Below are 288,358 nucleotides of genomic sequence, written 5' to 3' on the forward strand. Positions count from 1 at the left end.
TCCACCGCATCTTCCTGAGCAGAGAGGAGGTTTTTGAAATGACCCAGTACCCGGTATTTCAAAGCATGTCCTCTACTGGGTGAAATGACAGATTATCAAGATATGATTTAAACCACGATGAATCCCCAAATAATGAGGAACACAGCAGATGAAGACAGGCAAAGAACAAGACATTGAAATGTACTGACACAGATGCCCAAACCAAAGCAATTCATTTGTTCTATATTACACACACACACACACACACTCACAACTGTGACATTTACTGTTATAGGCATGGGGGATATACATCAATGAACATAATAAGCTAAGCCTTTGCTCTTTAGAATTTATATTCTACTGGAAAAGACTAACAATATTTAAGTAAACAAATCAATAAACAAGATAATTTAAAAGAGCAAAAGTGAAATGAAGGAAATAAAATCATGTATTATAATACAGACTGAGGGGAAAAAACATTGCTTTAAAGCACAAATGACTTCTAACTTTTGACGATCTTCAATCCATGCAAGCTTTGAGATTGCATCAGTACTCATTAGAACAAAAGTGCAGCCCCTTATGCTTATAAAATTGACTTGTATCGACCAAATTCAAGTGTCATTAGTCACACGTACCTGAAGCTACTGAAACCTACTAAAATATGTGGAGAGCACACACTGCTTCACCATTCAGCCACTCTGCAATCAGGCTCCTTTTTAACCCTCCCCTCACCCCTTCCTTAAAAACCTTCAGAAATTGAGGTGACCACCCCTCCTGTAATGACCAGCAGCTCCTGAAGCAGAGTACATTTCTTTTAACAGGCCCCATGCTTCTGACATATCTGAGGGTGATATCCTAGGGGAATTTAAATGTATACATAATTTTTATAGGCATAGATTTAGAAGAGCATATTACATATTCGAATATATATACACATATCTATGTTTGTATGTATGTATATGTATATCCATCCTATCTTGGGATCCCATATTTTGATGAAGTTTCATACCTAACACACATCTTGGGGCATCCATTTACACATGGCTTTGAATTAATAATCATGTAAGAGAATATCTAGACTCCAACAAATGTGCAACATCCGCAAAGTCATTGATTAAATCTTAGTGAGAAGTTTACAAATTCTCATATATAAGTTTGTGGGTTTTTTCAGCTTGTAAGCCTGATCCAGAGCTGCCATCGGAAAATTGACCCCCTCTGCTCTCAAACATGACATCTGCCCTTGATACCGAACATAGGTGGTCATCACCAGCAGAAAAAGAAATTTGATTTTGGAACAGATTTCTTGAGTTTCCAGTTCAATACCTCTTCCTCACTAGGTAACAGGCATAAGTGAGAGAACTGTCCAAAAGATCTATTATACAACCATTGCATCGATCCAGTTCAAGACCAGAAAGATCAAGCAACAAACCACACACTGGAAGCATTTGCATTAAACAATTTATTGAATGCCCAGCCGGTCTGGAAACGCTCTAGTGTCCTGCTGGTTGTAAAGTGTTGAAGCCCTACCTTACCTTCCCCAGTTACAAATGTTTCAGACAGAAAACCTTAGACCACGGGAGAGAATCTAAGCAAACGAAATGTTAAAGTCATGCTCATCTGCTAATAGACCCAGACGCTGTCTCTCACCACTTTTGAAAACTCATATTTACAAGTATGACCCACTTCATTTCTAAATCACCGTAGTTCAACCAGTGTCCAGAACCAGGATGTCAGTAGGTTTCTGATACCACGCTTCTCCCTTTCTCTGAAATGGTTCCCAGAACAAGGGTTAGCCCCATTTAACACATTGTATAGAACAGTCTCTCTCACATTGAATAGAAAGGTTAATGCGTCCTCAGGCCCTCAGAGAATCTATAAAAGAGGAAGAACAGCATTATGAGGGGTTGGGATTATTCCGCTAGGGATGCTTTCAGGGCTTAATTTTTCCATGGTAGAAACAAAATCTCTTGTTTCCAAAGCAAGATGTCAACATGATTTTTAGCTGTCAACCACTTTTTGTGCAAGAAGCTCAGTTTTAGATAGCAATCACTTTTTTGTGCAAGGAATTCAATACTTATCCTTCTCTTTCACTATAATAAAAGTAAATATATATAAAGCTTTTTAACCAAACTAATTGCAAAGCTATTTAGCTAACTCTCAAATTATTGCAGGAAAGTCACCCAAACAGAGAGATGATTTCTGTCACAAAATATTTGTAATAGTCTGCTAACATAAGTGATATGTGATTTGTGGACATATGAATTGTTTGCCTTTCTGGGTAACTAACTGGAAATCCTACAGACGTCGATAGTCAAAGGCTTTCTTCCACAAACATTCATCGGTAGTTCATTTGTCTGTAAAAAGTCAAAGGCTTTTTATTTCATAGGGGCAGCTACCTAGTCGGTATAGACCCTGAGAACAAAGCAAAAATGGACTGAATGTCTACATTTTCCTCCTTTCATCTGAGTGTTTGGTCCATATAAATATTTGAGTACACAATGCTTTCTCGGAGTTTTTTTTAACTTTAATAAAGAAAAAATTAGTTCTTTGTTTCTAACCATAACTAATGAAATGTGGCTCCAGGCAACACATCACCAAGAAAGGAGAGGTTATACAACTTTCTGAGAACTCTGTGAAATAGAGAGCCATTTTGATTACCTGTAACCACGAGTTTCTACTTGGATTGGCTCCTTTTATTTCTTAGGTTCAACTCACATTTCTCAAAATACCAAATGCCTGATAAAATGCCTTAAGCATCTTATCTCTCTGCGTGGCATTGAAAATGTAGTTTTGAGACTCAAGAACAGTTACCACCTTTCATGTGTTCCACCTTAGGTCATAATGGCTCAGGAATAATATTTTTCTGCAGAGAGCTACCATGATGTTATTAATAAATAGCTACTCTGCTGAGAATCAATATTCGGCTCCTAATTAGTATGGGAGTGTCGTTCTCATCCCTTGTTTCTGAAATGCTGAATGCTTACAATTTCATTTTCATCCCAAAATAGTATAGTTATGGTTATAGTCATGGAAGTAAGAGGGTATTTTTCAATTCATTTTTTGCTACACAGAGATATGGTCAAAAGTTTAAGTGTAACCATCCCAATTTTCCTCAAAGAAAATTTTAAAGGTATTTTTATTAACCTGAGGAGGAAAAGTTTTTTTTTTTTTTTTTTGGCTGCATTAGATCTTCATTGCTGCGCGCAGGCTTTCTCTAGTTTCTATGAGATGGGGGCTTCTCACTCTGGTGGCTTCTCTTGTTGCAGAGCACAAGCTCTAGGTGCATAGGCTTCAGTAGTTGTGGCACGTGGGCTCAGTAGTTGTGGCGCACGGGCTTAGTTGCTCCGCGGCATGTGGGATCTTCCCGGACCCGGGCTCGAACCCGTGTACCCTGCATTGGCAGGTGGATTCTTAACCACTGTGCCACCAGGGAAGTCCCTCCTCAAAATTTTTTTAAGGAAAAACGGTCCCCTAACCACCAAGTATCAAATGTGGCCTTTAGCATTTACTTTTCTCTCTTTCATACGTTCCACAACCAGCTGCCCAGTTCTGTTGATTCTACCTGTGTGATCTGTCCCACTCCTTTCTGCATTTCCACAGCCCTGTTTCAGTTCTTCATTATCCTGGATAGGACCCTGCTATCCTAACTGGTTTGCCCACCTCCTGCCTCTCTTACCCACAGTCCATCGTATATACTGCTGCCGGACAGCTTCCATTCCTCCAAGCCTCAGAAACCTGCTTGCAGCAGCAAAGTCCATGCACGACCGCTCAAGCTCTCTACAAGTTTACCTGGAGCTGCAGGTCATTCCTCTCTTCCTGCTGTCCCCTTTATACACTCTATGCTCCAAATCAAACCAGTCGCTTGGCGACTGTCCCCGATGTGGTTTCCTGGGAAGCAGACTCCGAGGCAGAGGTTAGCGGACAGAATGTTTATTAGGGAGTGCTTCTCTACAGCTGTGAAACGGGACAGAAGAGGAAGATGAGCTTCCATGAAGGCCCAACACAGGAGGAGCTTTTGGAGCCTGTCTGGTCCTGAGTTAGGGGGAGAAGGCTGGGCCTTGAGGAACCCACAATGATTCATCTTTGGATGTAGCCTACTTTGAGGGCAGTTTTCTTCATTAGGGGAAACCTCCAAAAGGGCCAACAGCTGATGTCTGCCTTCCAGCAGCACTCCCAGCAGATAGAGGAATAAACCCTTTATATAATCTCTTTATTTCTCAAAGCAGATCTGAGCAGTGCATCATGCACCCGCCCAAGGGCACTTTTCTAAGCTCAGCGGCAGGCTGAGGGCTGTCTCTCAGTGCCCATTTCTGAAGTTTTTCTTTAGTAATAATATGTCTCCACCCCTGTTAAATTTCTAGTCTCCTTTGCAACTAGGTGTGACTAAGTTCCAATTTCTCATAGCATACTTTTCAACTCTCAACTTTCTGTTTTCACAGACACCTGGGTATTTATCAGGCTGATTTGTACTTACAGGTTTATATTTGGACTTTATGACTTTAAAAATAGGTTAGGAAAGCTATTCACAATTACTTGGCTAATTAGTGACTCGTTTGTCACCACGAAGCCCAGTGTTTGTTTCAGCACTTTTACTTGGTTTCCCTCATCTTGCATGGTAGACTGATAAAAACGAATATTCCTTTTTCTGACCAGACTCTCATAAATACTGAATTTGTTACAACAAGCAAATAAAAAGGCCGCTCGGAAATGGGAACTGAAAAGTAAAAGTGATATATGCAACTGCCAGACTGGTATCCAGAGGAACTGATAGGCCTTCCAAGTCTCCTCCTTTCCTTTGCTTCCTGGAAGGTAGACAGGCTGATGGGAGCTGAAGCAGAGAATTTGTTCCATGAGACAGAAGATGTGTGCTAAGGGTTTCACAGCAAGAAGATGGAGGGTGTGTGGAGCCATCTACTAGCTCTGGATGCCTCATGCGAGAGACAAAAACTTCTATCTTGTTTAAGCTACTGGCCTTTTGGGCTTTGTTATTTCAGCTGAAATTGTACATCTACCTGTTCAATTTGCAACACTTTTCTCCCCATTTCGATATGTCCATAGTTCATCAGTTATTCAGATACCAGTTCAAACGCTTCCTCATCCAGAGAATCTTGTTGATCTCCCTACACCCCAAAGCAGGAAGTAGTATCTTCCTCTGCTGATCTCCCATGGTAGTTTATCTATTTTTCCTTTACCTAGTGCGACACTTTTATCATAAATGGTCACTCTTGAAATAATGTCATTTGTAGCAACACAGATGGACCTACAGATTATCATACTAAGTTAAGTAAAACAGATAATGATAAACACCATATGGTATCACTTATATGTGGAATCTTTAAAAACATGATACAAATGAACTTATTTACAAAATAGAAACAGACTCACAGACATAGAAAACAAACTTAATGGTTACCAAAGGGGAAAAGGTGGGGAGGGATAAATTAGGAGTTTGGGATTAACATATACACACTACTATATATAAAATAGATAAACAACAGGACCTACTGTATAGCACAGGGAACTATACTCAATATCTTGTAATAACCTATAATGAAAAAGAATCTGAAAAGGAATAGATACATATATATGTATAACTGAATCACTTTGCTGTACAGCTGAAACATTATAAATCAACTATATTTCAATAAAAAAAGAAAAGAAAAGAAATGCTCATTCTTTCCCTATTCTCAGCTCCTGTACTAAACTATAATGTCCAGCATCTGGGTGTCATATTTTCTGACCCAGCATCTGGCAAAGATCTTTTATTTAGTAGACGTTTGTATTATTTGTTGACTCAATGAAGTTTTTTAAAATATAGGATGAAAAGGGACACTCATGTCAATTTTCACTTAGTTTTGTAACAGAAAATGGTTTAACTCAACAGAGGTAACATAAAAATCCCATTTCTTCTCTCACTTGACATCCTACAAATTTGTAAGCTGATTAACACATTCCTTCTCAGGTGGAGTAAATTTTGTAGGAATACATTTTTAACCTTTTCCTTTGGTCTTGCTATTCTCTCTCTCTCTCTCTCTAGTTCTAACAAATGGCCAGAATGTACATTTAGAGAGTGAAGTTATTACAGTACAGATCCTCTAAACTGGGACACTCCCACTCTCTTCTAGTGGCGGCAGCAGTGGTTCCAGTAGTGGTTCCCAGCAGAATCAGCCCACAAACACAGGCAGAAACCTCAGCACTCTAACCAATGGTAGGTATGGCTTAGGAGCCAGGCAGCCACTAAGCTGCTTTAGCAAGCATTTAGACACGCCCATTTGCCAACATTGGACCAGTTCATCTCCCACAAATGAGCACATCTGAATAAGCTTAGCACATGAAGCACCGCCAAAAGGAAGTAGCTTCAGGCAGGCTGTCTTTGATCCTCTGTGGCTTTGACATCCACATGAAACAGCAGTAAGTTGACATATAAGTGGCCGCTCATGAGAACGCCTCTGTGACCCTTCACACAGCCACCTGCAACCCTGATTGGGGTCAAGGCCATGTCTGCACACTCACTGGAACTATCAGACGATTGCAGGGGCCACACGTGAAAACGTCTCATTATCTGATGCAGAACTTGGGCCCACTAGGGGCCATAGGCTCAATCCTGTGCAAAGACAAGTTCTGTTGGCACTGCCTTTATCCACACAGTGTTTTTGAAATATGAATTGGCTGCGTGATTTAAAAAATAGGAAATTTTAGATACATATCTGGACTTAGGGCTTCTCTAGAAAGATAAATGGGAGGGGCAACCAAGGGTCCAATTTTCCACACGGTGACCATTGGCTGGAGCTGAACAGAGACAGGGTGTGTGCTCTCCGGCTCAGCTCAGGCTCCTTCACTCTCTCATCTCCTAGACTGGGTTGTCCTACTCGTCTGGGGAACTGGCTCCTGCAGACGTTAAACGGTTCACCCTTGCTTCACAGCCATTTCACCTACATAGGAAAAGCATTTTAAACCTTCTGAGTACCGTTCATTCACTATCTCTATGGGAGTGACATTGGCTCGATAGGTAGCGGTAGCGCTGTCTCTTGCTGTAGGGCAGAGACCTCACTGATGTCATTTACTGTTTTCAGTTTTCTCCCTGACACCTGGGTCTGAAGAAGCAGGGAGCTTTGCTGTAAGCTCATTTACCTCCTGAGGTTGGAAGCTATTTAAAGCTCCAAAGAGATCTGAAGAACTCTTGATACCCTCCTGATCATTCAGGATGAAGATTTTTCTGTTTTGTTTTGTTTTGCCTTGTTTTTGTAGGACCATTCAGTTTACTGGGCCGATTTGGCTTTCAGGGATCATCACAGTCAGTGAACTGAGTGAACTCTATGGGGTCACAAGTGCAGCCTTTGCAGCCACACCAGGGCAAGTGTGTGTGCTCAAAAAATCAGCTGGCAAAGGTGCATCAGCAGATCCCAGCAGGACAACTATTTTCAGGTAATGAGGGATCATGGCATTTCCTTTCTCTCCGGAAGTCAGGTACGTGACCAATAACTTGTTCTAGTCAAGGAGCCGGAGAGGCTAATAGGTTTTTGAAAAGATTGAGGAAGGTTAACCTCCTCTCCAAGCCATAAAAGATGATAAACACTAACTTTGGTGGACCGGAAGTGAAGCTGAACTTGGAAAATGATTTTGACCCCTCATTAACTGAAGGACTTACTAAATGTTGCTTTAAAAGCATTTATGGTTCTTATCCACCCCCTCACGCCAGACTGAGATTAGCCAGAGATTTTTATGCTAAGAAAATATTAGAGGTTTACAGGTCAGGTCAAGAAGCCCTCTATGTCATTAATGACAGCCCAGATACTAAAGACTGATCCATGATGAGTTCATCAGTGGAAAAATATCTAAAAATATAAGGTTTTGACGGAGAACTTCATAATCATCATCATCACTCAAGCAAAAGAAATCCAGATATCTGAAGCAGAAAACTAGATCTGAATATTACAGGTTATTCTACTCCCATGGCATTTGTAGATGGACTTCCTTCTGTCAACCAAAATGAGCCCTGGTTAAACATAACAATACGTGATCATGGTTTGAAGGTCCAACTACACGGCCTTTCGCTCAAGTGCCACCTCCTCTGTGAAACCCTCCTTGATCTCAAGGGCAGGGAGAGAGTCTCCCTCTTCTCTTCTGAGGCACTTAATTACTTAACGTCTATCGGGGCACTTACCACATCGAATTTAAATGTTATATTTAAAAGATTGAGAGCTCAGAGTCATTTGGTCCTTGAGGCCTGGCACAGTACTGTAGAATTTTTATAGATCAAGTTCAGGAAAGGTAGGAAGGAGAGAATAAGGTGGGGGCTGGGATGGGAGAGAGGGGTTGGCGGGCTAGCAAAATGGAAGGAAACATGTGCCAGGTGGAAGGAAACAGACATTTAGCACTACTTACCCGAAGTGTCTGAGCTCTTCTTCTTGGGTCTTGAAGCATGCTGCTTCCTGTGCCTTGAGTGTTTCCCACTTTATTAGACTAGTGAACTTGTCATCTTTCAAGATAGTTCAACACTAATTTTTGGAAAGCCTTCCTGCATCCCTCTTCCCACATCAGTTCTCTTCTATTCATTCCTACCTGATTTAGTTTACTTATCACCTTGGGCTCAGAGGTTTTTGATTTTGTGATTTTCAACATGTCTCTCCCTGCTAAATTGTGAACAACTTTAGGCCAAGAATTTTCTTTTGTTCCTTCGAGTCCCAGGAAGAGTTTCTGGCATAGAGGCTTAATAAATGCTTGTCGAATGAATAAATTAATGAGTAGAAATCCCTAACTTTTGTACATTAACCTAAAGGGGGCCTACATTAAATTTGAAAAGTTACTTAGGATCCCATTGTGAGCATATGAATTATCTACCTATTTATTCATATCAAAGTTTTGTGGGTTTTTTTGTTTTGTTTTGTTTTTTGCTGTACACGGGCCTCTCACTGTTGTGGCCTCTCCTGTTGCGGAGCACAGGCTCTGGGTGCGCAGGCCCAGCGGCCATGGCCCGCGGGCCCAGTCGCTCTGCGGCACGCAGGATCCCCCCGGACCGGGGCACGAACCCGCGTCCCCTGCATCGGCAGGCGGACTCCCAACCACTGCACCACCAGGGAAGCCCCATATCAAAGTTTTGACTCTAGGGCTGCTGTTCGATTTTCTAGGAAGTTTTTGGTTTCTGGGTCACGTTTCACAGTCAGTTACCAAGGGAGCAAGGAGAGTTCAATACAATGTCAAACTCAAAAAAAGAATGAGAAAAGAAAACATACAAAAATCAGATAATTCCTTTAAAAGTCAAATATGAATTGTACTCTAATGTTCTTTCTTATTTAAAGTATAATATTCATGTTATTTTAAGTGTTTCATATTCTTTTATTACATGAAATGACATAGAAACAAATGAACTACGGTGAGTGGACATAAAATTTACATAAGACTGTTCAGACCTGGGCAGAAGAGGCTCTTTGAGGGGAACTGTAAGTAGGGTGACTATGGGAGGATAAGAATTGATGAAGACTAGAAAGATAAACAAGGGTGAGGCCATGAAAGGCAGCCAACACTTTAAGTCACATTATTAAGTTTGGACTTTATCCTATAGGAAATGAAGATGTCCTGCAAACTCTACCAGAGGAATGATGTGGGCAGATTAGGCTCTTTCCGTGTTAGTGCAGTACATACATGTGAGGTACACGTGAGATACATGTGGCTGTTGAGCACACACCAAAGCATGGCACTGGGAGGGAGAGGAAACACTGAGAGACCTTCATGAAGAATGAATATTATTTGATGACCAATTCCATGCAAGGTGTGAGGAAATACCTTCCTTCTTTGAATGTTTCTGATCATACAATTTAGATAACCAAATACTTCTATTTTCTTTTTAGTTTGATTCTAATGGTACCAGGTCAAAAGTGTGGATGCTATGACTAGCCATCCCCTCTTTAAACCCAGAAGAGAGACACTAAAGAAAAAAAAAAGGTAATGGTATAATCCTAAGGTGGTTTTTTCCCCCTGACTTATAAAAAGCAAAGCATTTCCAATAAATCCACTGAAACTGAATCCTAATCAGCAATATATTTATCATTAATCAGAGATTTTATTTTGCTCCATTGGCTGATTAAATTTTTAGTGAGCCTTTGATTAAGAGACCAGTGCTAAAACTCTTGATCGTGCCAGGCGCACAGCCACTTAATCAACAATACAAGAGAACACAGAAAAAGGGTTTAAGAAAAATGATCAAAGTAAAAAGCTACAACACTCAATGTTAACAAAAGTTTTAATATACACTTGACTACAGATGCATACAATGACTACTGAATCTCCATCCATAGACAGCCAACAAGGTATGAATTAATTTATTAACTTCCAACAAAACTTCAGGTTGTGCACCTAAAAAACTGGAAACTATTTAAAAATAAAAATTAACAATGGAAGCAACAATGGCTAAAAAATATGATGGGATTACTTTAAAGAAAGGGTTCAAGTACTGTTTGGAAAGTTCTTCAGACACTAGTCTTTGAGAAGTTTGTGCATTTCCCATCTTTGCATAGTAAAAAAAGAAAAACAGAAACTAAACCCACACACATACCACTTGGTGAAACTCCACAGCTTTATGTGATCCATGTTTTATAACATGCACTTATGTGTACTGATCATTTATCTAATAGGAGTAGCTCTAATTTGATGGGCTCATGCAGTATCCCAGGGTGAGCAATGAAGTCAGCGCACATCTCTTCATCCACGTGTTATTAATTAATGTAGCAAAAGTAAGCAGGTGAAATGGGAACTTGTCATCACTTAACACTAACTCTTGTTGGGTAACATTAAACAGTAATATCCTTGTGTTTTGAGCTCAAATGAATAAAAAGGCATATTCACACCACAAGAATCAGCAAATGAATGGCATATGCAAGAGAAAATACAACAGAGTTTGAAACTACATAACCTAATACCATCAAAAATAACTATAATCCACTGTTCACAACTGGTACGGTTGCATTATCTTTCATAGTCATACACAGATAGCTTAAAGCTTGTGTATTTTACATATACACACAAATAATTTAACACTGGAGCATAGGTTTCATTACCTATGAAACTGCCAGTGTAACAAAAAGTTACACTGACATTTGCCATATGTACATCATATTTGGGGACCACTGTGGTCTGATTTAAAACATAACATCGCACATTTACAATGTTATTTGTGAAATGCTCAAAAGTTAACAATAGATTTAACTTGTTTGCACTACCATGGTTTTGTATCTATTAAGTCACCGTGGTGCCTCTGGAACAGCAGTGAAATGTGTATGGTGGACTCAGCAGCAGCTAAGTATCCACTAATGAATAGGACCCAGCAACAGAGAGATATAAACAATGTGGTGACAGGAAGAGATGCCGAGTAATCTGAGTTTCCTCCAAGCTTCCTCTAAGAGCCAATGCCGCTTGGTAGAGGGATACACCCTGTGTCTTATGAAGCCAAGAGTAAGGCTGATAAACCTTGTAGGTAGCCCTGTTAGTATGATATAAACATACAGCTAGTTCTAGAGAAAGACTGCATACCTGTGTAGCACCTAAGACTCAGAAAGCAGTAACAGGATTAAGATGTTAGGTTATGGTTTATTGTAGCATATAGAAATTAAGGTTTCTGCTCTATGATTGTGATACTTCCACAATTAAAGATAACTTGGGGGAAACCCCACTGTTTAAGCAGTACATTTTTAGGACTTAATCCTTTGCAAAGTCCGAGCAAGAGTGGTGAGACTAATGTCATGAATCTCGCTGAAGAGGAATTTAAAGCTCAATCGAGCAACTAATTTGGTTGTCATGAAGAAGTGACTAGTACAATTGGATGTCCTGTTTCTAAAAACAGGACATTAAAGAAGTGTGGGCTCTTTGGGGGCCTTTAGTAAAACTTATCTCTAGAAGGCTGCTCACTGAAAGGATCATGTACAAGTTTTTACATTCAAAACAAAGCTGGGATCAAATTTCTTTATGAACGTATATACATAACACTTGAACAAAAGCTATCTTGACCATAAATGGAAGAAGAGTTCAATGACAGTGAATTAAATTTAGAGGGACCTGGGAACCCAGATTACATCTGCAAATCTACCGGGAGGGCAAAGAAGGATGTGAATTTGTATATAGTAGAATCCCGTTGTAATCCAGCACAACATTCCATGGACCCGCCATACACTGTGGCCAAACAAGGTTTGTTGAAAATACAACACACAGAAGTAAAGCCTATATTAACAATGCTCACAAGAAGGTAAGTGTTGTTTCTGTCCCCATTACCAGCTTTACAGTGGGAATCTACCATATATATTTTGAGGCAGGAAGTTGAAAGCATAAATGAAATATTGACAATAATAGATATGAATAAAATGGAAAGCGTAACTTCTTCCTCAAGCTTTCAACATTTAAAAATTATTTTTTAATTTAAGGCTTTAAGTGTATCCTCCTTTCACATTAAAGACAGGGAAAGAAAATTGTCAGAACCAAAAGCTAAAATCATGAGCTTGGCACTTTTGTGATTAATTTGAGAGGGTGTCTACTTTCTTACATTATATACATATGTTTATAATGACATCAAAAAAAATTTAGAGACTTAGTACATATATTTGCATTTACATCATTTTTATATGTTTTCATATGGGTTATTTTGTTCTTTGTGTCCCCACCCTTTGTTTATTTTTGGTTTCAAGCATTTCATCTCATTCAAGCATTTCATTTCTTAATTGCACCTGTTTTGTGCCTCAAATCCCAGAATCTGTGGCCACATCTGTCTTTTTTTAAGCAAACCTAAGAATCACTGTACAACATGTTACAAGAGAGAAGGACAGAGACAAAAAGAAATAGAGAAAAGAACCCAAAAAGATGGGGAGCAAACAATAAACTCAGATTTACAGAGAACCTTTACAAGAGAAATATTTCAGTACAGACAAGTGAAAATGATGTGTCAAAATCTCTTATTTCCATATTTACATTTATAAAAGAACTATACAATAGCTTCATTGTTCAAATTCCAGCTCCCATTTCCAAAGGATGCTCGGTCCAGGAGAAAAGACAACGGGAAAGTGAATCAACAAGAGCAGGGGTGTGTGGAGCTCCTCGTGGCCTGGTCTAGACTAGGGGGCTGGGGGTCAGGCAGCTTCCATGGGCTCATCTGTCACCTTCACCTTAGGAATTCAGTTGCAGGTTTTGCTGTGGATTGGCTTGCTAGCTGCTTGTTGTATATATGCCATGCAGATTTTACCCTTTGATCTTCATGCCACTGGAGTGTGTCATTGGTAGGAAAAGAAAAAAAAAATCATGCCAAACCATTTAGAAGATATTAAGTGCCAACAGGCTGAGGAAAGAAAAAAACATTTGCTATTTTTTTAATGGTTCTTTTATTGCACTTAATTTTTGTTGTTGTGCCTTCTTCCTTTCATTGGAAAAAAAAAAGATTCTGAAATCGTTCTTTTTATAACATTGTCTTTTGCTCCCTTTTATTGACAGGTGGTGGGAGGGGGTTCTTTGAAATTATTTCCAAAAAGGACAGTTTTCTTTTACCCCATCCCTGTCACCCCAACTTTAGTTCTGTAGTCATTACCACCCAGTGTTTTTGTTTACAGACTTAATAGTTCCGGCAACGATGCTGCAAGTATGTCATACCCAGAATCCAACAGTGCAAGATGCCGTTCATCCAGTGCCGCTGATTCAGATGGGGCCTTGCTGAGTAGGATCGAACCTCCTCTTCTTGACATTTCTTCCAGAGTGCGTCAAAAGAAGATGCAAGCAGAGGGGGAAAATCCACAATATTAATCAGATGGTGATGAGAGAAGGGTAATGATAATGACAGCAATGCTAGTTCCAGAGCAAAGTAATCAACTGGCCCCGAGGCAGATTTTCCCAAATAACTTGAAATTGAAACACAGAACAGCTCACACTTTTGGATGTTGTTACAACTTCCCTGCCAGTGTATACTCATCTATGAATACCAAAAGAAGCTTCAAGTTGTTCACTGTAAATCACAGAAAGCCTCAGTAGCCCAATTTGTCTATTTCAGAAGTAAATGACATGGCTAATTTTAACTAGATGTAAATTATTCTAGGGAGGCTCTCCCACTTAGGGGGCTATTAGCAAAACTAAGAAAAATTCTGCAGGTCTTATAGCTACTTCCTTCCAGAACTTGAGAGTTCTGTATCAGTGGATCAGCCTTTGTCAAAGTGGAAAAAACAAAACAAAACAAAAACACTTTGCTCTACTCAGTTATATCTTGCTGCCTTGGTGGTGTGAGCTCTTACCCTACTCTGGAACAAGCATTTTTTCTTACCTAGAAAGCTTAAAACCTGAGTGCACAGTAAGACAGTACACTCAAGGGAGAATGGACACAGGCTTGGGTTAGTTAAGCAAATGCAGCAGCTTAGCTTAGTTTGAAGTAAGCAAGTTAAAATGCCTTGCTCACGGTGTCCGGTCTCCTAAAAAGAGGTTCCTATGTTTCAAAAGAGAAAAGAAAGAACCAGCAAGACACTACAAGGCAACAACAAAAGTTAGACCACCTCCCCGTGGTCTGGCTTCATGTGGGGCATCAAGCAAGGGGGCTCATGCATTCAGTCTGCATACTGAGCGGGTGCAACCCAGCTGCCACCGCGGCATCATGCAAAACTGGAGACCAAGGAGTCCCCAGGATCCCTCATCCCCCTGCCCACTCACTTGGGGCCAGTTGGATACCCTTACAGCCCTAAGTACCAAAAGGATTACAGTATATTCCTCCTCGCCCATGGGTAATTCAAAACAAAAACAATACCAAAGCTCAACATATGTAGAAAGACATCCTGCAAAGTTCTTATTTTTTTCCAAGATGACCACTTTCATGCTTCTCTTTTGAAATAGCAAAAATAAACATCTTTAAAGAAAATCTCCCTTCTCCTTTTTAACGTTTTCATTATGGCATCTTCATTAATGGCTTAAGCATGTGGATCACTGGCTAACATGTAGTGCAAACACTATTTCCAACAGTGCTACTTTTTTCTCTTCACCATTCCCCACCCCTTCAACCCTCTTTTGGGTCAGTATTCTTAAAAGCAGCCATTACTGAAGCTGCCCAGGAAAGAGAGGTGAGAACAAACAGGAAGTCTCCCGTGATGTATCTGTCACTGAGCTAGATTCCTTCAGAGCACAGGACCTGTGTCTCTACCTATGTTCACTGCCCTTGAAGGTAGATGTACAAGGAACCACACGTCCTGTGAGTCAGGTGGGGAAAAACAGGGACTGCTTGACCTTCTGAAATGACGCTGAAGGACTAGGAGCCCTAACCTATTAGATATGTATTGCTGGAACTCATGAGAAATGTTAAACTAATGTCTCCCCAATTAAAAGCGGATGCGGAGGAAAGATCAAGTGTGCTCATGCTACCCATGTAAGTGACTATATTGCCCTCATTCAAATTCAGGGAACATCAGATAAATAGCCACGTTTACGGTCATAATGGCAATGTGGTTCTTTTTTTTTTTTTTTTTTGGCTGCACTGTGCAGCTTGCAGCATCTTAGTTCCCTGACCAAGGATCGAACCCGGGCCCACGGCAGTGAAAGCACTGAGTCCTAACCAGGAATTCCCTGGTTCATTTTTAAATGGAGGTATGAAATTCCATTTCAGCCTGGCATACAGGCAACCTCTAGTGTCCAAAAGCTTGTGCTCCTTTTAAAAGTCAGTTTTTGAAGCTTAGATTGCGTTTTTTATACAAAAAATGTTCGACAGTATGACTGGACTCCCAGGGCAGACCAGGAGGCCAAGCCACCCTCCTGTCTATGGGAAAATGGACTGTAGAAACTAATGGGGAATTCCAGGACCACGTTTCCTCCACTGATGTCCCAGCAGGGAGAAAGTGGGGCCCCGTAATGAAGACAGAGAGGGATACTCCTGCAGTAGGCTGACTTTGAGGGCTCCTCAGGGGTAAACTGTAAAACCACTATGGGCTACTGTATGTTGAGAACTGCCTGTCAAGTCTTTTTGTTCTATTTTAATGTGATACACTACTCTCATGCGTAGGTGCTTGCTGCTTTTCTTCCACAAGTCTTTCCTCTGAGTACCTCTACCCACTAGATTCTGAAGGCAGCTCACTTTTTCATCATAACCTGCAAGGCATTTCTGGATCATTATAAAATATTAGTGTAATCCATAAACCCTGCATTGACCCAGTTTTCATCCATTTTCGCTACTTCTGAAAAACCTGTACTTTTGTCTACTATATATTATACTACATATACATCTATACAAAATTTTTAAAAAGCACTTCCGGTAACAATAACCATCTTGGAATTGCAGTCTTAGGTCTTCTTTTAAGGGTATGTCTATCCACCACTAAGACCTTCTTTTCTTTCCATGATGAGACATCATCTGCCCACCAAGAACCCTTTGCCCAACCCCGCCTCCTTGGTCACCTTAGACTGAGTTCCCTTCCCCAGGGGGTTGAGTCAGGGAGCTGAACTGGGTCTTTCTGGCCAACCCAACACCACCACCACCTGTGAGGTCGGAGTGAGAAAGTGCCTAACCCAGGAGTCGCAGGTACTAGAGGAATCAGGCTCCTTATTTTGCACTGGGATACGGTCATGGAATTCAGATAAATGGCAATCTGGTTATCCTCCTCATGGAAAGACTACCTAAAATTGATCCCATTTCCTAACTCTATAAAAATGAAAAGCAAAAAAAAGAAAAAAGGACATTTGCTTTTTTGAGAAAATGTAATTAGCAATATTAAGTTCCTTTCAAATTTCATCCAATGTGACATTCAAACAATTCAGTTAACTTTCCTTGTGATAATCCAGATATGGCCCTTTAAATTTCATTTATTGCAAGCACCTAAACAGTCTTTTCTTTAGCACTTTCAATGACAAGGAACACAAGCCAAACAATCTCCTAGAGTTCAAGTCAGGCTCAGTAAGGACTTGTATCCCAAGTAACTTCTCATAGAGAGGAAACCACATATGTAATTCCACAGACTTATTAAATTAACACTTTTAATGTCAGGAGGAGCTCTGCCAGGCTAGGACGGCCACTCCTGACACCAAATCCCATGCAGAGAGCAAGCAGCGGAATAATGGGACATGGCACGTCTTCCACAGACTGAGATTATAATATGGTTGGAAGAACTCAATATTCATCCTAAAATCTTGTGATATGAATTGTCAACAAACTATGGCATCATCTATTACCTTCAAGTTCTTTTCCTACCATCACCTAGAATTCCTCTTTTCTACTACCATTGTCTATGATGTTGATATACTTTATGTGCATATAAATGACCATATTGTTCACACCAAAATTCCTGTCTTCAAATTTAAGGAATTCAGCTAAAAAGCCATATCTAGGTTAATAACAGCAATTCTGTTCATTTTTAGATGGAGAGAGGCAATTTTCTTTTTATATATTTGTCACTTTTCCTAAGCTTTAGAGAATGATCCTAAATGCTACTAAAACGATCCTTAATTTTCTCGATTTTTTCCAAAGTCCAGGGAAAGCAACAGCTCTAATGACCTCGTGGAGCAGCATTATTATTCAGCACTGGATAGGGGCCAAGAGTCTCTGGGAGTCAACCAGGACAGAGGTCTGCAATCTTCCGCAGCACAATTCGTAGCTTTATTTAGTGTGTGTAGGGATGGAGAGAAAAAAAGAGCATGGGGTGACTGTAAATCGAGGCAGATGTGGTGGAAAGTTGGACAAATTGGTGTGCCAAGGGCCTATGTTCAGTTTTCACAGGATTTCTCAGAGAAAAATCCTGACACCCCCAAAGACTGAGAGTTCATAGACTGAATTATCCCTTAGCCACCTTCATACTTGGAATATGCAATTAACTGAAGTTACTAAGGTATGCCTACCACATTATCCAAAACATCAGAATATTAAAAAAAAAATTACCTACCAAATGAAGCATTTTTTTCTTTTTAAGAGTTTCACAACCTTGCTCATGCAAGTCTTACTTACGTTAACCAAAACTTTCAGCCTCTACTATTCTGCTAAAAAGAAGTAATCTAAATTCATATTATTTTTTTTGACCACAGCAATCTTGACAATGCTTCATTATCACTTTACACACACAAATATGTACACACTCACACATGCATGTACACTCACATATGCTTATGCTTTTACCACCTGTTTCAGGGGAAATATGGTTTAAAAAAAGAAACATAAAGAACGGCAGACAGTGTCAGGAGTCAGAGCACAGCTGTATTTCTCATGCATACTCTAACAGATTATGTTTGGTGTGATACTTCCTCCACATCTATGTTACTCAGTGTTATACCTAAAGGAATGTGACATTAGGAGAAAGCAGTACTCCCCCTGAGCAGTTAATATATTTTCCTTTAATCTAAAAGTTTATATACCCTCAGATTCTTCAGGCTACTTTGCCAATTTCCCGTCTAGTCATAAAAGCCCATTTCAGGAGGGATTTCCAATAAAGGTATTTAGAGCAATCCTTTTCAAAAACTGTTTTCAACTTCTGATTCTAAAGAAAGCTCTTTTGTATCTACACTGAACTCAATGAAAAAACTCGAAGTTTCAGTTCAACTAGCAAAAAAATATACTGCCAAATCACCTCTAGACTAATCATCTCCAAAACTGTCCAAATGGTGGGAAAACCTAAGCTTTATCATTCAGCACCCAAAGCTTTTTATTGCAAGGGGTAAGCAGTTATTTAAAGTTTAATACAAACCACATGGTTACTCTTAAAATCTAAAGATCTAAACTCTGAAAATATAAAGCTCCTCATGGAGCAACCAATAGCACAAAGAATAGCAGCTTCTCCGAATTTAAACGGCTAAAGTGACACGTTCAAGAATTCTGCCTTCATTTTTTTCTTTGTTTCAGGGCATACAAATATTTACTTCGCACTATTGTGTGCCTCCTACAATGTTTTCCTATAAGGGTCATAGGGATGGGAAGGGGTATTGACACAGCCCAGCCATACACGTGTCTGCACAGCATCCCCACAAAGGCTGTTTTTCTCACCTAAGTATCCATTTCTCCCCCTCTTTGTGTGTGTGTGTGTGTGTGTGTGTGTGTGTTCTGATGATTAGACATCTCTCTCAGATATAAATAAACTGTACGGGCCTAATCCACTTATATACACAGTGATAAAGGCTTTTTTGTTTTTCCCCAAAGAAACATGCAATTCAAGCTGTGAGCTATAGGCCAGGCCACTGTTTTGAGGTCCTGCTACAGAACAGCGCTCTTATCTCCAAATGCTGAAGTGGTACATCTGTCACTGCATGTGGCTGGATGGCAAAGATGCCCAGGAGACTCTTCTCCAGGCCTTTGAAACTGAGGTTTCCTAACACTAAGGAGGCATGAGCCAAATTTATTTTTCTTGAGGCACATTTATGAAAAAGTTCAAAGGAGCATTCTAGAATGAGAACAGATCATGGAACTATGGCAACGTACAATGACAGTTTTACAGTAATGAGACTCTGAAAAGTTTTTACTGGAATTAGGTCAGCCCAAACAAACATATATTCTTTTGTTAGGTACCATGTGAGAGACTCACCATCTGGGCAATATTTTGTTAATACCATACAAGAAATTTAAACAGGACTTGCTTACTTTGTGTGTGTGTGTTTTTCAAAGCATTTTGATGCCAAAATTACTGTTTCACCAAACAAGTTCAAGTTTATAAATATCTCTGTAGAAAAGAAGTCTCATCTGATAACACCTTTCCAACTTGAAGTCACTCAAAACCTTGTAGGCGTATGCATTAAATCTTAATATAATAACAAAATTAGCAGAAAATGTTTAATTTATTTAAGTCATCTATTGGTTTGTTTTTCTTTCATAATCAGTTTATAATAATAATATTTTACCTGGTTCAAATATATTGAATTCAGAATTCCAAACATAAAATAGAATAAAGTTCATAATTAAGGCAATTATTCAGATAATTCAAGGTCAAAAACTTCCTTGTTAAATAACGAGATGGAGGCAAAGTGGGTTCTGAATTTGGGTAATGGTCTTATTTCCTGCTTAAATTTGTTTCCCTAGATCTAATTGAAACTGAATTGATCACAGGGAGTGTTTGGCACAGGAGGTCTTATCTACAAACCACAATAATCAAGTCATCACAGCACAAAAAGGTATAAAAGGCAATTATCCGGGCTTCCCTGGTGGCGCAGTGGTTGAGAGTCCGCCTGCCGATGCAGGGGACATGGGCTCGTGCCCCGGTCCGGGAGGATCCCACATGCCGCGGAGTGGCTGGGCCCGTGAGCAATGGCCGCTGAGCCTGCGCGTCCGGAGCCTGTGCTCCGCAACGGGAGAGGCCACAGCAGAGAGGCCCGCGTACCACAAAAAAAAGAAAAAAAAAAAAAAAAGGCAATTATCCAATGAATCCAAGGTATGGAAACATCCAAACTGGATAAATTAGGTCCAAAAATTTGAACCACAATTAAGGTTTGTTTGTGATTATCTGGTGTGTCTATTTAAACAAACTTACTTCAGTGATCAATGTACAATCCAAACTGAAAGGTCACATGAAAACACAAAGGCCTACCAGTCATGTCAATATTAACAATTCATTAGAAAACAGTAAGTGTCACAAAGCCACAGACTTCAAATTCCAATGAGAAACCAATTCAGTAGGTTAGGGAAGTAATAAAACTATTTTTTTTTAAATCTGTTTTTATAAAATAATGAAGCTTTTCAAATCACAAAGCTATACATGTTACATGTGAAAAATAAGAACCAAATGGTTACTTAGGTTGTGAAAATTTCAAAATGTCAATGGCATATACACCAGTTTTAAACAGATACAAGGAACTTATATCCACTTATTTCCAATGACGTAGCTTCGATTATCTGCATATAAATAAATGTTTCTCAGGATGCTTGCTCCTAAAAATTCTTTTATCAAAGAACTTCTCCTTTAAGCAGTGCACGTGAATGCCTTCTACATTTCATGTTTTCCCACTTGCCTGAAGATGATATTTGAGGTTCCATGTTTCTTCTTTTCTGACCCATTTCTGAACAAAAATATTTATTTTTAGCAGTTTTACCATTAAAACTCGAAATCTGGTAGCAGGAACTCAAAACTTAGTTATGTAAGCAGAAAAGAGAAGTGCCAGAGCCACTGAGAAGAAGACATGCGGCATTGCTTACTTAAATCCCCATCCTGTGCCCCCAAGGACAATAGCTGCTACCAGGATGGCACCAGCGATGGAGCCTATTATGAGGTTGGTGGCACTAGGACCTGTGACAAAGGATCATGGGAAGAAAGTCATATGAGCCGACCACTTTCATTACCACCAGGGACAGGCAGATAAACGGTTTCAGGAAGTAAGTCCCCTGCATAAAAGATCGCTAAACACTTAAATCGCCTTTATTTATAGACAGCTACTGCTTGGATTCATCTACCTGGAAATCTAAAGTTTCCGCACCACTGACAGAATAATTCATTCCATTCACCTTTTTCAGAATTTGAAGCAAATTATGGATGCCCAATTGCTGCCGTTGCCCATCTTTCTTCTCCTCCCCTTTCCCAGTTATCATGAATCAAACAAGTAAAAGAGCGAATAAAGAACACGACTGCGTTAGAATTCATTCAATCTGACTGGCAAATGAGGGCATGAAAAGAAGGAAAACTATTCCACTGAAATGCTCTTTCAAGCAGCACACAAAGTTGTCTGAATGCTAAATTTTTTATCCCCCCGTTGGAGACAGTTAAAATTTAGAAGTCGGAAGGGGGTATCAATAAATAAATAGAAACTTTGAAGCTCTCAAAGAGCTTCACTGTACAGACCTATACAGTGTTTACACAGCAACATGGGGTTCCAAAGACAAGATATAAAGGAAGCATAAAATTCATTTGGGTAATTCTGTAGAAGTGGGAAAAAGATTCCTTAGGTTCGACTGAATCAATCTTCAATTTTCCAGTTATTGCTAAGAGAAATCTGAGGCTTAGAGATAGTAAAAAAAAAAAAGAGAGAGAGAGAGAGAGAGAGAGAGTCGGAAAGACAGCAAGAAAGAAAATGCAAGCTGGAGCTTCTATCCATTGTTTTAGAGTTGAAACATACAGTAAGTCCTCTCCACCCACATGGAAAACACTTTAGCTCACTATTTTTAAATGTAAGAAATGCTAACTTCAGCAAATGAATTATTCTAAGTACCACAACCTCCAGGATGCTAATATGCAGGTCCAGTGCTCCTAACGGCAAGCCACTTCCAGTCCTAACTATACATCTCTGTTCCAGAAGTCACGAGGCCAATTTTCATAGTTCCCCTAAAATCCTGAGTTTGTGTATACATTCATTTCTGTGTACAAAATTCTCTTTTCTGCTCACATCAGTGCCCTCAACTGTGTACATAAATGGATGCCACTTTTAGCAGCACCAAAATTGTGTGCATTATATGTTTTTACTCGGAGACCACCCAGTGCTGTGGGCATGAGTGGGGAGGTGGAGGATGAGTGAGTCTGGGGGACAATGGGAGGCTGGGGGATGTGGTCTTCACAAGCTCCTGGGCTGTGACACGCTCGTAAGACTAACCAATGAGGTTCTACAGAACACAAATCTCAGTGGCCTGTAGAGACACACTGAAAATAATAAATAATAATGAGCGCAGGAAAAGCAGATTACCTACTGTATATTGAGCACTTACTACATGCCGGGTGCAGTTCTAAGCTCTTGACAGATATTATTTCATCTGATCCTCACAAAAACCTTACGAGATAGGAACTATGATTATCCCTGCTGAATAGATGAAGAAACAGAGGCTTCTAGAAGTTAATAAGTGACAGAGGCAAAATCTGAACACAAATTTGTCTGACTCTCAAGCTTATGCTACAAATTGAGGGTTAGCGAACTACAGACCACAGGCCAAATATGCCCCCGATGCTTTTTTTGGCAAAGAAATTTTATTGGAACACAGCCACGTTCATTGGTTTACATACTATTTATGGCTGCTTTCATGCAGAGACAGCAGAGGTACACACAAGGCTATGACAGACACCCTGCGGCCTGCAAAGCCAAAACAGTTTACTATCTTTAAGATTGCTAACCATTAATTTCCTCCCCACATTTTTTTCTGCTCTTGTTCTTTTTTTTTTTTTATTGGAGTATGGTTGATTAACAATGTTGTGTTAGTTTCAGGTGTACAGCAAAGTGATTCAGTTATACATATACATGTATCTATTATTTTTCAAATTGTTTTCCCAATTAGATTGTTACAGAATATTGAGCAGACGTCCTTGGGCTATACAGTAGGTCCTTGTTGGTTATCTATTTTAAATATAGCAGTGTGTATATGTCAATCCCAAACTCCCACATTTTAATAAGGAATCAAATCTTGAAACAAACTTTCAAAACATTTGTATGGCCATCTACATTCTGTATGCTTTAGAAATGATTTGTACTTTACCAGCTCAGAAAGCATAGGTTGGGGTTAGAATCAATACATAATCCATGAGAAACGATTCCTGATTTATAATTATAGACTAAGGAGTAGAAAAGTAAAGGCAAAAATCCCAAACAAAACCAAAAAAAAAAAAAAGCTCTGTGTAACCCTCAGTGACTAAATGAACATTAATACTATATCATACTATGTGGATTTTATTTTTAAAAAGCTATATTTCTGTTTTTAGCAATTATGGCCAAATTTAGAATTTGAAGGGAAAAAAACAGTAAACTAATAGACAAAAAGCGTGCAGAAACCAAGTTAAATAAATAAATCTATTTTAAAGAAAAATATATATGCTTATACGGACTTACCTGTCACAACCAGAAATAGCCACAAACTAACAACAGTGGAAGGGTAGATGAAACAAAAGTTGGTAACAAAGACTATGCCTTACAGCAAAGGCCTTGGATTTTGCCCAGCTCTAAATTTTTCCAAGGGAAATTTATTAAGATTCATCCCTTCTGTTAGTACATTTCAGTTATGGCCAATAAATAATATAAAATGATATAAAAATGGAATTTATATACTATAAAATAATACAAAAAATGGAATTGGGATGATTTTTTAGAAGACTACCTTTCTTCAAGGAGGAATTTCACGTAAATATATATAGAATTTCTCCTGGAAAAGGAATGTTGCATCTGTATATAATCCAGTTAACAGACCCAAAGTGAAATTTTACAGGACAAAGTTCTTGTTTTCTCTAAATATTTTACCTCTGTCATATACAAGTAAGTAAGGAGAAATAAAATATTTATTTTCTAACAAGTAAAGAGAAATAAAATATCTTTTCCAGTATTTTAGCTTCCCTTGGGTTAATTAGCTTCACAGTCCATACAGATGGGATGTGAGTTAGAAGATCCCAGTCTAGTCAAAGCCCTTCAGTCAAGGGAAGAGAAAGCTTAGGTAATCTTCAACACAAAGTGAGACCTCTGGACTCCCTCCTCTCTCAATGCTATTTTGGTGCCGAGGTCTCCCAGACCCATACTGTACTGTGTGCAGCAACTAATGGGACTAAGGAGGAACGTGTGTGATGTTAGCAACAAGCCCGTGGTTTGGGGAGGTTGAATAGAGTTTATCTGGTGTTTCCTTAAGATACTAGGAAATCATTCCTGGGCCACTGGGGAGTGTTACCACCACTACACTGAGTAGAAAAGACAGCATGTGTGGGGTGTTTCTGTTATTTGTAAATGCTCTCTCTGTAATTAGAGGGGGAAAAATCAGGATAATCTTTTAGTCTACAGATTGGCAATCTCATAAAAGCAATATCCCATGGAGAAATGACAGCTATTGTGAGGATGTGGATCAAGTACAGAGCAACCTAAATTAAAGCACCAATGAGGAGAGCTGTACTTCTGTGTAGGACAAGTGGCACACAATGTATTTATTTATACACTGGTTATTTTAAAGACAAACCCACCAGATAATTTGCAACTGTTCACTTAAGGTTTGCACTAAATATCTTCCCTTTCTTAAGGCTCCTTGCTTCCAAATATTTATGTAAACTTCTAATTTGAATGATTAACCTATTCTATAAGAAGAAAATAAAGGCAATATCCTAAATATCTTTTTTTTAAAAAAAATTAAGCTGAAGCCTCCTGTATCACTCTAAATAAATGGAGGAAATATTAGTGGCTACATTTGGATTATCTTTAAAAGGAGCTACAATTGTTGACAATTCCTAGCTGTATACGTGGATCTAATTGACTGGTGAAGATTAAACTTGTTATAAGAACCCTAACAAACTCTCATATAAAAGCATTTTTGTCAATAGTTTGTCCAAAAAAATCTGTATCTTAAAATTACTTTTACAAATGGAGGAGCAATGGAAGCTTTTGGACCATTGCCTTAATTGTGAAGACATCATAAGCACCCCAATATTATTTTATGCCCCACATTGTTCCAGACAGGAGAAGGTTCTTCACGGCACGAGAAAACCACAGGACACATACACATCCAAATCACACCACAAGGGGCACTACCACGGGGAACACAGCAATGAGACAACACATGGGGGAGTCAGATGCCAAGGGTCAGCTCACACGCCAGGAACCAAACAGAAACACTTGGAAACGCAGAAAGATGCTTACTCTATTCCCCACCCTGTGCCTCCAAAAATCACCCCCAGGGCCAGAATGGTGCCGGCCACGGCACCTATTAGCCTGCTTGTGGCCATGTTCACTGTGTGGAGGGAAAACGGAGATTTTTTTTAACAAAGGAAATTAATTACACACTGATTTCACTAACATACATATAATCCATTCAGGAAATGCTTTGAAAGTCAGTTAAAGATTGAGATCTTTGCTTTAAGATTTGAAATTAAGATCTACATACACATTGCAAATATTTGAGGATGATTTTGAATTTACGTTCAAATTCCACAAATGCTACTTAAAAACATAATCTTTTATAAATACTTTAAACATGTAAATAATCCAATTTGAGTTATAGGTCCTACACGGAGTGGGATAAAATTAAAATGTAATTTTAATTGCATAACAGCAAAACTGTATTTTGGTTATGAAAGTAATAAACCATTACTATGCTTTTTATAAACTTCTCAAACCACGAAATATGCCTAAGAAGCTATATCTTTTTTAAAATTCAGATCTTATTCAAATTTTGTGAAAATCCTTACAAATTTAAAACAGAATATATTTCAAATGAACCAAATTTTTACCTGGAAAGTGACTTTATCTGGAAAAGTGTATCTCAAATAACCTGCAATGTTTGGGACACACATTGCATTGGGACATTTAGTTTTTGTTTATAGTCTCCAGTGTATAAACTACACACTGAGAGAAAGTTAGGGTCTCCGGGAAACTGTCTTAATTGCTTCAAACCATGCAGTAGCGGGTGGCTGAGGGGAGACACTCCATCCCCGCACATTACGACTTCTGTGAATAGCTTTGGCATGTTGCAAAATGGGCCTGGAATGAGCACAGGTCCCCAGCGTTCTCTGCATGGGCAAGATGAAGTTTAGCGTTGAAGGAGGAAGGCAGGTTATTCAGGGTTGAACGTGTCTGTGCGGCTGTGACTATACATGCAAACCTGTGGACAAAAATGCACTTTAACTCACATTTCTATGTGAATCAAAAGTACTGGCTTCAATCACTTTACCAATTAAGACCGAAATTAGCTTCCACAAGGCTGCATTCACACAGATTGTGTATTATGGGAAACAAAGAACTATGACTCGAAGTCACAATTTTTTAAGGCTTAATATTGGGCTTGTTAACATTTTGAGCTAAATATTCTCCCAAAGAAGAGAGAGGACCTTGGTGAGCAACTGTGCAATTGCTTCATTTTATCACAGAGCAAGTAATCTGAGTGAGAGATTCTAGTTTTGTCATTAACGAAGCACAACCTGAGTTGTTCTTAAAATAACAAAAAAGATGGGGGACACAACAGAAAACAGAGAAAGTCTATGGAGATCATTGAGGGGAAAAGAAAGAAGACCAACATATAAGGTGGTGGCAATGTTTTCCAAATATGACTGTATATTGTAATTCAAAATAACCTAACTGATGGCTCAGATTTCCAAATTATGGAGGTAAATATTGGGATGAAGGGTATTCTAGATCGAGTGCCTTATTTTTTCTTTTTTTGACTCCTGAGAAAATCATTGCTTTCAGAATACTAAATTAACCAGGATACATCATGTTATCATTTTTTTTCTTTTTTTGCTCAAGTTTTAGGCATTGGCCCTCAGACCCAAAGTACGTGAGAGTACTATTACCCCGTTAATTCTTATATAAGCTCTATGTGCTAAGTTACAGGAAACACACACACATCTCTGTAAAACATAATGATAAATGAATATTTGGTATCTTTATAGTAACTGTATGAATGATGACTAAAAATAGCTATTTTAGAAGGCTTTTTGTATTTCCTATGGATGTAATTTCTCACTGCAGAACCGAGAGAATTAGGCAATCAATCATGCAGGTGTTAGAAACAACCAGAGGACTAAGACTTCTACAGATGCTTCAAATATGTATTCAAGATAAACAGATATAGTCTTTAATCTCCCCTGAGCAAGAACAATTATCTCCAATTCTTAACTGATGAGTAGTCAACACCAAAGCAACATAAAAGTAAGTGGAAAAATAGCTTTTTCAAAGGTATCCTCTCCCGTCTTTGCTCTCCTTCCCTCTCACTACTTTTAATGGTGGTATACTAAAAATATATGTAAAATCCATTTGAGTCTTTATCATGATACTTGACAGGATTATCTCTTTCAGTAGGTAGTGACTCAACGTGTTTTCAAACTGGCATGAATTCACTGAGTGGCTCACAGGTGGGTGGATTTGTACAGGGGAAAATATTCAGAAACCAAGGCCTCAGCTGCTCTTCACAGCTACAAAGAATTTATCTTCTCATTGAAAAAAAATTCCTTGGATCTTTAGGGGCCTATGATCTAGTTTCACTTCTGTAATAATTTATTTATTATGTAACTGTATTTGTTCATTGACTCACTCATTTGTTATCTACCAAGTGCCTTTTTTTTGGTTCCAGAAAATACGGTGTAAGAGTAAGGGAGCAAAGAACAGAGTTTGGTTAAAGATTAAGTATAGTATTTATTTCTAATCTTAAATTTTAACAAGATAATAAATCTCTGCAGAAAGAACTTTGGTGCACAGAGTACAAATGATGGCTTTGATGCCTCCTGCCTTTGAAATATTAAAGGATGCAGGATTATAGTCTCTTTTGGTTCATTGGAATCACATAGATGAAATAATGCAGCTTTTTGTTTCAGAAAGTCTCTAAAAGTAAGAAAAGAAAAAAGCCAATCGCTCAGTTTCAAAAACGCAATTTCAAAGTGTCTGAAGCATGACTAGTCTGTGGAAGAATTCTACGTATAAAGTAGAAATTCCTAAGAAAAGGAAAAATTTCATAGTTTGTATCTTGATATTATATATGTCTCAAAAATTCTACCTCTTATCACATATTATAGCAGGGACCAAGATTAAAAATAATAATAATAATCCAGCAAACAACAGAAAGAGGAAAACAAAAATGGAAACATACTGCTAAATGTTAATAATATAATGTTTCCTTTGACAAGCAATGGATCAGCTAATAAGCTTAATCATTACCTGTTTAGTTTTTTCACCCTTTCTACTTAGTACTGCTATGAAAACTAGCAGCATAACTTAACACCCAGCTTTAACTCAGGCTGTGTGCAATAACAGAAAGAAAACATTGGGCTGAAGATCAGGTGATCTACGTTTTATTGTTGGCTCTGCACCTAACTAGCTGTTAACCTTGTTAATTTAGTTTTCTCATTTTTAAAACAATGGGTCTGAACTGAATTGCCACTAAGGTCCTTCCATCTCTGATCCGATGACTATCGTCATGATGAAAGGGTCTGATCAAAGCTTCCCAGGACCGTTCTTTGCCCTTATATATATCAATGAAAACATTTGATATGTTCCAGTTTCTTCTTTCCTCCTACAATGGTGCTGCAAACCAACCAGTGAGAAAAGTTCCATTGTATTTCATAATAAGCACTGCGCAACGAGGCCTACACATTACAAAAATTACTGGTACTTGACGTGGCTCTCCTTACAGCAGGTGGAAATTCTAGGTCTTCTAAACAGAGTTCAAACATATTTTACCTTTGTAGAACAAACCAAAATAATTTCTTTCAGGGAGTTCAGTGGAAACAGGTTGGGAGAAGAGGGACCCAGAAAAGTCTTCATATGTAAAATGAATGAAAATGTAGAAAACATGAGTGAAGTAATATGTGATAGAAAATCTTTTTTAAAAAATCCTCGCCCACATGGTTTTTGCATTGAGATCCTATTTCTTGTCTTTTAGTAATTTTGACTTGAGAGTTGGAGCAAATAGTCTAGCATGCTTTAAACAGTGGGTTAACAGTGGACAACTTTAGCGAGTACAGAGTGACTTCAGTGGCAATACTTTCATGTGTGTTTTTCATCCCTACCTAGACGGAGAAGTTGAATTTTTATTCTTCCAGGAACCTATAGTTAAAATGAAAGGAATACCCAAAACACATTGGTTCATTTCTGACTTCCTCAAATCAATGGAAACAGAGTCACAGAATTCACCTTTATTTTTTTACTAATTTGGTCTTGATCCAACACCAGACCAATTCAATCATGAGAAAGAATGTAGAGCACAAAGTTATAGAGAAAAACTTTGGCACCTCATACAGCTGCTGAACCTACAGTCAAGGAAGTACTGATTGTTTCAATACCTTGAGTTCATTACTTGTTACTCTTCAGCAAGGCAATACAGCAAGTGGATTCTGATAAACGGAAAATCAGCACTACATGCACCATTTCACTTCCTTTATATATTCCCAAAGAGAAGGGATGTGATATTTATTGAGTGCCTACTATGTGCAAGGATATGCTGACTTTTAAATAGTAGAGCATCAATAAATATTTGCTATCTGGATTAAAAAATAGAAGTAAAGTACCTAGTTTCTCTTTTACCATCTTCTTTTAACCAGAATATCAAAAATCTACAGCCAAGTGTTTAAATTTTTATTTCTGTTGTTTCCCATTTTCCTAGTGTATTACTGGAGTTTCCTATAGAGGTTGAAAAGATATAAATGACCGTTATAGATAGAGCCATTATTTAGTTGTTCTAAAATTGCTTGACTTTTCTGGAAATCTGATAATTTACAATAATAACTGCTCTTTGTTTATATCAATTAATGGCTTTTTTTCAAATGAATCAAGATGATTAGAGATTCATGAGGATTTTAGAAATTTTAGAGCCAATTGGTAGGTTTACTCAAATGATTGCACTGTCTTCATTAAGAATTTAAAAAAAAAGAATATTTGCAATAGGAAAGAAATTTACCAGAATGCTAACATTGATTACCTCTGAGTTGCCAGATTAAGAATGATTTTTATCCTCTTTTTAATCTTTTCTGTATTTTCAAAATTTCCTACAATAAACTTGAATGATCAAAAAGGTTATCTTTAGAAGATAATGAAGACTAGCACCACATTAAATGGAAAGAAAGTGAAACAAAACAAAAGGCAGCTATGGATAGTCTCTTCTCTAGAATGTAGTTGTTTACTTTATGCTTCCAAATAAGTCTTCTAGGCACAGGTGAGTGAACGAACGGGGAATAGAGAGAACCAGACAATTAATAATCCCCTACCCTACATAATGAAAAAGGACAAAGTCTAAGCCACTTTAGCTCTGCTCATCTGTGCAGGCATCCTTATACATCACTTGAGGAAACAGCATCTACATCTTTAAGAGAATCACAGACATGCTATGGCAAGAGAATTTGGAAAGAATGAATCTCTCCTTCTTGTCAGAGCCTAAATCTTCTCTAAATCTAAGTTCTGAAGGTGGATCCAAGAATTCTTTGTACTAATTTTAAAGTAACAAAAGACTAAATGTAAAAGTGGAATTGGTTCCTTTTTAGAAATAGAAGGAGAACAGAAATAGACTGTGAGGGTGTGCTTGTGATTCTTATAGAATCTTAATATCATGGCATATTAAGCAAACTCATGAGAGGTGTTTTAACACACCCACTCCTACTGAACATTACACATGCACCCAAATCAGCCTAAATCTCTTCAGGAATTGAGGACGATGGAACTTCATATGCTTTCGAATTCATTAGTTTCCTATATGGACAATACTGAGCTCAGAGAGTTTAAAGGCACTTTCATCCAAAACTAAGCAGATCAAAATGACACTATTTCTATATGTATTTTTCCTACCTGCAGGAAAAAGAAGCATGATAGTTATTTATAAAATACTGTTAGCAGTACCATGAAAAAGAAGAACCTGATATACAATGCCCATTGGTATACAACATTCGTTCTAGTAATTTTTTGGTTTCACAGGTACAATGCTATAGATGCTATAGTAAGCCTACTGTAACTGATGACTTTTCGAGATCTTTGAAAATCATAAAATGGGTTGGGAATGGGAAGAATAGTAAGAAAGTGACTATCATATTTATGATGACATAGGCTACATTATAACACGATGTAAAAAAAGAGAATAGGCCTGAGATTGGGCACTTGGGTCCTGGTCCCAGCCCTGCCTCTGTTTACCTGAGTAACCATAGTATGTCACCTGACCACAGGGGCTGAGAGTTCCCATCTACAAAATGTGGGTGGTTCCAGTCAGAATGGCCATCATCAAAAAATCTACAAACAATAAATGCTGGAGAGGGTATGGAGAAAAGGGAAACCTCTTGCACTGTTGGTGGGAATGTAAATTGATACAGCCACTACAGACAACAGTATGGAGGTTGCTTAAAAAACTAAAAATAGAACTACCATATGACCCAGCAATCCCACTACTGGGCATATACCCTGAGAAAACCATAATTCAAAAAGACACATGCACCCCAATGTTCACTGCAGCACTATTTACAATAGCCAGGACATGGAAGCAACCTAAGTATCCATTGACAGATGAATGGATAAAGAAGATGTGGCACATATATACAATGGAATATTACTCAGCCATAAAAAGAAACAAAACTGAGTTATTTGTAGTGAGGTGGATGGACCTAGAGACTGTCATACAGAGTGAAGTAAGCCAGAAAGAGAAAAACAAATACCATATGCTAACATATATATATGGAATCTAAAAAAAAAAAAAGGTTCTGAAGAACCTAGGGACAGGACAGGAATAAAGACGTAGACGTAGAGAATGGACTTGAGGACATGGGAAGAGGGAAGAGTAAGCTGGGACAAAGTGAGAGACTGGCATGGACATATATACACTACCAAATGTAAAATAGATAGCTAGTGGGAAGCAGCCGCATAGCACAGGGAGATCAGCTCGGTGCTTTGCGACCACCTAGGGGGTGGGGTAGGCAGGGTGGGAGGGAGATGCAAGAGGGAGGATATATGGGAATATATGTTTATGTATAGCTGATTCACTTTGTTATAAAGCAGAAACTAACACACCATTGTAAAGCAATTATACTCCAATAAAGATGTAAAAAAAAAAAATGAGGGTGGTTCTAGATGGCCACTGAGACTCCTTCTAACTCTAAACTCCTTTTAATGGCTGGTTAAAACAAAGGTCCAGATCTTTCACGTTTTCTCTTTGAAGTATTAAAGGTCTGTGAAGTATTCCAATTTCTTCCTAATCAAAAGTGTGCTTAAACAGAGCATGGAAGACTACAACTTCCTTCTGGAAGGACTCAAGTAGTGAGGAATGACCAGAGTCTCATGTCAGTGAAAAAGAGTTTATCTATTAAAAAACTGGCATAGCTTAGACAAACTATAAAATGACTAACATTTGTGATTATGGAAGAAGAATGAGGTTTAAAGGAAAGAAAGGAAATCGGTATATTTACTTCTTCCCAATCTCAGTTCTAGGTTAAGGGGTAACTTAAACATTTTTTTCAATGTTATATTACAAGAACCCTTAATTCTGTAGTAATATGAATCATACATTTTAATGGCAAAAAGAGATATTCTTATGTGTCTCCTGTCAAATCTATGAAGTTGTTATATTGGCGCCACTGGAAGAGTACCAATGAATTCAGTATGCAAGGAATTGAAACCGAAGTCACACAAACCCTTGGGTCCTTCGTCCTTCGGGGGGTGCATGCTCCTAACTGGATCCCGGATACTGCAGTCTGTCCCCGCCCAGGTGAAATCACAGATGCAGGTGGCTTCATTACTACACACCTGTGAAGAACAAAGAACAGAGATGCGCCATTTTCACTGCACTTGGTGGAATAATGGTGATAAATGTAAAAGGGACATGGAACTAGGCAGAGGCTTTAAAACCCATTGGGAATTTTTAAAAATTTCCCATGGTTTTGAATACTAGACAAGGGGAAACAATGTATAGATCCAATAGTTGGATGATGTCTTTTTCAGTTAATTATAGAAAAATCAAGAATAAAAGGAAGAAATTTTTATGTTAATTACTCATGTTGATATTATTTAAGTACACAAATGTCTGACAATGTAGAAACATATATGCTTAATTCAAGAAATTAAGCGATACTGGGTTTAAGAGGCATTGCCAGAGATTAAATACCTGGAGGCATAAATCGCCAATGCACTGCATTATCTCACCATGCTCAACGCAAAAGTCATTAGGTGGCACTGTGCCAGCCAAACACACACCCTCCCACCTTCCCTGCCTGCCATGGTATCACTCCTCTCTCAGTCAGCCAGGCTGAAGACCCTCCTAGAGCAATCTTTGTCCCTTTCTCTTCCTCTGGGGACCAAGCAGCATGCTGGAATGGATGTGTAATTTAGATGAAATAAATAACCATCCACAAACTAGAGACAGAGTAGGTTAAATCCTCATCTGCCTGTGAAATACATTTGGAGATAGATTATTTAGAGATGATAAAATCGAATTTAGGCCTATTGGTATAAGAGCTTTTTAATCTGAAATGACATAACACCATGATTATGATTAACAGGCTGAATTTAACCCTTTTTTTAACAAAAAAAAAAGTGGGAGGGGTAGTGGAGACTCATGGGCTTTTTTTTTTTTTCGCGGTACGCAGGCCTCTCACTGTTGTGGCCTCTCCCGTTGCGGAGCACAGGCTCTGGACGTGCAGGCTCAGCGGCCATGGCCCACCGGCCCAACCGCTCCGCGGCATGTGGGATCTTCCCAGACCGGGGCATGAACCCGTGTCCCCTGCATCGGCAGGCAGACTCTCAACCACTGTGCCACCAGGGAAGCCCCATGGGCCTTTTTAATGCATTAAATTTTATAATGCTTTCAGAACAATAACTGAATAACTGAGAGGTCTGCCCAGTGCTTTTACTTTACTGTAGCAATTATTGAATATTTACTACATTTCTATGTGCTGGGTACTTATGCTCAGTGCTTTGTGTATAGCATCTCATTTAATACTCACACTAGCACCCTGATGGCTGAGAGAGGTTGAGTGACTTGCCCAAAGTCACTGGGATAGAAAGAAGCAGAGCCAGGATTCAAACCCAGGATTCTTTCTAGCCACAAAATCCATGCTCTTGATCACTAGGCTGTACTACCTCCCAGTGAGCCTATGATTTCAACCAAACATGAAATCATAGTCATTGGGCATAAGCTTCTTATGTCTTTCTACCTTGTTCTTCAACATATCACCTGTTTAGCTATCTATATTTTGGATTATTTTTACCTTCATTGCAGCATCTCCCTTTGAGATGATCACTCTGAGTTTCTTCATGTCTGTTTTTTCCATTTCATAAGGCTGTTTAAATTCTGAACTACTTTTCTTTTACTAAACCCAATTTAAATAATTATTAAAATGTGCTTTTAAGTATTAAACCTCGGTTTGCCAGGAAGCATCTGCCCAAACACTCTGTGCATAGAATTAAAGCGACATGCAGTTGTGAGTAGAGAGTACATCTTCTCTTTGGCTGCCAAGGGTCCAAGCATAACCGTACAACTTTAAACACGTGAATTATAGCAGTGATCCAACCTCTAGTCTAGTGTGATCTTGCACACAGATACTCAGTATGCATATTGAGTAGCCGGAAGGCAATTACTGAAAGGGTGTAAATTATTGTGAATGGTACAAAGCAGTCACATGGGGTCTACAGTTTCTTTAGGAACCACATCAATTTTCTTCCAACTCCTTGGATGCCAAGCTATCTCTAGAGACTGCAGTGAATACAAATAGCCAGTGGTAAAAGAAACAACAAAAATAAAACCATATCAACACATATAGGAGTTATTCTTAGCAGATAAGGATACTAAGGAAATAATCATAGTCAGTGCATAGATATTAACAACAGTCACGGAAGGAGAATGGCTGAACTGGAAGTCCAACCACTGTGAAGCTGGAGGATGCCAGACAGTGTTTGGTATCCTCAACTTCAGATTTGGGCTGGACACTGATGTCTACTTACCCCATGGCCCGAACAGACTTTACCCTTGGAATCGAGAGGGCAGCTGCTCATATTTAGGGCCTGAATCTGTAGGCACTTCCGATCTAAACACATCATAGATGGGCCACATGGTGTTCCATCTTCTACATAGCCCACATCTGTATCATCATCTAAAACCACATGAGCACCACTAAAAAGAGAAAAATAGTCATACAACCATTAGCACCAGACTTAGAAATATAACATCAACATGAATGAGGTTTGCTCTTTAGGAAACTGAAGAGGCTGTCAGAGGACATGGATTTCTTCTAGCATTTCTCCACTTTTCTCTTCCTTTCTCCCTTTCCCCACCTCCCCTAAATAAAATAAACTGTCTTTCACTATCATTATTACACTGCAGTCCATCAGAACAAAAAAAATGTCATTTGCACCAAGTGTGTTCTAAATATTCCCTTGTTTTCAAGACCAACATTAAAACTAGGGGAGAGGTGTGCATAAGAACAAGACAAGCAATCTTATCATTAGCTCTTCAAGACTTCAGCTGTTTCCTGAGGCAAAAAGGCAGATGTTGAGCATAAATAGCAAATGAAAATATTTTTAAAATTATTACTTTAGAGGATTCGACTATTCATGATTGAAAAAAATAAGCTGGTTCCTCTCTATTGATACATATAATTCTAAAACCTCAAAATGAAGGACAGCTTGAATTTGAATAATAATCAATGTTATAATTACTAATTAAGTACCTTGCTGAATATTTTAAAAATATACTAGTTTAGAATAAAACAATATAATTTAACAAGGTTGTTGTATCTAAAGACATGCAAAAATGTACACATTCAAAGGAAGCTTCTGTGCATCAAAGTAACTAGATCTGAGGACTACAAATTTATTCCAGGAAGGATCTTATTGTCTAAGATACTGTTAGAATAGCCTTTAGAGCCATTTAAAAGACAGAAAATCAGCAACCATTTGACCAAGACAGCAATATCCAATTTGGTTACCCAATCAATTTACTAAATTCTATCCAAAATTACTTTGGGATGTTTCCAAATCTTTCATTCACTCATATAAGATGAAGGTTTGCTATTTGGGGAATACTAGGGATAAACATTGCAGACCCTGAAGGCAATTCTGTAGGGGGAAATCCCAAAAGTGTTTTGGGCAATGACAGTTATCATCTGAATGAGGGCATAGCATCTTAGAATTATGACTACTTTAACAGGAACAATATTTATTTAAAATATAATATGACTCCCAGTGTTCAAAAATAAGCCTCATATCTTCTATGCCTTGTACTCACAGATAACTGGACATCAAATGTCTGACTACAGCTATAAATAATATTTTAGTGTATATTTTCTATATGTGATTAGGCATTAATTAAGCCATCTTCTAAACCACACACATGCTACATAGAGTATAGCTTAGCTTCTTTATTCTTTGTCGCAAAACATAAAACACACAGTGTTCAGAGAGTGACATATTTCAATGCTCAAAACTTTAATCATGTGTCAACATGAATACCATAAAGTTCTACTTTTAAGATTATAATTACAAGGAATGTCTCCCAACTAACTGGTATAATTTTTAAGCAAATATAATTTGAAAATCAGTATATAACTTTGTTTTTTAAATGACTTTCAACATGCAAGGTGATAATAAAATCTAAGTTACCATTTCCCTTGATTTTTCTAAATTTGCAATTCTCACGATTCATTAGGTTTTCCAACATTTAATGTGTTACCTGCAATCAATCACCCGGCCTTGGTGGTAGAAGGAAGTTGGGATGATCTCACCCTGAAGTTGACCAATACGTGGAGCTCGAGTAAGATTGGTACAGAGTAAAAATCCACAGAACACATCGCTGAACATATTAAAAAAAAAAAAAAAGAACAAGACAGGAGGAATCAAACAGAAAAAATCAAAACTATTCAGTCTACAAATATTTTAAAATGGGAAATAGTCCCTTTTCTTTAAATAAAAGCATTTGTTCAGATACTGTTGGTTGGCGAGGACTCCCTCCTTCCTTGCTAACAAGATCACAGCTTCTTCGGGGTAGCAAAGTGCCCAGCCCTGAAAGATGGCTCATGACTGGTGTCTGAGTTCATCATGGCACCCCCATTTGCTACACCCACTTTCCTAGCCATCCCTCCTTCCCACCCTCCTGGAGCTAAGAGCAGCCCCTGGGTGTTGAGATGTGAGGAAAAGGCAGCTAGGGATTTCTGGGGAGAATTCTGTGCTCTGGATGAAAGGTTAGAGCCTGACAGGGAGAAGACCTTTTGCTCCTGCCCCTGCTTCCTGCCTTTGAGTGTGGAGCCTTTGCATTAGCCTTGCAATCGTGAATTCACAAATGTAAAGACACAAATTGAACATGCTAAGCATTACAAAGAAGAGGGGCAGAAATCATCTGGGTCCTTGGCGATATTGTTAAACGACTCACCCACCATGAGGGCACCTACCTCCAGCGAAGTAAACAATGAACTCCTTAAAAAATGTGCAAAGAATTAAAGTGGCACATTACAAAAAAGGACATCCACGTCCAAGAAATGCATGAAAATGTACTAACTTCCACTTGTAATCAGGAAAATACAAATTAAAACCACAACAATAAAGCAGTTCACACCCAGCAGAATACATAAAAGTAAAATGTCTGATAATACCAAATATTGGTGAGAATGAAGTACAACAAAATTCTCATATACAAATTCTCGATGGTAGGGTTTACTAGTACAACCATTTTAGAAAACAGTGTCACATCATCTGGTAGCACTGGAAATATACATCCCCTATGACTTAGCAATTTTTCTTCCAGGTAAGGCCTTAGAAAAGTATGTGCAAATGTGTACTAAGTTACATGTATCGGAATGTTCACAGCAGCATGGTTCCTAATAGCCAAAACATGGAAACCATCTAAATGTCTATCAACACAGAATGGAGAAACAAATCAAGGTATATAAATATGAATGAAAATGAAACAAATGAACAATAAATGTGAACCAACAGCTACATATACCATGGAAAACTCTTAAAATAATGAACTTAAGAAGCAAAATGCAAAATAATACCTGAGATATGATTCCTTTTATATAAAGTTACTGAAACTTTAGGCAAAATATACTGTTTAGGGCTGAAAACTTGGGCAGTAAATCTCTAAAGAAAAGAAAGAAAGCAATTGCCAGAAAACTCAGGATGACAATACCTCCAGCAGAGAGACACGGGCACTGTGAGGGGGAAGAATACATTTCTGGAATGCTCTACTTCTTGATCCACATAGGAGTTACATGAGAGTTCACTCTGCATTTATTTGGCAAAATGTATATGTGTATATTAATCACTTTTTATGTTATATTTCCCAGTTTTTTTAAAGTTTAAAAAAACATGCATTTATTTTCTTTAACTCATTGGTGGTAGGCTATTCTACTGCCAGATATTCAAAAGCTATCCTCTACAATGATCTGATACAATGCCTCCCAACTTTTTGAAGTCACAGAGGCACAGAGAAATGATCAGATTTGTCTATGACATTGATTTAATGACTGAAGCTAATTAAATCCAGAGGCATCCAACCCCATGGATTTTGACTATTTTAGTCCCCATTTCCTCCCTGGCACCTCGAGGACTGAACAGCTCAGAACATCTATAACTCACTCATGAGACATCAGATGGGAAGTTCTGTTCTGTTATTTTGGTTTAACTTTAAAGAAGTCAAAGATTTGTTGCCTCCTAAGGCCTCATCTACCATCAAAGACTACATAGAATGGCAAAGTTTCCTAAAGTACATTAGAGACCATTAACTAGAGAAATAAAACTTCCCTTAAATCCTCGCTCTGCTTCAAAATGGGAGAAGAATCCTCACTGTTATGGAAGGAGAAAGGAGGAGCTTTGGTGTATCACTTAGTGGTCCCATAGATCCAAGTCATTGAGTTAACCTTAATAAACTATTAAATCACAATTTTAACTTTCCTCACCAAATCAAGGGAAAATATTACCAACGTGCTCTGAAAGTATCTCACTTCCTGAGTAAAGATGCCTCCAATATGCACTGACTAGCTACTTTTTAGAAGGGAAAACAAAACTCTAATATAGGCATTAGATGTTTAATTAAATCATATGGTGTTACATTTGAGAAATAATTAAGTATATATATTACTTCACTTTAAATGGTCCCTCAAATTATATATACAGTCTATATCTTTTGCTTGTAGAATTCCATGCATACTAGTACATTCATAGGCCTTTTCTGCTAGCAGAAGTAGAGAATTAAAACCCACTATTAATTTAAAATACCTTGGCAAAGTATCTCTTCAAAACAAGCTTCAAGTAAAATACAGCATGCAAGAACTTTTCTGAATTTTACAGAAATGGTGTGAGTCTGTACCACAGAAATAGTTTAGTTCATAGCCATTTGCCTCTAGCTATACTAATGTATTTTTTAAATCCATACTTTAAAATTTTAAGTAGTCGAATATTTATTAAAAAATCAGTAACATTTATTTTGTGCTCATTTTACATTTGGACCAGGGTTTCCAAGTCCACTCACTATGCTCCCAGAGCTGACCACTCACTGTTTGCTGCACTGGATCCATCGGTCTCCATCCTTCCCGCAGTTGCCTTTCTCTGTGCCTTCTGTATTCAGCTTTTCATAACAGAATTTGTCAGACCCCGAAGCCTCTTTTGGAGAGGAGAAAGAAAAGAGAATTAATTTTAGTTCTCTTTGTTATCCATAACTGGTCATGTGCCAGTAAATATTTTAATAACTGGTGTTTCAGAAAAAGGAAAAAAAATTCCTAATTTGTAGCACTTGCCAATTTCCATGGTGTAAATTTCCATGGTGTAATACATGGCTAATTTCAAACTAAGACTATGATGTCAACTGGCTTCTAAAATTCCTAAAAATTTAACCAATGACTCTTATAAGCTAAGACAGGACAGCTCCAACACACCTTTCTTTTTAACTTGGGAGACAAATTTATTCCCAATTCTTGTTGGTGGGTTTGAGAGTGGGAGGTAGGATTAATCATCAGCAGGAACTAGTGAAGTGACACAGAGAAAACTAGTATCATTCCTAATCCTGCTTTCTCTTAATATCAGTAGGCATTATAAAGTCCGAGCTCATTGAGATTTTACATTGGCACATGGATTTTGATATTTAAACCTTTTTACAAGACAAAAATGCCTCTATTATCTTTCCCTTGTCAAAACTGAAGCACTGAAAGTAAATCTTTCAGTTAAGTGACATTTGCCAAACACTGACATCACTTGTGCATGGGTCCCAGTCTCCTTTTGCGTGCTTTCTTTTCCTGGTGGGTGACCCAGCCTCTGCCAGCAAGGCAGAGCCACTTCTCTCTCTCTTCCGGCCTGGCCCTCATGAACTGAAGTTCACTGGCGAGGCACTACAAATGTCAGGAAGAGAATATGTGTACTGACATGTAGGGAATGTACTGAGAAGCATGACCATGTACCCGAATCTCTATCTGTCTGCGTCTCACAAAGTACTTGTGTTTCTTCACTTCAAACTGAGATAATCAATTATAGAATTAAAAACAACAACAACAAAAGTCTGGTTCTATCCTGGGGTAAAAGAAGAGAAAGCTAACTTGAGGGGGTGAATGTTAAATCCAAGGTACAAAGAAAATCAGCTGAGTGGCTGGATAATAAGCATGACCACTGCACTCAACCCAGTCTTTGCAGGTGGGTGTAGCGTCCCTTCTGTCACAGCCACAATCACTGATTGGCACTTTTTGGTTCAGATGACAAGTCCCCAACATTAGCAGTTGTTTGCTGTGGTTTTGTGACTAAGATTCACCTTCTCTTCCGCCTTTTATACTTGTTTGTTTGTTTTTTAATCACCCCAAGCTGTATATCTCTTTCAGCAAGACTGGCAGTGAAGAATATTAAGAGAAACCTGTGTGTGACCAGCAAGCAGGAAACATGACCTACTTGTTCCCCAGATGTACTGACACTGGTTATCCCGTGTCTTGCACTCCCCGTTGTAGCAGCGGCCCTGAGGACAGAACATATGTTATGAGGCACATGCAGCCAGTTCCATTTTCCCCAAACTCTCACTGCAAGGTCTCCTTTTCATTGTTTCAGACAAAATTGTTTTCTTTTTCATTTGGTACCCTAATACTTTCACAGGGAAAATAAAAACCATAAACATCCTAAGAGAAGCGTAAGAATGACAGTTAAAATTTAAAACACAAAACATAGCTCATAGTACAGCTCTTCAAATCCAACTAACTGTCTAAATTTTTTAATTTTATGGAAAAAAAAATTGAGACATTTCTTTGGGTGATACCAATATGATTTTTTAGCTTTTTTTGCATGTGAATGGTTAGGTTATAACATAGCTTCAGGAAAAAAAAAAAAAAAACTACAACCACATTACAACAGATTACCATATTTTCCCATCAGAGACAGGCTGAAATGATTAAAAGATAGTCACAACTCAATAAAGTAGATTTCTAATTCTTCAGCCATTACATTTTTTTTCCTCTCCCTCAATCTGAACAGTTTGTACCCAGAGATAAATATATTTGTATTTTATATGACATAAAGCAACTCTGAATTAGAAGACCACTGCAATAATTTACTGTTGTTTGAATTGCAATTCCCTATCAAAATTACATTTATCAAAAAAAAAACCTTGAAATCTAATCTTTTTATAAAATCCCATTTAAAACCTAGAGCCCAGCATACCTGATTTTGATTGCATGCATATCCATCTTGCTTATGAAGATTTGGTGGGCACTGAAAAATATAAACTTTTTAGTTAACATTCAGCATGTGAAGTATCTTCAGATTATGTGTACAATATATTAAAATGCAAAAAAAGTAAGCATGATTTTATTATTACCTGTGAATTGTGTGCTACAGATCATTCATATCAGTAAAAGTTATAATAAGTATTTTAAAAATGCAAGCATGATGACTCTATAATTAGGAAAACATAAGTAACTCTTTGAGTAGGTTATCCAAATTTATTCTGCAATTATTGGTAAAAATGAATCAATCAATTAGGTCCATGCAGTGGGTGCTTTTTATGTTTCTCCGTTTTCCATGAGATGGGCTAAAATAATAATTTACGTTCACTTGCCTGTGGAGTTAAAAGTAGAAGGAATTAAAATGGATAATGAAGGGAACAAATCAGCTTGTTATGCAGGAGTGGACACGTTCAGGAACCAATTTACAAGACTTCACTCAGCCCTGTAAAAATGTCAACTTTGCATGTAACACCCATGGCACTCACCTCTAGGCCACATTACTGAGAAAGAAGAAATACACTGCCCTTCAGCGCAATATAAGTGCTGTATCTCCATTACATTTCTGACCTCTTGAACTACAGATCTGTTACTAGAGCAATCATGATGTGACAGTTCTTTCTTTTTCCAGGTCTATTTATCAAATCATTTTTTATAAGTAAAAATAAGGAAAATTTCATTTTCCCCCAACATTACCCTGAGTAAATTAAAATTTTTACTTTCTGTGCGTCTCATTTACCACATTTAAGAGAGCTAAAAAAATTAAGTCAAGGCTCTGCTACAGCATTCAAAACAAATACAAAAAGGAAAAAAAAATACATGGGTGTGGCAAGTGAATAAGAAACATAGCAATACCCATTGAGGTCCTCCCTTAGTTTTCACCTTCTCAGTAAATGACAGTCCCACTCTTCCAACTGTTCAAGGCCAAAACCATGGAGTCATCCTATGTTCCTCTCTTTTTCTCACACTCTCCTTCTATTCCATTAACAAATCTTGGTAGCTTCTACCTTTAAAATATAATTGCAATCTGACTTTTCTCCATTTCCACCGCTAATGCCGGGTCCACACCACCACCATCTCTCATCTCTCTGATTATGCAACAGCCTCCAACTGATTCCCCTGCTTCCACTCTACTCTCCTTATAGGCTATAGAGCTACCAGAGTGTCCCTTGAAAAACCTAAACCACCTCATGTTGCTCCTCTGTTGATGGCTTCCCCGTCTACTCACTGGCCTTCCAAGTTCATCATGATCTGCTCCTATGCCGGCCCCATCCTCATCTTCATCTCTCTGACCTCATTCCTACTCTCTGCCATAAATACCTGACTCTACGTGAATGTACCAGCCATGCTGCCACCCCACGGCGTTTGTCCTTGCTCTTCCTCCAATCTCTCCCCCAGATTTACGCCTGGCTTGCTCTCTCACCTTTTTTTAGGACGTTGTTCAAATAACAGCATCTCAGAGAAGCCTTCTCTAACCATGCTCTTCAAAACCATAACCTCCTTCTCCATGCTGGCATCCTCTGTTCCCCATTCCCTATATTTTTCCTTCTCCATAACATGTATCACCAACTGAGGATCCGTATATTTTATGTATTTGCTTGTCTTTTGTCTGCATCCTAATGCGAGCACCGTGCAGGCAGGGATTTCTGTCCCTGCAGCCTCCCCAGCACCTAGAACAAAACTGGCTCAATTGTGATTGAGATGGTGCTCCATGACTATTGACTGACTGAGAAAATAAATAACTGACCCACACAGATACAATTAAGTTATTCTATTCTGCAACACCAAGGTGTTTATCATGGTCACTACAGAAAGGTAATGGAACTAATTTAGAAGTGCAAAGAAGCAGTAACTTATGAAGGAACACTTTGAGATTAAATGCTTTGGTTCTACATCTTTCTAAAGAACAACTGACTCTCATACAAGCTTTCACTCAACCTAATGGTAACTCTTCAAAAGATGTTAATTATCAGCATGAGAAGTTGGTTTACTGGACCAGCTGCCCAAAAACAGAGATCCCTGGGCCTCTTTCATCCAAACCCACTCAAAACACCATCATTTTCTTTTTTTTTTCTTTTTTTTTTTTTTTTTTTTGCGGGACACGGGCCTCTCACTGTTGTGGTCTCTCCCGTTGCAGAGCACAGGCTCCGGACGCGCAGGCTCAGCAGCCATGGCTCACGGGCCCAGCCGCTCCGCGGCATGTGGGATCTTCCCGGACCGGGGCACGAACCCGTGTCCCCTGCATCGGCAGGCGGACTCTCAACCACTGCACCACCAGGGAAGCCCCATCATTTTCTTATTAATCAACTAACGTTAATTATTCACTTACTCCAAGATGAATACAACCACACTGGACAAAAATGTAAAAGAAATGTTGCTACTAGAATAGGTACATCAGGGGCTAAACAATTTTCATATTTGACTTCTGCGATGTTTCAAGAGGAAAAAACTAGTAGGAGTCACTAATTAGAAAAAAAAAGCTCTTGTTATAAACTGTCACAGCTACATGGAAGAAGATTTCTAATCAATCTATTTTTCGTTTAGGCTAATAAAAGCCAGTTGCTTATCACTGAAATGTTTAACAAAGGAAATTATGGATGTCTCTCGTTGTCTGGAGATATTTAAAGCAGAGGGACCATAAATCTGTGTACTTTATTCTGCCTGTGAGCAGAGCTCTGGATTCGGTCTCTAAATGCCATTTGAGCCCCCAGTTTTACGCTGTGCAGGAAGGTCCAGTTGAGGCCGGCTTTCACAGTGCAATAGCCTTTAAATGTACTTATTTTAAATTGTGCTATACTCCCATTTTGATGACATATTTCATGGTACTAACAAAACACATTTCCCACATCTTTAAAAAATATCTTTATTAGATCATCCAGACTGTTTGCCCAGGATTTCTCTCAGTTCCACATGTATTACTTATTCTTATAAATTGTTAATTTAAAAAGCAGCTCAGAAGCATCAGTAAATGCTAGTATCAAAATTAAGCAAAAATCGGGGCTTCCCTGGTGGCGCAGTGGTTGAGAGTGCGCCTGCCGATGCAGGGGACACGGGTTCGTGCCCCAGTCCGGGAAGATCCCACATGCCACGGAGTGGCTAGGCCCATGAGCCACGGCCGCTGAGCCTGCGCGTCCGGAGCCTGTGCTCCGCAACGGGAGAGGCCACAACAGTGAAAGGCCCACGTCCCGCAGAAAAAAAAAAAAAAAAAAAAAAAAAAATTAAGCAAAAATATACTATAAAAGAGATCAAGTCATAATGTTGCCAACGATACTGATTTTCAGAGATGCAGAGATTCTCAGAGATCCTATTTTCTTAATCATTATTAGCATCAATTAAATTCACAGTTCACTGCCTCTTACAAAGCAAAAGAATTTGGGGTGGGTGTTTAACTCCCCCTATTCCACTTATCTAGTTCAGGTTCATTCTGGTCATATAAGGAAATTGTTACTAAAGGAACGTGTTTTTCTACCATGCCACTGAGAATTTAACAGTACAGTTTTCACCTTGGACACATGAGATAAAAAGAACATTTTAAAAATCTGGACAATAGAATATTAAGTTGAACACAGAGCCCTCATTATAAAAACCTTATTTCCAGTAAAGTCTATGGCAATTCAAGAGTAAAAGGTTTAAATGAAAAAACTATACTTTTAAAAGAACTGAATACATAGAACCAAAACCATATATGATGGGTATAAAAATAGCATTATTCTACAAAACTAAAAATATAACTCAGTGAAACAGTATATCAAGAATGTCAGTACACTTGTCATAAAACACTGAATCCACAATTCTTACATTCTGCCACTATATTATTTAAAAATTGCAGAGAAACCTATTTACATATTTATATATAAAAAACAGATACGCATAAAAATCACAAAAGAGTAATAGCCTGAATAGAGTTCACTGTACCATTCCTTTGTACCATATCCACTTGAATCGAGCCTCAGATGATACATATCAAAACCTTTCAAAAAGGTTAATTAGGATCCTTTGTTTTCCTCTCCTCATGTTTCCTTCCAGGGAGGGGAACTCAGTGTAACTCCAGTTACTCTCTGCTCCTGTACTCGATTCTCCAGGCAGGTAGAGTGAATGGTTGGGTTGGTTGGCTGGCTGATTTGATAAACTTGAGAAGAGTAACTTGGCATTCTGGCCCGGTCCTGCCATCCTTCTCTTGCCTACTCACATAAATCATCCTCTCTCTATTGCTCCTCCATAGCATACAAGGCAAGGGCTGGCTCTGCATCGACAGGTCATTCCAGGCCCAATTTTGTCAATAACGTGTTGCTATAGCCTGAATCTGGGATCTATAAAGAGGCCCATTTAGCCCTCACACTAAGCTATCGCTTTCAACTTGGCTACTTGCAATAGCAAAAATGATATTCTGGCTTCTAACTGTACTCTATCAGGAGCCCTACCTGGCAATAGGTAACTCCACTCCTGAGAACTTGTCCTAAGGTGCTAACTCCAAACAAGAAACACTCTTAAAAATGCATAGAGATTCACAACCGTATTAACCATAATAATGAAATACTGCCAACAATCTAAATATCTACCACCACTGGATGTAGAGGTGACTGGTAAATCCACATGGCAGACTTTCATGCAACTTTAAAGAGGATATTTATAAAAACTGTGTCATAGCATGGGAAAATGCTCTTGAAATAACGTTAGAAAGAAATGAAAGTAGAATGAAGTCAGAAATTCTTACCAAGCCCCTACCTGCCTGATTCCTGACTCCCTCTCTGAATTGTTTCCACTATTCCCCAGCTATCCCTGCTTTCATTCCATCTCTTGAAGAAGCCATGCTTCTGTACTCACTGGCTTTTTTGTTCATTTATTTGCCTTTCTCCATCCAGCAGAATGCAAGCCCCGTAAGAGCAAGGACTTTTCTATTTCAATTCCTCCCGTATCCCAGCATTCACAGCAGTGCTTGTCACAGAGCAGGGGCTCCACAAATGTTCATTTGAATGACAAATAAAGACATAAAACAACACAATATAAATGTTTAAAAATGTAAAAATTAAAGAAGGAATGCCGGAAGGCAACCTTAATGATAATGTGATAATTTTAATGTGAAGAAGATCATGCCAAGTGTGTGGGCCATGAAGCCAGGGCTTCATAAGTGGAGTGAGACGGTGACAGAGCTGAGGAAGGCAGACTTCTGCTCCCAATCCCACTTCAACCACAGCAGTGCTACGCTTCCTAGATTTCTACATTGGGCTTCCATCCAAAATTTTGTTGGTAAGCTGGGACAAAGTGAGAGAGTGGCATGGACATATATACACTACCAAATGTAAAACAGATAGGTAGTGGGAAGCACCCACATAGCACAGGGAGATCAGCTCGGTGCTTTGTGGCCACCTAGAGGGGTAGGATAGGGAGGGTGGGAGGGAGACGCAAGAGGGAGGAGATATGGGGATATAGGTACACGTACAGCTGATTCACTTTGTCATACAGCAGAAACTAACACACCATTATAAAGCAATTATACTACAATAGAGATGTTAAAAAAAAAAAAGAAAGGGTTTTGTGGCTTAAAAATGCTTGAAAATAGTACTATTAGTGCTTTATCAGTGTGAGGATACTGTTTTAGATGTGGGGACCAGGAAAGATAAATCAATTCGTTGGATATAAGCAATATAAAGGGAACTAATTACGAAGGGGAAATTTGGAAGAAAAGAGATTTTTTAGGTCCAAAAAACCACAATAAACGTTCCTAAAATAAAGGCATGGTAGGAGATAGAAATTACTAGAAAACAGAGCAAAACAAAACAAAAAACAAAAGAACCAAATCATATTCACACACATAATCCAAACTGAAAGCTTTACAATATGTATTTGCAAGTAAGATGCATTACCTAAAACTTAGTTTGCCATACCTGGCCAGAGTCTCCAGTACAGTATTCGGTAATATCACACCCATTCACAGCATCCCGACATTCATACCCTCGCGGCTGAAACTGCAAATCAAAACTCAATATTAGGAACCAGTATTAATTAATATTTCAAAGAGTTAACATTCTTATATTCACCAACAATCATGACATCCTTTCATAACCACCGCCAAACTCTTTTTATGAATCAGCAAGATAGTTCCAAGATAGAGATAATACCCAAATACCACTCTGTGTAGTAAATATGAATCATTAACCAAGGCATTACATGTTCAGATTTCAAAATCCACTATCTCAGAGTATTATTTTTGGAAAACATTGTGATGACAATTGCGCAAAGAAGAAACACTGGTGTGGCTTAAGACAAAAGAACAAAACACTAAAATATAAACATTTAGGATCTCTCTGAAGACTGATATGCACACCCAACCTGCACTGATTTACCAACTAGCTTGGATATTAGTCTTGCTTTAGCTAAATATACACAAGCAGATTTCAATTAATTCATATGAATTTCCTTCAGTGATGCCAGTGAATGCCTACTGAATACAAGGCGTTTTGTTTCCCTGGGTGGTGGGTGGGTAAAAGATGAAGGAACGAGTCCATCATCTTCAAGCAATTTATAATCTGGTTGGGGACATAAGCAAGTACAAACTAAGCTAGAACCGCCTAGATTACCACACGCATAATATCCCTTTGGTGTTGGATAAAATTAAATCATATACTTTTATGGTTTTAAAGGATATTAGAGATTTTATAGATGAGAAAAAGGAAAATTTTTAAAACGTTTTTTTAAAAAATTAACCAGAGGTCTCTAAAGATGGAAGTAACTGTGTGTCCACACATACACAAGTTGTGCATATACACATATAAACATACATACATACATATATTACCTCCTTATCTAGCTTTCTTGCCTTTATAAGTGATTTTAAGTATCAAATGTAAAAACATGAGCACTAGGTTTTCTGCTCAGGGTCTAAAATAAATTAGGATGAGTTTTAAAGAAAGAGGTTATAAGTAGGGCTTATTAGAAAAAGACCACAAGAATTGTCCCTCTTCTATTCAACTATTTAATTTGGTTTTCACTCATGATAGTAGAGCAATTCTCAATGTTTATTTTGGAAGGATTATAGGTATATTTTCTTAGGGAGGTACCAGAGAATAGAATGGTTGGTAGTGAATCATAGTAAAGATAATCGTTGTAACCCACAGAATTTGGATAGATTTATTGATTCTACAAAATTGCCAGGCTAATATGCACAGTGTCAAGCAACAAGTGTGTGACAAGTTGTACAAATACTCAATGTACACATTGAGATATTTGGCTAATATGTCAACGATAAGAAAGATGAAACTGTCAGAGAACTCACAAGACATGAGGTATTATTACAGCAGGGCCCGTCGCTGCAGTGGGCCCCATTGGAGAGAGAGCATTTCTTACAGCACAATCCATAGCATTCCTAGAGAAAACACTTCATGTGAGTAAGTGAGGAAACCTACCCACTGGTCATTCAACATGCTCTCCACATGTAACTTATGCATAATCCATGTGAGGAGATGTATATAATAGTAAGCAAATCTTTTAGGAAAGAATGAACCACTTTAAGCAATGACAGATTCCTTCCGGCTATACTTCTCAGCAAAGTACCATCTTCTAAGAAGGGGCTTCTCTACCAAAAAGTAAGCTTATTTTTTAGCAGGTACCCAACCCTTGGTTAGCTCTGTGGTATTCTTAATACTCAATCTAGTTTTACAAAGACAAAACTAATATACAACACAGAAAGAATTTTCATGAGTTAGTAAAACTTGTCTGAGATGAATAGGAGCTATGAATTTTTAAGAGATACGAATTTGATTAGAAGAATCCATTAGGTTTCTTCAGACAGAGCCAATGATTAATTCTAACGTGGTTGAGCTAGGATTAAGCATTGATGAGAGAGCTCAGAAATAAAGGCAGTAAGACCACAATGAATGATGGGGCAGACTTCCCACTAACGCTATTCTTCTGCACTCTGGGTAGATGTGCTGAAGGTAGAAAAGATCTCTTACACCTACCACATGGATTCCACAATCACACTCCTCCCCAGCTTCCACATATCCATTTCCACATTCTGTGGGCTCAAATAGCTGAAAGAGATTAGAAAGATAAAGGGAAACCATTTTAATTCATCACAGAAAATCAACACTCCAATCAGGCTACATACTTGGCCCTATAATCAGCTATCATGTGGTATTCTTCTATGATCTGTTGTTATGGCATCTTACAAATGTGTCTGTGTGAGAATCACTGTTAATTTATTAATAACACTTCTAAAAAATGTATTTTAAATGGGGTAATATCTCTTGGAGGATTCTCCAGTAGTGGGCTCCAGAGATGACCTCTACCATTAGAGCTACTTTTCAGAGAAATATGCTGTCAAGAGGAATAGATCACTTTTCATATTTGCTAATGGAGCTAAAATGCTCTGCTAATAAGACTCACAGATACCTAATTTGTTGACTTATAACCAGGCAGCTGAGAAGATATAAAAAATGTCAAGAAGATAAAAATGCTTCATTCACAGCTAAATGTGATATATGCCATCAAGTAAATGCAAATAAACTTAGGGAAAAAAAGTGTTGCTGGAAATCCATGCCCATCATTCTCAGTGAAAAGAAATCTGCACTGTCTGAATCATATTAAGTAAATGTGCAGACATATGCACAGATGTATAGAAATTTCTCAATCATTCCTGGAGCAATGGGAGAGTCAAGTTTCTAGAATAATCCACCCTACTGGTGCTATGAACTTGCTTGCCAAATAAACTGTATTACAGACCAGTTGTTGAGGCAGCTGATTATTTATAAGAAACATTCCTATTTCCCATCACCTGGGGCAAAATTTTTCTGTGTATATCTACTATACTCAGGTGAAGATTAGAACAGGACATCCGAACCCAAATGCTCAGAACCATATATATGAGAGGGAGCAGCACACACCCAAGGAACAGCTGCCCTCCACTGAGTCCACCAAAGAAAGATCTGATCCTCCTTCCACTTCCAGGAAAGGAAAATTGTTATAAGGAGCAAGGAAGTTTTCCACGATACTTGGGTGGGACTTCCCCATGGGAAAATCCAGTGACTAAAATCAACAGACCTCATCTCTGGGATATTTTGATCAGCAGGGAGGAGAAAATGGAAAAGGGAAAGGCAGACTGGAACATGACTAGTGCTTTAGATCAGGACTCCCATGTAACCCACTGTTGGATTTCATTCTTAGGACTCTTCTTCCATCCTGAGACAGGTCACTATCACAAACCATATGGCAAACATGGCAGTTGAGAAGGTTCCCAGAGCACAGAAAAGATGCACTTAGATAATGTGAAAATAACACATAAAACCTGCATACATACATCCATTGACTACAACACTTGGAAGAAAGTCAGTTCTTTCACACATACATGTAAATTATTCCACTGTAATCCATAGGAGCTTTTAAAAAATTATTCTATATATGTTGTTTAAAAAGAAAGAATTCCATATTTACTAATTTTTAAAATTGAAGATGTATGTGTATTTTTATTTACTTTCCACATTATCCGAATAATTTGCTTTCTACTCACAGGCAATTTCAGAAATCTAATGATGGATCCTTATACACACGCTAGAGATCTCAGTATTTTCAAACAACTCAGTGTTGTTTCCTCAGGCATGAGGCTTATAATTAGCTGGTGAGCTGCAAGGCAGGTAAAATTAGCCATGTACTTTGCAATTCAGAAATGCCAACAGCTCACATTAATTCATTATTACTCACTGCACCCATTTTAAACACTCTGAAGCTTTCAGATTTCTGTTGCATTGAGATCGATGCCATGAAAAGCAGGGAGCTGAGTTTAATGATGCAAGGTCATTTTAAAATTCCTGTTTCTTTTTCTGCAGCCTTACTGAGATTTTATACAGTTGTCAGGCATCAAAGTGTCATCCCTAACTTAGCAGTATCACTTAATTATGGGGATAGGAATAAATTATTCTGACAGTTATCGACATCAGACACTGATTTTTTTTAAAAAAGGTTAACATGGTTTCACTGCTCTCTCAATTTGCAGAGTTATTAAACATTTTGTATAGCAATGGATTATATTTGACTTATGATGTAGTATCTTAAAAAGAAATATGAAATGTGCAATGTTAGAATGTCTATGCCATCTGCTAATTCGCATCAATCCTGTCCTTTTGCCTGTCAAGCAACTTCGTTTCTAAACATGTTATTGGTCGACAGTCCCATATCCAAAATCTCTATAGCCTGTTAATTTAAGAATTCTGGCTTTGCTGGATTTTAGAAAAGTATGATGCATTTACGCTGTTCTATATAACAGCCCTGAGGGGTCTGGTATACACCCTATAATCAAACACATTAACATTTGTGCAGTAACATTTGTGCAGTAAGACTTATGGATACTTACACTATGAGGGATAAATGAAGATTTTCAGTTCAGGATAAGTTGTACCGTCCACTATGTTTTCTGCAAACTCATAAAATATACTTCCAATTTTCAGAATTTTTGAATTAAGGAATTGTTGATAAGAGAATATGACATTGTGTATATAAATTTTAATGAAATGCAAATTGACAATGTGGACCTTCCCAAGTAAAGATATATATATCTCTTCATATATACAAATATATATATATATATATATATATGCCTGTATTTATGGGGTCCATAAATACTTTGGGTCAGTTTTTGGCTGGCTGATATTAGTAATGCTTTCTATCTGGGAGAATGGACCACACATACCGCCCCCTGCCAAAAAAAAAAGAAAGTAAGAAAAGCCTAGAAATTAGTTATACCCCTAGAGAAAATGTCAAGGGGAAATAGAATCTTTGTCAGAGAAATGGGCTAAAGTAATGTATCTTAATCTAACCCACTATCTCTTAGCAGCAATTGAAGACCCCAACATGAAGATTTCAAAGATATTTTAATTGAAGGACTGTCTGTTTGTTTTTTGGAGGGGAGGGCCAAGAGGAGGTACAGCTAGCACTGAAACACCAGAGCTTCAGAACAGTGAAACCATGGTCTTGTAATTCACTTAAACGAGACTTAATCTTTAATGTGATAAAGATTTTTATAATTAAATATTAATCTGGTTGGAAAGAAACCTGCTTTGCAAGCCAAGTATCTGATATTTGACATAGTTCCATTGTAAAAAAAATGGAGAAATAATTACACTTTCTAAATTACTAACCTTTGTTGGCCTGTTGAAAAGACAGGCTCCACCCCCTCTGTGTAAAAAGTCTCTATACTCCAAAATGCTGCACTTTGAGAACTTTCTGGAATGGGATACCCTGAGGAAATAAAGAATCAATTATGTAAAAAATTTACCAAAAGCAGTCATCAGAGAAGAAAATTAAAAACCCTGAATTAGAATAAAATCATCACTCTGGATCCAGATGATTCTACACAAACTTTGACAAGGCACTTATGTTCAAACTGCTAAGTATGTGTGGTAGAGTCTGTAAAAATAGAAATTCAAAGAAAATCACAGATTTGGGGGCTAGGTTACAATCTCCTTAGCAGTCAAGCCCCTTTGTGCTCAGGCTTGAAAGAGTTTTTGAAAAGTTCATCCCCAAACTTCATCTAGGCTGTATATTAAAATGTGGTTACTAGCACTGACATATATACACTACCAAATGTAAAATAAATAGCTAGTGGGAAGCAGCTGCATAGCACAGGGAGATCAGCTCAGTGCTTTGTGACCACCTAGAGGCGTGGGATAGGGAGGGTGGGAGGGAGACGCAAGAGGGAGGGGATATGGGGATATATGTATGTATACATCTAGCTGATTCCTTTGTTATACAGCAGCAACTAACACAACATTGTAAAGCAATTAGACTCCAATAAAGATGTTAAAAAAAATGTAGTCACTTTTATTTGCTCTGTCTCAGTAAAGATAAGCAGGGTTTTTTGGGGTTTTTTTTTTTTTTTTTTTTTGCCTCTGTCCTGAATAGAAGGAACTTGGGAACCTACTAGATTTTACTTTGGAGAAGGAAGCTGTGAGGGTCAACTGATTAAAGATTCTGTATTGCAGGCTTCAGCGACACAATTGAGGTAAACAAGGAAACCCTAAAGAGATGTTAGACTATATATGTTTTTATGTGTATATACACACAGTCAAAACAGAATTAGGGTAAGCACCTTCTGAATTAGAATTAGGTAATAGCTCCTTATTCTTAAATTCAAATACTATTTGGTAATCTTCATGATTTTGCAGGAATATAGTGAACCTCTTTGTGAGTTAATCAAATTACTATCACTGTGTCAGTACATAGGGGAATATTATACGTATGGTCAAGGTTACACTGAGTCATACACACTGATTCCTTGGACATATTTGTCATAGTATTTGATTTGAGAGTACTAGGTCACTTATTCTAGGATGTGATCCAATAGATTTATATTTCCTTATGTATGAGGGTAGTGTATGGAAGTAGGTGAAATCTACCATTGTTGACAGTGATGTCTTACAAGAACTATGTAGAAACATATACTTGAGAAAATACAAATTAAGCTTAAATAATTTTATTATATCCTATGGGTAGTCAGTCTAGAAATCCATTTAGAAACTGGAAGTTTAGAAGACAGAAGACCTCTCCCGATAGAACCAGTATTATGAATGGTGTTACCATTCTGTAGGAGGCATCAGGGGAGGGGGAGCATGAAAGCTAACGGTTTCAAGTTTAAACTACATTTCTAGAAACATGTGTTCTAAAGTAGCAAGTATAATGGCTGACTCTCTCCTCAAGCCTTCATGCTCACACACCTCTTGTTCCCTGGACTCCTGGTGCACAAATAAGGAAGGGACTCTGTAAAAGTAGGTCAGGGCTTCTGGCAACTGGGGATCACAGGGAGGGAGCAGGACCAGAAATGGTGATGTGCTGAGCAGATGTCTGGCATGGGCAAAGGAAGTGGGAGAGACACATGAGTGAGGAAACCTCTTCTATCTATTAGGAGTGGGCTGTAGCTTAGGAGGCCTTGTGGCAGTGGCTCCCATGGGGCAGGGGTCCCTGGGAAAGAGGGCAATGTTTCTAGGCCTTGGTTCACAGATGCAACAGCAACCCTCTAGTTTCCAAATTATCTACAATAGGATACAGGAGTTAGGTGAGCAACTATTCAAATGTCTATCAGTAGAAGACCACCTAGACACGATAAATCTGTCTTAATTTGTTTAAAAAGGCTTTATTGATTATATAAGGAATACAGTCCAATTTTATTACAGTAAACATGTCTATTTACGAGTTCCTTAAAATATAAATTGTTGACTAAATTGGTTTTCACTGACAGTTTAGACAACCAGCTTTTATCCTAACTACTAAAAAATTAATGCATCCACTAAACTTAGAAGCATTTAATCATGTGCTTCCTTTAAGGGTTAATAGATGTAGAAGTGGTTACTTTATTTTACTTTTATTACCAACTTTAAATAAAAAATTAAAGTATAAAGTAAACTAGCCATTTCATTTTTTAAAATATCAGACAATGAATTATTGAATTTATTCTAAGGCTTAGCCTAAAAGACCAGTACCTGAGAGACTGTATATCTAATTATAGGTAACAATTTCAGTAAAAGGTATATAACAAATGCATGTACAATGAAAATTTACCCCGTCTCCTCCATGATGCAGCCACCCCAGGATTCTGTGCAGTCACATTCTAGTCCAATGAAACAATAAAAAGCAACAAAAGAAAGGGGAAACAACAAAAGTCACATCTTTAATTTGCATCACAGCTCTTGAAATAGTTCCTTATTACCAATTCCATGTCAGACAGGTACAGAATGTGAAGTCTCACCAAACAAAACCTATTTCTTTTAAATCAATATTTCTTTTTCCTTTCCAACAGTACAGTGTGCTTCCTAAGACAACAGCTGCAAGAAATAAAATTGTGCCTCTCTTCATTTTTGTAACTCAGAGAATTCAACTAAGTTCCTAGTGCCAATGTTTAATGAAAAGTACCTGGTCTAGAGATTGTAAAGCCTGAGTTCTAGTCCAAGTTCTGTGTGATGAGAGAGTTTCATAGGCAAGTGACTTAGCATTTCTTGGGTCTCAGTGTTTCCACCTCTAAAATGCGAATGCATCTCCCTATCTCCCAGGGTGGTTCTGGGGCTCACATGAGAGGGTAGTCTGTGTGCTCTCTGGGAACTACAAAGCTCTACTGCACAAATGCAGTGAGTCCTCACTGAAGTCCTGCTCACAGACCACACCGGACGTTAGAGGAGAGAATTCAATTTGCTGGAGTCAAAGGAAGAATCAGCCAGAGACTTGAAGAACACTGAGCTAAAAGGTTCAGCAAAAGAGAGAAATCTAAAATAGAAATGTAAAATCATCTAAATTAAATAACAACCATAAACTTAACATAGATACCACAGATGGACATATGGGTATCATGACGGGCTGTCCTTTTCATTTATTTTTTCCTATTCTCTTTCCTATGATAGACAAAGATATTTTTAAAGAAAGACTTCCAAATGGATCTTTAAAAATTCAAAGTACAGAATGAACCTACCTAAACAATTCACAAAGGAATAAAGAATTTTAGGAAGGAATTATGCCCGGCATTAGTAATGAAGCCTATTGCTCACCTTACTCCTTCATCTGACTCAGCAATATCTCTCAGCTGCCCCCAGCACTGGCCTCTTCCTGGCTCCGGGCTTTTCAAACAAGGACATAAACCTGGTTCTACTCCTTTCTGGTTTTCAGGTATTGATGCCAGCCAGTGAAACCTGAATCACTTCCTTTAATGTGTACTATGTGTTTCCCTGGGAAAGCAAATACTCTGAGCAAGAAATCAATAGATGAAAGTTTGTAGAGATTTGCTCAATGCCACCAGACTTAATGTACCCATAAAGTGATGACTTAATATGCCCTTAAAGGGAATCAAGACATCCTGGATATATATTTTGCTTCAAGTTTCCATAACACTATGTATTAATTATTTGATAGTAGTCAAAAAGTATAAAATATAGGATAATGTTAAGGTAGATTTTTGTCCTCTTCTTCTTTAGGGAGGCTGTGGTAGAGAGGGGGACCTTTATTCCTAGCATCTGATATTTTCACTGAGGGGAGTAGATTTCCACTTAATTCCTAGGTAACAGATTAGGAGTGAATACCTCAGGTTTTTCTTTCCACAGGATCTCATTGTGTGTGCCCTAGGCAATTTTGCCTTCTGCCACAAAAGTGTGTTAGAAATTATATTTTACTAGTGTATTGATATAAAGAGGAATATAATCCAAGTTGGATTTTATACCGATTTTAAAAGAAGTTAAAGGGCTTCCCTGGTGGCACAGTGGTTGAGAGTCCGCCTGCCAATGCAGGGGACACAGGTTCGTGCCCCGGTGTGGGAAGATCCCACATGCTGCAGAGCGGCTGGGCCCGTGAGCCATGGCTGCTGGGCCTGCGCATCCGGAGCTTGTGCTCCGTAACGGGAGAGGCCACAACAGTGAGAGGCCACAACAGTGAGAGGCCCGCATACCACAAAAAAAAAAAAAAAAAAAGTTAAAAACGTTCAAGGGCCCCCTAAAATTATTGTGGGCCTTCAACACTTCGCCACTAGAATCTCAGCCCTGTCTTTCCATCTGCATCTCCTCTGGTTAAAGAGGAGAGTGACATCCAGCAGTCATCAGCTGTGTTTTCCTACTGGATGGGATTTGTGGCTGCTTCTCTTGGCCTGCCTGCCCAGTAGAGGAGAGTTATTCTCTATCATCTGCCCCCATGTTTAAAAGGTCCAGGACGGGACTGCCTGTACAGGAAGCTTCTCCAATGTTTCTGATGGTACTAGGAAGGTAAGTTTAATTAGAGGTAAGTAGATGGGTAAGTTTAATTAGAGCTTGAGCTCCTTTTAACTCTAGGCCTAAGCTATTTTCTGATCCAACTGTACTTGTGGTGGAGCTTCACTGACATCTTGTGGCTATCCTCAACTGGTTAGAATCCAGAGGGTGAGTATTCACCACCACCCACCCCAACATTCTGCAGTGTGAGAAAGAGCTGATCATGCCCTGAGAAAGTATGATTTTATGGACTTTGAAAGGGACATTTCTCCAACCCACACAGATTAAGAATTACCTTAAATTGCTCATCTTATCATTGTTTAGAGGAAGGAGATACACTACAGTTAAGGTATTATGACTTAGAAATGAAAAACATTTCTTTATTGACCGGACATGCATTATACAGACAGAATGGCACATGAAAGTAAGAAGGTCAATGTACATACTTGGCTTTCTGCTAGAAGGTTCCCACTGGATTCCAAGGTTTTGAGCCAAACTCTGCGATAATACTTGTGCCACTGCCATTGGAAGACCATACTGTTTTTCAGAGTTGAAAGTGTGTGGGAAACATTTGAGAGAGGGCACAAAGCTAGTTATTATTTCTTAATCATGACCACATTTCATCTCAGTCCCCTAAGTAGAGCCTCACAGCATCAAAAGACAGCTTATGCTCCTTACCACTTCTTCCTTGCAACTGGGCCCAAGAAGCAGAAAGTCTCCCTTACTATGTGGCATCTCTCAAAACTTGATGTTCTCACATGGAAACATAAAATCATAAAAGGCTGTGCCCCGTTTCAATTCATACCAAACCAAGAATAAATTCAACTTACTACAAATCTGTCAAGAGAGGTCTCCACTGAATGCTGGCTACTGGGATAACCTGGTATAATAGATTCAGGTATTGACCAAGGTTTAGATTTGGTTGGTTCGACTTTTGGGATGTGTTAAACCTAACATAGGCAGAAGAGCAAATAACTTTTTTAAAAAGTCATAAAAGAAGGATAAACAAGCTTATAAAAACTTATCTATAGAGGCCAAGAAATTTCTGGGCCAATCTTTGGTTTGCATCTGCCTGATAAATATGAAAAACTATCATTATGATATGAAACAATACCTCTCTTCTAACACCAAAGACCACTTTGGGCTCTATTTATTAATACGAACCACTCATACTATAGTCTCAATGTCATTATCATTCTAAAACAGGCCTGAAAAGGGAAGTAAACTAGGCCATGGGGAAGAAAGAGACTAGATGCACAGATAAAGCTCCTACTTTAGGAAAACTGATAACATTTACCTCATTCACACCAACTCCCCTTGTGCGAGAACAGACACCTCCAAAGTAACTCAGGCTGCTTCTCTTATAGTGGAATGTCACACGCCTTAGGAAAAATAAGTGCTATTAGGAAACCAATGTAGTGACCATTATATTTCAACTCTCTGCAAATATGTCTATTGTCCTACATTGAATACCCCAAACCAACCCTCCTTTAGAAAACCAAAAACTGTATTTTAAATACCTTTAAATGTATGTTATCATAAATACCTTTAGATTAATGTTATGTTAAATAATCTCAGTTGAGCAAACATCAACTGAGCACCTAACTAAGCATCATGTACTGGCACAGGAACTGAGGGCACAAAGATAAACAGACCACAGCCCTTGACTCTTTTCTAGTAGAGACTATAGAGTAGTTATACAAAATATTGATGATTGTAAATTGGTGATGAAACACTGAGAGAAAAGCAAAGAGTAACAGGTGAGAAGAAAGGAAGGAGGACTTTGGTTGGTTTGATCCCAGGACAGAACCTTAGAGGACTGTCTGAAAACAGCTTAGCCACCAGGGGGGGAAGGGAGCAACTTATGATATCAAAAGTGAGCAAAGCACCCCTTTTCCTTAGAGATGAAACGTCAATTTTAGTCAATAGTTCATTTTCACTTTGCTGTACACCTGAAACTAACACAACATTGTAAACCAACTATACCCCAATAAAAATTAAAAAAAAAAAAAGATCTAGCAAATGATTTGTTGGTGAAAGTGATGTGTGCAAGCCTTCAGGAAATCTGCTTTCAAGGAGCTAACTCAGCTGGAAGGAGGGCCCTTTCGCAATCCTCCCTCCCTGGCATTCCTGCTGTCTGTGATGAAGGCTGGAGTGTCAGCAGCTGTCTTGAATCACGAGTTGACCCTGAGGATGGAAGGTCTGAAGGTACAGATGTGCTCTGAAAGTAAATCTCCTGACTGTGGAACCACCATTCCAGCACTGGGCAACCTACTGCTGTGCTTCTTATGTAACAGAGGAATCAACCTCAAACTTGTTCAGGATTGATTCATTGATATATAACCTAACTGATACAATAAAGGGATAAAGATCAACGTCAAGCCAAGGGCTGGGGATACGTACGAGATGAGATGCACAGCATCAGCGTGCTGCCTGATACGCTGCCGGTATTTGGAGAACTCGTGGAGCATCTGCACAGGGTTGGTGGTGATGTCAATATGATCCTTCTCAGTCCAGGTCTCTACAGCCACCAGGACAACCCTGGTATTAAGCTGCTCCTTGTAAATCTGAGGGTATACAACAGGACAGGTGCAGGAGGAAAACACTGGGTCAAACATGCACAATCAGTGTTTCAGAGTCAGCGGAAGGACAGGAAGGGGAGGTGAGAGGAGAACACGACGTCAGAATTAGCTCATCAAAGAGAATCTTCTTTCCTTTCTCTTTTCCAAGAGCAAAAAGAAAGAACAATCATACAACTCAGCCTCTCCTACAAAGTTACTGCAATCCCAAATCAGCACCTTTAGCAGCCAGGCATCTCACTAGGGGATCTATACTAGGAGTATCATGATTCTAAAGTCTGGACATAAGTTCAAAACAGGGTTTAGTAAAATCACCTTTCCAAACCTCATAGGAGATAACAGGTTGGAGCCTGATATACTGGTTCTGAGTAAGTGTGATATGACCAGTTACTCCTGCAGGATTGGAACAGATCACTAAATCCTTGGACAAGCACTAACACCATGGCTGGCTTGCCCTTGGAAGCCTTGTTGTATGAAAAGTAAAATAACAGTGGAAGAGAATCACGATCTGAGGCCAAAAGAGGGAAAAGCAGATTTACATTACCTATGTCACCCTCACCACAGGGTGACATCACTCACAATATTTAAATTGTAATTTTCTGCTTTTGGCCCAGTAGCTAAATAATTCACACATGTAAGCAATTTTGATGAATGTTGTCATTTTGTCCTATTTTCAAGCTAATTAAGAAAATAATGGATGATCTTAGAACACACTGAGGAAAGGAAATATTATCATGCGTAAATCAACGTGAAGCTATAATGATTTTACAACAGGGGGTGAGTTAAGTGTAATGTCTTTTAAAAAAAATTAGTTGGTCAGCTTCAGAACCTTGTATGGTAAATCCAAATAAAAATGACACTTTGCAAGATGTGATTCTGTTCAATCATGGTGAAATGACAAACACAGCGATTCTACCAAGTAAACATCTGGGGCAGAGGGAAAGGTGTGTTTAATATTCTCTTTTTCATATCCACTTATAGTTTTCCTCTGAGAAGACTGACAAGGGCTGAAATTAAAGAAAATTAATAAAGCAAGTGATAACTGGCTTTCAGAATTTCAATTCTAACGCTACATGCTACTCTATTTCCCCGCACCCATTTTATACGGCTCAGCTGTGCCTACCACGTATTATATGTTATGAGTGTTTACGTGATTGGAGACTTTTGGACTGTTTAAAAGGCAAAAAAGAAGGCAGTTCTTTAAAGAATATAGGTATCATTTAGATATTAAGCAATTTATAAAGGTTTTTTTTCCCAGTTAAGAGGGAACATACAATAAATATCAGATAAACATACATTTAGCTGAGCAAAACAGCACTTTACATTAGAATACACAAAATACTATGCTATATTTATGACTAGTCAAATTGAATTATTTATTGGAACATAATGAATAATATTCACATTTACGGATTTCCTATCTAAAGGAAAAAGGAAGAAAATCTTAACCATTATTCTCTGTAACTGACAGAATGAGAGGAGGAGGAAAAAATCTCAATAAGAAAGATTTATAGAAGTCTTTTTAAGAAGATATACATTTTACTGTTTTAAATTAGCTTTATTTGGGGACTGCACTTAATTCTGTCATCTAAAAATAAAGTCTGAAGCATTCTTATGGGGACATGAAGAAATAAATTTGGGTTCTTTTAAAGAAAATTTTTTTGTATTGCCTATATCCTCCAAACATAATCCACCTCAATCTATTAGTCCTTCTGCCTTATATTTAAGATGATAAGCTCAACTGATTATTATTAATGAAGTCTCATTTGCCAAGTTTAATTTACACTCTTTTCGGTAGCTAATTTTCTCCAGTATTTTTGTCCTAGCTAGACTCTTGTGACAATAATATCTAGACATCACTTAGAAGCAACATCAATGCATCTTTGGGATCCCAAGAATAACTCAACAGTCCCCTGAAACTCTGATAACACTGCCCTTTGTGAAGCAGACCACTATAATTTCTTATTAGCCAGATGAGATAAGGATAGCATTTTTACTTTTGTCTCAGAAAGAACTAAAGCAGCAAGTAAGCAAACAGAGATATAAACCATTCCACTTTGGAAAAAGAGGTTCAAGAAAACCAGGATACTTACAGAATCCACAAGGTTGACCACAGACTTTGCAAAGTTGTTTGTATGCGCATGAGAAGAGCGACACTTCTTATACTGGGAGGGGGAAAGATATATCAGTCACTGTCAAACCATAATTTAATGATAAATTTCAAAATTCTGTAAAAACAGAAACCTGACAGCAATAGTAGAAATAGGGATTAAAAATACAGAATTTAGTTTGTGCCGTGTTTGGATATAGTGGTGCTCTTATTTTACTTCTCTGTCAGGCAGGAAAACTATAACTGTCTAAAATACCCATGATGTTCCAGGTAATGGAGACAGCCTAGTGATTCTGAGTGAGAAACTTTACACTTGAGAAGTAAGCTGTTAATTCAGTCTCAATGTCTAACAAATGCAATCCTTTTTTTTTTTTAATTTGTTTGTTTCAAGGAAATGAACTTTACCAGTTTATAAAGAGCTTAGATCAAGGAATTTAATCCCAACTGGACACTCTCCTCACTTGAATTCAAGTGCATACAAAGATCAAGAAAATTTCTTAGGCAACACTTCAGATTCAGTCCATGATATGGAACGTGTCTGTCGTACATTTTAGTATATTCTTTCAGAAGAATGCCTTCTCCAAATGAAGCCTTTTGCTTTTGACGGCTCAGAAGTCAAAACAAAGAAGAGACAAAAAGTAAAACTGAAGTGTGCCGATAGTGTATAGTTGCTTATGGTTATTTATGATCACTTAGGAAAATAAAGTAAAGTAATAGAATAATTACATAACATCTAAAGGGCTACAGTTTTAGCAAGGAGCACTGCAATTAATATGGCTTTGAGAGGACATTTAAAAACTAAGGTTTACCACGGGGGGATCAGGCCCTCTGCTGAGGAAAAAGAAAAACATCCTCAAAACTACTGAATCAGGTTTGCACCATGTCTTTAAAATTTGACTTCATTTATAATTATAAAAATAATGCATCTTCATAAAGATTAAAAATACTTCCATGTTGGAATAGCATGATATTATTTTCTTCTCCTTAGCCCATTTTCACATTATAAATTTGTCAGACCCCCTTCATTTCATTCTCTCTTTAACCCTGTTACTATGTTTTTTAAATGAAGAATATGTCTTAATGCTTATAGATCTGATATATATATATATATTTAATAATACTGAGCATACTGACAACCTATGATAAATGTGCAATAACTTAGTATTGTGTTATTAGTAGCATTCATTAATTTATGACTATTTATAATATTTGCAATGGTGTGAATGTTTGTGTGCCCCCAAAATTCATGCTGAAATCTCCACCCTCAAAATGATGGTATTAGGACGTGGGACCTCTGAGCGGTACTTAGGTTATGAGGGTGGAGCCATCATGAATGGGATTAGTGCCTTATAAAAGAGGCTCCAGAGAGATCCCTAGTCCCTTCCACCATGTGAGGACACAGTGAGACATTTTAACAGTTTTTTTTTTAACTTAGCATAAAGAAGTTGTTGTAAGAGCTCAGCATTTTAAGTTGCCTAGCAAATTCCACAAGCTGGAAAACTTCAAAGATATCCTTTAAAAATATTGGGTTGGCCAAAAAGTTCGTTCGGGTGTTTCCGTAACATCTTACTTTTTGGCCAACACAGTAAAAGCAAAAGTATCAACAATAAGTCTCTTTGGGGTGATGAAACGTTTTGAAACTAGACAGAGGTAATGATTGCACCACATAGTGAAGGTACTAAATGTCACTGAATTGTACACTTAAAAAAAAAAAAAAGTCCCGACATGAAGAAGCACTTATCACAAAAAGAAAGGGAAAATATTAGCTAACACCTATTCTAATGCAGTGGTGTTACATATCTGTTCAAATGAATTTTATTTTGCTTCTGAACATTTATTTGTCCTTTGGGGATATGTCTTTTTGTGGTATAATGGTCGTGGAAAACATGACATGTAAGTTAAAAACAATGAGGACTTTAAAAGTACTAAAATGTGAAGTTTTCCATTTATTTCATATTTATAACTTCCAATTCTCTGATTTTCTTTATTTTTGGCTTGCAGGATTTTTTAGTTCCCTGACCAGGGATCGAACCCATGCCCACTGCAGTGGGAGCGCAGAGTCCTAACCACTGGACCGCCAGAGAATTCCCTCTGGTTTTCTTTTTAGAAAGATCACTCTGCCTGCTGTGAGGTGAGTGAATTAGAAAGGGTCAAGAATGCATGCAGAGAGACCTGTTGGGAAACTGCTGCAATAGTCCAGGTAAAAAAATAATGAAGGCTGGACGTCATTAGAGGATGTTGGAAGGTAAGGAAAGAGAAGAAAAAAAGATGACTCCTAGGTTTTGAACTTGAATAGCTGGGGGTGGGGGAGGTGCCATTTAAAATAATGAGAAAGACTGGGGGAGGGCAGTTTAGAACTAGGGAACCAAGAGTTCTGATTTAGAAATGTTAAATGTGGGATGCCTATTCAATACTGAAGTAAAGATGTCAAGTAGGCAGTTGAATATAGAACTATGGAACACAGAAGGCTAGAGTATAAAGTTGAGAGTGATGAATTTAAGTCATGATATATTTTAAAGACTTAAGACTGGAAGTGATCACTTGAGGAAGAGTTATAGAAAGAAAAGAGAGCCCCAAATCAAGCTATGGGGCACTCCCATAACTCTAGAGGCCAGACATAAAAGACTAAGAAGAAATGGCCAGTGAGGTGAGAAAGCTATTGCGTCATAGAAGCTAAAAGATTAAGAAAATGTTTCAAACAGGAAAGAGTAATCAGCTGTGTCCCATGCTACTGAGAAGGCAAGTACAATAAGGACAAAGAATAACCACTAGATTTATTCACTTGAAATTCCATGTAATTGAGCACCTAGGATTTACTAGGGTCTATCATTAGTATTTCTCCTACAACAAATATTTGCTCCTCACAACTCAGTGAGGTAGGTTTTATTATCCCTATCTTTATAAATTTGGAAAGTGAGGCTCAGTGAGCACAAATAACTTATCCAAGATCACAAAGCTGAAATTCAATGCTTACCCTGGGTTGACATAGGAGATAAACTTGTTCAGTTAACAAGTCATATAAAATATTTATGTATGCACCTAGTAAATCATGATTATTGATGAGAAATCATAATATGTTGGGTTCCTATAAAATACAGTGGCTTTCAAAGAAGGAAACCAAATGAGGTTTAAATTAAAAAATACATGAGCTATCCTTTCATATTTGCACCTATGTCCATAAGGATATAGCAACGATGTAAGAAAAACATTTGTTTTTCATGCACTTTAAAATATTTCAACTAATTTTCTAATAGAATAGGTTTTTAATATTTATATTGAGCCGAAGTGGCTCAAAGAAATGTTTGGCAGACTGCTATAAGGCTTTAATTGGCTCACAAATTGGACTCTGCCAGCCTGTTACTAAAATGCTTTATATAAAATTGAGGGATTTTTTCTTTTCTAATTGAAAGCTACTGATAATATATGATGCTTGTTCAAAATAAGATATCTGCATTTTTTCAGAAAGGTTACTCTGAATTAAAGAGGTAAGTGTGAATGTAAATGTAGGCAAAATGTTTCTACTTTCTTCATGAATGAGAATTAATTTTACAAAGAAAAACGTGAAATCTCCATTTATGATAGAATTTATTTCCACATTTTCTGATCACTGAAAATAATTTACATTTAAAGTGCCAAATTTGCTTTTCCTGTCCGAATAAACACAATCCTTAAGGTATTTGCTTTTTGAAAAAAATTAAAATGAGAGCTTGACTTTCAACCTGAGGGTGATAGTTATCAAAATAAGTGTGCTGCCTCATCTAGCACAAAGATTATAAAATGAGTACTGTCAGTGGGATGACATTTTAAAATCCAATAGCAAATCTCCAGTTATTAAAGAATAGATGTCAATTATTCTAGTTTAGTTTTACTTTCAACATGTGAATTTAAGTACTCTGATCCATCCCTCTTTGAAGCATTCAAATTCAAAAACAATCTTCATCTCATATGAAGCACACCTTTAAAAAAGAACTTTTCTCAACTCTCAAAAGAAAAAAATTCTTATAAAATGACACACTTATTTGGGACTATTATGGACTAGAGTATAACTTGGTCTTAAAAGAAAAAGAATCTAGTTCTATTGCATCGATGCAATATTTATTAAAATAGTAGAAATCTAACAAGGACTTACTGTATAGCACAGGGAACTATATTTAATACCTTGTAATAACCTATAATGGAAAAGAATCTGTGTAACTGTATCACTTTGCTGTACACCTGAAATACTGTAAATCAACTACACTTCAATTTAAAAAAAAACAGTAGAAGTCTTCTTAGGTAATTTCCTTCTACTTTAGGCATTACTATCACTCAATAATAAAGGCTTTCATTTTTTTTTCACTTCCTAACATGTATTCCCTCCAAACTTATCAGTACAAATTACAGGGTTTTTTTCTGGTTTCAAAGATAAATGTATACATTCCTAGTTCTCACTCATTTTAATAATAATAATAAAACAAATTACCACAATTTACCATTAAAAGATCTGGTAGCCTAAATAACGTAACTTTATTACAGACTATACGGTATAATATTAGAAATTTTCTATTTACAAAAACAATATTTTAAAGGAGGGCATTATTTTACTATTCGTAAGATAAAGACAAGATTATTTAAATGCTTCCCATTTTAAAAGATTTACAAATAAATTCAATATATATACAATGTTTAAAAAATTATCATTTCCTATTTGTATAGTTACTGAAATCTGCTCTCTGATTAATGGCTTCATGTATTTTCCTAATAGAGATTTGGTAGAACAAGAGATTTGGAATTACAAGTCATGGGTTGGAGAATTCTTCTATCAATTACCAGCTGTATGTGAATGCACTTTGTGAATTTAAAGGCACTGTATATATCTTAATTATTTTCACTACTTTAAAAGTATATATTGGATGTTGGAAAAAGTTTAACCTTCTAAAGCCATAATTTCATAACATGCCACAATGTTAAGGATTGAGAAGTAGCTGGACAAAATCTCAATGTCCCAATCAACAAAAATAATTCAAATGAAAAAATTATCTTGGGGTTTCGAGGAAATTAATGTCCATCAGAAACTCATATTTTAGCCTTCATTATCTAAAACGGCTACCCACCCATTCGGTTTTCTTTCCTATCAGGGAAGATCTGTCCTAAATTGTATGTAATTCTTTTTTTTTAATTGTATGTAATTCCAATAATTCTGGTTCTTACTGACATATCTCAAGCAATGTACTTAAAAGCTACTGGTATAGAAAATAAATCTGCATACCATACTAAGAGGTATGCTATTGCATAACTTCATGTTCAGCATAATTGAGCCAGTGCTTGGTAATTAATAGAAAACACCTGTTAAAGTAGAGACTCAAAAGTTTAAATTTAAATCATTTTAAAAAATGTATGGTTTCAAGGTCTTTTCTACTGATTAGAATTTCACTTTTTCATTTTTGTATGAAACACAACCTTATTCTATAGTCTACTAATCTAATTTTGATTTCCTTAAAGAAAATCAAGGACTTCAAGATATTTGCAAAGCAATCAGAATTTTTGCTGCAATCTTTCACAAGTTTTTCCCTATACCTGACTCTTGGGTATGTCTTAAGAGTGTCACCTTTATAAAGTCTCTCCAGAAATGTAACTTAGTTTTCATAAAGCAAATTACTCTTTGTCTTAGTTTATACAATTTAAAAAATTAAATTATGTAATTACAACAAAAATTACAAGTGGCCTAAACAGTTTGGAAAGTGGCACAGTGGGTTGCTGGAGCCAGCTCCCAACAGTTCAGGATTCAACTGGATGCATCTTTTCCCAGGTCCTCATTTAATGACCTCATTTTGGTAGCTTGAAATCAGCCAAGGTGGGAGTATTTACACCATGGATATAAACAAACATTATAAATCAAGGTTTTTTTTCAGAGAGCCAGGTATAAAACATTTACCAGCACAGCACAAGTACTAAGTATACAGCTGTCCCTCAGTATCCAAGGGGGATTGGTTTCAGGAGCCCCAAAGATGCCAAAATCCACTGACGCTCAAGAGCCTTATATAATCTGGTGCAGTACATTACAATGGATTCAGTCGGCCATCTGCCTCTGTGGATAAAACTATACTAGCAAATAGCACACTGACTTCAGAATGCTCTAGGCTTCAACACTTCAGAATGCTCTAGGCTTCAACCAAGATATTTTTTTTAACTCTATTATTTTTTAATTAATTTTTATTGGAGTATGATTGCTTTAGAATGTTGTGTTAGCCTCCACTGCACAACAAAATGTATCAGCCATACACATACAGATATCCCCTCCCTTTTGGACTTCCCTCCAATTTAGGTTACCACAGTGCTCTAGGTGAGTTCCCTGTGCTATACAGCATGTTCCCATCAGTTGTCCATTTTATACATAGTATCAATAATGTATATGTGTCAATCCCAGTCTCCCAATTCCTCCCACCCCACCCCTTTCCCCCTTGGTATCCATACATTTGTTCTCTAAGTCTGTGTCTCTATTTCTGCTTTGCAACTAAGATCATCTATACCATTTTTCTAGATTCCACATATATGCGTTATTATATGATATTTGCTTTTCTCTTTCTGACTTACTTCACTCTTTATGACACTCTCTAGGTCCATCCACATCTCTACAAATGACCCAATTTCATTCCTTTTTATGGCTGAGTAATATTGCTTTGTATATATATACCACATCTTCTTTATCCATTCCTCTGCCAATGGACATTTAGGTTGCTTCCATGTCCTGGCTATTGTAAATAGTGCTGCTATGAACATTGGGGTTCATGTGTTTTTTTGAATTACGGTTACTCTGGGTATATGCTCAATAGTGGGATTGCTGGGTCATATGGTATCAACCAAGATAGTTTATAAGGGAAATGGTTAAGCAGAGTATGGTTAAGAAAGTTCCTACTTTATCTTCAAGAAGGGCCAATGGAAGTCAATAATTGTTTTCATATGTCTTTTAAGCACTGAATCACATTTTATTTTGACAGAAGTTAACAACAGATTATTATTCTTTCTTAAGTAAGCTGTCGGATCTAAAATTCATTGATTCTGTATTCTTACCGTTTTATGATCATTAACAATCATAAGTTCCAAATATTTCATTTCTTCAAACACACCACGAGATGGCTGTGGAAAATAAAAATACGTGGTCAGAATGGTCGTTGATAGAAAATATCTCTGATGCTGACTGTTAAGTGGTAGACTGACTTTGAATTTCAGAAGAACTCTTTGCTGTTCACTTTATGAACATCCTCAAAGAAACTTGGTCAGGGAAATGAAAAAAAAAAAAGTGACTGTAAATTGTGGATAAACATACAAGTATTCAGAAAAGAACTGTATTTAATTATCATTAAAGTATTCATCCAGATAGAGAGCTCATGTTGTTTTTATTTGATTTTTATATGTAAAAATATTCTAGAGAAAAATGTTCAGTGTAATTCTGTTAAAATAAATAAAGCTCAATTTCTTTGGCATTAAGATACAATAAAAATATTCACATCTACTCAAAACTTCAAAGAAAAACTGCATAAAACTTTAATAAGAATAGCACAGTACATCTGGAACAGGTACCAATGTAATCATATAGAAACCTTAATTCAGTGGAGTGAAATTCTCATAATAAAGTACTAATTCTTAACCACACAACTTCTCAAAGGAACAAATGTTGACAGTTACAATATTCTGAATTCTTCTAAATTTTGATTACTACTAGATAATCCTTTAAGAGCAAGGGCTAAGGATTTTAGCTGTCGTTTGTACTTTTATTTCTTTTTCATAGTTGGAAGAGTACATGATCATTGATCAGTTGTATTTTATAGGGGTGGGCTGTAGTGAAACATCAATAGCCTATATAAAACTTATTACCAACTGCATCTTCAAGAGTAAGCAAAAAGAGATCTCTAAGTTAAAAAAAATTGTTTCCATAATCACCATAATACAAAGACAGGCTCATAAAAGAGGATGATTTGACCTACAACCAAGTTTTTGATGGCTGGTGGTCTAATTTTTTCACAAAAGTACATTCACCAAAACATTATCTAAAGTGTGCAATTTTCAGTATAATTACTCATTAAGTTATCTAGCAAATTACCATGTAATCTATATGCCATGGAATTAATTTTCCATTACATAGCATTCACCATGTAATTACTAAATAGTCCCCATCATTACAACTTTCTAATCTATTATGAAATAGACTAGGAAGATAATTTCAGTTACAAAGCCCCTATACATTTATCAATACATGGGAGCTCTATGACAGTTGTTGATTATATAATTACATGATTCTTATTTAGTAACTATCATGATACTAATGGTCAAAGAGATTTATTCTGTTCAGAAAAACACATCCAGCTTCAAAGTGTGGTATAACTGTTTTTAATTTGAAAAGAAATACAAATAAGCATGATTAGTCAATATTTCAAAACCTGACTCTTCCCCTACTTTTTTGTTAGTAGATTATTTTACATGATAAGTCATACCAGAAAAAAATAAACAAATAAAAAGCCTGCTCTACTTTCAACAGAAAAAAATGCACCGCAATTTTCATAAGAAAAATGCTTTGAAAACAGAGCTAAAACAATACATTCTTCAGATGCCTTCAGGGTTCATAGAACATCAAAATCAGTTTATATCACTTACAGGGAAAGCAGAATAAAAAGCACCATGCCCATAAGACTCAAATCATAGGATATTTTGGTTTTGGGTTTTGTTTGTAAGAGGAAATTGCCCAAATCTAAACCGTTTTAGGTACACTTAGCCACAGTGTGATGACAGGCACACAATTTGAGTGAAAGAGCCCCGCCTACAACTCAACGCCACACTCACATTCACTGCTCTCTTCCTTCTCCTTTTCAACCACTGTAATTCAGAAAGGAAGGGCCACTGGTCACTGCTTTCCATACCTGTGCAAAAGAAAAAGAATACCAAAATTTATGTTTGACTGCATTTCAATGGGAGAATGTTTTTTAAATATTATATGAAGGAAAAGTGGCACCGATAGCATTTGTCATCTCAAAATCAAAATAAACTAAGGCGAAAAAAGCACGCCAATCAATAAATATTTCACATTTTCATAGTCACAAATATTAATATAATTCAAAGGTATAATTTTCTTCCAAACCTCATGAAAAACTTTACGAGCTATTCAAGACTCCTTGGAATATGTGTATTTCATCTACAACCACCTGACCCTGGATATCTGAAAATTTAGAAGAATTCTACTATGCTTAATTCATTTTAGAATTAAAAATAATATCTGGCATAAGCTTTTGCATAAATTATTAAAGATTTTGGGTATTAATATACAGAAGTAACATCACATACTCCAATAATCCAAAAGAAGCTTTTGCCAAATCAGCATGCTTGAGATGCCACAGGACAAGAGCATAAGACACTATAAGTTGGTTAAAGAGCAGCAAACTTCCAGGAAAATCTAAGGATGAACCTCCCTGTAAATCACTCTGTTAAATCTGGCCACACTCTCCAGTTCCTAACACAGCTTTACTTCTGGGCTTCATATTTCAGTCTTTCCATTAGAAATGAGTCTCCATCCTTCATTCCATTAAAGCCACAGTTCACACCACTGCCCACCCACACTGCTCACTCGAGATCTCAAACCTACTCCATTTCCCAACAAGCCTGCATGTGCACTGAGCTCCAAGTCAAGGCTCCTAGTACATAAAATAGAGTGGCTTCTTTAATTAAAACTTACTGAGATTCTTCATTTGCTTAGAATATTGTCCTGCCAAGGTTTTCTCGATTATGTGTGGTCGACCTGTGCTTTTCTGAAACAAAAACAATTGTAGTCAATTAAAAAGCAAGATGTGATCACACCTCTACGGAACAGTGTTAGCATTTTCTCTAATATCTTTCCTAAAATGGAAACACTTATATGCTGATGTGTTAGTTATCAAAAATGAAAAGTAGTTGGTTTATTGAAACTTGAATTTTAAATAAAATAGAGCATCATCCAATTGCCCCAGTTTAGATAAAAGCATAGTTTCATTAGCTACTCTTAAACTTTGACTTTCTTCAAAGCCATGAATAGGAAATGCACAAGAAAAAAACACAAATGGGCAATGAATATATTTTTTAAAAGGTGAATACTACTTGAACACTCCTTCAACATGCAAATAAAAAGATATACCAATTACTGACATCAAGTTGGCAAAGGTTTAAAAATTATGATAACTCTAGTCAATTATAGTTGCAAGGCAAAACACTTTCACACTGCTGGTAGGAATAAATTGGTAGCATAGTTCAGAGAGAAATTTAGCAATTCTATCAACAATCTTGAAAAATTCATATCCTTTACCCTAGATACTACACTTTTAGAAAAGTCTTATTTCCATCACTACTATTAGCTTCCATTACTGAGTGCATAGTATGGTCAGCCAATTTAATCCTCACAAGAACTCCATACAGTGCATATTTTATCTCCATTTTACAAATTAAAAGATTGAGGCTCAGAGAGATATATTGTTGAGTTAAAATTATATTACAAAATAATGATCTAATTTATTTTTGAAAATATGGGAACATAACATTGAAAAACTGGAAGAATGTACACTGAAAGGTGAGGAGAAGTTATCTCTAGGGGATGGGATGATGGATAATTACTATTTGGTTAAGTATTTGCTTAATTTGCTTTTCCAAATTCCTTACAGTGTTTTATAATCAGAAAAGTTATTTTAAAAAGTGTTCTTAATAGATTACATAAAAGACTTACAATAATGAAAAGTTTTGCTCTTTATTTATTACTTGAGAAATAACGTGAATTCTTACTACAAATACTTGATCCATATTACTGGACTTATTATAAAGCATACTAAAATTAATAATAATAATGAACCAAACATCAAAAATCTAAATTAAAACTTCCCTGGTGACGCAGTGATTAAGAATCCGCCTGCCAATGCAGGAGACACAGATTCGAGCCCTGGACCAGGAAGATTCCACATGCCGTAGAGCAACTAAGCCTGTGCGCCACAACTACTGAAGCCTGTGCACCTGGAGCCCGTGCTCCGCAACAAGAGAAGCCACCACAATGAGAAGCCCACGCACCAAAAGGAAGAGTAGCCCCCACTCGCTGCAACTAGAGAAAACCCGCGTGCAGCAACGAAGACCCAACGAAGACAGTCTAAATAAATAAATAAATAAATAAAATTTTTTTAATGGACTGTATTTTTTTTTTAAATCTAAATTCAAGTAGACTAAACTCTCAATTCTGGTATCAGGTGAAAAAGATACATAGAGTGATGAAACTCACAATTAGCAACATAATTTTAAAAACTGACTAATTTAAAGGTTCAAGCAGTGTTCCTTTCCCTCTACCAATGATGAAAATGAGGATAAATCATTACATGATTATGTAATCATTACATCATGAATGAAAGGCAGGCAGTAAAAAAGGAAGGCAAAAAAGAAAAGGTATGAAGTATATAACAATCAGCTCCTAAAGAATATGATTATGGGTTTAACAATGCAAAAGCAACGTTTTAAGCATTATGATAATAACAGTTTATAAATCTCTTCAAGAGTTTAATAGACATAGTCACATATATTTATTAATTCATCAAATGTGTAAAATTGCCCTACTAGGGATGTAATGAAAAATTATCTCATTTTACCTATTTAAAAACTCAAGGCTTAGGGAGTTGTTATCTTGGGTTTTTTGTTTTGTTCTTTGTTTTTGTTTTTGTTTTGTTTTGCTTTAGAGTCACAGGGCCATTAATCAATGCCAGAAATCAAAGTCAATTTTTTGCTTGATGAGTCAAATAATTTTGCTGTGTACAGGTTATCTGCCTACAATTGGAGTAGGGGAAAAATATTTTACTTAATCAAAATGTCTTTATCTAGGTGGGATGGTCTTCATTATCTGGTAATTTTTATAATTACTAGTTGAAAAATAATACTGGTTTATTCAAACATAAAACATTTAAAACTTAATGACTTTTCTGCCTCAAATTTGAAATTATCCCATATTCATACATACACAGCAACATAAAGAAAATAAACGTTTGTCAACTGTTCTTGTCAATAGCCTGAATGACTATTTCCTGTCTCAAAATTACTTTGTCTACATTTGAAATCTCTAAAGATTAAAAAAAAAAAAAACATTTGCTGCTCCCCATCAATGATTGCAATATCCTGACTCTATCACTTTCAAAATATTCTTTTCCCATTAGCAGCTCTTTTCACTGATATGACTCCCCTACTGTTAACTCTTAGTGCCTTCACCTCCTACCATTCTCCCCTGTTCGCTCCTCTCTAACCTAGTTGGGTTCCTCACAGTTCCTAGAACACACTGGGAATACTCCTGCCTCAGGGCCTTTGCATTTGCTCTTCTCCTGCAATGCTTTTCCAGCCCCTTAATTTCCTGAGGGTCTTCATTCAAAACTCACCACCTCACTGTGTGTTAAAATATAAATTTTAACTCTCCTCTCCACTTTCCTGGCTTCATTTTTTCTCCTTAGCATGCACTATCTAACATACCATATGCAATTACTTATTCACCTATTTATTCCCGCCTCTGCCCCTGTAGATAACAAGCCCTACTAGGCTCAGGCTCTGTGTCTATTTTGTTCACCACTGTATGCCCAGCGCCTAAAATACTACCCAGTATGTAGAAAGCCTTCATTACAATATTTTTAATATATATATATTAAATATTAAATTTGGTTGCCTTCTATTAGTGAGCAACATGATTAGAGTATATGATTTACTTTTTTCCAGTTTTATTGAGATCTTAGTGAAATATAGCATTGGATAAGTTTAAAGTGTACAACATAATGATTTGATATATATGTATATATTACACAATAATCACCACAATAAGTTTAGCTAACGTCCATCACCTTACATAGTTACACATTTTTTTCTTGTGATGAGAACTTTTAAAATCTATTCTCTTAGCAGCTTTCAAATATACAATACTGTATTGTTAACGATAGTTACATGTTGTACATTACATCCCCAGAATTTATCTTATAACTGGAAGTTTGTACCTTTTGACCACCTTCACTCATTTCCCCCACTGGCCTCTGGTAACCACTAATCTATTCTCTGTTTACACAAGTTCCGTTTTTTTAGATTCCATATGTAAGTGAAATTATACAGTATTTGTTTTTCCCTGGCTGATTTATTTCACTCAGCATAATGCCTTCTTGATTTCTTATCTAGGTTGCTGGCCTATACATGACTCCTAACATTATTTTCTCCCCTATCTCAAAAGAAAACTAAATATTGTATAACATAATCATAGTTCAACCCACAGATTTCCCCACTGAAGATTCTTAGACTCACAAAAGTTATGTACTTGCTTACAGTCATACAATTATTGAAAGACTGTGAGAATAAAAGCTAGCTTAAAGGAAAACAAGGTGGTCAGTACAAAATAAAGCATCCTCTCTGCTCTTTCAGTAGACTGGGAAGAACTGGTCTTAGCTTTAGAAAACCTAGGTTTGATGCCTCTTACCATGCCTTACTGGTATGTGTAACTTAAGCTTCAAAACTCATGGTATCAGTCCAAGTGTGAAATAAGGTGCTATAGATAAATGCACTGTGAAATCTACCGGATTGTCCTTTATTGCTCAAAAACAAAGATGCTGGAAAAGTAAGGAAAAGGAAACCATAAGGAAACTGATGTCAGACTCACCTCATCATGAACCAGCTCCAGTGGTTCTATCATATACACAAAGGTATTATCTTCAAACATACCACTGTGAAAAGAAACCACAGGAGGAGACAGTTAACAAATATAGCAAACACAGTATGTCTTTAAAAATAGTGTATCTGAATAAATACCTTTCTACTGTCCCAAATCAAATTCACATACCTGCATGGAATCACACTGTGTTCCCACCACTGCACTAGACAGTGTATAGGCTACAGAGAGTATAAAAAGTGTACACCAAAAGCATACACATTATACCTGGCATAATTAGTTTTTGAAATTAAATGGACAGATAAGAAGATTACACTGGGATAGAACTATTCATGCTGTTCCAGTATCTCAAGTTATTATTACAGAACCATGTACAACTAGCACAAATTTGTTATGCAAATCCAATATCATCTGTGAGAAAGCAGACAGGTTCTTCATGTATAAGAAAAAGCTAAAACTATCTGATTCTGAAGAGGCAAATAGAAGTATCTTTATGCTTGCAAGTTGCGAATTTCCATTAAGACTGTTAAAAATCGCATTTAATTTTGAGAGACACAGGATTTTTTATAAAGTGTGGAGATAGGATTTTCAAGATCCCTTTCATCACATGGCCACAAAAGACCTTTACATGCGGTGTTACTGTGTTCGAGTCTAAAAGGCACCTACAGATGTTTTTTAAGAGCCTGCCTGAAAGCCGAAGCATGGGCTCCTCTCTTTCGAACCCCACCCTTGCCTGGCCACCTCCTGCTTATCCTTAGGTTACGCTGAGTGATAGTTCCTCTGGGGGGTACCTCTGGGAAACCTTTCTGGACTAGGGTCGGTCATCCCAAAAGTCCCTGTCCTTCCCCTTCATGGTACCCACCAAAATGGCAATTAAATAATAATCTGTATAATCATTTGTTTAATCTCTAAATCACCGGCAAACTCTATGTGTTAAGAGAGCAGGGACTTTGCCCTCCTTGTTCATGACTCCACATCCACTCTCTACCCCAGGACTGGTACAGAAGAGTCACTAAAATAACTATGAAAGACAAGATGGAAAGGGTGAATGGGTGAAACCAAGTTCATTCTCCCAATGACAGTCCCACATACTGAAGTCCATTGCAGGTCGACAGAGCCACCCTGGAGTCCTTGATACCTCTGATGTTTCCATGGTAATAACAGTGCTCTCCACCCTGCAATGCAGAAGAAGATTTCATTGACAAATTATGCTTTCTCCATCACGATTCACTCTTTGGGATGATTCTGTAAAGCAAAAAGAAAGGCAAGGATGATCCTAGAAACTCCTCCTGTTTGACAGGAAATCTCAAAGAGCACTAGGCAATTTTTCAACTTTTCTATAAGAAGCAGGTGTATATTCAATGTAACGAAGGAGAAAAACCTTTAACAGAGGAATAAGACACCAATGCAACTGGAACAACTTATATACCTTTCCTAAGCATGTGAGGGAGTAGACACTTACCAGATATTGTTAGGGAATAAAGTCTTCTACATCACTGAGGAGAGGCCCCCAAGGGTGCTGTTTAGAATCATTTTTTATGGAAAACTACACAAAGCTTGGGGATTTGCTTTCTTACCTTTTAAAATCAGTTTTTTAATTTTTTTAGAAATAATATATGAACTTAGTTTTCAAAGGCAAATAGTAACTGCGAGGACTGTTTTAAAACTCACAGCAGTTTCCTGTCACTTTCTCTCACCACCAACACATTTTTAACACTTTTAGCTGTTTCTTCTGTTGTTTACCAATGTATTTCTTTTTTTTTTTTTTTTTTTTTGCTGTACGTGGGCCTCTCAATGCTGTGGCCTCTCACGTTACAGAGCACAGGCTCCCGACGCGCAGGCTCAGTGGCCATGGCCCACGGGCCCAGCCACTCCGCGGCATGTGAGATCCTCCCGGACCGGGGCATGAACCCACGTCCCCTACATCGGCAGGCAGACGCTCAACCACTGCGCCACCAGGGAAGCCCACCAATGTATTTCTGAATGGAATATTTATACTGTTATGTCCTGATTTATTTCACTTTAGAAATTACCTTCCTAATATAGAATCTTGAAATCCCCTCTCGCCCCCCATACATTTCAACACACATCACAGGCTTTTGGTTAAATTGATATTTAGTGTTTGTATTATGACTATGCACGTATTGTTCATAGCTGTGCCACTCTGATTACATTGTCTTTTTTGCTCCATTTAAAATTTTTTCGAGAACTTTTATTTTCTTCTTTGCTTTTCCATGTATTTAGCACATACATAGACCCTATTATCTAAAACATTATCTACAAATCTTCTAGTATGGTCAAGCACATCAGGTAATTTATCACATCCGTTTTGTTCTTGGAGACACCCCTCTTGCTTCACCCTCCTACTGGGCCTGATGCACAGCTGCTTTACAGGACTTGTCTGTAGCATCATCCTGGGAACTCCTTTGTCCCCTTTCTGTATTGAATCCTAGATCCCATGTCTTCTCCATTCATGGTCCCCTTTCCTGGAGGTATACATCCCCTGGTAATTTGTTGAAAAAGTGTTTGTAGAAGATAAATTTGATGAGAACTTGCATGTTTGAAAACCCCTTTTTCTATCTTCACACTAGATTGATCTTGTGGGTGGGTAGAGAATTCTAGACTGGAAATTATTTTCTCTCAGCATTTCAAAGGAATTGTGCACAGTCTTAAAGTTTCTAATGTTGCTGTTGAGAACTGGAGATTATTCTAATTGTTGACACTGTCTATACAATCTATTTTTCCCCTTTTAAGAAGACTGTAGGAAATTCTATTCACACCTATTTTCATGAAATCTCAGGATGTGCCTCAGTGGGGACTTTGCTTACTGATTGCACTGGGCACTCTGTGGCACCTTTGAATCAAGAAAATGCACTCTACCCAATATTCTGTAATAATCTATATGGGAAAAGAATCTGAAAAAGAATGGATATATGTATAATATATGTAACTGAATCACTTTGCTGTACACCGGAAAGTAACACAACATTGTAAATCAACTATAGTCCAATATAAAATAAAAATTAAAAAAAAAACAAACTCAGACTCCTCATGAAACATATTTGAGCCTGTGGCAGTGCAGGTAATAAATAATATATCCATTAAAATATTTTAAAAAAGAAAATGCATGCACTTCAGTTCTGGGAAACTTCTATTATTTCTCTGATAACCCCCCTCCTTTCCATTTTTCTCTACAAGCTGAGCTCTTCTACCAGAGTAGAGAAGGAATGGCTGCCTGTCTATCTGGTGTAGGGAGTAGATCAGGAATTTAGTACCTTCTCCATGTAGACTTTCAACCAATCTTTCTGTTTTCTGGCACCTTCAATTCCTGGGGCTTTCTGGGTGCAGGGACACAAGTTGGCTTTGCTCTGCTTGGTTTTGTTCCGGTGGAACTTAGCAAAGCAAGAAAAAACTCAAACCTAAGACAATTACTCCTCATCTGTCTGCTTTCTATCACCTAGAATTTTACGGACACCGCTGATCAGCTGTCTTCTCTTCTCTTGTCTTTATCCTTGTGAGTTTACATCCTTTTTAAAATTCCTTAACTGTTATTTGAGTGGCGTATTACCAGGAAATTGAGATAAATATAAGCACTGAATCCACATTGCCTAACCAGAAGCTTCCTATTTGTTTTCTTTTATTTATTTATTTATTTTATATTGAAGTATAGTTGATTTACAATGTTGTGTTAGTTTCAGGTATATCGCAAAGGGATTCAGTTATACATACATATATATCTCATTTTTTTCAGATTCTTTTCCCATGTAGGTAATTACAAAATATTGAATATAGTTCCCTGTGCTATACAGCAGGTCCTTGCTGGTTACCTATTTTATACACAGTAGTGTGTATATGTTAATCACAAATTCCTTAAAGAGAATACTGACTTTGACTTTTTATTAATGATTTACATTCATCTTGATCACTGCTTATTAAAGTGTATTACAATAGCCTCAGAGGCTACTTAAGTGCCTAAAGGGGTTCACCCACATATCAAATCACCACTCCCCAACCAACTCAGTTTGTTTCCTTTTAGTAACTATAGTACACACTTTCAATGTTGGTTTCTAAAACTGGTATTCTAATGTTTTTACTATTTTGTAAAGGATTGCTTTTCCCTTCTCAAAGAGCAGCTCTGTATATAAATATTGACTTCTATATAATATGTCAAGTTCTATTTGCATTTTCAACTCTGGAACTTATAAGCACAAATGGTATCACACATTTCAGTGATTTGAGAATCCAGGTCGATACTCGGCAATTAAATTTCAGACTCTTCCCACGATTCTAAAAACAACCGTAGGTAACTGTAAATTCCATCAAACCAGTTATTTAACACTTTGTGTCACACCAAAAGGCTATCTTAAGTCAGGTGATTGTTAGAAGTACACAGCAAACACTGTCATATTTATTTGACCTTTCTAAGAAGAGCTCTGTTTTTTAGATTTTCCTACAAACAATCTTTTTCCCCCCAGAAAATATTTCCAAGTCCTTTCTTAGATTTCAGTTTCATTCACTTGCTGAAGGTTGATGCTCTCTCAGTATAAAGGTCATTGGTATCTGTTTTAATTAAGGCAGAATATTATCTGAAGGGAACTGTTTGATTCACTGTATATCTGGAGGTGGATCATCATATTTTCTCGACTTTAAATGATACTTGTGGTAACATCTGATCCCTGATGTTTATCATAAGAAAGCTTTAATATCTAAATTGTGGAATTATATTAGCACTATAAGCAATTTGGCAGGTTCTAATTTAGTGTTAGTATTAGTAGCATTAGAGGATGTTCTGAGTTTCTTATTGCTTAATTTATACCAACTTTTTGAGAAAGCATTACCGGAAAAATACTGTTTGGCAACTCTCCAGATTATGCAGCATTTTGTTAACACCACTACAAAGTAACATCTTCGGGTATTTCATATTAAATGAATCCCCGTTAAGAAGACGTATTCCCTCTTGGATATCAGGATGACAGGAGCGGGTCACTGCAGAGGGGCCCCTTGCAGAGGGCCTCATTAATGAAGACACTGAGTAGTCAGCTCTGGCGGTGCCTCCACCCAAGGAGCTAGCTATCTGGAACACTCACTGTCTCACTGTAACTGCTATCTCTATGCACAAATAGGAGGACACTCACAAAGTGCTAAAAGGCTCTGCCAAAGACAGCAAAACGCCAAACTAAATCCCACAACTTCAGGCTCCAGTGTTTCTTTCTCCAATCAGGAAGGCCTCAGACAGTACAAGAGTGCTGGCCAGACCCTTCGAGATCACCACTTATGAGTGGATCACAGATCTGTGACTAGGCAAACAGCAGGCAGGAGAACCAAAAAGGGCTCATTCAGCACATGACACAAGTCTATGTGTGCCTCCATGGGCATCAGCATTTTCAGATTAAAAGCTGTCAGTCAGGGCTTCCCTGGTGGCGCAGTGGTTGAGAGTACGCCTGCCGATGCAGGGGACACGGGTTCGTGCCCCGGTCCGGGAAGATCCCACATGCCGCGAAGCGGCTAGGCCCGTGAGCCATGGCCGCTGAGCCTACGCGTCCGGAGCCTGTGCTCCGCAACGGGAGAGGCCACAACAGTGAGAGGCCCGCGTACCACAAAAAAAAAAAAAAAAAAAAAAAAAAAAAACTGTCAGTTACTTAATTCAACAAAAATGGAACATCTAATAAATGAAGATTACTGGGTAGTCAAAGGAACTTAAAAATCCTAGTAAGTGTGCTCCCCAACTTTCTCAGCCCGCCACTTCCATATAAAATTCCACAAGCCAGATAATGCTCGAACAACCCCATTGGAAACCAGCAGGCAACTCCCACAAATAATGAAACACCAAAGTCATGTGCATCCTTTAACACATTTCCTAATCAGATGTGTAACAGCTCTGTGAGTCTAGTGATAACTTGGCGAGGGAAAAAAAAGATTTGGCTCCCTGGTATTATTGACTGAATGACAGGAATGATTTGATTCTACTCACTTTATTTTTTTCAATTTTTTTTGTTCTTTTTTTAAAATTGGAATATAGTTGACTTACAATGTTGTGTTAGTTTCAGGTATACAGCAAAGTGATTCAGTTTATCTATCTATCTATCTATATTCTTTTTTAGATTCTTTTACATTATAGGTTATTACAAGATATTGGGTATAGTTCCTTGTGCTACAATACAGTAGGTCCTTGTTGGTTATCTATTTTATATATAGTAGTGTGTACATTTTAACCCCATACTCCTAATTAATCCCTCCCCCACCTTCCCCTTTGATTTTACTCATTTTATTTTATTTTATTTTATTTTTTATTTTTTTTTTGATGTTGGGGGTAGGAGTTTATTAATTAATTTATTTATTTTTGCTCTGTTGGGTCTTCGTTTCTGTGCAAGGGCTTCCTCCAGTTGTGGTAAGTGGGGGCCACTCTTCATCGCGGTGCGCGGGCCTCTCACTATCGGCCTCTCTTGTTGCAGAGCACAGGCTCCAGACGCGCAGGCTCAGTAGTTGTGGCTCACGGGCCTAGTTGCTCTGCGGCATGTGGGATCCTCCCAGCCCAAGGCTCGAACCTGTGTCCCCTGCATTAGCAGGCAGATTCTCAACCACTGCGCCACCAGGGAAGCCCGATTTTACTCATTTTAAATAGAACCTATTGGAAACAGAATCTATCGTTTCAATATAATTTATTTTAAAATTGCCCCACTTTTGTGTCTGTTTAATTATCTCATCTGCTTCAGTAAAGTTCAATCAGCCAATTCTTATTATCTTCATTGCTTAAGAAACCCTCATAAACCTGGGCATTCATGGTGACCAGGCACTGATGTTTTCAATCAACTCCTGTACATCTGGATAAACATTTGAAAAGAAACTCCACAGGCCACGTCTCACAAATGTGTATATTATGATATTCCAGGTTCTGAATATGGTAATTAAAAACTCTGACACTATACTCAAGTGATTATTCTATATGCATATCTTTAAATACTTCAAACTTGTCAACCAGCATGATATATCAATCTCTTTAATAAATCACTGGGCTGGTTGCAAAAAAAGAAATAAGCTTAGAAAAATCTATGGGCTTCCTTGGTGGCACAGTGGTTAAGAATCCACCTGCCAATGCAGGGGACACGGGTTCGAGCCCTGGTCCAGGAAGAGCCCACATGCCACGGAGCAACTAAGCCCGTGCACCACAACTACTGAGCCTGCGCTCTAGAGCCCGTGAGCCACAACTACTGAGCCCACGTGCCACAACTACTGAAGCCCACATGCCTAGAGGCTGCACTCCACAACAAGAGAAGCCACCATAATGAGAAGTCCGTGCACTGCAACGAAGAGTAGCCCCCGCTCACCACAACTAGAGAAAGCCCACGCGCATCAACAAAGACCCAGTACAGCCAAAAATAAATAAATAAAAATTTTTAAAAATCTATAATGGGTCACATGTACCTGAATTTGAATACTACAGAATAAGGATACAAAAAAACATTTCAGAGAATTGGACAACTTGAGAACTCAACACCAGTTTAATTATTTACCTTCATTAGACTCAAGGGGAAAAACATGTTCGGGTATTAGAACAGTTTGGCTGTACTATATATATTTTAATGCTATATACATTTTTAATAGTTCACACAAATCATACTATTCAAATTTAAAATAGCTTTGTGAGGAGCCAGTGTGGTCTGCTCTCTTGATTTCCTGGGGAATTTTTTTAGCCTCCCTGTCAGGAGCCTTGCCCACAGAAGCCCATTCCCTCTGACAACAGTCCCTGCCAAGAAGCCTTCATGGACGAAGTGAGCTTGAGCTGAACCAGGGTAATGATTTGAAAAGGAAAGCATAAAAAACATTCTAGGAGGGCGACGTGATTAAAATGACAAAAGAACAAAGGCGAGAATAGAATATAGAACCCACAAGGACAGGGATTTTTATCTGCTTGGTTCACTAATGCACATCCAGCTCCTAGATCAGAGTGAGTGAAATCAATATCTGTTTAATAGATAAATAAGAATGGCTTCTTCATGAGCCTAAGTGACAAGACCAATCTGAAAGGACCAGAGGATTTATGTTTGTTGAGACAGTGGGTAAATAAACTCCCATTATCTACCTGAGAAGTTCTGTATTTTGAAAGCTCTTTTATAGAGTATAATTCAGTGGTTTTTAGTATATTAAAACAGGGTTGTGTAACAATCACCACTTTCTAATTCCAGGATATTTTCATCACCTCAAAAGGAAATCCTTTGCCCATTAACAGTCATTCCCCATTCCTCCTTATACCTCCCTAACCTCCCCCAGCCCCTGGCAACCACTAATGTACTTTCAGTCTCTATGAATTTCCCTACTCTGGACATTTCAAATAAATGGAACCACATAATATGTGGTCCTTTGCAACTAATTTCTTTCATTTAGCGTAATATTTATAAGATTCATCCACGTTGTAGCATGTATCAATCAGTACTTCATTCCTTTTTATTGCTGAATAATATACCACGTTTTGTTTATTTATTCACCAACTGATGGACATTTGGTTTGTTTCCATTTTTTTTGCTATTATGAATAACACTGCTGTAAACATCCATGTACAAATTTTTTCTTGAACATACATTTTCAATTCACTTGGATATATACCGAGATGTAGAATTGCTGCGTCACAAGATAATTCTACGCTTAATTTTTTGAGGAACTGCCAAACTATTTTCCAAAGCAGATCCACCACTTTCCATTCCCATCAACAGTATATGAGGGCTCCAGCTCTCCAGATCCTTGTCTGCACTTGCTATTGTCCATGTTTTTGGTTACAGCCATCCTAGAGGGTGTGAAGTGGTACCCATCCAAGTTTAAAATCAAATGAGAGAGTGACACAGGTGAAATAGGGATCAAAATATCACCTTCAATTTTAGTGTTGCTACATTGGAGGAGAGGATCAGCTGAGAATCCAGTGGACCTACTAATGCTGCCCCCTAAGTTAGCCAGACTTACCCACCAAGGCACAGACAACAGGGGATAACCAACACCCTCCCCCAACCCACCCACACCCACAAGGGCTGCCACTGCACACTGAGAACAAGTAGAGGAAATGTGCTCTTCCTGTAGGGAGGTGGATCTCACCCAAGAAAGGGAGGAAAGGACTATGTAGCCATGCCCAGCTCCTTCCCACCAGTTAAGTCGCTCTTCTTTCCCTGGGCAAGAGGGAGCAAGGGGACAGGAAGAAGCCAGGGGGAGAAGATAGAGCTAGGAAAGGACGATTTCCCCACCCCATAAGGATGAAGAGTAATAAAGGGAAGTAGGAACAGAAGTACTGTATCTATCTATTCAGTCTTACACTGTTGGCCAGGTGGCAGTTCCTTTCATAAGAAGAGAAACCAAAGTATTAGTAAGCATTTAAAGCTAATGGTTCACCTAAAAGGGATTTAATAGAAATATATTAAATTTGAAAATAACTATTATACCATCATACTGATGCCTAACTCCTTTAGAAGAACTGACACACTAAAAATTAACTTATTTTTAATAGGTTCATCAACAAAGTTGACCAACAAATCAACATACTGTCACATACTGTGTGCAAAGCACTGTGCTAGGAACTCTAACAAAAGCTATTGCTCAGGCTTCCCTGGTGGCACAGTGGTTGGGAGTCCGCCTGCGGATGCGGGTGACGTGGGTTCGTGCCCCGGTCCGGGAGGATCCCACATGCCACAGAGCGACTGGGCCCGTGGGCCGTGGCCGCTGGGCCTGCGCGTCCGGAGCCTGTGCTCCGCGGCGGGAGAGGCCACGGCAGTGGGGGGACCCGCATACCACACACACACACAAAAAAGCTATCGCTCTGTTGGTGCAGAAGGAAAGTTCTTCCACGTGCGTTTACTAATACCTGGCACCTATTCTATACTGCCTACTTAATCTGTTGATCTCTCCAGTTCCTATATTTGCTTCACAAGGAAAGAAGCCCATTTAGCCCACTTTCATCCAATAAAAGTAAAAGCCTAAGACTTTAGCCTCTTCTTAAGTAGAAGTGGGAACTAGGTAGGGGCTTCATAGCTGTGATATGGGAAGACCTAGACAGGTTCCTCCAAAGTGTGATTCATCATTTTGTTCGACTCTAATTCCCAGAATATTTTATTTTTTTATTTTTTATTTTATTTTATTATTATTTTTTTTTTTTTGCGGTACACGGGCCTCTCACTGTTGTGGCCTCTCCCGTTGCAGAGCACAGGCTCCAGACGTGCAGGCTCAGCGGCCATGGCTCACGGTCCAGCCGCTCCGCGGCATGTGGGATCTTCCCGGACCGGGGCACGAACCCGTGTCCCCTGCATCGGCAGGTGGACTCTCAACCACTGCGCCACCAGGGAAGCCCTCCCAGAATATTTTAAACGTCCACATTTAGATTTCACTTCAAAGCCAAGTAGCCTATTAGTGATTCTGTTCCTCCGTAGTCATGTGAATAATGGTGTGAGTGTGTGTGTGTGCGCGTGCATGCACATGTACTTTTGTCTAAATAGTTTGAGATCTTTGGAAGAAAGGTTGCACGGGTGTAAAAACAGGTTTATTTAATCTATCCATTCTTACATATTGATTTTCTTTTCTGGTACTTGATAAAAAGATTTTCTTAAACAACATGGAAGGCAATGTGAAGTTTAAAAACATGCTTTTAAAAATGTGTATGTGATGGTAGTAGGAGCATGAATTTATACAAACTTTCAGAAAAAAAAAACTGTCAATATGTAGCAAAAGCCTTGAAAATATACCAACTCTTTAACCCAGACAATTCCATTCTCAAAATTAATCCTTAATCAATTATTAAAGAAGTGTTCAAAATGTATCTGGAAGGCCTTTCCTTAAAGTTATTTGTACAGTCAAAGAGTAGAAGCAATCTAAATGTCTATCACTATGGGATTAAACAAATTATAGCAAATGAATTGGAAACAATATGATACGTTTTTTAAAAATAAAAGTTTAGAAGAATTTTTAATGAATGCTAAAATGTTTATAATATTGTTAGGTTAAAAAATTCTCCCACAAGATAATGTGTACCATATCACCTCAGGTTTTGGAGTGTTTGTATAGATACATACACATAAAAAACAGACTGTTACCATTCATTCATTACATATAAAGCAAGTAAGTTTGGGTATATAAACTTGGAGAAAATGGGTCAAAAATAAGAAAAAAGCAATGAATACAAAAACAAACTGCAATGAACACTTCTTTTGTCAGAGTTAAAATATCCTTTGTTTTAAGTTTTAGTTACAACTGATGCAAGATTTGACGTGTCTTATTCATGATAAGGCCTCCATTTGGGACCTCAAATGACCTCTGAAGGCCAATTAGCTATTTCATTTCTTTAAAAAAAAAAAAAAGACCTTCTTGTGAGAAGTTTGGATCAGGTTACTGCAGCCTGCAAAGGTGGTTCATTTGCTGAGTCTGTAAAGGTCTCATGCACTCTTCTCTTCTCCAGACTCATGATTCAGCATCTGCAGTGCTCACAGCACTGCACAGATGACAGAAGCTTTGTTTCGTACAAATGCCAGGCAGCACTGTTCCTGTGCTTGATTTAGCATTTCTGTTCACTTTCCACAGCATTAACTTTTAGGGAGATTCAACAACCCCCCAGATGCAGCCTAAGGCGAGAACTGACAGACTAGTAAGAATAATATATGGAAGTTCTTAATCTAGGGCATAAAATTCAAAGGTTTGGAACGCACATCAAACTACAAACGTCCCAACTGTTAGTTGGACAGTTATAAATCCGGAGAAATTCCATGACCCTTCATGGCAGTAATCTCAGTTCATACCACCTATAAATACTCGTTAAGAGGTTATCAGACTGACAAGCCCAGGTTATCAGACTGTACAACCCAACAAACCCACACATGAAAGGTCCACTTTTGTGCCAGTGCTCATTAGCAATCAAGGAAAAAACCCAGTAATGCTTCCTCCCGTTTTTTTTTTGTTTTTTTTTTTGTGTGTGTGTGGTACACGGGCCTCTCACTGTTGTGGTCTCTCCCGTTGCGGAGCACAGGCTCCGGACGCGCAGGCTCAGCGGCCATGGCTCACGGGCCCAGCCGCTCCGCGGCATGCAGGATCCTCCGGGACCGGGGCACGAACCCGTGTTCCCTGTATCGGCAGGCGGACTCTCAACCACTGCGCCACCAGGGAAGCCCCCCCCCTTTTTTTGTTTCCGTTTGTGTCCCATTCCCGTGGCACCCATGGACACTGCTTAGGCTCAATGGCACTCTGTGGCCTTCTTACAAATCAGAGTCTCTGGATGCAGCCATTCCAGGGATTTTCACCCTGACTGGTGCAGAGCAACTGTGTTCCTTACATACAAGTAATCTCTCTCTCTTGTTTTAATTTAAACTCACTTTTCCTTATTGATCTTCCAGGAAGAGAACAGTTAACCTCCAAATGAAGGAAATCAAGCACCCCACTGCATTTATATTACAAAGCTTGGTGGCCTTGAGAAGGCTTATGTGTCCTCTTTTCACTTCAATTTCTTCCTTTGAGCAACAGGAATGATAATACCCACCTCAGAGAACTGTTGTGAAGATTGAGAGGGAGAATGTTCCCGACATCTTCCTTTCCCCATCTGTCCTCTGTCCCTCTTGGGTACCAAGGTCCCTTGGACAAAACAGTCACTCTAACAGTCCACCCAGTCTGATCGTTCAATTTCTCTGCCCATGAGCCTAGTGCTGCCATGGAACTGGAGAGCTCTTGATACCGTTCACTTACATAAGATACTGTATGTATAACCAAAACAATGATCATTTCTTTATTGGCTGGAGTCTCTAACGTTACCTCAAACATTTGTAAATTTTAATCAATTTCTCCTAAACTTATTTTAAATTTAAAAGTAATAACCTTGTGTAAGAGGCCAGAGGATTTTAGTGAGATAGACAACAAAACAATGAAGTGTGCAATGAACAGTTCAATGATTAAGTATATTTATACTACAGGAGGTCCATGTGCTATTGACCATACCTTAGAGTACTGTGGTTTCCCATTTTCATAGTGGATCTCCACATAATCAGAAGACAGCAAACCACTACAAAGGAAAGAAAATAGAGTGATTTCCACATCTAAGATACTTGGAGGTTTAAAAATAGCCAGCTCAATAAATGGATGTGAGAGCCTTGTAAACCACAAAGAGCTCCAGTCCACAGTAAGGACAGAACAGGTTATCATCAAGAGTCTCAAATGTTGTCCAGCAACAAATCATTCCTCCATCTGCTAAAAAAGATAAAATACAAATAATTTAAAGATGAACTCCTTTTATGCACACATTCATCATTTGAGTGATATGTTAATATGGAACAAACAAAAAGGCAGGTAACGGGAGAAGACAGGCTCTATATAAATCACACAATTACACTCTAAACAATTGGAATCTCAAAACAATCGTTGAGGAAGAGTACAGAGAAAAGACTAGACAGAAAATATTTTAGGCTTTTCAAGCCACAGGGTCTCTATAACAACTACTCAACTCTGCTGTATTATCACATAAGTAGCCACAGGCAGTACCGTTGTGTTCCAACAACACCTCATTTAGGGACACTGAAATCTGAATTTCACATAATTTTCACCAGTCAGGAAATTGTTCTTCTTTAATTTTTTTCAACCATTTGAAAGTGTAAAAAACATTCTCAGCTTGAGGTCTGTACAGAAACAGGAATGCTGCATTTGGCCCACGGGCCATAGTTTGCTAACTCCTGGAATAAAGACTAACAGTTAAGAATATAGACTGTGAAGTCGGAGTGGGGTTTAAAACCTAGCTCAGCTCCTTGACTGTGGGCAAGTTACCCAACTCAGCCTTTACATGAGTCACATGGAGACAACAAAGAGTGTGAATCTCATACACACCAAGAGGCTTAAATGAAAGCATCCACATGAGAACTCAGCGCTGAATATGTGCCCAGTAACGGGCACTGCGGCTATCACTATTTTTAACTCAGCTTCTTCCAACACATTTCCCCCTATACAATGTGGGAAATAAGAAATATGTGCCTCCGAGGCAGCTCTGGATTGGTAGGGCATCCGGGTTCCTGTTTGGGCTCTGCCACTAGAACTAATGATTATAAGAGACCACTCACATTGACTGAACACTTACTACATCCCAGCCACTGTTCTAAGGACTATAAAGGTAGAACTCATTTAAACCTAATGGTAACTGAAGGACAACAGTAGGTTCTACGATGAGCTGGATGTGTGCCCTGCATTTAGGCTTCCATTTCCTCTTCTGCCAAAGTGTTGGAGCAGACGATGACTCAGGTCCCTCTTGCTCTGACATTCTATTTTCTATAATTCTGCCTAGTCGTAGGTTTTCTTACCAGGAAAACTTGACACTGCTTTTTTTTTTTTTTTTTTTGCAGTACGCGGGCCTCTCACTGTTGTGCCCTCTCCCGTTGCGGAGCGCAGGCTCCGGACGTGCAGGCTCAGCGGCCATGGCTCACGGGCCCAGCCACTCCACGGCATGGGGGATCCTCCTGGACCAGGGCACGAACACGTGTCCCCTGCATCGGCAGGCAGACTCTCAACCACTGCGCCACCAGGGAAGCCCAACACTGCTTCTTTAACAGAAGGGTGGGAGGACCCAATGATTTCACATCATTTTGAGAACTGCACCTGATGTGGTTCTAAAATGACCCAGTGCGGAGGGCTGGAGGAGGCTTGGAGCCAGTCAACAGAATAACTGGGAGCCATGTGTGTGCCTGGTCCAGCTTGGTTTCCTGTTGTGAGCAGAAGGACAACCTTTACAACATGGAAATAAAGCAGGTGCTTGGACCTTGGACAGGTTTTCCTACTGAAATTACTAATCAAATGTGTGTCTACTGATGATTCTACATTTGAAACTAATTATGGTACGTCTACTCATTCCCTTTTCAAAATCTCAATAATAGTAAAAGTAATGAGAGTTCTTAGCTCTCTATACTTCAGAATACCTGAGAAGATACAGAAACTTCTTTCAGTTCTAGTTAATGAAGTCAGCACTGCGAATGTACATAAACAGGGTTGTTGTTGGCAACATTTCTCTGAGGAATCTTTCTGCAACACCAAGAGGCAGGGAGGTTGCACTAACTGCATTTTAATTACCTCTCTCTACAGGTAATTCATTATTTTCAAAATTCTCAACCACACCATCACTGGAGCATGTCTAACAACTGAAAACAAGGTTATTTTAGACCCCTACTTCTGTTTGTAATTACAAAAGCAGATAAAAACATTCTAAGCAGGGCTTCCCTGGTGGGGCAGCGGTTAAGAATCTGCCTGCTAATGCAGGGGACACGGGTTCGAGTCCTGGTCTGGGAGGATCCCACATGCCGCGGAGCAGCTGGGCCCGTGAGCCACAACTACTGAGCCTGCGCATCTGGAGCCTGTGCTCCGCAACAAGAGAGGCCACGATAGTGAGAGGCCCGCGCACCGCGATGAAGAGCGGCCCCCACTTGCCACAACTAGAGAAAACCCACGCACAGAAACGAAGATCCAACACAGCAAAAATAAAAATAAATAAAAAGGCTGTGCTGAAAAAAAAAAAAAACATTCTAAGCATTAACTACCGAACGGATAAAGGTCACTTTAATTATCGTATTTCTCTCTTTTCAAGGGCCTTTTCCCCACCATGGACACACCTATTTCTAATATCTCCCACATTTGAGAAGCTTTTTTTTTTTAACTTATTTATTTTATTTATTTTTGGCTGTGTTGGGTCTTCATTGCTGCACACGCGCTTTCTCTAGTTGCGGCGAGCGGGGGCTACTCTTCATTGCGGTGAGCAGGCTTCTCACTGCAGTGGCTTCTCTTGTTGCGGAGCATGGGCTCTAGGCACGTGGGCTTCAGTAGTTGTGGTGCTCGGGCTTCAGTAGTTGTGGCTCACGGGCTCTAGAGCACAGGCTCAGTAGTTGTGGCACACGGGCTTAGTTGCTCCGCGGCATGTGGGATCTTTCCGGACCAGGGCTCGAACCCGTGTTCCCTGCATTGGCAGGTGGATTCTTAACCACTGTGCCACCAGGGAAGCCCTGAGAATCTTAAAGAAGAAAAATATCTACTTTTCTAGGACAGACAGAGATAGACATAAGACCATATCCTCCCTTTCACAGAGACACTCTACTCTCCCACCTCCTATAAATAGCACCGCCTCCCCATTTGCACCATCCTTCCCTCCTGTCTGACCATTCTTCCCTTAAAACTGTTTCTTTCACTTATCACAGTGTCCCCAGCACCTGGCATAACGCCTAGTGCATAGCAGATGCTTAATCAACATTTGCTGAGTGAGCAAACATCTACCAACATCCACTATACGCCAGGCCCATACCATGTGCTGGGAAGTGGGGATAAAGTATGCAACTCTCTGAAACTGAAACTAAGCAAATCAGTACAAATGTATGAGATTCACCATCTCATCCTAGATTATTATTTGTAACCTTCCTGAAAGTGAATTAATGTCAACTGAAATGTAATCTAATTACAAAAGTCTTAATGTAACTTTGAAATGAGACTTTTCAGTGAGGGGCAAGTAACACTGGAAAGGAAGAACTGAATAGCTAATTGTGTGGTGGTGTGTCTCCAGCTCCACCCTGCAGAAAAGGAACAGGTCATCTGTATCCCTGTAGGCCTGAAGGTGAGTTGTCTGGCAATCTCTGCCTGCAGATGTTCTCCAAGGCCCTTCCTCCACCTCTGCTCTCTGTAGTTTCCCTAGTAGAACTTCCTGTTGAAAATACAATGTTCTAACATGCCAATACTGATCTATTTAGCAATTATGGTCCCGAGTATAAATACTCATTGTACTTTCTTGATCAGCCAGTTGGGTGTTTGGTTCTGAGTTGTCTGATAACTTGGGGGGGCTGATGAAAAGGAATTTCTGAACATTCTAAGTTCTGAAATAAACATCCTTTTTCTAGTCATTTAAGTTACAGAAAAGCTATACACCCCAGCTACTACAGTCCTTCTCATGCAGGTTATCTGGTGAAAGAGAGGTGGCCTTGGGAAGTAAGGAGATAAATGTAGGATGGAAGTTCAAAGCAAGGTGAAAGAGAGTGGAAGAATTGGAATAAGAAAATTCTCTTTTAGGAAATTAAAAAATACCTAGAAACAAATGACAATGGAGACACGACGACCCAAAACCTATGGGATGCAGCAAAAGCAGTTCTAAGAGGGAAGTTTATGGCAATACAATCCCACCTTAAGAAACAGGAAACATCTCGAATAAACAACCTAACCTTGCACCTAAAGCAATTAGAGAAAGAAGAACAAAAACATCCCAAAGTTAGCAGAAGGAAAGAAATCATAAAAATCAGATCAGAAATAAATGAAAAAGAAATGAAGGAAACGATAGCAAAGATCAATCAAACTAAAAGCTGGTTCTTTGAGAAGATAAACAAAATTGATAAACCATTAGCCAGACTCATCAAGAAAAAAAGGGAGAAGACTCAAATCAATAGAATTAGAAATGAAAAAGGAGAAGTAACAACTGACACTGCAGAAATACAAAAGATCATGAGAGATTACTATAAGCAACTCTATGCCAATAAAATGGACAACCTGGAAGAAATGGACAAATTCTTAGAAATGCACAACCTGCCAAGACTGAATCAGGAAGAAATAGAAAATATGAACAGACCAATCACAAGCACTGAAATTGAAACTGTGATTAAAAATCTTCCAACAAACAAAAGCCCAGGACCAGATGGCTTCACAGGCGAATTCTATCAAGCATTTAGAGAAGAGCTAACACCTATCCTTCTCAAACTCTTCCAAAATATAGCAGAGGGAGGAACACTCCCAAACTCATTCTACGAGGCCACCATCACCTTGATACCAAAACCAGACAAGGATGTCACAAAGAAAGAAAACTACAGGCCAATATCACTGATGAACATAGATGCAAAAATCCTCAACAAAATACTAGCAAACAGAATCCAACAGCACATTAAAAGGATCATACACCATGATCAAGTGGGGTTTATTCCAGGAATGCAAGGATTCTTCAATATACGCAAATCAATCAATGTGATACACCATATTAACAAACTGAAGGAGAAAAACCATATGATCATCTCAATAGATGCAGAGAAAGCTTTTGACAAAATTCAACATCCATTTATGATAAAAACCCTGCAGAAAGTAGGCATAGAGGGAACTTTCCTCAACATAATAAAGGCCATATATGACAAACCCACAGCCAGCATCGTCCTCAATGGTGAAAAACTGAAACCATTTCCACTAAGATCAGGAACAAGACAAGGTTGCCCACTCTCACCACTCTTATTCAACATAGTTTTGGAAGTTTTAGCCACAGCAATCAGAGAAGAAAAGGAAATAAAAGGAATCCAAATGGGAAAAGAAGAAGTAAAGCTGTCACTGTTTGCAGATGACATGATACTATACATAGAGAATCCTAAAGATGCTACCAGAAAACTACTAGAGCTAATCAATGAATTTGGTAAAGTTGCAGGATACAAAATTAATGCACAGAAATCTCTGGCATTCCTATATACTAATGATGAAAAATCTGAAAGTGAAATCAAGGAAACACTCCCATTTACCATTGCAACAAAAAGAATAAAATATCTAGGAATAAACCTACCTAAGGAGACAAAAGACCTGTATGCAGAAAATTATAAGACACTGATGAAAGAAATTAAAGATGATACAAATAGATGGAGAGATGTACCATGTTCTTGGATTGGAAGAATCAACATTGTGAAAATGACTCTACTACCCAAAGCAATCTACAGATTCAATGCAATACCTATCAAACTACCAATGGCATTTTTCACAGAACTAGAACAAAAAATTTCACAATTTGTATGGAAACACAAAAGACCCCGAATAGCCAAAGCAATCTTGAGAACGAAAAACGGAGCTGGAGGAATCAGGCTCCCTGACTTCAGACTATACTACAAAGCTACAGTAATCAAGACAGTATGGTACTGGCACAAAAACAGAAATATAGATCAATGGAACAGGATAGAAAGCCCAGAGATAAACCCACGGACATATGGTCACCTTATCTTTGATAAAGGAGGCAGGAATGTACAGTGGAGAAAGGACAGTCTCTTCAATAAGTGGTGCTGGGAAAACTGGACAGGGACATGTAAAAGTATGAGATTAGATCACTCCCTAATACCATACACAAAAATTAGCTCAAAATGGATTAAAGACCTAAATGTAAGGCCAGACACTATCAAACTCCTAGAGGAAAACATAGGCAGAACACTCTATGACATAAATCACAGCAAGATCCTTTTTGACCCACCTCCTAGAGAAATGGAAATAAAGACAAAAATAAACACATGGGACCTAATGAAACTTCAAAGCTTTTGCACAGCAAAGGAAACCATAAACAAGACCAAAAGACAACCCTCAGAATGGGAGAAAATATTTGCAAATGAAGCAACTGACAAAGGATTAATCTCCAAAATTTATAAGCAGCTCATGCAGCTCAATAGCAAAAAAACAAACAACCCAATCCAAAAATGGGCAGAAGACCTAAATAGACATTTCTCCACAGAAGATATACAGACAGCCAACAAACACATGAAAGGATGCTCAACATCTTTACTCATTAGAGAAATGCAAATCAAAACTACAATGAGATATCATCTCACACCAGTCAGAATGGCCATCATCAAAAAATCTAGAGACAATAAATGCTGGAGAGGGTGTGGAAAAAAGGGAACACTCTTGCACTGCTGGTGGGAATGTGAATTGGTACAGCCACTATGGAGAACGGTATGGAGGTTCCTTAAAAAACTACAAATAGAACTACCATATGACCCAGCAATCCCACTACTGGGCATATACCCTGAGAAAACCATAATTCAAAAAGAGACATGTACCAAAATGTTCATAGCAGCCCTATTTACAATAGCCCGGAGATGGAAACAACCTAAGTGTCCATCATCGGATGAATGGATAAAGAAGATGTGGCACATATATACAATGGAATATTACTCAGCCATAAAAAGAAATGAAATTGAGCTATTTGTAATGAGGTGGATGGACCTAGAGTCTGTCATACAGAGTGAAGTAAGTCAGAAAGAGAAAGACAAATACTGTATGCTGACACATATATATGGAATTTAAGAAAAAAATGTCATCAAGAACATAGGGGTAAGACAGGAATAAAGACACAGACCTACTAGAGCATGGACTTGAGGATATGGGGAGGGGGAAGGGTAAGCTGTGACAAAGTGAAAGAGCGGCATGGACATATATACACTACCAAACGTAAGGTAGATAGCTAGTGGGTAGCAGCCGCATAGCACAGGGAGATCAGCTCGGTTCTTTCTGACCGCCTGGAGGGGTGGGATAGGGAGGGTGGGAGGGAGACGCAAAAGGGAGGGGATATGGGAACATATGTATATGTATAACTGATTAAATTTGTAAAATTAAAAAAAAAATAAAAATAAATAAATAAATAAATAAATAAATAAATAAATAAATAAAAGAAGATGGGCTTTATAGATAGAAAAAAAAAAAAAAAAAAAAGAAAATTCTCTTTTGATTATTGTTATGGAACCCTCTTGCTCACCGCCTTCATGGTGAATCTGCATCACAAAGGTAGTGAAAAGAACTTGAACTAGACAATGTGATTTTACTCAGCATATGAAGAACAAGTATGAGCACCTTAATGATGCTGAACTCCAAGAGCAGGAGAATGGCAAGACTATTAAAACATGGCAAATGAGCCAAGAGTCAGATCAATGAAGGGGACTGTGGCGGAAATAATGCTGAGTATCCACCAAATCCCATGTCATCTTCCCCTTCCTAGAACAGTAAGACTATATTTCACAGCTTTCAGAGCAGCTAGGTTGGGGTCAAGAGATTGAATTTTGGCTCATGAGATATGGGGGGAAGTAATGTCTATTCTTCCAGTTTGACCATTAAAATCCATGCTTCATTATCCAAGCTCTCTCTTCCCTGGAACCCTGGCAGTCACATGCCCTGGAAGCCACATGCCCTAGATGGCATAGCTACAAGGTGAATGCAGCCTAGGTTCCTACATCTTGACTGGAGAAGAGCTTCCTAGGAAAGCCACTCAAATTGCATTAGACCATAATGTGGGTAAGAGACAAAATATTACAGTGTTAATTCTCAGATTTCATCTTTACTATTGAAACATGGTCTAAATGTTTCTAATTCCAGCATCTATCACAAAAAAAGTTTTAGAAATTTATGTTGAAAGAATTTCAGAATCATCAGCAAATATACAAAGAGAACTTCTATAAGATCTAGGCATTAGAAAATCACACAAAGAGAGAAGTTTTGCCTATATAAATATTTGTTGGAGTCCTTGAGTTTGAGATTTATGTGTGTAATGAAAGAAGGTACATGAATAGCCAGGTGGTCAAAACTCCAAAGGTTTATATCTTACATTCCTCCAAGAAGGCTCGTTATGGAAAAGCCAAGGATCTGAGTAATTGGAAAAGTAACTTACCAAGAATCCCTAGTGCCTGGAAAAGTCATTAACCAAGAAGAGTGAATGACTTCTAGTTTTTTGGAAGATAACTTGAATCCCTTACTTTAAAGAAAGAACTATATGCCTTCTTTTGGACAATCCCAGTCATGGCAGGTTGTGAGTGGGTTAATGAAGCAAATTAAATTGTTCAGAATGAGATGATATAGAGAAGAGGGCCTTGAGCTCTAAGGAAGACTACTAGGAACGGCAAACATTGGACCACAAGATGTGATCATCTGCCCTCTTACCAATTTCTGTTGATTAAAGAGTCCAACGATCTGGCTTGGTAACACATTCATTCATTTAGTGACAAAAATTGTTGAGCACTATGGAGATTCTCAACTTCATGGGGCAGCAACGATGACAGCGTTGGACAATGAAGCACCACACCTGCCCCCTCTTCCCACTAGAAGCTTCACATTTATCCTTTTATACACATAACTATTTTAATTCATTAAATAATTACTCTAAGTTGTAATGAGGAGAGACACAGAATTTAAACCAGTACATTCATACAAGCAGAAGCTTGTAACTTTACTATTATCCTACTGTCCTTACACTGCTTTCCCTTTTGAACACAACAGACTTAAAAAGATGATTCTTCAACCACCACTTCTCTCAAGTCTTAAGAAAAAGTTAGACTCATCCCACCTAAAATAATTTGTATGCCAAAAGTTATTTCAGCTAGGAAATATACACTCCTTTGAGTGTAGACAATACAATAAGAGTTTTAAAGCTGTGTTCAAAGATTGTAGACATGGAGAGGTTGAGATTTAAGAGAGTAGAAATGGTACGTTAAGTGGGTGAAAGTAATTATAGGTTGAATTGAGGCTTAGTGTTAAGTCAAACAAAGATGGCATGGTAGGCAAGGGCTGGGGAATGTGGGCATATTTCATAGGAACAGAGCTGGAGGTGGAGACTACTCCTGGCACAGGCAGCTCGTAGAGATGTAAGCTTCTTTGAGGGTCACGACAGGAATTTAATGAGTTCCTAAATCACATAAGAGGTTGCAGTACTTTAATGTGTAGGCGCTCATAAGTGATGGCCCATGCGCCACAATACAGTGAAGAACACTCAAATATATTAATAGGAAACACAGGCAGGGCTGCAAGTTAATAGATAGGGCAGTAGAGAGAAGAGGAATTAGGGGAGAAATAAGGGATGAACTTGAGGTGATGTAAAAGCTGAGGACCCCCACGTGATCAGCCGATAAGAGGAGCCAATTATGAGTTCCCCTCTGAGGAAGTAGCATCAATAGAGACATTTTCAATTACACAAAAATAAAAGATGTCTAATTTCTCCTCCCCAGCTTTTAAGCCATACCACTTGAAGTGGCTTAACACATTCCTAGCATGGCTGCCAGCATCTCTATAAGTATACCAGTAATTTTGAGATTCCTCTATGATAGAATTGTAGTTACTTTCACACAAATGGGTAATTTTACCCCCATATGTCATGAAACAAAAACAATTTTAAACACAGGGAAAACTGAATCCAAATAAAGATAGCATACCTCTTGAACACAGTTATACATAACTGAAATGCTTTGGTGCACCATTTTCAAAGCTAATAATGAATATTATAGTTTGTTGAATATTGCTAATATAGGTTCTTTTCTGATCTGCCCAATATTTATTTATACTATTATCAAACCAGGCTTTACACGCAGTAAAATCATAGAGAAATAGATATGGATCTATTATCAGCCTTGCCTTCTTGTAACTTTGTCTCGAAGAAAAAAACTCTCCTCCAAGTCTAGTTTTTGCCACCTCCCAGGACAAGAGCCCCCTACTTCTTTCATTTTTCAGTCTATAGAGAAAAAGTGTACATTTGTTTATACAGTGTCCATCCTTCCCAGGTATACATGAAATAGTCAAAAGTGTAAAAAGGAAATGAATGGGAAAACTACCAGAAATAATAAGAATTAAGTAAGATAGCCAGTTATAAGATATATATGCAAAAGCAAAATACATTTCTATGTGCACAAGCAAAAATAACCTAGAAATAATCCAGGGGAAAATTTTCTACTAACAATGACAACAGTGGCAACAGATGTTATATACGTATGTATTATGCATGTGGATATTTACACATATATGTATAGATGTACATGTACTCTGTAACATTAATGTAATTCCCAACAAAATCTCAGAAAGTTTGTTTAATTTGATGAAATTATTCTAAAGTTCATCTTAAAGAATAAACGTTTATGACAACCCAAACATGTTTTTCAAAAGAGGAGTAACAATAGGACCTCATATTACTACTACAGTAAATGAAATACAGAGCACTGGCCTGATTAGATGGACAGCCCAAAGGACAGAACAGAAAGTCCAGAGATTCAAGGTCATATGAAAAATGTAATATATGAAAATAATGACATTTTAAAGTGGTAAAGAAGAGAATAAATAGGTTTGGGACAAGTGACTAAACATTTTGGGAAAGTTAGATCCCTACATCAGATCTTACACCAAATAATAATATATGCTTTAAAGGAATGTATGTTTTAAAATAAACTTACTATAAAAATATAGTTGAACGTTAGGGAGCAGAGACCATTTTATGCATGATCTTAAACTCAGAAATAATTTTTAATAACCGATAAGACTATATCATTTTTTTTTAATTTCCATAAGTTAAATTTAAAACTACCATAAACAATTGCAAGGCAAACTGAGAAAAAACAAGTATATGAAAAACGAAGGGTTGCTATTTTTTGACATAAAGAGCAAAAAACCAATAAAAACCAACAACCCAACAGAACGTAGGCAAAGGACATGGACAGATGATTCACAAAATATTATGTACAAAATGCAATTCACAGAAAAAAGAAAACAGAAATACTAACGGTGATCAATCATATACAAATCTACAATTGTATTAGTAATAAAACACCTGTAAATTAAAATAGCCATACGAGACCATTTTCCCCCATCTGTTCAGAGAATAAAAAATGAGTAATAGTAGCTAGATCTGGCAAGAGTGTAGAAATATTGGCACTTCACACATTACTGTGGGGAAAATGAATTAATATGTCTTTCTATGGGACAATTTACCAATAGCCATCAAGCCCTGAAAGCATGTTCACCTTAAATCCGTAAGTTTTTATAATCTTATAAGAGCTACTTATAAAGCTTTCCTGAGGAAATAGCTAGACAAGAGCAAATAAACACACACACACACACACACACACACACACAGCTATTCTCTGCAGGTGATGTAGATGCAAGTAGGTTTAAATGTGCTTTTACATTACAGATGCTTGGAAACATGGGAAAGCTGTTCACGTCATTCACTGAAAAACGCTAATGAGAGAATGTTATGATGTTGTCTGGTAACTTTTTAAAAGTATGTTTATACGTGTATATTCACATATAGAAAAAAAATCTGCAAAGATATACACACAAATATAACAGTAGGCTATTGCTTCCTGTAGAACTTTCAAAGGTTTTTATTTTCTTTCGTTTACCCATAATTCCTAAAGTTTTTATAATGAACATACTTTTGCCTTTTAAAATGCGAAACCGCAATACAAGCTATATTTTTTTGAAGGAAGAGAAACATAGCTCTTTAGGAAGGGGATGAATTAATTAACTAATTAATTAATGACTAATTTCAGGCCCAGGAAAAGAAAAGAGTCACAGGCATTGACAACCACCACTAACCTTGCTGGGAGCAGTGGTCAGGCCCGGCTGCCTCCGTCCCCTCACATGGAGGTTGGGGTGAGGTCAGAAAAAGAAACAAAATGCAATCCCCACCCTCGAGGTGACTATAATCTCCCAGCTAAAATAAGACGGAACAGCATGTACTCTAATATCATATATAGTAAACCATCAAGCTGCCCCAAAGGGAAAATTAATTTCAACTAAGCTGATCAGGAAAGCAGGGCCAGGGCAGGGTCAGGACAGAGTATAGACAGGGAAATACGGGCAGGAAAGAGCAGGTCACATAGACAGAAACCAGGGTGTGCAGTCAGGGAGGATATTCAGGGTACGGACAGAAGTCCAGTGGCCGGGGCATAAGTCACGGGTGGATGGTGTTTAAAAGGCAGGATTGGGACCAGGCAGTATACAGATTTAAGCAGAGGAGTTGGAACTTCTGAAGGAAAGGGCACTCTAGGACCAGGAACTCACACTTGGAAGAGCTGAGAGTAAGCACTGCATTTGTGTCTTCAGAAGCTGCAAAGTCTTTAGGGCCTGAGAAGGACTGAACACAGATACTGGCTCTTTTACTGGGTCAATTAGAGCCATCTGCAAAGTAATTAATGTTAGCAGCAGGAGAGAACGGCATGAAACCAGCAAAGACACTAAGAAAAGGCCTTTCCACATGTGAAAACCTGTAGATTCAACTTTCCTTCACTCATTCAATTAATGGCTGAAGACTGGATGAGAAGCAAAAAAAAAAAAAAAAATAGATGAAGGTTAGATAAAGAAATGATTTTTAACAAAAAGTAAAGATTACTTCATTTTTATTTAAAATTTCCATTTCTTTTTTTATTTGTATTAATGCAGTTAGTTTTATTTTTTAATTTTTAAATTTCTATACAATGTTTAAAGGTTACTTTCCACTTACAGTTGTTAAAAATATGGGCTATATTCCCCATGTTGTACAACACATCCTTGAGACTATCTTACACCCAATAATGTGTGCCTCCCACTCCCCCGCCCCTATGTTGACCCACCTTCCCACTGGTAACCACTAGTTTGTTCTCTGTATCTGTGAGCCTGCCTCTTTTGTCCTGTATTCACTAGTTTGTTGTATTTTTTAGCTTCCACATATAAGTGATACCATGCAGTATTTGTCTTTGTCTTACTTACTTTGTTAGCATAATGCCCTCCACGTCTGTCCATGTTGCTGCAAATGGCAAAATTTCTTTAAATGTTTTTACTGTGAATTATAGATATTTGTCCTAAAATTTAGTTATGCAAATACTAGCGTGAACAGCGATTTTATGCTGTTTTAGTAAAGAGTAAGATTTTTGTAGAACAATTACAGTTGTCTTTTGTGTGATCTCCTCCTCTCTTTTTACCCTACCAAGGAGGAGCCTAACCATTTCTTTCTCTTGTGTTGACACAGTCTGAGCATGTACGGTATCTGCTGGCTGACCTGAGACCCAAGGCCTCCACAGAACCTGCACGGCCCTATAAAGGAAAAGGCATTTGACGTTGTCATTTCTCGGTACTGATCAGAAAACAACATTCTGTGCAATCATGGGATCCTTCATACATAGAACACAGGGGCCTTTAGAGATGATAACTGTGGTCCTTCTAAATACTAGATATGTTTATGAAATTATCAGAATGTAGCAATTAGAAACACAGTTCTGCAGTAATATCAAACCAGTACAGCAGCTAAGACCACCACATAGCAAGAAGAAGAGGAGGAAGGAAAAGGAGAACTTCTTTGCGGTTTCTTCAAGACACTACAAAATTACTCTTATACAAAGTGACACCTATTTTTTAAATTAGCACTTTAGAAAAATGATCTTCAAACTTCTGAGCACATTTCATGGCATCGAGAAATTATTCACTGGGCCTTTAATCATTTAAAAAAAAAAGTCACGATTTCCCTAATTTCTCTAACCAAAGAGATTTTTTCATTCTTCCAAATTATGTACCATTTCAAAATAATGATAACAGACCTCTGAAAATTATAGAATTTATTGGAAAAACTACCATTAATTTGTAGCTTCTTTGGAAAGGGGATTTCTTCCAACTAGCATGGACTTTCCAATTCAGTATAGCTCATTCGAGTGTTAACTAGGCCTTTTTCACTCTGCTCACTGTTATACCCTCAGTCAAGGAAGATGCCTGAACTAAACAGGCACCCAGGAGCCATTTGTTGGTTGAATTAATGAATGAATAATTAATGAATGAAAAGGTAACAGAAATCAGGAGATCCAACTCCTAACCTGACTCTTATTGTCTCTGAGTCCTTCGAGAAGTCCCTAACATTATGGAACAAGTTTTCTCCCTTACAAAAACCAAGATTGTTGGATTATAGGATCTCTAAGGAAACTTCCAGGTCTAAAATAGTGAATGCATGACTGCCATCATCTCCTACCCTAAAAGTATAGCTGTGCTAAGCTGGGATTTGGGATTGTTAACACACACATCTCATCTATAATATTTGGTACGTGCTTTATCAAATAATCAACTGTCTGCATATTGGGATGACTTCAGGCCAACTTTTCCAGAATGGTGCTAAAAGAATGGTTGCATTCATGTTCCATATATACTGCAAAGAGCTGCTTTATAATTCTTTTTTTTCTAATTCTACATATTTCTACGTACCTCAATCAAAAAAGAACACACCAATTTCCAAGAAGGAAAGTGATAAACTCTTCCTACAGATTAGATTAATAAAGAACAAAAAACTTTTACATAGAAATTAAACTGAGCCATGATCAAGATCTGCTAAAGCTACATTGTATTAACACCAACCTATTTAAGGGGTGTGTTGAAAATCAGATAACACAATTAGAGTACTGTTACTTGATTGAAACTAAAAATAAGTCAAAAACTTAAAATCAACTATCATGCTTTATCATAAAGATATTGCAAACCAAAGAAAACAGGGAAAAATAAGAACTTATCCTGTGTAAGTTGCTTATGATAAGCAAATCTGATGACACCTGATGTCATTTTGAAAGACATGTATACAGCAGTGACTACAGCTGTGTAATTTAATCTATTCCAGTTTTATTATATCATCTGGACATTTTGCATAACACTAAAACTGAATTTTTAATCTTTCAAAAGTTACTCAGATCATTAATTATTTGCACTTGATTCTCTCTTAAAATTCATTTTAAATAATATATAGACAGACACCTTCCTTCTATTTTAAGAAATATAATGTACCAGTAATAAAATCAAGTCAGTGGTGGTAGAAAAAAGCAGAACAACAAATCTATAAATCAGAGTTTTAAGACAATTTCTGTAAATGGGCCTTTCCTCCAGCCAGATAACTTTCATTAAATTGTCTTAAAATTTTAATTCCAAGTAGATAATCTTACGCACAGTCACCATTAAAGTGCCTCTCAATGTTTGGAGGAAAAGCAAAGCCTTTATAAGATTCTAGAAGCAGCCAAATCTCAGAGAGACTGACACAGAAAAAAGGAGAAACTATTCTATTTAGGTTCTTTCAGAGGAACTATTTTTAGTTTAATCCTAAAACCAGACATTTTTAGAACCCTGGTGGAAATTCTAAAAATTAACTATGTGATCCATAGTGGCAAATTCACTGAGTATCAATAGTATATTCAAGGATCATGAGTACTTAGGGTTGGGGATGATGATGGGGAAGAAGAAAGATCCTAAGTGAACTGATTCACGTCCAAGAAAGCCATACCAAGGTTGGTAATTCATGACAGGGATAGAAAATGGAGTGGACTACCTTCAGAGAAAAATCCAGAAGCTAAAAGTCTGGTAGAGTTAAAACTCTGGGCCAAGAGCATATTCAGGAGTTGAAATGCATATAGAGTCTAGAGATCACACCAGCATGTAAACAACAGATAAGCAAATGAGATTCTCCAAACTACCATCCCACAGAAATGGCAGGTACCACGCTGTATCCATAGCTCTTGGTATTGCCACCTACACAGAGGAAGCATCTAATCAAGTTCTGTGGCTGATGAGTTCAGGAAGCTCAGAAGAAACAAAAGACAAGATGGCACGTCACACTTTAGTCGGAGGAATCCTCAGGAACTCGAGGGTCCTACAAGCAGAGCTCAGCCCCCCAGGTAGGCAAGGTGAGGCCAGAGACAGTCCGTGGCAGAAGCAACAAGAAAACTGAGACTCAGGCTACTTTCTGTCTCTCTCTCTTTTTTTTAAATTAATGTATTTATTTTTTATTTATTTATTTGGCTGCATTGGGTCTTTGCTGCTGTGCACCGCCTTTCCCTAGTCTCAGTGAGCAGGGGCTACTCTTCATTGCGGTGTGCGGGCTTATTGCAGGGGCTTCTCTTGTTGTGGAGTGCAGGCTACAGTAGTTGTGGCACACGGGCTCAGTAGTTGTGGCTCACGGGCTCTAGAGCGCGGACTCAGTAATTGTGGCACACGGGCTTAGTTGCTCCGCAGCATGTGGGATCTTCCCGGACCAGGGCTCAAACCTGCGCCACCTGCATTGGCAGGCAGATTCTTAACCACTGCGCCACCAGGGAAGTCCATGTCTCTATCTTTTATAGCTAAGTATTCATGAAGTCAAAAGCCAATCCCAGGTAGTCAGCCCATGAAGAGTGGAAATATATGGCTGAAAGAAGAATTAAGGATGAGAGCAGATGTGATAGTTAAGATTACGCTAAGAGCAGTGTGTTTTACTATTTCAACACCTATCTAGAGCTTTATGAAAGGGGTGTGTGTGTGTGTGTAATTTCTTAATAGGCTATCCATAACAAACAATAAGACATGGAAATGCCACAAGTATATATATCCTCAAGGACCAAGAGTCAACAAGATAAGGAGAAGTTGTGTACTCTCAATATGATAGGCCAAGATAGGAAATTTCTAATTCTTCTTTATAACATCAGACAAGGGTATGTTGCATAACAGTCCACTGAATATTTTCATGACATATGTTTGAACCTTTCATGTTACTCTAATTCTAATTTCAATAAGACAGCATGAATAGCTGAACCCTTTCAAGAATGTTAATTCTCCTTATAATCTTTTTTTTTTTTTTTTTTTATGCGGTACGCGGGCCTCTCACTGTTGTGGCCTCTCCCATTGCGGAGCACAGGCTCCGGATGCGCAGGCTCAGCAGCCATGGCTCACGGGCCCAGCCGCTCCGCGGCATGTGGGATCTTCCCGGACCGGGGCACGAACCTGTGTCCCCTGCATCAGCAGGCGGACTCTCAACCACTGCACCACCAGGGAAGCCCCCTCTCCTTATAATCTTAAACTAATTTTCCTTTTACAGAATGCAAGAAATAAACATGCATCCACATTTTCTTTATTTTCTTCTGAAAACTCTACTGTGATTATTCATTATTACTATTTTGCTTTTTGTGTGTGTAAAAAAAACCCCAAATCTCTTACACAGGCTTTAGGATGAGTAGTTTCCTGGGTGGGGGATGGGATGGAGGAAATGTTTTGGTGAAGGGACACACAGAAAGCTTCTAAGATACTAGCCATGTTCTATTTCAACCTGGATGGTGGGCATTATATGAATATCCATTTTATTATTCTTCTTTAAACTGTAAAAATATATTTCCACTCCTTTATGTGTACATTTTATAATTTTAGTAAAATAAAGAAAAAGGAATCCAAAGTATCTGTAAGTAATAAAAACAGAAGAGCCTAGTCCAATTCTGACACTGAAAAATTTGAGTACGAGACAACTTGAGCCAGAAATGGACCAAGGAAAAGGCACCTGGAATTAGAAAGTTATCACTACTAAGACCAGAGGGGAAAAAGACTTTAAAGAACAAGTGGGAGGTGAAAAGCACAGAGAGAACAAAAGGCAACTTTCTTCTTCTCTAAAAATAGCAGGCTTATTAGGCCACTTTTAGAGCCAGTGCTCATGTGGGAGTCCATTTCTATTAAAAGAATAAAACTTAGAAAGGGAAAAGAAGTTCCTGGAGGATACCAAAGTATGGAAAAGAAAAGTTCAGAAATGTAACAAAATGTAATAGACCAGACAGAATTTGAACTATATATGACTTAGTATCAAAATATTTAACTCTCAGACTAAAGAGCTAAAGGAACAGAAAATGAGAGGGTGGGGCAAAGAAAATCCTTCCATGCTCTCATTTTCTGCGGAACTACACTTAAAAAGTAAAGAGTGTGTGTGGTATAAGGTTAAGTAAACCTCACAGAGGGCACTGCCATGGCAAATGACTGCTTTCCAAATAAAGTGGCAAAAGATACCATCCTATACCCTTCACTGAAATACTCAAACTTAAATTTAACTTTAAAAAAATCCTCATTTTCAATCACCAAGACTAACATCGCTGGAAAACATCAATCTCAGTTGTTCTGATAATCATTTACAATCACATTTATGAATTCGTAATGCCAACAAGTATCTTCCCTTTCTCACTCCCACATTCTCCTATTGTTTAAAAGACTTGTCGGTACACAGGAAGGTGGAATTTATGGATGACAACACCAACAGTGGGTCCGAGAACAAGCAAGACCTGTGTCACAGCTATACGAAGGCCTACTCATGTTACACAATACAAGCCACTTCTAGACGTTTTATGCTCAACAAGATAAAATCTTCTCCAGAGTTCCTATTTTTCATCAAAGACAATGTATTACAGTGTTAGACATTTAAAACATTGAATAATTCTAAAAAAGGTTATTCGAGGAGTGTTTTCACATGCATGCTCTGAGGGTCAACTCAGTATCTCTATTTTTATACACAATTTTTTAAATCCTAGGGCTATGTAATGTCACTTAACAGCCTTTTTGGATGACTAAGAATATCTAAAACCAGAGAACAGTTTTGAGATGACTAATAACTTAAATACCCACACTAAACTTCAACCCCAAATCAGAAAGGATGAGTGAAGTAATAACATAATGAGGCTTTCTCCCTTTTTTCCATGCCTCAGGCGCAATCATTCCTATAATTCTCAACTAGAAAAGAGTTTTAGTTTGCTTATCCTTTAAGAGGATATTAAACAGCTTGTACAAAAAATCGAAAGATAATTCTCATTTTTTATCCCATAAGCTCAGATAACAAGCATGTGGATATCAGTTCTCTTTAGCTCTTTTATCTGGATTCTAGGCATTGCATCATTTTCTAAATTTGCCTAAATTCTACCACAGGTGTCACTGAAACAAACCCCAAACTCCAGTCATCTCCACCTAGTGTTGGATAACTCAGTGAAAGTTCCTAGTTAATAGACCCTCATTGTTACTAAGTCATCCATTCTGCAAATTCTACAAATTCACTATAAATCCATTCTACAAATTCACTATAAATACCTAAGAGAAATACATGATGGTCAAAATACTTCCAAAGACTGAAAATGTTCCCTTCCCTCCCACTTTCCATCTTAGACTATCATTGATTTTTTTTCCATGTTCATATTCCTTACAAGGATTACAAACTCCTCATAAATTACAACAGAAGAATAAAAATTAGAGGAACAAAAAACTACTGCATTTCCCTATAAAGAGAAATGGTGCTAATTTCAAGCTACTAAAAACTATGAAGCTAAATACTGGGAAATCTGAGCCAACATACCTCTTCCCAGAATTTGAATAGGTCAGAGCAAAAATTTCATATCCAGCCCAGTTATTCTTCAAGTATAAGATTAATAAATATTTTTAAGCATTCAAGAACTCATGAAATCTATCTTGCACTTATACTCTTCAGTTAATTCCAGTCAAGCAAAATACAAATAATTTAGGAAGAATGGAGAAACCATGGTAAAAGGACTCACAGTGGGTGCTGAATCCCTTAAGTAAAGAATGAAAGCTTATTATGGAAATTGTGGTTACTGAGCAAAATGCAAATGTTATACACCTTGACGATATAAAAAGTATTATAACTAACAGGTGAGGAAGGAAAGTGGAAAAAGTATAAATGTGTTCATTTTATCTTCATTCAAATATACAATCTAGTTGAAATAAGTCTTTTCTTTTCTTTCTTTTTTTTTTTTTGACGATTCCAAACAATGTTCTTCACAACTTTGGTAGGACATTTTTAGCAAGTAACATTTCTTGTTATGAAGAAATATTCATCTGACCTTCATACATCTCTTTAATTTCACTTGTTTTCTTTTCTTTTGTTAAATTTAGTATTCATTATATTTGCATTTTGTTAAGTGTAATCATTTATATTTAAAATATTATTATAATATAACCCCATTTTTGCAAACTATCTATCACACCTTCTATCTGTATGCATAGAGAGTTCAGGAAATAGAGTGTACAAATAATAGTAATGGTTACTTCTGAATGGTAATTTTTAACTTTTCCTTTGCACTTATGTTGTACTGACTTTAAATTTTATAATGAGCAGTATCATTTGATGAAAACAACAAAATATTTTCATCAGAAAACTGCTTTTGATATAACAGCTACTCTTCTATTTCTCAGAAGTACAGAGATTTCTGACAGTGAAGTGGAAACTAACTGAAACATTCACCATTACCTGCTTCTCATACGGTAGTTGGGTAACAGCACACCTCTAGCTTCAGTGTGGAGGATTCAGAGGTAACAGGGGAGATCCATTACTTGGGATAGCCATTACTTCATCATGGCAAGCTGCCATTTTAATGAACTCCTGCTTCAGGATGGAAATCAATTCAGACAGCTTTGCCAGCAGTCTCAGAGAGAAAAGGTCAGAAAATTATCTGCAGAACTACTAAGGTGTTGAGTTTTGTTTTGTTTTTTTGTAGATAACCAATGCATGTTTATTGAAGCAAAGGAGGAAGTACAAGAGGCTCAGGCTAGGGCTTCCCTGGTGGTGCAGTGGTTGAGAGTCTGCCTGCCGATGCAGGGGACACGGGTTCGTGCCCCGGTCCGGGAAGATCCCACATGCTGCAGAACGGCTGGTCCCGTGAGCCATGGCCGCTGAGCCTGCGCGTCCAGAGCCTGCGCTCCGCAACGGGAGAGGCCACAACAGTGAGAGGCCCGCGTACCACAAAAAAAAAAAAAAAAAAAAAAGAGGCCCAGGCTATAGTGAACTTTGCTCCTTAGAGGGAGAGTTACACTTGTCTAGCTAATTTTCTTTTTTTAACATCTTTATTGGAGTATAATTGCTTTACAATGTTGTGTTAGGTTTTGCGGTATAACAAAGTGAATGAGCTATATGTATACATATATCCCCATATCCCCTCCCCCTTTCATCTCCCTCCTACCCTCCCTATCCCATCCCTCTAGGTGGTCACAAAGCACTGAGCTGATCTCCCTGTGCTATGCGGCTGCTTCCCACTAGCTATTTTACATTTGGTAGTATATATGTCCATGCCACTCTCTCACTTTGTCCCAGCTTACCCCTCCCCCTCACCATGTCCTCAAGTCCATTCTCTACGTCTGTGTCTTTATCCCTGTCCTGCCCCTAGGTTCATTAGAACCCTTTCTTTTTCTTTTTTTGGATTCCATATATGTGTGTTAGCATATGGTATTTGTTTTTCTCTGGAACCTCCATACTTTTCTCCACAGTGGCTGTATCAATTTACATTCCCACCAACAGTGCAAGAGGGTTCCCTTTTCTCCACACCCTCTCCAGCATTTATTGTTTGTAGATTTTTTGATGATGGCCATTCTGACCGGTGTGAGGTGATATACTCACAAAAGGTGCTTTTGTTACAAGTCTATGTTGTCACTGACTTCTCAGAAATAAGACACGATCTTTATTACCAAATACAAAATGCTTACGTCAGCACCTGGAACTTGCTAGTGCCTGCTAACATCTACCTTAATTAAGTGACATCTAAAAAGCAGAAGGCTTTACTGAGCCCTTTTCTAAGTACTGTTGGGGAAGTAATTTAAAAATGAACTAGGCAATTAAGAAAAAAGTTATCCTTTTATCTCTTCTTCCCCGTTCCCTCCTTACCTTTACCTCCACTGGAAAACAGACCTAGTAATGAAGGAAACCCAAGCAGGCTGCACAGTGATCACTGCCTTGCAGATCTGTGCTCTATAATCACTGTCTGTTCCCAGCTTATAAAAATAAAGGCTGGAATAAAGTCTACCTGGAAAAAAGGGCACTCCTGAAAAGTTTAAAGACACCCACAAATGTAAAAGCATGTTTGTGTTTTTTATATCAGCGAGACCAAACACAAGCATGAGACTATGACTTTAAAATACACAGCACTGGACATTCAGACAAAATATCATTAAGTGCATTTTCGAATGAAGCCCTTGGGAAAACTTCATAGAGTAAATCCTATCAGGCAAGGATCTGACTGCAACTTGTCATCCAGAACGCCGTGACTCTGTCAACTGTCAAAACTTTAAATACACTTTCTTCTTGTTAAAAACAAAAATAGCCCTGCCTTTATTTCTAACTATGGCAATGCTGAAAAGCAAGAGTCCTTAAATAGATGTGAATTTCCTTTTATTGCAAGGTAATTTATAATCCCACAATATTTTTCAGATCCCCTGAACACCTTTTTACTTTTTTTAAAATGATTTCAGCCATCCTATCCTCTTTCACTTATACTTCTAGGTTTAGACAATCATTAATTTTGACAAATGTCTATCTTTCTGTGTCAAAATACAAGTATGGTTGACTGGAAAACGAAATTTTTCTCATTCCACTTAGACAAAACTAAGGAACATAACGACACATCTGTTAAAGACAAAAAAGTTGTTTCGTCAGTAACAGAGAAGTTAAAATTTTTTTTCCAGTTGATGATAAAACAGGAGGCTTTATCCTGCCAACAGCAAACATCTGTAAAAATAAAAAGAGTGGATCTCAACACTAAGATAAAATTCAAATGCAGGTAGCTTGTTTACTTGGAAATAGATTCAAGCTGTAACTGAGGAAAAGTTAGAAAGAGCAAAGGCTGGAAAGTGGAAACATAGGAATATTAAGCTGTATGATAGCTTGTGTTGTGAGTAGGTGAGGTAGCCCTGGAGAAAGAGTCCTAACTGAGGTTCTCCTCTACGTAGCAAGAACACCAACCACTCGGTGAACCTCAGGAACAGAGGCTTCATTTAAGACCATCACATTTCACTTTTCAGCTGAAATCACTACTGTTTGTATCCTCCCTCTCCCTCTCCCTCTTTATCCCCCCACCATCCTGCCTTCTCTGGGCTCAGCATGTGGTAACAAATCTATTCCTATAAGCTCTTTCCTCTGAAAAACTTGCTCAAATATAACAAAGAATCACCATGTAGCTAAAGACCACTGTCTGTAGAGACTGTAGTGGTGAAAAAGAATGCATGGTTTGTCTAGAGTCTTAGTAAGAAATTCAAAAAAACCTGGTGACCCCCCTGAGAGTCAGATGTTAATTCAGGGGAAAGAAAAGATGCTGTCTTGTAAAAGAACTCTAAACGTTAAATCTAACCCTTCTTAATGCAATGATCCATTTTATAAAGTGTCAACACACAAGTAAATTGAAGCCAGACGTTCCCAGGAGTCAGTGTAAATCTGAGTTGCCCCACAAGATACCCAAACTCTCTCTCTCAAGGAAAGTAAAAAGCTGGGTGAAAATCTAGATTTCCTTACAGCTAAATGGGGTTACCTCTCTAGAGAGAAAATGGAGCTCTAGAGCTTAAAATGGGGATTAAATCCCAGGGTTACCACTAACTAACTAGATGTGTGATTTTAACATGCAACACCTGTCTAAAATATGATACAAACAAAGTTATCTACAAAACAGAAATAAACTCACAGATATAGAGAACAGACTTGTGGTTGCCAAGGGGGAAGGGGATGGGGGAGGGAAGGATTGGGAGTTTGGGATTAGCAGAAGCAAACTATTTTATATATATAGGATGGATTAACAACAAGGTCCTACTGTAGAGCACAAGAAACTATATTCAATATCTTGTGATAAATCATAATGGAAAAGAATATGAAAAAGAATATACATATATGTATAAATGAGTCATAAAAGAAATTAACACAACATTGTACATCAACTATAGTAAATTTTTTTAAAATGTGCAACACCTAACTTCTCTATGCCTCAGTCTCACCATCTATAGAGGGTGGGTAATAATGTACCCATCACTTGGGTTATCATGAAGATTAAATGACACTCTGAACTGCAGCACACCCTGGAAGTGATCAATAAGTCATTTATTATTGTCATTTTTGCCTGAATTCCAAGTCCTGCTAACTTAGTCTGTCTGGTTTAAAATTTTTATCCCTTTGCTGATAATTCTGGAGGTGAAAACCAGATCTAACCCATTGTTGTTAGAAGCCTGAGTTTGCAAATATATACCCACGTGCAAATTCAGTCACTGGGAGGCTTGGCAGTCCCTTCTTTGTCCTGCAAGCCAGCTGGCTCTACCAAGGTCAGGAGAGGAAACTTTATGGGAATCAAGTCTGGTATTTAATATCTCAAAACCTACCTTCTCAGTCCCAGAATCCTCATCAAATTTCTGATATACTCATTCTTTCTTCTACTTTACCTGTGCTATTTAAATAATTTGAAATATTTAGGTACAGAGTGTACGGTTGAATAATATCATGTATATAATCCATAGTCATATACATAAGAGCTCTACAGGCAATGCCCTCCATATTGGGAAAGGAGAATGACAAGAGCCAGAAGTTATGGGTCCTGGGACTCAATGTATACCAGGGTCACCTTGGGCAAAACAGCCTATTTTTGAACTTCAGGGTCTTCATCTGTAAACGGTGAAATTTGGTGCAAACTCTGTGACTCTACAAAGTATGTATCAAATTGATACACACGTTTCTACAGTTATTGTTATAATAAAATAATACCCCTTATTTTCCTCAGATTCATGATACTCTTAACCACCTGGAATGTGGCCAGCATGCAGGACACAAAGCAAAAAGGCTTACTGAGTCTTTGAAATCACTATTTTAAAGGCAGGGTATCTCTTACACATGGCTAAAGGAGACCTCAAGTATTTATTCAAGGTTACTAACTCTTACATAAAATGCTAATAATTTTGGTTATTTCTTATTCTGGCTGTAACATATGAAAAACAATAAGTTAGTAAGACCTGGGATAAAATGACAGGTTCACTGAGAGAAAAAGCTACAGCCTACAGCAGGAAACCAGACAGAATACCTATTATATTGCTGGTCAGGCAAGCAAAACAATAACCTTGCATATTGTTCTAAAGTTAAATTACATCTAAAATATATTCTATCAAAGAAACAGGAAGATATGTTACCCATTTTAGAAGAATTCTTTCAAAAATAACTCTTTTTTTAAAGTTTAGCATGCCAAGGAACAAACTTTAGTTATCTGAAAAACCCACTTTGTGCGGAACAATCCATTCCCTAGCAACCTTGTGTAAATGAAGTTTCACAATCTAAGACCTTTAAAAATAGTCTTTCATAGGTTTTAGATGATGGGGGAAAATAGGTTAAAATTTACATAGTTTCAGAATACACAGTTGTGTAAGTGAAGTGGTCATCATTTTGAATGGTTTTTAAATAGACCCTTACTATAGTTTTCAGTCAAGTACTTCCATGAATAGCAAAATAGAAAATAAGGGACTGTTTAGAAACCCTTACACCAGCCATCAAGAAGGCCAAGACTAAAGTCAACTTATGACAGACTATTTGCAAAAGATTCTTAATGGTCAGGAAATAGAAGTATGTACTTTACGGAAGGAACTGAACACCTGTTAAGTGTCTATTATATACACTGGTCTCTTTCACAGACAGCAACTTGGTTAGTCCTCCCATCAATTTCAGTTCAGTTTAATAAACTGAGGCTCAGAATACTTCTGGGATTTCCCCAAGTTGCAGAATCAGACTGCAAATCAAAACATTTAGCTATAAATCTAAAGCACACTTTCCACCATACCACACTACTAATTCACTCATCACACAAACATTGACTGCATCTCTACTGCATGCCAGGCAAGGTTCTAGGTGTTAATGGACCATGTATTCCTTCGTCCCTCTTCCTTTTCTCACCTCTTATCTCCTCTTGTTCAACTTTCAGACAGGTGCCTTTTTATCTCATCTACTGTAAGAAGTCATATATATAAACTTTTCTTCTTATGCCACAGGTACAGGCGCTCTCTTAGCATATGGTATGACACTTGACTTTAAGTAAATATGAATCCAATTCTACAAAGTGAATATGCTTCTCCTTTTTAATTATGCTAGTTTTTCAAATTAACACCATGACAACATCAGACAACACTGTGCACTGGAAGAGTAAAAGTCCGTTTCCCGAAGGATCACAGTGGCCTGACCAAATTCATGAATCCCAAGGGAACTCATTTATACAGGAGATACTGCTTCACCTCATAAGGTTTAATCTTATACTTCTGAAATCATTAACCAATAAAAACAAGCAATCAGTTTCCCAACATACAGAAAATAACTATGCCTGGAGGGAAAAAAATCACTTGATCCATCCCACAAATGAATGGGATGCTCTACTGAGCATCGTGCCTTGCTTAAGAGTAGACTAGTGCAGCCTTTCTTCAGGGTAACTCTGCAGTACTTCATCAAATTATGTATAAACCTGTCTACAATGTATGATCCAGCATCCTCCTCCTGGGTACATGCACCAGAGAAATTCTTACACAGTTCCATGGGCAGTGGGTCCACAGGTCCATTACAACCTGGCTTGTGGTTGTAGAGAGCCGAAGGGAATCTAGACTTCTCCTTTGGGAGAATGGAAGAGTGTTGGACATACTCCATAGGGTACTCTCCAACAGTTAGGTATAATGGACTAGATATACACAGTCACAGGCATAAATCTTTAAACACTGTGTTGAGTAGCATAACACCATTTATATAAAATAAAATTACATGCCCACAAAACTGAAATATATATATATTTATAAGAACACATACAGATAAAAGATCATGTAAGATATCTTAAAATGGTTGCCTCATTTGGATAGGGGTGGGGAGAGTAAGAAGGGGACTGGAGATAGACCAAAATGAAAACAGCAAACAATCCTGGGGCTTTGCCCAGATCAGTGACACAGTATATTATGTCACTGTCGTATGTATTTCCAATACATGAATGAGAAAGACGATTAATGGTCTGGTGTTTGTGTCACACTAACCCTCTGCACCTGAGGTTCATGTGGAAATTAGCAAGATATCAGTCATAATCACCAAAACATGCTGTTTATAGGTACTTGACTTCTTTTCTACTGTTCTTCAAAGTCAATGGAAAATACTGATTTTTACCATTAATATTTGTTTTACATGGTAAAGATTCAATTAACAGCATGCTATTGAAAAAGAACATGCTTTAAAAAAACAAACTTTATATCCCTTAACCCAGAGGAAACATTTTTGCTGGTTCACAGATAACACAGGAGGAAATTACTACAGTTATTTATGAAATCTTTTAACATAAACTCATCAGAAGGTGATCTGTTTTGAATAAAGAGGATGGTCAAACACTTAGACAATTTAAAAAGCACACCCTTACATACAGGTGCCTACTATGTGCATATAAAAAGAGAATTTTCGGGCTTCCCTGGTGGCGCAGTGGTTGAGAGTCCGCCTGCCGATGCAGGGGACACGGGTTCGTGCCCCGATCCCGGAAGATCCCACATGCCGCGGAGCGGCTGGGCCCGCAAGCCATGGCCGCGGAGCCTGTGTGTCCGGAGCCTGTGCTCCGCAACGGGAGAGGCCACAGCAGTGAGAGGCCCGCGTACAGCAAAAAAAAAAAAAAAAAAAAAGAGAATTTTCAATCAGATTTGAATGGTAGATATATTAAGAATAATAAACATAACAAATAATAAATTTAAAAGTATGGTATTTCACACTGACAGTTTTTAGATTATTTTTCTATGCACCACCCTCACTCTCCAAACTAGGGCAAAGGAAGTTAGTGTGTTTTTTATATTATCCTTCCCAGTACAATCAGATCAGATACAGATTAATTTTGGACATCAAATTTGATTTCTGAAATAGCCTAATATTTTCTCCAAAGAAGACAGTAAAAACATATTTAGGTTACTGCATTTCAATTCTAACCAGTATGCTAAAACGTTTTATCATATTTCAATGCAATTTTAGAAACAAAACTAAATTATATTTAATACATTGGGTTGTATATCGGTTAATGGGTAGTTAGTTATGAACTGCTCTCTTAATAGACTGTATTAAGTTCAGCTCATCTGTAAAACATGTTGAGATAGCAAAAATCTGGCAGAATTCAACCTGAATTGCTTTCACCTTGCAGAAAGTTCTTACAGACTTCAAAATATCATTTTTTTAGACTGCAAAAAGTTCCTGCTGTTTAATAATACTGAACACTGCCAGGGAGAAACCATAAATGACTTCTTACGTGCTTAAAAAATAGTATTTTTCAAGTATGTGAAAAATGATCTACATTCTTACTTTGTATTCTAGGTGAACACCTTATGAACAGAGTCTTGGCTATTTGGGGGGGACAATGGGAACCAATTTCTAGAAAGTGCTGATAATTGAATGAAGTAGACTAATATCTAGTCTCCAAGAATGAGTGGATTTTAAATACAAAATCTGAGACTCGGAGGTAAAAAGTTTCAGACAGATATTTTTAAAAGAACTTGATAAATCAACACAGTCTAAGAATCAGCTACCTGAGGCCTGAAGATGTTCTGGAATACACTAGAAGACTACTCAGTGGGGATAAGAAAGGATTTGAGACTCAGCTAGGGAGCTGGACTGCTTGACTTTTAAGAATTTATCTAACCTCAATTTCTCATGATTCAAAGGAAGCTCATAAAAGAAGCTGTAGGGCCTCCCTGGTGGCGCAAGTGGTTGAGAGTCCGCCTGCCGATGCGGGGGATACGGGTTCGTGCCCCGGTCTGGGAGGATCCCATATGCCGCGGAGCGGCTGGGCCCGTGAGCCATGGCCGCTGAGCCTGCGCGTCCGGAGCCTGCGCGTCCGGAGCCTGTGCTCCGCAACGGGGGAGGCCACAACAGTGAGAGGCCCGCATACCGCAAAAAAAAAAAAAAAAAAAAAAAAAAAAAAAAAAAGAAGCTGTAACTTGTTCTTGGAAACAGGAACCAAATACACAAATATACCTGTAATAGTTTTCATTCAGGGATCACAAATAAAGGTGAAAAAAATTTCACCTTCATTGAGGTATAACTGACAAAAGTGTAAGATATTTCAAGTATACAATGTGATGATTTGATATACATGTACATCGTGAAAACCCTTTTAATCAATTCAGCAGCCTTTGTAAATCCCTGCAACTTCAACGTAGAGATTCAAAATTCATACACTTTAGCCAAATCAAAAGAGGAAGCAAGGTCACCTAGCTCTTAGCCTTTTCTAATACAAGAAACAAGACCTTTAAAAAAGACATTTATATGTTGACTTTTAACTCTCAAAAACACCAGAGTAGGAAATAATGCAATTAAGTCCAACCCTCAAAAGATAATTTGGATCATGCTTTCTTTAAGTAGTAAGAAAACATTTTCTATTTTTAAAAAATAATAAAATAAATATGGGATTGCTACATTCAAAGCCCTAAATCAGAAGTGGAAGATGGCAGAGGGATTACTGGCGGCAGGAAAGCATCCCCCAGCTAACCACGGACTCCTCTCACGGGTGAAGGCAGATCAGAGTAGACCTAAGCACATCTGGCTCAAAGACGCACACTCTCACGTTCTTGGACTTACCCTGATGCCAAGAGCAAAGCACGGATAGGACTGACCCTCTGGATTTTGCACAAAGGAGAGGAGAGAGGCACCTAAGCTGCTCTACAAAAAGCATTGCTACAGAGCTGTTAGGGAAATTCTACTAAGAAAAACATTTGGATTCCAGAGTCCTGTATCATCCTCTGCTGTGACAGAGATAAGTCTTAGTAGCATAAAAGGTTTTGTGTCCTTCTTAAAGGCCAATTTTCATGAATGTAGTAGTATCATCCATTATCATGGCTACCCACCCACACACCTGTGCTACACACATGCTGAGTAACACCTAAGGATTTGTGAGGCTTGTACTTTGGGGGCCATGTAATTTAATTATTACTTACCGGGAAGTGGCCTTCAAAGAAAGAGCCAAAAATATTGGTTTTCTGTTGGCTTTTTACATAGCTTTACTATAGGACAATGGGGACGATGCTATAAGATACTCTACATCGACATCAGTATCTGATCAACACCACCAGATATTAAGCAAGCCTTATCTACTGAGCCTTGCAGGAAGCAAGAAAAACATCCTGCATATAAAACAGAAAAAAATTATTTTCAAATAAGTTATGCAATATTTGAATTATAAAAAGTACTTCCAAACAGCATATCTTGAGGAGAACTATACAGTCAAAACAAAGAACACGCAATATGGGCATCTTGCTGATGGTGTCGGGTGTAGAAACAGTTTGACGCCTTTAATCCTCAGACCTGGAAAACTCGCCTCAAACTGCTTTTATGAAAAAAGAATAATTAATAGTGTCTTGCAGTTTGCTCATTTTCTATAGTTCACCAAATCAAAAGCACACAAAGGACCCAGGTATTCAAAGCTGGATGAAAAAAGGTAGATGTATTATTTACTTCTGAAAGCACTGCTGTCACTGAATGTTTGCATTCCATCATGAGTACATTAATGATTTCATGGGAACAAAGTTAACTAAACCTCCCCCAAAGAAAAGGGCACAGATGAATTTTTAACCTCAGTAAAATAACAATACTTCATTTTCACAGCCCATAAAACTGCTTCTGACTATTAAATCTGTATCAGGTAGAGATACTGGTGGGGAGAAAATGCAAAATAACTACCCTGTATCAACAGCCCATCACTTGTATACATCCAGTGAGCATTCCATATCAAACACTGACTCGCCAGCAAAAATAAATGGGTGCCCTAAAGATTTACTGCCCCACCACCCATTCAAAAATATTAAATCACTCATCTTTGAATTACTCATCCTTCAAAATTTGGCTCAACCATCTCCTCCTCTGTGTAGCTTTCCCTGATTCCACCCTAGTTTGTGGGCTCCATAAGGAGACTGCATCTTATTCTTCTTTATTTTCCCTTAACCTAGGACAGTGTAGAGGGATGGAGGTGGGGAGGACGGTCAAGTGCCAGTAGTCACATAAAGAAACCCTTTACCATTGTCTGAATAGCTTTAAAGAGCAAAGCATCTCCTTAGGGTCAATTACCAGGTCGGTCAGCATTCAATGAATAAATACTAATGGCAATGAGGAAGAGCCTCAGATGCAATTAAGTCTCTAAGAAATTCTACCGATTTATAAGAGACATAGTCTTGTCCTTATGCTGTGAGATTCTTCTTGTCACATAGTTTAGTCTGACTTATTACACGTATGGAGTGTTGGGCAAAAAAATAAAGGAAGAAGAAATGAAATGTGCATTCTACAATGTATTAGAGATTTTCAGCCTCTTGTTTGAAAAATATTCCTGTAAGAAAGAAAGATAATTCTTTTTTAATTTTAAAATTATTTTTATTGAATTAAAGACTTGAAACTTTTTGCAGAAATGGTCACATGAAAAAGCCTATATAGATTTTGTCTTTAAACACAATCAAAATACTAAAGCACATGGTTATCATCATAGAAGACGAGTTAGAACTGACCACTTAGAACACTTTTATTAAAAAATCATAATAAACCATAGTTTGGGTTCTAATATTGGAGATTCTACTCTTACAATAATTTTAAAAGATTAGGGGAAATGATCCTACATGATGATTCTAGTCTATGAATCACCAAAAAATTGGTTCTAGAAAACAACATAATTCTTATTGGCAGCAGATGATGACCAAGAATCTTAATGAGCTCTTTTATCTGATGTCAAACCCTTACTTCATATAGATTTTACAGTACTTAAAGGAAATTTAATAAATTCCTCTTTGGGACTAATTTATGCAAAATATAGTAGTGAAAGCGAAGCAAGATGAAAAAGTCAAGTGATATAAAATTTATGTCTCTATTTATTTATAGCTAAGTTTCATCTTTGTAGAGCTTTTGAAACATAACTTCAATGGGATTACTTTACTACTGAAAAACATCTCAACTCTCAAAGGCTTTGACAGTGGGTGACCATGAATTCTGATGCCAGTTCTGTCACTTACTGTGTGATTCTTTTTTTTTTTTGAGAATAGGAAAAAAGGCTATTTAATGAATTAAAAGTCAGAACATGGCATAAAATAAACTGCCAGGACAGAGTACATGAAATAATATTCCATTAACTATGAAAACTATACAGAGAATAGCCATTATATCAGAAGCAGGTTGTAAGAAATCTAACCTGTCGGCAGGTCAGCCATGCTTCCCTTGTCTATCATTTCCTCTGTGGAGGTTACATGGGGAGGAACATGGACCATCTTTGTTGAGACAAAATTCTGCTGGATGTACTAAAACGGCAATTACTGTCTATTCAGAGCAAAAAACAATTTAAGCAGGTGATGAGAAGAATATAGAATTCATTAACCTTCCTGCCCACAGCTCCTATAGGAGAAAAAAATCCTATTGCTTAAAAGATACAATTTAAAAAATAGCAAGTGGTGGTACTTTCAGGTGTGTATTTACAAAGCTGCCTCAGACATACCATTCTGCCATGACAAAGTTTCTATTTTTTCTCCAACTTTCTGTGTGATTTTATCAATTTCTCCAAGCCTGCAGAGTCAATGTTTGATATGGAATGCTCATGGGCTGTATACAAGTGATGGGCTGTTGATACAGGGTAGTTATTGCCTCATCTCTCTTGCCTACCTTTCAGGCCCTCACACTCTCTGACCCTCAAACCTTTGGCCAACTCTTACACTTTAGGTCTGGGCTTAGGCATTTAGTTCCATAAACTTTAGCTTCCTATTCAATCCCACTCCTCCTAAGGAGATAAAAGCATCCTCAATTTTCCCCACCACGGCACTTCTCAGACTGTATGTAATTGAGATGCCTGTAGGATTGTCTTTCTCCTCCATTGTTCTGTAAGCTTCATGAGGGAAGAGTTTCTCTCTGGCAGCTTCAACATTGTCTGGGACTTAGCAGGTACTCAATAAACATTTCTGGAAAAAAGTGTTTGAAATGGTTCATAAAAGGCTTCAATCAATAGAAATCTATCCATCAATCCACTGAGGTTAGAAAGCAGTGGGGGCTTCCCTGGTGGCGCAGTGGTTGAGAATCTGCCTGCTAATGCAGGGGACACGGATTCGAGCCCTGGTCTGGGAAGATCCCACATGTCGCGGAGCAACTAGGTCCGTGAGCCACAACTACCGAGGCTGCACGTCTGGAGCCTGTGCTCCGCAACAAGAGAGGCCGCGATAGTGAGAGGCCCATGCACAGCGATGAAGAGTGGTCCCCGCTTGCCACAACTAGAGAAAGCCCTCGCACAGAAACGAAGACCCAACACAGCAAAAAATAATTAATTAATTAATAAAATCCTACCCCCAACATCTTCTTTAAAAAAAAAAGAAAGAAAGAAAGAAAGTATGTTATGCTTGGCTACTACATGAGAAGTCCATTTATGTAACTTTTCTGGTCATTCACAAAATCATGGTTGCAGACATTAACCATTATGCTACCAAATGTTCTCCTACATCAGCACCAAAAGGATAAATTTCTCCCTGATAGGAAAACATTTATATCTCTAGACAGACAAATAAAGTTCATTTATCAGATAATGGAAATTATACACCCCAGCACCTGGACTTTCCCACTTAACTGTCAGAAAAGTAAGATCTAAAATCAGTAGCTTATGCAATTAACTCATCTCAGATGCCTTATAACAGCTAATCCTCTGTGCTTTTCAATTTTTTTGTCAAAATTAACTTCTGCTGTAATTCTTCATGAACATTAAACTGTCTTGAATTGTTTTCCCATTTAGGTTATTACAGAATATTGAGCAGAGTTCTCTGTGCTATACAGAAGATGCTTGTTGGTTATCTGTTTTAAATATAGCAGTGTGTACATGTCAACCTCAAACTCCCAGTCTATCCCTCCCCCGCCCCATCCTTCCCCCGCTGGTAACCATAAAGACCAAGAAGTAGTCTGAAGAATGAACTAAGTTCTAGTTTAATTTGGCCACATTCTGCATGGGGGTGGACACCTGCAAAGGGTTTCCTTTAATCCATCAGTCAAGAAATAGTCTCTTGGGCTTCCCTGGTGATGCAGTGGTTAAGAATCCACTTGCCAATGCAGGGGACATGGGTTCGAGCCCTGGTCCAGGAAGATCCCACATGCTGCGGAGCAACTAATCCTGTGAGCCACAACTGCTGAGCGCGCGTGCCTAGAGCCCATTCTCCACAAGAGAAGCCACCGCAATGAGAAGCCCGTGCACCGCAATGAAGAGTAGCCTCTGCTCGCCGCAACTAGAGAAAGCAAGCACGCAGCAACGAAGACCCAACGCAACCAAAAATAAATAAATAAATAAATTTCTTTTTTAAAGTAATAGTCTCTTAATTCAATACATCCCAGATTAAAAAAAACAATGCCATGTGATCCCACTGACAATTAGATCCCTTTGATTCTGCTGGAAATTCTTAGATGCCTATTTTTTTTTTCTTTTCTGTGTGAGAGGCTATCACCACAGCTCCTCATTTCTGGGCAATCACAGTCTTCTCATTTCTTAGAACTTAAGAGAATTTAAATCTAGCTCCTATAGCTCTCATGATTTCCTCAGCCTGGTGTTTAATTTCCCTGGATCCCATTCACCCATAATAATTATTGTCAACAGGCAAGAAGGGGAGAGGGTAATGAAGTCTCTTACTGCAGGTAGAGGGCAAACATCCACAGTCCTTCACCACTTACACTAGATCTCATCCACCTACGGAAATCAAAAATCAGTGCAATATACCAATGGTTTAATTGTGATTTTGCTTTTAATGTTTCTGCTATTATGTTTAATTGTGGAAGTCATTCTCAACCCATTTTGAAAGTAGGTCAGATACACATCCTAAAAAATAGAACTAGAACCTACTAACATTTAGGCAATACTTATTTTAAATCTTTTCAAGAGTTTCAGGACCTGATCTAGCAGCTTAAAGATGGGTCATCAAAAGCAAATGATAATGATATTATCCAAAGCATTCAATATAGGTTTAACTCTTCAAACAGAAATGCCCAAGGGAGACCTGATAGGTACTCACCTGATCAGAGAAAGTAAAGCAAAAAGAACTACCCTGTACTGTGGAATCAAAAGGCTTAAAAATATACAGGAAAGGGGCTTACCGGGTGGCACAGTGGTTGAGAGTCCACCTGCGGATGCAGGGGACACAGGTTCGTGCCCCGGTCCGGGAAGATCCCACATGCCGTGGAGCGGCTGGGCCCGTGCGCCATGGCCGCTGAGCCTGCGCGTCTGGAGCCTGTGCTCCGCAACGGGAGAGGCCACAACAGTGAGAGGCCCGCGTACCGCAAAAAAAAAAAAAAAAAAAAAATATATATATATATATATATATATATATATATATATATATATATATATATATACAGGAAAGGATGACTTAAGGAGAGAAACCCCACAGCAACTCGTTCCTGCCAGCACTGGAAATCTTAGAACACTACTGGGCCTCTAGGACATAGGAAAAGCAATATTTATCTTCATCCTATTGCACATGGCACAGTGGCAATCAAAACTCACAGCAACTTTGGGGATCTGTGCCTCTTAAGGTTCCTTATTATCACAGAAACTTTTTCAAAATTGCATAAATAGTTCTACTCTCCCTGAAGTACATAAATGCGAAAGAGACCATAATCTCTCAGAACAACACTTTGAAATTATAGCAGCAAAATTGGCTACCAGAAACAAACAGACTTACCCATTAACAAGCAGCAGCTTAATGCTGACTGTCCCACTGCAATAAGTAATAAATGGATGAGGCTGGTGTATTTGTTTGCTAGGGCTGCCATAACAAAGAACAACAGAAATTTATTTCCTCATAGTTCTGCAGGCTAGAAGTCTAAGAGCAAGGTCTGAGCAGCACTGGTTTCATTTTGAGGCCTCTCTCCTCGACTTGCAGATGGCTTCCTTCTCACTATGTCCTCACATGGTCTTTCCTCTGTGCACACACAAGTCTGTATCCAAATTTCCTCGTCTTAAAGGATAACAGTCATATGGGATTAGGGTCCACCATAAAGATTTCATTGTAACTTAATGACCTCTTTAAAGGCCTTATCTCCAAATACAGTTACATTCTGAGTTACTAGGAAGTTAAGTCTTCAACATATAAGTCTGGTGGGGGGACAAAATTTGGCCATAACAGATGGTCTGGTCTGCTCAACAAACAGGATTATTTTTACTAAGAGGGAAGTTTATAGCAATATACGCCTTTTTCCAGAAACAAGAAAAATATAAAATAATCTAACCTTACACCTAAAGGAACTAGACAAAGAAGGGCAAATGAAGTCTAAAGTCAACAGAAGGAAGGAAATAATAAAGATCAAAGTGGATTAAATAAAATAAGAGACTAAAAAGAGAACAGAAAATATCATTGAAACTAAGAGCTGGATCTTTGAAAAGGTAAACAAAATGGACGAACCTTTAACTAGACTCACTAAGAAAAAAAGAAGGCTCTGATAAATAAAATCAGAAAGGAGAAAGGAGAAATAACAATGGATGCCAGAGAAATACAAAGGATTATAAGAGAATATTACAAACACCTACATACACCAACACAATGGACATCCTGGCAGAAATGGACAAATTCTTAAAATCATATAAACTTCCAAGACTGAATCATGAAGAAATAGAAAATCTGAATAGACCAATCACTAGTAAAGAGATTAAGAGAGTAAACAAAAACGAAAGTTCAGGACCAGGTGGCTTCACAGGTAAATTCTCCCAAATATTTGAAGAAGATTTAATACCTAGCCTTCCCAAACTCTTCTCAAAAATTGAAGAGGAAAGAATGTTTACTAACTCATTTTATGAGGTCAACATTACCGTAATAACAAAACCAGACAAGAACAACACACAAAAAATTTACAGGCCAATAAGTATATGACAAGATTCAACACCAAAAACTCTCAATAAAGTGGGCATAGCGGGAGTGTACCTCAGCATAATAAAGCCCATATGGCAAACCCACAGCTAACATCATACTCAATGATGATGAGTAGCTAAATAGACATTTTTCCAAAGAAGACATACAGATGGCCAACAAGCACATGAAAAGATGTTCAATGTCACTAATTAACACAAATAAAAACCACAAAGAAATATCACTTCATGCCTGTTAGAATGGCTATTATCAAAAAAGCAAGAAATAACAAGTGTTGGTAAGGATGTGGAGAAAAGGGAACCCTCATATACTGTTGGTGGGAGTGTAAATTGGTGCAAACATTGTGGAAAACAGTATGGATAGCCCTAAAAAAATTAAGAATAGAGCTACCATATGATCCAGCTATTCTACTTCTGGGTATTTATCCAAAGAATAAGAAAACACTAATTTGAAAAGATATATGCACCCCTATGTTCACTACAGCATTATTTACAGTAACCAAGATATTGGAACAACCTAAGTGCTCATCAACAGATGAATGGATAAAGAACATATGGTATATATACATACAAAGAAATACTATTTAGTCATAAAAAAAGATGAAATCTTGGGACTTGCCTGGTGGTCCAGTGGTTAAGAATCCTCCTTCCAAAGCAGGGGACGTGGGTTTGATCCCTGGTCGGGAAACTAAGATCCCACATGCTGCAGGGCAACTAAGCCCACGTGCTCTGGAGCCCACGCACCACAACTAGAGAGCTCGCATGCCACAACTAGAGAGAAGCCTGAGCGCCACAACGAAGATCCCATGCACCGCAACAAAGATCCCGCATGCCGCAACTAAGACACGACGCAGCAAAATAAATAAATAAATAAATAAATAAATATTTTTTAAAGAAAGATGAAGTCTTGCCGTTTGTGACAACATGGATGGACCTTGAGGGTATTATGCTAAGTGAAATAAGTCAGATGGAAAAAGACAAATACCATATGATTTCATTCATATGTAGAATATTGAAAACAAACTTAACTACGTAAATAAACCAAACCAAACAAAAACAAACACAGAGATACAGAAAACAGAGTAGGGGTTACCAGAGAGGAAGGAGCAGGAATGAGGGGGAAGGCATGAAACGGGTAAGGGGGATCAATTGTACTGATGAATGATAACTAAATTTTGGGTGGTAAGCATGCTGTAGTGTATACATGAGTAGAAATATAATGTACACATGTAACTTACATAATGCTATAAACCAATGTTACCTAATAATATTTTTTAAAAAAACAGGACTATTTCAAATCCTATCTGGACCTTCTGTATTTTCTTTATACTGTTAAAAATTGACTGAAATAGTTACATTCTTTTTTCTCACCTAATGTGAACGGAGGAGCAATCATTAGAATTATGCCCAGCTCCCTTGTAAATTTATAGTCCAGGGCTGCAATCAAAGCAGCCACAGAAGAAGACTCCAGACAGACTGCCCAGGCTGCACATCAACATGTGACTGAATGTCACCAGGTCTCAGGTTGCTGGAAATTATCACATCTTCCTTGCAGGGTTGGTGACAGGATTTAAATTGGAGCATATAAGTAAAGGGCTTAGCACAGGATCTATTACCATCATGACTATTGCAGTAGATAGCCTTCCTTCTACACACCCCTGAAATTAGGAAATAAAGCATTTAGCCTATGAGTTAGCAGCATCTTAAAGTCATAGAATTCTGAAATGGAAAGCAAGGTTACTCGTCATTTCTAACTCCTCTGGACTCAAACCCAGAAAACATGCCTCAGCTGGCAGCCTCAGCAGCAAGTGTGAGACCAAAAGCCTGAATTCCGAAAAGCCAGTGCCTTTCCTCGCCCAGATGTGTGAGAGGAGTTCCAGCAGTGAGACTGATAGGCAGATAACAGGAGAGAAGCAGGGGGTCAGCACTGACACGTACGGCCAGCCAACCTCAGGTCAGGAGTCAAGCCAACTCACAAGTCCGCCCCGGACTGCACTGCAGGTGGGCCTGCCTCACTCTTCTCCAGCCACAGCTTCTGCTCCTATTCATTCACAAAAGGAAAATGGGGCAGGAGGCCTGTCTCTCCTCCACATGCTTCTCCTTATAAACCAAATTTTAAGTTCAAATCTCCCAATTTGCAGAGCTGGAAAAACAGTCAACAGAACAAGCCTGAAATTCCCCCTCTGAATCCGGTGACTCCAAGCAGGCAGCTTGCCTTCCATCTGCTGATCGGTGCTTCAGGCTTCTTTGAGAGAAGGGGTTCACTAGTCTTCACTCATACCAGGGGTTCGATGCTTTCCTGCTCTCCAACCTTGGTTCTGCCACTTCCCCACATAAAATGCACCTTTCTCCCTACCACATCTTTCCAAATCGAAGCATCTGTAGCAGACTCCAACATGCCCTGCCCACATGCCCTCAGCATAACACGCTAAAGGCAGGTGACTGGAAAACCTAAGATTTCTGGCTTTTCTCTACCTGAGAAGAGGCATGAGGGACATACTGAAAAGTTATTGCCCCCAGAAACAGCTCTCAACCAACAACAGACTGGCACTTGGTGAACAAAACTCCAGCTTCCTCACCCCTCAGTTCAATAATATTCTGGCATGTTCTAGAGGATGAATCCATGGACTCCCAGGGTTTCCTCAGTGGGAATGAGCCCCAGTTGGGCACATGGGAAATCACCCTTTTTAAGCTCCGTTCCCTTCCACTTGTCACTCCTCAGCTCCCTAAATGTATTTCCTTGCTTCAGGATCTGCTACCAGGGGAACCAAAACCAAGACAGCATCCTTTAAGAAAAACATTAAATCTCATCTTCCCCATAAAACCTTCCAACACCAAGGCTTCCCAAGTCACTTCCTATCATGTTTACTACAATTCGTATATATTTTAATCTCTTTTCTCTGCTATGGGCTCTTGGAGAGGAGGGATTCTTTTACACAGCTCTGAATTCCCTGGGTTGCTCAGCATAGTACCTTACACAAACTAGATGCTCAATAAATGTTTGTTGGCTGAATAAAGAATGAATTACCCATGCTAATCAGCACAAAAGCCAGGGTCTTTATTTAATCTAGCTGAAACTACGTCAATGTGGCTGTTTTCTTCTTTCAAAAGCATTGCATGAACTACATTTCATGAGCAAACTACTGTGGGCATATATTTCTTTAAATCAGCATTTTCTAGATATTCATCTTAAATCAAATACCCCCCAAAATCAGAACAAAGATACCATAAACTGGGTGGTTAAACAACAGAAATCTATTTCTCATACTTCTGGAGACTAGAAATCCAAGAACAAGATGCTGGCTGATTCAGTTCCTGGTGAGGACTCTCTTCCTGGCTTGCAGATGGCTGCCTTCTTGCTGTGTCCTCACGTGGCAGAGAGAGAGGGAGCAAACTCTCTGGTGTCTATCTTATAATAACACTAATCCTATCAGATCAAGGCTCCACCATATGACCTCATTTAACCTTAATTACATCCTTGGAGGCTCTATCTCCAAATACAGTCACATTGCAGGTTAAGGCTTAAACAGGAATTTTAGGGGGAATTCAGTCCACAGCATGGAGCATGCCTTTCCAATTAGCAGACATGTATAAGTACCACACATTACCTTAGTTAGTCCTTACAACAACTTATAGCTTAAGAAGGAAACTAAAGCTTAAGAAGCTAAGAATATATCCATACAATGGCATATTATTCAGCTACAACATAAATGAACCTTGAAAATATTACACTACGTAAAGAAGCCAATCACAAAAGGTCACAAGTTGTATAAATCCATTTATATAAAATGTCCAGAATAAGAAAATTCATAGCGACAGAAAGTAGATGAGTGGTTACCAGAACCTTGGGGGGAGGGGGTGTGACTGCTACAGATACCGGGTTTCTTTCTGGGGCAAAAAAAAATGCTCTGGAATTAGATGGTGGTAATAACTGCACAACTCTGTGAATATAATAAAAACCATTGAACGGAACACTTTAAGGGAGTGAATTTCATGGTGTGTGAATTGTATCTCAAACTATTACTAAAAAAGAAGTTAAGAAATTTGCCCAAGGTCACACAGCTAGTAAATGACAGCCTCCAGATTCAAACCCAGGTCTGTTTGACTCCAGAACCTATGCTCTCAACCATTATGTAACTCTGATCACAATTATTCCCAATTAACATTTGCTGAAGACACCAGCAAATTTAACTATAGGTAATATGGCATAATTCCAATCACACATATCAGAGAGACAATCTTCAGACTCCCTGAGGACTTCCAAGGATCAACTATACACATTAAGAATTGCTGGGGACGGGCTCCCCTGGTGGCGCAGTGGTTGAGAGTCCACCTGCCGATGCAGGGGACACGGGTTCGTGCCCCGGTCCGGGAAGATCCCACATGCCGCGGAGCGGCTGGGCCCGTGAGCCATGGCTGCTGAGCCTGTGTGTCCGGAGCCTGTGCTCCGCAACGGGAGAGGCCACAACAGTGAGAAGCCCGCGTACTGAAAAAAAAAAAAAAAAGAATTGCTGGGGACTTCCCTGGCGGTCCAGTGTTTAAGAATCTGTGCTTCCACTGCAGAGGGCATGGGTTCGATCCCTGGAGATCCCACGTGCCACGGGGTACAGCCAAAAAAGAAACAGAATTGTTAATCTAGTAATCCTTTTTAAACCTTATGTAACTTGGAACAATGGTCATTCTAGAGAAAAAACAAAACAAAATTGAAAAGGGGAGTATCCTGAAAGGAGTATGACAAAAGATCCTCTGAAGCCACAACTAGGACTTTTGGGGCTAAAAAAATGTAAACCGAATGGTGTGATGCCCATGCTTCCTGCCCTCCAGTGGCATCCTACCCAAATGCCTCCCCGTGGACAACGGTCCTTCATGGTCTGGCTACGTGGCTTCCCCTCTGACCTCATCTCCTCGGTCTCCCACCACCCCCTGCCCGCCGCTGCACTCCAGTCACACCAGCCTCGGTCCTTCTTGAACTTTCCACATTCTCCTCAGCACTTGCTGTCTCACAGTCCCAGCTGAGTGGAACCTTCTCACCTTCCAGCCTCATGTGGTGTCTCATCTTGGATGATCAGGTCTCAGCTCAGTGGCCCTCCTCAGACAGACCTTCTGGCTTCTGTGACAACTAAACCACACTGGCCACTCCCAGCTGAAGTCTCTTTCCCTCACGTAGCCCAGCTATATGTTTTTCAATGCACTCATCTTTATTTAGTGGTTCACTGTCTGTCTTCCCCTGGAACAAAGCTCCATGAGGGGAGACAGCGACCTTGTCTATTTCACTCCCAGCAGCATCAGCACCTACAGCAATTGCAGGCATAGAGCAGATGCTCACTCAATATTTGTCAGCTAAATTAAAACATGCACATCTGCCATGAGATGCCTCAGCAAGCCAAGGCCTCACTTGTTCAATCCATGAAAGCACAGACTCAGAAAGCTCTCCTCCCGGGAACTCACATCAGGGTAGTCTTCACAAGCTGGCAGTCCAGCCCTGGTGAGGTCATTAACGATTTAGGTTCTGCGGATACCACTTGGATTAGTTTATGTTAACACCTTAATGCTTTCTCTCCTTCATTGAGCTCCTATACCTATCATACACCTTTTGCCCTTCCCCACCTTAACAATTTAAAATTGTTGTAAATAGTGTGGCAACGACCACCCTTTGGTGGAAATGAGATTCCTCTTTGCTCAGAAGCTCTTTCTCCATGACTGATTTTAAAAATTCTCTTGACTCTTTACGTTCATTCTAATGGAGCAGCCATTGAAAGTCAGTGAATCACAGCCAGCGAAAGTTATTTAAAGTAGAGACCCACCCTGGCCAACACTTGGCACACTCTTACCCAATTCCTTTGTCTCTGGAGGTCACGTGAGCATTGCACACACACGCTGTGCTCAGAAGGCTCGGGACTCTGAACAGGGGAGATACCATGTGATTATAGGTCTCACGGTCTCCCTCTCACTGCATTTACTTGTCCCTACAGAGACCTCCATTTTTTCCTGGTCCTCTTGACCTCATCTCCATTCTTACCCAAACTGGATCCTGAGAGCAAACTACCCTAGTTATTCACCAGTATTCACAGAGCTCTGTCTCCACTGCTCTTCCTCTGAGTCACCACCAGAAAGCATGAACCAGAAAACATCCACACTACAGTCTACCTTCCTCCCCCACACAGTGCAGTGAAGGAGTTACTGAGCACTCCAGGTTAGAAAAATAAAATAAAACACCATCAGGTACAATGACACAAAGACCAACACATAACATATGACTTCTAATGAAGATTGCTCATAAATTCTTTAAAATGACCTTGGTGAGCTTCCTCACCCATTTCTCTCCGTGTTAGCCTAAACTTTCATCATTTTCCTCAAGCCCAACCCACCCTCCTTCTCCATCCCAATGGTAGATGATGCTGTCTGCAAGAAGAAAGAAATCTTCAGAGATGCACTGAACTCCATCCCTTCTCCTGCAAGCTTCTCTCTACCTGCATATGCCCTAATACCTTCATACAAGTTAGGAATGAACTGTCTCTCTTGGTTCAAAACTAAGTTGCCCTTGTGTTCTTGCTCTCACTCCCTTCTATCTTCACCCAGATCTTGCTCCATAAATTATCTCCTCTCTTCTGTATCTTCATCTCTCACTCTTAACATCTCCATTTGTCAGCCTAACACTTGCTCTGTTATCCCTAAAAACCCCTTCCTAGACCCCAATGTCTTCTTCTGGCTACTACTCTAGCTCTCTTTCCTTCTCACCCAAACTTACCCAATGAGCAATGCCGTCTCCAAACCATCTCCTCTCAATCACTCCCAGCCCACTGTAACCTGGTTTCTGCCCCAAACTTTATGGAAACTGCTGCCTTCAGACCATCAGTGATTACTTAATAGGTAAATACAAAGGCAATCTTTGCCCATTATCTCACTAGATCATTCTACTGCATGTGAGGTTACATATCACAACTTTCTGTTTTGAAACTCTCTATTCAATCATGCTCTTGCTTCTCCTCCCACTACTCTGATCACTCATTCTCTGTCCCTTCATTGGCTCCTCTTTCTCTCCTCAACCCTTAACAATCTTCCCAGCTTATGCTCTCCTTATTTTACCCACCCTTCCTGAATGAACATGGTCTCATTCACAACCACGTTTGTCATTAACATTCATATGGAAACTACTTTCAACTCTACTATCTCTAACCCCCACCTCTTCCCTGAGCTTTAGACTGTTATATCCACTTACTGCCTAGACATGGCTTCATGTATGTCCCAAAGCCCCTCAAATCAATTATGTCTACTCTGACTTCACATTCTTTTCTCTTCACCATTTAACCTGTTTTTACCCTGTGCTGCCCATTTCACCTGGATACCACCTTCCACCCAGCTATGCAATCAAGGTACCTGTTAACTTTAACTCTTCTTTCTGTCTTGTCACCCACATCAAAGCAATCCTAATGATTTTTATCAATCAAAGACTTCTTAAAAGCATTCCCTCTCCATGCCTTTTAGCACTTCCTGAGAACAGAACTTCTGTTTATCTGCTTACTTCATTTTTCACAGTCTAGCGGGTAATAGCCCAGCACTGAGCATGACATACAATATCTTGCATGAGTTGAGCTGTCCCTGGGCCTACCTCTTCTGACTCACCTCCCTCAACCTTGTAATTTACCAAGAAATTCAACAAAAGACTCATGCTCCCTTTAACATGCCATACTGCTACATGGCCCGCCTCCTTAGCACGCACTCTCTCCTCTGCCTAGAACACAATTCTCCATTCTCTCTCTCTCTCTCTCTCTCTCTCCCTCTCTCGCCCATCCATCCCCAACACTTCCCTTCCTCACTAGCACTTGCCCTCCAAGATTTAGCTCAAGCATCACCTTTCCTAAGATGCCTTTTCACACTCCTCCAGCCTGGAGAGCTTCCTCTCTCTAGTGCTACCATAGCATTCCATGTTTATCTCCAGCACAACCAATTTCACACTGCTCTAAAATTATATGTTAATCTATTAACCTCTCCCAAGTAGACTATAAGCTCCTTAAGGCAAGGACTGTTCATAGTAGGTGCTCAATTTGATTCCTCTGCATGTTAAATATTAGTGGTAAATAATTTTCTGATGTGTCTCCAGACCTCTAAGTACCCTGGATGTCCCCATATGACCCTTTCGCAGGCACAGTGCTGACCCAGCATGGTGAAAAGGAACTCAACCAATCCTCAGCAGACTCAAAGAGGAAAACCTGCAATATCTTCAACACAGGAAATTCTGAGTTCTGCTGATTCATTCTGACTTAAAGCTGCAATTACACTTGAGCAAGGAGCACCCAAGCTGACCCTGCATCTTTTTTTCTGCAGAGCTCACAGAATTTGGCACACAAGAAATTTAATAGTTGTTCTTTATAGTCTTCTGCAATTTCTCAGATATTGACTGTGGTCACCCACATTATAGTGTCTGATAGCATTACGTGGTATTTTTCTGGCAAAAATGCAGTCTTGGTCAAAATACTGATGAGAGTTTAAAATATTGACTGGAGCTTCTTAAACTAAAGAAAACCATGCAGGAAAGCTCTTTCACCAAAGAAAGGCTCACTGCTGGCTCAATTCGAGGCTGAAGAACCCTGCTTAAGGCAACAGCTCTTGTTCGTGCTTTGTACAAAGACATCTGTGCAATTGGTTCCAACTTGGGAAATAGCATTTAAATATCAACATAAACACATGCTCAGAGAAAAATCGGGTAAATCTTCATCAGGACCAAAATTTCTAAGAAACTGTATTACAGCAAATTACGAAGCAAAGAACCTTCTCAAAATAGGTATTTGCAAGTCATCATTTTCTTCTGTCCTTCTGTTCTTCATACAGAAGTCATGTGAATTGCATACTGAAAGGTAAAGTGGAATTTCTAGACTGAAGTCTAACTATACTTGAGTCAGTAATTTATCATGCTTGCTATATATTGTAAAGATTATAGTTAGCACTTAATTAACTAGCATTACTTTAAATATTTGTTCCATTTAAAATCACAATATCTAACTACTGTATTTGAGATTTTTAACAAATTAAATGCTAAATGCCTCTTTTTTCAGAAATAAAAAGACATTATTATTATTAAAAGAATTAACTTCAGAATTTTATATTTTTCTTTAAGTGTTATATGACATATAATCAGCTAGAAAATATCAGTTGCTTCAACAACAGACATTATTTTGACTAAAATATTATCATGAAGTAGAGTTTTACTGCACTTACTTCTTAACAGGATCATAACTAAATACTTACTTGTTCAGTGTGAGGTCAAGAATGAATTTGGAGCCGAAGGCTTCAATCTGGAAGCTTGCCTGGGCCAGATGGACAGCCTATGGATTCAAAAAGACGGAAAGAACCTTAGCTTACTTTCCTATCTTTACAGCTGATTATATTGATATCAAGAATGATATTTAATAAGAAGAAAATTTCATGGACTGATTCATTTCTTTATGGATCCTTATGTAACAATTCATTTCTTTAAGAAGAGATTAGGTGCATTGTCATGGCCTTACTTAGAAGACCTAAATATCTGTGCAGCAAGGAACTAATAAAAGTCCTTTAAAAGGGACCCATTGTGACAAAGATTAAGAGCAGATTCAACTGGACTTTCAAAGGGACCGTGATGAATTATGCAAAAGTCTGACTAATTAAAGCTTGATTTCAGCCTATTCTGTGCACAAAGCTAACCGATTCTTTCTGCACACCTAAGTGAAAACTCATGTCAGCACTCTGCTCTTCATCAGGAATTGGAACTTTCTCTAAATGATGTATCAGCAGAATGTGCCGGTAAAATGGGATAGCACAACCTATTAACTTCAGAAAGCACTTCAAACCAGGCCCTTCATGGATAACAAGAGTTTATATCCCCCTTTGAAAGTCACACATTTACAAATACTGTCCTCGTTGTGATTTAATCCAAATACAAAGATAATCTCATCTAAACATGAATCATATGTTCTAGGTATTAAAGAGTGGTATAGCTCACAGAAGCGTCTTGCATAACGTAAATTAACAAATCAATGAAGTTGTGTTAAAGTATTATCCAAGATAAAACTCTCTTTTGTCACCCAATCAGGAAAGAAAAAAGAAAAGGACAAGGATACATGCAACACCTACCCCTATACACACACAAACCTCCTTCCTCCAGACCTCATTCCTAAGGTAAAGGGGGTGTCGTGTGTGAAGTGCTACATGCATGGCAACCAGACACCTTCCACTCCCCCTTCCCTCAATGCCACCCCGTGCTCCTCTTTGCCTTTCTCCTCCACTTCGCATTATCCACATCCTACTCCTCCTTCAAGGGCAGCCCAACGCCATTACTTTCCAGGAAGCTTCCTTCACACGCCTGCTGGGAACGATCTCAGGACTTCAGGAGCACTGCATTTGTCCCTCCCTCCACAATGATGTATGATCGCTTCCCACCCTGGACAGTTTGCTCCACAACTCATACCACAAGGGTCTTGCAAACAGTTGTACATTAACAACCCTTTCCCCAAATACATGAACTTTCAATTAATTAACCAAGTATTTATTGTCAAGACTCTTTTACCATGCCAAACCTATAAAATACTATAAATAAACCATGATTTCTACTTCTTGTCAAGCATAACTGCTGATCAGATAGTCACTCTGTAATAAATAAATAAAATTAAAAGGAAATTAACATATTAAATTTTAAATACAGAGCAATGAGAGAGAAGGCACCTCAATCCCTAACACCACGGGACGCCATGTCTGCCCCAAACAACCATGTATTAGTAGAACAGGGTCATTATCCTTGATCTGAGCTTCCTGTATTCAGACAACTCCTTGAGAGAGAAAGAAATTTCTGTCTTGTCAGGTATGGTCTCTGTCATCTGTAGCAGAACCTCTATTTATCTACTATAAATATCACAGAGTCTTTAATCTAAATTCATTCTGTGTCTTAAAGCATTAATTTTTGCATGAAAATTTTTATTTGATGAATAATTTGTACAAGGGGAAATTTTTCATCTCTGGGTCCCAAAAGTTTTTTTAAAAAAAAAAAAACCTTACTTCCTGAGAATAAGATAGATCCTTAGGCACATTTCTCTTAAGAATATTAAATAGTAGAGAAGAGTTCATTAATGGCACCCTGACCTAAAAGAGGTGATAAATGTACTTCTTTGAGCATCTTTATAAACAAGAATATATTGTGGTAAAAAGAGTAACTACACATAAAACAAAAAACTACACATAAATTATGACTTAGCAAAACAAATGAAGCAAAACTTCCAAATGAATATTCCAAAGAAAAGTGTTTTGAATTCAAATTTAGGCAAATCTCTGTATGTCTGTTATTGATGTAAAGAACCTCCCAGCAAAAGGCTCATTTTACAGCAAATAAGCAATGAGACAAGTACAAACCCCAAGAAAACCCTGTTGCAAAATAACGTAGCCCAGTAGTAATTGCCTACTCCATTTTAAAGAAATTGCTCAGAGTCAGACAATTTGATCATTGTTAAATAAGTTTATACCGAGTCAATGTGACAAGCTTCAGTTTAACAGAATTCAATGAAAGGACTGGCAAATAATATTAATACTGGGATTTTCCTTTGCTTATTTTATTTACTCCTTCCACACACACGTGTTGAGTCCCACCCTGTGTAGAAAGATGACTGGGACACAGCCCCACGCTCAAGGAAGCGGCAGTCTCCAGAGAAGCAGGCAGGGCTGCCATCCTCTGTGTGCCTAAGGGGCCACAGGGACAAAGGCTTCAGTGACAAGGTGCAGTTTGAACAAAATTTTTTTAAATGAGTAAGAATCTTCCTGCCAAGAGAAGAAAAGACATTCAGGCCCTGGGAGGAAACATCTGTAAAAAACAGAGTAAAAAATGAATATGGAAAACAAACTTAAAAAAATTTTTTAATGAATATGGCCTGTAGAAAAATGGCTTTTGGAGGAAATGTCAAACAATGAATCTGAAAATGTGGGCAGGAGACTGTGGGGCTTTGTGTGATGTGATCAATGACGTGTCTGCTCACATATACACACATGTGGCCAAGACACAGAGCTTTCCTTTAAATGTCCCCCACTTACTCAGCACAGTGTCTGACATATGTCGTCATCATCATCATCATCATCAATACCAACACTATGATTCAAACATATTGATAGATTACTTTCCACAACAGCTGAAACAATTAGTGCAATGTCATCAACAGCATTCTTGTTTCTCCACAGGAAAAAAAAAATCTGATTTTGTTACCTTTATCGGGAAGACTGTTTTAACATTTGAATTCACTTTAATGCTGAGAGGCAGCACATTTTCCTATAAAATGATTTAAGATTTCCTTAAACATTCATCTTCCTTGCATAGTTAGCAAATGGAATTAGTATATTCATCTAAAATATCTGTATCCATTTTAAGTAATTTCAATCCAGTGATGTATGTTATTTTTCTTACATTCTGTTTCTCTTTCCTTTGCTATATATTCTGCATTTGTACACAGAGTACAGATTCTTCTCTAGACCAAAATAAATACCTGACAAATGCTACTTTTCCCTATCATTCTGTTATTTCCGTTCTGTCCTAGAAATGATTAAAGTAAGTTTTAACTTCTGGTATCTCTATGTTATTCCATATCAACTGATCCGTTTTTCTTTAACAAAATACCACGCATATAGTTTTGATAATTGTCAATTTTAAATATGTTTTCAAATCAGGTAAAATGAGTCCTTATCATTATTGTTTTACAAATTACATTTTTTGATATTATTTGTTTTTATTTCATATTAACCCACTTCTTCCAAATGGTAGAAAAATTAGAAGAATGGCTGGGATGGGTAGAAAGTTTTTATAATATACAGCCATCTCACTTATGGTTTATTAAATATTTTAGAGTTGACTAACTGACCAGCACCACTGAAACCCTCTGAAAACACAAAGACTACCTCAAAGAGTATTGCTCTTCTTTTACAAAGGACCTGCACAGCAAGATTTAGGAATGTGTTCAATGATACAAAATCACAGGCATACTTCAGAGAAGAGTTCATGAACCACATGCAAGGTCATAATGGGCTATTTTCTCCATTGGGATATCTGCTAAACAGACTTAAAGATTAACACATGTTTTTACAAGACCTGTCACTGTAATAGCACTGTGGAAGAATGCAGGGTTTTAAAGCCAAAGAGCGTCATTTCACGACAAGAATAAGCACCACCCTGGGCTCAGAATTACCACCCTGAAAGACTGAGAACAGCTGTTGCCTAAGCACTTTGAGATTTTTCTTTTGACTCAGGATCTGGCACAGGGAAATTACAGGAGCTCTATAAACAGAAACAACTAAACTCAATTACATACACAAACCTCCTTCACTGAAGAACAATTTATACATCCTAACAGTGTGCTTCTGTTTTTCTGGTTTTTTACCTCATGGTATCATATTAAATAACTTTAGAAGACTTTTAGGTTCCTCACCTAAGTTTGGCCCTGCATCTTATCCAGCAATGTTATGCTACTAAGCAATCATAAATGCTCGGCTTTGGGTAAGGTACATTATATAAGCTGAAAGACACAGTTATGTTTTCTTGGGACTTATAGTCTAGAATAGTTAACATTAATATGGACATGAAAACAAGAGGAAAAGATGACTATCTACTTATGGAAATAAAAAGCAGGTATTTTCAGGATATATGTTTTCATGCAAAAATGAATACATAAGAAGTATTCAATTAGTATTCTTTACTACTTGTAAGGAGTTGTAAATTCTACAGAGTGTGTGCATAACTGAATATGGGTTTACACTTCCTCAGAATTCAGAAAATATTACAAGACTGAATTTCATATTTCAGTAGAAAATGAGCAACTTGAATTGAGATGTCTACTATCAATCACAACATCCACTGAGCATGTATTTTACTTTACTATGCTCTATAAGGTACATAGTTTGGGTAACAGAGGAAAATTTAGAAGAAGTTTCCCTGCTCTTAAGATATATTCAGTTTATTTAGGGAGACACTCATTTAAGTAACAAAGGAAACATATCCAGAGTGGCATAGCAATAAGACAAGAAAATGCTTTACAGAGAGCAGAAGACCTGGAAGGTATCAAGCAAGCCTGAGCAGACACCAGGAGGATGATATAAGCTCTGCTTCCTAAAGAGGAGAGCTATGGGCTTCTAGGAAAGAAGGTGCTTGAGAGAGAAAAATGCTATAATTAGAGTTAGAAGCCAGATTAATAAAACTGTCTTCTCTGCCAGAAGGGATCATGGAAAACGTAAAACAGGTAAAGAGTTGATTAATAATGAGATTGTAGGTAAATTTTTTCTTGTTTTTTTGGCTGCATTGGGTCTTTGTTGCTGTGTGCAGGCTTTCTCTAGTTGCAGCTAGCAGGGGTTACTCTTTGTTGCAGTGCACAGGCTTCTCATTGCGGGGGCTACTCTTCATTGAGGAGCATGGGCTGTAGGTGAATGGGCTTCAGTAGTTGTGGCATGCGGGCTAAGTAGTTGTGGCTCGCAGGCTCTAGAGTGTAGGCTCAGCAGTTGTGGTGCACTGGCTTAGTTGCTCCGTGGCATGTGGGATCTTCCTGGACCAGGGATCTAACCCTTGTCCCCCGCACTGGCAGGTGGATTCTTAACCACTGCGCCACTAGGGAAGTCCCTTTTTTTTTTTTTTTTTTTTTGGCAATCACTTTGGGAAATAAGGTTCCCTAATATATTTATCACAGAAAGATATGCAAAATATTAATATGTCCATCAAGTAATTATTATATTCATCACATTATAAAGTACATCTTAATGCAGAAAAAATTTTCTTTCTTCTTATTTTTGTCAGAAAAATCAGATAATTTTCCCCACTTAACCAAATTTGGCCCACATAATTAGAAGGAAATCACAGAACTATGGAGTCACAGATGTTAAAATTTCAAGGTGCCATTCTGCCATGGGGGATGCATTTTAATCTTTTTACATCATCAGAGTTAATTGGAGGAAATGCAGAACAATATTGGCTCACAGACAGGGAGCTGGAAGTGGGTTGCACCTCGGCAGAATATATTTCTAAATCTTGTCTGAATTTTGCACATGAAGAAGCTGAGACCAAAGAGGGGAAATGATCAGGACAGTCTCATGGCTGGTGAGTAGAAGAATGAGCTGGAACCCGGGGCAAGGTCTCCTGGTTTAGTATTCTTTCCAGCATTGCCTCCTTAGAAAGTGCACAATGACAGTGAGGGTCCTCTATATAAGAAGTCAGGAGGGTGTATTGTACACTTTAAAAGATTCTCAATAAAATGATGAAATACACAATGTTTTTACTTAAAGACAGAAAAATATGTCCATATATATGGAAAGTCCCTTTTCTTGTTTTTATTTCCCTTATTGCTATGATAATATTGTTTATTCTATGTTCATTAAAATATCAAACATATATGGTGTGTGTGTGTGTGCACACGTGCATAAACTATAACATTTTCAGGAAAATTTTTTCCCTCCCTTTATCTTTTTGCTCATGATTTTTTCCCCTACTCTCAATGATTTTTCAATAGATCTAGATCCTTCAAGAGTTTCCACACTTTTTTCTTCAAATACAGTGGGAAAAGTTCATAGAATTTCAAAGACTTTCTTCTTTTGAGTTCCAGGACATTTTATGGTGTTTCAGAGAAGACAGCTTTGGAAATTCCCCAACTAAGAAGGAAGGAAGAGAACCAGCTAATCAGATACTAGAAGCATGCTTTGTTGTAACAGGTTGAGTTGCTGAAGAAAGAACGGGTTGAGTTCCTTCACCAGGGAGTCTTGCATCAATCTTGGTTGCATATTGTTTTTCTCTTCATAGAAAAACAGGAGACACAGAATCCTGCCAAGTTTAAAATGAAATCAGTTTGAGGAAAACACATCATTTTCTTAAGAATAGATATATGTATATGCATAACTGAATCACTTTGTTGTACACCTGAAGCTAACACAACATTGTAAATCAACTATACGCCAATATTTTTTAAAAAAAGAAGTGAGAAAGGAGCAAAATGTAAAAGAAAATGTCAAGCACTCTCACTATCAACAGATTTTCTCATAAGTCTTATAAAATCACAACTTGAGAACTGAACTGATCTAATATTCTATTGAATAAAGCCATGTAACTGAGATTTATAAGCAAAAATAAATAAATAAATAAATGAGAAAATATGTTACTGTCTTTGCTCATATAGGCTTTTCTGTACATGACCAGTCTGGGTCTATCCCACAGCTAGAGAAACATAAAAGTCCAGCTTGTGGATCTTTTTTCTGTGTAATGCAAAAACTCAAATATGGGAATATGTTTTAGGAGTCTTAAAGAGCAAAAGAAAATATCAATAGGACATTTAAAATTATAATCTAGTTCTAATCCCTTATTCTAAGTTTGCATATTGGTGATCACCAATGTGATCAAGACTCATATATAATAAAAATAATAATGCCCTATATTTCTTGTGTTTTATCCCAATTATCTAGAATAACATAAAGCTAGTAGGGCAGACTTTTTTATTATCCTTTTATAGAAGAAAAACATTTTTAAAAGGCACAGAGAGGTTAAATGATATTTTTATACAAGGTCACACATCAAAGAAAGAAAGATGAGGCTCAGTGAGAAAAAGTGCCATGTTCATGCCAGAAGTCCTTAAACCTCCAAACCTCAATGTTTCCTGGTCATTAAAATATAAATAATAATAGCTTACCAACAGGATGTATGTGATGATTAAATTATATAACAACGTAACAAGAAGTTCCTAGAAAAGGTTGGCCACATAGAAAGAGCTCAATAATTTAGAAAGGAGCGGGTAAAGTAAAAGGAGGAAGAGAAAAACAGAAGAAGAAAACTATATTAATGTTTTGGAAAGGTTATCAGTCAAGCTCTACCTTAAAAACTCCCTCCCAATATAGCGGGGCACCTCCTAGAAAATCCAATGTGCATTTAGACTCTGCAAAATTTGCAAACTTTATATTTGCATTGCTAAATACCATTAGGATTATGCTTTGACCTTGTTCAAGTTGTCATGTCTTTAAAACAATATGAATCATTTTCCTGAGAAGTGGAACAGCTGCAAATGTTACATGAAGGCAATTTTGCAAATTAAAGTAATTTGTTCAATGTTCTTCCCAAGATACATTTAAATAGGTAGCTCGTGGGAGAGAATATCATCATGTTTACCTCTAGCATGTTCCATTTCACAGGATTATCAAACTTGCATTGGTTTGGTTAACCCATTAACAAACTTGCATTGAATCCCTACCTTGGGTGAGATACTGTGGCAGGTATACAGATATAGAAGAATTAGTATTTAGATCAAAAAATTTATAATCTGGTTAGGGAAATGAAATGAGAAACCAAAGAGAAATACAATACTTCAATTAAATGATAATAGTAAATATTATTTGTAAAGATGTCACATATTATTTAACCATGATTGACTACTCAATTTAATATGAACGAGTGTACAGTATGGGTAGCAAGTATATTTAAATATGAGGAATGAGAATGCTGAGGGCTAGAGAGAGCTAAGAAAAGCTTGCTGGAGAGGTCTTTCTCAGCATTTAAAGATAGAATTCAGATAGCTCTAGGACTGAATTAATAGGGTGAAATTTCAAAATGTTTCCAAGTGTTTGCTAACAAATAGAGACTTAAGAAACATTCCTTTAAAGTAAAAGACAGGAAGTCTTCCACTCTGGAGAGTTAAACTATAGTTTGGATTGTAGGATTTAATTGTGAGAATTAACACATGGTAATTTATTACAAAATAAGCATTGCACAAGGTCAGTAAGTCATGTGAACACATACAAGTCCAACAAATACTAAGGTATTTTGTTAATTAATCTATCTTTTAACCTGAAACTAGGAAGCTGAAGTCCTAGCCTAGATGGATATTACAGAAACAACACCAAAACATCAGCAAAGCAGAGTCTTCTCGCAGGTCACAGCAGATCAGCATCTCCCAGTGAAGGAAGCAGGTCACTGTATGACCTTGTTCTCTGTGTCGGCCTAGCCAAGAAAGATAGAACGTCTGCTCTGAAAGAAATCAAGCCAACATTCAATTATCCAATCTGATAATACAGAAAAAAGGATAGCAGGTTGAATTCCGATTTCTGACCAAATCTTTTACGAGAGCTCTTTTCTAAATAAACCAGTTATAAAGAGAATCCAATTTCATCTTCCTTCCTTTTCTTACCTATCCCTCTGTTTTAAGTGCTCTCCAAGTCTGATACAGACAAAAGATAGACACTGAAGAGAAAGAGAGAAGATAGGCACTGATAATCCAAACAGATAGTCCAGTGAATAAATCATGAGTTCTCTCTACTGAAAATGTATTTGTAAAATTCCTCATGACCAGCCAAAGAAGAGAAGCTACATCTAATATTATTGAGGGTGGGGGAGGGAGTCACACTAAGATCTTCCTTAGCGATCACTCGGCAACCCAGGAGAACTTTGCAACAATACACTTTCACTGATAAACCATCTTTGGACATTTATACAAACTGTCTTCTATACATTCACCCTCAGTGATTAACGTTGGCTGGATATTAAACTGACAATGCCATCTCAAGAGAGAGATGAAATCAAGCCTTCAGAGCTCTTGCTATTTGAAAATGAGTAAATCATTACAAGTATCACTAGAGCTGTATTATTTGGCTTTCATGTATTTTCTGAAAGATGAGTAAAAATACAATTCTGACAACAGTTACCATGGAAGCAGTTTTTTCTGCTGTCTTTCCTGAATAGTAACACTTAATTTGATGCATTAATCTAGTAGCTGAGGTGTGATTCACCTTGTTCTTTTTCCTCATCAGTTTCTACATCACCAAACTGTGCATCTCCAAGGAGTACATCTCTCACTGCAGACACTTTCATCATAAGCAAGAACAAATTCTATCTTTCTAGCCAGAATTATTGAACACCCACTAAATAATTTAAATAAAAGAACAGAAGTAGGGTATAAGATTTGGAAAACAAAAAACATCAAGCTCCATGCTTAATGGCTTTGACTCATTACCCGACAGGTTTTTTTAATTTGCTTATCTAACCTTAATACTTTCCTGAAAGGAAAAAGCCTTTGAGAGGCAGCTCTCCATGATGAGCCCTACTTTCTTGGCCTGCCCACTCTGGTCCTTGGAATGCTACGTACAACAGCCCAGTGGACTCAAGTCAACTCAAATATCTATCTAGAGCAAAAGAAGGTTCTTTCACTTGGATCTTTATGATGACCACATACAGATTAGTTAAGAATGAATGAGTCTGAAATACAAAATGAGAACTATGATACAGTAATTACACAGTTCACTTAAGCATTATTACATACAGAAAACCATAAATGACATAGAGTAAATTCAAATATTAATTTCCAGATCTCCCTCATTACAAAACAACTGGAAATGTATAACCAAGGGAGGTTAAGCAGACCTGTCCAGGCCAGATCTCTCTTCTCTTGAGTTACCTTGATTCTATTGATCTGCACTGGTGGGTCTAACACTGTTCTTGCCTAGAACTGATTTGTATTGGGATCCCTAGACCAGCTCTGTTATTTCTATTTGAAGAAATGTTTCAGGCTCTGCTTATGAATTCATGGTAAATACATAGCTGTTTGACAACAGTATTCCTAAGAGGTCTCTGCTTCCCTTAACTACCCTCTGCAAGGTGTGGGTCACAAGTTCTGTGTCACTGGAGTGGAAACTCCTTTTGTCCACAGGAACCCAGCTCTGTCTACATCTATGGATTAGAAAGAGTTCTGTGTTTTCTGGTTCTCAGCTGTGTCTGGCTCTGTCCTTTGCTCTGATCTTAGTTATGACCTTGGATCGGTTTCATTCTGCCCTTTGGGATGCAAAGAGTAACTTTCAAACTGGGGGCCATGCCAAAAAATGGATTTTCCCATTTTGCAAAATTTTACAAAATTTTCCCATTTTACAAAATGCAGGTGCCGTTAGGCTTCCTAAGTCACACCATTAAAGTGTGTTCCCGGATATAGAGGCTCACAACTGTCATGTAACATAATTTTACTCAAAACAAATATCATGTGCACTACACATACCTTACTCAAAGTTAGATGTGGAAAACCTAATATTGATGTGATCTCATTTTTTCTAACATGTTAGAAAAATTCTTCCATAGAATTCTTCAAAATGCCAACTGCACAGCCTGTAGTCACACAATTTTTAAAACTACTATTTAGAATACTGACTGCTATGCAGAATATCCTGACTATTTTAGTAAGCAAACGATAGATCTCACTATGTCTACAGAATGTTTTAGGTTCATTAAAGCTCATTTTTATTTCCAAATGAGAACCTATAATAAGATGGAACCTTGAAGACATACAAAAATAAAAATAGTACTTTGAAATACATCTACTTCCTCAGATTATATGCGACCTCATTGGCTTCTACATCACATATGAAATCATTTACTCATTCAACAAATAATTATTGTGTCTACCATGTTTCAAGCTGAAGCTTTGGTTTTCTGGAGTTTGCATTTTAGTATGTATTGAGGGGCAGTGGGGAGAAATAGAATCAACAAATAAATTTAAAGCAAGTTGGATGGTGATAAATGCTATAGGTAAAAGGAATAAAGTAAGTAAGAGGCAAAGGGAGTGTATAGTATAAAGAGGTGATAATATTAAATAGAGTGGACAGAGAAGAATTCTTTGAAAAGGTGACATTTGAGCAAAGATTGGGAGGTGAAGGAACAAGCCACGTGGATATCTGGGGAAAGAGAATTCCTGGCAGAGGGAACAGTGGTTGCAAAAGTTGTGAGGCAGGAGCATACGTGGTATGCTAAAGAATTGCAAGAAGGCCAGTTTGGGTCAAGTGGAGTTAGTCAAGGGGAGTGTCATAGGCACTGAAGTCAGGGAAGCAACAGGGGGTCAAATGTATAGGACCTTGTAGGCCACTGTAAGAACTCTACCTTTTACTCTTCATGAAATAGGAAGTCACTGAGGTTTTTGAGCTGAAGAGTGACATATCTGCCTTCCATTTTTCAAAGTTCACTCAGGCTGTTGTGTTGACAATAGACTAAAGATGAGGGACCAAGGGAGAAAGCAGAAAGTCCAGTTAAGAGACGGTTGCAATAATCCAGGCAGGAGTTGATGGTGGGTTGGACTTTGGTAGTAACAGTGGAATTGATGAGAAGTGGTCAGATTCTGGGTAGACAGTGAAAGCAGAGTCAACAGAGTTGCTTACAGATCAGATATTGGTTATGAATGAAATAAGGGGACCAAGGAAATCGCCAGAATTTTTAGCCTAAATAACCAGAAGGAGTGAGCAATGTATTGAGATGGGGAACACTGCAGGAGGAAAAAGTGGCAGTGGGAAATCAGAACTTCTGTTTCAAACCTATTAAGTTTGATATGCACATTATATATCCAAGTAGATATGTGGATTTTGCAGTTAGATATAAGCATATAGATATATCTTTTCATTAGCATTTACTGAGTGACGATTAAATAAATGATTGAGCATATGAATGAATGAATAAATGAATAAATGCTGGGGATACAAAAAAATTCCAGTAAAAAAACTAACAAGGAAAGTATCATTCAGCAGATAACTTACTGTCTGAAATAACTTGGGCTTAAATGAGAAAGCTAAGATAACTGGGGAGAAAGGGGGCGGGAGAGAAGGGGATTATAGACGTCAGTACAAAGCAACCCACTCACTGGGTTTTACAATAACATTTTCTACTAAAACAATATCACTTTGCAACCCAAGAGGTATAATATACACTACAAATTTCTCCAAAAGAATTCAAGTCTGGGGGGCGCCTTCAAGATGACGGAAGAGTAAAACGGGGAGATCACCTTCCTCCCCACAAATACATCAGAAATACACCTACATGTGGAACAACCACTACAGAACACCTACTGAATGCTGGCAGAAGACCTCAGACCTCCCAAAGGCAAGAAACTCCCCACGTACCTGGGTAGGGCAAAAGAAAAACGGAAAAACAGAAATAAAAGAATAGGGATGGGACCTGCGCCTCTGCGAGGGAGCTGTGAAGGAGGAAAAGTTTCTACACACTAGGAAGGCCCTTCGTGGGTGGAGACTGTGGGTGGCGGAGGGGGAAAGCTTCGGAGCCAAGGAGGAGAGCGCAGCAACAGGGATGAGGAGGGCAAAGCGGAGAGATTCCCACACAGAGGATCGGTGCCGACCAGCACTCACCAGCCCGAGAGGCTTGTCTGGGGCAGGCGGGGGCTGGGAGCTGAGGCTCCGGCTTCAGTAGGATCCCAGGGAGAGGACTGGGGTTGGCTGTGTGAAAACAGCCTGAAGGTGCTAGTGCATGACAGCTAGCTGGGAAGGAGTCCAGGAAAAAGTATGGAACTGCCTAAGAGTCAAGAGACCATTTTGGGGGGGTGCACGAGGAGAGGGGATTCAGAGCACCATCTAAATGGGCTCCAGAGACAGGCATGAGCTGCGGCTATCAGCGTGGACCCCAGAGACAGGCATGAGACACTAAGGCTGCTGCTGCAGCCATCAAGAAGCCTGTGTGCAAGCACAGGTCACTATCCACACCTCCCCTCCTGGGAGCCTGTGCAACCCACACTGCCAGGGTGCCGTGATCCAGGGACAATTTCCCTGGGAGAAGCCACAGCGCACCTCAGGCTGTTGCAACATCACATCAGTCTCTGTCACCGCAGGCTCGCCTTGCATTCAGTACCCCTCCCTCCCCACCGGCCTGAGTGAGCCAGAGCCCCCAATCAGCTTCTCCTTTAACCCCGTCCTGTCTGGGCAGGGAACAGACACCCTCAGGTGACCTACACGCAGAAGCGGGGCCAAATCCAAAGCTGAACCCCAGGAGCTGTGCAAACAAAGAGAAAGGGAAATATCTCCCAGCAGCATCAGGAGCAGTGGATTAAATCTCCACAATCAACTTGATGTACCTGCATCTGTGGAATAAATGAACAGACAAAGAAACATCCCAAAACTGAGGCGGTGGACTTTGGGATCAACTGTAGACTTGGGGTTTGCTTTCTGCATCTAATTTGTTTCTGGTTTTATGTTTATCTTAGTTTAGTATTTAGAGCTTATTATCATTGGTAGATTTGTTTATTGATTTGGTTGCTCTCCTCCTTTTTAAATTTGTTATATACATATTTTTTCTTTTTTTCCTTTTGCTCTTTTTGTGAGTGTGTATCTGTATCCTTCTTTGTATGATTTTGTCTGTGTAGCTTTGCTTTTGCCATTTGTCCTAGGTTTCTGACTGTCTGTTTTTGGTTTCTGTTTTTTGGTTTTTGTGTTTTTTAAGTATAGTTTTTAGCACTTGTTGTCATTGGAGGATTTATTTTTTGGTTTGGTTGCTCTCGTTTCTTTCTCTTTTTATTTTTTATTTTTAATAACTTTTTCTACTTTAATAACTTCATTTTATATTCTTTCTTTCCTTCTTTTTTTTCTCACTTTTCTTCTGAGCCATGTGGCTGACAGGGTCTTGGTGCTCTGGCCAGTGTCAGGCCTGAGTCTCTGAGGTGGGACAGCCAAGTTCAGGACATTGGTCCACCAGAGACCTCCCAGCCTCACGTAACATCAAATGGTGAAAGCTGTCCTAGAGATGTCCATCTCCACACTAAGACCCAGCTCCACTCAATGACCAGCAAGCTACAGTGCTGGACACCCTGTGGCAAACAACTAGCAAGACAGGAACACAAACCCACCCATTAGCAGAGAGGCTGCCTAAAATCATAAGTTCACAGACACCCAAAAACACACCACTGGTCATGGTCCTGCCCACCAGAAAGACAAGAGCCAGATTCATCCACCAGAACACAGGCACCAGTCCCCTCCATCAGGAAGCCTACACAACCCACTGAACCAACCTTACCCACTGGCAGCAGACACCAAAAACACCGGGAACTATGAACTTGCAGCTTGCGAAATGGAGGCCCCCAAAACACAAATGAGAAAAAGTTAGGCAAAATGAGAAGACAAAAATACACAGAAGATGAAGGAGCAAGGCAAAAACCCACCAGACCAAACAAATGAAGAGGAAATAGTCAGTCAACCTGAAAAACAATTCAGAGTAATGATAGTAAAGATGATCCAAAATCTTGGATATAGAATGGAGAAAATACAAGAAACGTTTAACAAGGACCTAGAAGAACTAAAGAGCAAACAAACAATGATGAACAACACAGTAAATGAAATTAAAAATTCTCTAGAAGGAATCAATAGCAGAATAACTGAGGCAGAAGAATGGATAAGTGACCTGGAAGATAAAATAGTGGAAATAACTACTGCAGAGCACAATAAAGGAAAAAGAATAAAAAGAATTGAGGACAATCTCAGAGACCTCTGGGACAATACTGAACGCACCAACATTTGAATTATAGGGGTCCCAGGAGAAGAAGAGAAAAAAAAAAGGGACTGAGAAAATGTTTGAAGAGATTATAGCGGAAAACTTCCCTAATATGGGTAAGGAAATAGTCAATCAAGTCCAGGAAGCGCAGAGAGTCCCATACAGGATAAGTCCAAGGAGAAACACACCAAGACACGTATTAATCAAGCTATCAAAAATTAAATACAAAGAAAAAAATTTAAAAGCAGCAAGGGAAAAGCAACAATTAACATACAAGGGAATCCCTATAAGGTTAACAGCTGATTTTTCAGCAGAAACTCTGCAAGCCAGAAGGGAGTCGCAGGACATATTTAAAGTGACGACAGGGAAAAACCTACAATCAAGATTACTCTAGCCAGCAAGGATCTCATTCATATTTGATGGAGAAATTAAAACATTTACAGATAAGCAAAAGCTAAGAGAATTCAGCACGACCAAACAAGCTCCACAACAAATGCTAAAAGAACTTCTCTAGGCAGGAAACACAAGAGAAGGAAAAGACTTACAATAACAAACTCAAAACAATTAAGAAAATGGTAATAGGAACATACATATCAATAACTACCTTAAATGAAAATGGATTAAATGCTCCCACCAAAAGACACAGACTGGCTGAATGGATACAAAAACAAGATCCAGACATATGCAGTCTATAAGAGACCCACTTCAGACCTAGGGACACATACAGACTGAAGTGAGGGGATGGGGAATATCACTGAAAGTGATATTCCACGCAAATGGAAATCAAAAGAAAGCTGGAGTAGCAATTATCATATCAGAGAAAATAGAGTTTAAAATAAAGACTATTACAAGAGACAAAGAAGGACACTATATAATGATGAAGGGATCAATCCAAGAAGAAGAGATAACAATTGTAAATATTTATGCACCCAACATAGGAGCACCTCAATACATAAAGCAAATGCTAACAGTCATAAAAAGGAAAATTGACAGTAATAAAATCATAGTAGGGGACTTTAACACCACTTTCACCAATGGACAGATCATCCAAAATGAAAATAAATAAGGAAACACAAGCTTTAAATGATACATTAAACAAGATGGACTTAAGTGATATTTATAGGACATTCCATCTGAAAACAGCAGATTACACTTTCTTCTCAAGTGTTCATGGAACATTCTCCAGGATAGATCATATCTTGGGGTCACAAAGCAAGCCTTGGTAAATATAAGAAAATTGAAATCATATCAAGTATCTTTTCCGACCACAATGCTATAAGACTAGACATCAATTACAGGAAAAAAAATCTGTAAAAAATACAAACACATGGAGGCTAAACAATACACTACTAAATAACCAAGAGATCACTGAAGAAACCAAAGAGGAAATAAAAAAATACCTAGAAAAAAATGACAATGAAAACACGATGGCCCAAAACCTATGGAATGCAGCAAAAACAGTTCTAAGAGGGAAGTTTATAGCAACACAGACCTGCCTCAGGAAACAAGAAACATCTCAAATAAACAACCTAACCTTACACTTAAAGCAATTAGAGAAAGAAGAACAAAAACCCCCCAAAGTTAGCAGAAGGAAAGAAAACATAAAGATCAGATCAGAAATCAATGAAAAAGAAATGAAGGAAACAATAGCAAAGATCAATAAAACTAAAAGCTCGTTCTTTGAGAAGATAAACAAAATTGACAAACCATTAGCCAGACTCATCAAGAAAATAAGGGAGAAGATTCACATCAATAGAATTAGAAATGAAAAAGGAGAATTAACAGCTTACACTGCAGAAATACAAAGGATCATGAGAGATTACTACAAGCAACTGTATACCAATGAAATGGACAACCTGGAAGAAATGGACAAATTCTTAGAAATGCACAATCTTCCAAGACTGAACCAGGAAGACTTAGAAAATATAAACAGACCAATTACAAGAACTGAAATTGAGACTGTGATTTAAAATCTTCCAACAAACAAAAGCCCAGGACCAGATGACTTCACAGGAGAATTCTATCAAACATTTAGAGAAGAGTTAACACCTATCCTTCTCAAACTCTTCCAAAATATAGCACAGGGGGGAACACTCCCAAACGCATTCTATGAGGCCACCATCACCCTGATACCAAAACCAGACAAAGATGTCACAAAGAAAGAAAACTACAGGCCAATATCACTGATGAATATAGATGCAAAAATCCTCAACAAAATACTATCCAACAGAATCCAACAGCATATTAAAAGGATCATACACCATGATCAAGTGGGGTTTATCCCAGGAATGCAAGGATTCTTCAATATATGCAAATCAATCAATGTGATACACCATATTAACAAATTGAAGGAGATAAACTATATGATCATCTCAATAGATGCAGAAAAAGCTTTCAACAAAATTCAACACCCATTTATGATAAAGACGCTCCAGAAAATAGGCATAGAGGGAACTTACCTCAAAATAATAAAGGCTATATATGGCAAACCCAGAGCCAACATCATTCTCAATGGTGAAAAACTGAAACCATTTCCACTAAGATCAGGAACAAGACAAGGCTGCCCACTATTCAACATAGTTTTGGAAGTTTTAGCCACAGCCATCAGAGAATAAAAACAAATAAAAGGAATCCAAATTGGAAAAGAAGAAGTAAAACTGTCACTGTTTGCAGATGACATGATACTATACATAGAGAATCCTAAAGATGCTACCAGAAAACTATTAGAGCTAATCAATGAATTTGGTAAAGTAGCAGGATACAAAATTAATGCACAGAAATCTCTTCCATTCCTATACACTAGTGATGAAAAATCTGAAAGAGAAATTAGGAAACACTCCCATTTACCATTGCAACAAAAAGAATAAAATACCTGGGAATAAACCTACCTAAGGGGACAAAAGACCTGTATGCAGAAAACTATAATACATTGATGAAAGAAATTAAAGATGATACAAACAGATGGAGACATATACCATGTTCTTGGATTGGAAGAGTCAACATTGTGAAAATGACTCTACTACCCAAAGCAATCTACACATTCAATGCAATCCCTATCATACTACCAATGGCGTTTTTCACAGAACTAGAACAAAAAAATTTCACAATTTGTGTGGAAATACAAAAGACCCCAAATAGCCAAAGCAATCTTGAGAAAGAAAAACAGAACTGGAGGAATCAGGCTCCCTGACTTCAGACTATACTACAAAGCTACAGTAATCAAGACAATATGGCACAAAAACAGAAATATAGATCAGTGGAACAGGATAGAAAGCCCAGAGATAAAACCACACACATATGGTCACCTTTTCTTTGATAAAAGAGGTAAGAATATACAATGGAGAAAAGACAGCCTCTTCAATAAGTGGTTCTGGGAAAACTGGACAGCTACATGTAAAAGAATGAAATTAGAACACTCCCTAACACCATTCACAAAAATAAACTCAAAATGGATTAAAGACCTAAATGTAAGGCCAGACACTATAATACTCTTAGAGGAAAACACAGGCAGAATGCTCTATGACATAAATCACAGCAAGATCCTTTTGGACCCACCTCCTAGGGAAATGGAAATAAAAACAAAAATAAACAAATGGGACCTAATGAAACTTAAAAGCTTTTGCACAACAAAGGAAACCATAAACAAGACGAAAAGACAACCCTCAGAATGGGAGAAAATATTTGCAAATGAAGCAACTGACAAAGGATTAATCTCCAAAGTATACAAGCAGCTTATGCAGCTCAATATCAAAAAAACAAACAAACAAATCCAAAAATGGGCCGAAGACCTAAATAGACATTTCTCCAAAGAAGATATACAGGTTGCCAACAAACTCATGAAAGGATGCTCAACATCACTAATCATTAGAGAAACGCAAATCAAAACCATAATGAGGTATCACCTCACACTGGTCAGAATGGCTACCATCAAAAAAATCTACAAACAATAAATGCTGGAGAGGGTGTGGGAAAAAGGGAACCCTCTTGCACTGTTGGTGGGAATGTAAACTGATACAGCCACTATGGAGAACAGTATGGAGGTTCTTCAAAAAACTAAAAATAGGGGGCTTCCCTGGAGGCACAGTGGTTGAGACTCCGCCTGCCGATGCGGGGGACACAGGTTCGTGTCCTGGTCCGGGAAGATCCCACATGCCTTGGAGCGGCTAGGCCCGTGAGCCATGACCGCTGAGGCTGCACATCCGGAGCCTGTGCTCCACAGTGGGAGAGGCCACAACAGTGAGAGGCCTGCATACCGCAAAAAACAAAACAAAACAAAACAAAAAAAACACTAAAAATAGAACTACCATATGACCCAGCAATTCCACTACTGGGCATATACCCTGAGAAAACCACAATTCAAAAAGAGTCATGTACAACAATGTTCATTGTAGCTCTATTTACAATAGTCAGGACATGAAAGCAACCTAAGTGTCCACTGACAGATGAATAGATAAAGAAGATGTGGCACATATATACAATGGAATATTACTCAGCCATAAAAAGAAACAAAATTGAGTTACTTGTAGTGAGGTGGATGGACCTAGAGTCAGTCATACAGAGTGAAGCAAGTCAGAAAGAGAAAAATAAATACCATATGCTAACACATATATATGGAATCTAAAAATAATAATAATAATAATGGTTCTGAAGAACCTAGGGGCAGGACAGGAATAAAAATGCAGACATAGAGAATGGACTTGAGGACATGGGGAGGGGGAAGGGCAAGCTGGTACGAAGTGAGAGCATGGCATGGACATATATACACTACCAAATGTAAAATAGATAGCTAGTGGAAGCAGCCGCATAGCACAGGGAGATCAGCTCAGTGCTTTGTGTCCACCTAGAGGGGTGGGATAGGGAGGGTGGGAGGGAGACACAAGAGAGAGGGTATATGGGGATGTATGTATATGTATAGCTGATTCACTTTGTTTTACAGCAGAAACTAACACACCATTGTAAAGCAATAATACTTCAATAAAGATGTTAAAAAAAAAGAATTAAAGTCCAAGAACATCATTTTCATATGTCTTGTATATGTGTGTTAAAATTACAAAAGAATGATTAGCAAATGAGGATGTTAGTTCTTTAACAAACCACACGGGTTAAAAGCATTAATGTGTCTATATTAAGTATTCCTAAGAAACAATACAATGCTTACCATTGATTTCCCAAAAGTCATCTTCATATTCTGAAAGTCGTGCTATCTTAACTACTTTTAATATTTCAAACTGGTCACTGCTTTTAGGTATACATTGTCATATACCTCATTTTAGGAATTTTTAAAAGTATACACCTCGTGATTTTAATTTTCTAACTGTATCTACCGTCTTAGGGGCCTAATCTTTTTTTTTACTAGATTCTTCTTCTCTTTATTAACAAGAAACATTTAGCCCATTTTCTCAATTTCTTAATTCCCCTGGAGAACTAAAACACACAACTTCTAAATATTTCTCTTTTTTATTTTTAACCATTTTTTAAATCGAAGTATAGCTAATTTACGAAGTTGTGTTAGCTTCAGCTGTACAGCAAAGTGATTCAGTTATTTATATGTATCATATATATGTGTGTGTGTGTGTATATATATATTCTTTTTCAGATTCTTTTCTCTTATAGGTTATTACAAGACATTGAATATAGTTCCTTGTGTTATACAATAGGTCCTTGTTGTTTATCTATTTTATACATAGTAGTGTGTATATGTTAATCCCATACTCATACTTTATGTCCCCCTCACCAACCCCCACTATCCCCTCTGGTAACCATAAGTTTGTTTTCTATGTCTGTGAGTCTATTTCTGTTTTGTAAATAAGTTCATTTATATCATTTTTTTAGATTTCACATATAAGTGATATTATATGATATTTGTCTTTCTCTGTCTGACTTACTTCACTTAATATAATAATCTCTAGGTCCATCCATGTTGCTGCAAATGGCATTTATTTCATTCTTTACTGTGGCTAATATTCCATTGTATATATGTACCACATCTTCTTTATCCATTCATCTGTCAATGGACACTTAGGTTGTTTCCATGCTATGAACATTGAGGTGCATGTATCTTTGTGAATTACAGTTTTCTTTGGATACGCATCCAGGAGTGGGATTGCAGGATCATATGGTAACTATTTTTAGTTTTTAAAGGAACCTCCATACTGTTCCATAGTGGCTGCACCAATTTACACTTAGGGGTTTAATCTTAAATTGCAGAAATTAAGGTATATCCCCCATCCTACTAAATAATGTAGGTTTCTCAAAGTCTCTAACCAATTTAGTAATTAAAGTTCATATTGCAAAATCTAGGAATAAAAGACTCAAGATCATTGTACAAATCTCTTCATTCCTACATCTTTTCCTTGGGCTGCTACTTAAGTTAGTAAATGACAGGAAGTAGACTTTTCCTCAACATACTTTTTTTAAATCACAACGCTTCTATTTCAACAGTGCCAAACAATAAGAAGCAAAGCAATTTTTACAATTTTATTTTATTTCAATTATAGTTATATCAAGTGACTTTTTTGTTTTACCTGAAATAAGCAAATAACTACACCAGGGCAGTATTTAATTAGTCATGACTAGCAAGGGCACAATGTTAGTACTACTTGATAAGTAGTCCAAAATAAAAACTGCTTACAGAATGAAATTTTTTCCTAAAATATGACTCTAATAAATTTAACACTTTCATTTTAGCCCCCCAAAAAGCCATTTAAATTGACTTCAAATCCTTCTTTGTGTCTTCCATTCCAGTTAACACTAAATTAGCCAGTTTCTCACAAAATAAAAATTATAGAATATGCAAGAATGTTGTAGTACTTACATCAGGGCAGCAAAACGAAGTCTGCCAGCTCAGTGTGCAACCAGATTTATGTAGGAAGAGCATATATGTTAGGGACAGAAAGATAATAGTTCCCATTTTCCTAACCTGTAGGTTTAGAAGTTCTATTACAGGGTCTGCCAACCTCTGCACTACTGACACTTTAGGCTGAGTACATCTTTGATGTGGGTCGGGGTTGGGGGCTGTCCTGTACACTGTGGTATGTTTTTCAGCATCCCTGGTCTCTACCCACGAGATGCCAGTAGCATCCCATCCCCATCTCGACATCCAAAAAAATCTCCCGACATTGTTAAATGTCCCCTGGGGAATGTAAAACTGTCCATGGTTGAGAACCCTTGATCTATATGTTCAGGAGATATATGAATATATATAGATTCCTCTAGATGTGTTGCCTTTACACAAAATTTAACCTTAATTTCAAAGCTCACTGTCAACTGTCACCAAAGCCCTTGAAACAAAACAACAGGAAGCAACCAGTACCATCAGAAAAGGGGAGTATGGTTCTTCCAAAAGATAAAGGTTATCCACCTGATAAGAAGCAAATTCTTAAAAATTTATACCCATAAAGATCCCCCCAAAATTAAACTATAGGCTTAAATCTGTTAAATGAGCTCATATGTATTCTTCAAAAAAAAAAAATGAAGAAAGAAATACTGCAACTATCTGCACACTCCAGAAATTTGATCTTTTAAAAGGTTGCTTAATGTTGGGGTTTTTTTTTTCCTTCCAAAGTGGCAGCTTCTTATTATCTTTTGAAATGTCATTTGGTGACTCAAAAGAAAACAAATGTAATATAAACAGCAAGAAATGAGGGGGAATAAGTCTGTATGTGGCCTCTGTTTGGAAGTTACTAAGCTGTCTTTCCATGATTTTTATGTAATATGCTTTCTCCAGGGGTGTAAACCCCAGGTCTCTAAATACCATTTATATGTTGGTGGCTCCCACATTTCCATCGTATCCTGACCTGCCCCTGAGGCCAGGACCAACTCGCCCATCAACTTATCTGTATGATGACCATCTGTCCACTTGAAGGGGACAGGTTCAGTTTTCTCTTGGCCTTCTTTCCTCCCCAGCCTTTCCCATATTGGGAAATAGTCGCACTATTCCCCAGGAAAAAGCCTTATTGTCATTCTTCACTCCTATATTAATTTCCTATTACTGCTGTAACAAATTTCTATGATTTTGTGACTTAAGACAACACAGGGACTTCCGGGTAAGATGGCGGAAGAGTAAGACGCGGAGATCACCTTCCTCCCCACAGATACACCAGAAATACAGCTACACGTGGAACAACTCCTACAGAACACCTACTGAACGCTGGCAGAAGACCCCAGACCTCCCAAAAGGCAAGAAACTCCCCACATACCTGGGTAGGGCAAAGCGGAGAGATTCCCGCACAGAGGAGCGGTGCCGAGCGGCACTCACCAGCCCGAGAGGCTTGTCTGCTCCCCCGCCGGGGCGGGCGGGGCTGGAGCTGAGGCTCGGGCTTCGGTCAGAGCGCAGCGAGAGGACTGGGGCTGGCGGCGAGAACTCAGGCTGAAGGGGGCTAATGTGCCACAGCTAGCCGGGAGGGAGTCCGGGAAAACTCTGGAGCTGCCGAAGAGGCAGGAGACTTTTTCTTCCCTCTTGGTTTCCTGGTGCGCGAGGAGAGGGGATTAAGAGCGCCGCGTAAAGGAGCTCCAGAGACGGGCGCGAGTCGCGGCTGAAAGCGCGGAGCCCAGAGACGGGCGTGGGACGCTGGGGCTGCTGCTGCCGCCTCCAAGAAGCCTGTGTGCGAGCGCAGGTCACTGTCCACACCGCCCTTCTGGGAGCCTGTGCAGCCTGCCACTGCCGGGGTCCCGGGATCCAGGGGCGGCTTCCCTGAGAGAACGCACGGCGCGCCTCGGGCTGGTGCAACGTCACGCCGACCTCTGCCGCTGCAGGCTCGCCCCGCACTCCGTGCCCCTCCCTCCCGCCGGGCCTGACTGAGCCAGAGCCCCCGAAGAGGCTGCTCCTTTAACCCTGTCCTGTCTGAGCGAAGAACAGACGCCCTCCGGCGACCTACACGCAGAGGCGGGGCCAAATCCAAAGCTGAGACCCAGGAGCTGTGAGAACAAAGAAGAGAAAGGGAAACCTCTCCCAGCAGCCTCAGAAGCAGCGGATTAAAGCTCCACAATCAACTTGATGTACCCTGCATCTGTGGAATACATGAATAGACAACAAATCATCCCAAATTGAGGAGCCAGGAGTCAGTGCTGTGCCTCTGAGGTGGGAGAGCCAACTTCAGGACACTGGTCCACAAGAGACCTCCCAGCTCCACATAATATCAAACGGCGAAAATCTTCCAGAGATCTCCATCTCAACACCAGCACCCAGCTTCACTCAACGACCAGCAAGCTACAGTGCTGGACACCCTATGCCAAACAACTAGCAAGACAGGAACACAACGCCACCCATTAGCAGAGAGGTGGCCTAAAATCATAAAAAGTCTGCAGACACCCCAAAACACACCACCAGACGTGGACCTGCCCACCAGAAAGACAAGATCCAGCCTCATCCACCAGAACACAGGCAGTAGTCCCCTCCACCAAGAAGCCTACACAACCCACTAAACCAACCTTAGCCACTGGGGACAGACACCAAAAACAACGGGAACTACGAACCTGCAGGCTGCAAAAAGGAGACCCCAAACACAGTAACATAAGCAAAATGAGAAGACAGAAAAACACACAGCAGGAGAAGGAGCAAGATAAAAACCCACCAGACCTAACAAATGAAGAGGTAATAGGCAGTCTACCTGAAAAAGAATTCAGAATAATGATGGTAAAGATGATCCAAAATCTTGGAAATAGAATAGACAAAATGCAAGAAACAGTTAACAAGGACCTAGAAGAACTAAAGATGAATCAAGCATCAATTAAAAACACAATAAATGAAATAAAAAATACTCTAGATGGGATCAATAGCAGAATAACTGAGGCAGAAGAACGGATAAGTGAGGTGGAAGATAAAATAGTGGAAATAACTGCTGCACAGCAAAATAAAGAAAAAAGAATGAAAAGAACAGAGGACAGTCTCAGAGACCTCTGGGACAACATTAAACGCACCAACATTCGAATTATAGGGGTTCCAGAAGAAGAAGAGAAAAAGAAAGGGACTGAGAAAATAGTTGAAGAGATTATAGTTGAAAACTTCCCTAATATGGGAAAGGAAATAGTTAATCAAGTCCAGGAGGCACAGAGAGTCCCATACAGAATAAATCCAAGGAGAAATACACCAAGACACATATTAATCAAACTGTCAAAAATTAAACACAAAGAAATCATATTAAAAGCAGCAAGGCAAAAACAACAAATAACACACAAGGGAATCCCCATCAGGATAACAGCTGATCTCTCAGCAGAAACTCTACAAGCCAGAAGGGAGTGGCAGGACATACTTAAAGTGATGAAGGAGAAAAACCTGCAACCAAGATTACTCTACCCAGCAAGGATCTCATTCAGATTTGATGGAGAAATTAAAACGTTTACAGACAAGCAAAAGCTGAGAGAATTCAGCACCACCAAACCAGCTTTACAACAAATGCTAAAGGAACTTCTCTAGGCAAGAAACACAACAGAAGGAAAAGAACTACAATAACGAACCCAAAACAATGAAGAAAATGGGAATAGGAACATACATATCAATAATTACCTTAAATGTAAATGGACTAAATGCTCCCACCAAAAGACACAGACTGGCTGAATGGATACAAAAACAAGACCCATATATATGCTGTCTACAAGAGACCCACTTCAGACCTAGAGACACATACAGACTGAAAGTAAGGGGATGGAAAAAGATATTCCATGCAAATGGAAACCAAAAGAAAGCTGGTGTAGCAATTCTCATATCAGACAAAATAGACTTTAAAATAAAGACTACTAGAAGAGACAAAGAAGGACACTACATAATGATCAAGGGATCGATCCAAGAAGAAGATATAACAATTGTAAATATTTATGCACCAAACATAGGAGCACCCCAATACATAAGGGAAATATTAACAGCCATAAAAGGAGAAATCGACAGTAACACAATCATAGTAGGGGACTTTAACACCCCACTTTCACCAATGGACAGGTCATCCAAAATGAAAATAAATAAGGAAACACAAGCTTTAAATGATACATTAAACAAGATGGACTTAATTGATATTTACAGGACATTCCATCCAAAAACAACAGAATACACATTTTTCTCAAGTGCTCATGGAACATTCTCCAGGATAGATCATATCTTGGGTCACAAATCAAGCCTTGGTAAATTTAAGAAAATTGAAATTGTATCAAGTATCTTTTCCGACCACAATGCTATGAGACTAGATATCAATTACAGGAAAAGAGCTGTAAAACATACAAACACATGGAGGCTAAACAATACACTACTTAATAACGAAGTGATCACTGAAGAAATCAAAGAGGAAATTAAAAAATACCTAGAAACAAATGACAATGCAGACAAGACGACCCAAAACCTATGGGATGCAGCAAAAGCAGTTCTAAGAGGGAAGTTTATGGCAATACAATCCCACCTTAAGAAACAGGAAACATCTCGAATAAACAACCTAACCTTGCACCTAAAGCAATTAGAGAAAGAAGAACAAAAACATCCCAAAGTTAGCAGAAGGAAAGAAATCATAAAAATCAGATCAGAAATAAATGAAAAAGAAATGAAGGAAACGATAGCAAAGATCAATAAAACTAAAAGCTCGTTCTTTGAGAAGATAAACAAAATTGATAAACCATTAGCCAGACTCATCAAGAAAAAAAGGGAGAAGACTCAAATCAATAGAATTAGAAATGAAAAAGGAGAAGTAACAACTGACACTGCAGAAATACAAAAGATCATGAGAGATTACTATAAGCAACTCTATGCCAATAAAATGGACAACCTGGAAGAAATGGACAAATTCTTAGAAATGCACAACCTGCCAAGACTGAATCAGGAAGAAATAGAAAATATGAACAGACCAATCACAAGCACTGAAATTGAAACTGTGATAAAAAATCTTCCAACAAACAAAAGCCCAGGACCAGATGGCTTCACAGGGGAATTCTATCAAGCATTTAGAGAAGAGCTAACACCTATCCTTCTCAAACTCTTCCAAAATATAGCAGAGGGAGGAACACTCCCAAACTCATTCTATGAGGCCACCATCACCTTGATACCAAAACCAGACAAGGATGTCACAAAGAAAGAAAACTACAGGCCAATATCACTGATGAACATAGATGCAAAAATCCTCAACAAAATACTAGCAAACAGAATCCAACAGCACATTAAAAGGATCATACACCATGATCAAGTGGGGTTTATTCCAGGAATGCAAGGATTCTTCAATATATGCAAATCAATCAACGTGATACACCATATTAACAAACTGAAGGAGAAAAACCATATGATCATCTCAATAGATGCAGAGAAAGCTTTTGACAAAATTCAACACCCATTTATGATAAAAACCCTGCAGAAAGTAGGCATAGAGGGAACTTTCCTCAACATAATAAAGGCCATATATAACAAACCCACAGCCAGCATCGTCCTCAATGGTGAAAAACTGAAACCATTTCCACTAAGATCAGGAACAAGACAAGGTTGCCCACTCTCACCACTCTTATTCAACATAGTTTTGGAAGTTTTAGCCACAGCAATCAGAGAAGAAAAGGAAATAAAAGGAATCCAAATCGGAAAAGAAGAAGTAAAGCTGTCACTGTTTGCAGATGACATGATACTATACATAGAGAATCCTAAAGATGCTACCAGAAAACTACTAGAGCTAATCAATGAATTTGGTAAAGTAGCAGGATACAAAATTAATGCACAGAAATCTCTGGCATTCCTATATACTAATGATGAAAAATCTGAAAGTGAAGTCAAGGAAACACTCCCATTTACCATTGCAACAAAAAGAATAAAATATCTAGGAATAAACCTACCTAAGGAGACAAAAGACCTGTATGCAGAAAATTATAAGACACTGATGAAAGAAATTAAAGATGATACAAATAGATGGAGAGATGTACCATGTTCTTGGATTGGAAGAATCAACATTGTGAAAATGACTCTACTACCCAAAGCAATCTACAGATTCAATGCAATCCCTATCAAACTACCAATGGCATTTTTCACAGAACTAGAACAAAAAATTTCACAATTTGTATGGAAACACAAAAGACCCCGAATAGCCAAAGCAATCTTGAGAACGAAAAATGGAGCTGGAGGAATCAGGCTCCCTGACTTCAGACTATACTACAAAGCTACAGTAATCAAGACAGTATGGTACCGGCACAAAAACAGAAATATAGATCAATGGAACAGGATAGAAAGCCCAGAGATAAACCCACGGACATATGGTCACCTTATCTTTGATAAAGGAGGCAGGAATGTACAGTGGAGAAAGGACAGTCTCTTCAATAAGTGGTGCTGGGAAAACTGGACAGGGACATGTAAAAGTATGAGATTAGATCACTCCCTAACACCATACACAAAAATAAGCTCAAAATGGATTAAAGACCTAAATGTAAGGCCAGACACTATCAAACTCCTAGAGGAAAACATAGGCAGAACACTCTATGACATAAATCACAGCAAGATCTTTTTTGACCCACCTCCTAGAGAAATGGAAATAAAGACAAAAATAAACACATGGGACCTAATGAAACTTAAAAGCTTTTGCACAGCAAAGGAAACCATAAACAAGACGAAAAGACAACCCTCAGAATGGGAGAAAATATTTGCAAATGAAGCAACTGACAAAGGATTAATCTCCAAAATTTATAAGCAGCTCATGCAGCTCAATAGCAAAAAAACAAACAACCCAATCCAAAAATGGGCAGAAGACCTAAATAGACATTTCTCCACAGAAGATATACAGACTGCCAACAAACACATGAAAGGATGCTCAACATCTTTACTCATTAGAGAAATGCAAATCAAAACTACAATGAGATATCATCTCACACCAGTCAGAATGGCCATCATCAAAAAATCTAGAAACAATAAATGCTGGAGAGGTTGTGGAAAAAAGGGAACACTCTTGCACTGCTGGTGGGAATGTGAATTGGTACAGCCACTATGGAGAACAGTATGGAGGTTCCTTAAAAAACTACAAAGAGAACTACCATATGACCCAGCAATCCCACTACTGGGCATATACCCTGAGAAAACCATAATTCAAAAAGAGACATGTACCAAAATGTTCATAGCAGCCCTATTTACAATAGCCCGGAGATGGAAACAACCTAAGTGTCCATCATCGGATGAACGGGTAAAGAAGATGTGGCACATATATACAATGGAATATTACTCAGCCATAAAAAGAAATGAAATTGAGCTATTTGTAATGAGGTGGATGGACCTAGAGTCTGTCATACAGAGTGAAGTAAGTCAGAAAGAGAAAGACAAATACTGTATGCTGACACATATATATGGAATTTAAGAAAAAAAATGTCATGAAGAACATAGGGGTAAGACAGGAATAAAGACACAGACCTACTAGAGCATGGACTTGAGGATATGGGGAGGGGGAAGGGTAAGCTGTGACAAAGTGAAAGAGCGGCATGGACATATATACACTACCAAACGTAAGGTAGATAGCTAGTGGGAAGCAGCCGCATAGCACAGGGAGATCAGCTCGGTTCTTTGTGACCGCCTGGAGGGGTGGGATAGGGAGGCTGGGAGGGAGACGCAAAAGGGAGGGGATATGGGAACATATGTATATGTATAACTGATTAAATTTGTAAAATAAAAAAAAAAACAAAAAACAAAAAAAAGACAACACAAATAATTTTCTTACACTTCTGGAGGTCAAAAGTCCAAAATCAAAGTCTAGAGCCTAAACCGAAGGTGTCAGCAGGGCAGTTTCTCTGGGGGGGCTCTAGGAGAAAATCTGTTTCCTTACCTTTTCCAGCTTCTAGAGGCTGCCTGTATTCCGTGGCTTGTGGATTGTACACAAATATCGAAGAAGTCTATTCTAGCAGACCCAACCTGACTGAAAATCCAGATATAGAAATGTTTACAGACGGGAGAAGCTTCGTAGACCAGAGACTCTGAAAGGCTGAGTATGCAGTAGTAACTCATCAGGAAGCCTTAGAAGTGGAAGCCCTCCTTCCGGGTACATCTGTCCAAGAGGCAAGCTCATAGCCCTCAAGAGGGCCCTGTGCCTTGGGGCTAAATAAAAGGTCACCATTTATACTGATTCTAAGTATGCCTTCTCTGTCGTGCATGCACGTGGGGCCCTATGAGAAGAGAGGGGTCTAACTAACATCAGGAAGAAAAGAAGTTAAACACGTGGAGGAGATACTGGCCTGATTAGACTCTGTTATAATGATGGAAGAAGTAGCCATAGTACGTTGCCTGGGCCCCCAAAAGACTGATAGTTATATAGCTAAAGGAAATCATTTGGCTGATCAGGGCACAAAACAGGCAGCCAGAACCAAAAATCCCCATCCTAAGGCCCTAGCACTCATTCTGAGTGTGGACCTATCCCTGTTTAAACCTCAGTATATTGGGAAATGGATCTAGAGAAAGCAGATGAAGGGGGATTTCATGCTGACTTGAGACTTAGACGATCAGTACCAAACAACCAAAGAAGGCTGGATTTATAATGAACAGGGACTAGTGCTTATACCCGAGCATTTAATAGAAAGAGTTATTACCCATCTACATCGAGGAAACCATTAGGGGCGTGACCTAACCAATCACTGGCTACAGAAGTTTATTTTTGGTCCACAAATGCAAAGGACCAATGAAAGGGTAATACAAAATTGCCTGATCTGGCCAGAAACAATCCAAAAAGCAGGCCGCCCCCAATAATAAAAGGGGTGCAAAACCGAGGGGCAGAACCAGGGGATGGTTGGCAAGTAGACTTGACTGTTACGCCCAAAGGCATGAGAAATTACACATAGTTGCTGGTATTTGTAGACACCTTCAGAGGACCCAGTAAATTTTGTATTTGTTCTCTGTCTCATATATTTAAAAGGCCTCCCCACATGCATGATGATTGCCTAAGACTTAAGAGTTCAAGGTGGGACTTGTGAATATTTACAATTAGGTGCAAAACAATTTCATTCCTCTTATAAAAATCCATGCTCCTAATCAGCAGGAAGCACCTAGAGTGGTATCACCCAATTTCCTTCAAGATTGAGGAATGTGTAAAGAAACAGGGGGAAATGGAAGCAGCACATAAAACACTGACCAGCTTAAACTGGCTTTGCTTCCTTAAAACAGGTTGCTGATTGTTTAAACCTGCCGTTATTTTACAAAGACAGCACTGCGCATGTGCAAGATGGGAACCCACGGCTCCAGGATGACCCCGGAATGAAGAATCTTGAGTTTGCAAAACTCAAACAAGAGAAATGTTGCCACTGGAGCCCTTTACAAAGTGAGAAGTCCTTCCATGAGGAAAATCGGCTTCCGGATGGACTGATTTGAGACTAGCCAGTCAGCTTTTGCCAAGTTCGCCCTTAAATTTTGCCCTGAGCCCTGGATGAAAGAGACAGATTTGAGTCCTGCTTTCTGTCCCCTTGCTGGTCAACCTCGCAATAAAGCTCTTTCTTTCCTCCAAGAAAGTGGCTTCTGTACACGTCGGGCAGCCGGCTTGGTAACAATCCTTCCTCGCATGTCTCCAACCTCTGTTTCCATCACGACATCTCCTTCTCCGACTCTGACTGCTGTAAGGACCCTGTGATGACACTGCCCACTCAAATATTCCAGGATAGACTCCCCATCTCAAGATCCTTACCTTAATCCCATCTACAAAGTCTGTTCTGCCATGTGAAATATTGTGATTTATAAGAAATATGTATATTTGGTCAGATGACCAAAATATTTTTTCATATGTATTTGATCTTCATCCACAGCTCCTGGCTCACAGCTCCCTGGGAATTTCCTGGGCAACAAGAGCAATAGGAGCATCTTTTCTCATAATATTTGGTCTCTGTCCTTAGTTTCTGAAAGCACTTCAGAGCCATAGAGGTGTCCTGTTACTCATAACAAGCCCTTTTTCACCACAACTAAGTTTTTGTTAATGAGATGACTTTGGGAAAGCACCTAGGGATGGGGGCTGGCTGCTGGGGAACCAACCTTGAAAGGAGAGTTGGAACTTTCAGTTCCACCCTTTGACCTCTGGGGAAGGGAGAGAGGCTGGAGGTTCAATGGCCAATGATTTCATCAACAAGTCCTATGCAATGAAGCCTCCATGAAAACAACAGGAAAAGGAGGTTCAGAGAGCTTCTGGGTTGGTGAACGCACGGAGATTCGGGGAGAGCGGTGTGCTCGGAGAGGGCATAAAGGCTCCACAGCCTTTCCCCATACCTTGCCCCATATCTCTTCTGTCTAGCTGTTCCTCAGTTGTAAGTTTTTATAATAAACCGGTTATCTAGTAAGCAAAATGTCTCTCTGAGTTCTGTGAGTTGCTCTAAGCAAATTAATTGAACCCAAGGAGGAGGTCATGGGAACCACTTTTTTTTTTTTTTTTTTTTTTGAGGTACACGGGCCTCTCACTGTTGTGGCCTCTCCCGTTGTGGAGCACAGGCTCCAGACGCGCAGGCTCAGCGGCCATGGCTCACGGGCCCAGCCGCTCCACGGCATGTGGGATCTTCCCGGACCGGAGCACGAACCCGCGTCCCCTGCATCGGCAGGCAGACTCTCAACCACTGCGCCAACAGGGAAGCCCTGGGAACCTCTTATTTATAGCCAGTCGGTCAGAAGCACAGGTGATAACCTGGGTTTGCAACTGGCATCTGAAGTGGCGGGGAGAGGGGCAGTCCTTTAGGACTGAGCCCTTAGCTTGTGGGCTCTGACACTAACTCCAGGTAAATAATGTCAGAACTGAGTTGCAGTCTCAGATACCCTGCTGGTGTCCTGAGAACTGCTTGTTGCTTTGGGAAACCTCCTCCACACATTAGAATCTGGTGATCAGAACCACCTTTTACCACCACGTAAGGTAACATATTCACAGTTTCTGGGATTAGGATGTGGACATCTTTGGGAGGCCATCATTCTGTCTGCCATGATTCCTCTCCTCTTCTAGCTCACCCATCCCACCACATCATCAACAATCTGGAGGCTCCACCCCTAAAATATACCCCAAATGAACTACTTCCCTGTAATTCCTCTGCTACCATCTTAGTGCAGGGCCACACAGACTCTGCCCTGGACAACTGTAAGCATCTCTTAACTGGTCCCCTTGCTGCCACTCTTGCCCCTCTGCAGTCCATCTATAAAGCTGCCAGAATGATCTTCTTAAAATATAAATCATATAATGTTATTGTCTTGTTTAAAACTCATCAGTGGTTTCCCACTGTAACCAGAACAAAATTCTAATAGATACTTCATCTTCTGGTCCCTTCTCACATTTAAAAAATAATAGAGAAGAAATAATGCAATTTTTTTCCTTCACAAAATTTCTCTCCATCCCTCACTTCCACGGCCTTGTATGTTGACAGCAGCTCTTAGCAGCTCATCAAAGGGAGGTACGTGTGTTTGAGCTGTCCTTCCGGGTCTCCCCAGACGTAGAAGACAGCAAATTACCACATAATTCTAAACCTATGCCCTCCCTCTCCAAGTCTGTCTTAACTGTACATTCCTGCTAAAACTACCAGAAATTTAAAAATATATAAGAAATGAAAATCAAGAGATAGAGGGAAGAAAGGAAGGAGCACAACATAGTATAATATGTTCTTCACATTTCGTAACAGGCAGACAAAAGATAATGTCTTAGATTGATGGATCTAAAAATAGTGCAGATAAATTATTTAACGTTAAGAGAACTAAAAATAAAAGTTTTTTTATTCCTTTGGGGAATGATGGGAGAGAGACTTTACACTTTTCATTTTATTTTTCATGAACTCTGAATTCTTCGACCATGTAAATAAACATAGTAAAGCAGCTACTAATTTTGCACAAATATTTACACTAATTTTACCCATGAGGGTGTGCATGTTTATATATGCACATTGGTCATCAGTTTTTCACCCATTGTAACATTTCTTCTCTCTGATTCCCAACACTGTTCTTTGGAATTCCCCCACCGGAAACCGTCCCACCAAGGACTTCTTGCTAATAAATCAAATGGCACTATGACCCCACTAGCAACCTCTCTGTGGAAAATTGTTCCCTAGGCCCTCTTCTGCCTCTATTTCCCAAAAGCTCTTTTCTCCCTGAATCACCTCACACCAACTACTTCTGGAGCCAGCTATTCTTCTCACACTTTCAAATAATGAGTCTACACTTTATAATTCCTAGTCTTTTTCCAACACGTCAGAATCTCAGGAAGCAGCTACTCCAAAAATGCAGGCATTGCTTGGAATAATAAACAATCCCTAATTCAACCACCAGTATATGTATTTCATTGACTCTTATGAACGCCCAGTCACCTCTCATTGGAGGATATTTCACAGAATTTTAGGATCAATAAAGGGTTGGAGAGAACAAACTCACCCCCACCAAAATAGCCTGAGATATAAAAATGCAAACCACTGGACCCCATACAGACCTACTAACTCAAAATGTTTTCAACAACCTCCCCAGGTAGTTCCCATGCACACAAAAGTTTGAGATTCCCCAAATCAACCCAATCTAATTATTTCTGAAATGAAGAAAGTCCAAAATTGCCCACTTAATATGCAACCAATTCATTATTCTAGTCATACATATTCTGGTACCCTTTTAAAGGAACCTGTGAGATAAAACATGCACTAGAAAGAAACTACCTCAACATAATAAAAGCCATATAAGAAAAACCCACAGCTAACATCATACTCAATTAAGAAAAACTGAAAGCTTTTCCTCTAAGATCAGGAACAAGACAAACATGCCCACTTTTGCCACTTCTACTCAACATAGCACTGGAAGTCCTAGCCAGAACAATTAGGCAAGAAAAAGAAATAAAAGGCATGAAAACTGGGGCGGGGGGCGGGGAGAGACATAAAATTATCACGGTTTATAGATGACAGGATCTTATATAAAGAAACCCTAAAGATTCCACTAAAAAAAAATCCTATTAGAACTAATAACTGAATTCAGCAAAGTTGAAGGATACAAAAACCAACACAGAAAACGTAGTTTCATTTTTATGCAAAATCATAAAAGGAAATAAAGACAGCAATTCTATTTATACTAGCATCAAAAAGAAAAAGTACTTAGGAATAAACTTAACCAAGCAGGTGAAAGACTTGAACTCTGAAACTCTAAAACATTGATAACAGAAATTAAATAAAACACAAATAAATGGAAAGACACCCCATATTCATGGACTGGAAGATGTCAGTACTACCCAAAGTAGTATTGTTAAGATGTCAATACTACCCAAAGCAATCTACAGATTCAGTGCAATCCCTGAACTAAAATCCCAATGATATTTTTTGCATGAATTGAAAAATCCATCCTAAAATTCATATGGAATCTCAAGGGACCCTGAATAGTCAAAACAGTCTTGGAAAAGAACAAAGGTAGAGGTCTCACAATTCCTGATTTCAAATTTTACTACCAAGCTACAGTAATCAAAACAGTATGATACTGATATAAAGATAGACATAAAGACCAATGGACTAAAGAGCCCAGAAATAAACCCTCGCATATATGGTCAAATGATTTTCAATGAGGGTGCCAAGACCATTCAACAGGAAAAGGACAGTCTTTTCAACAAATGGTGATGGAAGAAAAACTGGATATCCACATGAAAAAAAATGAAGCTGGACCCTTACGCCATATACAAAAATTAATTAAAAGTGAATCAAGCGCTTAAACATAAGCCTTAAAACTATAGAACTCTTAGAAGAAAATATAGAGGAAAAGCTTAATGACACTGGACTTTGCAATGATTTCTTGGCTATGACACCAAAAGCACAGGCAACAGAAGAAAAAAATAGATAAGTTGAACTTCATCAAAATTAAGAACTAAATTTTAAGAGTAAAATATCAACTCACAGAATGAGAGAAAAACATATCTGATAGGGACTGATATTTAGAATATATAAAGAACTCCTAAAACTCAACTAGAAAATGAACAACCTGATTTTAAAATGGGGAAAGAATTGAATGGACATGTCTCCAAGAAAGATATACGAAGGGCCAAAAAGCAAATGAAAAGGTGTTCAATGTCACTAACCATCAGAAAAATGCAAATCAAAACCATAATAAGATCTATTTCACATCCACTAGGATGGCTGTTATTAAAAAAAAACAAAGTGTTGATATGAATGTGGAGAAATTGGAACTCTTGTGCATTGCTGGTGGGAATGTAAAATAATGCAGCTACTATGGAAAATGTTATGGTCATTCCTCAAAATATTAAGAATAGAATTACCATATAATCCAGCAATTCCACTTCTGGGTATATACCCAAAAGAACTGAATGCAGAGACTCAAACACATTTCATATATCCATGTTCATAGCAGCATTATTCATAATAGCCAAAGGTGGAACAGCCCAAGTATCCGTTAACAAGTGAATGGGTAAACAAAATGTGGCATATACATAAAATGGAATATTATTCAGCCTTAAAAAGGAAAGAAATCTTGACACATGCTACAACATGGATGAATCCTGAAGCCGTTATGCTAAGTGAAATAAGCCAGTCAAGAAAAGACAAATACTTTATGATTCTAGTTATATTAGGTATCTAAGATAGTCAAATTCACAGAGACAACAAATAAAATGTTGGTTTCCAGAAGCCAGGGAGAGGGAGGAATGGGGAATAAATATTTAATAGGTACCGTTTCAGTTGGAGAAGATGAAAAGCATTCAGGAAATGGGCGGTGGTGATAGCTGCACAATAATGTGAATATACTTAATACCCAGAAATGTACACTTAAATGGTTAAAATGGTAAATTTTATGTTATATCTATTTTACCACAATAAAAAGAATTAACATGCAAAAACTCAACTACTCAACTTTCTTTCTCTTAAACATTTAAAACAAGTAAGATTTGTTTTATTCATCTAACAAATAGCAAATCTCAGCTTCCAGCAAAACATCTCCAAATGCTCCTTTTGAGCAATTTTCTTCTCAGAGCTTCAGCTTATACCCACCTTCCTGTGATCATCCACTCCCCGTGAAATCCAATGGTTACAGTACAATGTTTCCTTTAGTTCTGATATTAAGAGTTCCCTCCGAAAATTCTGTGAAGACTCCTGTCCCCACTATGAAGCTTGTCTTCTTTGGCCTCAAGCAATTTCCCCAGCTAGCAAAGAAAGCACTGCTCTTCATGGAAGTAAAAACTGTGGCACTGCTACAACAGCAATAACCCTTCTCTTATTCAGCCCACTGTCTGCTGACCTCAGAAGCATCATCTATCTTTTCTCAAATAAATAATAAAGTATAATCTTTTGACAAGCCATTGACAGATCAAAAGCATTTTTGCACAGTACAAGGTAATCTTGAACTTGTCACAAGGCCAACAGATATGTTTGGGTGTTATGCTCATTTTGTGTTTTATTGTTACAATAAAAAACAATACTCCATTTTAATTGTATGGTCTATGGTTTGAAAATAGGAAAAATCAAAAAGTTTTAATTAAAATGTGAATAGAAACAATAAATGCTGGAGAGGGTGTGGAGAAAAAGGAACACTCTTGCACTGCTGGTGGGAATGTAAATTGGTACAGCCACTATGGAGAACAGTATGGAGGTTCCTTAAAAAATTACAAATAGAACTACCATATGACCCAGCAATCCCACTACTAGGCATATACGCTGAGAAAACCATAATTCAAAAAGAGACATGTACCAAAATGTTCATTGCAGCTCTATTCACAATAGCCCGGAGATGGAAACAACCTAAGTGTCCATCATCGGATGAATGGATAAAGAAGATGTGGCACATATATACAATGGAATATTATTCAGCCATAAAAAGAAATGAAATTGAGCTATTTGTAATGAGGTGGATAGACCTAGAGTCTGTCATACAGAGTGAAGTAAGTCAGAAAGAGAAAGACAAATACCATATGCTAACACATATATATGGAATTTAAGAAAAAAAATGTCATGAAGAACCTAGGGGTAAAACAGGAATAAAGACACAGACCTACTTGAGAATGGACTTGAGGATATGGGGAGGGGGAAGGGTAAGCTGTGACAAAGCGAGAGAGAGGCATGGACATATATACACTACCAAACAGCTAGTGGGAAGCAGCCGCATAGCACAGGGAGATCAGCTCAGTGCTTTGTGACTGCCTGGAGGGGTGGGATAGGGAGGGTGGGAGGGAGGGAGACGCAAGAGGGAAGGGATATGGGAACAGATGTATATGTATAACTGATTCACTTTGTTATAAAGCAGAAACTAATTTAAAAAAAAAAACATAACCAAAACAAAAAGGCAGCCTACTGAATGGGAGAAGATATTTGCAAAAAAAAAAAAAAAAAAAATGTGAATGGGACAAAGGAGGTAAACCTATTTTTTATAATATTTTTAAGCCATGAGTGAACATGATGTTTAAATCTTATTAGTTTTCCTGAGTTGTGTGTTTAAACACACAAACATAAAGAGCACTTCCTGCTATCAAGTTAACAACTAGCAGTAGTTTAGTTTTCGTCAGCGACTACATTATGATTAGGAGAGAAAAAAAGTCGCTCTGAGTGAGGTGGGAAGGAAGCTCTTGCAGGTTATTCAGCTGAAGAGTGGCATGAACCCAGTTAGTATTTAAAAGAATCCCTTTGCCTGAAGTGTCTAAAACAGACTAGAGCCAGACTGACAGGAATAGGACAAAAGCAGGGACAAGAGGTAGGAAGATATTTTAATAATACAAGCGAGAGGTAATGGTAGATTAGACCAGGTTGGCAGTAATGGAGACAGTGAGAAATGGTCAGATTCTGAACAGCTCTGAAGGGAGAACCAACAAGATTTCATGGCTTGGGGTAATGCTTAAAAGAAATAGAAGGGTTAAGTCTCTTGAGCTTAGCTGGAAGAAGGATGTTCTATTTACTCAAATGGGAAGAACGTGGAAGGAGCAGGTTGGGGTAGGAGATATTAGAATCAAAAGTTCTGTTTTGGATGTATTAAGTGTGAGTTGCCTATTAGATATCCAGGTGGAGATACAAGATAAATAGCTGGATATGTAGTCTGGGTATCAAGGGAGAGATTATGCTCTCTGTGAAAGAACCAAGATTTTAAAATGTTACACGACAAAGAAGTGTTTCACACAAAGTCATCAGATAAGTTCCCAAACTTTTAACACATTAGGGTGTTAAAAACATGTCAGGGGAAAGCCAGAAATTCTAGAAAACTAAAATGGAAAAACAATTTAAGATCTGATAAACAGACAGGATAGTTTATAAATATACTACTCAGGTAATAATCCTAAAGTACATCAGCAGATCTTAAAAGGATTAATGTCCCAAATAAAAGAATTTTAAAAATACAGGTATATTTCTTTAGAAAGGGAAACAAAAATAGTTAACTATTTCCAAAAAATGTTTTATGCACTGTTGCAAAGCCAAAAAAAACAAGACAGCATCATCCCAATGTCCCACTGGTTCTGAAGGCAACAAGTGATTGCTTTTATGCTGCCCAGGAGTGATAAATGCCTCTAACTATGGTCTGAGCATTCTACAGAGATGAAAGTCCACTACATTGTACAAGGCAGACCATGGTAATTAACAAGAGTTCACTAACTATTTTTAGCCATGATTTATAAGAGAAGGGGAGTCAGTGTATGAACTCCTCTTGGTTAAGGCAGTTAAGAGGCAAAGCCCAAATTTTCACTTAAATGGTTAAAATGGTAAATTTTATGTTATATCTATTTTACCACAATAAAAAGAATTTTTAAAACTTGTTTTATTGCTGTGAGGATCATGTGAGATTATAGATATGAAAATGCCTCAACAAAACTGTTTAGGTTCACTGCAAAGTGAATACTGTATTTGTTACTACCAGTGTATTGTTGAGTGAGTACAGGTTGGTTTAATGCATCCTATCTTCTTAGCTGGAAAAGCAAAGGGCAAGGAGGCACATGCAGGATGGAAGACTCCTCTAAGTGTTGATTAATTTATATTATTAGTGGAGGCCATCTGCAACACAACTATTAACTATTATGGTATATGGTATTCACAAGCCTGTTTGCAATTAAAAGACAGCACAAAGCACCCAATTAAGTGATCCAGACTACAACTTGATATAGCAAATTTTTGAACATCCACAATAAGGGAAAGGAAGCACTGGAACAGATATTAGAACTCAGTAGATACTCAAAAATGAATGGCTCTGAAATGTTCTGTATGATATGCCTCTAGGTGTGCTTAGATTTGACTTCTAAAATTAATCTTTAGCCCCACTGAGGGCAGAGGAGGTGGTCCAAGGGCATGTGATTATCTTGTTCCCCCTCCCACCTAGGATTTAAAATGTGCCAGAATGACTGCCTCATGTGGACACTGCCATGCAAAGAAGAAAGAGATGAATGTCCCCAACTATATAATAATAGATCAAAGCTAAAGGGCAATATAGTCACTGGTTATAGGCTCCTATTTACACTTCTCTGTTCATTGGTTTGTTTGAACTTAACTCTCTGTAATTAGTGTCTATCAGTAGAGGAGACTTATTTGAATTTCTATCCATTCCATGTCTAAATAGAAAGCTTTGAGAACATTTAGCGTTAAGGTAGTTCTTGTTGACAAATAAACAGCTTTTACAACAGACTTGAACATAGATTTCGAATTCACTAATTTGTAATGTTCCAGATGAGGAAAGTAGCCTCTGTCTTCTCTTTAACCAGAGAAGACAACAATATAACAAAACCTTATTTGGAGCATGGAGCTAATTCACAGATCTGGCTCTGTCCAGACTGGGTACCCATTGATGGAGGATGCACCACTCACATACTCTGTGAAATGCAAAAACTGTATCTTGATTTGCTGTGAATGAACATAATTGTTTTTAACTTCTCATTATTCTAACTAAAATAACTGGATCTACCCTTTTATAACAGAATTCCTAGCATTGGATTTGATTAAAATTGTACTGAATTTATATAAATTCTAAACACAAAAACTCCTTTGTAAAATTGAAAAATTCAGATGCTAGGTGGATTATGAATGAATGAATTATGTGAATGAATCTTTCATAAGACCATGGATACCCACATCATTTGTGAATTGAATACTTCGTGTGAATAAAGCTTTATGATTATGTACATATTTGAGAGGAATAAAATATTTTCATTCAGAAAACTTATTCTCTAGGAGCAATTAATTACTCAGGTCCTAAAGATGGAGAGGAAGGACCTTCTGAAGCAGGAATTTAACCGTATTTGAACCTAAAACAAAAGCCTGAGAACACACTACTGACAGTTTGGGTTACTGCTACTGATCACAAGGGTTTTCCATAACTAGCCCCAGAATTTGGACAGATATCAATGGAACGGTCCAGATAAAATTACCTCCTGCCATGCACTGACCTGGGTAAACAGGCCTGGAAAAAATACTGAAAGAATGGACCAGCAAATGTGTAGTATTCAGAAGGGGGACAGGGGCAACAGCTCTCCTCCAGAGCACTTCACTTTCTCTCCTTCACTCCACAAGGAAAATTCATCTGCTGAAATCATGCTTGTTGCATGTGGATAAAAGGAGTCACGTGATGCACTAAGTGTTCCAGGAAGATTAATCTGTCAGCAGTGGGACTGATGGATTGACAGAGAAAGAGAGAGAGAGAGAGACAAGAGGCGATGACAAGAACACAATACAGAGGAGGAGGGAAGGACAGATTTGGGAGAAACGTCAGGACTTAATATGTGACTATTTATAGACAGAAGATGAAGGAGAGAAAAGAGTCAACGATGACTCCCAAGGTTCACTCTTAGGTGGCTGGGAAAATAGCACTACCACTGAGAAAAGTGAGCAAGGCAGCCAGGACAGCTCTCTTCCTGCCTGTCTTTACCCTCAGCCTGCATGATGCCACCAACCCTAGCCAAAGCCACTGAGCAAATAATGCACTTGTTATTTTTGGACTGGCTATAGAGAGAAGGATAGTGGCTCAATCTGTTAACAAAACCTGAGAATAAGTGAAGCCAGAATGACACAAATAGTTATATAGTTAGCAGGCAGGAGCCAACCCAGGAGCAGAAAGAGCAGAAAATGTTATGTAGGGACACATGCATGCTAAAGCAAGACCTTGGACAGCACGACGTACTGCTGGAAAGCATGGCGGCCATCAGATCAATCCAGCTGGGTGAAACAATCAAAAATAGTCCAGACTTTGTGGGAGAGAAGAATCAAAGACTAGGGTCCAGGGCTTCCCTGGTGGCGCAGTGGTTGAGAGTCCGCCTGCCGATGCAGGGGACGCGGGTTCATGCCCCGGTCCGGGAAGATCCCACGTGCCACGGAGCGGCTAGGCCCGTGAGCCATGGCCGCTGAGCCTGCGTGTCCAGAGCCTGTGCTCCGCAAGACTAGGGTCCAAACTGAAATGCCTACAGGAGCTGGGCGAGTAACAGAAATGAGGACGGGTGGCATTTGGCAACAAGGAGTGCAGGTGGGGGCCACTGAAACAGCAGGCGCCCACCCCATCTAAAGAGGAACCACAGTAGGTAGGTTACTCTCACCCAAGGCCATACACCCAATCTTCCAATTCTTCAAGAGCAACCCTCCCACCCTCCATTCTCCACCACGTACGCTACTTTATCTTCTTCAAGCACTCGTCAACACCTGAAATCTTTGTGCTGCTGTTGCTGTTGTGTTTATGGCCTGTCTCCTCCCACTAAAAGGTAAGCTCCCTAAGGAGTCACAGAATTGGCACTCAATCAATGCTCAGTCATGTGCTCACCTCCGGATGCATCAGGAGGTGAGACATTTGATACAAAATAAATCCAAACCCTTGATCTCTTCACAGTCTTCACAGCCTTTCCCCTTCACCACCCGCCGTACCCAACACACCCTAGTCTCTCTCCAGCCTGGACTTTTGCAAAGGGTAAGACCTGGGTTCGAATCCTGACCCTGTCTGCCACTTATTAGCTGTTTGTCCTTTGTGAAGACACTAATTATAACTCTCAACTGCTACATCTGACAAACATGTATTGGATTTCTAGAGGAATCAAGGGAACTTTTAAAAAATTGACCATGCATGTAACAATGATGTCCAATTCTTTTACATTTCCCACACTTGGGTTTCCGCTTCTCACACTCACCACACTGTCTCCAGCAGGGCAGAGCCTTTGCCTGCTGACTGTGGGCCCCTCTCTACCTCCTCCACCCTCCACCCTCTTTCCACCTCCCGAAAACTTGTCCCCTAATTGCTCTTTAGGGCCAGCTCCATTGTTTCTTCCTCTCTGAGGTTCTCTTTGACTTTCCTGAGTCCCCACAGCCCTTTGTTCCTACAACTAGCAACGCACTGACAGAAGCCACACACACACTGCCAGCTGCCTTGTTTCTGATGCCCAGCAAGTCACGAGCAAAGGTAGGGACTGAGTGTTACTCTTCCTTGCTCTTCCCAGGGTCTAGCACGGTGCCTGATTCAAAACAGGTATTTGCCAAACAGAACTGAACGCCTCACAGATGTAAATCTGATTGACTGGAAACTACAGGAGTGGACACCTTGGGCTCTACCATTGAGAATTAGTCAGTAGCAATGACAAAATCTCCCACATGGTCAGCTTGTGATTACCCATGTTAATGGTAGGTGACACTGATAGGGGTAATCTAAGAATTGTTAATACAGGTATTCTCATGATTTTAGGTAGTGTAAGTGTGATTTCTGCAGTGCGAATAACTTGAGACCAAAATTCTCTCTCCTGCCACTCTGTCACAGCGCCAAAAATGCTTAACAGCAACTTAAGGCACTTTTGAATGTCAATTTGATTGCAACATGAAATTTCACAGAAAGCACTGCACTCTTTCTAACATAGGAGTGTTCAACCATCGATTCACTCAACAGATATTTACTGACAGCCTACAATATGCCAGGCATTACAAGGAAAACCATTACAAGCCTGAATTCTACGTACTACAATTCTGTAATGACTGCTTAGGGAGACCTAGAAAACTTGGGAAGGCCGCTGAGGCCAATACCAAAGTTTGTATTACCAAATAAACTAATAGTTGTCACACGCCCAGTTCAAAGGACCCAGTATTTCTTTCTGCTGATCCACACTGAGAGCAGTGGAGCAGCTGGCTTCTGGATGGTCAAGAAACGGGGAACCAGCTTTGTCCTGAAGCAGAGTAGGAAGTGATGATAATCATCGTGATCTAAATTTACTTAAACTTCTCTCTTCTCTCTCTTCAGCCTGGGTTGGTGGGAATAGGTGTGATGAAAAAAACAACTTTTGTTTTTCTGAGTTGCTGCCGAGACATTTTACAGATTGGAAACCCTGCTCACACCTAGAGTCTGGACATTTAGATAAGGACTGCACTTTGGGATTCCTACCATAAGTCCCTCTTTGCTTTCCCCAGATGCCTTTTAAAATAATCACTTAGAGTTAAGCCTGTGAAAAGTTAGTGACCTCTGACCCAACCACCTTATAAGTGATAGATGCTTGCTACCCTCTCTATCTTCTGCTTATTGGTGACCTGGGACAAAGGAATGTCCTTCCCACCCCTCTCCTCAAACTTTTCTGGGATCTGTGAATAATAAATCTTGTGACTCAACTTCTTTTGTGTGGGTGTATTGAAACTGTGTCTTCAGTCAAAACGACCCAGCAGTTTGCACTTCCCCAAAGTGGAAGGTTGGATGCTGAGGGAGCTACTTGCCGACCTGTGTGGGTCGTTTGTGCCCCCTCGTTCAGCAGGTCATAATCTGTATGTTCTTAATTCAATACACCAGGTCCGACTCCCCAGCACAGTAGGGAAGGTAACAAAAGACTGAGCCATATCTCAAGTCCAAGGAGATGACTTTCATCTTTCCCCAAACCCTGTGCTGTATATAATGTACCTCTTCCATCCCTTCCCAACTGCAAGAGAAGAGAATCTAAATAAGTAGGATTCAAGGCAAGTGGTTTTTGACTAAAGGCAAGTAATTTTTGACTAAAGGTAAGTTTCAGGAAAAGGTTTGAAGGGGAGCAGGGTATACTATCCCAAAATATGCCTCTTTGGCATAAACATTATTTTTAAGAAGCAGTGGAGACAGGAGCAGCTCTGTAAACCAAGCAGAAGTCACTCTTCTGTAAGAGACATTTATATTTATAAGAAATCTCCATTTGTAAGGGTGTTTCCCTCTCTGTACCAGAAAGAGGAGGATACTCGAAATCTCCAGAAACACATAATCAGCGTAAAAGGCAACGATTTAAACCTGTGTAACAAGCTTACCCTCATTTACTGTGCTTTTCCTGATAGCCTCCCATCACTGGCTCCCCACCATCTTGTCTTTAGCTGGACAGTTATTTAAGCTGATGGCTGGGCCATCTCAAAGTTACTCAGCTTTCCTGAGTCTCTCCCATGTACACGGGAGGCATACATGTCGTTAAAGTTCTAATTTCCTCCTGTTAACCTGTCTTTTATTACAGGGTGTGTCTCAGCCAAGAACCTGGAAGGGTAGAAGAAAAATTATTTTTCTTCCCCCACAGGTTCATTAACATTCTCAGGAATAGATCTCATAGGATTATCTATGAATGAATGAATTAATTAATTAATCTAAATTGTTTCTGCCTCTTTTTAAATGTATATTTTATCAAAATATTGAATTAATTAGGTTGATAAAATGCTTATGTTTAGTAATCATAAAATTCCATTTATGCTTGTAAAAGTTCTACAGGTGAAGAAGATAAGTCTTGATAACAAAGCAAAACAAAATGTTTCCATTTCAGACCCTATTACTTCTACAAGGTGGTAAATTAACCTCCTAGTTAGTAAGAAAAAAATTACAATAGGGCTTCCCTGGTGGCACAGTGGTTGAGAGTCCGCCTGCCGATGCAGGGGACACGGGTTCGTGCCCCGGTCCGGGAGGATCCCACATGCAGTGGAGCATCTGGGCCCGTGAGCCATGGCTGCTGGGCCTGCGCGTCCGGAGCCTGTGCTCCGCAACGGGAGAGGCCACAACAGTGAGAGGCCCGCGTACCGCAAAAAAAAAAAAAAAAAAAAAAAAAAAAAAAAAAATTACAATAAATTATCAGAAAATAAAGCTGTCTGTAAAGAAACCTGATTGGGTTAAGTGCCAAAAATCAAGGAACATAACTGTTTAGATCTGAGATGACCATGTTCCCAGTCTGCTCTGGACCATCTAGGTTTATGCCAATTATCCTGGCATAATTATTAAGCGTGCCTACTTTCACTCTCAAAAAATGTCACAGTTTGGACAACAAGTTATATATAACCCTATCTGGAGATAAAAGATTCCTTAAAAATCTTTGACAAAGAAAACTTTAAGATTTTCAGAAACACTAGTATTAGAGCCTGCTTTGCACAGTCTGCTTTTAAACTTACCAATTTTGAAAGAGTTAACAAACATCTTAACTCTCTCAACTGTAAAGTAGTAAGACCTGCTCAACTTTAAATACTTATGAAATAAATATGGAGGTCTGCCCTATAACCTATATCTGGGAATTTCCCTCTCCACCTCTACCCTCCCAATCTAGGATTCCAGGAGAATGGCACAGTGATTCAGCATTTCTAAGGCAGTCATTAAAATGTGCTTGGGTTGGGCTTCCCTGGTGGTGCAGTGATTGAGAGTCCGCCTGCCGATGCAGGGGACACGGGTTCGTGCCCCGGTCCGGGAAGATCCCACATGCCGTGGAGCAGCTGGGCCCGTGAGCCATGACCGCTGAGCCTGCGCGTCCAGAGCCTGTGCTCCGCAACGGGAGAGGCCACGACAGTGAGAGGCCCGCGTACCGCAAAAAAAAAAAGAGATGCTTCAAAACAGAAGTGCAAGGGAAATCATAGAACACAGAGGGAAATTTCAAGGAACCCATACAGGAAGAACACTGTTTATCCCTGTATGAGAGCACTTTTTAGAATCTTGCTTATCTCATTTTTGTGTCTCCTGGAGGACAACCTTGTCTTGTCCATCCTTGTACCCCTTAACTCTTATCTCTGAATCTTTACCACACTACTTTGCACATGAGAAATGTGCAACAAATACTTGTTGAATCAAACTAATAAGAAAAGAAGAAAAATGCTTTCAAATATAATTTCTACATAAACATTTTTTTTGAAGATAAAAGAAACCTAACCACTATGGGGGGTGGAAGTGGAGAGGTAAAATCATTCCAGCAAGTATGTGCACCCTACTAAGAAATCCATTCCTCTACATGAGTGGTGGGTAAAGTTTTAACAACCTTACTATCATAAAAATTCAGATATATTGTAGTCAAACCAAGTCCCACCAAAAAAAGCAACCCAGTAAGGTTAGACTAGAAGACAGGAGTTAGCCATAGCCACCGAGAGCTCAGTTATTAGAGAAATTTCACTAAAGTTCCCTTCAAGTCCAAACTCGAGAGGGCTTGAGCATTCTTTAAAATAGGCTTTCAGGCCATTTTTTTTTCTTCCTCCAGCACCTTATGCAAAGGCACTGGAATTTGAGAGCTTGTCACTTAACCATAGAGGATCTTATTAATTAGTAGAAAAACCATAAAATGGGCCTCAATGCCTTTAACAAGAGGACCTTGGATTCTTCTTCCTTAAAGACACCACCCACTCCTCCTATCAACAAGACAAACGGGTAGACAGGATCCAGGAGTCAAGCCGTCCAGTTACATATGAGCAGATCAGAAAAGGGCCATGAGCAAAGAGATCCCTTCATCTCAGCCAAGGCGGGTAGCAGCCACTTCACAGCACCGTGAAGCAAAGTTAAATTTTCCAATAACATCCGGTATGAAGGAAGCATTTTCTCAGAAGCCTGACTTGTAAATATTAAATATTCAGGCCTCTTGAATTTTACATCAGCTGTTTTACAATCCTGGGAAAGTCACCTGAAGGCCTTAAATTTCTAACTCCCTATTTGTAAAATACGAATAAATACTGTTACCACTTACCCATATTTTAGAAAACTAATAAAAACAATGATGCAAACCATAGATACTTTCCTTAAATTCTAGATGTTTAGACAATGACTGTTCTCAACTGAACAGGTATAATCTGTAAGGGCTCAGAACGAGCCTCCCCCAAAATGTGTCACTTTTACATGAGGATTATTTTGAACTAAAGGCACAATCAAGACCCTGCAGGTTCAAGAGAAAATACTGCCCCTCCCTTAACTACCCAGCAGAACTTAAATTGAGGATTTTTCCCAGAAAAGAGTTATTACTAGAGATAAATTTTATCTAAGTGGCCCCATCTATATGGCAGGGCAAACATCTAATTACCAAACATCTGCTCTTTTTATTGTCCTATGAATGACCCTCCTGTCCTTGGAAGCCCGAGGCCCCTATGCCATTCCTTAGCTCAGGATGGCATATACGCCTCATTTTACCTTTCTGTCTCTGAACCTCTCAGGTGTGCTGGGCCTCTGACCCTCACATGTATACATATGAGATTAAATTTGATTTTCTCCTGTTAACCTGTCTCATGTCAATTTAATTCTTGGACCAGCCAGAAGAACCTAGAAGGGTAGAGGAAAGTTTTCTTCCTATCCTACAAGTCCAAAGTAAAATATTTAACATACGGACTCTATTTTCTGCTCCTAATAAAGAAAAGAGGCACTGATAACCCATTGTGGACATCTGCTTGGGGTCCAAAATTTTATTAACTCAAATAATGACTAGTGGGCCTCCCTGGTGGCGCAGTGGTTAAGAGTCCGCCTGCCGATGCAGGGGATACGGGTTCGTGCCCCGGTCTGGGAGGATCCCATATGCCGCGGAGCGGCTGGGCCCGTGAGCCATGGCCGCTGGGCCTGCGCATCCGGAGCCTGTGCTCCGCAACGGGAGAGGCCACAACAGTGAGAGGCCCGCATACCGCAAAAAGAAAAAAAAAAATAATAATAATGACTAGTAAGCAGGAAAAAAAAAGATCCCTTGAACTCTCTGGATATTAAGCACCTTCATCTTCCACTGAATGCCTTTTTAAAAATCAGTGACACTTTCTGAACCAATCTGCAAGTAAAGCTACTGTTCACAATGAATGCAGATAAAGTCTTGAAGGATTGTGCTGACCAAAACTGGTCTCTATATTATATAAATTGTTTGTTTATATTCACCATAATCTTTTAAAATGTCATATTGTTTACCTACTGAAAATATAACCCCCCAAAAAGTATTTTTTTTCCTACTAACCAACTAAAGAAAGAAAGAGGCTGTTTAAACTTAACCACTCAATTTCTAAGTGAAAGACTGATAGGGAATCTGCAGCCCAACAGCTTTTTATAGCAATTTTCTGGGTGCAGATTGAAAGCAGTTTTCTTCATGGGAGGTAGAATACTGCACCCTTACATAAAGCCTCACAGATAAAAGTCAGGACCATAAACATGTTCGCTTAACTACTGTTCAGTGTTCAATGCACCTACAAGAAAACTGGACCACATTTCAGCTGTTAAACTTATAAGGCGATAAGAAAATTCCAATTCCAGTTTAGTGTCAGAGAGGAAAGACAAACAGCAACCCTATCGCAGTAGATCCCAGGTTAATTCCCTCCAGTTTCTCCCCTATCATAATATTAATTGGTTTCCTAATAAAATGCTGCAGTAACATTTGTGAAATCAGATTCTGGCAGAAAATCTAATCAAAGGACAACTAACTCTTCATGGCAGCCACTTTTGCATACCCAGACCCTGCCTACCTTGTTATGTTTTTGCTGGTGTCTTGCCTTCGTGTCAAGAACATGGTAAGGGCTTTCCGAGTCTTGGTTGATGTAATATATGAGTCTTGAAGGCAGTGTGATTTCCTTCTGCATTGCATTGCTGTAACTGCTATTACTGCTGCTATTCTGTTGTAATATGTTGTCTTCATCTGCCAGGACTCCCAAATTGTTTACTGCAGTTTCATTCCAATGCGGAGCTGGGTGGGGGGGGACACAAACATACACAAACACACACATACCCTATAAATACATAAGTACTAAAATGCATTTTTCCATTAATTGCCAAAACAAAGTTTTCTACTTTTAAGCAGGTAAGGCATAGAGACACAGGAAAGCAAGTTATTGCAACAATGAAATGGCCTGGATAGGTTATCAGCCAATAAGGCTTATACAACAATGTACTGTTTATAGTCTTAAATCTATACTTCTAAGTCTGGTGGTGGGGCTGAGGGGGAATGGACTTGAAGGAAGGGTCATTAAACGAACAAGCTCAGGGATTCTGCCCCTCACCTCCCCACCTTGGGAGTCTACAGAAGCTCAGTGGGACCAGGACAAAGAGTATCCCACCTGAGAGCTAAGAACGCTCCACAGATAACTTGAGTGCTGAACTCATGAACACGGGATGTTAACCGATTCATTTAACAAAATGGACAATTCCCTTTTCTTTTAACTTTGAGATGAGCAAAAATCTTTTGCCACAGAGGGATGCAGATGCTGGCAGCTTTCCAATTTCTTTTTATTTTCCTGCCTATGGCCAGCTATCTGCTGTCACTGATGTCCAATCATCAATGTATTGAACATCATTTTATCTTCATTGTTCATTATAATGACAAGCATTTTGAGAAATTACAAGCCAAAGGTTTATATCCCTGAAGTTTCCCTCCCCCACCTTAATTCCAACAGCAGTGAATAAACCCACTAGGCAATTTGAGGAAACACATTACCACTATTCTCATCACATCCTCCCGCACTCACGTTCAGGCTCCACCACCCAAGAAAAAACTTGCTCCCTCGCTGCATTCCCCATCCACCGGTTTCCCCAAGTTGCACAGAGATCAGTTAGGGACCCCGCATCCACTGAATACCTTCCAGTGGAACCGGCAGTAATTTAGTGAATGCAACAGAAAAATGGACTTCAAAAAGTGAACTGGAATGAACGCCGGTTTGGGAATGAGAGAGGTGGACAGGCAGAGAGGGGCTCGGAAAGGCCGAGCCCTGGACGTGTCCGGAGCGCACGGACCCGCGTGCCCTTCGCTCTCCTCTGCAGGGCCCCGTGGACAAGGCAATGCAAAGGGCACCTGGGCCATACCCACCGCTGGGTGCAGCAGCCCGCCAGGCGCGGGGCCGGGATGAGGCGGCGAGTGGAGGCAGCAGGAGAAGTGCGAGGAGCAGGCGGCAGGGCGGCGCGCGGGCCGGGGCGCGGATGGGCGCCGGGCCGGCGGGGCCGCCGCGGGAGCAGCTGGAGGCTCTGGGGAGGCTGCAGCCCTCCACGGGCGGCCGCCCGGAGCTGTTGCCGGGTGGCTTCATGGCTCATAGCTCCCGGGCGCCGCTCGGTGTGGCCAGCGAGAGCGCCGGGCTAGGCTGCGGGCAAGGTTGCGGGCGGAGCCGGTCACGCCGGCTCGGCGCGCATGGTGCGGCCGCGGACAAGGGGGTCGGAGCTCGGGGCTAGGGGCTGGGCGGCGCCCCCCTGCCCTGCTCGCCTCTCAGCCCCTTCCGGGGTGGCTGCTGAAGAGTCCGGGGGTCCCAGTCGCTCCGCCAACTTGGAGCCTCCCCAGATGCTCCTCCCTCCCTGCGGCGGGCGCGGCAGCTCCAGTGACTGCGGGGGCTGCCGCTGGGGCCGAGGATGCTGAGGCGGCGAGCGGGAGCGAGCGACGCGGGCGTGCGCCCCGCCCTCGAGAGCGCGCCCGAGCGCGGCTTCGCGTCCTGATGCTGATGCTGTTGCCTGGCACGGGACGCACTGCGCATGCTTTATTGTGGAAGAGAAAGGAGAGAGGGAAAAAAAGGGAGCAGAGTGATGCAGCATCAGAGGTGACGGTGGCACCTCCAGAGTTGGGGGCGGGGGAGAGAGGAAGCTGGCAGTCAGGGATTAGCCAGAGGGGAAGAAAGAAGAGTGTGGGGATTTCCAGGACAGAATGATCTGGAGGAAACAGCCAGCCAGAGAAATCGGCCTGCCTTTTCCACCACCCCAGACCTTACATATCCCCTCCTGTTCCAACCGCCACCTTCTCGCGTAAAACTTAGGCCAAGCATTTCCCTCTTAATCCTTTATTTATTTCCTTCCTGCAAATATATTGATATATAAAGGATTGCAGCCGGGGAGGTAAAAATAGCACTGCTCCTCATTCAGTTCGCGGGCAGCGCGGGGAACGAGGGCTGGGAAGCACTTTGGCGCGTGGCGGGCTCGCTGGCCAGATGACGCCCTGCGGCCTTGCAGAGCTCAGGTGCAGGGATCCCCCGAGCTGGGCCCTCCGCCCTGGACTCTGTCGCCCGGGGCCTCTGTCGCCCGGGCTTGTGCCCAGGGCCTTTGCGGAAAGCAGATGGAGCTCAAAAGTTCAGAAAGGATGACTGGACGTGTTCCAGAAGGATTTAGAAATTCTGGCGGGGAAGAAACAGGGAGATGAGAAACCGAGTGTGTGGCAGCTATCATGGGAAATCCAGCATTTGTCAAGCCGGTGGGCGGGCGTGCATCGGAGAGGGCACATTGCAGATTTTGAGATCTGGTCCTGACTTGTGCAGAGAAAGAAAGATTTTTCTCTCACTGCTGTAAAAAATGAAGAAAAAAAGAATCCCTGAATTGGGTGGATCAGCAGCAACTAAATACGATGGTTTCACATTAGGGCCTGTGGCATATTTCTGCCCCCAAACTCCCATAATGCAAGCATTCATTTGTTCGCCCTCCCAGTGACAGTCTGAGTAATAACAGTGTTGTCTTTCTCCGTTATGTGTATTTAAAATGGAGACAATACTGTCTACTTTGGGGGATCAAGAATCTCACAATAAAGAGAAAGGATGTGGGTATAATGCACCACAGCAATGACAGGACTCGGTGTTGTTAGCTGTCTTCTCCACCCCCAGTTAACAGAGGGAAGGAGAAGAGAGAGAGACGAGACAGACTCACACACACAGAGGCCGGAGATCTCAGAACTGTTAGAGAATTAAACACTAATATTAGCTCTTCCTCTTTGTATCAGAGCTAGGATATCAATCTGTTATCACACATTCATTAATGTGAACTTGTCATTGATGCTGCCTCCCCCAAATGTGGGCGGCAACAGTTTTCCTTTTGGCTCAGTTTGTGTCCCTAGAAGCTAGCGTGGTGTTTGTGGCACAGAGAAGTCTCTCAAAATATGTCATGAATGAATAGACCAGCGGTGGTACCAGTAGCAGGAGGCACGTGGGGCAAACGTGAACATGCCCACCTCCCCATCGTTCCTACTTGCAGCTCAGTGCTCTTGGGGGCGTCTCCCTCAAGACAAGCATGTCCTGGCTAGGTTTTCCCAATTTATACTTGATATAATGATATAATCCTGGAAAAGAGCTTGTGGGGAAAAGGAGGTGGACAAGGAATGAGAAGGGAAAAGGAGATGAAAGGCAAAAGATGCCCAGATGCAAAGTTCTTTAAAAGGCATCTCTTACAATTGAGTAACAACCTCTCAAAGCCTCTTCCAATAAATAAAGCCATCAGTTACTCAGACCACCTGCATACCGACCGGTCAGCAGCCACCATCCCATGCACTTGGGAAACAGAATAAGGACTGAATTCCATTTCTAGTAAGGAGCAGAAGTATTTGCAAAAAAAAAAAAAAAAAAAAAAAAATGTTGTCTTTTGCACTGTAATCCAAAAACTGCATTTATTTACAGAACTTTAATGTTTACAGACTCGACCGGAGCCTAGATAATGTATTAGTAAATGAGACAGTGAGTCAGAGAAGGAGTAAATCACTCAGAAAAGAATGTACTAGAAGTTTGGCCCTTAAACCATATATTTAAGGGGAGGTTAAGAACAGAATCAAATATTCTTTAAGCAGTTAATTTGTTCGATTTAGTCATAGTCTCATTATGTAGCTTGGAATGTTTATTGTTAGAGAGTCTGGTTCTAAATAGTGTCCTCTGTGCTTATAATATTTAGAAATTTTGTCCATCATCATCTACTGCTTTGCTCTATATTCATGTCTGTGCATATCATCTCTCCCCTGTCAAAAAACACTGAGTCTTAAGCTGTGTGTCATTCATCCCTGATCTGTAGAGCCTAGCATAGTACCCAGAATGGAGTGAGCATTTGATAAATGTGTATTGGGTAGAGGGGCACTCACAGGTAGGAGGGAGGGATTCAGCAAGCTGGAGTGGAATGAAGGGAGGAATGTACCAGAAGTTTGGGTGCTGTAATAGCTCTGGTTAGACGTGTGTGCTGGATCCCAAGAGCATCAGGGACCATTGGAGTGGCCTGGTGAACTTAGTAGATGCGAAAAACTGCTGTAGTCGTAGGTGAAAGGAAGTGGTCAGAAGGTCCATGGGAAGAAAATTACAGCAAGCAATGTGGATACTAACTGAACACAAGGAAGGGTGTATGCAAGCAGCGTCCACAAAGGGTAGCTGTGCTGCTCCCAAGAGTGGTTCAGCTGGGCCGGTGAGGGAAGACACCAGAAGTCCTCTCTCTGCTTTCGTTTGTTGCAGGTGGCAGACCGGACCTGCCTTGAAACCAGTGAGGAAACTGGGCCTGCACAAGAGCAAGTAAAAGGGTAGAAATATTAGATTTGGAAGGCATCTGCCTCAACAGGGCTGAAATTCTGGGAGAGAAGGTAGAACAAAGGATCACAGAAGAGGGGCCTTGGAAGATGAAAGCAGGTGAAAAAGTAGGGCAATGTAGCAAAGCAGCTTCACAACAGCAATTAGAATGGAAAAATCATTTGACCAAAAAGCCAAGGTCAAAGAAGGGGTGCAGCAAATTGGTGGATGGCGATGATGCTGAGGAGTGGTCTGGGGGAGTGAGAGCAACTGCACCAACAAGGGTCAAAGGGCGGCAGCTCTGATTCCAGGGCAGCTCCATCCAGAGAGCTGGCTGGGAGCAGAGAATTCCGTTACAGACTCTGCTAGAGGAGGTTCTTCATTCTCTTTTTAGACTGGCTGTGAAGACTGATTTTACAAGTGAAAATTAATGCCTCCAAGGGAAAAAGTGGGATGAGAAAAACAACTTTTGTTTCTCTGACTTGCTGCGTAGGCATTTTACAGTATGATTACCCTGCTCACACTCAAGGGTCTGAACAATTTGGATAAGGACGTGACTTTAGGATTCCTGCCTCAAGTGCGCATTGTGCTTTTCCTGGGCACCTCTTCACATAGCTACTTAGAGTTAAGCCCGTGAAAAGTCAGTGACCTCCGCCCCAACCTTATAAGTGATAGTTGCTTGCTGCCCTCTTTATCCCCTGCTCACTGGTGACCTGGGTCAGAGGATTGCCCTTCCCCCAGCTCATGACTTCCCACCCCCAGCTTCTGGGATCTGTAAGTAATAAGTCTTGTGACTCTGCTTCCTTTGTGTGGGTGTATTGAAACTGTGCCTTCAATCCAAATGACCCTATGGATTACACTTCACCAAAGTGGGATCTCGGATGCTGAGAGGGCTACCTGCCTGCCCATGTGGGTGACTTGTGCGCCCCCCACCCCGCCCCAACCTTTCAGCGGGTCATAATCTGCATGTTCTTCGTTCAGTCCCCCAGCTCCGGCTTCTCAACACAAGACAGCGTACTTTTTGGTAAAAGCCAAAAATAAGTGAGCTCTATTATTTGTACTTTCCACATTGTTCTGGGGTCAGCAAACATTTTCTCTAAAGAATCATATAGTAAATATTTTAGACCTTGTGTGCCATATGGTTTCTGACGCATATTCTTGGTAATTTTTTTACACTTTAAAAAATGTAAAAATCATGCAGCCTGCAGGCCCTAGTTTGTCAATCTACCATTTTTAACTATATATATATATTTATATTGACTTAAGGTTAAACTTTTTTATCAACTGCATTAATATGCTTGTGAGCAGAAAAGCATGTGCAACAGTATACATAGCTCTAACTCCAAAAGAGCTAGCTCTTCACTGAACTTTACTATTTGTTTAATCAGTAATTGTTTATTTCTTAATAACATTCAGCACTTGAAGGGATTCCTAAAGAAAGAAGCATTCCTCCATTTCGAGCTCATTTCCAGACTTAGACAACAGAGGGAAATGTCAGAAATCATTTGCCAAAAAAATACAGATACAGAAAAGATTCCAGACTTTTTTTTTTTTTTTTTTTTTTTTTGCCAAGATGTATTTTCTGGTGAGCAGAGAGATGCTGAATGAAGGCTACAGTCATGACAGGTCAGAGGATGGAGTAACACACCCAGTGACAGCCCTTCCTGGAGCCCATCACTATAAGTGCCCTGCGTTTGTGTTCCTCAAACTCAATCCTGAAGAGTGGCTGCAAGGCAGCCAGTATCAGAGCTGAACAGGCAGCCTTGAAGTTCTTGAAAAATAAGTCTGCAAGTCTATGTTAAATACATTCTGAGGGACAGACAGCAGTGGGCCAATTTCAGAAGTCAAGGTGTGACTTTACTCAACACTACTGAGTAAAGCAAAAGTATTTATTACCAAAACTGCAATGGTCACAGACATATTTCTTTTTTTTTTTTTGGCCACATTGAGTCTTCGTTGCTGCACACGGGCTTTCTCTAGTTGCAGCGAGCGGCGGCTACTCTTCACTGCAGTGCGCGGGCTTCTCATTGCGGTGGCTTCTCTTGTTGCGGAGCACGGGCTCTAGGTGCACAGGCTTCAGTAGTTGTGGCTCACGGGCTCAGTAGTTGTGGCTCGCGGGCTCTAGAACGCAGGCTCGTAGTTGTGGCACACGGGCTTAGTTGCTCCATGGAATGTGGGATCTTCCCAGACCAGGGCTCGAACCCATGTCCCCTGCATTGGCAGGAGGATTCTTAACCAGTGCACCACCAGGGAAGTCTGACATATTTCTAAATGAATAGTTGAACAGACAAAAATGTGTCATAGTGTCAAAGCGTGAAAATATCTGAAGAAAGATAACCACTGGAGACACGTAAAATTTAATTCTTAAGGGATATTATGTTAAACGAAGGTTAAGTAGGAACAGGATACATTTTTAAAACAGCTGATTTTTCTCCCCACTATGCAAACATTTGGCTAGTTTATCCCAGTTTGGTGCACTTATAAGCTGTAGTACAAAGGGATAAACAAGCATGTCGTGATGACTTGTGGTGATGATCTATGCTATGCAAAACTTGGAAGAATTGTGTTTATTGAGAATAATCACTGAGGCAACACATCATTATTAACCCTCTCTGGGTCACAGAGCAGCACTTGGAGTTTCTGCAGAAGTAAATTGCCATGTACTAATTGGGGAAGAAAGTCCTCAACTACTTTTAGAGACTGCAAGTAAATTTTATATAAAAGGTTAGAATCCCATCAGCAGAATTAATATACTAGTGCTAATCCCTAGCATTTGCATAACAATAGTTAAACCCTTTAATAAAGCCTGCTTTAATCATTACTATGCGTTTACACACCGCAAAGTGCTTTTTATCTGTTTTATTTTATTAGATCTTCAATGCTGTCACACAGGGAAGACAGTTATTGCTGTTCTTTTTAGGAGCTCCATCTTGGATGCAAGGACACTAAGGCCCCCTGGTTTCTGCAGTGACCCTCAATCCTGGCTGCACATTCTAATCACCTGGAAAGCTTTAACAATCTATTGAAGGCTGAGTATTTAGAATCTTCAAGACTGGAATCCACCATCAGTGTTTTACAATTCCTCCCAGTTTAACTGAATGTGAAGCAGAGTGAAGATACACTAGGTAGAGGGATTTCCCAAGATCACACACCAGAGCCAGACATCAAGAACTCGAATTGGAACCCTGAATTCAAGTCCTGCACTGTTCCCAAGGTCTTCTTCCCTATTTCTGCTTTTATAACAAGTTAACCCTGAACGAGGAAAGCTTAAAAAATTAGCTTAGTACAGTTGCTGCCAAATCTAAGAAAATACAGAATTAGAAAACATTTGAGACAGAAGTTACCTTTGAAGTCATCTAGGAGTTCAAACCCATTGTTGTAGAAACAAAGTTGCAGACCTTATTGCCCAAGGTCACACCAATCTGTGGTGACTTGGGACCGGATTCAGAGACCCCTCTTCCAGGCTTTCCAGTACTTTCCATTGTACTTTGTAAATAGTTTGTTTTTTAAAAATTGACTTGCAAAAATCCTGGTCAGTCTGCAATGTAATTCATTTCCGGTCTTCCACTTGACAGTGCTATGTAAAGATAAAGAAGGACATAGCTACGAGGTCTAGGTCCCAACAGCATCAGTTCCTCTAAGCCCAGTTCCATAGCTTGGCAGCATAACTATGGAGAGAAGTGCCACACATCTTTGGAGGTAATTCATTCAAATAAAATACCTATTGTTCTCCTACTTCTCTTGTCTTTTGTGTCTCAAATATTTCCAAGGGTCAATTTTCTCATCCAATGAGTTTCTTGTAATACCCTCAGTATATCCTAAGAATTCAACAACTGCAGCATCTTAAATCATGTTTTAGGAAGTGCCAAATTTGGTGAGAAACGAAAAAGAATACAGGAAATAATAACAAACAAAATAATAACAATAATAACAAAGAGAAGGGGGAGGAAGAAAAGATTATTTATGCAGCACCTGCAAGATGTGCTAGATACCATGTTAAGCACTTTATCTGAATGATCTCATTTAATCCTCATGCAGTGCTATGAAGGAGCCACTATCCCATTTTGACTGATGAGGGAACTGAGGCTTGTAGAAGTCAAATAATTTATCCAGGTTCATATGAAGCAGGACTGGGTCAGGAAGCATGTTTGCCTAACTCCAAAGAATAAACTCCCAACCACAACATAATGACTCACAAACCCTATCAATTTATCAAGTGTAGTAATAAAATTCACCAAAAAATTACTAAAATTCTATCCTCTACCCATTCCACACTTAATTAGAAATTTATTTTGTTTGAAACTGGAGCTGAAAAACACTGATGCTGTATAATTTATTTGGCCACAGCCTCAAAACAAAACACTTAAAACGATCTGAAATTTTCTTCAAAAGCATTTTGAAATCATGGCACTTGGCTATAAATAGAATTTTAAATTTTATTTTTGTCTGTTTAAAACCACAGACACATTGACTCATGCACAAAATGTTCTGAATTATGTTCCTTACTTCACATTAGAGACTTTTGAATACAGCCATTCTATACAATTATTTGTATAACTCTAAAACAAAACCCAATTATGGTCCAGATATTTGTTTCTTACATTGAAATAGCATTCCACAAGAGAGGGCCAGGATCCTCCCTTACCAGAGAATTTAATTTTTTCTAAATTTTAAAGTAACCAAAATAGCCACCTATTCACTTTAGTTTAATTATAATTATAACTAGCAACATTTTTTAATCTACCTCTATCAATTAATATTAGCTTTTGCCAGCATATTAGCATGTTCAGATTTCTAATGACATAACAAAGAAAGCTTAAACCCTGATCAGCATTCATTAAATATTTTTATCCTTTTGTTGTTCTGAGGCAAAAAGAATGGCTAACACATAGCTCCTTAGATCATATAATTTGCTTTTGCACAATTTTGTCACTTACTATATTGCAGCACATACATTAAAACTGAACTAGCTATATTATTCCTGTTAGATTGTCATGGTATTAGAGTATTCATGTCATGGATATAGACGTGACTTGGAGATAGAAAACAAATGATAGAGACAGACAATCACTTCTCTAGAAGAAAAAGATAAACTCTAGCCTTCTCCAGAATCCAATTCTAAGACTTTGTGTTTGTTATTCTGATAAATTATCTGAGAGATAGATTGCATGCTGAAGATGCCATTGCAGAAAACATGAAGTTTTTCCATGTAATAAAATGTTTGGATGAACTGAGATAAACTGTAAACAAAATGTTTTGAAGCTGTGTGACCTGGCCAAAAAAAACTAAGGAAAGAATTTCAATATCAACAAGTAAGTTTTGGAAAAACTAATCTAAACTATTTGTATATCTAAATAGCTATACATCCCACTTTCAAATATCACGGCACACATAGCTTATTATCCATATCACAGCTGGCAATAACACACACACACATACACACACACACACACACACACTCCTTCACACCAACATGGGAAACAGACTGCAGAGTTCACTGTCCTTGAACAAAACAACTTTATTTTAAAATGCCAACAAAACAATATTGATAACCAAATAGAAAATATGATCAAAATTACACCAAACTGTGATGCACAAACCCTATAAATAAATTGGACATGATCCAGGAGTATTTCTGTTTGCTATGGCAAAATGTTAAAAACAACAACACTAGCAACAAGATACAGGCATACCTCATTTTACTGCACTTCGCTTTATTGTGCGTCACAGATGTGGCATTTTTTTACAGATCGAAAATTTGTGGCAACTCTGCATCAAGCAAGTTATCAGTGCCATTTTTAAGTAAGAGAGGCTCTTACTCTCTTTAATTCTGTGAAAGCTGAGAGATGTAAGGAAACTGCAGAAGAAGAGTTTGAAGCAAGCAGAGGTTGGTTCATAAGATTTAAGGGAAGAAGACATCTCCATAACATAAAAGTGCAAGGTGAAGCAGCAAGTGCTGATATAGGGACTTCCCGGGTGGCGCAGTGGTTAAGAAGCCCCCTGCCAATGCAAGGGACACGGGTTCAAGTCCTGGTCTAGGAAGATCCCGCATGCCTCGGAGCAACTCAGCCCATGTGCCACAACTACCGAACCTGTGCTCTAGAGCCCGTGAGCCACAACTACTGAGCCCACGTGCCACAACTACTGAAGCCCACACACCTAGAGCCTGTGCTCCACAACAAGAGAAGTCACCACAACGAGAAGCCCACGCACCACAACAAAGAGTAGCCCCCACTAGCCACAACTAGAGGAAGCCCACGTGCAGCAACAAAGACCCAACACAGCCCAAAAAATAAATAATTTTTTTAAAAAGTGCTGATGTAGAAGCTGCAGCAAGTTATCCAGAAGATCTAACTAAGATAATTAATGAAGGTGGCTACACTAAACAACAGATTTTCAATGTAGATGAAACAGCTTTATACTGGAAGAATATGCCATCTAGGACTTTCATAGCTAGAGAGAAGTCAATGCTTGGCTTCAAAAGACAGGCTGTCTCTCTTGTTAGAGGTTAATGCAGCTGGTGACTTTAACTGAAGCCAATGCCCATTTACCATTCTAAAGATCCTAACTCCCTTAAGAATTATCCTAAATCTACTCTGCTTGTGCTCTCCAAATGGGAGAACAAAGGATGACAGCACATCTGTTTACAGCACAGTTTACTGAATATTTTAGGCCCACCATTGAGACCTGCTGCTCAGAAAAAAAAGATTCCTTACAGTTCATTGGCAATGAACCTAGTCACCAAGAGCTCCTATGGGGATGTACAAGGTTACAGATTAATGTTGTTTTCATACCTGCTAACACAATATCCATTCTGCAACCCATGGATCAGGGAGTAATTTAGACTTTCAAGTCTTATTATTTGAGAAATACAAGGCCATAGCTGCTAGAGACAATGATTCCTCTGATGGATCTAGGCAAAGTCAGTTGAAATCCTTCTAGAAGAGATTCACCATTCTAGTTATTAAGAATATTGACGATTCCTGGGAAGAGGTCAAAATATTAACATTAACAGGGGTTTGGAAGAAGTTGATTATAACCTGTAAGGATGACTTTGAGGGGTTCAAGACTTCATTGGAGGAAGTAATTGCAGATGTGGTGGAAATAGCAAGAGAACTAGAATTAGAAGTGGAGTCTAAAGATGTGACTGCATTGCTGCAATCTCATGATAAAACTTTAATGGATGAAAAGTTGTTTCTTATGGATGAGCAAAGAAAGTGGTTTCTTGAGATGGAAGCTACTCCTGGTGAAGGTGCTGTGAAGATTGTTGAAATGACAACAAAGGATTTAGAATATTACATAAACTTAGTTGATAAAGCAGTAGCAGGATTTGAGAGGATTGACTCCAATTTTGAAAGAATTTCCACTGTGGGTAAAATACCATCAAACAGCACTGCACGCTACAGAGAAATTTTTCGTGAAAAGAAGAGATCATCGATGTGGCACACTTCATTATTGCCTTATTTTAAGAAACTGCCACAGCCAGCCCAGCCTTCAGCATCCACCATCCTGATTATTCAGCAGCCATCAACATCGAGGCAAAAGTCTCCACCAGCAAAAAGATTTCCACTCGCTGAAGGTTGATATGATGGTTAACATTTTTTTAGCAATAAAATATTTTTTAATTAAGTTGTGTATGTTGTTCGGTGGGGTTTTTTTTGACATAGTGCTTTTGTACACTTAAGAGACTGAAGTGTAGTGTAAACATAGCTTTTATATGCACCGGGAAGCCAAAAATTTCATGTGACTTGCTTTACTGCAATACTCGCTTTGTTGTGGTGGTCTGGAACCGAACCCACAATATCTCCGAGGTATGCCTGTATTTTTACAACATTTTATTTTGAAAGGTACGCAATAATATCTGTTAAAATTAAATGTTCTGGGAGGGCTTTAGTGCTTTTTAACATTTTGTAATTTTGTTTAACATTTTGTGATTTAAATAGATGTAGCATGCACTCGAAACAAAAAACTTCGTGTGACTCGCTTTACTGTAACATTCGCTTTATTGCGGTGATCTAAAACCTAACCGCAATATCTCGGAGCTCTGCCTGTAGTGCAACTGACATGGAGCTGGGCTGCCCAGACGCCACTTAAGAAAGGACTTGTTGCCCCAGCTGCTGGGAGTGGTGTCAGCAGACAGCCCTTAGATGTCAGCCCTTTTAGGGATTGCTTCAGTAGCAGAGAGTAATGCCATTCCCAGGGGTGCTCAGGGTCACACCATCCCCTGAGTGATCCACATGCAATAACAGGCAGCGATATAAAAGCCTGCCCATTTTGGCTCGCACTGCCAGCTGCAGCAGATGAAAATACAATACAGCCAGCTAAATTTGAATTTCAGATAAACAATGAATAATCTTTTAGTAGAAGTATGTCCCATTCGAATTTGAATCTGAAATTCAAATCTAACTGTGTGTCCTGTATTTTATCTGGCAGCCATAATTTACCCTAACGCAGTAAAACTCTGATGAGCCATTTTCACTCCACAGCCCCCTGTGGGGTGTGCCAACGCAGCTCTTAGGTCAGCTCTCCTCCCTTTGCCTCCCTCCCCCACCCTTCGACAGGGCATTGATCCCAATGCCTTTCCATAAAAAACATCCTGTATGCCAAACTCCATCTTCGAGTCTGCTTCCCAGAGACCCCAACCTGCAACAGAATGCAACAACCATCTGTTCTGCCCAACTTTTGAAAGATGCAGATCATAAAAATAATACCACAAAAGTTCTCCTAAGTCTAAAATGACAAGAAAATAATTACTAAGTAAATGTTTAACTGATGGTTACATTTTTTAAGTTTTAAAAAATATTTATTTACTCCTTTAGAATAATATTAATAACCCATTACATGTCAAAAGAAATAGTATATTTTTATAAAAATAACTATTTCCAAAATAAAATAGTGTAGTGAGAAGAGTGGATCTCTTTTCATTTTACATTTTTGCAAGTTGCATTCTTGTTGGTCTTTTGAGAAGATTGTTGGATTTTCATGTCTGTTTCTGCATTTAATTTATTATGGTTAAAGGATATGAAAAAATTCAGCCTCACACAAACATGTATGAGTATTTTTAATAATCCTTTCAGATAATTATGGATTTTCGTCTTTGATGCTAAACTAAAACTACAAGAGTGTTGGTTTCTGAAAGGTTAGTTGCAATGTAGGACCTAAAACCCTGTCATTGAATATTTTTGTACTCTGTTTCATTAAAATACATAGGTCTGTCTTGCACACTTAATCGATGGTTATTTTAACCAGCATATTCACTTTAGGTGGGTGGTATTTATGATAAAGGAGAGCTAGAATTTTTCCAAACTTTATATAAACTATGCTATATTTGAGCCCTTGTGTAATCAACACATATAAACGTTCCTTTCCATTTTATAGGACTTAATTTTATTACCTTTTAAAGAGGAAATACTGTAGTTAATCTTTGATTTGTTTAATATGGTATTTCATGTTTTAGGTGAAGAAGGCAACCCTCAATTATAACATTATTCTTTGGGGAGTACACAATCCATTTTGTGGTGATTTGCTATATTGAAGGGCTTACAGAAAATGCATTTTAGCAAAAACCAGGAACTGCTAAGAGCAGCAGAAAGGCAGTACAGTACAGTGGCAGGAGCATGCAATTTATGATTGGAAGTCATGTCTCATCACAGTGTTATGAGGAATTTTAAAAGGCGTATACATGCAATCACTAGATAAACTCTAACATACTGCAAACTTGTCAATTATCATATTTTGGAATTTACACTTAGTTAAATGTTTGTGGTTGATATAAATTATTAAAGCAAGGGGACTTCCCTGGTGGTCCAGTAGTTAAGATTCCATGTTTCCAGTGCAGGGGGCACGGGTTTGATCCCTGGTCAGGGAATTAATATCGCACATGCCGCGTGGTGTGGCCAAAAAATAAACAAATAAATAAATAAAGATGCAGGTTTGACAATCCAGTTCTTCTCTAACATCAACATAATGTTTATTTAAAAAAATTATTAAAGGGAAGTAACAGGTTGACATATGGCTCTGATATTTGATATTTATGTCATGGAAGAAAAAGAGGCTTTATTGTAGCATGAGTCTTGGGACAGACCATGGGCTTTAGTTTGGTGATACCCAAGAATATATATTCTATTTCATTTTCTGGGACATATCCCAGAGATGGGGCAACATTTGTGAGTTAAAAGCCACCCTATGAGGTAAAGTGCTGCATATATATGTTGTATTGTAGTGGTTTTATCATTACTAATATACATTTTCCTTAGTATCTAGGGTTTCTTTTCCTTTTGTCATAATATCAAGTGTTCATCAATTTATCAGCTCTCTGTGTAATTATAAAGAAATGAGATACAAGCCATGGTCAGTCAATGAGATGAGGCAAACACAAAATTAACCCACCTCCAGGCCAGAACCAAATTATCCGTAAAGGTGACAACAGTAACCAGAATCCCTACTTGACAAAGTTTCTCCTGCACCCACTCTGTAATGCACCCACACTTTGCTCCGTCCCTCTCCTGCCAGTCCCTCCTCTGCCCCTGATGCCCCCTTGACCATCTGGCCTCCCCTTGTTTCTATCCCCTGACATCCTTTGCATCTCTTCCTAGCTTCTCTAGAATCATTCCCTGCCTTATCTACTTCCTCGTGGATCAGGTTTCTTTGTGCTGACTATGGACTATATAACCACTGTGTCATGGCTTTGGAATCACTTCTCAAAAATTAAGCCATGCTGGGCTTCCCTGGTGGCGCAGTGGTTGAGAGTCCACCTGCCGATGCAGGGGACACGGGTTCGTGCCCCAGTCCGGGAAGATCCCACATGCCGTGGAACGCCTGGGCCCGTGAGGCATGGTCGCTGAGCCTGCGCGTCCGGAGCCTGTGCTCCACAACGGGAGAGGCCACAACAGTGAGAGGCCCACGTACCGAAAAAAAAAAAAAATTAAGCCATGCTTAGCAGTCCAATAGGCCAACCAGGAACCACGTAGGGTGCTGTGAGGCCTTGTTAAATAGTGACTTGGGAGGGCAAGCTGGGACAATGCACCTACAGCAAGTATTCAGGGGAGCCCCCATTCTCAGTGATGGAGCACTGCGAGGGAGAAGTAGTGCCTCTAGCAAATTTGGCCACGTCCCTACTTGCGTGGACTCAGACCTTTCTACAGATCCTGGTCGCCATTTTTATGCTTAATGCCAGTTGAAAACCTCACATAGTTGCTCTAAAGCAAAAAAAAAAAAATATTACCAGACAATGAAAATGAAATAATGAGATGAAAAAATGATAATGAAATAGCATATCACAGGAGGAAACTGGTCTTATTTAAAATGAGATTAAGTTATACATAAATGGCCAAAGAACTTGGAATCAGAGAAGCTGTGAGTCAAGAGCTATTGAATTCATTTTCCCTCTCAGTGTAGAAATTCCCAATACAACAACTGTTGAAAAGTCAAATGCCTACATAGGGACCAGGCAGGTAATGAGAAAAGTAGATGCCATACAATAAGGCATGGTGAGGACTGTGGCAAACAGTAAAGCACACGCCTTGTCTACGTGGGGAAGACCTTACAGAGCTCTGTCCAACTGTTGTCTTCAGGTAGGTCCAGTAGTGCTATTTCAAGACGAACTTGAAATCCAGACTTTTGGTGACTTTTTAAAATTACTAAATATTAACTGCTTATTCAAATGTTTTAAAACACCGCCTGAAGTCAAAGAAAACATGAAAGTAGACCAGACGTGACTCACAGTGGAGACTTTTTCCCTATGAAAAACCTGACTGAGAGCCTAATACACATTTCAACACCTCTAATCCTGACCTCTTCCTTATACTGAACCAAAGTTTTCAATATTAGCATAACTTCCACTCTCGATTATATAACTGTATCCTCTGGATCAACACAGGATAACCCTGTTCCTGTATTTCCTTTTCATTCTTGAAGTATGTCTTCCAAAAACAAAATGCCTAAGCCTTAATTACTTCTTTCCTTTTCTAACATCCAGTCCCTCTTTGCTCTCCAAACTTTTTTATTTATTTATTACTGAGTTGTGCTTTTCTTTAAATTGTTTTCATCTTGCTCCTTCTCAAGTACCTACAGTGACTCCCTATTGCCCTTTATTTCAAGAGCCTCCATGACCTGACTCACAGTTACCGATATATATCTCCCAGTTTCTATCTTCTGCTCTAACGTATCATTAGCAGAAAATGATTCTTCCATTCCTGCTGCTGCTTTCCAAGGGAGTGGAAGCCCACTGCATTCTGCTCCTGGCTTCTCTCTGTCCCTTCCTGTCTCCACCTCTGGGATACAGAAGTGATTTGTCTGCTGAGTAAATTTGAGGTGAATGAACTGGGCATGTGCAGATCAGCTTTCCTTTTTCCTATTGGGACTGAGCTACCTACAGAGGACAGAAGTCCTCCAACAGAATAGAGTGATGTTTTGGCCTCCAGCCTTCTTTCGATTTGTACAGAATCTGGTTAGAGAACTGGGGAACTATTAATTGGGCCCTCTAAAAAATATAAGCCACCATATTCCTTCTCACCTCAGAAGATTCGGAAATGCCACAGATGGAAGGAACCTCGGAGAATATTTAGTTCAGAATCATCATGTATCAGAGGTAGAAAAAGTAAGTCCCGGAGAATTTCAGTAACTTGCCCCCAAACTAGCTAGTTAGTAGTAGGCATTAGTTTTACGTTGATAACAGCAATAAAGTTCCTTATTTTTTCATTCTAAATGCAACCATTAGGCGATACTTGATAAGAGTTTTCAAAGTAGAAGATTAAATAAGGCTAAGTCAGAGAAGGATCTAATTAGCATGCAAGGAAAAAAATCTTTGGCAAAAATATCAGTGAGACTAAAACAGACTCATTGTAAGCTTGAAAAAGACCCCATTCAACTCTGTTTTCATAATCTAGTCTGCAGTCACTGGTAGACTTGAGGATGGCAGTTAAATTTTGACATTTTCTGTACCCTGTCCATCCCAAACAACTCCAGCTAAGTCCGTTTTCAAATTTAAAGCATTTCTAGAAACAAGACACTGTTTAACATAAAGACAATAAAAAATATGATGTCTCCTTTTTGTCTTTTTCATCTTCAACATGTTCTACTAAGATTCATTTGTATTAGTGACAGATAGCAAAAAAAGGACACAGTCTTCTGCACATGGTCAGGGAGACTATCCTTCTACTGATCTATGTTGACATGAACTAGCAATGTGGCTGACATTCCCCCTCCTTGGAAGTGAATTTTGCCCCGTTACTGAAATACCTTCCTTGCGCTTCACAAATCTGACACTGTGAGCCTCAGGAAGCCCAATCATCAAAGTACTGGCTGGCACTACCTCTAGTGGGCTAGAAAATGAGCAGTTCTGTGTTTCTAAGGACTCTGGCTATTTAGGGTGAAAACAGAAAGGACCCAAGGAGGCTATCAAGATGCAAAATCATTCAAACAGTGAAATTTATTTTTTTTTCTGTTCTTCAGACTACAATCTGCCAATCACTTTGGATTTTAATGTGCTGGGAATTAAAAAATTACTATAAAGCAGCGTTTTAGCTGGTAATGAATTATCAGTTTTAAACTAAGACTTTTTTTTTCTAATGGAGCATTTAGTGAATCAGAGAAACTATTCGCCAAGAAGCCTCCTTCTCCTCATCCCACCCTGAGGCCATAACCCCAGTCACTCACTCTACCATAAACACAAAGGTCCATTGATACAGTAGAAGATCCTTTGAAACCCATCCAAACACTTCTCTCTATTCCCTCTACTCACACATCTCTAATATTAAGGTAAAAAATAGAAAGCACATACAGATAAATAAATGTCAGAGGCCAAAGGAGTAAAATATAATGAAAGATGGACACTGGCACAGAGGGTGCTAGCTGCTCACCAACTAACACATAGCAATCTAATCTTTCTCTTTGCTGGCCACATAGCAAAACTACATTTCCCAGCCTCCCCTGCAGTTATGAGGAGCTACGTGATTGAGTTCTGGCCAACGGAATGCAGGCAGAAAAATAGAACATCACTTTCAGACACGGACCATAAAGATCTCTCATGTGCAATCCTCTCTCTCTCTCACCTCACCTGCCAATAGAATGAAGAAGCCCCTAAGAACATAAGGACTGAAAGAGGAGAGCTGCCTAGGAACTATTTGTCCAGGAACACCTATGTTGAATTATTGCATGAGCAAAAACCAAACTTTTATTATGTTAAGCCACTGAAATGTTGGGATTGTTTGTTTTAGCAGTTAGTCTACCCTGACTAAAAAAGATATGATTATATGAATTTAAGCAACTATAAAAAGAGGCATCTACATAGAGAAATTCACCTATTTTTCATATTCATGATGAAAAACAGAAACTAAAAATGACAAAGTTGATGTTTTCAGCCCATTGCTAAATACTTTGAATTGCTGTTTGATTTAACAAATCACTTGTTCTATGAATACAACATCTGAAACTTTTTTGCATAACTTGGCTGCTATAAACCTGAGAACTTCACATCACTCTACAAAGGTTGTGATTTAATTTGGGTGAAGGCATCCCAGAGGATGTAATACTTCAGCTCAATCTTGAGAGATGTAAGAGTACAACAGATGATTAGTCCTAAAATAGTCCTAAAACATTAGTCTAATGTCAATATAGATCAGTGAAAAGTCCCTTTCCAACATGAAAGGGTTCTTGCAGATGAGACTAAGATCCAGAAAAGTTTGAGCTTGTCCAAGGTCACACTACTGTACTGTCGTAATTCTTAGTTTAGATAAGGAATTCCTTGGCTTCCAGTCAAGTGTTTATTATGTCACATTTTCCCCCATATCATTTCACCTAACAAAATGTTAATGTTCTCTAAATTATCTGTCATAAAGCAGTGACTGCATGCATTTTCAAATTTTCAAATATCTATCTACACACACACACACACACACACACACACACACACACACACACATACTTAAATATAAGTAGGAAGGTTCCTAGCTGAACTACAGCAAAACATAATACAATCATGTCTTTCATTAAGGAATAGTACCCCATTCTTGCTGTTTTCAAATAGTAAATATCTCACCACAACACTATGTGGTAGCTAGTGTTCAAAGACACCAGCCAAAGTGCATGCCTATGGTATTCATGCCTTCTTTTTTTTTTTTTTTTTTTTTTTTTTTTTTTTGTGGTGCGTGGGCCTCTCACTGTTGTGGCCTCTCCCGTTGCAGAGCACAGGCTCCGGACGCGCAGGCTCAGCGGCCATGGCTCACGGGCCCAGCCGCTCCTCAGCATGTGGGATCATCCTGGACCGGGGCACGAACCCGTGTCCCCTGCATCGGCAGGCAGACTCTCAACCACTGCGCCACCAAGGAAGCCCCATACCTTCTTTATAGTCCCCTCCTACACTATCTCCAGGTAGGTTTCCAGTAAAATGTGCCAGAAGTGACACAATACCAATTCTAGCCTTTAGGGGGATTGACTGCTTCTCTTTTCTCTCTCTTGGAACATTCAGTTTGGGAAGTCAAGAAACCCAATATAAGAAGTTCAGGGACTTCCCTGGCAGTCCAGTGGTTAAGACTCCATGCTCCCAATGCGGGGTCCCAGGTTCGATCCCCGGTTGGGGAACTAAGATCCCACATACCGCAACTAAGCCCACACACCACAACAAAGACCCAGAGCAACAGAAGGAAAGAAAGAAAGAAAGAAAGAAAGAAAGATCCAGCTACCCTACTAGAAAGATGATATAGAGAGGTCACATGAAGAAAAGAGTCTGAGACTACACAGAGAGGGAGCCCCAGCTGCCCAAGGATTCCAGTTACCATCTGACTGCAACCATGAGAAAGACCACAAAAAATGCCAGTAGAAGAACTGCCCAGGTGTTCCCAATCAACACACAGAGCAATGAGAGATAATAAAATAGTTGTCATTTTAAGCCACTAAGTTTTGAGGTAGTTTGTTACATATCAACAGGTGACCAAACCAGAATTTGGTACATAGAAGTAGGATGTTGCCCTAATAAAAACCTAAAATATATGGCATTGGCTTTGGGATTCAGTGGCAAGCAAAATATGGAAGGATTTCAAGGGGATAATTAGTGAAGGCTTGAAGAACACTGAAGAACTTGCTATTGGAAGCTGAGAAAAAGTGGCCTGAATTATGTGCAGAACAATTAGCAAACCTGTCACCTGTAACTTGGAATGTAGAAGAGGTATCTTTGCTTTGTGGCCCAACATATGATCGGTCCTGGAGAATGTTCTGTGTGTGCTTGAGAAGAAGGTATATCCTGTGGCTGTTGGGTTAAATTTCTATATATGTCTGTTAGGGCCATTTGGTCTAAAGTATAGTCCAAGTCCAGTGTTTCCTTATTGGTTTCTGTCTGTATGTTCTATCTATTACTGAAAGTGTTGTATTAAAATCTCTTACTGTTATTGTATTGCTGTCTATTTCTCCCTTCAGTTCTGTCAATGTTTGCTTTATATATTTAGGTGCTGTAATGTTGGATATATACGTATTTATATTGTTGCATCTTCTTCATGAATTGACCCTTGCATCATGTAATGTCCTTCTTAGTCTCTTGTGACAGTTTTGACAAAGTATATTTTTTCTGATGTAAGTCTGACCACTCCTGCTCTCTTTTAGTTACCATTTGCATGGAATATCTTTGTCTACTCTTCACTTTCAGTCCATGTGTATCTTTAAATCTAAAGTGTGTCTCTTGTACACAACATATAGTTAGATCTTGTCTTTTTACCTATTCAGTCACTCTCTGTCTTTTGATTGGAGAATTTAATCCATTTACATTTAAAGTAACTATCAATAGATTAGGACTTGATATTGCCATTTTGTTAATCCTTTCCCTGCCCAGGGAGAAGCTGGTATTTGGGACTTTTCTTCTGCTCACTCTGCTTTGAGGAGCTCTGGTGAGTGACTGTGTACTAATCCAAGCCTTTGCCTTTGTTCTCAACGACCTTAGGAGTCTAGATTATGCCAGTCCCACCAGTGCTCTGAGGTGGGTGAGACAGATATCAGTCTCTCAGACAGCACTACAAAAAAGTTGGAATCTTGGATGTATGGCCCACCACTTTCCCACCCCAGGAAGAAGCTGAGATGTCAGATTTTTTTCATCCTCTAACTCAGTACTGAGCCAGGAGGAAGGGCTATGGTGAGTGCTTGCATGTTAATCCAAAGAGCTGCCTTTGCTTTTAATAGCCCCAACATAGGGTCTTTCCATACCAGCACTCAGATTCAGGCAAGGAAGAAACCAGTACATGGTCAGAATGTTGGACGTTCAGTCTAATCCTTTCTCTCCTTCTCCAGGGAGAAGCTGGGAGCTGGGGGTTTACTCCCAGTCATGTAGCATTATACCAAAGGGAGAGATTATGGCAAAATGGAGCCTCAAATTCTCCTGCCAGCTTCAGTACGGCTGGTTTTGCTCTTGCCTTGGTAGTAGAATCCTCTGAATTGATTTCTGGATCTCTCACAAACGGAATTGGTCCAGGTAGTGTTGTTGAATTGGTGTGTCCATGAGGGAGAGAATGATAGAAGTCTTCCTATCCCCCATCTTGCTCTATCTTAAACATTTTTAAGTGTACACTTCAGTGGCATTAAAAACATTCACATTGTTGGGGAATAGTCTGGCAGTCCAGTGGTTAGGGCTCCATGCTTCTACTGCAGGGGGCACAGGTTTGATCCCACATAGTCAGGGAACTAAGATCCTGCATGACAGCATGACCAAAAAAAATTTTTTTTTAATTCATGTTGTTATGCTAACTTCACTGCCATCAATCCACAGAACTCTTTTCTTCTTGTGAAACTGAAACTCTATATCTATTAAATAATAATTTACCATTCTTCCCTCTCCCCAGCTCATGGCAACCACCATTTTACTTTCCATAAAATATCAATGAATTTGACTACTCTAGGTATTTTATATAAGTGGAATCACAGGATATTTGTTCTTTTGTGACTGGCTTATTTCATTAGAATAATGTCCTCAAGGTTCATCCATGTTGTAGCATGTGTTGTATCTCGAGTCTTTGAAAATTACAAGGAAAGTTGAATCTAAAGTCAGCAGTGGAGATGACAAACATGATTCAATTTACATATTAAAACTGTCAAAAATCTCAAAAACTGACAGTGCCAGAAAACAGAGAGAAAAAAGAAAGAGAAAGACATGGAATAGAGGAAATGGGGATGCAACAAAGGAGAAAGGGTATGAGAATCCTCAGAATGACAATAAAGAGAGATGCCTGATGACAATGGTCCCCAGATAGAGAGGGGCACCTGGTTCACATTGAAGAAGGTCAGAGGGCTCTTGGAGAGGTTTTGTCAAGAAGATAAATTGTTAAAAGACATAATACAGCTGAATATAATAAAAAGAGATTTAGACAGCTAGAGGAATTTGGCCTTGAATTAGTGATAGAATTAGCTGTCACATCTCCATCCATTCCCACCAACATAATGAGCTTGACTGAGAGTGGGTATGACTCAGTATGGCATTTCTTATTTTATGATTGCTATATACAATCATCTAAGAAAATAGACACATGCATGTTTTTAATTATAAAATTAGCAGGTTCATGAGAACTAAAAACAATATGCAATCCTGAATTGATCCTGGACCAAAAGACAGATCTATCTATCTATCTATCTATCTATCTCATTTGGAATAATTGCCAAAATTAGAATAAGGTCCATATTATTATTAGATAATAATATTCTATCAGTGTTATTTCCTGATTTTGATAATTGTACTATGGTTATGTAAGAGAATTTCCATCTATTTTAGAAATATACACTGAACAATTTAGGGGTAAAGGAACATCTGGTCTACAGTTTATTCTCAAATAGCTCAGAAAAAAATATTTACATCTATATCTACCTTTCTAAACAGAGAGGATGCTCACAGACTTAGAGAATGAATTTATGGTTACCAGTGGGGAAGGGTGGAGGGGAGGGATAGACTTGGAATTTGGGATTGACATGTACACACTGCTATATTTAAAATAAAATGCCTTTCCATTAAAAAAAATAAAATAAAATAATTTTGCATCCAAAAAATAAATAAATAAAAAATAAACAGAGAGAATGATAAAGCAAATGTGGGAAAATGTTAACAATTAGTGAAACTGAGTAAAGGGTATATGGAAGTTCCTTGTACTAATCTTGCAACACTTCTGTAAACTTGAAATTATTTCAAAATACAAATAATAAGCAAGGCAATAGATGACAGTAATAAGTGGCTAGAAAGATGGCCAACACATTCCCCCTCAGTTCACATTCGATTCTCTAGTCCTTATATATGCTACTCCCATTTCTGTAAAATACAGTGGTCTGAACAGCTAAGAAACTCACTTAACTCAATCTAGATATCATAGGGGTTCAAATATTTAAATTGATTGGCATATTCATTGAAAAATTCTTCTAACAAGAGTTGTGAAGGAAATATTTCCTATTCTCTTTTCTTTAAGCCTATGTTCTTATCTAGTGCAAGTCAGTTAACATGTATTTCTTTTACTTTAGCCTAGAATTGACCTAGTCACTTTAGTCTTTCAAAATATAGATTAAAGGAGCCAACTATTTTATTTCCACACTGTATCAATTAGAAATGTATATGGCTTAAAGTACGTTGATAAAAGCTAATTTTCCTTATATGACAAAATGTCCAATGGTAGGTACTGCTGGCACTCGCCCAGCTCAGTGTGACAGGGCTGGTATTTCTATGATTCTCTTGGGCTGGCCCTCATTCTCAAGATAGCTGTCACATTTTTCAAACATTAATTTCAAGGCAGGAGGAAAGAGGTAGGAGCAGCACTAACCACATGGCTCCTCTTCTTAGTAGACTTCCTTTTACATCTTATTTATTAGAATTGGGTCATATGGTCATCCCCAAGGAAGGGTGAGGGAGGCTGGCAAAGCAGAGAACAGGATTGTCAAAACTGGCTTCTTGGACTGTGGGCTCTACTTGGGAATTCTTCTTGCTTAAGACTGAGCACATTGCCACCCTGAATAAAATTAGGGCTCTGTTAGCAAAGAAGGAGGGAATAGGAAGATTGGGAAGGAAACCAGAAGCATCTCCCACACCTTCCTCATCCTAGTCATCAGACTATTGGTTATAGCCTAGAAGTCCCCAAAACTGCAATTCATTCAAGTAGATGCATATTAAGACCTTCGTGTCAGTTAAGAATAGAGTCTTACAGGCAATTTTTAAAATTCAAAATCAATTTTATGAAGGGAACACACTGGTAAAGAGAAGGTAAGCTGTCAGAATAATTCTATAACTTATATGTCATCTGAATACTTGGAGCCTCTGCAGCTTATTCATCATAGTGCCTGTGTCAGAGAAGTTAGGAGAAACTTTGGAAGCCAATCTGTGGAAAGTGAGATATTTTATATTGGCTGAAAAATAGCTTTATTATTCTAGCAAACTATCCAATAATAAAGGCTACAGTGATCCAAGTACCATCGGCCATGCTTGCAGTTATACATAATTGCACAATTATTCTTGCGACTAACCATTTTCATGCCTTTAGGCTATAGGAGGAAATTGAAGCCATAGGAGAAAACAGGTTGTGTAGGAAGAACACATAGGGTGAGAAAGGAGAAAAGTGAGAATCAAAGATTGCTCTAAAGAGCACCTTCGGACTTCCCTGGTGATACAGTGGTTAAGAATCCGCCTGCCAATGCAGGGCACACAGGTTCGAGCCCTGGTCCAGGAAGGTACTACATGCTGCAGAGCAACTAAGCCTGTGTGCCACAACTACTGAGCCTGTGCTCTAGAGCCCGAGAGCTACAACTGCTGAGCCTGTGTGCCACAACTACTGAAGCCCACGCGCCTAGAGCCAGTACTCTGCAACAAGAGAAGCCACCGCAATGAGAAGCCCGCGCACTGCAACAAAGAGTAGCCACCTATTGCTGCAACTAGAGAAAGCCCACGTGCAGCAACGAAGACACAACGCAGCCAAAAATAAATAAATAAATTTATTTAAAAAAATTTTTTTAATTAAAAAAAATAAAGAGCACCTTCATGTACAAGACTGTCAGAGGAAGAGGGGAAATGTAATATTTATAATATTATTTAATTCCAGTTCACTAGAATGTTCTTTTACTGTGTCTAGTATAGTGTTTGCCCTATTAAACTTTTTATTTCATTAAATTTATTTTCATTCTCACAATTTCTAATTGTTTTTTATTTGTACTCTATCAGTTCTTTACTCAGATCTGCCTATTCCTGTTTTGTCATTTCTTGTTCTTTATCTCTTTGAAGATCTGGAACCTAATATTCTTTTTTTTTTTCCTTTTTTTTTTTTCTTTTTGCGGTATGCGGGCCTCTCACTGTTGTGGCCTCTCCCGTTGCGGAGCACAGGCTCCGGATGCGCAGGCCCAGCGGCCATGGCTCACGGGCCCAGCCGCTCCGCGGCATATGGGATCCTCCCAGACCGGGGCACAAACCCGTATCCCCTGCATCGGCAGGCGGACTCTTAACCACTGCGCCACCAGGGAGGCCCTGGAACCTAATATTTTTAAATCATTCAATATGTTTGCATTTTACTAGGAGTCAATCCATCTGATTATTTTGCCGACTCACTTTTTTAGTGGTAGTTTTCATAATGGTGAATTTATATTTAGGTTGGTAGGCTAATCCTAGGTGGGACTGGGTTTGTTGTTGTTTTGTCTTATGTTCTCTCTGTGACCACGCCTCTCTATGTATAAATTATGTGGTTGCCTCCACTCAGCCCGCAGGGAGACCCACCACCCAAGTCCAGAGCCAGGTCTTACACTGGAGGGACAGCTCCAAGTGCAGAATGATGGGGCTATTTTAGATCTAGTTACTGAGCTAAACAAGTCCTGCTGCTGGGCTTGCTCTACTTCCTCCTGCCCCCCGCAGGAGCTCAGCTTTAGAAAGCCACAGCTTCAAGCAGTGATCAGAGCTGTTTCCACCTCCTTTCATGGTCATGGTAGGCCTACCTAGCCTTGGCTTTTACACGGTGATGCTGGCCCTGGTGCCCTACCACATGTGGACCACTTTGGTTTTCATTCCACTGCAGGAGTCACCCTCCTAACTCTGTCTATTTCTGGAACTATAGCCCAGCAGGCCTATGCTGCAGTCCCCGCTTACCGCCGAGTGTTTCCATTTCTGGCCCATGAAAACGCTTAGTTATTGTTTGGATTTTTTTCCCCATTGCTGTGTCTTTTAGGTTTGGAGCAGAGGGGAAACTTTTAAGGAAACACTCACAGCACCACTTGATGGGGAAATCTGGAAAGAAACAGTAGGGTGTGGCTATAGATAAATCTGTAGGTCAGGAGTCAGACGTTGAAGAATATCACAGTTTCTATAAGGAAGGCCCTGCTTCCAAAGGCATGTAAATAATCTAATCAAAGGCAGCAGGCATGTCAGCTGAGGAATGAATAATGCTCAAATGCATATTTACTGTAAGACTAACACAGATACATTCTAAAGAGGAAAAGGGAAAAGAGAAAAAGGCATTGACAGGATAATCCATGCAATTTTTCAGAGTCCATTCCATCACCCCACCATGACCTTAAATCCAGAAGAAATGCAATCAAGAGATTAATTGTGATACTAAATTCCAAATTTTATTGAAAAATCCATCACTCCTGTAAACTGTCCTTTTTATTGCATGACTCAGAAATTTGCACTGAGGGTCCCACCAATCCCCAGTGCTTTCTAGGATTCTCTTCTTATTGGTGTTCCTTCTGCATATTGAAAATTCCTTAAGTTGCTTTCATATTTATTCCCTTATTCCTGGTGCCCAAATGCTGGAATGAGTTTGAACCTCATTTAAGAGTACAGGTTCTTCTCTCTTATAACAGTTCTTGCCCATTTACAAGAGACATCTCCAAGCACCCAGTGTATTTTTCCCATAGTGCCAATTTCCTGCTCATGTCTGTTTCTCTGTCTCCCACCAGATACCATATGTTTGTTTGTTTCAGGTCCTATGATGTCATCTATGACGAAGATGTTGCTGTTTTAGACTCTGGAGTCTAAAGCTTTTTAGTCCTAACAATCCTACTTCCTAGGTTAATGTTTCCTTCTGCTACCACATTTGTACCAGCTGGAGAATCCTTCCATCAATGCATTTCTGAGCTGAAGTTACCACTGGTAACATTTCTCAAGGCTTTAGTGGTGTAGGAAAAAGCAATATGTCTTGTCCCATGGGTTTTCTAGCTTTCTTTCAGGCCAACAAAAATACTGCTTTCTCTACCTCTTTTTCTGCAGCAGCACAACCTAATTCCTTACTCCTGTGCTCCATTTCCATTTCCTCCTAAGGAATCCCTATTTCTTTCAGTTAGAGTCAGATTTTTGGGAGGTTTTTTCCCCCAAACTTCTACCTGTGCCAAAGTTAGTCTCATTCCTCCTCTACAACATGTAGGATTATACTGTTTGTCTGAAGACATCATTTCCATTATGTTCTCTTTCCATTGGGCTGCAAGACAAAATTTTTTTGTTTGTTTTTTTGGCAGCAATGGGTCTTTGATTCTGAGTATGGGCTTTCTCTAGTTGTGGTGAGTGGGGGATACTCTTCGTTGAGGTGTGCAGGCTTCTCATTGCAGTGGCTTCTCTTGTGGCGGAGCACAGGCTCTAGGTGCACAGGCTTCAGTAGTTGTGGTATGAGGGCTCAGTAGTTATGGCTCACAGGCTCTAGAGTGCAGGCTCAGTAGTTGTGGCACACAGGCTTAGTTGCTCCATGGCATGTGGGATCTTCCCAGACCAGAGCTCGAACCCGTGTCCCCTGCATTGGCAGGCAGATTCTCAACCACTGCGCCACCAGGGAAGTCCCCACAATGTATTTTTAAAGCTAGTCCTGTTCCATTCCATGCTCCAGACTTACCACTTGTACATGAAGGTGCTCTTTAGAGCAATCCTTGATTCTCACCTTTCACCCTTTCTCACTCTATGTGTTCTTCCTACACAATTTGTTTTCTCTTATGGAGCTTCAATTTCCTCCTATAGCCTAAATGCATGAAAATGGCAATCGCAAGAATAATTGTGCAGTTACATATTACTGCAAACAAATTTAGGCCCATATGATCAAAGACTCCATGAACAAAGCTAAAAGATAAGGAAACCTGATTAGGAGAAAGTATTTGCCACATACTTAAAAGATTATCTTACAGATTAATAAGAAAAAGACTAAAGATATAATAGAAATGCAAACAGAGGTTATGAACAGACGATTCACAGAAGAGAGAATACAAATGGCCAATAAACATATGAAAAGATGCTCAATCTCACTAATAACCATGGAAATACAAATTAAAACAATAATGACAATATTTCTCTCCATTAGATTGCCAAAAATGGTTGATTTTCTTATTGAGCTTTTGCAAGGTTTTGAGGAATTGAGTACTTTCAGATATTACTAGTGGAAATATAAATTGGTTCAACCAGTTTGTACATTCCCTACAACTCATAAGTTCCACACATAGATTTCTATCACAATATGGCACAGACATTTATATGAAGGTGCAGTGCAGCACTGTCAATAATAGATAAAAATTAGTAACATTTTAACTGTCCATCAAACAGGAAATAGCTAAATAAATTAGATTCACAATAGTATATTATATAGCAGTTAAAAGGAGTATACTAGATCTATTTAAATCAACATGGATAAATCACAAAATATAATTGCTAATTTAAAAAGGCAAACTACCGAATAATATGTATAATATGACACCATTTGTTAAACACACACACACATGATACTAAAACAATATTCTGAAAACTCATAATAGTGGTTACCTCCAGGAATTGGGGAAAAGTACACATTGCAAGTGGAAAGCAGGGTAATAATAACAAACATTTTTAAGAGCTTATTAAATATGATATGGTGTTTAAGTGTTTTACATAAATTATTACATTTTATCCTTAAAACCATCCTGTGAGGTAGGTTATCTGGAGAATGGAAATTAATAACATTTCCATTCTCCAGGTAAGGAAACTTAGGCACAGACAGGTTGAGCAACTTGCCTAAAGTTGCACAGCCAGTTAACTGATAGAGTTAAACTTAAGCCAAGGCAATCTGGCTATAGGCCTCCTTTAATAACAATGCTTGGGATATGGCATTGGGGTAGTGGGGTAGTGCTCCAAGAGGCCTTCACAGCAGCTTTAGCTTTCTAGCTTTTTGAAAGGAGAATGTATTCAGGAACCACTTATATAGCTAAAAATCAGTTTTAAAGAGGAAAAGCAATTATTGATACATCTTAGATGGAACCACATCAAAAAGGAAAAGAAGAATGAATGAACAAAGGGAAGGGAGAAAGGAAAGAAGGAAGGGAGGGAGGGAGGGAGGGAGGAAGTCTTCTCCCACGTACTTTCTAGCTTGAAGGAATGAATGAAGGGAGGGAGAGAGGTAACAAGAAGGAGATAGGAAAGAAGGAAGGGAGGGAGGGAGGGAGGGAGGAAGTCTTCTCCCACGTACTTTCTAGCTTGAAGGAATGAATGAAGGGAGGGAGAGAGGTAACAAGAAGGAGAGAGGACTTTCACCCCTCTTTATCTGTTTAGTGATGAATTTCATAGCTCTGGTTTATCAGACACTTCTAGTGATCCAAAATCCATGCCATTATTAGGATTTATCTCAGTCCAGATTGAGAAAAAGGAGATAAAAAGGAAAACAAAACCCTTGGATTGTGAATACAGTCTCCTGTCCACAAATGCTGGCACTACCAGGCCAAAATTCTCTAGAGAGAAGCTCTTTCTTTTCTGAGATGAGCCCTCCTTTGCCCTTGAAACGAATTCCCAACACAGGACAATCAGTTCTGTCTCATTGCCCAGAGATGTTACCTGGCCTGCAGTTATCCCCATTGTTTGGCTCTGATGGAGAGAAAAGACAATTCCAGTCAAATTGCAATTAAAGAAAGGAAAGAAAGAAAAGTTTTTCTTAGTTCTTAGAAATCATCCATTGTTCCCCAAGACCTTCCAGGGGGCAACAGAACACATCTGTCTCTGATTAAAGAGGAAGAGCCCTCTTTAATCACCCCAGCTGTATGGGGAAACCAGTTTTCCTAAAAAGCCAACCAAAGAAAACCCTAGAGTATGAGAACCCAAAAAGAAATTTACCACCAGGAACCACATTTACCCTCTACTTCACCATAGAGAAAGTTCCAGGCCCTAGCACGGCGCCCTAAACTGTGTACTTGGACTTGACCAATCCAATGTCCGCTATCAACCTCTTTGCGGGTGGAGTAATAACTGAGGGAAGTGAGATTTGAGCTCCCCCAAGTGGCTGAAGCCTTCTGCTAACCTGGACGGGCGGAATAGGCTTTTGCGGTATCATGGATTTCTCGGCTCTGTGTGCAATCCATTTATCTTCTTTTGATGTGTTTTTTATAGCGTTTTCTGAAATAACATCATCTTGTGACGAGTTCTTATCCTAAAACATTGAATACTGCAGTGTTTATGACTAGGGTTAGCCAGAATTTTTCTCAATAATAGATAGTACAATCTGCTATTCCTTCCTTTCTCTTTTTGCCAACCCACACGGCACTACTTATGTGAACTCATTTTTTTGAGCAAGTTTTTGTTTTTAGGGCTGCATTACAATAAACTTAGTATCAGATTTTCCAAATATTCTATGACCAAGGACAGAAATAATGCCTGTGTGATTTACACTAATGCAGTCCTCAAAACAAGGCATTTATTTCTATGATTAAGAAAAAAATAAAACATGTTAAGTTTGATACACATTGCTCACGCCCAAATACCTCAAGAACACAAAACGCAGAGCCCCTTAGCCAAAGCTTGCAGTACTTCCTGTCTGCTCTGTCTTACGAACTCCTTCCACATATAGAACAAGTCTTGAATTTGGCAATTCTTCTTGCTGCAGCAGCATATTTTCTCATTTAAAAAAAAAAAAGTTCTTTCTCCTAAAGAGTAAGATAACCAAAATTAAAAGGTAAACCACAAACGGGGCAACTACTATGATAAAGCACTTATATGAGACTCTCAGAGAAAGACTATTACCTCAATCAATAAAAAGATATAAATATTATTTCCAAAAGAGGAAACACTAATGAGTAACAAAATTTGCAAATACTTCACCCTCTAAAGAGATCAAAGAAATAAAAATTAAACAAGGTAACATTTTTGTCTATCATATTAACAAAGATGTTTAAAATGCTAAAATGATACATTTACATACAGTAAAATAGACATTGGACAACTTATTTTTGAAAGCAAGCTGATAACCCCTCCTACACTGTTGGTGGGAAAGTAAATTGGTAGAGCCACTATGGAGAACAGTATAGAGGCTCCTTAAAAAACTAAAAATAGAGTTGCCATATGATCCAGCAATCCCACTCCTGGGCATATATTTGGAGAAAACCATATTTCGAAGAGATACATGCACCCCAATGTTCATTGCAGCATTATTTACAACAGCCAGGACATGGAAGCAAACTAAATGTCCATTGATGGATGAATGGATAAAGAAGATGTGGTACATATATACAATGGAATATTAGTCATAAAAAAGAATGAAATAATGCCATTTGCAGCGACATGGAGGGACCTAGAGATTGTCATACTGAGTGAGGTAAGTCAGATAGAGAAAAATAAATATCATATAATATCACTTATATATGGAATCTAAAAAATGGTACAGACGAAATTATTTACAAAACAGAAATAGAATCACAAATGTAGAAAACAAACTTATGGTTACCAAGGGGGAGGGACAAATTGGGAGATTGGGATTGACATATACACACTACTATATATAAAATAGATAACGAATAAGGACCTAATGTATATAGCACAGGGAGCTCCCCTCAAATGGCTGAAGAGAGCCTACGTGGGGAAAGAATCTAAAAAAAAGAGTGGAGGGACTTCCCTGGCAGTCTAGTGGTTAGGACTCTGCACTTCCACTGCAAGGGGTACAGGTTCAATCCCTGGCCGGGGAACTAAAATCCCGCAAGCCACGCGGCATGGCCAAAAATATATAAATAAATAAATATTAAAAAGGGTGGATATATTAAAATGTATAACTGATTCACTTTGCGGTGCAGCAGAAACTAACACAACATTGTAAATCAACTATACTCCAATAAAAATTAATTAAAAAGAAAAAAGAAAAGCTGATAGCTTTTAAGTCTTATTCCTCTCCCTTCTGCTGCCCGACCTGGGCAAGCTGTCAAGAAAGCGCAGATGCTCCCTCCTTTGATTCAGATAAGAAGTTCCAACTATACAAGCCCTTGCCTGTGCCTGGGAACCCTCACTGGTAGCCCCACCCCTTAACCCAATAAAAGCCAAAGCCAGTCACCCTTCTTGCTCTCGCAAGCCATTTTCAGACATGCTTGGGAGCCTACCCTACTCCTTTCAAAAAGCCTCAAAATGTGAGTAATAAACCTCTTTCTATCCTCTTGAGGTGTGTGTGTGTGTGTGTGTGTGTGTGTGTGTGTGTGTGAGATCACCAGTCTCGACATCTGAACTAACTTTGGGTAAGTGGTCCATCTCACCTCTACAAAAGCCCTGCTAACAGTTGAGGTGTTAATGTCACACGATTAAGACAGTATTTGCCAGATCCTGAAGAGTGTAAAGCTGTGTTTTCCCCCTTTTGCAATAGATAAATATTTTGTGGAGAGATAACTATGTAAAATCTGATTCTTTACCTCACTTTCCTGTACTAGTTTTGACACTCATTAATGTTGATTATCACTCTAATTTTTCAAATGGAGATTTTCCAGTATCGTCAATTCTTCTACATTTAGTAATTGGCTTTCTACTCAAAGGAAGACTTCTCTAGCCTTCCTATTTATTTATTTATCCAACTTTACTGAGATATAATTGATGTATCTCATATAATTGACACATAACATTGTAAAAGCTTGGGGTGTACAAAGTGATGATTTGATGCGTGTACATATTGTGAAGTGATTACTACAGTAAGGTTAGTTAACACCTCCAACACCTCCCATAATTACAGTTACGTGTGTGTGTGTGTGTGTGTATGCGTGTGTGTTGAGAACACTTAAGATCTACTTAGCAACTTTCAAGTATATAACACAGTATTGTTAAATATAGCTACCATGCTGTACATTAGATTCCCACTTATTTATCTTATAACTGGAAGTTTTTACCCTTTGACCAATATCTCCATTTCCTCCACCCCCTGCCCCCAAGCAACCACCACATTACTCTCTGTTTCTATGAGTTTGCCTTTTTTAGATTCCACATATAGGTGAGATCATACAGTATTTGTCTTTCTCTGACTTACTTCACTTAGGATAATGTCCCCAAGTTCCATCCATATTGTTGTGAATGGCAGGATTTCCTTTTTTATGGCTGAATAATATTCCATTGTGTGTATATATTCCACATTTTCTTTATCCATTCACATGTAGATGAATACTTAATGTTGTTTCTATGTCTTGGCTATTGTGAATAATTCTGCAATGAACATGGGGGTGCAGATATCTCTTCAAGATACTGATTTCATTTCCTTCATATCTATACCCAGAAGGAAGACTGCTGGATCATATAGTAATTCTAATTTTAATTTTTTAGGAAACTCCATACTGTATTAATTTGTGTTCTCACCAGCAATGTACAAGAGTTCTAATTTCTCCACAACCTCATCAATACTTACTTGTTATCTTTTATTTTTTGGATAATAGCTATCCTAACAGGTATGAGGTGATATCTGATTATGTTATTAATTTATATTTCCCTGGAAGTTAGTGATGTCAAGCATCTTTTCATGTACCTGTTGGCCTTTTGTATACCTTCTTTAGGAAAATGTCTACCCATTTTTAAATCAGATTATTTGTTTTTTTCCTATTGAGTTGTATGAGCTGCTTATATATTTTGGATATGAACATCTTATCAGATACATGGTTTGCAAATACTTTCTCCTGTTTTGTAAGTAATAATTTCATTTTGTTGACACTTTTGCTGTGCAGAAGTTTTTTAGTTTGATGTAGACCTACTTGTTTATTTTTGCTTTTGTTGCTTGTGTTTTTGGTGTCATATCCAAAAAGTTGTTACCAAGACCGATATGAAGGAGTTTTCCCCTATATTTTCTTCCAGGAGTTTTACAGTTTCAGGTCTTACACTTAAGTCTTTAACCAATTTCAAGTTAAGTTTTGTGAGTGGTGTAAGACAGGAATCAAATTTCATTCTTCTGCATATGAATATCTAGTTTTCCCAGCATTGTTTATTGAAGAGCTTATCCTTTCCCCATTGAGTATTCTTGGCTCCCTTGTCAAATATTAGTTGACCGTAAATGTTTGGGTTTATTTCTGGGCTCTCTATTCTGTTCTATTGTTATACATGTCTATTTTCATGTCAGTATCATACTGTTTTAATTACTATTGCTTTCTGTTTCTGTACATGGGACCACAGCAAATCAGCCACGTGGTTGTGAGCTTGTCTTGCCAAAACAGTTCTCCTTGGTCTTGACCTGAACCAGGGTTTCACAGTCTCCTACCTGGTACCCAAAACTCCCATGGAGGCACTTTTCTTTGTAGATTTTTACTATTTTTCCAATGCTATGCTGATACCGCTGATACCACACTGCCTTGACTATAGTACCTTTATAATAAGTTTTGAAATGAAGCATTATAAGCTCCCAAACTTTCTTTTTTCTTTTTCAAAGTTATTTGGTTATTCCAGGCCCTTTGTATTTCCATATAAATTGGAAAATGAGATTGTCAATTGCAACCAAAAAAAAACAAAACAAAACTTTTGGGACTCATACTAGACTGTAATTTAGGGAGAATTGGCATCTTAATAATATCTAGTATTTTAATTCATGAACATAGTATCTCTTTATTTAGTTAAGTCTCTTTTAATTGCATTGTTTCCATTGAGAAGTCTGTGGTTATTCTTATCTTTCTTCTTTCCATGTGTCTTTTTTCTCTGCTTGCTTTTATGATTTTTCTCTTTGTCACTGATATCAAGCAATTTGATTATGATGTGACTTAGTATAGTTTTCTTCATGTATCTTATTCTTGGAGTTCTTCTCATATCTGTGGATTTAGAGTTTTCATCAAATTTGGAAACCTTTTAGCCATTATTTGAATTTGAATTTTTTTTCTGTTCTCACTTACCTCCTTTAGGATCTCCCATTATATGTGTAGTAGGCTGTTTGAACTTGTCCCAGGTTCACTGAAGCTGGGTTCACTTTCTTCAGTCTTTTTTCTTTCTGCATTTCATTTTATATAGTTTTTATTGTTATGTTTTTGAAATCACTAGTCTTTCCTTCTGCAGTAACTAATTTATTAATTCCATCCAATATATTTTTTTATTTCAGACATATTTTTAATCTTTGGAAGTTTGCTTTGACTTTTAAAAAATATTTCATGACTCTACTTAATGTATTTAATTTTAATCTACTTTCTTGAATATATGAAATATAATTACAATATCCATTTTTATGTCCTTGTCTACTAATTCTATAACTTATGCTGTTTCTGAGTCTATTTTTGTTGATTGATTTTTTCCATGTGGTCCACGTTTTCCTACTTCTTTGTATATCTGGTAATTTTTTTATTGGATCACAAACACTGTTAATTTTACCCTGTTGGGTGCTGGATGCTTTTTTCCATATTTCTACAAATATTCTTGGGCTTTGTTCTTGGAGTAAAGATATTTAGAAACAGTTTTACTTTTTTAAGTTTTGTCTTTATGCTTCTTTATGTGAGACCAGAACAGCTTTTAATCTAGGGATAATTTTGTCCCACTGCTGCACAGCATTATCCTTCTGAGTACACTCTCTGACTTCCATAACATACAAGGTCTATCCATCCTGGCTGGTGGGAATACAAACCCTTCTAAGCCCTATGTGAATCCCAGTGATTTTTCCTTCTAGTCCTTTTAGGCAGTTCTTTCCCCAAACGTGAGTAGCTTCCTCACACAAATATGTTTCTCAGTACTCAGGTGAAAATTCAAGGGGGCGGGGGGTGGGGGGGCTTCCCTGGTGGCTCAGTGGTTAGGAATCTGCCTTCCAATGCAGGGGACAAGCGTTCAAGCCCTGGTCCGGGAAGATCCCACATGCCGCGGAGCAATTAAGCCTGTGCACTGCAACTACTGAGCCTGCACTCTAGAGCCCGTGAGCCACAACTACTGAGCCTGAGTGCCACAACTACTGAAGCCCACATGCCTAGAGCCCGTGCTCCGCAACAAGAGAAGCCACCGCAATGAAAAGCCCACACACTGCAACTAGAGAAAGCCCGCATGCAGCAATGAAGACCCAACGCAGCCAAAAATTAATTAATTAATTTAAAAAAATTTTTTAAAAGAACTCAAAAGGGATATGCTCTTCAGATCTTTAGAGCGTTATTGCTCTAAAGAGTCATCTCTTTGATACTTTGCCCCATGAATTCCAACTGTTGTGGCCTCCCTGGACTCACACTGCCAACACCTCATAGGCTCCAAAGAGAATCCAATCCTTAGTCTATCTTGTCCAAAAGCAAACATTTCCTTAATGGCATTTTGATGAAGAAAGAAGGGAGAAAGAAAAAATAGTAAGAAAACAAATACTTTTTAAGAAAGAGAATGGAAGAGTAGGGAAGGAGAAACAAAAGAGGAGGTGGTAAAATTGCTTATAAAATTTTTAATAATACTGGAGAAAGCTTATGACACAATATTTTAAAGAATACAGAAGTGTACATACACAATATGGTCTCAGTTATGAAAACACACACACACACACACACACACACACACAAAATTGGGCCAGGTCTAAGAAAGGTGCTTAAAACACTTGCCCCGTGGAATAAAATTTTTCTTATTTTTAGTTTTTCTGTATTTTCTATCATTTTAGCAACAATAAGTAGAATTTTCATAATAAAGAAGAAAAAACTATAACTGAGATGAACTGGATTCACCTTAAAATAAGAAGGAAAATAAGGAGAAAAAGATAAAAATATCTCAAATTTTGTAACAATTATTTTAGGTAAAAGGCTTCTATGAGTTTTCATATCAAGATAAGAAAGTCCACTTATTTATTTATTTATTTATTATTCATTTATTTTTGGCTGCATTGGGTCTTCGTTGCTGCATGCGGGCTTCCTCTAGTTGCGACGAGCGGGGTCTACTCTTCGTTGCAGTGCCCGGGCTTCTCCTTGTGGTGGCTTCTCTTGTTGCCAAGCACAGGGTCTAGGCGCATGGGCCTCAGTAGTTGTGGAACGTGGGCTCAGTTGCTCTGCGGCATGTGGGATCTTCCCGGACCAGGGCTTGAACCTGTGTCCCCTGCATTGGCAGGCAGATTCTTAACCTCTGCACCATGAGGGAAGTCCCCAGAAAGTCCACTTATTTAACTTCCCAGAACACCACCACTCACACCATCACCGCTGCTAAAAATGTAGCCACCAAAGATCCAAGAGACTTGTAATTCCAAATAAGATGCTACACAATATTAGGTAAAACTGCCTTCTCCCTTACACTAACCTGAAGACTCTCCAATGATAGTCAGCGGCCAAAAGCCTGCTGGCATTTGAAATGAATGCCAGAAATCCGGCTCCAGCTCTCCAAATTCTTGACTTACTGTGATGATGTTACAAATAGGCTTTCAGATGGGATATTGAACTTTGCAGTAACATTTAAACTCCATAAAATTCAAAGAAAAAGGGAATGTTATTTTAAACAGTCCCAAGAAGAAACAAATCTGTAGGGGTTACTGCATATGAATACCTAATTCTCTTTGCTAGACTTATGTGCAGCATGTCCTCAACCATACTTCCTCTGCCATCTTGTATTGATAAATTCAGTGTTTGTAGGATTTAAAGAGATTTTGTGTAAAGATAGTTTATCTAAATGAACATAAACAAAGTAAAAATAGTCTTTCCCCAAAAAAGCAAACATTTTGCCTCTTTGTTCACTGATTTCCCAGTAAAATTCAGTGTTTCTTCTTCTATGTAAACCTTGTATTTGCCATGGCTAACTCAGTTTTCTGCTATTCTGTTCATACATATTAAAGGACTCAATGACATAATTGGCTTTGCTTTTCACTCAGTTGCTTAGGGCTTATAAAAATAAAACGCAAATACCCACAGCTGTTCAAGGCAATCACTCAGCTCTTTGAGAAAAAAATACAGACATAGGGACAGGTGGCCTCAGTCTCAGCACAACATTCAGAATCAAGGGTGCAGCAACTGCAGCTGTGTTTCCAGGAGAAAACAGCAAAGTCCCTGGCTTTCTAGGCTAATTATAGCTATCATATGGACAGGCGAGATCAAGAGAGTGATATGTCTTGAATCTTGCTTCTCCTGGAAGTTGATGAACGGATATCCAAAGTCTTCCTCTATGGGAATACCTCAGGATTTCTGATTACCCAGGGGAGGTAGTTCAACAATCCAGAAAATGAGGAGTTAGCAGCAAACTGATTTCTGGTGGTGAAGTCGGTGAAGAATGTACCAGGAGGTCTACCCGCCCTTTCTGCAGATAGCCTGATTGCAATAACTTGACTTTCTAAGTACAATTGAGAAAAGGCACGAAGATGGAGCAAGGGGAGGTGATAGCTGAGATGGATTTGAAGGAGAATAACTAAGTGGGTAATACTGTCTGGTTCTACCCTTAATATACTTATAGCACTCTGTCTAGTCAAAGCTTCCAACTGATACCCAGGGGGTGTGAGATCACAGAAGTCATGACTCTTGTTTCAAACATGGCTGTCCTAGCTGCTTCTAGTTCCCTTCAGCCATGGCTACCCCCAGAGCTTGCCTTATGACCCCTTGAATCTCAGAATTCCTGCACAACAGTTTTCAGCTTTATTTACATTCCTAACTTCAGATTCATCACAGAATTGGGTTGGGAGTCCCTACTCCATGTCTCAGTCCTACTGGCCACAGCCCTGACCAGGTCATCCCTCTCCGAAGTGGCAAGTGAATCAGATAGCAGCTTAAATCTTGATACTATCTTTCTATGCTAAATTACCATAAAGCCTTTCCAAAACAATTCAGCCATTGATTTATGGGCTATACTGGCACTTCTCAAACATTTTTTATGGCAGCTCTTTTACCTTATTCATTCTTAATTTGCAGTGGAAAAAGAACTTGAGAAGAATAATCAAGATGATGATACAAGAAAAAAATCTAACAAAGGGAAAACCTAGCGGTAATTTTTCCTATATGTTAATAAATATTTATTAAGTTAATGAATATGTGTATAACAATGGAACACCATTAACCAACTCAAGTCAAAACTGATGACGCGGGGACTTCCCTGGGGGTGCAGTGGTTGGGAGTCTGCCTGCCACTGCAGGGGACACGGGTTTGAGCCCTGGTCCAGGAGGATCCCACATGCCGCGGAGCAACTGAGCCTGCACACCTAGAGCCAGTGCTCCCCGGCGGGAGGCCACCGCAATGAGAAGCCTGTGTGTCGCAAAGAGTAGCCCCTGCTTGCCGCGGCTAGAGGAAGCCCACATGCAGCAACAAAAATCCAACACAGCCAAAAATAAAATAATTAAAAAAAAAAAAAAAACTGATGACGCGCTCATAAAGATCAGTCCTTCCAAACTTTATGGACATTCCAATCATCTCCTTTTACGAATTCTAAATTTTAAGAGGTTAGAGGTTACCTACTTTCACTGCTTCTATTCAGCATAGTACTGGAAGTTCTAGCCAGAACAATTAGGCATGAAAAATAAATAAAAGGCATCCAAACTGGAAAGGAAAAAGTAAAATGATCTCTGTTGGGAGATGATAGTAATATCCGAGCTGTGCTAAGCCATATTGGAGCCTATAACAAAAGGAAAATTCAGTAATACTGATTCTGTATTTAATTTAAAATTTGATATTTTGTTCATCATTGACTTTTTACATTAATATTGATGTTTTAAAATATGCTTACCTTGACCATTTAGTTTTTTGGTGCTTCCTTAAATTTTGTACCTGAGGTGAGTGCCTCACTTGCTTACCTTAGTCTGAGCCTTGTTTAAAACTCAGCAAGTTTCTAGTTTGTAGTCTTAATCATACCCCGAAAATTATGTCACTTTTCTGTAAGAATGGAAGGAAAATCTTATATCTGCGGATTACTTCCCAACCCATCTGGAGGCTCTTTACCATCTAGGGCTTTTGCATTTGCTGTGCCTTGCCCTGCATTCTCTTCCCGTCTTCACATGGTTGGCTGTCTCTCATCCTTAACAGATTAAGTGTCTTATCAGAGAAATCTTCACCAAACTCCTTCTAAAATGGGTTTTTTAGTGTCTCCCTTATTATTTGGAACACAGAATCCTATTTGTTTCTTTCATAGCGCTTAAAATATTGCATTTATGTACATGTTTGCTGAGTTCTTTATCATGTGCACTACCCCCCTGCCATTACTCTAGAAGCACCAAGAGGACAGGGATCGTATCTTGTTCACCATGATATCACCATTACCTAACAGAGGGCCTAACATACAGTAGGTTCTTAATATGTATTGATTGAATGGGTAAAGAAGCTAAGGGGGATTTAGAAACACCCAGATGAGCTGGGGACCTTCCCAGACAGAAGATTTTTGCTCTGCTTCCTGCTGAACATCTGGAATGCAATCACCTTATCAGTTCCCCCTACCACCCACCAGAGACGCAAACTCCTGAAAGTAAATCAGGTAGTGAGCATGGTTTGGGAGGCGTGATCTAGATGGGATTCAGTTATCGCTAAAAGCTGGTAAGGGGGTTTGGAAGAAAAAGTACTAGTCAGGGTAGAAGTGGAATGTATAGTGGAAGGGAAGAATGTTGTTGCACCAGGGCCAAATGGGAGTTATAACCAGACTTCAAGGGATTTCCCTAGTACTAGTCAGGACTGGGGTGAACCCGGTCAGCCAGGGAAACCATTGGCCCTGATCAAACCAGAGAGGCCAGAACACAAATTACACTAAGCAACGGCTTCGCCCTGCAATGCATTCAGATCTGGCACCAACCAGATGGACGACCGATATTACTAAGGAGCCAGAAGACACAGGTTTATGAACACGAGGACACCCTCCACTCAGTATCATAAGGTTAGATAAGCAAATACACCAAGACACCATCTTGGAGTGAAGCAAGGGGGAAAAATAGGGGTAAAAACTAAAAGACCAAAGACCAAAAAGACTAGTTAAAATTGTTTTTTTTTAAATATTCATTAGTTCTTTTCTTTTTCTTTTCAGTAATACTTTTTTTTTGGCCTTGTTAGAGAATTGTATAATAAGCAACTGATTTGCTGTTAATCTATTAAAAATAGAGAAAGATAATTGAAAAATATGCTGAACATCAAAGCTGATCTGGTGCTCAATGGAAAAAATGGAGAACGGACGCTATCATTTTGTCTCAGTCTGCTTAACTTTAGGTTTAAGTCATTGAATTGGGCTAAGTTTGTTTTTCTTCTTTCTCCTGTCTTATAAAGAAGACCACTTCAGTTTTGGAGAACTAAGAATCTACATTTTCTTAACACATTCAAGAGACAGTGTAAGAAAATTAAAAAATTTCACAGCAAATGAACAAAAGAACTCTGATGGGCTGTGATTTGGAAACATGGGTCTATATGGCTGATTTGAATACTACCTATTGTTGCTTTTTGTTTGGTCCTAGAATGATTGACTTATAGACTACTAGAGCTGGGCAATTCCTTAGTACTCACGTGTTTCAATCTTCCTTATTTGACAAATGAGGAAAGATATCATTTGTTCATCCCAGTTTTGTTCCTTTAAAATGCCATCCTCACCTCACAAGTCATGCCAGAACTCATATGGAAGATGTCCCCACTAAGTTACACGGATCCTCCACCTTCACTTGCCCTGCACTCCCATCCTGTTCCAGGCTCTCACTCTCTGTTAATGCTTCATCCAGACTCTCCCTCCGGTGCATAACTCAATGCCATATCTCCCCCTTTAGTGGTCTGACTTCAGAGTAGGTTCCATTTCTAAGCAGTTATTCTTGCTATGGCTCTGCAGTAAAACGATCTTATGAGTAGCTCCTATCTAGATAAGCTTCCTCCTGGTTTGACCTGGCCCTCAAGACTTCACACCAGTATATTGGTCAGTAGGCAACATTCTCAGGTCTGTTCTGACCTTGGCAATGAGAATAAGTATCTTTTTTATTTTTCTACATCTTGATGTCTCCAATTAGATTACAAATTCCTTGAAACAAGGATTATTCATCTTTATATTCTTCCCCACATTACCTAAGACAGTTGTTGGCATATAACTAGTGACAAAAGTATTGGTTAATTGATTTAAATCCCTCCCTGATCACCAATACAACACCACTCCATATTCTGAGTGAGCAGGGTAGGCAGCTGCTGGCTTGATATAAATTTAGAATTTAGGAAAGCTCTCCCAGCCCAAGGACTGTTTCTCTCTGCCAGGATCCCTAAAATAACCACATTACTCACCGCTTTGAGTCAAGGCCTTGAAAATTCTTGTTATAATGCAAATGTCATCTGAGAGAGATAACATGAAGTTATCAATACCTATTAATAACATAGAATATTATTAGTTTAGCAGAGAATATGAAAGATCCAGAGGATGGAAGGGCAGACTTAAGTCAACCCCATAATTTAGTACCTAGTAATATCAGGAACAGTATCTTGGCAATAGGTGGATGTGTATTGAAAGGAACAATTATCTCAGAAAACTCAAATGAGGTGATAGTAAAAATGCACCTGATGGGCTTCCCTGGTGGCGCAGTGGTTGAGAGTCCGCCTGCCGATGCAGGGGACACGGGTTCGTGCCCCAGTCCGGGAAGATCCCACATGCTGTGGAGCGGCTGGGCCCGTGAGCCATGGCCGCTGAGCCTGTGCGTCCGGAGCCTGTGCTCTGCAACGGGAGAGGCCACAACAGTGAGAGGCCCGCGTACCGCAAAAAAAAAAAAAAAAAAAAATGCACCTGGTACAGGGAAAAAATGATTAATAGTAATATAATAACTATTTTTTAGGTACATATGCTGTGTCAGATAGTTTTCTAGGTGCTTTACATATTTTAGCTCACTTTTCATATCTTCATCTCTAAGACAGGTATAATTATTATTCCACACTTTTAGTTGAAGAAACCAAGGCAGAGAGACATTATGTGATTTGCCCAATGTCACAAAGCCAGTACGGGGTAGGGCTGGAATTGGAACAAGCTCTCTGGTTCTAGAGTATCTAGGTTGAACCTCCAAGCCACAGCCTTCAATTGTTGTTTTCGTAATATGGTCATGATTTTAAGCACAGAAAGAGGATCGATAATTCATTCCTCTCAAGCTCACTCACCTACAATCTACGAGTTTCTCCATATGTCTATTCATTTCCATTCCTCCTACAAGCTAACCCAAGTTCTCTATTTCTTTTCTAGGAAGCACTCACTGTCTGCCAAGCACTGTGCCAGGCCTTATCTCATTTAAGCCTCAGATAAAATATTAATAGTTTCTACATGAAGAAACTAAGGCACAGGAGGCTCATCACCTGCCCCCAGCCAAAGTCATTCTGTAATACTAGTCCTGGGATTTGAACCCACAAAGGCTGATTCCAGAGCCCTTAGTCATATTTCCCATGTGACCCAGCCACGTGGTTATCCTACAAGTTTCCTAACTCACCTCCCTTTGGCTGGCCTTTCCCCCAACCCAACTCCCACATCTCAAACCCTAAGGTCCCTCTCCTGGCTCCTAATCTGTTATTCAAGGAAATAGAGGCTGAGGCTCCCACCTTCTTCTTGCTTCTCCAGGTATAATTACCTACTGAATAGCTATAACACATTTGACTACATTTTAAAAAAGAAGAAGAAATTAAACATTTCTCCAAGGCCACAAACAATTCAACAAACAAAGGGCAACTCAGTGGGGAGTGGGAAGGGGGGAGGGGCAAGAAAGAGGTAGGGGATTAAGAGGTACAACTACTATGTATAAAACAATTGAGCTACAAGGAGCTCTTTCCCATCTCGCAAGATGGCGGGCGAAAAAGCTGAGAAGCCAGATACTAAGGAGAAAAAACCTGAAGCCAAGAAGGCTGATGCTGGTGGCAAGGTTAAAAAGGTGAAGAAGGTTAAGAAGGGGAAGCCCCGCTGAAGCCGAAACCCTGTCCTGGTCAGAGGAATTGGCAGACATTCCCGATCGGCTATGTATTCCAGAAAGGCCCTGTACAAGAGGAAGTATTCAGAAGATAAAGCCAAGGTTGAAAGAAAAAGAAAAAGAAGGTGGAGGTTCTTGCTACTGTCACAAAACCAGTTGGTGGTGTCAAGAATGGTGGTACCCGAGTGGTTAAATTTTGCAAAATGCCTAGGTATTACCCTACTGAAGATGTGCCCTCGAAAACTGTTGAGTCGGCAAAAAACCCTTCAGTAAGTATGTGAGAAAACTGTGTGCTAGCATCACTCCTGGGACCATTCTGATCATCCTCCCTGGGCACCACAGAGACAAGAGGGTCATTTTTCTGAAGCAGCTGAGCAGTGGCTTGCTACTTGTGACTGGGTCTCTGTCCCTCAATTGAGTTCCTCGGCGTAGAACACACCAGAAATTTGTCATTGCCACCTCCACCAAAATTGGTATCAGTGGTGTGAAAATCCCAGAACATCTCACTGATGCTTACTTCAAAAAGAAGCTGCGTAGCTCTATTTACAATAGCCAGGACATGGAAGTAACCTAAGTGTCCATCGACAGATGAATGGATAAAGAAGATGGGGCACATATATACAATGGAATATTACTCGGTCATAAAAAGAAATGAAACTGAGTTATTTGTAGTGAGGTGGATGGACCTAGAGTCTGTCATACAGAGTGAAGTAAGTCAGAAAGAGAAAAACAAATACCATATGCTAACACATATATATGGAGCCTAAAAAAAAAAAAAAAAGATTCTGAAGAAACTAGAGACAGGACAGGAATAAAGATGCAGACATAGAGAATGGACTTGAGGACACAGGAAGGGGGAAGGGTAAGCTGGGACGAAGTGAGAGAGTGGCATGGACTTATATACACTACCAAAGGTAAAATAGGTAGCTAATGGGAAGCAGCAACATAGCACAGGGAGATCAGCTCGGTGCTTTGTGACCACCTAGAGGGGTGGGATAGGGAGGGTGGGAGGGAGACACAAGAAGGAGGGGATATGGTGATATATGTATACACATAGCTGATTCACTTTTTGATACAACAGAAACTAACACACCATTGTAAAACAATTATACTCCAATAAAAATGTTTAAAAAAATTTTTGTTTTTAAAAAGAAGCTGCATAAGCTCAGGCACCAGGAAGGTGAGATCTTCGACACAGAGAGAGAGAACTACGAGATTACAGAGCAGAGCAAGGTAGATCAGAAAGCTGCAGACTCACAAATTCTGCTAAGAATCAAAGCTGTTCCTCAGCTCCAGGGCTACCTTCGCTCTGTATTTGCTCTCACAAATGGAATTTATCCTCACAAAGTAGTGTTCTAAACTTCTTACAAAGAACTGAATTAAATAACTGACCCATTTGAAAAAAAAAAAAAAGCTGCAAGGATATATACAACACAGGGAATAGTACAATACAGGGAATATAGCCAATATTTTGTAACTATAAATGAAATATAACTTTTAAAAATTGTGAAACACTATGTTGTACACCTGATACTTATATAGTATTGTATCCTGATTAAACTATACCTCAATTAAAGGGGGAGGGCAATTCGGGAAAATACATATAGCATATGTAGCAAAGGGCTAATTTTCTTCATTTACAAAGAGCTCTTAGAGATATGTCTCCCCAAAAGGAAAAATTGACATGGGATATAAACAGGTTAAGTCCAATTTAAAAGATTTGCACTTAAGAGATGGGCCAAGATAGTGGAGTAGAAAGACCCTGAGCTCAACTCCTTTCATGGGCACACCAAAATTACGACTATTTACAGAACAACCATCAATGAAAAAGGCCAGAACCTACCAGAAAATATCTTCTACAACTAAAGATATAAAGAAGAAACCACAACCAGACACAAGAAAAACTTTCTGGCCTCCTCCTCTGTACCAGGAAGGGCAGATCGATTCTCAATCATCGGAGAGAGCGCTAGACTCTTATCAGCCGGGAGATGGCGCCAGAGAAACCTACAGAACAAACCTTGCTAAAAACAACCCCTATTCTCCATCAGTTCCCTTTATATATTTACCTTTCCACAATTTGCCATCTCCTAGAAGCCCAATGTGCTTTTCCTTTGTTTTGTCACTCCTCTAAAAGTTTATTGTTCTTTATTAAGATGCTATAAAAACCCAGCTGACACCTTGATCTTGGACTTTCCAGCTTCCAGGACTGTGAGAGATAAATGTTTGTTACTTCAGTCACCCAGTCTATGGTTTTTATTATAGCAGCCCAAACGGCCATAAAAGGCCCTCAGCTCTAGGGGTTTTGTTTTGTTTTGTTTGCGGTACGTGGGCCTCTCACTGTTGTGGCCTCTCCCATTGCGGAGCACAGGCTCCGGACACGCAGGCTCAGCGGCCATGGCTCATGGGCCCAGCAGCTCCACGGCATGTGGGATCTTCCTGGACCAGGGCATGAACCCATGTCCCCTGCATCGGCAGGCAGACTCTCAACCACTGCGCCACCAGGGAAGCCCCAGCTCTGGGGTTTTAAATTACTTCTCCCTACTCCTTTTCCACACCTCTTCCTCCTTCCCAGTCCAATGCACCATATGACCCAGCAAAACAATTTACTCACAGATCCCCACTTCTGTATGTTGGGAGATACTCCTCCATGGGTCTCTCGTGTTCCTACATGTCTTACTGAGTGTGCCAAGAATGCAAAGCCCTAACTGATCTTTACCAGGACCATTTCTCAGGATTATACATAACCTTTGTAGATGAGGCAATGTCTTCCTCTGGGACAAAGAGCAGACTTGCTTACTGCTTGCTATAAAACAACAGGTTCCCAAGCTCAGTGTTTCTCTCTTGTACTACAACCCACTACATGTGCAAATATCCACCTGGACACTCTGTGTCACTGTTGTGGGGCTTAGGAAATAAGGAAACTGACACAAATATGCTGATTGATTCTTACGCTACTAGCCAAGCTGTGAGTAATATTGTCCTTTGTATCTTACCCAGGAATCTTGTGTCTTCTGCCAACACCCATGAAGCCATAATAGGACTTCTCTGGTGGCACAGTGGTTAAGAATCCGCCTGCCAATGCAGGGGCCATGGGTTCCAGCCCTGGTCCGGGAAGATCCCACATGCTGCAGAGCAACTAAGCCCGCGTGCCACAACTACTGAGCCTGCACTCTAGAGCCCTCAAGCCACAACTACTGAGTCTGCGTGCCACAACTACTGAAGCCCATGCTCCTAGAGCCCATGCTCCACAACAATGGAAGCCACCACAATGAGAAGCCTGCACACCACAACAAAAGAGTAGCCCTGGCTTGCCGCAACTAGAGAAAGCCTGCGCACAGCAACAAAGACCGAACACAGCCAAAAATAAATAAATTTATTTTTTTAAAAAAACAAACTAGGCGAAGTTATTAGCATGTAAGTAGAGCAAAATCAAAGTTACCTGACAGTGGAGCCTCTTCTCCACTCCTATGCCATTGCTCACACATTCTCTTGAAACATTCATTCCTCCTGCCTTTGCTTCTTTTCTTCTTCTTTTTTTCTTTTTTTTTTTTTTTTTGGTTATTACAGTTTTTAAATTCCTTTTTTCCTACTAATTTCAAAATTATACTTTGTATTTTTATTCTTTTATTATCCTTAGGTCACGCTCCTGTATCTCCAAAAAATGTTTAATCAGTATCTCCTTTCCTCTTCCAAACTCTACGAAGTATCGGCATGCTTTAACACCAATTACACAACCTCTTTTTCTATATTACGGTTGTCTTTTAACTTAATTTCACCTCATTTTAATTTTCCTCCCCTTTCATTAGTTTTATTTTGTCTGCTGTAGGTGATTATTCAGGTTTACCACATGCTTACCAATCGTCTTGCTCACCATTGCCTCTTGCATCCCAATCCTTCCTTCTAGGTTTCAATCTTTTCTTAGAGTGAAGTATATCTTTCACTAGTTCTTTCAGCAATGGTTTGTGAGAAGTAAATTCTTTCAGCCTCTTTATCTGAAATACCCTTATTTTATCCTCACTCTTTAGAGGTTGCAATAGCAAATGTTTTTCACATTAGTGTACATAAGAGTGATCTGGGGGAATTTGTCAAATGCAGATTCTTGGGTTCCTTAGAGATTCTAGTTTAGTAGTTTGGGAAGGGATGGGATAGGATTAAATGTTTTCGATTACCACTCAAAATGATTCTGATGTAAATAGGTCAAGGCCACACTTTGGGAAGAAATAGGTCTATAGACAGAGGGATGCCATGGAAAAGATTTTTAGTTTGTTTTTTTACATTTTTTCCTTATAAAAATTATACATACACATTACAGGGATTTTAGAAAAATGAGAAAGAAAAAGTCATTTAATTATATCCAAATATAATTGCTGGTAATATTATTTACAGCTGATGTTCATTATTAGCGGATTCCAAATTTGCAAATGCACCTACTCCCTAAAATTTATTTGGAACTCCAAAATCAGTACTTGTGGACATGCACACAGCGCTGAAAATTTTGAGTGGCCGATTGGACCTGCACTGGTTTCCAGATGAGGAAAGGCACACGCTGCCTTCTGGTTCAGCTCTCGTGCAGAAGTAGCCAGAAGATGGAGCCGGTAGGGGGCAGTGTGGTGTAGCGAAAGAAGCTCCGGCTCGGGGATCACCTGGACAGGACTTGAATCTCAACTCTGGTTCCTGTGACTGATGAGATGGTCTCAGGCAAGTCACTTAACACGCCTGAACCTCATGGTTTTCTACCATGATGACTTGTTTTTAGTATTTAATATTATAATCTATGTGACCGACATATATACATGAATATATTTCCCCTAGGAGCAATGATTCAGTATTTGCTAATTCAGTGTTTCCAGACTTTATGGAATATAACTACCGTTTTGAAAATTGACTGTATTTTCTCCCAGACTTTTTAATATGCTTCAGGTTTTTGCAATATTGCTGTCGAGCTTTGTATATTTCTTACCCAGGCGAGCCTCTCCCTTTCCTGATCACCATCTCCAAGGCAGTGGTTTCAACCTGGCTGCACATCAGAATCACCTGGGGAGCTCTTAAATACTGATGCCCAGACCCCATCTCCAGAGATTCAGATTCAATTATTATGAGGTGAGGCCCAGGGATCAGTAGACTTTGAGTGCTCCCAGGTGATTCCAGAGCAACCTGGAGCAGAACCTCTGTTTAGTTTCTTTGGCAAAGAAGCTAATGGTCTCAGTACACTTTGGAGGCACCCCTTTGGCAGCCCCCTATCCCTAAGGAATAGTGCTACCCCACCCCCAGCCCTGCTCTGGCCGTGGCCCATTCCTCTACCCGCCAGTGCCTAGAACTCACATCTAGTGTCCTTCCCAGGACAATGCTACTATTTGTGCCACTGAGTTCGTTGGAGGGGTGAGGTGGGAAGGGACCCATGGCGCTTTTACTGACCTGCTCCTTAATCGCCCTTCAACAGTACCACACAAGGCTGAAAGAGTAACAGGCTTTCTGGAAGACTGGAGGTAAGGAAGGGTACTGCAGAGCAAAGCAAAATGCAAACCAGGCACCAGAGGTGACTGTTCTAATAGTCCAGGGTAGAAGAGCCGTCACCACCAAACCTGTCTGCGTGCAGACCCAGATCCCTGCCGTTGCCTTCTTCCTCTTAGGCAGTCCACGCAACACACCCTCAGTGGAGCATCTCCCAAAGTTCTGAGTTTCTCAGACTAGAATGATATTCCAGGAAAGGTGGAAAGGGGTCTCTACCATTATAAGCTAAAGATATGCATCTGCCTTCCCGACAGATTCAGCAGATAATCACTGAATCAAATGCACACACACACACACACACAGAGACAAAGAAAATTCTCAGAGCTCAGTCTCAGTTCAGACCAAGGGTTTAGAGAAACAGTTTCCTAAACGTGAGTTAACAAGGCCTCCACATACATCAATGATAATGTTTGCCCTTATTATACGCAACAATGTCAATCTCACCGCCCCGTGACTGTCTGCTAGTCTCCCGCCCACAAACCCTTCCCAGGTCTGTAATTTCTGCATCTTTTTAAAGCATCAGAGCCACCTATCTCTGATGGCCACATCTGGCTCCACAAAGAGATAGGAATGTATTGAAAACCCTTCTTGCTTTTCTATTCTATCAAATCATTTTCTTAGGTGGGGCATTTCCAAGACTAGCTTTTGTCAGTAGTAGAATGCAATAAAAGGTTTATTAGCCTTCCCTACCCCACCCGGGGCAGGGGTTGGGGTGGAGATGGGAGGAAGAAAGGGAAGGTTTCAACTCTTTTTCTGTATTTTATGTTTGTAGATTTTGATACAGTTTTGTATTTTAACATGTTTACTAAACTTTGTTGCGTGCACTTTCCTATGCTATAAAATAGTGTAATTAGGTATTTTTAGTTGCTGAAAAATATTTCATTGACTGGGTGTACCATGGGCTACTTAACTATGTATGTGTACCTTGTTTGTTTCCAATTTTTATTATCTTAAATAATGCTGCATTAAACATCTCTAATTCAAAGCACCTTGCTTAGGACTACCTGCTGAGGATGGATGCTGCAAAATAGAACTGCCGAGTCACAAGGCAGATATATTTGTTAAGTTCTTGAGAAATATTGGCAACACTTTTCCAAAAGACATGCACAAACTTGCATCTTCCCCAGGAGACTGGATGGGAATGGTTTTTAAAAGAGAAATGACATGATCAGATCTGCATTTTAGAAACGTGTCTGGCTTCATGTCTAGGCCTGGTTAGGTGGGGTTTTGGTAGTCCAGGTGTAGATGGTAGGGGCCTAGTAAAAACTAGAGGGAAGGTTTTACTAAGTAGACTTAGTCACCAGTCAATCAGGATAGAAGCAAGGTCCATATTGGCCTTAAAATCACCATGAATATATCACGAAGTTGAAGGGAGCCTAGAGCAGTATTCCCCTCTCTACCACAATCACATAGTGTCTGCTAGATTTGGTTGGAAATTACTGCAGCATCTGAGGACCCTTGAGGATGTTTTCTATCCACATAAAATTACATTGTGCAGAAATGCCATCTACGTGGATATCAGAGTATCAAGAAGCACACAAATAATGAGATATTTTTCATAATCAAGATTTTGTTTTTTAAAAACAATTAAAACACTTTCCTTTCTTTATTTCTAATTGCAAAAATAAGCCATGCTCACTCTCCTACTTCTAATTTTCATGCTGATTCTCCAATGTTCTAGAGAGCTTTAATGTCTTCAGAATAAATTTCCCTCAAGATTACTTTAGAACCCAAAAATAGTCACTATAACACTAGAGTTCCCTTTTACTTCACTAAGAAAGATAATTTTTATAAATCATTTTAAATTGTCCATTTACAAATAACTAGAACTTAAATTTCTATTTTAAAGACAGTAAAACTTGCATTTTAAATTCCAGTACACAAAGTATATTGATTTAAACCTCAAGTGTCAGATATATTAACTCTAACCACGACAGCAACAATTTTAACCAAAAAAGATCATCATCATCAAAAAATCATCAGAATGATAATAATCATCAAAAAAGGTGAAGAATATTTATTTCAAGTAGTTTTACATAATTTTGTTTACTTTATGTCTATGGAAATTTTTCTAGAGATTTAAAAAAATCAAAGCTTTTCATGGAGACAACATGAAAAAACATTTTTTTAGGATAAATCTTAGCGGTTACTCTATCCATCTCTTACGTATCTGTCTCAGTTGGTTCTTGCATATGTGATGCTTTTCATTAAAATCGGAAATGGGGCTTCCCTGGTGGCACAGTGGTTGAGAGTCTGCCTGCCGATGCAGGGGACACAGGTTCGTGCCCCGGTCCGGGAAGATCCCACATGCCGCGGAGCGGCTAGGCCTGCTGAGCCTGTGCGTCCAGAGCCTGTGCTCCGCAATGGGAGAGGCCACAGCAGTGAGAGGCCCGCGTACGGCAAAAAAAAAAAAAAATCGGAAATGGTTATTTTTACAACAGAGTCTGCTCCACACACTTAGAATTTTCAGTCTCATTTAAGGATACACCAAAAGCCATGGAGTGTTGGGCACCTTCAAGAATATAATCAATTTCTTCAGATAATTTTCTGCAGACTGTTAATTGGTTTTCCTCTAATACCAACTCTGGTTTTAATTACATTGAAGAATAAGGTTTTTGACTATTCTTTTGACTGTCAAATACCAGGGAGATAATGCTCTATATTGTGCCAAAATAGAAATACAAAAATTGCTTTGCTTGCCAAAATATACTAAGGGTCACACTTTACCAGAGAGCGGTGGATAATTGCCCAGTAGCCTGTGGGGAAACCTTCACTTAAAAAAAGCTTTTTTCTAAGACAGGAAAAGAAGCAGAAATGGTCAGCTACTATTGAAAACTCTGCATATAGTCCTAGAAGCATAATTTGTCGCTGCCTTTTATGGTCCTTGCCTAAGCCTGTCACTCTTCTGGAAGCCACTGATGCATAAAACATGTGTCGTGTAAGCCGTGACTGCCCAGCACTACTCTGTTATACTACCTGCTCTCCACTGGGACCCAGAAATGCATTTCCAAATGAAAATTACTGCCTAATTTAGAATAAAGAGAGAAGAACTGAACAAAAATTAGTTTTCTTAGCAATTTTCAAAATGTAGCAGAAAGAGTGGGTTCAGAGGAAGAAAGACCTAATCTACATGCTTGTTCTCCAAGACAGGTCTCTGCTCCCCACACAGTCCTCAGCCCCTCCCAGTCTCGAGAGACTGGCAGTGGCCCATAGGTGCCTTTGGGGGTTAATGGGGAGGCGGTGGCAATAGGGATGAGTTAATATATATGTGAAGCCCTTAGAACAGCTCCTGGCACACTCCAATCACCAGGATTATTATCACTGACATTAGCAAGTGGTGAATCCGTCTTAGTCCTTCTCAATCCTCTGGAACATTTTGGAAATTCTGAGCCAATGAAGAAGATCCTAGAGTGTCTCATGACAAATAAATGTACAGGGTCCTTAAGTGCATCTGATCTTCTCCATTGGCCAGGCAGAGTCTCTGGTGGCTTGTGTTTTCTCACGAGAGGCCATGACAGCTTCTTGCTGCTTCTGTAGCACCAGCACCGTGGCCTCCCCACTCTACCACAGTGTACTGATGAATAGCAGGTGCAATTTCCACAACAGCTGCCACCTTCATCCACTGCTGCCGATACTGCCTTTGCTGTGTCTATCACGACGGCTAAAGGTGATCTCATCACCAGGATTATGGTCCTTCTAGATGGACCACTTCTATATGGCTCATTAAAGTGTCATCTGACTCTTCCAGGTTATTTTCTCAAGCAAATAGAGGCACGTGTCCTTAAGGTTGGATCAGAAGACTTTATATGACATTGTACGGTGCCTCCCTCGTCACAAACCCCAAATCTTAACAATTCATCCCCAAACCTTTAATGAGTCTTCTTGAGAACAGAAGTGCTGGTGGCTTTTTACGGACAATGACATTTCTTCTACCGTTATGCAGATTAGATTTCCCCCCTTTACCCTCAGGAATATCTTCATGAGCTCTCACATCCCGTTCAAAGTCAAAGGCCAAAGATGACTGAGATGAACACTCAAGGGTTATCTTAAAGTATGAACAAGAACAAAGTCATATTGTGTGACAAATGAAAGAATACGTTTGAGATATGCAGCTGAGGTCCATGTTGGCATTTTTAAGAAGAACAGGTTTGTGGAGACAAATGTAAAAGAAATGTAAAACCAGGAGAAGTGACACATAATTCTTAATAATCCAGGAACATCCTGAGAAGTCAACAGTAGATAAAAATCTTTAGGATAGAGCCATACTCAAAATCTTGTGATTGTAATCAAACTTCTTTGTCACTCTTACTAGGCAATTCCTCATTCTTGCACTCCTACTGAAACATTTTGAATTCTCTACAAGCATTCTGTTATGGGAAAGTGAGACTGATTTTTTTTTCAAATAATGGGACTTCAGGAGCATTCAGAAACATGATAGAGGAAACCTTGAGGTGGATGTGGGGAGGGGATAGAATAATACTTTCATTTAAATGTAGAATATTTCATAGTTCTACATCTTAGAGCCCATTTAAATTATCTCATGAAAATCATAGTCTCACAATATTGGATGTTTTATGAGAAAGCATGCCTCACAATTTTTACCTCTCTGACCAGACATTAAAAGCCAATGGGAGTCTTCTTCTCAAAGCCTGTGAGTCTGTCTTTGAATTCTCAAGGATACATTTGATTCCAAAAAACACAGGTAAAAATTAGTCTGGCTGTTGAATAGAAAACACTATTTTAAATATAGTTACATTTTCCTCTTCCTAGAATCGTGAGGAAAGTTCACTTAGGTCTCGAAATTTCTGCTGATGACAAGCAAGATTCCATGTGAACTTTTTGCATCTATTTGGGAATGTCAGCAGGCCCATCATGGACTGCAGCAAAAGTGTTTCCCTAAAAAAAAAAAATGTTTCCCTGCTCCCTGCTTTGCATTCACAAATCAGTCATATGCACTCTGTTCTTTTGTCAAGGTGACCAATATTTATATAATGTCAACTATCTTTCCAGTACTACCTTAGATATTGAGCAGAATTCAGACAGATAGATGGATAGAAGATAGATAAAAGATAGGTAGGTAGGTAGGTAGATAGATTTTTTTAAATCACATAGTCCCTACTCTCTAAAATCTTACAATGCAATTGGGGAGCTAGTTATGCTCATGAAATAACTAGAAAAAATGATACAAGATGGTATGGAGTCAAGTGTTTGAGTGTGTGAAACAAACTGCCAACGTTAAAAGTATTCTCATATGAAAGAGATCAAAGTGGGCAGATAGGGAAGACAGCATGGAGTGTTCAGTTGTTACTGAGCTACAATTCATGAATCAAGTAAGAATTTGATTGAAAGAATGGACACAGATTGGTGGGAAAGTAGGAAGAGAAAAGATGACAAAAGTAGGAAAGATTCCATAAGCTAGTGGGATTGCTCATGAAGAATGAAAGGGAAGGGAAAGTCAAAAACACCAACTAGTCTGAAATAATTTATGCTAGAAAGTAAAAGGGGGGACGTCCCTGGTGGCGCAGTGGTTTAGAATCCGCCTGCCAATGCAGGGGACACGGGTTTGATCCCTGCTCCAGGAAGATCCCACATGCGGAGGAGCAACTAAGCCCCTGCGCCACAACAACTGAGCCTGTGAGCCACAGTTACTGAGCCCGAGTGCCACAACTCCTGAAGCTCGTGCACCTAGAGCCCGTGCTCTGCAACAAGAGAAGCCACCGCGATGAGAAGCCCGCACAGCGCAACGAAGAGTAGTCCCCGCTCACCACAACTAGAGAAAGCCCACACGCAGCAATGAAGACCCAACGCAGCCAAAAATTAATTAATTAATTTTTAAAAAGAAAGAAAGTAAAAGGGGGTTCATTCATTCATTGAACTGTAACTAATGATAATTATGGGTAATGCCTGGCTCTGCTGTTAGGCAGAGTTCAAGTCAAGTTCCGTGACTAAAGAGAGATTCTTACAGAAAAACAAAAACAACAACAAGAAAAACAACAGATATGGTGGAGGAGGTAACACTGGGAGAAGACCTAAAAGTATCCCCACATACATCCCTGCTTACTGTCTCCTATCCTCACCCCACATCACCAAGACTAAAATTATTTCAGAGGTGCTAACTTCAAAGTAACTGTGGGGAATATAAGACAGAGAGAGCTGAGGACAAGCCAATGGTGGGAAAACAAAGCATGTCTTTGAAGAGCAAGAAGCAGAGTATAAGGCAGGGAGACAGAAAGAAATCAAGCATCACAGGCATATGAGGTGATGGCAGGGGCCTCAACATGGCAAGCAGGAGAGAACGGGACAGGAAAATTCCCCATGGAGGCAGAGCATATTGAAAGACTGGGACTCCAGCTGGCTTTTTGTTTCCATGTGGCATCTGAAGATTTACGTTATATGGTTTTCTGCTCAGCAAGCCATCCCAAGCAGTAAATTTCCCAGGCAGACCATGTGAGAGTGAATACCCAAAAGATGGTACAGAGGCACAGGTCAGAGACAGCTCGTTGCATTCAAATAGCTATTCCCACTCTTTTCTTTGGCAGAGACTCCAACATTTACTCAAGCACATTGCTGCCTGAAATAAAGACCACATTTCCCAGCCTTCCTTGCACATAGGTATGGCCTGTAACTAAGTTCTAATCAATGAGATACAAGCAGAAGTAGCAAGTGGATCTATTAGAAAAGCACCTCAAAAAAACTGAATCTTGGAAGACTCCTTCAAATAAGCCACTGATTTTCTTTTTCTTTGGGGAAATGTGAAAAATAACTAAATCCTACTTCAAGGTTGATGGGGAATCATACCAGACATAGAGACAACCACCATCTGGTTAAATAGACAATATGCTATAGAAGTTCTTTGGAAGGAGATGTGAAAGGGTTGAATGGGCAAAGTGAGAGCAGCAAGAATAGTGGTCAGGGACTTCCCTGGTGGTCCAGCAGTTAACTCTCCGTGCTCCCAATGCAGGGGGCCCGGGTTCCATCCCTGGTCAGGGAACTAGATCCCACATGCTGCAATGAAGAGCCCGCATGGCACAACTAAAGATCCCGCACGTGGCAACGAAGATCCTGTGTGCCTCAACTAAGACCCACCTCAGCAAAAGGAAGGAAGGAAGGAAGGAAGGAAGGAAGGAAGGAATGTGAGCAATTTTACTAGGGCGATAAATGGCAGAAAGTATCAAGAGAAAATACTAATATTTGCATATTCTCATAAACCTTCCAGAGAACTACGATTTAATGGGATGGTTATCACTATGAGGACTTTCAGGACCATGTCAAACTGGCATGGCAAAAATTGGGGATCAAATGGACCTTTCAGTAACTCTTAAATCACACCTTATATGTAGGTGACTGATAAATGAAGGGAGATAAAGAAGGGAAGCACCTTTAAATCAGCTATATATTTAGCGAATACTTACCTACTAAGCATTCAAAGATGAATAAACATAAGTCCCACTTATATATCCATCTTATATATCTCATTTTATATATCCATCAGGGTTTTTTTAATAAATTTATTTATTTATTTATTTTTGGCTGTGTTGGGTCTTCGTTGCTGCGTGCGGGCTTTCTCTAGTTGCAGTGAGCGGGGGGCTGCTCTTTGTTGCAGTGCTCGGGCTTCTCATTGTTGTGGCTTCTCTTGTTGCGGAGCACGGGCTCTAGGCGCGCAGGCTTCAGTAGTTGTGGCACGTGGGGTCAGTAGTTGTGGCTCACGGGCTCTAGAGCACAGGCTCAGTAGTTGTGGTGCAGGGGCTTAGTTGCTCCGCAGCATGTGGGATCTTCCCGGGCCAGGGCTCGAACCCATGTCCCTTGCATTGGCAGGCGGATTCTTAACCACTGCGCCACCAGGGAAGCCCCTATCCATCAGATTTTCAGTTTATTTTATTTCCATAGAAGGGGATAGCTACCAAATAACTACTAAAAAGCTCTTCAGTGTGACCAAATTACTGTGTTCTAAAATAGTTTGGTCTCAACTAAATCAAAACCGATCTCCTTTGAGCTCTGAAGACCTGTGATGCAACCAGGGTCAGAACAGTTTATATGCCCAAAAGATTTTTATGATAATTGTGTTTACTGTAAAATAGGTACACCCTGCAGAAACTATCTTATTCAATTCTGAATCATAGTCTAGCCACTTTCTATCTCTTCTAAAATGGAGGAAATAATATTCCAACTCCAAATAGCTCAGCAATGAAGATAGTGAATTAAAACAGAATAGTGAGCAAGACAGAAAAGACAGTTTCAGGGCCCTCTCATTTAAACTGAAAATGAGATGTTAAGCTGAGGACAGGGGAGGAAAATTAGTGCAAAAGACAACATTGGAGTTATGATAGCTCTAATGCGGTACCATAATTACAGGCTTTTAACCCATGATTAATTTAACTATTCACATGAGTCAACCTGCCAGTTATGTCAAAACAAGTTGGCCTGAACAATGAATTCTGGAAATAGCTCCAGCAGACCTGAGAGCAAGGGGGAAAGCGGGTGGAGAGAAAGGGGAGGGTGGGGAGGAGATTACTCAGAGAAAATGGGTCTTGGATGTGAAGCAGAATTCTATTCACCTGCCAGTTCACTGGCTTTACTTCAGCACAATGAACTCTTCAACACAGACTCCATTCAAAGTACCTCATAAAAGAAGAAGTAGTCTAACTCCCAGTAAGACACTGCATGTTCAGATTTGGAACCAATTGTTCATAAAGTCAAAACTAGCAGTCACCTACCTATATGGTGTGATTTGAGAGATACTAAAAGGTCCATTTGCCCCTAAATTTTTGCACTTCCAGCTTGACATAGGACCTGAAATCCTCACTATTATAACCCTTCCATTAATTTACATCATTCTCTGGAAGGTCTCTGGGAAAATGCAAATATCTGTACTTATGCCTAGTCCTGACTGCCAGACCATCTTGTTACACTCCTGCTTAGATATCCTTTTTTTTTTATCGTGACTGGGGTTTTCCAAAATTGCCTGGGCTAATTCTGTGACTAGGCCTGTGGATTCTGACAAGTGACTAACCCAAGAGAGTATGCACATTGCTAAATACGTGGCTCTTTAGGAGATACTGACATATGCTATATATACTGCATATACTGACATTCAACTTACAATCCAGACTTAACCCCATTGTAAGTCAAGGAAGATCCGTACTTGAAATCTGTACTTGAGTTTACACGAGAGTAAAACTCAAGTGTTCTCACCACACACACACACAAAAATGAGAACTATGTGAAGTGACGGATATGTTAATTAGCTTGATTGTGGTAATCATTTCACAATGTATACGTGTTTCAAAATATCGTGTTGTGTATACATTTTTAATATGTCAGTCATACTTCAATAAAGCTAGGGGAAAACATGCGCAATGGACTTGTATAGATATTTGTCCAAGAAAAATATACAAATGACCAATAAGCCCTTGAAAAGATGCTCTACATCACAATTCATATAGAAATCATGTAGGGAAATGTAAATCAAAACCACGATGAAGTAGTTTGCTGGCGGTCCAGTGGTTGCAGTGGTTAGGACTCAGCGCTTTCACTGCCATGGCCTGGGTTCAATCCCTGGTCAAGGAAGTACGATCCCACAAGCCACATGGTGTGGCCAAAGACAAAACAAAAACCACAATGAGATACGACTTTATACCCATTAGGATGGCTATCATCAAAAAATCAGAAAATAACAAGTGAGAATGTGGAAAAATTCACTCATTGCTGGGTAAAATGATGCAACTGCTGAGGAAACTGTTATGGAGATCCCTCAAAAAATTAAAAATAGAATTAGCATATGATCCAGCAATTCCACTTCTGGGTATATACCCAAAAGAACTGAAAGCAAGGACTCAAACAGATATTTGTCCACCATTCTTTTTCTTTTTTGGCTGCACTGGGTCTTTGCTGCTGTGCGGGCTTTCTCTAGCTACGGCAAGCAGGGGCTACTCTTCGTTGCGGTGCATGGGCTTCTCATTGTGGTGGCTTCTCTTGTTGCGGAACACAGGCTCTAGGCACACAGGCTTCAGTAGTGTGGCACGTGGGCTCAGTAGTTGTGGCTCGTGGGCTCTGGAGCTCAGGCTCAGTAGTTGTGGCGCATGGACTTAGTTGCTCCTCAGCATGTGGGATCTTCCTGGAGCAGGGATCAAACCCGTGTCCCCTGCATTGACAGGCAGATTCTTAACCACTGAGCCACCAGGGAAGTCCTGTATACCATCTTCAAGCAGCATTATTCACAATAGCCAAAAGGTGGAAGCAACCCAAGTATCCATCTACAATGTGGTATATACATTCAATAGAATATTACTTAGCCTTAAAAAGAAAGAAAATTCTGACACATGCTACAAGATGGATGAACCTTGAAGACATTATGCTGAGTGAAATACGCCAGTCACAAAAGGACAAATACTGTATGATTCCAGTTGTATGAGGTTCCTAAAATAGTCAAATTCACAGAGATAAGAAATAGTGGTTGCCAGGGGTTGGGGATAGGAGAGAATGAGAGTTATTGTTTAATGCGTACAATGTTTCAGTTGGGGAAGCTGAAAAATTTCTGCAGATGGATGGTGGTGTCTGCACAACCATGTGAATTTACTTAATGCTTCTGAACTGTACACTTAAAATTGGCCCAAGTGGTAAATTTTATGTTATATGTATTTTACCACAATAAAAAAAAAGTCAGCTACAGCAAAACACAGCCCACAACTGAAGCTGTGCTCTCAGTCAGTACTTCCTAAAAATAATGCAGGGCACTGGACCATGCCCAGTTAACTACATAGGAATTACTTTCAGAGCTTGGCCAAAATATAAGCTATATATAAGGCACACATCAAGATTCTAATTCATGATGTCTGGGGTGGGGCCTGAGCATTTTTTTTATGTTCCCCTGGTGAGTCTAATATGTAGCCATGTTTAAAGGCTGCTATTCTGCAATTTCACCATATCAGATTTAGAGGCAAAAAAGCAATTATCTATCTTTTATTTGTAATTGACTCAACTCTAAAAGGACTAATTTTATATAATAAAACATGGTGATATTTGTTTATTTTTTACATAATGCTATATTGATATATAGCAAAAAATTGAAGTCTGAAAACTTGACTTAGACATTTATTACTTAATAAAAAGAATTCACGTAAATCTTTTAAAATTAAGTTTTTAGACACATTTTCCCAATTCCTTCTGTTAACTTTGTGTTGAAATTTCTTAGATGTCCACAGAATACTTTCTAAGCTAGCAGGAAAATGTCATCTCACATGACATTTGTCTTGGTAGATGCTGGCATTATAAAAATGTTTGATTATTTGCTCATGGGTACATCACAGTTTATATTTTAAAAGTCAGCTTCCACCTGAAATAATCAGTGTCTTTTCAGTGAAAGCACGACACAGTAATTATATCCTATTTGCATCTACAGACTCATTCATTATTAACAACTTTATGATTTTACGTATTGATCAGCATCTTTCTGAAGCCAGGAAATTTGTTTTGATTACATGCAAGTCAATGGCCAAAAGATGTCTACAGGCAATTCTTGATAAGTGGTGACACATGGTATCATGGAAATATTGAACTGAAACCAAAGACCTGGTGTCTAGACTATGTGCCACCCAGGTCCCGTGTTCAGAGCTAAGTACTCACTGCTGAATGAAAGAAAATACCCTCAGTCAAAAGGTTATGCTTAGCACAGGGAGATCAGCTCGGTGCTTTGTGACCGCCTGGAGGGGTGGGATAGGGAGGGTGGGAGGGAAGGAGACGCAAGAGGGAAGGGATATGGGAACAGATATATATGTATAACTGATTCACTTTGTTATAAAGCAGAAACTAGTACACCATTGTGAAACAATTATACTCCAATAAAATTGTAAAAAAAAAAAAAAGGTTATGCTTCCTCCCAGGGTCAACCTACATACAATGACACATGGATCCAGACCTCTTGCCTCAATCCACACATCTCTGAAGGTCCAGCCCCTCTATAGAGCTTCCTGGCTAAAGCTTGCCTATGATAACAGCTGCATCACAATTCAACCTCTCTCTCCCCAGTCCTGCTTTCCTCACTCCCAAGAGCAAGCTCTAATAAATTACTGGCAACAGCATCGTCATCTCAGAGTCTGTTTCCATGGAAACCAGACTTGCATCACCAATTTTCTCAACTAGCTCTGTAACCATAGTAAAATCACTTAATCACACCTCCCTCTGTAATTGAAGGAGACTTACTGAGCTTGGAACCACTGGAAATTTCCAGTGCCACATTGAACAATGTTCAGCACTGGCAGAGACCTGACCTCAGGACTCACCTGCTGTGACCAAGTTCATACATTTTCCAATCTATCCCTTTGCATCCCACCCCCTTTAAATGGCAAGGAGGGGAAATTCTGTATCACTACCAGGCACTATCTTTAAGGTCCATCAATTCCAATGAAGACTTTGGCTTTCCACTGATAGAAAATATACTGGAATGGGGGTAGCTGAGGGTGATCAGGGTTTACCTGGGTTTACACTACCAGACTCATGTATCAGAAAGGCTCTCAGTCCCAGGTAAACCTGGTCACCATAACATAGCTCTATATATCCCCTGGTCCATGGATTTGCACAGTTGGTCATCATCTTGGTGACTCTGGCTGCCTGACTATACACAAGACAGAATATAAGTCCCAACCCACAAAACTAGGTCAGATCTCCTGCTGTACACATTCACTGCCCTCTCTGTTTTTCCTTTGTAAGACTTATCACAACTGTACTTTTTAGTTATGCAACTATTTGTCTAATTTTTGTCTCCTCAACTAGACTGTAAGTGCCAAATGGACCCATGTGCCTTGTTCATGGTTGCATCCTTAGTGCTTAGCAGAGGACCTGACACAGAAGCAATGACTAATAACTATTTGTTGGATAAATTAATGAAGTGGGAAGGAAGGAGATGTGTAATGCCTGGGACCCACTCAGAGGGTGAAAGACTAAAAGAGGATAAAGTGCAGGTTACTAAGACTGAAAATAGATAAATAGGGAGTGGAAGACTGTGTGGGCATTCAACCTTGTACCATGTTTCCACTTTCCTGTATCATATCACTATATTACTGAACTATTGGCAAACATTTGGTTAATTCCAACACTCAGATTTGACATATATTCATAATTTTCTATCAGATCAAGTACACTCTACCTGGAATATAGTAGGCCCTCAATTTTAAAAAAAAAAGTGTTGTCTTAATGAATGAACTGTATCACCACTCTGAGGATTACTGTTTCAAATAAATTCCCTGACAAGGAGATTTTAAGCACTTTATCTAGAGAAAACCTTGGCAGATATTTGGTCAAACCTTCCAATTTCTCTCTTAAGGCAACTGCATATCACATCTTGGTTCCCTGAAAGTAGTAATATCTGTAGAATTCTAGTTTCTTCTAACTGGCTACTACTAGAATAAAGCAAGCCCTTTCAGAACACTGGAAGACACACCGAAATTCCCCTTTTGTGTAGCTTCATGACCATAATAAACATTTTATAGTATAACTCCCCACCCACATAACAGCTTTTTGACCTTATTGATGCTTAACCTGAAACTGGCCTGAATTGAACATACGTTTAAAAAAATATAGAAACTTCTGTGTTCTGTGAAGTTACTAATCAATAAATGTTATTCATTTTGAACAACAATTCATAGAAACAAAAGTCATATTGAAAACGCCATCCTCTTAGATTCTGGTGTAATTAATTTTGGAACATGAAAATGGATTTTGCCAACATGAGATACCAGACTTGATTTCTGCCCCTGTTCTTGGCTCTTATAAGTGACTTTTATCTTTGGACCACTTAGAGCTCTGTAGAAGCTGAACAGCTTCATTTGTCAAGCTAAAAGATTATTGTATCTCATCAATCTATATCATACCATAAAATATTTATAAAATTTTATTGATTTAAAATTCACTACTGTAGCTTATAATGTAAACCATGTGAATCAAGTGATATAAATAAATAAGCAAACAAGCCAGATGATAAAAAGATAATTGGTAGATTAAACAATTCAAACCTTCTTTGTCTCACATCTAACTTCATCGCAAAATTGTCCAGTTTGCAGCCCCCTACATCCATTATCAAGGCTCCTTAAGCTGAGATGATGGGGGTCTTAAAGCTCCTAGCAGTACTGCATTCAGAAAAAAATGCTCTAAAGCAGCAGTTCTCACACCATGACCCAAGGACCATTGGAGATCTGGGACACCCTTTCAGGGGGACATGAGATAAAAATTTAATTTTATAATATTACCAAGACATCATTTGAGGGTTTTTCCCCACCATGTTAACATTTCTGTTGATAGCACAAAACAATAGAGACTGAAAGTGCTGGCACCTAAGTACATATCAAGATTGTGGCGCTGAGCTGTGCTAGTGGTCATTATATTCTTTACCAAAATGTATTTATTGAGAAAAAAGAAAAAAACAGTTTCATTTAAGAATGCCCTAGATGAATCAGTAAAAATTATTAATTTTATTATATCTGGGTGGTTAGGTACATGTCTTTTAAATATTCTGTAAGATGAAATGATAAGTACACAAAGAACTCCTGTGTATTACACCTAAAACTCTGTAATATTGTAAATCAACTATACCTCAATAAAAAAATTAAATTAGAGAGAACTACTGTGCACTAAAGTAAAATAGTCTCCAGGAAGAGCATTTGTGTAGTTTATTTGTGAACTAGACTTTTTCCTGTAACCCCATTTTATTTGAAAAAACAACAAATGGGCAAGGTATGCTTATTCAGATTTGGATATTTGGCAGACGTTTTACTGAAAATAAACAAAATGAACCTTTAACTTCAAGGAAAACAGCTGACAACATTGTTGCCAATAATAAAATGAAAGCTTTCAAGTGAAAATTAGGATTTTAGAAAACTGTATCCAACACTGTGAACTTAACAGTTTACCAATACTTAAAAGACCTTTCTGATGAAATTGGTAGTAACATAAATAATTTTTTGATATTATATAATAAAACATGTCAACATTTGAAATATCTGCATATCTCAGTTAAATGGCATTTTCCAAATGTCCAGTGCATGGTATGTTACAAAATCAAGCATGGGTAAAAGATTCATTCAAAATGCAAAATAGACCAATGGATTTTAATGTTACAAAATGTAAAACCCAGTCCTTTGAGTTTAGTTTTTTTGTCATTTGCAACTAAAGTCAGAATTGATATAGAGGAAAAGGAAAGAAGTTAAGTTTCAAGTGTGGCATCACATCAATGCAGAGATAAAGAATCAGCTCCAATATTTAGAACAAAGAACAAAAATTCAGCCAATGTAGAATATAGGAGGTAGATGACTGAAAATTCAAGCCTTCTTCACATCCCCTACTTAAGGATCTGTAGAAATATTGAGGATACTTGGACTTGGAATTATCTGAGTATCCTCAATATTTATTTCAAATATTATCCTCAATATATATTTCAAATTTATTCAAAATACTGAGAGGAAGGATGATTCAAACTGACATCAGGTAGTGTAAGTTCCTAATAGAAAACTTTCTCCTATAGAAATTTGGTTTCAAGAATTTGTACCCAAATGTCCATCACTGGTGAATGGATAAGCAAAATGTATATCCATACAGTGGAATATTATTTGGCCATAAAAAGAAATGAAGTACTGATGCTTGCTACAACATGGATGAACCTTGAAAACATTATGCTAAGCGAAAGAAGCCAGATCTAAAGGCCACATGTTGTAAGATTCCATTTATATGAAGGGTTCAGAGCAGGCAAATCTATTAAGAGACATAAAGTAGATGAGTGATTGCTAAGGACTGGGGTTAAGGGAACTGGGGAGTTGCTGCTAATAGGTATGGGTTTCTTTCAGGGTGATGAAAATGTTCTGAAATTAGATAGTGGTAAAAGTTGTACAACTTTGTGACTATACTATAAATCACTCAATTATACATTTTTAAAGGGGAAATTTTATGGTATGTGAATTATATCTCAATAAAAAATTACATTAAAAAAGAAATTATAAACCTGGTGCATTAGTTTCCTGAGGCTGCTGTAACAGACAACCACAAACTTGTGGCTTAAAACATCAGAAATTTATTCTCTCACAATTCTAGGGGCCCAAAGTCTGAAATCAAGGTGTCTGTAGTGTTGTAGTCCCTCTGGGAGTTCTGGGGGAGAATTCTTTCCTTGTCTCCTCCAGCTTTGATGGCTGCTGGCAATCCTTGGCCACATTAATCTCTGCCTGTCTTCACATCACCTTCCCGTGTGTGTGTGTGTGTGTGTGTGTGTGTGTGTGTGTGTGTGTGATATTCCTCTCTCTAATAAGGACACTTGTGATGGCATTTAGGATCCACCTGGATAATCTCATCTCAAGATCCTTAACTTAACCATATCTGAAAAGACTCCTTTTTTCCAAATCAGGAAATATTCATAAGTTCCTGGGATTAGGAGGTGTACATATCATTGCAAGTCATTATCAACCTACCACACCTTAGTGTATATATAAATAACTGATGTAGTATGTTAGCCGTAGAGGTGTGCCACTTGGATCTGCCAATCAGCACAAGGAGTGAAGTTAGCGGACAGCCTCCAGCTACAACATCTTCAGGATTTGCCACACTCTGCCTGGCAGCCCCAAGCCAATGACTGAACATGGCATGTGTGCAAGGGGCTAGTCATCTCCCAACATGGGACCCCTCTACCAGCAGTCCTTATGCCAGAGCCTTCCATTGAGCTGAGTGAGATTTAGCTCTTCCTATTTAATTCATCTCTCTTCTCCCTCTTTTTACCTGCCTGTTCCTGTTGCCTCTCCCTTTAGAATTCACAGAGTCACTCTCATGAATCTCTTTCATTGTCAACTTGGACTTGACATCTTCTTCCCGGAAGATCCAAGCTCAGTCAGTTGATCCTCAGAGTGGTCCATCCATGACAGCAGATAGCAAAATGGACTTTCAGGACTAGGTTACTCATTGTCTAGCTGCAAATGAGGACCCCCATGCCCCAGTGGCATGGATAGTCCCCGGCACAAAGTGACAGCCTATTCACTAAACTTTTACCAGTGCTGACACAGGAGAGTGTTCTTTTTTTTTTTCTATTTTTTTCTATTTTTTTTATTCAGGAGAGTGTTCTGATGGAGAAGACTTCTCTGGCCAGTGCAATAATTCAGGCATTTGAGAGTGAACAATGCAACAAGGACAATGGAATTGGCCAGTTATTAAGGGATACAAAGGGGTAATGAGAAACCGAAGGCAGTTAACACTTAAAAACTAAGCGTATGAGTCAAAGGACATCTTTGACAGCTTATAAAGAGATGTTATCTCCTGCAGTTAGAGAACAGACACAGCTGTGGAGCAAAGTCAGCATAGCCAAATTTCAAAGACTATTGAACACACAGCCAAGGCAAGTCTGTTGTGCTAAGACCAAGGCTCTGGCTAGAAAATACAGGACACTAAAATATGGGATAAGAATGGATTTCCCCAAAAGACTTTGGCTCTCTTGACTACCCTGAACCCTCAGAGACTGCAGAGGCTACCTACCCCTCCCTATGAAGACTTAGCATTTCCTGCATGAGGCTCTATTCTGAGTTAGCACTTCCCCTATGAGAAAGACACTGCAGAGACCTCTCCCCTGCAAGCCAACCAGCGCCCCACCTCAGAATCTGTCCCCATCGCCTCACTTGGCTGATCAATAACTAGGGTAAAATCCCAACCTAGTACAACTGGACACATGTTGGAAATAATAACGGAAGAAGAGATCATACCCTAAAGGACCTGCAAGGATTAGCTAGGATACACTAGTAGAAGCCAAAGGACTGGATTTTTGAGTGTGCTTGATCAACTCCTGTACAAGCAGGAGTTTACTGACTTAGGGACACTATATCAGAATACACGATTTAACACCCTGTCAAGGACCCAAAGGGATGAAAGAAACTCACGGGTAGGGTGGCTTTAAAAACCTGGAGAAAGCAATGACCCACGCTAAGTGAATTTGAAATGCATGAGTTGCCCTTGCAGGCAGTGGAAAAAAATCATTTAAAGCCTCAGGGAATTGGACAGGTTGGGATGCATAGATATATGTGGGACCAGAAGATCAACCAGAGAATAATATTCCACAGGAAAACCTAGAGGACACACCATTCACAAAGGCCATTAGAAATGCAGTGGGGAGAGGGGCACCAATGTCACTAAGAAATTCAGTGTGGTCCTCCTCTGCAGATTAAGGCTGATCGTAGGAGAGGCAGTCACAGAGAGTGGCTCAGAAATAGCAGTGGTGATAATGGGTCCCTGAAATAGTAGAGACCTGGCACATAACCACCCAGCAGAAGCCCCTTATAAGATGGAAAATATATGCCTGGGATCAAGCTCATGCAAGACAAGAGAGCATGTGTTAAGTTGCATGGGGAAGTAGTTCAGACTCCAATTTGCCTTCCTTGGTTGCACCAATGTTCCTCCTTTAGCTTACACCTCATGGTCATATGGAGGGTTCCACATGAACAGCTGAACCAAGAGGAAAAAACCTGAGCTTGGTTCACAGGTGGATTGGCTCTGAATGTGCGGGAAAGCTGAAAATAGATGGAGGCTTCATTACAGTCCCATTCAGGGTTGACTTTGAAAGACAGTGGTGAGAGAAAATCTTTACAATGGCAGGAGCCTCACTTGGCACACCTGATCATTCACTTGTGTGGAAGGAGAAATGGTCCAAGGTGAAAATATATACAAAATCATGGACAGTAAAGAATGGCCTGATAGGCTGGTCAAGAGGTTAGGAGGAAAATTCTGAGTGACTGGAGAAAAGAGTTCTGGAGTAGAGGCAAGTGGATGGGCAGATGGGAATGGGTACAAAGTATAAAAATGTTTATATCAAATGCTAACCTCCACCAGAAAGCACCCACCACAATGGAAGCAATAAACAAACAAGTAGATAAAATGGTTCAGCCAGTTGACATTAGCCAGCCTTCATCATCAATCACTTGAGAACTGGAAAGATGGACATACAAATAGAGTAATCACCATGTCAGAGATGGAGGCTGCACATGGGCCCAACAGCATGGACTTTTACTTACCGAGGTCCATCGAGGTACTGCTATCTCTGAATGTCTAACCCACCAACAACAGAGACCAATGTTGAACACATGATTTGGCACCATTTCTTGAGGAAACCAACTAGCCACTTGGTGGCAAGTTGACTACTTTGGACCCCTTATGTCCTGGAAAAGCCAGTGATTCATTCTCTCAAGAATACTTATTTCAAGTAAAGGGTATATCTTTTCTGCCTCCACCTTTCCTGCTAACATCCATGATCTGGGGGCTTAGAGTGACTAGCCTGCAACCATAAAATCACATACAGGGACTTCCCTGGTGGCACAGTGGTTAAGAATCCACCTGCCAATGCAGAGGACACGGATTCAATCCCTGGTCCGGGAAGATCCCACATGCCGTGGGGCAACTAAGCCTGTGTGCCACAACTAATGAGCTTGTGCTCTAGAGCCCACAAGCCACAACTACTGAGCCCACGCACTGCAACTACTGAAGCCCACGCACCTAGAGCCCATGCTCCGCAACAAGAGAAGCCACCACAATGAGAAGCCCGCACACCACATCAAAGAGTAGCCCCGCTCGCTGCAACTAGAGAAAGCCCGCGCATCAACGAAGACCCAACACAGCCAAAAATAAATAAAATAAAAATAAATAAATTTATTTTTTTAAAAAATCACATACAGCTTAGCATCCAACCTACCTCACAGCAAAGGAGGTACAGTAATGAGCTCATGACCATGGGATTCACTGGTCATATTATACACAATACCATCCGAAGAGCAACCAGTCTGAAAGAGCAGTGACATGGCTTGTTAAAGTGTAAGTTTAAAGGCAATACTCTATAATAAACCCTGATGAAGCTGTTCCTCCAAATATGATTGGAGAAGAGGATTTGCATGGCTCAAGGTGAGGACCATAGTAACCATGGAGATGCACCTCTCGGATCTCCCTTTAAGAGGAACTCACTGGTCAGCAACCAGGAATGCAGTTAACTGACAGCCTCTAGCTGCAGCATCTTCAGGATCCACTAAGTGTTTGAGCCGAGCCCATAAGCCTACTGGACAGCCCCCAGCCAATGACTGAGCCATTGCTACCCAATGTGGACCTCTTCTATGGGTCATTTTTACCTTGGAGTTCCATTTTGGACTGGTCAAGACTTTATTAGACTGTACCACAGTGGCTCTTCCCACCCAACCCTCTTTCTTTCTCCCGCTCCTTTCCTAGGTGTCAGACATACACTACATTTCCTAAGTGTCAGATGTACACTACATTTGAAGACTTTCTCTGCCTACTTTTGCTCCCTCCCTCTTTATATTTCACAGGCATTTTTACTTGACAATCCTGTTTCACAACAAGTATGTAGTTGCATTTCTAACTCTATCCCAGTGTTTCTTCCTGGAACACATGCAATAATTAAATTTGTCTTATCAATCAATAAAGCTAAATTAACTTACATTTCCTGCCTCACCACTACCCTACCAATGGGCCTCTACTTAACACCATGCAATTCAAGCACTTGTTAATGACTTCAATATGTATTGTTAGCTACAGCACCTATAAAAAGTCCAGAGTCATTAATTTATTTATTCAAAAATTATGTATTGAGTACCTACTCCATGCTAGATACAGGCATTGGAAATACAGTGTTAAACAAACCAGAAAAAAGCCCTTCTCTTCATGGAACTTACATTCTATGGGGGCAGAGAAACAATACAAAAGACAGACTACCAGAAGTACGCCTATCTGTATTATATTGCTTTTTTTCCTCAATGGAATTTCCTTTCACAATATGACAGCACAAAAATTAGCCTCAGCTTTTTATTATGAACCAATTTAAGAAAGAGCCATATGTTAAATCTCTGCTGCACTTTTTTGGTAGAGCAACTAATTATAAAACCAGTTTAGTCTACATTAGAAAAAGCACTTACTAAAAATGCACATAGGCTGTGTTGCAACAATTTTATTTCTAGGAATTTATCCCAAGGAAATAATCATGAATATTCAAAAGGCTTTATCCACAGGAATAGTAGTTGCAGAGTTTTTATACTTGTAAAAACTAAACTGAAAACCATCTAGTATATGACAATCTAGAATTATTTAAATAAACATTTGGCCATCCATGCAACGGGATACTTCACAGCCGTTAAAAAGTATGTTATTCAAAATATGGCAAGGAAGGATGATCACAATGTATTTAATGGAGGGAAAACTAGTCACAAAACAATACTCCATACACTATTTACAGGGTTATCCCATTAAAATGAATCAGGAAGAATATAAACCAAAATATCAAAACTGTGTTATTTCTGGATGATGAGATTATGGAGAATTTTAATTTTCTCAGTTTGCTTGTCCATAGCTTCAAATTTTTCTACAACAAACAGGGAAATGTATTTTATCTGCTACCTTAAATTTCTTAAAGTTGTGCTTTCATTTTTGTTTTTGGTAAAGAAAAGTCACTCAACATCTCTGACATGAACATCAATAAATAAATTTGTCACAAGACTTCCAGATCGTTAGTTGATATTCTAGAGATAAATATTTTGATGGCCACAGCTCTTTCCCTCATAGCATTCTGGCGGGAAGGGGTGAAAGTGTCGTGTCCTGTGCCCCCTAGTAACTAGCCTAAAGGAAAACTACTACCCAAACACCAGTGTCCCGAAGTCTCTGATAAGGACGCAGAACAAGCACTCAGTTAGCTGCTGAGGAATACAATGCTCCTTCAACATTTATTGATCATTGATTGATTATAATAGGTCAAACCTCTCTATGTCACAATTTTCTCCCATATAAGAGGTCTTTCCCTCTCCCTTACCTCTCCTAGTTAAGAAAAAACACACATGAGAACACATACACATGCACGCACAAACATACCTACAGGATCCCGCAATAGCAAGTCATTACAAAGGACTTTGTAATGAAATTCAAGGAAGGAAGAAAAAAACCCTCTTCTGCATAACAAAAAGTCAAATACTGCATGGCAATTGACAACAGATTAACTCTTCCAGAATCCCAATGTTTGAATTTTAATATATAATTTACATATATTTTTATATATGTATAATTTTTTCCAAGGCCAATCATAAAGAAAAAAAAAAGCATGCTGCCACTCCAAGTGCACACTCCTCAGTGAATTTTCCCCTCTCCATCCTCAGGATCTTCTACTCAACTTTCAAAACTGGAAATTAAAAAAAAAAAAAAAGATTCATACGCCACACCAAAGTTTCAAAAATTAAAAGGTATCTACAAGAAATAACCAAGATCTGGACTTCAAAGCATATGGGCTGAGTCCTGCAGAGGAGGGGAGGCATGGCCAGGTGAGGGAGAAGCACATCACACATTTGGGTTGAGAGGACTCCCACTCTGGGATCAGGGCCCTGTAAAGGACACAGCAGCAAGAAAGGACAACGCTGGCTACCAGATTCAACTGGTAAAGACACATTAGCTCTTTTCAGATTTAGACAGTTTATTGTTTAAACTGGAAGCAAAAGAGTAGCCAAAACTCCAGCTCCTTGTCATGCTTGTTCCACATAACAAAAAGGATGACCCACTACAAAAATAGAGGCCAGAAGATTGTGACACAAGCTGTGAGACATTCCATTGGTGCGGACCCAATTCTGAACTGCAGCTGAGGGAATTCCCTGGTGGTCCAGCGGTTAAGACTCTGCCCTTCCACTGCAGGGGGCGCAGATTCATTCCCTGGTCAGGGAACTAAGATCCCGCATGCCACACGGGGTGGCTGTAGATAGTTAGATGATAGATAGATAGATAGATAGATAGATAGATAGATAGATAGATAATAAAATAAACTGCAGCTGAGTGGTTTTGGAGTCTGCAGCTCTATTCCGAAGTGGCAAGGCAGAAAACTTTATACATCATTAGTACCCCGAGGCAATGAAAAACTCAAGAGTGATGGCCTTGGACCAGCTCATCACAGACCTTCCTTCCACTCATGTTCTGGGAGAATAAGGTGTTCAGCCAAGACTCAGATTAGCTGTGGCTCAGGTCTTTGCCTGCATGACCTATGTAGATATGTGTAAGGTTGCTAGGGTGCCATGTGGAGCTGTTCCCCTACAATCTCCATGTAAATTCTATCACGGTGAATTTTATGTAAAGACTCAAATAAACTTTTGGAGCTCTGTGAATACTCATTTGTATGAGACAGGAAGAAATCAATCACTTAACCAACCATACTCAGTAAGGTGAACCAGGGAGGCCCAGAATTTCCTGGCCTAGAGATCATCTGATTGTTAACCTGCATAGTATGCTAACCAAACCAATTTTTCTAATGGTCTTGCCTACCTCCAAGATAAGGAAATTAGTGACTGGATTATAGGGGTAATGATAGCCATCTTACACTAATTAAGGTAATATATATAAATATAGGACAGTGCATGATATAGAGCAGATGCTCCTCAAATGATTGTTCCTTTCATTCATTAATTTGTTCATAATTTATTCATTCAACATATACTTTTTAAAAAGTTACTATCAGCCAGATATTAAGTCAGATGCTGGATAGATATTGCTGAATAAAGTAGACAAGACTCAATTCTCCTGAAGTCTCCAAGCTAGTGAGGAAGACAGGCACACAATAAATATACGTTCACAAATTATGTATGCTATGTGCTAAATAGGAAAACTATGTATTACACTAGACACATTCAAAGACACAAAAATGTAATTTACATGATAACTATTACATCCTTAAGGAGCCTACATAACCTACTAAGGAGGACAAGATCAATAAGCTTATGATACGTGGGCCTCTCACTGTTGTGGCCTCTCCTGTTGCGGAGCATAGACTCCGGACGCGCAGGCTCAGCAGCCATGGCTCACGGGCCCAGCCACTCCGCGGCATGTGGGATCTTCCCGGACCGGCGCATGAACCCGTGTCCCCTGCATCGGCAGGCAGACTCCCAACCACTGCGCCACCAGGGAAGCCCAAGATCAATAAGCTTTTAAAGAAAAATGTGTGGAAAACTTTTCAACTCCAGAATTTCTCTTTGGTTCTTTTTTCCAATTTCTCTTTATTAATATTGTCTATCTGATAAAACATTGTTTTCATACTTTAATTCTTTAGACATGGTTTCCTTTGGTTCTTTATATTTATATATTTATAAATACGAATTTCTGTACTTATATTATAGATTGTATATCTATATTATATATAATGACTGACTTAAAGTCTCTAGGAAGTGCAACATTTGGGTCCCCCCAGGGACAGTTTCTATGCACTTTTTTTTTCCTGGGCATGGGTCACACTTTCCTGTTTTTAAAAAATATTTTTAAAAATTTTATTGAAAACTGAACATTTTTTCTTTTTACTTAAGCCATAGAAGTTTGTTTTCTCATACATATGGAGGCTGGAGAGACAAGACGAAGGTGCTGGCAGGACTGGCTTCTGGTGAGATCATGCTCCCTGGCTTGCAGACACCTGCTTTCTGTGTCGTCCCATGACCTTTTCCTTTGTGAGCACACATTCCAGGTGTCTCTTCTGCTTTTGATAACAACATCCATCTTATTGGATTAGGGCTACACTGTTATGACCTTATTTAGCCTTAATTACCTCCTTAACAGCCCTATCTCCAAACAAAGTCACATTGGGGGGTAGGGTTTTAACATATGGATATTGGGGGAACACAGTTCAGCCCATTTATACTAACCTCCCAATTTGAAAACTGGACATTTCAGATAATATACTGTAACAACTCTGCAAATCAGATTTCCCCCACCCCCAAGGGTCTCTTGTTATTGCTCTTTTATTGTTATTGTTGCAACTGTTTGTTAGTTTAGTGGCCTTCCTGGACTAATTTTATAAATTCCGTATTCTCTATAGTTGTGTAGCCACTGAGCTCTCTGATTGATTACTTAGTGGTCAGCTAAAGATTGGTCATATATGTCCTTAAACGCCTTGAACCAATAAGCGTTCCAGCCTTTGATGAGAAGCTCTGTGTGTAGGTATGTTGGTACATGCCCTTGGCACACAGGCAGTTTACATCCCTGTCTTAGCTGTCACTTCCTGCTTGCGCAGGGTCTCTAATCAGCCAGAGGTGAGAGACTGGGGCCCTCTTGAGTCTTTCCCAGGCATGCACACAGCCTTTCACATTTGTAGAGACTTTTAGACCCCCAAGAATATATCAGAGTTTTTCAAAACCCCTGTGGACACCTCATTCCCCAGATCTGCCTTTTAAGTTTTGACCAGGCTCTTGTTTGCCCCCAACTGGTACCATAGCTTTGTGATGCTACACAATTGTACTGGTTATTTTTGACAAATGCCCTGAGTATGGGGCTTTTCCACAGATTAAACTCAAAGTCAGGACAAAAAAAATAACAAAAACAAGCAGTTCTAAGAGGGAGGTTTATAGCAATAAAGCCTACCTCAGGGAAACAAGAAGAATCTCAAATAAACAACTTACATTTACACCTAAAAGAACTAGAAAAAGAAGAACAAACAAAACTCAAAGTTAGTAGAAGGAAAGAAATCATAAATATCAGAGGAGAAATAAGTGAAATAGAGCCTAAAACAACATTAAAAAAGATCAATGAAACTAAGAGCTAGTTCTTTGAAAAGATAAACAAAATTGATAAACCTTTAGCCAGCCTCATCAAGAAGAAAAGAGAGAAGGCCCAAATCAATAAAATCAGAAATAAAAAAAAAGAGAAGTTACAACTGACACCACATAAATACAAAAGATCATAAGAGATTACTACAAACAACTATATGCCCATAAAATTGACAACCAAGAAGAAATGGACAAATTCCTAGAAATGTACAATCTCCCAAGACTGAACCAGAAAGAAATAGAAAATATGAATAGATCAATTACCAGTAATGAAATTGAATCGGTAATTAAAAAACTCCCAACAAACAAAAGTCCAAACTAGACAGCGTCACAGGTAAATTCTACCAAACATTTAGAGAACAGTTAACACCTATCTTTCTCACACTACTCCAAAAAATTGCAGAGGAAGGAATATTTCCAAACACATTCTATGAGACCAGTATCACCCTGATACCAAAGCCAAACAAAGGTATTACAAAAAAAAGAAAATGACAGGTCAATACCACTGATGAACATAGACACAAAAATCCTCAACAAAATATTAGCCAATCGAATCCAATAATACATTAAAAGAATCATACACCATGATAAAGTGGGATTTATCCCAGGGATGCAAGGATGGTTCAGTATTCTCAAATCAATCAATGTGATACACCACATTAACAAACTGAAGAATAAAAACCATATGATCATCTCAGTAGATGCAGAAAAAGCTTTGGACAGGATTCAACATTCATTTATGATAAACACTCTCCACAACGTGGGTATAGCAGGAATATACCTCAACATATTAAAGGCCATATGTGACAAGCCCACAGCTAATATCATACTCAATGGTGAAAAGCTGAAAGCATTTCCTTTAAGATCAGGCAAAAGACAAGGATGCCCACTCTCACCACTTCTATTCAACATAGTAGTGGAAGTCCTAGCCACAGCAATCAGAGAAGGAAAAGAAATAAAAGGAATCCAAAATGGAAAGGAAGAAGTAAAACTGTCACTGTTTGCAGATGACGTGATACTATACATAGAAAATTCTGAAGATGCAATCAAAAAACTACTGAAGCTCATCTATGAATTAGTATAGTTGCAGGATACAAGATTAATGTACAGAAATCTATTGCAGTTCTATAAACTAACAACAAACTATCAGAAAGAGAAATTAAGGAAACAAGCCCATTTACAACTGCATCAAAAAGAATAAAATACCTAGGAATAAACCTACCAAAGGAGGTAAAAGACCTCTATTCTGGAAAAAACAGATGGAAAAATATACTGTGTTCTTGGACTGGAAGAAATAATGTTATTAAAATGATCATAACACCCAAGGCAATCTACAGATTCAATGCAATCCATATCCAAATACCAATGGCATTCTCACAGAACTAAAACAAATAACATTTGTATAGAAACACAAAAGACCCCAAATAGCCAGAACAATCTTGAGAAAGAAGAACAGAGCTGGAGGTATAACCTTCTCAGACTTCACTATACTACAAAGCTACAGTAAGCAAAACAGCATGGTATTGGCACAAAACCAGATGCAATAGATGAATGGAACAGAATAGGGAGCCAGAAATAACCCCACGTGCCTATGGCCAATCAATCTACAACAAAGGAAGCAAGAATATATAATGGAGAAAAGAGGGTTTCTTCAACAAGTGGTGCTGGGAAAACTGGGCAGCCACATGTAAAACAGTGAGATTAGAACACCCTCTCACACCATATATAAAAATAAACTCGGGGCTCCCCTGGTGGCGCAGTGGTTGAGAGTCCGCTTGCCGATGCAAGGGACACGGGTTCGTGCCCTGGTCCGGGAAGATCCCACATGCCGTGGAGCGGCTGGGCCCGTGAGCCATGGCCGCTGGGCCTGCACATCCAGAGCCTGTGCTCTGCAACGGGAGAGGCCGCAACAGTGAGAGGCCCGCGTATCACACAAAAAAAATAAAAAATAACTCAAAATGGTTTAAAGAACTAAATATACGACTTGAAAACATAAAATTCCTAGAAGAGAACACAGGCGGGACACTCTGTGACATAAATCGCAGCAATATTTTCTTGATTCTGTCTCTTAAGGCAAAAATAAATAAATAAATAAATAAATAAATAAATAAATAAATGGGACCTAATTAAACTTAAAAGCTGGGACTTCCCTGGTGGCTCAGTGGTTAAGAATCCACTTGCCAATGTAGGGGACAGGGGTTTGATCCCTGGTTTGGGAAGATCCCACATGCTGTGGAGCAACTAAGCCCATGCACCATAACTACTGAGCCCATGTGCCACAACTACTGAAACCTGCGCACCTAGAGCCCATGCTCCGCAATAAAAGAAGCCACCACAATGAGAAGCCTGCGCACCACAACGAAGAGTAGCCCCCACTCTCCACAACTAGAGAAAGCCCGTGTGCAGCAACAAAGACCCAATGCAGGCAATAAATAAATAAATAAATACATTAAAAAAAAAACTTAAAAGCTTTCGCACAGCAAAGAAAACCATTAACAAAATGAAAAGACAACCTCCTGAATGGGAGAAAATATTTGCAAATGCGACCGATAAGGGGTTGACACCCAAAATATATAAATAGCTCATACAACTCAATATCAATAAAGCAAGCAACCCAATCAGAAAATGGGCAGGTGGCATGAATAGATACTTCTCCAAAGAAGACATATAATGCACATGAAAAGATGCTCAACATCACTAATTATTAGAGATGTGCAAATCAAAACCACAATGAGAATTACCTCACACCTGTCAAAATGGCTATCGCCAAAACATCCACAAATAATAAATGTTGGAGAAGATGTGGAGAAAAGGGAACCCTTGTACACTGTTGGTGGGAATATAAATTGATGCAGCCACCATGGAAAACAGTACAGAGGTCCCTCAAAAAACTAAAAACAGAACTATCATATCATATAGCAATTCCAATCCTGGGCATATATCTGAAGAACATGAAAACAGTAATTCGAAGAGGTATGTGCACCTCAATCTTCATAGCAGCATTATTTACAACAGCCAAGACAGAGAAGCAACCTAAACGCCCATCAACAGATGAATGGATAAATAAGATGTGGTATAGGGCTTCCCTGGTGGCGCAGTAGTTAAGAATCCGCCTGCCAATGCAGGGGCCATGGGTTCGGGTCCAGGAAGATCCCACACGCCATGGAGCAACTAAGCCCGTGCACCACAACTATTGAGCCCACGCACCTACAGACCATGCTCCACAACAAGAGAAGCCACCGCAATGAGAAGAGTACTGCGCACCACAACAAAGAGTAGCCCCCGCTCGCCACAACTAGAGAAAGACCATGCGCAGCAATAAAGACCCAATGCAGCCAAAAAAAAAATCTTTTTTTAAGTGTTATATATATACAATGGAATATTACTCAACCATTAAAAAGAATGAAATACTGTCATTTGCAGCAACACAGATGAACCTAGAGAACATTATGTTTAGTGAAATAAGTCAGACAGAGAAAGACAAATACTGTATGATATCACATATGTGGAATCTAAAAAATAATATGGATATATGTATCCAAACAAAAACAGACTCATAGACATAAAAAACAAGCTTGTGGTTACTAAAGGGGAGAGGGAAGTGGGGAGGGATAAATTAGAGGTATGGGATTAACAAATACAAACTGCTATATATAAAATAGGCCACAGGGATGTACTATATAACACAGGAAATTATACTCATTATCTTGTATGAACTATAATGGAATGTAATCTGCAAAAATACTGAATCACTATGCTGTATATTAACATAATATTATAAACCACCTATACTTCAATTAACTTTTTAAAAAAATTTTAAAATAAGCATCTGATGAAGATATCAACTTTTCCTTAGGAAGTCAGTTTTGTGCTGTGATTAAGATGGGTAACTGAGTCTATATAACACTTCATCCTGGTGCGTCAAACCAACACAGGACAGGCTGTTCATAATAATGCAAACACAGGAAAACAATCTTTCCAGGTAATCATGAGAAATGCCTTGCAATGGGCCTTAATGTAGAAAGTTGAGGAATTTTTCAATGCCAGACAGCAGTATCTTGTGTTATCTATACAGGTATTTTAATGATCTTTTGAAAGCCTATGAATTATGTTGTAATTCCAAACTTACCACTATTGAAATTGTCTTTCACTCATATCAGTAATGAAAGTTAGCAACTAGAGACCTGTTTGATTGATGTTTGGATCCTTGGCACCCACCATAGGGCAAGGCACATAGTAGGGGTCTAAGTAATATTTGTTAAATGTATGAATAAGTAACTGTCTTATCTATGATCAGGTAGATGATAAACATAACAGATAAAATATTCACAGTTACAATTGCCTCAAAGCTCAGTTGTGAAAAAATGTAACTATTTGTTGATAACTCATCTTACCCTCTATAAGAGCCCCTATTTCAGATTATTAAAAGCTTTTACTCTAAAGTATGAACAAAAACTGGATATCTTCAATCACCACATTTATTCAAATTGACATCACATGGCTTCTGTTATGATACACTGAGAAGTCCACAAAATTTCTTCCCTGCCCCCGCAAAGAAAAGCATTATGAAGAAACATCACACAAACTCAAACTGAGGGACATTCCACAAAGAAACTTGTTTGTCCACTTCAAAATGTCAAGTTATAAAAAATAAAGAAAGGCTGAGGAACTGCTCCATACTGAAGGAAATTAGAATCATGACAGTATGTGATCCTGAATTTAATCCTGGACCTATAGAGAATATTTTGGAACAATCTGTAAAATCCAAACAAGGCCTGTGGAGTAGAGGGTTGTATTATATCAATATTGATTTCCTGATTTCAATGATGTACACTGTGGTTATGTAGTACAGTAATTTTAAACCAGAACTTTCACTATGACCTGTACATCATCAACAATTCCTGGCTTTACTGCTCATGTAGGTTAGAATAATGGGCAACTTGAAAATGAATCTCAGTATGGTCACTTGCAAGCAATTCATAATGAAAGGATTGGGAACACGGAGTAATGGGTTGACACTGAAAATGAGAATTCACAAAGCACAGTGAAAAGAATGCCAAGATGGTCAGTAAAGGAAATAAGAGTCAAAGACAGAGGAAGCATAAAGCATTCAAATATGGAATAAGAGCACTCACAAAGGCAGATATCCAGTTGGTCTTGGATTTGGGGTAGTAATCGAGGATAACAGGTATGAGAGGCATAAAGGAACATCTAGCCTCAAGCTTAACAGTTTTTATCATATTTGTCATCAGGAGACCAGTGTTCTGTTACCAGCTTCATTAAAAACTAATTATAAGTACTATTCAGCAATTTAAAAAAGAACAAAATACTGATACATGCTACATGAATGACCCTCTAATAAAACATTTGGGGAAATGAAAAAAGTCAGACATAAAAGACAACACATTGTATGATGCCATTTATATGAAATGTCCAGAAAAAGCTAAACTATAAAGACAGACAGTAGATTAGGGGTGGCCTGGGACTGGGGATGGGAATGGGGATTATCTGTAATCCCCATTTGATTACAGTCAACATTCATTTGTAATCTCAAAATTGAGGCTCTATGCCTTAATTTTCTCATCTGCTATTTAGTCACAACTATAGTACCTATCTCAAAAGGGCTCTTTGAAAATCAAATGAGATAATACAGGTTAAAAGTCTAGAACAATGCCTGGTACTTAGTGAGGGCTCAACATGTACACATACATGTCCAGCTTAAAAATTCAGAAAATAAAATGCATGAAAAAAGCAACATGCATGTAATAAATTATAAACATAGAGAAAAGTAAAAGTTCATACTTCAAAGATTCAGCAAAAACTATAGTTCATCCTAGACAACTCCTTAGTCAAGGTAAATAATTTAAAATACTGTGGGAGAACTTTTAAAATATGTATTGTACAATCAAGTATAAGAAGAACAAAGGAAGCATTAAATATACTGTTATTTCCCTAATATTTACAGTCTCAATGAAGTATAAGGAAATGTTGAGACTTTTCCTCAGCCTGTAATCTTACGTTGACATTTTGATGTGTCATTTCCTAATTACATGATTTTCCACATTTTTCCACATTTTTTCTATACATAAAAGTCCTTTATTGAAAATGAGCTTCCATCTTACACTTTCACTCTATTAACTTTTTTATATAAAGAGAAGTCTGTTGTTCATCTTAACAATATAATCCTGGACCAAAAACTCTAGAAGTCAATACTGCTGAGGCCAAAGGCACTGACCTCACTGACATAGATACACTCTTCCATGTTTTCTCGTTCTTTAAAACATACGCTATGGTATTGGAGGCACCAAAGTTCTCTCTTCCAGTAGGTGTCAAATAATGATATAGATACTGCCTCCTGAACTCAGTCCTGTTCACTAACTCTTCCAATACAGGTATACAAAGTGAAAAGTTGCTAACCCACCACTCCACCAAAGAAACAGTTGTTTAATTTTAATCCTTTGAGATAACTACTTCATTGAACATAACCTGCATATCTTTGGTTAAACTATTTTCTCACCAGCATCAACATTTATATTCCCCTATTTATTATCTCTAGGACCATTTATAAAATGAACTTCTGTTTTCATTAATCTATGATTCCTTAAGTATTCCCAGATAAAGTTCCTAACATGAAGAGAAAGTAGAGGCAAATTTCAATTATTTGATCAATTTTATCTTGATAACTTTGAAAACAAACTTACCCTTTAAATTGCATTATAAAAAATACATTACTCTTCACATTAGTTTTACATGGAAATATATAATTATTTGAATATTTAAATATAGTTTCTCTTTAGCAAAAAAACTGTCACTCAGAGCCCTAGTTACACAAAAAAGTTAAATGCACAAATCCAAAACACACTTCACACAACGTCATCTACATACTGCACAATTTGGAACAATTATAGTAAACATCTATGCAAGATACTGAACAAGGACAAGATAAATAAAAATATTCACTATGGTTATAATTTGATTTTTTACTATTAAAAGAATTTAATGCATACTTGAATACACAAAAAACATCCAATTTTAACCTAATTTGCAAATTAAGCCAAAACAAATTTTGACAAAGGGGCACTCTTGTATCCTACCAAATCCTGAAAGTTATTCACTATTTATTTAATTTCAATTATAACTTTTACAATTTCAAGTTTTCAAGCCTGTCTAAAATAATAATGATTATAGGAACTTAGTAAACATTTCCAAAATGTTTTAAAAAAATCATCAGGACTATTTTGTACTTTAATATAATTCAGATATAAACCTTTTCCTCTAAAAAAAAAAATGGTCCTTAGAAGTTTCCAATGTGAAAAAGGTAGCAATTTTTTTCAAGTTTTTATCACTTGAATTATAAGAACTATTCTCTGTGCACGATGTAATCACAATAGATATGATACATCATAACTACATGGTACATTTTTTCCGTATGATCTCTTGCTTTTAAACTGACACTAAAAGATGGTAGAATGCCTACCAACAATACTCAAGGGAATTATGTGTCTACTTCACAAGGAAAAAAGACACCAATACTCACAAATAGAATATTTTTATGAATTAGCTGCTTGTTTACTTCCTAATCAGTAGGACAGTTTTCTTTCTAAATTCAAATTGGAGGATTATTTTAAACTAGTGGTTTACAGATATTTTAAGAAAGGAAATTAAAATATTTGTATATGAGGCAAAGTTGAAGTTGCTTTGCAACTAAAAATATAAACATTTGTCCATTTTTTTCAATATAATTACTGTTTTAAATTTAGAAGTACAGAAATTACAACATAACACCATAACATACCCACAGGTTAAATAATGGCCACTGAAATAAAACTACATTTAGAAACCAACTGTTACACTATACTTAACTCTAAGATAACGAATTTTTATCTCTGAAATAATGGTACACTGATCTAGTTTCAATAAAATATGGTTTATACAATGTAGTAGCTGAAATTCATGTTTCCCTTTAACATCAATGATAGACAAGGATCCAGGATCCTTGGCTTAACAGGATAATTATCTGTACCAGTTCAACCAGTATCCCTGAATAAAGGATGTAAAGATTTTCTGAGTACCTCAGACCTAAACTGCATATCTTGACATTTTTATGTGAACTATCAAAATCAGTTAGCAAATTGAAGGAAAGCCAAACCAATGCACAAATACAGTTTTTCACTTGCAAAATGGGCCACCACTTATCAGTTTTATTAGATCTTTTGAATTATTAAGATTATAACTTATTAATAACAATTAATGGTCTGCCCAAATTACTGAACCAGTCATTTCAGTTCAAGCTGTTAAGAAAGGATATGGAAACACCTAAAATATTTTTAAGAGATAAGGCCATAAGATAACTGGATTTTCACATTAAACCACCGACCCTTCAGGTGGAGGGGGAAAAAGATGGTAGAAAAGCATAATCACACTGGCAAGATCATTTTCCCCTTAAGGTCTAATAAAGCTAAAGAAAAACCTACAGAGATTGCATGTACGCATGTGTCCAAATGAGGAAAGTTAGATACCTGCAGATCCAGTTTAAATGAAGAAGGAAGAGTTTGTGTTATGTATGTAAAATCACCAGGCAGTTTTTAAAACTGGATTAAAGTTTATGAAATCTCATTCTCTGGAATGCTTTTAAAAGAAAGATAAATCATATTTTGTGTGTGATTATTTAGGTTATTCCCACTCAAAAGCTGAGATAATCTATTAGAGTTTCTTCTTTTTAATTATCTAGTTAGAATATGATATTGACAATGCCACTCTGAAACACACAGAAAATAACTAAATATTCACTTCTTCCAATTTTTAAAAAGTAAAAGCATTTTATGTTTGCCACATCCATTCTTGCAATAATATAACCTGCTGACATGAGAGACACGATCATAAAAAATAAATAAGAGGGACATGATTTGAGGGAGAAAGTTGTATATACTGTGCTAAATTATGTGATATAAATTAAGATGAAGCTCTTCCACAGCAAATGGACAAAGGAAGTTTTTTAATTTTAAAAAAAAGGACCCTAAACACTAACTTTAAATTAATATAAAAGTTCTGAAAAATAAGTCTATAGCAAAATAGTTGAAGGTGCATTTTTTTCACCAAAGTTAGGAAAGCTATGTACACTAGGTACCAAATATATTTTCAATTGAAGTACTGAATCCTCAACTAGCCCTTAATAGAAACACCTCTAGTTTACCTCATTACCTCACAATTTGTCAGAGAGCCGTGTCCTCATTCTATCAGAACATGGTATACCAGAATACAAACTTCTCAAAGCATATGTTCTAACAGGTCTAGAAGGCTTTCTTTGTTGTCTTCTAGGGCGTTTTTTATTACCATTCTTCTTACTTCCTGCAACGGCAGAAGAGCCCCGCACAGGTTGCTTGGGAGAAGAGCTTGCTATAGCTCTTGACTGCTCTTCAGCTCCAGCTGATGGAACCGAGGCATTTGAAAGAATTTTAGCTGGTCTCTTTGCCTTCTTTAACCTACTGACATCAGATTTTTTCTTCTTAAGATGCATCCTAACAAAAGTGCTCCTGGACCGATATTTGTGACGTAAAAAAACAGAGTATTTTGGAATATACTTTTTAATTATATCACTTAGTTTGGTCTGAATCCAAATCGACCGTTTTTCTGAAGCAATTCTGGTTTTTTGCTGGGGAATAACTGGTCTAGAACCTTCTTTGGGAAAACCTGGCTTATTATTAGTTGTCACCTTCCTTCTCTGAATTTTCCTTTTACTTTCCAAAAACTTATTTCTAATTGATTTCAGAGAAATTTTGGCAACATCATGATTTAAAAGAGTTGACTGGAAGTTACTTTCTTTTGAAACTTCACTAGAATTCAAAATCTTGGATTTTTCCAGAAACACAGATTCATTGGCCTCCTGATGTGCCATTAATTCATGTCCTACTGACACTGTCATAAAAGGTGCCGAAGCAGAGCTTTGTACATAAGTATCATCATCTCCTGCATTAGAATTTAGGTGGCTAAAATGAATTTCCACACAGTTATTCCTGTCAGGCCCTGGTACTTCTATGTTCAAAGAAGGATCAATTACAATCTGCTTATTCAATGGGTCATAACAATTAAAGGAACTCTGGTTAAATTTGTACTGTATGCTAAGATCCCAATTATTTCTACTACCGTGCCTCCTTTTAGAGAAGTTGTTGGATTCACCTTTCTTTAGCTTAATATTTGAAGAAAGAACATAAATTAAGGCATTTGGTTGCAAAGGCTTCAAAACTGTAATACATGATTCAGGAAATTCAACTTTTCCAATTTTTACTTTCTTTCTTGTTTTTCTGTCATTCTGTAAAAGTGAACGCTTCCTTACTGGAGAGTCTTTCTCTTGTCCAGTTATTCTTCTTTTTGTCCCTGGGTGACTTGCGAGATTGGTTTGAGTTCCATGGCTGACTTTTATAGCCTGGCATGGAGAAGCCACTCGGCATGTTTGTTCAAGATGCTTCTTTGCTGAAGGATAATGGCTAGGTTTATCTAAGGCCACTGAAAAGTCACCAATATCTGAAATACCACCTGCATTATCATCACAATCCGAAAGAACTTGAATTGATGTAGTGTCCTGATTGAGGTCAGTCCAGGTAATCTTTTTTCCTTCATTCGATTTTTTTTTTTTTATTTTCCTGGTCTCACAGTCATCATCAAAGTAACAGTGGAAACGACCTTTCTTAAATTCCTTCACGAGAGCATCAATTTTCACGTCACCTTCTCTCATTATCTGAGACCATGTTTTCCCCACAAATGAAGGAGGGACATGAGGCAAGCCTTCAAGAACTGGTTCATCAGGATCATCTTCTGTGACTTCCTTTGCTTTTTCCAGGTTCCGTATAGAATCAACCATGGGAACAGAGCCTGAATGGGAATTATGGTTTGTTTCTTTTAGGTCAAAAGACATCTTCTCAAATAGGTCTATTTTATTAACAGCTTCTTGAGGCTGGTCATTGTCAGACTGAAGAGAGGGATCACATTGAAAATTCATCCCAGAACCACAAGGTTCACAGCTCATACTTTCTAGATTGGTACGTTTTAACTGCAAAAGGTTTTCTTTATCAGACATTTGATGAATCACCAACTCAGGAGACTCATTACAATCCATTGCAGAAACACTAGATTGACAGTTCTTATCTTTTAGGCCAATATTTTCGACATCTTTCCAAAGGTTGACTCCTTTGTTAGCCTTCTGGCGTTGCTGAGTCACTGGCTGAGAAGTCTCCTCCCGTTCAAAATTTCTTTTAGGACGATTAGATTGACAGATCTTATCTTCGGGGTCAATATATTTGGCCTTTTTTTTTCCAGGCTCTTGTGACTGGGAAGTCATGGACTGATGAGAGGCATCAATTTGAAAATTTAGTTCAGAAATATAAGGCTCACAGCTTGTCTCTTCCAGAATAATATAGTCTTGCTTCTGGTTTACTACTTTAAAGGTCTTTTTGGAATGGTCTGTCACTGATTGAGGAGAGGCTTCACAAACATATCCTAGTTCAGAATCACAAGAGTCACAGTTCTCATCTTCTGGAACAACACTTTCTGCATTTATACAGCTGATTTCATTGACAGTCATCTGAGGTGAGTCAATCACTGGCTGAAAAGGGACATCAGAATCTGAAATTATTTCACAATCATTATCACTGGTCATCAGGTCCACAAATAGCATCTTCTGAAGATCTGTTTCTTTGTCTGACACTTGAAGTTCATTTATCACTATTTGAAGAGGAACATCAGAATCACACATTATTTCAGAATCACTAGGTTCACTGACTCTTTCTTCCATGCCAAGATGCTTTTCCATCTGAAGGTTTACTTCTTTGCAAACCATTTGAGGTTGGTCAACTTCTAACCGAAGATGAACACCAGAATCACATTTTATTTCAGAAACACTAAGTTCACAGTTCTTATGAAGGTCATGATCCTTCTCTTGCAAGTTTATTTCTTTGACAGCCACAGGAGAATGCCCAGCTATGAAGTCAACATCAGAATCATAACTTACTTCAAAATCACCTAGCTTATATCTCTTATCTTCCAGGTAAACATGGTCTTCCTCCCAAAGACCTATTTCTTCAACAGCTTTTTGAAGCTGCCCAGTCACTAACTGAAGGGGATCATCAGAAACAAAACTTATTTCAGGACCACAAGGATCATTGCTCTTATCTTCCAAACTGGCTTGTTGCTCTTCCAATATGTGTGGCTGCTCAACCACTGATTGGAGATGGGCATTTGAAACATAAATGACTTCAGAATCATTGGGTTCATAGCTCTTAGTACCCAGACAAACATGTCCCTCCCTCAGATTTATTTCTGTAATAGCCTCTTGAATTTCATTAGCCACCGACTGAAGAGGTTCATCAGAAACAAAATTTATTTTTGAATCACTAGGTTTAACAACCTTATCTTGCGAGTCAACATCCTCCTCCCGAAGATTGATCTCCTTAACAACTTTAGTTTGGCCAGCCACTGACTGAAAAAGGACATCAGAATCATAAACAATTTCAAAACACTTAGATTCATCTCTCTTATCTTCCATGTCAACTTCATCCTTCCAAAGGCTTACTTCTTTAACAGTTTCTCTAAGCTGGTTGGCCACTGATTGAAGGCGGTCATCAGAATCAAAACTTATTTCAGAACCACAAGATTGATTGTGCTTATCCTCTAGCTCAGTATGCTCCTGCTCCAAAATAGTTATCTGAGGATGATCAACTATTGACTGAACCAAGAGATCAGAATTCAAACTCATTTCAGAACCACTATATTGGCTGTTCTTATCTTCCAAGTACACATGACCTTCATTCTTGAGGTTTATTTGTTTAACAGCTACTTCAGGTTGATCAGACACAGACAGAAGAGAAACATCAGAATTATATATTAATTTAGAAGCATTAGGTTCATCAACCTTATTCTTCTGGCCCATATCCTCTTCTTTCCACAGGTTTGTTTTTTCAACCACTTCCTGAAATTGTTCAGTCAATGGCTGAAGAGGGTCATCAGAATGAAAAGCTATTTTACCATCACTAGATTCATTGTTTGTATCTTCCAGATCCACATGTTTTTCCTTCAAAAGGGCTAGTCGAGGTTGGTCAATGACTGAATGAAGAGGGGTATCAGTACCCAAATTCTTTTCAAAACCTCTAGGTCCAGTACTTTCATCTTCTGGGTCAACATGGTCCTCCTTTAAAATGGTTATTTGAGGTTTTTCATTCATTGACTGAAGAGGGACATCAGAGTCCAAAATTATTTCAGAACCACTATATTTATCACTCCTGTTCTCTAGAAAAACACGTTCTTCTTTCTGAACATCTATTTCTTTACCAGCTATTTGAGGTTCAGCCATTGAATAATCAGAATCTAAATTTATTTCAGAACCACTAAATTTAGCACTTTTACCTTTTAACTTAGCATGCTTTTCTTTTTGAAGCCATCGTTCTTTAACAACTACTTCAGATTTGTGAATCACTGACTGAAGAGGGATATCGGAATCCAAACTTGTTTCAAAAACACTTAACTCATTACCCTTATCAGCTAAATTTACATGTTCTTCTTTTTGGTTTACTTCTTTAATAGCTATGTCAGGATGATCAGTCACTAAATGAAAAGAAGTATCAGACTTCATACTGCTTTCAGAAATAACAGGTACATGACCCTTACTTTCTAAGCGTATAATCTCCTCTTTCAGAAGGTTTCTTTCTTTAATGGGATCTTCAGAACATCCAGTCATTGAACGAAAAACATCAAAACTTAATTCAGAACCACAAGGTTCATTTTCCTTATTTTCTAAGGGTGCCCACTCTTCTTTTTGAGAATTTAGCTTTTTAACAGCTCCTTCTGGATGGTTAATCACTGAGTGAAAAGGGATATAAGAATCCAAACTTATTTCAGAACTGCTGGGTTCATCATCCTTCCCTCCTAAGTGTATATGCTCTTCTTTCTGAATGAATGTTTCTTTAGCAGCTACTTCAGGTTGATAAATCCCTGAATGAAGAGGTATATCAGAATCAAAAGTTATTTCAGAAACACAAGATTCATTACTCTTATTTCCCAGATCAATAGACTCCTCCTCATAAATGGCTACTTGAGATTGGTCAGCTACTGAGTGAAGAGGAATATCAGAATCAAAAGTTATTTTGGAGCTAATTGACTCAAAGCTCTCATCTTCCAGGTTAATGTATTTCTTTCTTATTTCTTCAACATCCAGCTCAGTATACTCAGTAACTGACATAAGAGGAGGATCGGAATCAAAACTCAACTCAGAACTGGAGCACCCATAGCTCTTAACTTCCATATCAACATTTAACGCTTTCAGATTTATTTCACCACAAGCCCCCTGAGGTTGATCATTAGCTGATCGATAAAGAGAAGCGTGAGAATCAAAACTTAGATCAGAAATGCTAGATTTAACACTCTTATTCTCCAGGTCAAGAGCTACTTCCTGAGCGTTTACTTCTTTAACTGCCACTTGGGATTGGTCAGGCACTAACTTAGCATCTGTTTTCATCAAATGAAAATTCATCTCAGGACCATGAGACCCACAGTTCATATCCACATCATTCTTCTCTTTCAGAAGATAGATCTCTTCAACAGCCCTCTGAGGTTCATCAGTCATGGTCTGAAGAGAGACATCACAATCAAGATGTGTTTTAGCACTACTAGGCTTATGATTCTTATCTTCCAGATAGACAAGCCTATCCTCCAGGTTTCTTTCTTTGACAGCCAGTTGAGGATGGTCAACTACTGACTGAAGAGAAACATCACAATCGAAACTTGTTTCAGAACAAGTCGATCCATAGTTCTTATCAACCAAGCTAATGTGAACCTTCTTCCGAAGTTTTGTTTCTGTGACAGCCACTGGGAATTGGTCAACCACGGACTGAGGTGAGAAAACAGAACCAGCACTTATTTCAGAGCTACTAGATCCATAGTTCATATCAACCAAGCCAACGTGTGCCCCCTTGGGAAGGTTTACTTCTTTTTCAGGCTGTTGGGGGTAGTTATCAGTTGACTGAAGTGAGGCATCACAATCAAAATTCATCTCAGAATCACTAGAGTCATAGCTTTCATCAACCAGCCTAATATGCATTGCCTTCTGAACACTTACATCTTTAACAATTACTTGAGTTTGGTTGGAAGTCAACTGAAGGGAGCCATCACACTCAGAGCTTATTTCAGAAACACAAGATTTATTGTTCTTATACTCCAAGTCAGCATGTACTTCCTTTAAGAGGTTTATTTCTTTGGCAGTCACTTTAGATTGGTCCGTCAGTGAATAAAAAGAGGAACTGCCATCAAAACTCATTTCAGAACCTCTTGATTCACAGTTCTTAACTTCTTGGTCAATTTGCTCCTCCTTCCAAAGGTCTGGCACAGCCTCTTCATGGTGATCAGATGCTGACTGAAGACAGCCACCAGCAAACTTCATTTCAGAACTCACTGAGATCTTCTGTTCCAAAAAGGCTGACTTGTTAAAGACCAAATGCTTTCCTTCTTGGGTATGATCCATATTAGGAAAGAATTTCTCATGGTGCTTTGGAATGCCATCTTCAAAGTTTCCTTTATTAGAAGGCATGTCAGTTTTATTCAGGTTGACTGCTGGATTTACTGTAAATCTGGAAAGAGATTCCAATTTTAAGAAGCCTTCAGCACCCACAAATTCATGGACTTTAGAGCCAGTTGACAAAGTTTTACCCTGAGATTTTACATCTTCCTGTATAACCAATTTATCTGAATTTATACATAAAGATTTCCTGTTTGATTCTTTAGGTTTCTGATAAGTTACTGAAGAAGTTTCTGGATGGGATGATAGCATAGGGTTTGTAGAGCTCCTGTCTAGCTGTTTAAAGTATTTGTCAACTTTGTTTGGGTCACATTTGTTAACTGAATCCAAATGGGATCCTAGTGGTAACCCAGTGGTAGCATTAGTTGTAACTGGTCTTTCATGAGAACTTTCAGGTAAACAACTAACAGGAGCATTAGAAATCACTGATGAATATATTACGTTTTGTCTATTATTTGTAGCATGACCAATACCAACTGGATTAAATTCTTTCATACGGCTCCCAATTTTATGAATGAACTCCAAGGGCTGCTGCTGTCCTTTCTCCAGTTTTTGAATAACTGATGGTCGAATTGAAACACTCTGTATATATTCCTGAGATTTACTAGGTCTAGAATACAGCTCTTCAACAGGTTCAAAAGCCTTGGAAGACATCTCTTCTCTGACCCCAGTAGCATCCTCAGTCATTATTTCAGGAACAAAATCGTCATTCGGAACCACTCCAGAAGGTGACACAGTAGTCATATGAAGTCTCTCATTTTGCATTGATCTAAAAAGCAAGGGGAAAAAAATCCATAAAAATACTCTAACATCTGTTTAAGATTTTTATTAAATGCATTATAAATGTTATTTTCTTCCTACCCTGGGAAAGATTCCTAGAAGACAGAGTCTCAAAATAAAATTAATGTTGTAACATTTGGCTAAGAAAAGAAAGGAAGGCAGAATCATAAAATCAAACAAGTTGGAAATCCCAAAAAAATTTTCATCTGTATTTGTGTGTGTTTAAAATTAACAACTAGGGCTTCCCTGGTGGCGCAGTGGTTGAGAGTCCGCCTGCCGATGCAGGGGACACTGGTTCGTGTCCGGGTCTGGGAAGATCCCACATGCCGCGGAGTGGCTGGGTCCGTGAGCCATGGCCGCTGAGCCTGTGCTCCGCAACGGGAGAGGCCACAGCAGTGAGAGGCCCACGTACCGCAAAAAATATATATATATAAAAATAAATAAAATTAATAACTAAATCACAATCCGTATTTCTACTCATTTTAAACTAATTTTACAACAAAAAAAGCCCTCCAAAAATGTAACCGTTAAAGGTTAAAAACCACTCTTTTATATAACTCTTATGCTAAAAAGGAAAAAATTTTAAACTATCTACAAACAAAATAAATAACTATATATTAAATCTATGAGATGTGATCAAAGTCAAAACTTCACACTTTTAAATTTCCCATTAAAATAAGAATTAGTAAACAGAAATTAACTAAATGAGCACCTAATTCAAAAAGACAGAAAAATAACCAAATCCCCCTACCTCAGGAAACCTGAAGATATAAATTAAGAAAAAGAAAGACCAATAAATAGGAAACAAAAATAAAGCAAGAGCTGATTTTCAAGAAGTCTAAAATAATAGAAAAACCAACAATGTCTAGACAAGGGGGGGAAGAGAGATGAAATTTTTTAAAGATGAACTGTATAATGTAGAAAGCTTATAAACATAATTAAGTAATGTGGTATTGGCATGGGATTAAAAACATTCAAGCAAAGAAAATGGTATTCAAAATCCAATATATAGATATAGAAGTAGATGTAGATACACAGACACAAATACAGGAATTTTATGTTACAGGTGATGTTTTATATCAGTGGAGATAATTAGTATATATTTATTTTAAAAATAAGTACTGCTACATGCCACTTATAAAAATAAATTCCAAGAAGATTGAAAATATTTAAAAGAGGAGAAAAATGGAATTAAGAAAAAGACATGAAAGAAGCCATAAAGAAAAATTCTCCTTAGATTGTGTCAAAATGTTTCTTTCTATATGGTAAAAAATAACATATAGTTGATAAACACATGACAGATTCTGATATTTAAAATACAGATAACATTTAAAATACAAAGAACTATTATTCATATATATTGCATACAAACCCAAAATATACAAACAATTCAATGGAAAAATAAGCAAAGTATATGAAAAAACAATCCATAGGATAAATATATTTCTAATAACTATATAGCAAGAGAAATTCTACTTTACTCATAAAGAAATAAAGGTTAATTAAGAGACACTTTTTGGTCTATTATTTTAGGAAGAAAGAAATAGGTTGATTATCGCAATGTTGGCAAGAGTGACAAGAAATAAGCACTGTCATATACTACTGGTGTATATACATATATATACAATTTAAGCAATAAATTATATATAAATTGGTATAGCCTTCCAGGAAATGTCTATCAAGAATTAAAATTTTCTTCTCTAAATGTCTGGTAGAATTCACCTGTGAAGCTGTCTGGTCCTGGACTTCTGTCTGTTGAGAGTTTTTAAATTACTGACTCAATTTCATTACCGGTAATTGGTCTGTTCATATTTTCTATTTCTTCCTGGTTTAGTCTTGGGAGATTGTATTGATACATTTCTACAATTTGACCATTTCTTCTAGGTTGTCAATTTTATTGGCATATAGCTGTTCACAGTAGTCTCTTATGATCCTTTGTATTTCTGTGGTGTTTGTTGTAACTTCTCCTTTTTCATTTCTGATTTTATTGATTTGGGCCCTGTCCCTTTTTTTCTTGATGAGGCTGGCTAAAGGCTTATCAATTTCGTTTCTCTTTTCAAAGAACCAGCTTTTAGTTTCATTGATCTTTTCTTATTTTTCTAAGTCTCTATTTCATTTTTTTTTATTATATCATTTTCTTAATTTTTTTTTTTTTTTTTTGGCTGCGTTGGGTCTTCATTGCTGCGCACAGGCTTTCTCTAGTTGCGGCAAGTAGGGGTTACTCTTCGTTGCAGTGCACAGGCTTCTCATTGCAGTGGCTTCTCTTGTTGCAGAGCACAGGCTCTAGGTGCGCAGGCTTCAGTAGTTGCAGCACGTGGGCTCAGTAGTTGTGGCACGCGGGCCCTAGAGCATGTGGGCTTCAGTAATTGCAGTGCGTGGGCTCAGTAGATGAGGCACGCAGGCTCTATGGTGCGGGGCTTCAAAAGTTGTGGTGCGTGGACTCAGTAGTTGTGGCTCGTGGGCTCTAGAGCTCAGGCTCAGTAGTTGTGGCACACAGGCTTAGTTGCTCTATGGCACATGGGATCTTCCTGGACCAGGGATCAAACCCATGTCCCCTGCACTGGCAGGCGGATTCTTAACCACTGCGCCACCAGGGAAGTTCCTATTTCATTTATTTTTGCTCTGATCGGTATCATTTCTTTCCTTCTACTAACTTTGGGTTTTGTTTGTTCTTCTTTCTCTAGTTCCTTTAGGTGTAAGGTTAGGATGGAAAACTTCTAAATCAATCTATGAGGCCACCATCACCCTGATACCAAAACCAGACAAAGATACTACAAAAAAAGAAAATTACAGACCAATATCACTGATGAATATAGATGTAAAAATCCTCAACAAAATACCAGCAAACAGAATCCAACAACACATTAAAACAATCATACACCATGAATGAGTGGGATTTATCCCAGGGATGCAAGGATTCTTCAATATACTCAAATCAATCAATGTGATACACCATATTAACAAATTGAAGAATAAAAACCATATGATCATCTCAATAGATGCAGAAAAAGCTTTTGACAAAATTCAACATCCATTTATGACAAAATCTCTCCAGAAAGTGGGCATAAAGGGAACATACCTCAACTTAATAAAGGCTATATGTGACAAACCAAAGCTAGCAACATGCTTAACAGGGAAAAGTTGAAAGCATTTCCTCCAAGATCAGGAACAAGACAAGGATGCCCATTCTCACCATTTTTATTCAACATAGTTTTAGAAGTCTTGGCCACAGCAACAAGAGAAGAAAAAGAAATAAAAGAAATCCAAAATGGAAAGGAAGAAGTAAAACTGTCACTATTTGCAGATGACATACTATACATAGAAAATACTAAAGATGCCACCAAAAAAAACTACGAGAGCTCCTCAAAGAATTTGATAAAGTTGCAGGATAGAAACTTAATATACAGAAATCTGTTGCATTTCTATACACTAACAATGGACTACCAGAAAGAGAAATTAAGGAAACAACCCCATTTACTATCACATCAAAAAGAATGAAATACCGAGGAATACACCTACCTAAGGAGGCAAAAGAACTGTGCTCAGAAAACTATAAAACACTGATGAAAGAAACTGAAGATGGCACAAACAGATGGAAAGATACACTGTGTTCCTGGAAGAATCAATATTGTTAAAATGACCATACTACCCAAGACAATCTACAGATTAACTGCAATCCCTATCTAAATACCAATGGTATTCTTCACAGAACCAGAACAAATAATTTTAAAAGTTGTATGGAAACACAAAAGACCCTGAATAGCCAAAACAATCTTGAGAAAGAAGAACAGAGCTAGAGGAATCACACCTCCTGACTTCAGACTATACTGCCAAGCTACAGTAATCAAAGCAGGATGGTAATGGCACAAAACCAGACACATAGATCAATGGAACAGGACAGAGGGCTCAGAAATAAACCCACGTAGACTTCCCTGGTGGTCCAGTGGTTAAGAACCGGCCTTCCAATGAAAGGGACGTGGGTTTGATCCCTGGTTGGGGAACTAAGATCCCACATGCCACGGGGCAACTAAGCCTGCGCACCACAACTACTGAGCCCGTGCGCTCTGGAGCCCATGTGCCACAACAAGAGAGAAGCCCACGCACTGCAACGAAAGATCCTGCGTGCTGCAGCTACAACCCATCACAGCCAAATAAATAAATAAATAAATAAAAAGAAATAAACCCATGCATTAATGGTCAATTAATCTATGACAGAGGAAAGAATATACAATGGAGAAAAGACAGTCTCTTCAGTAAGTGATGCTGGGAAAACTGAAAAGCTACATGTAAAAGAATGAACTTAGAATATTCTCTAACACCATGTACAAAGATAAACTCAAAATGGATTAAAAACCTAAATGTAAGACCAGATAATATAAAACTCCTAGAGGAAAACATAGGCAGAACACTCTTTGACATAAACCGCAGCAATATTTTTTTGGATCCATCTCCTAGAGCAATAGAAGCAAAAGCAAAAATTAACAAATGGGACCTAATTAAACTTAAAAGCTTTTGCACAGTAAAGGAGACCATCAACAAAATGAAAAGACATCAGGCATACCCAAATTTAGGAACATCCTACAAAATAACTGGCTAGTACTCTCTTAAAAAGTGTCAAGGTCTTGAAATCAAAGACAGACTGAGGAACTACTCGAGATTAAGGGAAGGTAAGGAAATGCGACAACTCAATGCACTGTGTGGTCCTGGACGGAATCTTGGTCCAAAAAAAGGACATTAGTAACACTACTGACAAAATCTAAATCAGGTTGTAAATAGTATGGTATCAATGTAATTTCATGGATTTGATCACTGTACTGTGGTTATTTTAGATTTAACATTTGGGGAAGCTAGGTAAAAGTTACACAGGAATTCCTTGTACCAGTTTTGCAGCTAAATTTTTGTAAGCCTGAAATTATTCCAAAATAAAAAGTTCAAAAATAAAAAAATATTTTTTAATGTCCATAAATTTTAGCCCCAAAGTTCAAATTCTAGGAATCTACTCCACAGAAAAAGTTGCATGTACAAATATGTTTGTTGAAACATTGTTTATATACACTATAAACTGGTAATTTATACTGACCCCAATATAGGCTAATTCCATCTTTCCACCAGCTAAGAAACCACATAATTTTTTTAACATCTTTATTGGAGTATAATTGCTTTACAATGTTGTGTTAGTTTCTGCTGTATAATGAAGTGAATCAGCTATATGTATACATATGTCCCCATATCCCCTTCCTCTTGCATCTCCCTCCCACCTTCCCTATCCCACCTCTCTAGGTGGTCACAAAACACCGAGCTGATCTCCCTGTGCTATGCAGCTGCTTCCCACTAGTTACCTATTTTACATTTGGTAATGTGTATGTCAGTGCTACTCTCTCACTTCATCCCAGCTTACCCTCCCCCCTCCCCATGTCCTCAAGTTCATTCTCTACAAAAACCACATATTTTTTTTCCTGACTTTTCCCCATTAAAACTTTTTCACCATTTACTAAGTTCTAGGTTAGTGACTTGCAAAGCGTTCAAGAAGTTTATCCTTTTTTCTGCTGCTAGTGCTGAACTCAACTAATTCTGCACAGATGTGCTAATGATCTATTTTGCCTTATCTTGTATAGCTGTAGCTGCAAACTCACCGCAGTACATAATCTGATTTTCTACCAAAGTTCGTCTTTAACATAGGATATTAACTTTTTAAAATGTTATCAAAATATTTATTTTTATTAAAAGCAAAATAAATTAATACAAGAGTAAGCTATCAAGATACTGACAAATTATAAAAAGAGCCAATTCTATTTGACAAAATAGCAAATAGTTCCATTCATGTGGAATTAACTTAGTTTTTACCTTAACCACCCTTACTTGGCTACTGTCACCAACTTTCTGGTTACTAATCTTGTAAAAGTTATATTTGCTCCCACCTTTTTACCCTGTTTAATCCTGTGACATCCTTACAAAACACCTTAATGATATATAATTATTTATTGGCCTAAGACTTTTCTTTAGAAAAAGCATAGTGTAGTCCGTAACTTTTAGAGTGAAATTTCTTACCTAAGCTAGGAAAAACTTTTAAATAATTGCAAAGGTAAGTTACTAGATAAAATTTCACATTATATTCCTTGATTCAAAGGTTCACTTTAGGAAGTATTAGAACAATTAACACAAACATTTACTGTAACATATAACTAACTTTGTGCTAATATTATTCCACTCAGTTACTTTACCTGCTTTCTTGATAATGATATGGGTGGTGCCTCAGTACATCCTGCAAGAAACGATCCATCAAACTAGTGGTACCCATCCATTGTCTACTCTGTGTGGTCAAGTATCTGTGCTGATCACTGGATATATGCTATAAAGTAAGAAGAAAATGAATATTTTTAAATGGGTAATACTCATAGGTAGTGAGAGTGTCACAATATAAATTCATTATACACCTAGCAGAAGTATAAATTAATATATCCTTTCTATAAAGCAATTCTAAAATATGCATCTGAAAACCATAAGGGGAGCTCAAATCAATGCAGAATATTAGAGGATGTGGAGCTCACTTCTCCTCACGAACATATCAAAAATACATCTACATGTGGAACAGTTCTCACTGAAAACTAACTGGAAATGGGTAAAAGGACTCCTGTACAACCAAGGCTGGAAGAAAGATACACACATAGGATGGGTAGGAAGGGAAGAAAAGCAAGCGATTAGGTTGGACCTGTGTCCATGGGAGGGGACTCAGAGGAAGAGGAAGATCAGTCACACTATCAGGAGGGTAAACAACCCATACACTTAAAACCATTCTGGGGCTTCCCTGGTGGTGCAGTGGTTGAGAGTCTGCCTGCCGATGCAGGGGACACGGGTTTGTGCCCCGGTCCGGGAAGATCCCACATGCTGCGGAGTGGCTTGGCCTGTGAGCTATGGCCGCTGAGCCTGCGCGTCCGGAGCCTGTGCTCCGCAATGGGAGAGGCCACAACAGTGAGAGGCCCGCGTACCGCAAAAAAAAAAAAAAAAAAAAAAAAAAAAAATTCTGTTTTTCACTTTCTGTACAGTATTCAATAAATAACAAGAGCTACTCAATTATTATAAAATAGGCTTTGCATAAATGATTTTGCCCAACTGTAGGCTGATGAAGTGTTCTGAGTACTTTTAGGGTAGGCTAGGTAAGCTATGATATTCAATAGGTTAGGTGTGTTAAATGCATTTTCAACCTAAGATATTTTCAAATTACAATCAGGATGTAATCCCATCATAAGTTGAGGAAGATCTGTATCATTTTCCTCTCTGTGGCTTGCCTTTTCACTTTCTTTTGTGTATGTGTGTGCATTTAATTTTTAAATTTTTCTTAAATTTCTCTCAATGTTTATAGTTTTCTGTATAAAAATTTTATACGTATTTTTTATACATATTCCTTAAAAGTTGATGATTTTTGATGCTGTTGTAAATATCTTCTTCAAATCTCATCTTATATGTGGTGTTTGTATATAGAAAGACAATTTTTTTATTCTTTTTTTCTAACTATTTTTTATTGAAGTATAGTTAACTTACAATGTTATGTCAGTTTTATGTGTACAGCAAAGTGATTGCTATACATATATATATTTACTCTAAAAAGACAATTTATTTATATGTTGGCCCAAAGGTTTTTAAAAATCACTTATCAATTCTAATAGTTCATCTAAATATCTTTAGGATTTTCTTTGTGCACAATCACACTGTATACAAATAGTAACAGTTTTATTTCTTCTTCTCTAATCTTTATCATTTTCTTTTCTTTTTCTTTCTTTATTTCCCTGACTAGGACCTCTGATAAAATATATATATATATAAAAAATATAGTTTAATTCAAGCATCAAGTCTATTTTCACTTAATTTATTACTGATATAGTTGTAGTTAATTCTTGTTTTTATTTTTAAATCTGTTCTATTATTCTATTCTTGCCTACACAGTGTCCCTATTTCTCTGCTTTCTTATTTTCTTGTGGACTACTTTTTATTATTCCAATTTTATATAGACTACAAAGATCTATATTTTATATAGACTTTTTCCTAGTCTATTAGTGGTAACAGATTATAACATGCAGCCCTGACCAATCAAAAGTACTTGTTACTTTTACTCTCTCTCTCTCTCTTTTTTCTTTTTATTTGGCCATGCCTCAGGGCATGTGGGATCTTGTGGGAACTTTGTTCTACTAACCAGGGATCAAACCTGCACCCCCTGCCTTGGAAGCACTGGAAGTGCCGAGTCTTAACCACTGGACCACCAGGGAAGTCCCCACTCTCTTCTTGAACAATGCAAGGTCCTTAGGTATTAGCTCAACTTACTCCCCTTCCAATTTATATGCTACTGTTGTTAATCTCACAAGATATTATTCCTTTACATTGCCCATCTATTTACCTTTCCATTGCTCTTTGTTCCTTCCTGTATCTCTGAGCTTCCAACTGGAATCATTTTCCCTCTACCTGAAAAACTCTTTTTAGTACTTCCTTTAGTAAGTGTCTGCTGGTGATAAATTCCCTTAATTTTTGTTTCCTGAAAATATTTTATTTCACCTTATTTACTGAGTATAGAATTCTAAGTTGGCAGTTGTTTTCTTTCCTTTGGCTTCCATTATTTCTGTTGAATATTCTGATCAATATTCAGCTAGATCTGGGCCCCATATGTCTTCACTGCCTTAGTAGTTCACCAAAGCTTTGAATCATATATACACATATATAGGTGTGTGTGTATTTTTTTTCAAGCTTTTATAGTTAGTACAAATTACCTCAGCTATCATCAACAGAATCTTTTTAAAGGTCAGCTTAGTACAGGAGTATCCAAATGTCTAAAAATTATTATTCTAAACCTTAAGCAAAAAAATTATACTGAATGCTTATTGACTAGAACTTGTAGTTAAAGCATAAACATGTTTTATCACTAGCAAAAGTTCAACAAATAATTTTCCATTCAAGTGATGATATAATTTCTCAATCATGAGAGAAATATTGAAGAGAACTTGAGATTTATTATCTGCCTCCTCGTGTTTATAACCAGCATTAAAAATTATTTCTTTTTTAAAAAGGCAGAGATGTAGAAATCACAATAATAAAAACTCTTCCTAGTATGAATTTAAGTGTTTACTATTAGATCATTAAACAAAACAAATGCTACTAAACAGCAGAATTTTTATATATTATAAACTTGTCTTAGATATCATCAAAGATCAAACAGTTTAGCACTAGCAGAAGCTTCATTATATGATTGCTTCACCTATGAGACAATTCCATAGCTGAAGAAAAACTTGAGAATCTTCTAACTTAACAATCCTGGTCAGAAAGCTGCAGCTACTATTAGCATGAATACTTATTTCAAAATCTCCATACTTGATGTTTCACAAACTCTTCCAACAAAAAGAAGAGAAAGGAATACTACTCAACTCATTCTATGAAGCCAGTACTACCCTGATACCAAAACCAAACACATCACAAGGAAAAAAAGCGACAGGTGAGGACTTCCCTGGTGGCACAGTGGTTAAGAATCCGCCTGCCAATGCAGGTGGCACGGGTTCAATCTCTGGTCCAGGAAGATCCCACATGCTGCAGAGGAACTAAGCCCTCACGCCACAGCTACTGAGCCCACATGCCACAACTACTGAGCCCGCATGTCACAACTACTGAAGCCCAAGCACCTAGAGCCCGTGCTCTGCAACAAGAGAAGCCACCACAATGAGAAGCCCGTGCACCACAATGAAGAGTAGCCCCCGCTCGCCGCAACTAGAGAAAGCCGGCACGCAGCAATAAAGACCCAACACAGCCAAAGAAAAAAAAAAAAAGCTACAGACAATATACCTTACGGATATATATGCAAAAATCTGCAACAAAATACTAGCAAGCCAAATCCAGCAACATATAAAAAGAATTATACACTATGACCAAGTGGAATTTATCCCAGGAATGAAAAATTGGTTTAACATCCAAAACTCAATCAGTATAAATGCTTCAGACTGCACTGCGTCCACCCCTCCCACCTCCGTCAAATTCTTGTGTTGAAGTTCTAACCACTAATGTGGCCGTATTTTTAAAAGACAGGGCTTTTAGGATGTAATTAAATCATACCACACACAAAAATTAACTCAAAGTGAATCAAAGACCTAAAAGTGAGAGCTAAACTATAAAACTCTTAGAGGAAAATATAGGCATCAATCTTCATGAACTTGGATTAGGCAATTTTTATGACACCAAAAACACAAGTAACAAAAGAAAATAAGACAAATTCAACTATAGCAAAATTTTAAACTTCTGTGCATCAAAGCATAAAATTCAAAGTCCTTACCTTGTCTTACAATGACTTACAAAATCTAATGCTCTGAATTCTTCACCTGTCACTTAACATCCACCCCCCACATGACCTCCACTGCAGCCATATTGGCCTCCTGGCTTTTAGTTAGCATGCTAACCACTCTTCTGCCTCAGGGTCTCTATCCTTGCTCTCCTGTCCCTCTACCCAGAAATTCTTCCCCCAAATATAAGCAAGCCTGGCCCCCGCATTTCATTCAAACCTCAACTTAAATGTCACTTCCTTAACCCTACCTGGCCACTCTACCTAAAATTGCACACTCTTCCCTATTTTATTTTCCTCATAACATTTATCACAATCTGACACACTATGTACTAAATTTATATGACTACTTACTTTCTGTCTTACTGCACTAAAGTATAAGCTTCATGAATAAAGGAAACTGATTTTGTTCATGGCCGTATCCCTAGAAACGTAAACAGTATCTGCCCATTAGTAGATTCTCAATACGGTCTGTTCAATGAAGGAATAAATGAATTTAATTAAACGTAAAAGAAGGGAAAGTTACGACTAGGTCTTTTGTGGTACAACCATAGTAATAGGATCTTCTCACCTGTTCCAGGTTATTATAGTGCACACAGCAATAGCTGCAATATCCTTGTCTGTTCTGCATATTGAATAACCAAAGTCAGATGGCTATTGTCCTTGAATACTCAAACTGGAAAAAAACAAAAATGGCAAAAGCACAGTAATTCCTTACTACCATGAGGAAAATAGCTATGATAATATCAGAGACCAGAAATTCATTCTTGGGTCCTACCCACTCATATTTCTAATAATTGTGAAAACAGACAAGGCTACCATGAGCTACTGAACCAATCAATGAGCCTGGAATACAATGAGACCTCTGAATCTTCTTTTCTTTTTTAATTGAGGAATAGTTGAGGCACAATGTAAGTTTCAGGTGTACAACACAGTACAATTCACAATTTTTAAAGGGTATGTTCCATTTATAGTTATTATAAAATATTGGCCATACTCCCTGTGTTGTACCATATATCCATGTAGCTTATCTATTTCATACATAGTAGTTTGTACCTCTTAATTCCCTACCCTTATCTTGCCCCTCTCCCCCCTGGTAACCACAAGTTTGTTCTCTTTATCTATGAGTCTGTTTCCTTTCTGTTATATTCACTAGTTTATTTCTTAGATTCCACACATACGTGGATATATATGATATCATACAGTATTTGTCTTTCTCTGAGACCTATGCATCTTCTAAAAGAGCAGTGTGTTGCCAGTATTTGAAGCCTAGATGACTACATTTTTTATTGATT

General features: G+C 38.8%; 2 protein-coding genes and 1 pseudogene across 3 annotated transcripts; 1 reads left to right on the top strand and 2 right to left on the bottom strand.

Moving 5' to 3' along the window:
• Positions 1-13,647: 13,647 nt before the first annotated feature.
• ADAM23 (ADAM metallopeptidase domain 23) lies at positions 13,648-186,221 on the bottom strand. The gene is made up of 26 exons (XM_060106751.1): positions 186,008-186,221; positions 184,674-184,891; positions 135,176-135,252; positions 88,965-89,028; positions 77,109-77,191; positions 76,008-76,071; positions 72,063-72,135; positions 71,177-71,253; positions 69,410-69,475; positions 62,343-62,414; positions 60,074-60,237; positions 58,968-59,052; positions 58,117-58,207; positions 55,509-55,557; positions 53,093-53,192; positions 49,922-49,993; positions 49,237-49,326; positions 47,849-47,929; positions 41,902-41,952; positions 41,143-41,206; positions 39,768-39,873; positions 36,947-37,066; positions 35,221-35,389; positions 32,916-33,027; positions 21,077-21,167; positions 13,648-13,696 (listed from the first exon to the last, which is right to left on the bottom strand). Exons 1-26 carry the CDS (start codon positions 186,219-186,221, stop codon positions 13,648-13,650), a joined length of 2,502 nt encoding a protein of 833 aa, XP_059962734.1.
• Positions 186,222-229,219: 42,998 nt separating this feature from the next.
• LOC132495155 (large ribosomal subunit protein eL6-like) lies at positions 229,220-230,701 on the top strand (annotated as a pseudogene).
• A 38,916-nt stretch (positions 230,702-269,617) lies between these two features.
• ZDBF2 (zinc finger DBF-type containing 2) lies at positions 269,618-287,694 on the bottom strand. Of its 2 annotated transcripts, none has more exons than XM_060106938.1 (5): positions 287,635-287,694; positions 282,976-283,103; positions 274,066-276,743; positions 273,624-273,960; positions 269,618-273,506 (listed from the first exon to the last, which is right to left on the bottom strand). In XM_060106938.1, exons 1-5 carry the CDS (start codon positions 287,692-287,694, stop codon positions 269,618-269,620), a joined length of 7,092 nt encoding a protein of 2,363 aa, XP_059962921.1. The 2 variants fall into 2 exon arrangements, with proteins under 2 accessions (XP_059962921.1, XP_059962922.1); XM_060106939.1 differs by lacking the exon at positions 287,635-287,694 and adding an exon at positions 285,144-285,197.
• Positions 287,695-288,358: the final 664 nt, after the last annotated feature.

Source organism: Mesoplodon densirostris, chromosome 8, assembly GCF_025265405.1.
Source record: "Mesoplodon densirostris isolate mMesDen1 chromosome 8, mMesDen1 primary haplotype, whole genome shotgun sequence".
Classification (NCBI taxonomy): domain Eukaryota; kingdom Metazoa; phylum Chordata; class Mammalia; order Artiodactyla; family Ziphiidae; genus Mesoplodon; species Mesoplodon densirostris.

What these genes read in the sequence shown, in the direction of transcription:
- ADAM23 (XM_060106751.1), bottom strand. Translation starts at nt 186,221, where the DNA reads ATGAAGCCACCCGGCAACAGCTCCGGGCGGCCGCCCGTGGAGGGCTGC. An exon ending in CTTGACCTCACACTGAACAA is followed by an intron (nt 89,029 to 135,175) that starts GTAAGTATTTAG and finishes TTTCCTTTGTAG; the next exon opens with TGGTTTGCTGTCTTCTGATT. An exon ending in TGCATCATGGAGGAGACGGG is followed by an intron (nt 53,193 to 55,508) that starts GTAAATTTTCAT and finishes TTATTTCCTCAG; the next exon opens with GGTATCCCATTCCAGAAAGT.
- ZDBF2 (XM_060106938.1), bottom strand. Translation starts at nt 287,694, where the DNA reads ATGCAGAACAGACAAGGATATTGCAGCTATTGCTGTGTGCACTATAAT. An exon ending in TATACGCTTAGAAAGTAAGG is followed by an intron (nt 273,961 to 274,065) that starts GTCATGTACCTG and finishes ACCAAAAAGAAG; the next exon opens with AACATGTAAATTTAGCTGAT. An exon ending in GTCCCTCTTCAGTCAATGAA is followed by an intron (nt 273,507 to 273,623) that starts TGAAAAACCTCA and finishes TCATTCAGTCAT; the next exon opens with TGACCAACCTCGACTAGCCC.